Source organism: Schistocerca nitens, chromosome 1 (assembly GCF_023898315.1).
Source record: "Schistocerca nitens isolate TAMUIC-IGC-003100 chromosome 1, iqSchNite1.1, whole genome shotgun sequence".
Lineage (NCBI taxonomy): Eukaryota > Metazoa > Arthropoda > Insecta > Orthoptera > Acrididae > Schistocerca > Schistocerca nitens.
This window is the reverse complement of record NC_064614.1, coordinates 507651969-507940326: the sequence shown is the minus strand read 5'-3', so window position 1 is coordinate 507940326 and position 288358 is coordinate 507651969. Positions and strand designations below refer to the sequence as shown.

At 43.3% G+C, this 288358-nt stretch overlaps 1 protein-coding gene across 1 annotated transcript; it reads right to left on the bottom strand.

The window, feature by feature from the left end:
* Positions 1-73556: 73556 nt before the first annotated feature.
* On the bottom strand, positions 73557-282240 carry LOC126253078 (prion-like-(Q/N-rich) domain-bearing protein 25). Its single transcript, XM_049954176.1, has 9 exons — positions 282159-282240; positions 172834-173026; positions 155543-155665; positions 119912-120055; positions 114817-114957; positions 94915-95034; positions 85511-85654; positions 74901-75044; positions 73557-74818 (listed from the first exon to the last, which is right to left on the bottom strand). The coding sequence occupies exons 2-9, from the start codon at positions 172964-172966 to the stop codon at positions 74754-74756; spliced, it is 1014 nt and encodes a 337-aa protein (XP_049810133.1). The 5' UTR covers positions 172967-173026; positions 282159-282240; the 3' UTR covers positions 73557-74753.
* Positions 282241-288358: the final 6118 nt, after the last annotated feature.

Sequence of the window (288358 nt, the reverse complement as noted above, 5' to 3'; positions counted from 1 at the left end):
TTCTAGGGTCCAACAGAATGTGGTCACGAGCCCACGTGAGGCGGTGTTGTGCCATTAGCAAAGGTATTATCGTCTGTCGTCCACTCCCATAGCCCATTACCGCCAAACTTCCCAACGTCGTACGTGCCATATTTTATTTCAGGGACAGGGAGGTCAAAAAACAAAAAACAAAAAAAAACTGCTGCGCCTAGGCTGATACGAGAACAAATACAACCTCTGTGAGGATTGACAACTCGGAGTTAACCATCTCATTTACGGTTCCTTGTGCTTGGTAGCGTTCCAGGTGGAGTATATGCATATGGTCGGTAGCAAAGACTGGGTCAGAGAAAGAATTCCAAAGAAAGCCAAAAAGTGCATTGAATTTTACTGTCACGTTACGGAAGAATATGAAACAGTAATTCACAAGAAGGCCATCTGCTACAAGATTACAGAATTGATGAAATATGTAGTTTTATTCGTATCTCGTGTCATGATTTTGTTAATATAATTCAGTAATACTTTTCGACAAAGCATATAAGAAACTAACAGTGACATCTCAATTCATTGTGTTTAATGAACTCCATCGAACCCCTTATATAGTAATACAAATGATGAAGCTATCCACAATCGATAAAGATTGGAGTATTTTCGCTCACAAAATTTTCAATGCTGTTACGATAAGGAAAATAGACGGGGTGGAAGGGCGGGGGGAGGGGAGTGGTGCTGGGGTTTTGATGACATATGTCTTACCCAGAACGGTCAGAAAAGCTCAACACTGTTTACAGGGTAGAGGAAACAGCTGCCTATCCTCTACCCATCGCATCCGTCCTCTTGCAGTGCACGCCCTTGTCGATGATCTACCACAGTGGACACCAAGGTAATACAGAACAAACTTGAAGCAATACACAGAACAAATATGCAAATAATTAGTTGCGCTACCCAAACAAGTTGAAACTGTTCGTTAGCAGCTGTGAGAATTCGCACACAAGCTAAACAGCTAACTGATCGTTCGTCATATGCAAACACAGGTCACACGTACTCTACTACATGAGAAAAGGCTGTTAGAAAACATCTGTAGATACAAACTTCCCCACCATTAGACGGACAAAATGTCTTTACTTAGAAATTTGAAGAAGGCTATGCTGTTTTCAAAGTTAAAGGAATTCTTCAACAAACTGTTGCCCTATAAATCGGTTAGCGGAAGTTGCAGTGTGTTCGACACACACTCCATGTTAGCGGTAAAATATTTCTACAATATATCTTTCAATTTTCTACATCACCGAGTCGTCGCGAAAATTCATCTTGTAGATTGCTCTGCTTTTTTGGTACATTACGGCTACGTAAATCTAATCCGTAAATGTAAGCTGTCAGCGAATATCAACTGACAAAAGTTGTTTTGAAGAAAGAACAAGTTTCCTACCAGTCATTTCCTCGGCGAAATGTAATTCATTGTTAAAAACAATTTTTGCTATACACTAACTCAACTTGTTCTAACGGTCCATAACGTCAACCTAAAAGGCGTTCCCAGAGATGAGAGAAATCGAATAAGGTTGTTGTTCCCTCGTTTCACGAAACCAGGGCTATTTCTGCGCGAAGTTCTCTTACTGGCTTGACAACTTCTCCCAAGCTTAGTGACTGAGATTTGTACGACAGATGAGATGTTTACGATCGACTTCAGTGTTCTCTACAATCCAGCTAAACTGCCGATGGTTAAAAAATTCTCTATTTGTCACAGTATGGTTCATGTGTAAAACATGTTTCCATAGTGCTTCCTAACGTATAATACAATGAATAAAATTCAGCCAACCTGTTAGCCAAATGTGCTGCACTCCTGGTGTACAGAACCATTGCCGTATGGGAAAAGAATCCAAACAGTCCCACAGCTCTACTGTTCAGTAAGTACCTGCCGGCTTCACGGGTAGCTCCAATCGAACCATCAACGATCCCCTTCCAGTTAGCATTTGTATAACATTTGTTCATACGGAAGTGCTACATATAGCAAAAATATTTAGAACCACGCAGCAGACGGCAAAGAGGCTCTGTCAGGCTATCACAGACAGGCCTACGAGGAACAAGCACGAAATCCGGACCCCATAACATCATTATAGGAAGTGTGGCAGCACATCTCCGCTCGTTACCTTCCACCACATGACACAAAGTGTTTCATAAAGCCGTACCAATCAACGAACAGCTCCATAGGATCAACCCCGCATCGTTCAACCTGTATGACATCAGTGGAGGGACTCTCTCACTCTGGATCACCGCATCACATACAACACGTTCAGATAGATACGGGATGTTGCCATGTAAATGTTGCGGGTTGTCAAACGCACGTCGATAAACAGTTTTGACGCCACCACAATTTGGATTGTTGTTAACGCAACCCATGCAATTTTTGTTCTGGAAATAACAGTTGCGGTCCAGTTTCTAATGTACGTGTGGGAGCAACACCGGATCCTAGACGAAGTAGAGGAAATTTTTCTTCGAAAATTCATTCTAAATTTGACGAAGATGCAATTTCATACACGAAGAAACTATTTTGATTTTGTTGATTTTAATTGTTACAAAAGAACGATATAGTTCTCCCCCCCCCCCCCCCCCCAAAGGGTTCATTTGTAGAGTGGAGTTCTCTTTTAGAAAGATGTTTTGTGTGGTTTAAGAGATAAAACGTTTCTATTTTTACATTTTCTCCACACTATTCTGGTAGATATTTATTTCCGTTCTCAAACATGTACAAGATTTCTTTTTTTCCATTCAAGAAAAAGGAAATGTGTTTTTCAATGAAATTTGGTTACTAACACAGCTTTTAAGTTGATGGCCACGAATGAAGGGGCACTTTTCTTCACTTTTACCAATTACATTAAGTCTTTCGGTTTCTTTAGAAGAAGTGTTTCAGTTCAAAGATTCCTAATGAGTCGGTATCGGCGACAGTTCACTTTAAAATATGTACTTGCAGTCTCGTTTTACCATAGTTTTCTTATCACGAAGAAGTACTGTGAACTATTAGTTTGTTTTGGAGACTACTTACATTCAAAGAGATATTTTTATTTCCACTTGGATTCTTTATTTTACAATGAAGAAAGTAGCACCCTTTTAGGAAAGACAGAGTGCAACAATGACGGATAAAAGCCAAGCAAAAGAAGGCATTTATGACGAACGGCAAAGCAGGATTGAAGGGGAAGAAGGAGGCCCCAAAAAAAAGTAAAAAAATAAATACTGGGAAGACCAGGTGCCGCTGGCTCAGAGATATACAAGTTTCCGAAGTGACAGCCAACGGAAAGGCCATTGAATCATATAACGTTATTGTTACTGCGAGTCGTCTGTTCGTCTGTTCTCAAGATACAGCTGGTTCGTAGATGAAGCTTTTGAACCGTGTGGAAATACGCAACAGGGCACTGAAGGACAAAAGTGTTATCTCTAATACAGTCTGCTTATATCTTTTCAGGAAAAGTTGATACACATGTGTTGTCGCTAAGAAGATCTGGTTATATCGCTCCAGGAAAAGTTGACACAGGCTTTGTATTTTGTTAGTTTCTGCAGCATTCGACCAGCATGTTGGGTAAATCCTCCGTCTCCGTATAGTCGGGCAAGAGGCTATTCTTTCCGTGGGTGGGAGCTGTCACTTTGAAAGGCTTGTGACATATTTTTTTTTTTCCTTTGGTCCCATCATTAGTGGGGAGCAGGAGAAAATTATCTTATGACGGTAACAGTGTGTAAATTCCAATTTACGGAGCCTAATCTTTTTAAACAATTCACTTCGCGATGGTTATCAATCACAGCCAGGAGGGAGTTGTTATTGTTTGAAATAGGTCTTCATTTACTACCAGCACAAACTTCTATTAGTCCTGCTTCCTTTCTAAGATAATCCGTAGACTGTCCATTCACTAATCAGCGTATTTTGCCCATTTGGATGGCGCTAACAAGTGATTGTATGTGTCATACGAGTAGTTGTTTAATCTTTTGTTCACAGAAGACTTCTTACTCATTTTGAAAGTTTCTGGTCTTTGCTCGTATTCGTTTGTTACCGCTTTTCTAGAATTTCCGCATCATCTAAATGCAGTGTTTTGTCGCTGGGAGACGGACGTCGTTCTGGCTAACTACGAAGTGAATATGTAGTGGGACACTCTAAACTCTTCTTTTCCCGTTCGATTAGTTCTTCGAATGTATACACGTTATCTGTAGCTCTACAGCTAGCTCGTTCCACACTACCAGAATGTGAGCCCTGAAGTTCATTCTTCCTCAAAGACCAGATGTTCCGTTGCCAAAGAGTTAACGTTGTACTTGCGTTAAAAAGATGTGCGTTTTGTATGCCACCACTATTTTATAAAGATAAGTCTACACTGAGGTGACAAAACTCATGGAATACCTGCTAATATCGTGCCGGACCCGCTTTCCCCGGTGCAGTGCAGCAACTCCATGAGTCATGGACTCAACAAGTCGTTGTAAACCCCCTGCAGAAACAGTCAGCCATGCTGCGTCTATAACCGTCCATAATTGCGAAAGTGTTGCCGGTGCAAGGATTTTGTGCTCGAACTGACCCGTCAATTAGGTCCCATAAATGTTCGACGTGATTCATGTCAGGTTATCTGGGTGGCCAAATCATTCGCACGACTTGCACAGAATGTTCTTCAAACCAATCGCGAACAACTGTGTCCTGGTAACATGCGCACTGCCATCCAGAAAAATTATATCGTTGTTTGGAAACACCAAGCTCATGAATGGCTGTAAACGGTTTCCAAGTAGCCAAACACAGCCAGGACCCAGACCACTCCAAGTAAACAGAACCCATACCATTATGGAGCCACCACCAGATTTCACAGTGCCTTGTCGACAGCTTGGGTCCACGGCTTTGTGGGGTCTGCGCCACACTCGAAATCTACCATCAGCGCTTGCAACCGAAATCGGGACTCATCAGACCAGGCCACGGTTTCCAATCGTCTAGGGTCCAACTAATATGGTCACGAGACCAGGAGAGATTCTTCAGGCGATGTCGTTGAGCCGGCCGTTGTGGTCGAGCAGTTCTAGGCGCTTCAGCCCGGAACCACACTGCTGCTAAGGTCGCAAGTTCGAATCCTGCCTTGGGCATGGATGTGTGTGATGTCCTTAGGTTAGTTAGGTTTAAGTAGTTCTAAGTCTAGAGGACTGATGACCTCAGATGTTAAGTCCCATAGTGCTTAGAGCCATTTGAACCATTTTGATGTCGTTGTATTAGCAAAGGAATTCGCATCAGTCGTTTGCCGCCATAGCCCATTAACGCCAGATTTCGCCGCACTACCCTAACGCATACGTTCGTTGTACGTCCCACATTGATTTTTGCGATTGTTACACCTAGTGTTGCTTGTCTGCTAGCACTGACAGCTTTACGCGTATGCTGCTGCTCTCGGTAGTTACGTGAAGGCCGTCGGTCGCTGCGTTGTCCGTGGTGAGAGGTAATGCATGAAATTTGATATTTTCGGCATACGCTTGGCTCTGTGGAGCTCGGAAATTTATACTGCCTAACTATATCCGAAATGGAATGTCCCATGTGTCTAACTACTATTCCGCTTTCAGAGTCTGTTAATTCCCGTCGTGCGACCACAAGCACGTCGGAAACATTTTCACATGAATCACCTGAGTTCGAATGACAGCCCCGCCAATGCAGTGTTCTTTTATACCTTGTGCACGCGATACTACTGCCATCTGTACGTGTGCGTATGGCTAACCCATGACTTTTGCCACCTCTGTGTAATTTGTAATCAGAATTATTGTTGGCTCCTTAAAGTTGACCTTTCAGTAAGATTATGTTAGCAAAAACGTAAATAATGCGCGTACTCGAACGTCATGGTTGCAATGATGATTGCAATGATGATTGGTTGCAAACAAAGTGTTTGTGGTAGCAGCTTTGCGTGTCAGTATGATGTTTAATAAAAATTTTATGCTACTCAAAGTACTTGTTGCAATAAGTGCTGAAAGACTGGGTGGCTCTGTTTACTAGTGCATAAGTGTGAGATTATTAATTCAAATTTTCAGAGTTTCATTCTCATTCGGTCACAGGTTTTTTTCTGTGGTTTACCTTTGTTTCGCTCTAGCAATGAATTGTGTTGTGTGAAAAATGTCAAGCTGTACCGAAGCTCGAACGCCGTTTTAAAGTGTAAAATCCCCCTATAAGTGGCTGGGTAAATCACTTTAAATGCTGCAGGAAGGTAAGTCCATAGCAGCTCCTCTAAGATCATGTCTATTAGAGCCCTTTGATTTGTTAGTTAGTTACATGTTCCATAGGCCATTTGAACGATGCTTTTCTCGAAATGATGTGGAACAATCCTGTTTACAGGATTTGTATACATGGGTGCTGTTAATATTAACAAAAACATTATTGTTTAGTAGTAGTCATGCCACTACACTCAAGAATACGTTTTCTTTCAGATTACCACTTTTTAAATAGGAATTCGTCCTGGAACAGAAGATGTCCACCGGAAACGATTTTTATGACCTCAGTTTAGGGTTAAAACTTGATTTGCTACCTGTCAGACATTTCGTAGTATTGGGTAAGTGATCTAAAATTTTTGTTTCTGCATATTGAACTCCTTTCTGAGCCACCGACAGCATTAGTAATGGGTAATAAAGGTCGTATTTTCATTTAGTGTTGAAGGTATCAGTACCACTGTTCTTCTCAAATTGTGATGGATTCTTTAAGACGTATTTCATTAGTGAATACAGCTATTGTGAAGGTGTAGTTAAAATGCACAACTCCTTGAAGAGGTACCTATATGACGACCGCTGGTGAATACCACAAATTATTTCTACTGCTCGCTTTTGTGCATTGAATACTTTCTTTCTCAGTGATAAGTTACTCCAGCAAATTATTACCTAAGACAGTACAGAGTGAAAACATGCAAAATACTTCATTAGGTTGAGTCGTTTGTTTCCAAGACTAACAAAAGTAACTGAACTTATCTGTTCGTGAAGACCAGGAATAAGCTTCTTTTAGTTCAAATTCTCATCAACAGGTATATCCAAAAATTTGGAGCTTTCAATCCTGTTTATTGTCTCTAGTTCATGTGCTACATTAATTGATGTGACTCTATATGTTGGGCAGAATTGAATATAGTGTCTTTTTCAACTCTTAGGTTTTCTCAAAACAGATTTTCAGAGAACCACTTAGTAATTCTTTGTAAAACATCATTAACAAGCCTGTTGCTTTCTGTCTAATGGCATTTGTTATAACATCAGTATCGTCTGCAAAAAGTACCAGTTCTGCTTGTTGAATGTTAAAGAGTAGTTCATTCACTTGTACTAGGAATAGGAGTGGACCTAAAATTAAACACTGTGGGACTCTCTTTCTGATTTCTGCCAAGTCAATAAAATTTTCTACCTGTCAACCGTTGTCTGAATTTTTCGCTGGTGCTGAGCCACAGTCATGCAATTTTTTTTAAGAATAAACCGCCATTTGACTGTATGTTACTGTATTTATCTTCTCTACTATCTAGATGAATGTATGTTACTCTATTTATCTTCTCTACTATCTAGATTTAGGCTTTTATGATATTATCGAGTACAATGCTGTAAGTTCTTAGACCATTAAGATTTCGTATCTGGTAAAGTCAGTTTTGTCTTATGTAAATGGTAATTAATTGAAACCCTCAGCTGCCGACAGGTGCTGTTGATACACCTCGATGGGGACAGCTGAAAATGTGTGCCCCGACCGGGACTCGAACCCGGGATCTCCTGCTTACACGGCAGACGCTCTATCCATCCTTTTTTTTTCATGAACAACACTAGGTTATCAATCTACTACGCTACCGATTTTTTTTTTTTTTTTTTTTTTTTTTTTTTTTTTTTTTTTAGAGTAGGTCAGGGGGCAGAGTGGGCAGGGGTCGTACTTGGAGGCCTGGCCACGGTGTCCCCGTCTCCTGACAGGATAAGGGAGATGCAGCAGGAAGGAAACATTGATATTGTATTTTTTTTAGTAACAATAATATTTTATTTATTCATTTAATTTGAATGTCCCAAAAGAAAAATCATATATAAAAAAGAAGGGAAATAAAGATAGGGCCGAAGTGACATCCTCGTCACTTCACTGGGAGTAAATCCTATCCCTCGAAACAACGTAAACCTGGGACTCCCCACCGCTTCGGGGGGTTATGAAACATGCTGCCTAGAAAGTTCGCAAAATGCGTTTTATATTTAGAGTGGCGTCTGATGATTTCGTGTTGTTCTAATACATAATGCCAATAGTCCATGACCGATATCGAGGTCCGCGAGAGCACGTAGTGCGATGCGTGTCCTCCAATCCATCGGATTGCCGATGTTTTTTGTGAGGGGAAAAAGACAGGGTCAGGGAAAAATAAAGCGTCCGTCGTGATCGTTGATTCGTCGGTGTGTCGGAGGAGGGCCATGATGCGTTGCGTCAGCCGCCAAACATCCTTTGCCTCACCGCACTGCAGAGAGTGTTCGTCGGTGTCCTGCATGCCACATCTAAGGCAGAGCGGGGAATCCACCATGCGAATGTCGTACAATCGTTGGCGGTTGACCGTCTTTCGGTTGATTAATGTATACCATGACGATCGCGCTGCTGTGGTGAGGAGTGGTGTGTGGACAGCTCGCCAAATCTGTCGCCAGTTTCGTGTTGGGTATTTAAGTTCGACAACATTGCTGCCATGATGACGCCGCAAGTATCGATATATCTCACGGGTAGTGGGGATTCTGGTAGAAGGTATCTGTAACTGAACATAACTAAAATCAACAAAAAATCGCGCGACGTGAGAAAACGAGGGCGAGATGGTGCCTACTGCTACCGGCGGTTCAAAGGACGTTGGAAGAAGCACATCCAGGATGGCCGACGTGATGGCGTGTTGCCGCTGGTTCCAAGTTCGTAGCGTCGCTCGCAGGTATAGAGCTAGAGCCTTGTTCCGCACATCCGTGAGGTTAAGTCCTCCAGAATGGTGTGGGAGAGTTAAAGTCTCGTATTTGATCTTAAACAACATTCCTCGGCTGACATAGTATCCAAAGGCCGCCATTAATCTGTCAGCGATACCATGTGGCATTGGCAGTACCTGTGCCAAGTGCGGCAGTCGCGAGGCCAGGTGAACATTAGTGTAGTCCACCCTTTGGAGCAGGTCATGCGTTCGGAGTGAATTGTTGCGTATGTGCAGTCGGACGTTCTGGAGGAGACGTCGATGGCTCGCCGCCGCTGATTGCCGTAGCGATCGGGTGAACAAGACACCTAAACATCGCAAGATGTCCACCGTCGTAAACGGACTTCGCAGAGCGTCCAGCCCTCGACCGATGTGCATGATCTTGGTTTTATTCGTGTTGACCCTGCTTCCCGCAGCTACCCCGTACGTAGTAAGAAGGGTAACCACCTGTCTGACTTCGTTCTCCGACCGGACGAGTATCATCAAGTCGTCGGCATATGCACGGCACGTGAAGGAGCTCGCTCGGAGTCGGACGCCTGTTAGAGTCCGTCTAACAGTCTGCATCAATGGTTCGAGCGCTATTGTAAACAGTATCATCGACAAGTGACATCCTTGCCTAACTGAGCTGCGAACAGGAATCGTTCCTACCTCCCTGCCATTGACTCTCACCGTCGAAGAAGCGCCGCGAAGGAGGCGCATGAGGACGGTAATAAAATCCTGTGGTATCGCCATGCGTCTCATGGTCGAGGCAAGGAAATCATGGTTGATCCTGTCAAAGGCACGATCAAAATCCACCGATACGAACGCCGCTCGCATACGACAAGCTTCCGTCAGGGAAATTACGTCACGGTATTCGCCGAGGATAGAATGTATGTTGCTCCGAACCCCTAGACAAGCCTGGTCTGGTGCTATTGTCTTGGATATTACAATCTTGAGCCTTGCCGCCAACATTCGCGCAAAGATCTTATAGTCAGTATTGAGCATCGTGAGCGGTCTAAATTGATGGGCGCAGTCACTCGCTGTCGATTTCGGTATTGGTATAAGCAGTCCCGCCATGAACTGCGACGGAACGTCCGTGTCAGGGCTCAATAACTCGTTATACATCAATACCAACTGGGACATCATTAAATCCGCAAATGCGCGGTAAAATTCGAGTGTCAACCCATCTGGCCCAGGGGATTTATGCACCGCACCCTTCGCGAGTGCGCCCCGGATGTCATCTTCCGTTAGGGGTTCCAATAGCGCCTCTGCATCCGGACCATCCACCTCCGTTTGCATCTGTCGCAAAATTTCTTCTTCTGTCCGATTGTCCGTCGGCGTCCCAGTGAAAAGGAGGCGGTAATGCTCCAGAAACTCAGCAGCAATGGCCTGTTGTGACGTCAAGGGCCGTCCATCGTCATCATGGAGGACTGTGATTAGGGATCGGCGATTACGCGCATGTCTCTTGGACACATGATGCATGCCAATACGTTCTCCATCGACGTTGTCCAAGCACCGAGCACGGATCGAAAGTCCCTCCAGTCGACGTCTCGTGATCGATAAAATGCAGGCCTGAATGCGATGGACTTCCGCTTGACGTTCGGGCGATGGGGCCCTGGAGGACAGGTCGCGGAGCACCATGTAGTAATAGTCAAGTGTATCTCGGAGCCATTTCGCTTTTTCCTTGCCATACGTTATGAGGGCTCTTCGTAACGCCGGTTTTGCACACTGCAGCCACCACGAAAGAACCGTACGGTGCAGCGGCAGACGGCGAGTGCAAGTCTGCCATGTTTCTTCGATCCGCTGGCGACATTCGAGATCCACCAATAAGGAGGAATTAAGTTTCCAGGAACTACGACTCCGCCAGACCCGCTGCCGTGGGAGGGTTAACGTGCATAAATACGCAAGGTGATCCGTAAAAGCTGTGGGCCAACGTTCAGCAGCCAACACGTGATCTCTTAATCCGTCAGAAACATAAATCCGATCCAGCCTGCTCGCCGAGTGGCTAGTAAAATACGTGTAGCCCTCTCGCTGCCCATGGATCTTTTCCCACGTGTCCATAAGGGCCATGTCCCGGCAGATCGTGTTCAATGCGTGGCAGGAGCTGAAATAAGGAGTTTGATCCTTCGGTGTGAGTACACAGTTAAAATCCGCCCCTACCAAGATGTGGTCATACCTCCCATGGAATAGGGGGGCAATCTCCTCCGAGTAGAATCGTGCACGCGCCTGTCGATTGTCAGATCCGGAGGGTGCATAGATGTTGACGATACGAATGCCGTTCACGGTCATAGCCAAACCCCGAGCCGAAGGAAGGTAATCGAGGTCACACATCGGAATCCCTTCCCGGACTAGTATCGCTGTGCCACGTCCTCCATCTGGAGTCGGCGCTAGATAAGTGGTGTATCCATGCACGTCGCGAAAAGCAGCATTGAAGGTTTCCTGCATCAGCAGAATATCAACGTCTGTGGCGTAAATCATGTCCCGGAGAAGTTGCATCTTTGCAAGCGAACGTGCGGTGTTAATGTTCACTGTGCCCACCTTATATGCTTGGTTCGTTGTCGTTGTCATGCTTGTGTCATGTCATTGAGAACTCCAAGGGCTTTAGTCCACTATTCGTGCTCAGAGGGGTGCCCGCCAACGGGCTGCCCTCCTTCGTTGTCGTTCCGTGGTGTGCATCCTGTAGGTGAGTGGTCATCATTTGGGGGTGGCAATTCCTGTAGGTCTTCGACTGGTTCCGCCCAGTCGCAGTGGTCATCCATCCGAGAAACGTCCTCTGATGTATTTCGACGTGGCTGCCGGGACATTGGTGTCCCTGACTCCTTCGTCGGCAGCGCTGGGTCAGTCGGTGTCAATGAAGAGGGACCATCTGAAGGGCAGGACATCCGGTCACCATCGGACGGAATCCTGCCAGCGTCCTCTAAAGGCACGTGTTCTGTGTCAGACATTTCTTCCGCTAGGATACCTTCCGTGTCCCCTAGGCTAGAGGGAGACGTGTCACCCGAACTATGGCGACGCTTTTTGCGACGCTTCGGCGATCGCTGTTTGCGTGCCCTGCCCTCTGCTGCCTCACTGTGTTCGTCGGTCGTTCGTTGGTCCGTTGCTGGCGCCACCGTCTGGTCCTCCACTTCCACGTCGCGTGCTACATGTGAGTTTTCGGAAGGTTCCTCCCTCAACTGTCGTGACATGGGTGTAGGGACAATCTCCGAGTCACCTCCATGCTCCCGTAACTCGGTGTGCTCTTGCATAAACACGTCCTTGTCACGCTCCGAACTTGGCAACACTTCCCGGCGGGCCACCGACACGTACGTCATCGGCAGTTGCGTGGGAACTTCTCGCTGTGACGCGTCTCCATGTGGCAGTTGCACGACGCGGCGTTGTATGCACTCCGAGCGGATATGTCCTTCTCCACCACAGCCAGAACAGGTGCGTGGCTGGCCATCGTAGATCACAATAGCTCGACATCCGCCAATGTATAAATAAGACGGGATATGTTTAGTAAGGACGATCCGCACCTGTCGCACGCCGTTTAGCACAGGATAGGTATTAAAACTAGCCCAGCGTTCAGGCGTATGACTAAGTACCGTTCCATATGGTCGCAGCGATTCAGTAACCATCGATTCTGGCACCTCAAACGGCAATTCAAAGATCCGAACGACCCTCACACCCAATCCTGAAGGAGCTACTGTTACATCGCTGATATGGCCATCAGAGTGTCGAAATTTAAATCCTCTTTGAGCAGCGGAGAGAGTTCTTTCACACGCAGCTTCATCGGTCATCTTTACGTACATTGTACTGCTTACAATGGACAGGTGTATTCCAATTATGTCTGCAGCAGGTAAACGAACTTCGTCCCTCAAAAAACGCTCTATTTCGAAAGCTTTGGGTCTGCCATATTCGTTGTCGAACGTAAATTGGAGCGTAGTCTTTCGAAAATTGTGTGCCATGGCGATCGAGTCAGACAACAACACGCGCGAGTACCGGCGGTGTAAACACTTCCTCGTTCACGCGCGCCCGCGGCCGGGACAGCAGGTCCGTGCCGCGCCACTGCCTAAAGCAGACTTGCATCTGAGCCACCGAGAACACAGTTGAATAGCGCGACTGCAGGGACTTATCCCTTGCCCGCTTCCCGTGAGACCCACATTCCCAAATGTCCACAATCTACATACGTAATGTTCCCAACAAATATTTGCCCATCCACTCATTACTCGCGCACACTAAGGTGACGATTCCTGTAAGAGTTCGGGCAACCTGTGCGCATTCGCACAGACGAAGGTCGATGGCCGGGTAGCCATTTAACTATATATGAAGATAGTAACTGTTCTCGAAAGAACAGATACCACTGATAATCGTGCAGTTTCTGTAGAATAAATGATAATTAATTGAAACCCTCAGTTGCCAACAGGTGTTGTTGATATACCTCGATGGGGACAGCTGAAAATGTGTGCCCCGTCCAGGACTCGAACTCGGGATCTCCTGCTTACATGGGCAAATATTTATTATGAACATCATGTATGTAGATTGTGGACAGTTGGGAATGTGGGTCTCACGTGAAGCGTGCAAGGGATAAGTCCCTGCAGTCGCGCTATTCAACTGTGTCCTCGGTGGCTCAGATGGAGCCGGCACGGTAGCTCAGCGTGTTCGGTCAGAGAGCTGGTTGGCCTCTGTAATAAAAAAAATCTGAGTAGAAGGATTAACAAACGAATTTTAACGGATGTCATGTGACGTCCGCAACGACCAAACCCAATGAACAACAAGGAACAAAAAAAGGGAAAAAAATGGATAGAGCGTCTGCCATATAAGCAAGAGATCCTTGGTTCAAATCCCGCTCGGGGCACACATTTTCAGCTGTCCCTATCGAGGTATATCAACAACACCTGTCGGCAGCTGAGGGTTTCAATTAATTACCATTTATTCTAGAGAAGCTGCACGGTCATCAATGGTATCAGTTCTTTCGAGAACAGTTACTATCTTCATATTTGTCTTATTTACCTGCTTTGGACTAACTTTTAGCGTTGTATTCGATAATGGCATAAAAACCGAAATCTAGATAGTATATAAGATAAATACATTAAAGTACAGTCAAAAGGCGGCTTATTGTTTCAAAAAAGTTTTCTTATCTATTCAGTACGAATTTTTGTATTCTCTAACCTTCGGATGGAGGAGAGCTTTACTTTTACTTTATTTTTAGAACAAAATTAACGCCCGCAAGAAATCTTTGGTAATACAAAAATAGGCTTCTGCCGGCAGCCGTTGTTGCGTGGTTGTCTCACCCAAAGCGCCGTCGCGGTGAAGGATGAGCCGTTGAGGCGGTACCAGTGTCGGGGGAGGGACCCCCTGTTGCCGACGCCAGCGCCGCCACCGACACCTTGCGAAAGCTCCAAGACCTGAGGGCAGGGCCACCTGTCGTGTCCACCTGTGAGCAGCAACGTCATAAAAAGAAGCAGTTGACGGTGGTGGCCCGTACTATATTTATTACCTTATACGGTATAATGATGAACTGGGCATCCTACGGCACTGAACGTTATTTTGTCCATGCTGGGCTTTTATTCAGTTAAGGATTTTTAGGAAGATCGCAACCAGCCACAAAATAATACTTAAACTAAGCTTCCTTTTATTGTCATGAGTGGTATCGACCAGATGCTTACACTCATTTATTTATTTAACCTATTGAATCTGTCAAGATTAGGTCCATCATATCCTCTCTTACATCTAACCCCGCATCTACATATTTTGCATTACATTTATTATGATCTCCTAACCTCCGACCTTCTTCTCGAATGTGTCGACACCTTGCTGTTTCAAGCGTCAGCGGTCCGAAGTGGGGCGTCGCTGGGCGCCATGCTGTTGCACCACGGTGCGTTTACACCTGTGCGCCTTGCGGCTAGTCGCCGTGCGTCTGTGTTTGCTCCACATGCAGGCAGAGACACGCGAGTAGGAGCGTGCGTATTCAAAAATGTTCAAATGTGTGTGAAATCTTATGGGACTTAACTGCTAAGGTCATCAGGCCCTAAGCTTACACAGTACTTAACCCAAATTATGCTAAGGACAAACACATACACCCATGCCCGAGGGAGGACTCGAACCTCCGCCGGGACCAGCCGCACAGTCGATGACTGTAGCGCCTGAGACCGCTCGGCTAATCCCGCGCGGCCGTGCGTTTTCCTCAGAATGTTATGTGCCAGTGGATTCCATTCACACCTGTGTTCACGCTGGGTGCCTCTACTTCCGTGTGGGGCAATCTACAGTTGCACGGCGACTAGCCGCGAGAAGAACAGGTGTAAACGCATCTTACAGAAGTAGGCACCTTTCAACCACTTGTGAAACTTTTCATCGCAGTGGGAGACAGTAATTGGCTTCAAAAAAGTGACCTTTTGATTGTGTTGCGCACTGCGTAATATAGTCGGGGATCTTGCCTTTAAGAAAGCTAGTAGAGTAAAAGTGCTCCTTTAACTGTATACACATTGCTGCTATTGGTAAGGAATTTGCGCTGAGGCGTGATCACGAAAAGTGAATTGTGACAGTAACTAGACGTTTTTCTCAGTTTTACAATCCAAGCATTCCAACTCGTCCCCTGGGCTAATATATTTCTGAAAACTAAGAGCTGATTGGTTAGGGAAGATCACAAAAGAGGAAGATGGAAACTTCTTCACATCCACAAGGGAAGTATCCTGCAAAGTGACGAAGGCCACCTTCGGTACAAAACACTTTTTTGTTAATGCACAAAGCATTTCACAGCCCGGTGCGATAGCCGTGCGTGTTAAAGCGCCGCTTCCGAGAAGGGGAGGTGCGCCTGACCGGATCGAATCCGACCGGCGGATCAACGACGAGGGTCGGTGTGCCGGGCAGCCTGTACGTGATATTTAGCGTCGGGTAACGGGGTAGCGACAGGGAGGGCATCCGGCTACCCCTTAAACTAACCACGCCACATCCGTTCGTAACCATGCCGACCCTGCGCCGATACAGGACAAAGTCACAGGATAAAGAAGAAGAAAGCATTTCACACGTTGTGGCTCCATCTTGAGGTGCCGTTTACATCATTCGTACTTCTGTATTGCATGCTGGCCATATCTATATCAGTTCTGGAAATATTCGTATATTAGAACGTTTTTCACATCAATTTAAAATGCACTTTAAACATATTTTATTTTGCAGCAGGAAGTACACTCACTGTGAATGTTCCCAGCCCCATTTTTGTGCTTCTTGTTTGTACCCCACTTAAACTGTGAGGTACACAATACTGTATTTCATTTCACAATTTGTGACCTCACTGCAACCTACATGGAGAATTCTGGTTTTGGAGCATCGTACTTCCACGTGCCTACTGATTCCTCTAAAGTTGTAATTAGGCAAAAAGATTCGATTGGTCCACACTTGAGTAAGGACTGTAGAATTATTTCTAGTCACAAACCTAATGTCACTGACTGCAACAAAATCTGAAGCAGGGATCTTCGAGCACAATACTGCAATACATAATTAGAAGACTCAAACATTACCAGAATAACTCTTTTATTCACGTAAGAATTTTACAATCTCTATTGTGGTTTTGTTCCTGCAAATGGTAACTGAAAATCTGGAATGAAGGAGTGAGAGAGTCTCTATATATCACTGAGTGGACTGAGTTACTGATTAGTGTTGTTGTCAATCCCAAGCCCAGATAATGGACGAGGGTTGGCGTCAAAAAGTCGCTAAGTAGATGCATAAAGTCAAGACCTCACCTCCCCCCTCACCCAAGACTGACAATCCTGGCTGTATTAAGAACGAGTACTAATTCCAAAGCAAACTAAAACTCTACAAGCATGACGGCACAACGAAATAAAATTGGTACCGCCGAACTGCGACTAAGCACCCCTTGCCGAGTATGGTGGGGGGGGGGGGGGGGCGAAAGGGGAGGTAGAAGGTGGGGGGAGGATGGAGGGAAAAAGAATCAAACACCTTGTTAAAGGCAAGTCAGAGCGTTCTAGAATCCAGAGAGTCTCACAAAGTTAAATCCAAGTCTACAACTTTCTTGGCAGCTTTAAATATCAAACCTGTTTGTATTAAGAATACAAACAGGTTTGATGAAACAACTGACTGGAGTTCTCCGTGAAAATGACATTCTAGTAGTAACATCGCTAGAGGCACGCTTTACAGATGAAGAAATTTTTTAATCAAATATCGTCCCTTTAAGAGCAAATTCCGAAAGTGACTGACGAGTGACATTGTCTTTTGTGACGAGTCTCGCTTCGGACTGGGCTGCGATGATCAGCGAAGACACGTCTGGAGACGCCCTGGACAGCGGTAGGATAGCAACCTGACAGGCCCTCCATACGGCGCGATGACCAGGAGTGACGGTCTGGGGTGCCAGTTCATTTCATAGCAGGACCCCTTTGGTTGTCTTCAGTGGCCATCTTGACGGTATTCTACCCCTCACTTTCTTGCCCATCATCTAAAGCTATCCTGAGGGTACATTTCAGCAAGATAATGCCCGCCCTCACACGGCGTGACGGCGTGAGTTTCTACTGTTTGTCTTCGTCCTTTGCCAGAAACCTCGCCAGATCTCTCCCTAATTGAGAACGTCTGGAGCATTACGGGCAAAGCCCTCCAACTATCTCAGGATTTTGACGACCTATATCCCTCAGGCGGACATCCAGCAGCTCTGTAGTCAACGCCAAGCCGAGTAACTGATTGCATAAGGGCCAGAGGTGGACCGACACGGTACTGATCTGCTCAATTTTTGAAGCACTTTCTCTTGCATAAATCATCCAGTTTTTCTGAAACTGCAGTCATTTGTATGGATGTACATGTGCATCACATCTACCGATTATGTCCCATTCGGATAGCTCCCAAGTGATGAGTCGTTTTTTCTGTCTTATTGTTAGAGTGTATTTTATTAATGTCTTGAGATTAGTATTTGTTTTGCTTGGGCAGTTTGTTAGTGTCTGATCACTGCTGTACGAGGTGTGGCTAGAAAAAAACCGGACTAGTACTGGTGAAACAATAAAACGAATGCAATAAGGCTGAAAGTCGCGTGGCCTGTCACGTGACCCTCGCTCCGCCTACTGCTCGAGTTTCATCTGCCTCCTGCACTCAGTGTGCCCGTGGCGTCTGTTTTAAGTAGTTGACGTTTTGTCTGTGCGTCGGAAAATGTTGAGTGTACAGAAAGAACAGCGTGTTAACATCAAATTTTGTTTCAAACTACGAAAATCTGCAAGTGAAACGTTTGTAATGTTACAAGTGTACGGCGATGATTGTTTATCGCGAACACAAGTGTTTGAGTGGTTTAAACCATTTAAAGATGGCCGCGAAGACACCAGTGATGACACTCGCACTGGCAGACCATTGTCAGCAAAAACTGATGCAAACATTGAAAAAATCGGTAAACTTGTTCGACAAGATCGCCGTTTAACAATCAGAGCAGTGTCTGAGTTAACAGGAGTTGACAAGGAAAGTGTTAGGCAGATTCTTCATGAAAGTTTCAACATGAACAAAGTGTGTTCAAAAATGGTTCCAAAGTGTCTCACAATTGAACAGAAGGAACGCCGAAGAATGATTTGTTCTGACATCCTGGAAACTCCTGTTAACTCAGACACTGCTCTGATTGTTAAACGGCGATCTTGTCGAACAAGTTTACCGATTTTTTCAATGTTTGCATCAGTTTTTGCTGACAATGGTCTGCCAGTGCGAGTGTCATCACTGGTGTCTTCGCGGCCATCTTTAAATGGTTTAAACCACTCAAACACTTGTGTTCGCGATAAACAATCATCGCCGTACACTTGTTGTAACATTACAAACGTTTCACTTGCAGATTTTCCTAGTTTGAAACAAAATTTGATGTTAACACGCTGTTCTTTCTGTACACTCAACATTTTCCGACGCACAGACAAAACGTCAACTACTTAAAACAGACGCCACGGGCACACTGAGTGCAGGAGGCAGATGAAACTCGAGCAGTAGGCGGAGCGAGAGTCACGTGACAGGCCACGCGACTTTCAGCCTTATTGCATTCGTTTTATTGTTTCACCAGTACTAGTCCGGTTTTTTTCTAGCCACACCTCGTATTTACCTAGAGTGACGATGTTTTCACTGCTTCAGCAACGTCTGTTCTAGACCTATTACTCCATGCAGCTACACGTAACACAGCTGCCTTAACACTCCCTTATTAGATTGCAACTCTTGTGATTTTCCTCAGTGTGCAGCTATGCTGAGCCCTGTCTTCCCTCGTCATCGAACTTCTTTCTTCCCTGCAGGTGCTAAGTGAAGTGGCTGTAAAACAAAACACTGCTTCTCAACTTAAATAAAGTGTAGACTGGTTGCAATTAACCCTGTACACTGTCACAAACTTTCACAAAAGGTTACATCGGGACCAACTAACATTATTGTCTGAAAGACATCTCGTTAACATCTGTGAACAGTATATAACAACAATTGCTTATATACATAATATTCGTCTTCCATGGTGCCGGAGATCTTCCATGGTACCAGAGCTCCTTCATTCCTCCTTGCTCCACGGGGATTACAAATGCTCTCTAGCAGGTAGACTCCGCACCTGTTGAGTAAGACTTTCGCACAGTATATGGCCTTATGTTTAAAAACTAATTCCGATCACGCGCATCTTTATTCTGAGTCCTATATTTGAGGCTGTGGACCGACCTTTTCGTAATCATCTTTGATATCCTCTCAGTTGGCAATCAATTTGTTATTGTAGTCGTTTTAAGATGGATAGAAGCAGTGTTCTGTACGTTTCTGGGAGAAATGAGATGTTATGATAATTATTCACTTCTGTAGCGTTTCATTTTTATGCAAAAGATGGAACATAGTTAACTTTCGCTCATTTTGTAATTCTTTCAGCCAATGTTTTGTATGATTACATGCGAAATATATATTAGTCCTTTAGACGCAGACTTCCACAGATCCAGATAGACTGGAGCCTTCTCCAGCAGTCTTGTTTCTTTTCAGTCTGTCAGTGTAGTGTTTTGTCTCATCACAAACAGGAGTAGGAGTGGTTGACTTTCATCTGTTGGTTCAGCAGTTCTGATTGGATTGACAGTTTTTTTCAAACAGAAGTTTCATAAAGTATCAGGTAGGATTTGACAGTTTTCTTTGCCTGACGCTGCTAAGGTTCCCTCCTTCCTTTGAAACTAGACGGAGGGTGGTCTGTGTGGTGTCACAGCCAGACACCACACTTGCTAGGTGGTAGCTTAAATCGGCCGCGGTCCATTAGTACATGTCGGACCCGCGTGTCGCCACTGGCAGTGATCGCAGACCGAGCGCCACCACACGGCAGGTCTCGAGAGACGGACTAGCACTCGCCCCAGTTGTACGACGACGTTGCTAGCGACTACACTGACGAAGCCTTTCTCTCATTTGCCGAGAGACAGTTAGAATAGCCTTCAGCTAAGTTAATGGCTACGACCTAGCAAGGCGCCATTTGTACCATTGCATGTATCTCAAGAAAGTCTCACTTGTATCATCAAGAATGCTGTATACCAAAGGACGATATAAAAGTTAAGTGTTCTAGTAGCTACGTTCTTTTCTTTATCACATTCATTACGAATCCTGTTCTAGACTTCGCGCCAGTCGGCGTGAGTGTACGTGTGCCTATCGGCTACCCGTCACTGTGGACTGTCTGCCTTGTCAGTCCACTACAGTCTGTATGCTTAAATCCCCTTATTAGAATTTTTATAATAGTTGCGGGATCATTTCGCTGATAGTATTTTTCTATCTTGTTCAAGCACCCCTTTTCATACTTCCGTTTCTCATCGTGCATATGATTTGCTGCTTGTGTTCGTTGGGTTTGATATATGACCCAGTCTTCTTCTTTCTTGCATATGTGGTATTTACAAGCTGTTAAACGATCCTTTAATGCATGTTCACAGTTATCATTCTACCAAGCACGTTTCTTTCTCTTTCTGATCCCTGTTTCCTTTTCAGCCTGAAGCAACAGTCTTTTTGTATTTTAGTAGCCCTTTAAATTCATGGGGGCGAAGCTGTCATGGGGCGAAGCTGTCGTTTTGCTCTTCCTCGTAAGAGATATTGGTCCGACCTTTAGTATTGAGGCATAGTGATCAGAGTATATCTATCCCCATTTATTTTCATTTGCATCATGCTTTAAAGATATACACTCCTGGAAATGGAAAAAAGAACACATTGACACCGGTGTGTCAGACCCACCATACTTGCTCCGGACACTGCGAGAGGGCTGTACAAGCAATGATCACACGCACGGCACAGCGGACACACCAGGAACCGCGGTGTTGGCCGTCGAATGGCGCTAGCTGCGCAGCATTTGTGCACCGCCGCCGTCAGTGTCAGCCAGTTTGCCGTGGCATACGGAGCTCCATCGCAGTCTTTAACACTGGTAGCATGCCGCGACAGCGTGGACGTGAACCGTATGTGCAGTTGACGGACTTTGAGCGAGAGCGTATAGTGGGCATGCGGGAGGCCGGGTGGACGTACCGCCGAATTGCTCAACACGTGGGGCGTGAGGTCTCCACAGTACATCGATGTTGTCGCCAGTGGTCGGCGGAAGGTGCACGTGCCCGTCGACCTGGGACCGGACCGCAGTGACGCACGGATGCACGCCAAGACCGTAGGATCCTACGCAGTGCTGTAGGGGACCGCACCGCCACTTCCCAGCAAATTAGGGACGTTGCTCCTGGGGTATCGGCGAGGACCATTCGCAACCGTCTCCATGAAGCTGGGCTACGGTCCCGCACACCGTTAGGCCGTCTTCCGCTCACGCCCCAACATCGTGCAGCCCGCCTCCAGTGGTGTCGCGACAGGCGTGAATGGAGGGACGAATGGAGACGTGTCGTCTTCAGCGATGAGAGTCGCTTCTGCCTTGGTGCCAATGATGGTCGTATGCGTGTTTGGCGCCGTGCAGGTGAGCGCCACAATCAGGACTGCATACGACCGAGGCAAACAGGGCCAACACCCGGCATCATGGTGTGGGGAGCGATCTCCTACACTGGCCGTACACCACTGGTGATCGTCGAGGGGACACTGAATAGTGCACGGTACATCCAAACCGTCATCGAACCCATCGTTCTACCATTCCTAGACTGCCAAGGGAACTTGCTGTTCCAACAGGACAATGCACGTCCGCATGTATCCCGTGCCACCCAACGTGCTCTAGAAGGTGTAAGTCAACTACCCTGGCCAGCAAGATCTCCGGATCTGTCCCCCATTGAGCATGTTTGGGACTGAATGAAGCGTCGTCTCACGCGGTCTGCACGTCCAGCACGAACGCTGGTCCAACTGAGGCGCCAGGTGGAAATGGCATGGCAAGCCGTTCCACAGGACTACATCCAGCATCTCTACGATCGTCTCCATGGGAGAATAGCAGCCTGCATTGCTGCGAAAGGTGGATATACTCTGTACTAGTGCCGACATTGTGCATGCTCTGTTGCCTGTGTCTATGTGCCTGTGGTTCTGTCAGTGTTATCATGTGATGTATCTGACCCCAGGAATGTGTCAATAAAGTTTCCCCTTCCTGGGACAATGAATTCACGGTGTTCTTATTTCAATTTCCAGGAGTGTAGCAACACGGTTTATTTGGAATTCTCATATTGCTATGTAGGGTGACTGCCATGTTGTTTGCTTTCTAGGCAGGTGCCAAAAGTGGTTCACACATAATTCAAAGCGTCTTTTTTCCATTTTTGTTGGTCTTTTCATATGTCAGGTAGACGCCAGCTTCATTTCTGTACTTCGTCTCCTGTCTGAATTGTGCAATACAATCATCTAGTAAGAGTATCACATAGTGTTTCGACATCTTCTCCATTGTGCTATCCATCGCATTCCAGAATTTATCTGATTTTTGTAAGTCCTAATTTTATCCTTTGTTAGGGCAAGGACGTCAATTAAAGTATATTTTTTGTAGCAGACTGTCTGTCACTCATAAGTTCAAAGTGTGAAACATACTTAAAGATTCTGTACTTGATAGTAAAGGATGTGCTGCGATCCCACCGCTGTCCAGGGCATGTCCAGACGTGTCTTCGCTGATCGTCGCAGCCCGGTTCGAAGCGAGACTCGTCACTAAAGACCATATCACTCAAGTCAAAGAGGTTGCAGGGCGATTGTGCCCAACACCACTGCAAACGGGTTTGTTGGTGTACAGAGATCAGTTGTAGCCGCACCTTTCTTTGGGTCACCTACTAATAGTGCTTGTGCTCACTGAAGCAACAGTTCGACGTCATATCGATGTTAATGATGAATCCTCGGCTCTGAGTGCTTCTCTGACGACAGGTCGGTCCTTGCTATCTGTCGTCTCTCTAGGTCGACCGCTTCCCTCTTGGCATTGCGTTCGGCCATGGTTCACCCTCTCCTGCGAATACCGTCCAATAGTGGCATCGCTCCTACTCTAATGTCGAGCGATTCGCCGAGTATTCCAGTTGGCTTCACTGAGCCCTGCAACACACAATATCTCAAATGCTGATACCTGCGTATATTGTCCATGCGCCTGTTTGCGAGGCACAGTTACTGCCCACCTAAGTACACAGAATGAATTCGCAGTGCCCTGGTATCGGCATGCCCCTGTTTACTATCCTAGCCAGCTGCCCAGCGAAACTGCACTGCAGCGTCACACGTTCGCCGAAGTTCACAGTTTTGTATTTTCCTTCTATACCTGCATGTATGTGAATTCGTGACCAATTTGCGTAAATCCCTCGTGGTGCGTCTTTTTGTTTGTCTTGGAGTGTATTACGTGCCGAGACTGTACATATCTAAATTAGTATATTTTAACAAGACATACGTATGACTCAATCGACCATGATGTGAGATTTAACACACTATCAGAAATGGGAGATGATGAAAACTACCAGGGGTTGTAAGTGCAGTCCTGACGGACAAAAGGTCCAAAATAAAATTTCAAGGATGTTTCGCTAAACCCTTTGAAACCGCAACAAGAGTTCGATAAGGAGATGGAATCTCGCTATTATTGTTCAGTTGCACGTTGCAAAAAATTACACAAAAGAATGTATCAAGGAATTAAACATTAAACATTTAGGATTACAGACAATGGGCTAAACAAAGAAGCCTTGAAACCAAGAGCCAGGAAAATGGAAACAGCTTTCCAAAACACATAAAACGTTTACAGCAAAACGTGCTTTTCGTAAATGGCAAAATTCGTCTTTACCAAAATTAATCATTACGATTCCGTAATAGAGTCAGTGTCTTTATATGGTTTAGGGTACCCTCCCCTGACAGAGAGATGAAATGTTACGCGCTATATCTTCCACGGGGAGGGAGAGGGGGGAGGGAAACTGCACATATGATGTTCTGCTGGAATTATCAAGAAAAACTAAATTTTCGGTTATGTATCAAAAGTACATCAGACATTTTACTGCTTCCAAATAAGGAAGAAAGGACCATTACAAACCAATGACTGAATCAACAATATAGCTGTAAACAAGCAGTCTAATCTACAGAAACATTTCATCTGTATCAGTTCTTTTTTCGGGACGGACCCTTGCCGCATATCAACACTGGAAGATACGACAGTGTGTTTCGACAATTTAGAACATTCATTGGGGCCAAGCCCTACTCTGGTACGGAGTCACATAGGCTTCGATTTGGCACGTAATACTATACAGTCGATTTTCATGTTAGTTGTCACGTTACGAAAACAAGGGGAACACCTAGTCCCCCGAGTGGAAAAAAATCTCCGACCCCGCCGGTAATAGAACCGGGGCCCCTTTGGTTGACCATCTGCCAAGCTGACCCTGCAGCTGGCGAGGTAGACAAGAGTGCTTTTCAGTACCCAGTTCAGACAATTCGCCACAAATTGCGATGATATTCATGACAGCCGCGTAGTCGTCTGTTTCTCACGCGTTATGAGCAGATCCTTGAGCTTTGCTGCTGATATCAGACGGTTTTCGTATGTGCGTCGAGAACAGACTTATTTGCCGAAGGTTGTTCCTTGCTTTACGAGGTTACTACTGTAAAGGTCGTTTCAAACTCTGAGAAACTGATAGAGGCTAATATCTTTCATATTAGTAAACAATGCGCTTCAAATTTTAAGGGCGTCATCCAGGTGATATTGTCATGCAGAATAGTGCGTGATACCGCCTGCAACTTTAAATGATTTGTGCCTGTCCTTCATAGTGGTGCAGTAGCCCATACGTACTTTTCTTTCCTATCTTGACTGCATACATTAGTGGAAATCAGTATAAAGGCATGGATATTTATAGGAGAATTGACATTGTCGGTTGGAATAGTCGTGCACAGTGTATATGCAGTAGTATGAGATGCAGTATACCGGCAAATGCAGTCAAATGGAATCGCATTTGATGCCAGTATTAACAGTATCTGTCAAACAAGTATTAGTCTAATGTAATCTGTTCTGTGCGGTGTTAGCGTGAGCCTACGTACCTTTACAGCAGGTGGGAAATAGACATACATAAACCACGACTGTGACAGCACTACTTGGAAAACAGTTAACACGTGACTAAAAAACAAAAATCGGTCGTTGGGAGGAAATGGGACACACTAATTGTCGACTCCCGAAGAAACTGAACGTTCAAGTACAGGGATTTATAATTTCGTGAGATTAGGCACACGATATGAGCAGAACGGAAAATATGGGCAAAGCAGAAAATTATCTGAGGCATCGGAACGGTTAGTTTTGCGCAAAGCAAGGGCCACAAATAGTTATTCTTCTCCATTTTCTGCTGATTCACAGTTGCTAGTAACTGTCAACAGTGTACGACAAATTTTGATGTATGACAAACATCTTGCATTCAAAATACGACTGCAGAAACCTGCTCTAACACCCAAACATAAACAGGCTAGATTGAAGTTTGCTGAAAAACATGTTTCATAAACTTGAGGGTGGGATAAAGTGATCAGTGATGAGAAGAAGCTTAATTTAGATGGTCCGTATGAATTTCGGTATTATTGGGATGATCTGAGAACACAGCACCAGGTAAGAATGAGTAGACATTTTGGTAGTTGAAGTGTTATGATTTGGGCAGCCTTCTGCACGTAAATTTAAATAACACATTGTTGGCTGAACAATAGAATGGACTCTAATATGTACACTGAGATGCCAGAGTTAGACCAGACTAGAACGTGTTAGGACGTAGAGGACCAAAGTCTAATGTTTCAACTACAACCGTAAAGTAGCGTGAAGATAAGTGATATCGATGTCTCGCAAGGAATGTTCGTCGAATTGGAAAGCAATTTGAGGTCGCGAAAAGAGAGATGCGAGATGTGTGGGCCACAGTTTTACTGCAATAACCACAAACCCTAACAAAATCAATGCCGAAGGCAGTTTTTGAGGTAATACGTAAGGACGGAGGTTAGACAAAGTGCTAACAATACAGTAACACAACAGGACAATGAGTGCCTGGATGATGATTTACATCCAGGAAATGCAAACGGCTGAATTTTTTGGTCGTGTTATGAAAGAAACTATGTAATTCCGTCATGATAGTTTATGGCTGATATGTGTCTTCTACTTTTATAATAAATTCGGTACATGAATGTTTCAGACATGGTACTTTTACTTTCGTAGGAACCCTGTCTGTACACTGATTTCTGCTACTCTAGTCACACTCACCAGCTTTTGTGAAGCCTATTTCAAAGAGCAAGTACACAGTACATAGAGCGATACACACATACAAACGTAGTGTTCTTCCGCTGACCCCCTCATCCACCTGACTTCACTTGCGTACTTTCTGGTAGCGCCCTCATGTGCTCATAGATACATCTTTACCGTCTGCCTCATTGGACAAATAAATAATAAGTGCCATCGTGACTTTCCGGAATATTTTATTCAAAATAGCGGACGCCATACAGTTCATATTTGTCACATCTGAACGACGAAATAAGACACTTTTGCGGAATTTACTTGCGCACGCTGTAACTATCAGTGTGTTTTCCAATTCCCAATGCAAGGTGAAAAAAATATAGCTTACCACACTTTCCTTGTGACAATACTGCTTTTTTTATTTCACGCCCCTTCTGCGAATGTTATTTTGTTTTCTTTGTACATCTCCTGGACCGTCATATGCATCCTTCTTGCTCTTTCTCTCAAGCTCATAAGAGTTACTTCTCATAGTGAAAGAGTAGCAAATAATGGGCAAACTTACTCACGGCGACGCTGTTGAAACACATTTTTATCCAGCAAAAAAAATGGCTCTGAGCACTATGGGACTCAACTGCTGTGGTCATTAGTCCCCTAGAACTTAGAACTACTTAAACCTAACTAACCTAAGGACATCACACACATCCATGCCCGAGGCAGGATTCGAACCTGCGACCGTAGCAGTCGCACGGTTCCGGACTGCGCGCCTAGAACCGCGAGACCACCGCGGCCGGCTATCCAGCAATAATGCTGTGTATAATGAATTCAGCTCTTAAATTAACAGCTGGTTATCAGTCACAATGTTACACGCAAAGTGAAATAAGTAATGTCGAAATACGTGTTTCTAATGACACGTAAAAAATTTGTAATAATAATTAATCAATGTATATAGGGCCTTCATGTTTGCTCATCGCACTGAGGGCTCCTAAGAGAGTGCCAAAATCACGAATGTAGGACATTGGCTTTTGTGGTGTTCCAAAGTACGCTCGTTTTACACTTTCGTAATAACAGACCTTTCCCTTTACTTCCCTACACTATCAAGGCAACTTATTCAAGATTTTGATGTAACAAAGAAAGCGAGTAATGTATATAACGCAAAATAGTCATTTTTGCACATTCGAGATTTTGGCATAAGGTGGATGGTAACGGATCTAAGTTATAAAACTGAATCCACTCAGAAAATCGAAATAAGAAATATATCGTAGAAAAAAATACAGACCCAATGCGCAGCGTGTTGCTTGAGCATTGTCCTGCAAAATGATGATCAGGTCCTGCAGAAAGTGTCATCACTTCTGTCTCTATGTTGTTCATTTTTGGAACACACCCTACGACCAGCTTAGAGACAGAAGTGATGGCACTTTCTGCAGGACCTGACCATCATTTTGCAGGACAATGCTCAAGCACGTACAGTGCAAGCTGTTTTGATTGATTGATGGAGCTGCTAAGTGCTATACCACCTACCGCAGTCCCCTGACATAAGCCCTCGTAAGTTCAACTCGATTTCTAAACTGACGGAAACACTTCACGGCATTTGCTTCAGAACTGCTGCAAATTCGTCGGGCAATAGACCGCGCCGCTCGAACTGTCAACACAACTGGCACTGCTAAGAGTATCCTAAAGACTTTCATATCGCTGGCAACGGGTTATACACAATGCTGGTGAGTACTTTGAAGGTCAGTAAAAGTTTGAAAAACGTACCTATTTTGTACGAGCTGTAAATAAATAGTTGCCACTATTAAAGTTCCAACCCTCGTACTACCTTATATCAGCCAGGCGAAATTTAGTTTCGTGAAGTGAATCTATCGTCTGTAAAAGATAGGTTACAAACTAACTATATTTATTATTAGTTCCAATTATTCATCATTTAGTCGGTAAAAGTTTGAAACATCTATTTTGTACGACCTGTAAATAAGTAGTTGCCACTATTAAAGTTCCAACCCTCGTATTTCGTTATTCAACGTAATTTTTTTTCTCAGATGTCGGAAGTATAAGGAAAATTTTTTTCGGCTATATGACGATTTTTCGTACTGGCAGAATGGAGAGGTAGAGACTAGGTGGGTGCACCTGCTGTCTACCTGCAGGGCTTCCCAGACGACAAGTAAATTAGGCCCTCCTTTGTTGCCTCCACCCCGTTCTCCCACCCCAAGTTAACGACCTGGCAGCTGTGAGAAGCGCCTACGCTTCTGCTAACTGCGCAGCAAGTCTAATGGGATTTCGCTGTCGTAACGACGAACCCTTCATCCGTAACCCCACCACCTGCTACGAGAGCCCCTCCGACGCCAACACATCTCCGTCAGCGCCAAGTTTCATTATTCTGAGAGGCGCCGCCCGGGGTCGCATGTTTCGCAGCCGCGTGCCATAAAGCAGAGGGTGACAACAGCACTCACCTGCCGCGGGTGGCGGGCAGCCGTGCCGCTCCAGGCCGTGGCGCCGCCCCCCTGCTGCGGCAGCGGTGGCGGCGGCCACACCCCAAGCACACAGCGCCATCAGCGCCGCGCACCATCGGGGCACTCTGTCAGACAAAAACACCAACACACTGCAGGGGGTAACAGGACGCATGACCTTTATACGGCCTGTGAGTGGGGTGGCGTGGCCTAGGCACGATACGATGCATCGACCTATAAACATTTTCATGAGTACAACTACGCGAAGATTGTAACTACATTAGTGGCCATTAAAATTGATGGGCCAAGAAGAAATACATATGATAAACGTGTATTCATTGGACAAATATATTATACTATAGTTGAATTATTTTATCTTGGCGGCTCGCGCATGCCCGCCCAGACGCGGGAGATTGCTGCGTTGCCAGTTGCACACGACGCACGCGGCAAGAGAAGCAGCGCTGTAGTATAGTTCGCAAGCTTACGTTTAGGGGGGGGGGGGGGGGGGGGAGCGCGCAGTTTATGAAGTAAAGCCACCACGGCCGCATTAACCCTTTCGCTGTTACAGAGACGTGCTCCCCGCATTCCGCGCTGTGCGCGATTTTGTCACTGCACTGCTCGCCTGTGCTGACACATGGTGTTTCCGACTGCTTTGACACACTTATCATTCTATTCCACAAAAACTATTTGGCCCAAAAATTAGATTTTTACACATCTTCTTGACTGATACCTTCCCCCCACCTCCTTTGACTGATTGAAGTGCTTTAAAATAAAGCCAAACGCGCCCGGTGTAAATAAAACTTTTATTACAGTCGCGAAAGACGGAATATTTCTCAATATTACATACGACACCTATGTGGTACTTAAATTAAATGAGATATTGTTATACAGTAAATTTTATATGAAATTTAGGTACCTTGTCCACATTTCATTCTCAACATTGTGGCAACTAAAATCGACCATACGGAAAGTATACGCTATGGACTTTTACCTCTGCAAACTCTTCAAAATTTCGTGCAATGGTTTACTACATTTAATGCTGCACAATAACTGGATTGAACACCGAAACAAAATTAAGTCATTTATGGGGGGAAGGTATCAGTCAAGAAGATGTGTAAAAATCTAATTTTTGGGCCAAATAGGTTTTGTGAAATCGAATGATAAGTGTGTCAAAGCAGTGGGAACACCATGTGTCTGCAGAGGCGAGCAGTGCAGCGATGACAAAATCGCGCACAGCGCGGAATGCGGGGAGCACGTGACTGCAGCAGCGAAAGGGTTAATGAAGAGACAAAGCACTAGAAATTTCAAAAAATTGCATTCAAACGAATTTCGTGAAGTAAGACACTTCCATATTGTTTTTAAATAAAGAAAATATTTTGCATCGCACAGGGTTTGAACTCTTTATCTTCCGCTCACCAAGTCAACGCCTTAACCGTTCCGCTAGAGCAGCTCATCATACAGAGATTCTTCGTAAGGACTCTAGCAGGTCAAGCAAAATTCTGACAAACATTGTTGGTATGCCTATGAATAACTCGCCCTTCGTCAGAGTACAATAGGAAATAAACAATCACCGCTGTTCTTTATTGCGAAAAAGCGGTTCGTGAAATCGATACAAACACCTTTCCTTGCTATCGCCTGAATTAAGAGTCTTATTGCTTGTTTGGTTTAATTAATTAATAGAAAATGAAGCAATTGGTATAAAGAATGGTTTTCCAAACTTTCAAAAAACAAAGTCTGCTATCAAGACATTGCTTTTGTTCTATTACTTTATTTATGACTGAACGTTTCTAAAACTGAAGACAATCGTCCGTGCTCTGCTCTGCAGTCGAGATCTGGCAACGTCGTTCTCTGATCATTGGCTGACTGTATTTTTTGACGTCAGATGCGCAGAACGAACCTAAACTCGGCCGCCAACATAAATGACGCGCACTTTTAGAACTGACATGTGATTCCAATTTCACGCAATTTGGGTGCATAGATCCTGAGAAATCAGTAGCCAGAACAACCACTGTAATATTTCTGACTTATTCAGCCATTATATTAGGCTATTCCCAGGGCAGTGGAGATGCATGAAGCATACAGATGACGCAGTGTGGGATGAGGTACCGGTGACATATGTTCGATTCGGTACCATTCCCTTGAGAAAGACCGCCTGCATGATGCTGCTGCTCTGTGGCTGCTGTATTCGGCGGTATGGCGCCAAAACGTTAAACTTTAGTTGCTATTATTAATTAAACCTGTCATCCAAATTACTTCATTTTTTAAATAAACATCTCTCAACAGCCAGCTATCAATCAGTCATTTCCAAATTATTAAAATCAAAGTATTACTAAAACAAAAGACTGACGATATTACAGCCGATGCACTTCGGTAGCGTTCGGGTCACGCCCGGCTGGCTTGGCGCGCGAAGTGTCTCGGGCAGTCCGGCTCTGCAGTTCTGACCGTTCCAGTAGACAGACATGTTGTCTGTTATAGCAGTATTTGTTTCATGCAATTTTATTTACTACAGTTCCGACCGTCGCTAGGCACAGACATGCTGTCTGTAATAGTAGTATTTGATTCATGTAATTTTATTCTCTAGAGTCTGCAGCTCGTGGTCGTGCGGTAGTGTTCTCGCTTCCCGCGCCCGGGTTCCCGGGTTCGATTCCCGGCGGGCTCAGGGATTTTCTCTGCCTCGTGATGACTGGGTGCTGTGTGATGTCCTTAGGTTAGTTGGGTTTAAGTAGTTCTAAGTTCTAGGGGACTGATGACCATAGATGTTAAGTCCCATAGTGCTCTGAACCATTTGAATTTTATTCTCCAGTTCTGACGGTTCCAGTAGACAGACATGTTGTCTGTGGCAGGATGTATTTCATGATATTTTAGCCTGATATAATGACTGTGGAAAGATATGTTCAATACGTTGTGATCAAGAATAGTTTCTCGTGTCTAAATCAATAGAAACGCGAGTGGCAACCCAAATGAGTTATAGTTTATTCGTAGCAGCAGTTCCTTGTGAAGTTAATTTCAGCCTCAAGAAAAAGAATCCACGACCTGCGTGCTGTTTTCTGCGCTGGGGACATCATCATCATGAAGACAGCAGGATAGTGAAGTGTACAAGAACTTATGTATTCCACACAGGGCAGTGGAAACAACTAGGCACCTCACGTGTACTGCATGCACAGTACAAATGTGCTCAGTGACACATCATCTGCAGTAATGCAGAGGAGGTAAAGAAGGATGAAAGTATTAACACTATCTCACTTTTATTCCTTTTTTCTTGCCGTACCACCTCGGGCTATAATAACGGCCTTGATACGCCTGAGCATTGAGTCAAACAGAGCTTCGGTGGCGTGTACAGGTACAGCTGACCATGCAGCTTCAACTCGATACCACAGTTCATCAAGAGTAGTGACTGGCGTATTCTGACGAGCCCGTTGCTCGGCCACCATTGACCAGACGTTTTCAGTTGGGGAGAGATCTGGAGAATGTGCTGGCCAGGGCAGCAGTCGAACATTTACTGTAACCAGAAAGGCCCGTACAGGACCTGCAACATGCGGTCGTGCATTATCCTGCTGAAATGTAGGGTTTCGCAGGGATCGAATGAAGGGTAGAGCCACATGTCGTAACACATCTGAAATGTAACGTCCACTGTTCAAAGTGCCGTCAATTCAAACAAGAGGTGACAGAGAGGTGTAACCAATGGCAACCCATACCATCACGCCGGGTGATACGTCAGTATGGCGATAACGAATACACGCTTCCAATGTGCGTTCATCGCGATGTCGCCAAACACGGATGCGACCATCATGATGCTGTAAACAGAACCTGGATTCATCCGAAAAAATGACGTTTTGCCATTCGTGCACCCAGGTTCGTCGTTGAGTACACCATCGCAGGCGCTCCTGACTGTGATGAAGCGTCAAGGGTAACCGCAGCCACAGTCTCCGAGCTGATAGTCCATGCTGCTGCAAACGTCGTCGAACTGTTCGTGCAGATGGTTGTTGTCTTGCAAACGTCCCCATCTGTTGACTCAGGGATCGACACGTGGCTGCACGATCCGTTACAGTCATGCGGATAAGATGCCTGTCGTCTTGACTGCTAGTGATACGTGGCCTTTGGGATCCAGCACAGCGTTCCATATTACCCTCCTGAACCCACCGATTCCATATTCTGCTAATTGGATCTCGACCAACGCGAGCAGCAATGTCGCAATACGACAAACGGCAATCACGATAGGCTACAATCCGACCTTTATCAAAGTCGGAAACGTAATGATATGCATTTCTCCTCCTTACACGAGGCATCACAACAACGTTTCACCAGGCAACGCTGGTCAACTGCTTTCTGTGTATGAGAAATCGGTTGGAAATTTTCCTCATGTCAACACGTTGTAGGGGTTGCCACCGGCGCCAACTTTGTGTTAATGCTCTGAAAAGCTAATCGTTTGCATATGACAGCATCTTCTGCCTGTCGGTTAAATTTCGGGTCTGTAGCACGTCATCTTCGTGGTGTAGCAATTTTAATGGCCAGTAGTGTATGACTGACTTCAAAGGTTCGACGGACGTAAGTATTACCTTGATGCATAATTCGTAGCATTTTTCTACAAGTTTTATAAACACAACAGATACACATAACACAGACTTTAGTTATCAATAATATATTCTCCTTCACTATTTACAACAGTCAGGAAGAGCAGGGTAACTTTTCCATTGCGCGACTGTAGAAATCACGTGGTTTTGAGGCGGAGATCTAATCGAGCCACGTTCCGAGCGCATTTTCATCAGGAAAGGAAGTTCCTTGAAGGTTGTTCGATATAGGGCGGAAAAGATGAAAATCTGAGGACGCAAGATCAGGTGAATAAGGCGGATGTGGAATGACTTCCCAACCCAGCTCCTTTACAATGTTCTTTGTCAGTCTAACAGAAAGTGTTGGACGTTTTCGTGGAGTAGCAACGCAGCCTTCCTGGTCGTTGTTCTTGGACTGCGTCTGCAACACGTCTCAGTCGTTGACAATAAATGTCAGCACCGATGGTAACACCTCGGGAAAGCAATTTATAGCACACCACACCGTCGCTGTTCCACCAGGTGCAAAACGTTATCGTTTGTGGATGCGAGCAGGTCTCTATATAGGGATATGATGCTTTGTTTGGGCTCAGCCATTCCTTTCTTTTCCTTACGTCAGCATGCAGACATCATTTCTCGTCACCAATAACAATACAGTATATAAATAACCAGTGTTGTTGACGAGTCAGTTGATGACGAGAAAGCAGAGATTCTGATATGGCTGATTTATGTGATTTTGGCTTAGAGCATACGGTACCCATACACCCGATTTTTGAACTGTCATAATTGCATGCATACGTCGCCCGACGGTGTAACGATCACAATTCATCACATTTGCCAGTTCTCGAGTATCATTGTGGATTAATGCCTTTGAACTATCTTCGTCAAACCCGTTAATCTTCCTGAACATGGAAAGTCTCTAATGTCATAACGATCCTCCTTACAACCAGAAACCATTTTCTTCCCATGTTCTCTCCAATGGCATTATTCCCATACACCGCGTAAATGTTTCTGTCTGCCTCTGCTGCTGTCATACCTCTACTGAATTCAAAATTAAGAATATGTCGAAAACGGTCCGATTTCTCCACTTGGCACTACATTTTGCAACGTCGACAGTTCCTTTCACTAACTCCAAATGACAGTATCTAAACTCAAATAGCAACAGTGAACTACAAAAAAAACTGACAATCGATAAATAAACCCTTACCAACTGGAAAAGCAACATGCAAAGGAAAGACGCTACGAACTAATGCACCGACCTATAAATCATATCGTCTCTCGTCTTCACTGCACTGATATTTCCGAAACGTTGTCGTCTAAATTCTCAGTTTGTGTACATGGTTCGGAACTGCTGCATCAATAATTTAATAATTGTGGTACTAAGCATACAACTACTGGAATGTACAATACAGGTTTAGTTTCATTCATGGTGGGATTTTATCTTGTGTTTCTTGCTTTTACTGTGGATATGATGTCTCCATTCACGTGTCACTTTAGTTTTCTCCTGTAGCAGTAGAGATACATATTTTTTTTAAAAATGAAAATAAAGTTTGAGGCCGTAAGCAGCGAAAAGTGACGCACAAGTCTGACAACCTAATCTACTGCTAAGGAAACAGACGACTAATAACACAGTTCACTAGCAGACGAGGGCACTCCATTACTTTTGTTATGCATTTACTGATACTTCTTTTTCACTGTTATATTGTTACATTGATGACTTTTAGGTTAAGTTATCACTACCAAGGCACTACTAGCAACATTATGGTATTTGACTGTTTTCTGTAAAATGTCTTAAATGATTAATTATGTCGTTTAATGTTCCCAACGTGCTTTTCTTCCCCTTGAACTTCAGTATTCTTCTATAAACACGGAATTAAGATTCAAATAATTTGAAAGCCCGCTGAAGCGCTCCATTCGTGTCATCTGATGCCTATGACATCACTGGCTAGGTCGCTACTGCTACTGTCATAATGTTAATTCACAGTGATGTCTTGTTTTGAATTTACGTTTCGGAAAATTGGTTACAAACGGTGTGTAATACCACACTACAAATACATCTATAAAAAAATCCTGAAGAGCTGTTTTTGAGTGTTTCAGAGGATGAAAAGATGCATAAAATGTAGTTGCACCGTACCGGCCAATTGCCAGCACGTCGACGCGCAGTTCACTAGTTTAATTAAAAATGTGTTCAACTCTGAAGTTAACATTAACTTACCTCCGTGATATGCTCTCCCATTGTTACAACGAAGGATAGTGTCATTCAACGAAATTATACTCAGGCTGAAAATCGTCGTTTTACCCGACTGCACCTGAATTATTCGGCAGCTCAGTTGTTAGAACGGTAGACCGTCGAAATTTGTAAGATGATGTCCACAGATCGCACGTTAGAATCTAGCCGAACGAACATTTTAACTTATTTCTAAAAAGACTTAACAGTCCTCTCATATGAAACCCCATCACAATTACAGAATTTCACCACACCGATCAGAAACATAATATCATTGTGTTTTCCTTGCTCTTTTCTTGCGCTTACATTTTTCTTCGCACTCGTCACTATCAAAAAGATATTTTTCAGTTAACGTGACCACACACTTTTTACTTTATTAGAAACGATATTTTTATCTTCCTGTTGTCTAGCTAGGATCTTTATTGTTTAAAGTTTTAAATAGTCAAAAAATGGTTCAAATGGCTCTGAGCACTATGGGACTTAACTTCTGAGGTCATCAGTCCCCTAGAACTTAGAACTACTTAAACCTAACTAACCTAAGGACATCACACACATCCATACACGAGGCAGGATTCGAACCTGCGACCGTAGCGGTCACGCGGTTCCAAACTGAAGCGCCTAGAACCGCACGGCCACTCCGGCCGGCTTAAATAGTCATCTTACATAAAGATGAAGTAAGTCTGCTGCAGACGCTAACGCTAATTTACATTCACGAACATCACTGTTCTTACGTTTGTGTCACCTGCATGTTGAACGTACTGAATCTCTTCGTATAACCTCATCGTCCTACATCTCGTTGCACTGTGGGCGCAGGTGATATCTTCAGTAGTGGCAATGCTTTCCAAAAAAGTGAATTGCTTGTTCGCAAAGTAAATGCATATATTCACTGTTGTCTATTTATCAGACTAATACTAATGTGGATCTATATGTAATACATCCCACAATCGAAACAACTGCTACAATCAGTTCCTGCTAAAGCTATTTTCGTATTTCGTATAAAACGTTTAAAATATATGACCCTACCGGGATTCGAAAAAGTGACCTCTTAATATATAGTCGGATCCGCTATCCGTTGAGCCACCGATCGTCCGAAGGCTGCAACTGTATTTGCTAACAGTCTTCTAGAAAGGAAATCAGCACCAAGTTCTGCCAAGAACAATTTTATTGTGTTTTGGGTCGCAGCTCATGACATATTATCGATAACGTAGTTACAAGATATGGACCATTTGCATAAGTCCTACAGTTCCTTAGATTTGAGCGAGTTTAATGACGTTGCAGGGACCAGGGAAAAGAATGTGCGTCGTTGCACATATCGCCGTTCTAAATGGGTGGAGCATAGACGCATCAACCTTCGCAAGGCTTCCATTATCACCGTTCACAAAATTCCTTTCTATTGTCATTTAAAAGTTGTAAATACGTTTTCTATTATTAAATAGCTAAATTGTTTACAAAAACCTCGTAGCTTCGGCTCACGCTCCTGTAACACGTATACCTTCGCCCTACTCTTAGTCTGTGACGTCACAACAGCATGAGCCAATAACGGATCTTTAAATTTAATGATTTTTAAGCTTTGACTACATAAAAATTATAGATACTTTATGAGAATATTGACCGTAAATGCTATTTAAATGTTACAATTAATCAGAATAACAAAATCCGAACTACGTTTTTAACATAAGAAAATGGCCTACTACAATGGCAACAACAATATTACCAACATTAATGAGATTCATATGTCCCATCCTTGTCAGGTGTTACTAAAATCTACAGTAGAAATCCATCCTTCATATCTGATGAAAAACCAGTAACTGTTCATGTTACTTATGATCACTGTGCATTTTGTACTGTTGTACTTCAGTTAACGTTAACTAAGACAGTAGCAACAGTTGACATAAATAAGACTTAAGCAGCAGCATGCAGCAAAGAAATACAAAGAAAGACGGGACGTAAAGAAAGAAAAAACGTTAATGGGAGTCGGAATGTCGTAGCAGGGGGACAGGTGATATTCCCGGCGCGACCCAGATGACGCTTAGGAAAGTCCTCGCCGACCTGCCGGCGGCCTTGAGCGAAATAAAATAGCCATCGCGAACCAAACAAAACTTCAGGCGGAAAACTCTAAAGGCATCTCTCGATCTCAACAATTGAGTTCTGATTCTGTTATCTTATCCTGAAGATCACCCTCACTTCAGCTTGTGACACTGGCATGTGGAACGAACGCTACAAACGCAACTCTCCCAGGTTGGCGCATGTCCGGTAGTTCCCGATCATCGGATTCTGGAGGATCGATTCATCAAACAGAGAAGAATCGGAGCATCTTAAAATCTCTTCACCACAAGAGAAACAAAACCTTTTTGGATATTATTAATATCAACACCTTGCTGATGACTGGCAAACTTAACCAGCTGACGGACACTGTAGACCAATTCGTCATTAAAATTGTAGCAAGGAGTTGCCAGTGCTCTGCAACACATTACAAACATCAGCTATGAAATTAGGACAGCCACTCAGGAAACGTAAACACAGATTGTGGAATATGACCTGCGAGGAAACTGTCGATGAGCTTATCAAAATGTGGAGTGACTCGGAACGGACATTAAACGGTTAAAAGATGGAGTCCTTCCTGACGATACAAAAATCGACCTCAATAACAGTTCTCCGCAAAAACGGGTCTACGACTAAAGCAGGCTGATAAACAAGATTTCCCGAAAAACAATGTCCGAAATTTCTTCAAAACATTCCAAGAGTACTTATAAGGGTATAAACCATGTCAGTTGTATTTTCGTAAAATTAATGAAAAAGTAGTGATAAACAATAAAGGAAACTTAATTACCCTTGCAGATTATTTTAAAAATTTACTGAACTGTGATCCTCCGGTGAAAAGATGGCATTTTGAAAAATGTGTACCAAACCTAGACTCTCAACCTCTACAATTCAAGAAACAAAAGAGGTAATTCAATCGTTCAAAAATAAGAACGCTTCAGGGGATGGCATAACTGCAAAAATGTTAGAAATAGGAGGAGATGCGCTCATAAGAAGAATTCATACACTTTTAGCAGAAATATGGAAAACAGAATCGATTCCAAAGGAGTGGAGGAAAGCTGTTATGTATCCGTTGCACAAAAAAGGTGGCAGAGCAGATCCCTCGTTTCTTCTTTCCAATGAACCAGCCTCCCGCATTCGTCGATCGATAGGAATAAGCACACGTCGTGACGGATGACGCATGTTAGGAAATCGTTTCCTGTACAGGCTTTCAGCAGCGAGAGCATTGCAACGTACTTCCCGTTACACAAGGCGCATGCCAGTGAATTCTGCGAAACTGTACCAGTACCGTTCCATCGTATTGTACTGCACGTCTCTGAATAGCACTGAGTAATGAATGGGTCTGTCGTTCATTCATAACAGTTCTGTCACGGGACAACGTAAATACGATCAACAAAGCCACCTTATGGACAAATAAAGCAAACAAAACTTTCTTCATGACTTCCTACTAATCAGGCTCGTCCTCCTTGTTTGCTTGCAGGAAATAAAGAATTTACCTGTAAATAAAGAGCACAGTACATACACACTAAGCCGCGCGGAACTAGCCGAGCGGTCTGAGGCGCTGCAGTCATGGACTGTGCGGCTGGTCGCGGCGGAGGTTCGAGTCCTCCCTCGGGCATGGGTGTGTGTGTTTGTCCTTAGGATAATTTAGGTTAACTAGGGTGTAAGCTTAGGGACTGATGACCTTAGCAGTTAAGTCCCATAAGATTTCACACACATTTGAACATTTGAACGAACACACTAACAGTATGTTAGTTGTAAATAAGCTGAAAAACAGTAATATTAGACAAAGCGGTGGACAAGTTTACATCCATATCTCCTTAAGCTGGCATCTCTGACCCCAGGTTCCCTACCTCAAATTCTCCAGTGGAGCATTCTCTGTGTCCTGTTACATTTTTGCACGCTCTAACGGAAACGCCCTGTATGCACGATGAATTGCTCGCAACCACTTATCTCGAATGTTTGCTGCTTTTGGAAACGAAAATTTTGTAATATTTCTTTCTTTGTTCGTCCTGCAATTTACAGCCGGCCACTGTGGCCGATTGGTTCTAGGCGCTTCAGGCTCTAACTACGGGACCACTACGGTCGCAGGTTCGAATCCTGCCTCGGGCATGAATGTGTGTGATATCCTTAGGTTAGTTAGGTTTAAGTAGTTCTATGTCCTATGGGACTGATGACCTCAGTTGTTAAGTCCCATAGTGATCAGAGCCATCTGAACCATTTTTTGCAATTTACTGGACAACACATCAAGTGCTCCGACGCCTGGAACGAGTACCAGACTGATATATCCTTTTCAGCAGTAAAAAGACATGCCTTTTACGATTAACCAAAACGGTTTGTGATTACCTAGTATCCCCATCAGTTTGTGAACTGTTTCCTAATAGAAAGACACGCAAACCTTGAAAGTAATTCAACTCACATAAAGCTCAAAAATAGGTGGTGGTCCTCACCCTGTCGCCAAATGCTTACTGAATGCATGAATCCCACACTGGGAGACCGAGGGATTACTCCGCGGCTCAGAATTCATTTCGTAACGTCGCGCAGGCTACCTGTCATTTGTCGCAGGCCCTGTATCCCATAGGCTACAACCCAGCCCGTTACATTCAGGTGGAGAACAGCCGCAGTCCCACTCGGCAGTGCCACTCACAATACCGGTCAGCGTTTTCCGAAGGTATCGGCCCGTAAATTATTCGTTGTGATAGTTACTCGTAATGTATTTGATTTTAAGTTGATGGTAATGGACGGAGCAAGATCAGCTGTCTTCTGACAAGTTACAATTTATCCGTCATCCTGACATCCGTGTCTCTATTCTCGGCGGATATTGCTCGACTTACCAAGCTGCGGCAAGACGGCTAAAAACGAGTGTACAGCTATCCCAGTTGGTAGTCCTGACACTGCCTAAAGTATCAAGCTCTTCTCCTAGCGCAGGTGCCATTCGCTTTACCGCCACGTTTAGCCACAGTGACGGTGGCCAAGCACGATTAAATATGAGATCAAGAGAGGGCAGCATAACTCTGCTCATATAAGAATTCGCTACAGACTCAAATAAAAAAAAAAAAAACAGATATATTATCTCATAGAGAACCATAAATACATTTAAAAAATGACAAAGTACGGAAATGAGTGGCAAAAAAGCTGTTACTGTCGAAAATTAATGGTTAACGTAGCGTCAGACAGCCCTCGGTCTGTAAGAAAATATCAAACACAAGAAATCACGGGATATGCACTGTCCTCTCACATCAATGTGACCACCTGCCAAAAGCGTGAAGAACTACTATTTGCAGCGCTTACCGCTGGGAGACTTGCAGAAAGAGAGTAATGAGGTGCTGGAAGGTACCGATAGGGATGTAGACCATGCCGACTCCAATGCCGTAACCAGCCAGCTGCGCTAGGGTTTTAGGGTGACGATCCATGGCGCCAACAGCCAGATCGAGGTTTAAATCATGGGAATTTGGTGGTCCAAGGAGTACCGTAAACTCATCCTGGTGCTCTTCGAACCACACACGCACACAGGAAGCTGTGTGACATGCTGCGTTGTCAAATGGTTCAAATGGCTCTGAGGACTATGGGACTTAATATCTGAGGTCATCAGTCCCCTAGAACTTAGAACTACTTAAACCTAACTAACCTAAGGACATCACATACAGCCATGCCGGAGGCAGGATTCGAACCTGCGACCGTAGCGGTCGCGCGGTTCCAGACTGAAACGCCTAGAACCCCTCGACCACACCGGCCGGCGCTGCGTTGTCCTACTCGTAGATGCCATCTTACTTGTGAGCAGAAACGTGCTCAACAAGTATAGATGTGTATCTGCGTTGGTCCATTGTGCCTTCCAGAAAGACGAAATCACTCAGTAACTAAAGCAACTCTTTCCATAGACCATAACACTCCCTCTTCCGACGATTGCTCAATGTGTTTTTGGTCTCAGACATTTCACGCCACACGCCAATGGCCATTTGTCCGGTGGAGCATAAAACGTGATTCATCTGAAAGGCCACCTGTCGCTACAAAGTGGACGTCCAGTTGCGATATCGACGTGCAAACTCCAGGCTTCTTCGTCGACCAACAGCACTCAGTATGGACCCATGAACCAGGCGCCTGGTGCTGAGGGCCATACACAGTAACACATTCGCTGAACCGTCGTTGAGGGACACCGTTGGCACCTCCTTGATTCATCTGGGCGCTCAATCGCTCTGCAGTTGCCAGTCTCTTCGCCCGTACACATGCTCGCAGCCGTTTTCATCCCTGTCATCTATGGTCCACGGTGCGTCACAGTTGTCTCAGCGACGTTTTTGGATAGCGCCGTTTTGCCATGCACGATATACTTTAACCACGGTGGCACGCGAACAGGTTACAGACTTAGCCGTTCCGGAAATGCTTCCATCCTTCTCCAGAAACCCAATGATCGTGCTCTTTTGGGAATCAGATAAATCGCTCCGCTTGCGCAGTATGACAAAGACTGCACTGGTTTCCGCGTCCAGCTTAATATATTCCCCTCCACTTGTGCTGCCGCCTACCGCCTGTGAGGGGTAATTATTGCACGCTGACGTCGAACATATTAGGTGGTCACATTAATGTGACTCAATCCAGTATATAACAGCAGAAATTATTTATGATAATCTGAGTCGATGAGAGAGGCTCTGTCTTGTGAGGTTATGCGACTGTCGAACCCTGAAATTAACTTTAGCGGCGGAGTAGAAGCTCCTGTATTTCAGATGCGGTCTTAATTGCTAGTTGCCATCGTAATTCACTTGTATCTCACTGCCATGACTGGCGAGCAGTGAAACTGTAAACTGTTAAGGTCAGCAGAATCGGTAGACTTGTCAGAACTTCTGAGACTTTCGACACTCAGGTAAATTACTGCAACGCGGCGCCTACGCTTGAGGGTCATGTGGGCTGCAGGCTGGTAGTACCGACAGCGGAAGATAGCCAGAAAGCTGAGACCGACCGCTGGATTCGGGTGCTATTTGAAACTTCGGTACTCAAAGAAATTAGCCGACAGTCCAGAGAGGGGCTACTTTTTACAGCCAACCTAACTTTCATTTTCACAGCCTTTAGAAGATTTAGCGAAAATTAGTAACTCCTTGATGAAATGGAGTAACGATCCACAAGAATTGTATAAACATACCTCTATAAGTACGTGTGATCACTACCTGTTTAGTGTCTCTCGTCCGCTCTTGTATTCCGCCGTACCTAGTATGTCTTCACAAAACCAGGGAGTATCAGTATGCGATGTCGTCCGCATAAAACACTAGATCCTCTTACCATCTGGTTGGGCAAAGTTGCTCTGCCCTGTGAAGACTGTACAGTCTTTGCGAAAGAACAACTCCGCTTGCTAATATTGGTTCAGTGCTAGTCATATACTGTGGAGGGGAATCTGTGGCCAACAGCACACATGCAGCTGCTGAGTCAGAGAATCATTTTCGAGTCTCCAAATATATTCGCGCCCCCTCTGGCCAACACTGACACCAGACCTGTCTCAGGCTGAATTTTTGTGGAACTTGATGAGACAGCATCTCGTCTGGCATGCATTAACGGCAACATTTCTATCATATTTGCGACTACAGATTAATGAATAAGTACCACGAAATGCTGTCTCTGAAGAGGATAGCTAGCACTTGTATGATCGTCTCTACGCAGAATAGCATTTTAGCTGAGAGACGCTATACAAGATGCTAAAATTGTTGCCAAATACAATCTTATCGTAGTTACATGACCCACAGACGCAACGTATAACGTATGAATAAAACCTTATTCCTTTGGAGTCACTAATTCACACTGTTCATTTATGATTTTCCAGTAGGTTAACACAGAACCACTCCGATTAACACACCTCTCTGGACAACAAGTAAAAGTGTTTTTTGTTTGCAGTTGTGTCTTTTCACAGGATGGTGTTCTGCCTGTTTGCGAGAGATAAATGTTTAAATATGTGTGAAATCTTATGGGACTTAACTGCTAAGGTCATCAGTCCCTAAGATTACACACTACTTAACCTAAATTATCCTAAGGACAAACACACACACCCATGCCCGAGGGAGGACTCGAATCTCCGCCGGGATCAGCCGCACAGTCCATGACTGCAGCACCGAGACCGCTCGGCTAATCCCGGGCGGCGAGAGATAATCAACAAGCATTATAAGCAGTACAAGTTTATCAGGTAATGTACTCCGTGTTTGAGTTCATTCACATCATTCTACTGCATTCTATTGGGGGCCATATTCACAAAAATAAGCACAGTAACCCCCGTCAGAGAATCAACGTGTTTGCTGAAAGTTTCTTTGCTTGTTTTGTCTATAGAAACGAGTAGCACAGTAACTATGAAATCGGGAACACGCTTTCGCTATCACCTGATCGTTAATGATATGCCAAAGATGTTACAGTGCATGACCGTTTGATTATGATCAAAGACAATCACACAACAGTGGTATTTAGTGAGTGAATGGAACACTCCTGCAACACACACACTAATCAACCAGAACATTATGACCACCGGCCTATTATAGATCTAAACCCGTCCAGGAGATAGGAGCATCATCTAGCGAGGATGACTGCTAGTCAGACAGATACAGGATGCATGTAGTACCAGTGAGTCCGCAGCTCGTGGTCGTGCGGTAGCGTTCTCGCTTCCCACGCCCGGGTTCCCGGGTTCGATTCCCGGCGGGGTCAGGGATTTTCTCTGGCTCGTGATGACTGGGTGTTGTGTGCTGTCCTTAGGTTAGTTAGGTTTAAGTAGTTCTAAGTTCTAGGGGACTGATGACCATAGATGTTAAGTCCCATAGTGCTCAGAGCCATTTAGTACCAGTGAGCGTGCTGCCCATGTGTAGAATGGGGAAAGGCGCGATCTATCTGAGTTTGACCGAGGGCAGATTGTGATGGCCCAGAGGCTCGGCACAAGCATTTCGGAAATTGCACGACTTGTCGGGTATTCGAGGAGTGCTGTGGTGAGTGTCTTCAACAAGTGATGACACCAAGGTGAAACAACGTTCTGATGTCGTGGGGTTACAGATGTCGGACGTTGTCGGCTGGGCAGACTGGTAAAACCGGATCAGTCGGTGACCTGTGGCGTAACTAACACCAGACTTTAACGCTTGGCAGAATACAAGTGTATCAGAACACACAGTGCACCGAAAACTCCTAACGATTGGCCTCGCCAGCCGACGGCCCATACATGTGCCAATTTTAACACCACGACATTGGTAACTACGAATGAAATGGGCACGTGACGCTCGGCTCTGGACCTTGGCGCAGTGGCAGACCGTTGCATGGTCTAATGAATCCCGATACCTTCTTCGTCATGCCGATGGGAGTGCGCGAATCCGTCGTCTTCCTTGACACCTGTACTGCCGGATTGAGACGATCTGGCGGCTGCTCTATTATGCTCTGGGGAACATACACGTGGGCATCCATGGGTTCAGTCGAACTTGTGCAAGGCACCATGACGGCCAAGTTGTATCATACGCTGGTTGCAGACCACGTACACACCATCATGACGATGTTTCCGATGACATTTTTCAGCAAGATAATGCGCCATGTCACAAGGCCAAGTGTGCGATGGAGTGGTTCGAGGAACGCAGTGGCGAGTTCCATTGATGTGCTGGGCCCCCAACTCGCCAGATCTGAACCAGATGGAACACATCTGGGATGTGACTGAACGTGGCGTCAGAGCTCATCGCCTCCTCCCCGGAATTTACGGGAGCTAGGTGACGGGTGTGTGTGCAGATGTGGTGCCAACTCCCCCCAGCGACCTACCAAAGCAATGGCCTCAATGCCACGACTCGTTGCCGCTGTTATCCGTGCCAGAGGTGGACATACCGGCTATCAGGTAGGTGGCGATAACGTTCTGGCTGATAATTTTATCATGTTTACGGCTCACTGCATAAATTTGCTACACTCATCTGCCTCTACCTTGTGGCACTTTCAGTGACCAATTGAATTTTCCCCTAGCTGTAAACTACACAGATGTTTCTTCCAAACAGCAGATTAACAAGAGGCAGTCGGAAGACTGAGACTTTCAGCTGAGTAGCAGATGCTACACTTAAGACTGCGCAATATCTTGCAGGAATTACTGTTGTTATTAAAGTAATACTGATTACGATCAGTTGTGGAGAAAAGTTGAGGCGATAGTGGGAAAAACTCAGCTTTTGAACAGTTTTTGCTTTTAATGTTATCGTTCCACTTCCGTGTGTCTGTACTAGCTTCATACGGTGGTCATAGATTTTACGTTTAAGGTATGTTGGGCATTTACATCTGAATACAGAACTCTGTTTCTCAAATATAATTCCAAGCAACTCCCAACCTCCTGTGTATTTCTTTTAGTGTCCATCTATTTGTTGTTTTCAGTTGTTCTAAACATACAAATCTGTAAACTGTTCCTATAGCTTGATAATTAATCTTGCCTGTTTTCCCATCGGTATCATACTTATTGCATGAAAACTGTTTTGGTCTTACTGTAATTAATCTTCACGTTTACTGTCACAGTCACTCTTTTCAGTGTCTCCATCATTTGCTGAAATTCTTCCAGTCGTTACAGTAGGCGTCGAACGCGACCACATCTAGCACAAAAACACAGCCGCTATCCGTCAGCGTACAAGCTCTCGTTTGCCGCCAAAGGGATTGGCTAGCGGCTGGTTTTGACGCGTACACCGTTTAACTTCAACATACTGAAGCGTCGTTGGATAACGTTTCCGGAATTGAGTCCTTATCTCTAATTTGTTCTCCGAAACACCATATATTACCCCTCGAAGTTGGTCGGTACGGTGTTCTTGTTGTTAAACCTCATCACGTGAAACCAAGATTTAGTGTAGAGTGTCTATATTTTTATAAGTATTCGCGATTAATTCAAAACCTGTATTTCGTTATGTCACTGTGTACTACGCCAGATAGAGAGACAGTCATTAAATACCCTATTGTGAAATTAATGGAGACACTGTAGCTTTACATAATGTCTGGGCTGTCAGAGACCTTAAACTGCAAAGGTTTCACACACAATTACAGAGAGAGCGGCATTTTGTGTCACTGATTAAGAATGTCAATTACGTCAACATTATTGGTGCCAAGTAAAAATTAATCTGTTCAGCGTAGTTTGAAGACGTAATAAATGACAGAAGTGTCGGATCATAAGAATGTGATGAGTGTATAAAAGGAAAGGGCTTTGCATCGTACTAAGAAGAATTAAAACATTTCATGGGTGAAAGGTCACGAAGAAAGGCGATTAGTTACTGATATCATTAGTGAGAAATAGCAAGTAAGTAAAATTTTCAGTAAGTTTACATAAGGATAAAGGTAATGATCAAGTCAAAGCCATTAAACAAGATGAAACCGTTGGTACACAGTACACTGCTTTAAAATGACGATGTCACGAGAATGTTTGTAAGGCTACAGTTTTTTAATGTGACTAGGTAGTTGACCTGGTGCTGAGAGAATGAGTTCTTTTTTTTTCTGTGCATGTCGTAAATGGTGCTTTAGGTACTTGACTTGATAATGTGTTGAAGTTGTAGTAAGTAGAAGGATGCCATCAGGTCGACAGATTTATTTTGCATGTGTTGAGAGTAGAGTAAACGCAAGGACACTCCATGAAATTTAAAAGTATTCTCGAAAATCGTTATAAGCTGGCCAAATATTAACATTTAATGATGCTGGGGTTATCATAAGCCACCACGGTATTTCAACATCAACATTCATCGTCTGCAAACCACTGTGAAGAGAATGGCAGAAGGTACGCCCTACTCTACTCGTTATGAGGTCTTTGCTCCATACCGTTCACGTACGGATCGCAAAAAGAATCGTTATTTAAAAGTCTATGTGTGCGCTGTAATTGGTCTTGTCTAGTTATCGCGATTTCTATGGGAACGATATGTACGTGTTCGTAATATGTTCCTAGATTTATCGCATTATCTGCGAAAAATCTCAGGGTACTTTTAATATCGCCCGCGAGGTCAAAACACGGATCCCAACACACTTCCCTGTGGCACACCCAAAGTTATTTCTACATCTGAGGATGACTCTCCATCCAAAATAACTTGCTGGCAAATATGTGTCCGTAGGTTAACTTAAGGTACTATCCATTTTTAGTTAGAAAAAATGGCCAATATTTGAGCGTACATGCTGTGTATGAAGTGAGTGAATTCAGTAGTGAGCACTGACAGTCAACAGCGCTGAATATAATACATTGCTTTTGACATCTGCCACTAACCCGTTAAAGAAAAGAGCAGTTGAATTTTTTATGTAATAAAACTATGTACTTTGCATTGCTGACAAGTGAGAGACTAATGTGTAGTTAAAAGTGTCAGTAATGATAAACGAAATGCTTTTTACACAAATACAGGCGATGGGTGCTGGTTAAGTGCTGGCTCGACTATATTTTTATGGTTGAATAATTGCTCACCAAGATGTCAAATATTGCTAACAAAATGTCAACGTTGATTTGCAAGTACATTGTAGTCTGTCCGAGTTTCTAAATAATTCGAGCACGTACTATGGAGAAAAAGATTAGGGAGCACACGGTACTGAATGCGATTGACGGACACCGGGTACCTGCGGTAAGAAGGGAAGAATTTCCAGCCAGGTGCACAGGCGAGTGAGTCAGGTAAGCGAGTGGAAGGGGGAGCCATTAGCTCGCGTCCCAGAGGATAAATGTTCACAGAGACAGCACACAAAAAAATAAAAAAAATAAAGCATGCTGAAACCGCGACGCGAGAGTTAAATAAACGCACACCTAATACTTTGTTTGCAGAGCCATCTCGCAGCAGGTGTTACAGTCAATCTGCTCAAAGTTTCTTTTTTAATTATTTGCAGTAATTTTAAGACGGGAAAACCAATCATAAGCGACAAACACGCAGCTGCATGATTCGTAATACTGGACAATTTTGTGATGTATTGATATAAAGCAAAATAATGAGTAAGTTTTTTACCAGTTAGAAATGTGTGTCTAAAGTTTGTTTCATGCAAAATGCCTAACTGGGAGGAAGGTATAAAGAAAGGAATCACGTGGGACTTCTGCTAGTCTAAATCGAAGGAGAAGATGTGTCAAAACTACACATTAGAGTTAGGCCTACACCAAACGGAGTTATTCATAATTCCTGATAATACATTTCCCAACGAACAGCATCAAAGCAACAAGATCCCTCTAGTGTGTTAGAGAAGGAATTGTCGAGGACTCTCGAGTGTTCAAACAGAAAAAAAGTAGCAGTTACTGAAGGAGCAAATACAATACGATGACATAATAGATGATTACAACCACAAGCCCCGTGGAAGACCAACTGATGTCGCCCGTGGCACAACACTGCCCCACCGGCCTGAATGCCTAAAAAGTATGTCAACCGAAATAAGAAATTGAAATGCCATGTTTTTCATGCACCATGTTTAGAATCATAAAAAGATGATTATGTCTGTGAACCATGTAATTCATAATGTCGTGTTAAGATAAAATCTTGGTTCTTATTACAAACATATTTGCATTATGTTAACCTTGTATCCTCTACTTATTTAGACAGAAGGATCCTATTGAAACTGTCTATTATATTGCTTTTGTGCTTGAAAAAACAAATATATGCTCTGGTAGTATCATTTCGGTTTGAGTTAGTGCAAAATGTTACAATGTTTAAATTTTTTGGTACGTAGAAAATGTTTGTTCATAATATGAATTTCACCATTACATGCAGATGAAACATCTACATCTACATCTACATCCATACTCCGCGAGCTACCCAACGATGCGTGGCGGAGGGTACCTTGAGTACCTCTATCGGTTCTCCCTTGTATTCCAGGCTCGTATTGTTCGTGGAAAGAAAGATTGTCGGTATGCCTCCGTGTGGGCTCTAATCTCTCTGATTTTATCCTCATGGTCTCTTCGCGAGATATACGTAGGAGGGAGCAATGTACTGCTTGACTCTTCGGTAAAGGTATGTTCTCGAAACTTCAACAAAAGCCCGTACCGAGCTACTGGGCGTCTCTCCTGCAAAGTCTTCCACTGGAGTTTATCTATCATCTCCGTAACGCTTTCGCGATTACTAAATGATCCTGTAACGAAGAGCGCTGTTCTCAGTTGGATCTTCTCTATCTCTTCTATCAACCCTATCTGATATGGATCCCACACTGCTGAGCAGTATTCAAGCAGTGGGCGAACAAGTGTACTGTAACCTACTTCCTTTGTTTTCGGATTGCAATTCCTTAGGATTCTTCCAATGAATCTCAGTCTGGCATCTGCTTTACCGACGATCAACTTTATATGAAAATTCCATTTTAAATCACTGCTAATGCCTACTCCCAGATAATTTATGGAATTAACTGCATTTAAGATAGGGCTGTCATTTATGACTATCAAGTAGTACTCGAAATTCATTACAAGTATTTGGAGGTAGCGAAATTAAATCACGGTCTATTAACAAGTTTATTTCATATTCGAGCACTGAGCTGCGTTCACTAATCATGGAAAACCTAGCTACATTTAAGCGCGGAAACGTTCTGTGTGGCCGGGAGGAAGAGTCGTGTTGCTGTAGAGGACATTAGGAGCCCTCTTGGGAGCGGTCACTTGTCGCTGAAGGCCCTCAGGAGGCCCACCGGCAAGGAACCAATGGGGCTTTCAATGCACAGACGATTCAATCAGTCGAGTTTTAATAAACATTTATAAAAAAAGGAAATAAACTATGAGAACGGAGGGGAAGACTTAAGAAATTTATTGTTAAAAAACTTATAAAATTATCGATCGACTGATGTCCGATTGTTATTCGGAAGTAGCAAGTTGAGTTCCAGTTGAATTCAAGTCGAGCAAGCGTTCTGAGTGAAGCTACTGTAGAGTGGGCGTTCAGATAAAGACTGAGTTGGAAGACGGAAGTCGGGTTGGTATCGCCTCTCCATGTTGTGAGTACTGATGTATTATCAATACTTGCCGGTACTGAAGAACAGGCATTGCTTAGCGAAATCGCTAAGCGCCGATAATTGACTTAAAAAGATACATTGACGAGACCTGCTGAACAACGTTTCTGTCTAACTTTGGAATGCTAAACAGCAGTGATTCCGGAAAGGCATAAGTTCGACAAATCCTTTATGGGTTTCCGGAAGCATGTGGCACCAAATATCTAAACACAGATCACGCAGTACTCACACAATATAGGTTACTGATTTGGGGGAATAGCAGACGTGTTTCATCACGACTATATCAGACGAATTCGGTGGCCTGAACAACAATGTGACATCGCTGTCTTTCTCCTTAACCTATTCTAGTACTCTTTTCGCCCTCCTACACTAACAGGTATCCTGCTGGAAGATGCCATAGCTTTCGGGGAAGACGTCAAGCATGAAGGGATGCAGGTGTACCACAATAATGTGGACATAGTTCACGGCAGTCATGGTGCCTTCGATTTCCGCATCAAGCCACGTGAATGTCTCCCCCTCTCCCCCCCCCCCCTCTCCCCCATACTCCCCATAGCATAATACAGGCCCACTGGCCTGAATCCGTGGCAAGGACCATGCTGCGGGCAGCCATGCGCCTGAGAGACGAGGTCTCTGTGCATGACCATCGACCTGATCTAACAAGAAATATGGTTCATCCAACCAAGTGATATATCTTCAGCTTTTGTAGTCCTGCCATCCTCAGTTGAGTTTAATATTACGGTAAGTTGATAATTTTTACTTTTGGATTGTCTAATTACAGCTGTATGGAACACAATTTTTGTGTCGTACTTGTTTCGTCTTTATTCTTTGTACGGCATCTTCAGTGGCACGTTTCGTGGATGTTGTGCTTTTGTTTAATTTTTGGAGCTGTTCTTCGTCTTAATACTGTCATATGAAATACTGTATTTCAGACTGCACAGCACTAGGGACTGAAGACTTGTTTCAGTGTTACGTTTTGGTTGCCTGCCACTGAAGATGCATTGCAAAGAATAAAGGCGAAACGCGTATGGCACAGGAACTATATTTCATTCATTTGTAATTAGACGACCCAAAATTGAAAATTATCAACATACCGTAACCAGGTGATACATTTACATTGATCCACGCTCCACTACCGAGATGGTAGTTCAAACGCACCTGGCCGTAACCATCCGTCCTCTGTCAAAGTCGTTTATGGACTTCCAGCGTGCTGGAATAGTTGTGGGTCAGCAACTTCTGTCAATCAGAGCAAGGAACAACCAGCCCAGAATTGTAAATTTCACTCTTTTTATTCGCTCCATGACTAGTTTCGGACGAGACCCATTTTTCAGATCATCATAACATAGTCAAAAATGGTATTTCTGAAAATGTAAAACCGTATCAAAAATGTGCAAACTAACTATTCGTTTCGCATATGAAAGCCGATTTATCGTGTAACTAACCAATCTTATTCGAGCTGGGTTTAACTTTTGTACTCGGTCTGTCTTTTTTAAATTTCAATTAAAAAGTGTTAGACACAATATGTCTCCTTGTCCGACTTGAAAATGCTCTGAGATTCCTCTACTAATCTTTAGCCTGTAATAAGTTTCCTATGAACACGTTTGTACTAGACGTATTAATTTTTGTGGAAATTGAAGCTCTTTCAAGACGATGGCGATGGTGGCCCTATGTATGCTGTCATAAGTAGTGTCAGTGTCGTCGTAACTGCCGTCTGCGTCACGTCTGCTGTGCAGCGAGCTACCTTAATTTAAGTATTAACTGTGTTTTTCTTACTTGTCACTTCTTCTTCCGTGTGTTTTTGCTTTTGGGAAGCTTTAATTGTCCAGAGACAGGTAGTGCTATTTTCATTGTTTTCTACAAGAAGTGGCTAGCAACCACAGGTTAGTCAACAATCAGCCGCCTTTAGTGAATTAGCAGTCTAGTTAAAAGTTGATTAACTCTCTACAGTAAACTGATTTCTTAGGATGGATAGGATGTGTGACTGCTGTGTACGGAAGCAGAAGGAGCTGGCCACTGTTCGCGAACAGCTGAACGTGTTGTTGGCCGCGGTCAGCCGTCTTCAGGCTGCTGCCTCGGAGTGTAGCGGCAGTGGGGAGTCTGGTGCGTCGCATGGTACACCCCAGGTGTTACATGCTTCACCCACTGTCCCTGCTGTCGAGACATCTTAGCGGGTACCGGGCCACCCTCTCCCCAAGGGGAGTGGCGGGTTCAGCGGCGTTCGCGGCGCACGAGGCGCAGGGTAAATGTGGAGGCTGGCCGTGTGGCATCGCCCGCTCTGCCTGTGAGTGGACATGTGGCCGCTCCTTCAGCAAGGTCCGATCAGGCACACGGGGGGAGGGGTTTATTAGTTATTGGGAGCTCCAACGTTAGGCTGGTGATGGAGTCCCTTAGGGAAATAGCGGAAAGGTCGGGCAAGAAGGCCAGTGTTCACTCTGTCTGCTTGCCGGGGGGTCTCATCCGAAATGTGGAGGAGGCCCTGCCGGCGGCGATAGAGAGCACTGGGTGCACCCCACTGCAAATTGTTGCTCATGTCGGCACCAATGACTCATGCCGTCTGGGTTCAGAGGTCATCCTCAGTTCGTACAGGCGGTTGGCGGAATTGGTGAAGGCGGAAAGCCTCGCTCGCGGGGTGGAATCAGAGCTAAATATTTGTAGTATCGTTCCCAGAACCGATCGCGGTCCTCTGGCTAGGAGCCGAGTGGAAGGCTTAAACCAGAGGCTCAGACGATTCTGCGGAGATCTGGGGTGCAAATTTCTCGACCTCCGCTATCGGGTGGACAAATGTAATGTCCCCCTGAATAGGTCAGGCGTGCACTACACGCCGGAAGCGGCTGCAAGGGTAGCGGAGTACGTATGGAGTGCACATGGCGGTTTTTCAGGTTAAGAATTCCCTCCCTAGGCCCGACAAGACACCTCCTGAGACGCGGCAAGGTAGGAGTAGGCAAAATGCAACAGGGAATAACAATATTAATGTGCTAATAGTAAACTGCAGGAGCGTCTATAGAAAGGTCCCAGGACTGCTCTCATTAATAAACGGTCACAACGCCCACATAGTACGAGGGACAGAAAGTTGGCTGAAACCAGACGTAAACGGTAATGAAATCCTAAAAAATGGTTCAAATGGCTCTGAGCACTATGGGACTCAACTGCTGTGGTCATTAGTCCCCTAGAACTTACAACTACTTAAACCTAACTAACCTAAGGACATCACACACATCCATTCCCGAGGCAGGATTCGAACCTGCGACCGTAGCAGTCGCACGGTTCCTGACTGCGCGCCTAGAACCGCGAGACCACCGCGGCCGGCCAATGAAATCCTAAACTCAGATTGGAATGTATACCGCAGAGACAGGCTGGACGGTGAAGGGGGAGGCGTGTTTATAGCGATAAGAATTGCAATAGTATCGAAGGAAATTGACGGCGATCCGAAATGTGAAATGATTTGGGTGAAGGTCACGGTTAAAGCAGGCTCAGACATGATAATTGGATGTCTTTATAGGCCCCCTGGCTCAGCAGCTGTTGTGGCTAAGCACCTGAAGGATAATTTGGAAAATATATCGAGTAGATTTCCCCACCATGTTATAGTTCTGGGTGGAGATTTTAATTTGCCGGATATAGACTGGGAGACTCAAACGTTCATAACGGGTGGCAGGGACAAAGAATCCAGTGAAATTTTTTTAAGTGCTTTATCTGAAAACTACCTTGAGCAGTTAAACAGAGAACCGACTCGTGGCGATAACATATTAGACCTTCTGGTGACAAACAGACCCGAACTATTTGAAACAGTTAACGCAGAACAGGGAATCAGCGATCATAAAGCGGTTAGTGCATCGATGATTTCAGCCGTAAATAGAAATATTAAAAAAGGTAGGAAGATTTTTCTGTTTAGCAAAAGTGACAAAAAGCAGATTACAGAGTACCTGACGGCTCAACACAAACGTTTTGTCCCAAGTACAGATAGTGTTGAGGATCAGTGGACAAAGTTCAAAACCATCGTACAATATGCGTTAGATGAGTATGTGCCAAGCAAGATCGTAAGAGATGGAAAAGAGCCACCGTGGTACAACAACCGAGTTAGAAAACTGCTGCGGAAGCAAAGGGAACTTCATAGCAAACATAAACATAGCCAGAGCCTTGCAGACAAACAAAAATTACGCGAAGCGAAATGTAGTGTGAGGAGGGCTATACGAGAGGCGTTCAATGAATTCGAAAGTAAAGTTATATGTACTGACTTGGCAGAAAATCCTAAGAAATTTTGGTCTTATGTCAAAGCGGTAGGTGGACCAAAACAAAATGTCCAGACACTCTGTGACCAAAATGGCACTGAAACAGAGGATGACAGACTAAAGGCCGAAGTACTAAATGTCTTTTTCCAAAGCTGTTTCACAGAGGAAGACTGCACTGTAGTTCCTTCTCTAGATTGTCGCACAGATGACAAAATGGTAGATATCGAAATAGACGACAGAGGGATAGAGAAACAATTAAAATCGCTCAAAAGAGGAAAGGTCGCTGGACCTGATGGGATGCCAGTTCGATTTTACACAGAGTACGGGAAGGAACTTGCCCCCCTTCTTGCAGCGGTGTACCGTAGGTCTCTAGAAGAGCGTAGCGTTCCAAAGGATTGGAAAAGGGCACAGGTCATCCCCGTTTTCAAGAAGGGACGTCGAACAGATGTGCAGAACTATAGACCTATATCTCTAACGTCGATCAGTTGTAGAATTTTGGAACACGTATTATGTTCGAGTATAATTACTTTTCTGGAGACTAGAAATCTACTCTGTAGGAATCAGCATGGGTTTCGAAAAAGACGGTCGTGTGAAACCCAGCTCGCGCTATTCGTCCACGAGACTCAGAGGGCCATAGACACGGGTTCACAGGTAGATGCCGTGTTTCTTGACTTCCGCAAGGCGTTCGATACAGTTCCCCACAGTCGTTTAATGAACAAAGTAAGAGCATATGGACTATCAGACCAATTGTGTGATTGGATCGAAGAGTTCCTAGATAACAGAACGCAGCATGTCATTCTCAATGGAGAGAAGTCTTCTGAAGTAAGAGTAATTTCAGGTGTGCCGCAGGGGAGTGTCATAGGACCGTTGTTATTCACAATATACATAAATGACCTTGTGGATGACATCGGAAGTTCACTGAGGCTTTTTGCAGATGAGGCTGTGGTGTATCGAGAGGTTGTAACAATGGAAAATTGTACTGAAATGCAGGAGGATCTGCAGCGAATTGACGCATGGTGCAGGGAATGGCAATTCGATCTCAATGTAGACAAGTGTAATGTGCTGCGAATACATAGAAAGATAGATACCTTATCATTTAGCTACAAAATAGCAGGTCAGCAACTGGAAGCAGTTAATTCCATAAATTATCTGGGAGTATGCGTTAGGAGTGATTTAAAATGGAATGATCATATAAAGTTGATCGTCGGTACAGCAGATGCCATACTGAGATTCATTGGAAGAATCCTAAGGAAATGCAATCCGAAAACAAAGGAAGTAGGTTACAGTACACTTGTTCGCCCACTGCTTGAATACTGCTCAGCGGTGTGGGATCTGTACCAGATAGGGTTGATAGAAGAGACAGAGAAGATCCAACGGAGAGCAGCGCGCTTCGTTACAGGATCATTTAGTAATCGCGAAAGCGTTACGGAGATGATAGATAAACTCCAGTGGAAGACTCTGCAGGAGAGACGCTCAGTAGCTCGGTACGGGCTGTTGTTAAAGTTTCGAGAACATACCTTCACCGAAGAGTAAAGCAGTATATTGCTCCCTCCTACGTATATCTCGCGAAGAGACCATGAGGAAAAAATCAGAGAGATAAGAGCCCACACAGAAGCATACCGACAATCCTTCTTTCCACGAACAATACGAGACTGGAGTAGAAGGGAGAACCGATAGAGGTACTCAGGGTACCCTCCGCCACACACCGTCAGGTGGCTTGCGGAGTATGGATGTAGATGTAGATGTAGATAAGTTCTTTTGAAGCTAACAAAAGCCAAGCGAGTACCATCGTTATGTTCCCAACCGATCTTGGTTACCTGTCTCAGAGTAAGAAGTTGATCTATAGTTCACCTGTGCTTTCTTAATCCACGTTGATCGTCCCCTATAATTCCTTCTCCAATTGTGACCATTCTCTTCAGTAGACTGAGAATTTTGTAGCATACATTAAGGAGTGCAATCCCTCTATAATTATTACATTATCAGATACCATAAGGTCGTTTTGTTTTAGTATAGGACAAATTACTGCCTTTTCCCAGTTATCAGGCAAACTCTCATATTTCCAAACATTCTTCAGTTTTCTTAGCACGAGCGGAAATAAGAAGAAATGCAACATTCACATCCTTCAGCAATTTCGTAACTGGTCCTCCTTTTCTTATTAGCTTTCCTGCAGTTCTATCTTCACCGGAAGCCTTATTGTCATTAGGTTTATGATTATTTGTCGTATTTCTTCTTCATTGAGGGTTTCTTCGTTGTTCTACTTCACTACCTACGGCGTCTGGTACATCACACGCAAGAGACTCAATGCGTCGTCACAGTTTAGTAATTCTATGAAGTATTTTAGCCATCGCCGTTTTACTTTGGCGTCATCCCTTAGGGTTTTCCTTTAATTATTGTTTCTTTTCTCTCATACTTCTGTGTTACTTATTTTACTTTTCGGTACAGTCGTCTTGTTCCGTGATGGTTGCAGTCCTCTTCGTTGCCTTCAATCAGCTCCTTGCAATATTTCCATTTCTTTTGTCTTAGTATAGTCACCGTTTCCTTCCTTATTCTGATATACCTGTCCTTTAACTGCTGGCCTGTTGTATTTTCTATATTTTCTAGCCACCTTTACCTAGATAAACTTCTCTCTTCAGTTTTTTGCTGCACATTTGTTTGAACCACATGTAATCTGACGCCTTTCGCTTGCCTAGAATTTAATAGGTTACCCTGTTTGCCGTTTCCTTATGATGAGATCAGCTGCGGTTAATATCACAGTCTCCGAAGTTACCCTCGCATCTACTTAGGTATTCTGCCTTACATACACTGAAGCAGCAAAGAAACTGGTACACGTGCCTCATATAGTGTAGAACCCCGGCGAACACGCAAACGTGCCGCAGCACGACTTTGCATGGACTCGACTAATGCCCAAAGTAGTGCTGGACGGAAATGACACCATGAATCTTGCAGGACTGTCCGTGAATCCGTAAGAGTACGAGGGGTTGGAGACCTCTTCTGAACAGCACGTTGCAAGGCATCCTAGATATGCTGAATAATGTTCATGTCTGGGGAGTTTGGTGGGCAGCGGAAGTGTTTAAACTCAGAAGAGTGTTCCTGGAGCGACTCTGTAGCAATTCTAGATGTATGAAGTGTCGCATTGCCCTGCAGGAATTACCCAAGTCCGTCGGAATGCAAAATGGACGTGAATGGATGTAAGTGATCAAAGAAGATGCTTACCCGGACGTGTCACCTGTCAGTCATATTTAGAAGTCTCGGACGTCTTGTATCACTCCAACTCCACACGCCCCACGCCATTACAGAGCCACCACTAGCTTGAACAGTCTCCTGCTGTCATTCAGGGTCTATGGATTCATGAGGTTGTCTCCATACCCATACACACCCGTCCGCTCGATACAATTTGAAACTAGACTCTTCCGACCAGGCAACATGTTTCCAGTCATCAACAGTTCAACGTCGATGTTGACGGGCCCAGGCGAGGTGTACAGCTTCGTGTTGTGCAGTCATCATGGTTACAAGTGTGGGTCTTCGGCTCCGAAAGCCCATATAGATGATATTTCGTTGAATGCTTCGCACGCTGGGCCTTGTTGATGGCCCTTGTTAAAATCTGCAGCAGTTTGCGAAAGGGTTGCACTTTATCACGTTGAACATTCTCTTCAGTCGTCGTTGGTCCCGTTCTTTCAGGATCTGTTTCCGGCCGCAGAGACGTCGGAGATTTTATGTTTTACCGGATTCCTGACATCCCGGTACACTCGTGAAATGGTCGTACGGGAAAATCCCCACTTCATCGCTACCTCGGAGATGCTGAGTTCCATCGCTCGTGCACCGACTTTAGCACCATGCTCAAATTCATTTAAATCTTGGTAACCTGCCATTGTAGCAGCAGTAACCGATCTAACATCTACGCCAGACACTTTGTCTTACATAGGGGTTGCCGATTGCAGCGCCGTATTGTGCCTGTTTGCATATCTCTGTGTTTGAATACGCATGCCTATACCAGTTTCTTTGGCGCTTCAGTGTATAACGGAGGTAATATAAATTTACATAAATATAAATTTATACAATATAATTTTATATAATATAAATTTATATAAATTCCTTCAAACACTCACTAAAAGCTGTAATGAAGGACTCATACACCGGAGAAGAACTGCAGGACGTATAACACTACAATCCTGAACGTGTTTCTTCGAATACACTTACAGCACTATCTCAGAGTTTGCCCAAAAAAACATAGGTTTTCCATTTCGCTCTCTCATACTGATTCCAAGCGTTAGTTTTACATTGTATTGCTTTTCCCTGCAATCCTCGATGTATTCCACTTATACGACGGAAAGTGCAAGTTTACCACTGATGCGTAACACAATACTGTCCTGTTCTTTCCCTTGTAGAACCTTTCATTTCAAATTAATCCGAAAATCATTTTGGCATAAGGTGTTTTTGTGATGTTTGCTGCAGATTTTATTACTAAGATAGTAAAGAGTTCAATTAACTATCCTTGCGCCTTGGTGATTGGCACATTAACAGAGTTAATGAACGGAAGGAAAAAAAATAGATTTTTGCTTTTTTGAACGGTCTTCCCGGCATTCGCCTGAAGTGACTTGAAGACCTCACTGATAATGTTGGACGAGGACAGAACACGCCCCCCCCCCCCTCCCCGCCCCTCCCGTTCATCTTCCAAGCAGAGCTCGAAGTAAACACAATGATACATCTCTCGGTTGCACACGTTATGCTAACCTTAATAGAATTTATACAGCTTTCGTTACATACTTCCAACGTTACGCATTTTATAGGGTCGCTTCAGATCTCTTCATAGTATCTGATATATTTACTTACTTGCGACTCTGTGGCTCCATACCGCGTGCTACAGTGTGCAACTAAGCTTCTACAAAACGATTTCCCAGATTTTGTTAAAGAAGACCTCAAGTATGTCGCTGTTACGTGTATGGCGGCGCCAGTTACGGTGGAACTGGCAAAGGCAAAATCAATGGAAATGACATTTCTGTTTGTTTCGCGTGAGGAGTAACACCTACCTTTCCTTGAAATTATATGTGTGAGAGCGGCTGATGTAAGCTTGCTTCAGTAAAGCCGAAAGTTTCGGGAGGTAAAGTATATGTGTTGTGGGAAAGAAATGTCTTGTAACGCACTGAGCACATCTGTGCAAATGGCATTCATAACTCTCTTGTTTATATCGATCTCTTCTTACGAGTTAACTCACAGATGGTGTCTTTTGTGTAGCAATTTGTTGCCGGTGCCTATCATTTAAGAGCATTCATGTAGCACAAGGGACTGCAAAATAACTGTGGTAGAAAGTTTCTCCTCCCTCTGCTCCCTCCCCCCCCCCCCTCCCTCGACCTACCCTCTTCATCCATTGTGAGAAATATCTTTGTACTTTTCACACATTTTGCACGGGGTTTTTAGCATCTCCGTAATGAAATAATACTTACGTAGCCTTTGTTATCTACGAGGGGCGTTCAGAAAGTAAGCTCCGATCGGTCGCGAAATGGAAACGACTATGAAAATCCGATAAAGCTTTGCACAGATGTGTTGGGTAGTGTCTCTAGTATAAACCCAGTTAGCATCACGTCGCTCTTCTCATTTCTGAGCTCGCAGTGGGTGCGTAAAGATGTCTAGAAAATAGTGTCTGCCGCCAAGTACGAGGGCCTGGTGAGAAATTTCGCCTGAAGCTATGCAGCTAACATTACATAACTGTCGTGCTGTTTCTTCTTCAAGACAATTCTCAGCCGCATTCTGCAGGGGCAATGAAGATGCTCCTGCATCGTTTTCAAATGGAACTGTTGGATTACCCACAATACAGTCCGCAATTGTCTCCCCCTGAGTTTCATCTCTGGTCACATGAACCGCTGTCTTTGAAGACAACATTTTGACACAGACAACGATGTGTAGGCCAGCGTGGAGAATTGGCGGAAAGCACTGGCGGCTGCCTTCTATGATGAGGCTATTGAAAAGTTGGTACAACGCTATGACAAAAGTCTAAGTCGGAACGGCGACTACGTAGAGAAGTAGCTGAAAGGTGTAGCTAATTGTTACAAGTAAAACATTTCTGATGTTCACTGTGGTTTCAATTTGGCAATCAATCGGAGCTTACTTTCTGAACAGGCCTCGTATATCACATTATTCACCTTCAGAGTAGTTATTGTCCGGTGTACATAAGCTGATATCTGCCTAGTTCATACTGCACATTAATTGTAGTCGTAACGGGGAGAAAGTCTAATCCAGTTTGCAAAAACAGTTCATCAAATAACTCCTTTTAAATCATCACACACACTGAAGCACCAAAGAAAATATAGGCATGCGTATTCACAGATATGTGAACAGGCAGAATAGTGCGCTGTGGCCGGCAATGCCTATATAAGATAACAACTGTCTGGCGCAGTTGTTAAATCCGTTATCCTTGCAACAATAGCAGGTTATCAAGATTTAAGTGAGTTTGAACATGGTGTTATAGTCGGCGCACGAGCGATGGGACACAAATCTCCGAGGTAGCGATGAAATGGGGATTTCCTCCTACGGCAACAGGCGCTACTCCAGAACACGGAGAACCCTGGCTTTGCCGCGGCCGTCACCACGGTCTCCGTCCAGCAACGGCAGCTGGGCTCTTCAGCAGCGAAAGTGCGAGGAGCATCGCCAGTACCAAAATCAACAAAGTCAGTTGCAGCAGCTACAACACCAGCCCATCAGTTCTATTGAGTCCATTGCACAACTAGAAAAAAACGCCATAAATCGCCACAATTAGCAGATATAAATACTTGTTTATTACGATCTGTTCCAGTCCTCAGACGATCATCAGATATAATTCAAACTAGCCTACTTTCATTCTTTCTTGGGGCCTTTGTCCCACGTCATCCGGGGTCGGCCGTGCTACTACTGACTGAGCAGTGTTAGTCGCAGAGCGTGGCCAGATGCCGTTCTGTCGCCACCCCGAAACCCCCGGGATCGAATTCGTGTACCCCAGCTGTCTGCGTCTAGTGTAAGCCTTGGAATAGTGCGAACGTTTTCAAATATCTGTGAGTCGTGTAACTGAGGCAGAACGTTGGGACCAGCCCGGTATTCACCTAGCGGGATGTGTAAAAACGCCTAAACATCACATCCAGGCTGGCTGGCATACCGGCCATCGCCTTCAATACGCCGGGCGGATTCAATCCGGGGTCGGTGCGCCTACCCGCGTCCAGGAAGCAGCGCGTTACCGCTCTTGGCTACTCTAGCGCGTTGATTCAAACTATCCTACATGGGTGTATAAAACCTACGGCGTAAATTGGCTTAAAATCCATCATTTTTATCAAGTAGTAAAATACAGGGAGCTTTCGTGATGATGTTACAAACTTTCAAGTATGGTGTAGTAAGGTAAATGTATCTAATTGAGGTAAGGGACCCTGGTCCAGAAATGATTGAATTGAAACTTATAAGCGAAAATCATTGCGATACCTCTGCCAGTGGATCTCTTCTACTGCAGGCTCTTCGCTTTCCATATTTTGGGAGGAGGTCGGGTGGGTCAAAACTAGAAAAAAAATTTCCGGTAAGCATGGGCTCTAAAGCGCATACCTTAAGAGTTATGAACATTTCTTCAGTAGAAGAGACGTGTTTCACAGTAGAACACATGAACAAGTGTTCGTTGTTCTTGACATATGCACTTTGGAGACCATGTTCACTAGACATTTTATTCTTGTTTTGGTCCATACTTCCTCTACCCAAAATATGGAAAGCGAAGAGCCTGCAGTAGAGGAGATCAACTGTCAGAGATATCAGAACGATTTTCGCTTATAACTGTCGACGCGGTCGCATCCGGACCAGTGTCCTCTGCTTCAGATTGAGACTATATTGTCAGTAACAAAATGTAGCAAACATGTTGTTGTTGTTGTGGTCTTCAGTCCTGAGACTGGTTTGATGCAGCTCTCCATGCTACTCTATCCTGTGCAAGCTTCTTCACCTCCCAGTACCTACTGCAACCTACATCCTTCTGACTCTGTTTAGTGTATTCATCTCTTGGTCTCCCTCTACGATTTTTACCCTCCACGCTGCCCTCCAGTACTAAATTAGTGATCCCTTGATGTCTCAGAACATGTCCTACCAACCGATCCCTTCTTCTAGTCAAGTTGTGCCACAAACTCCTCTTCTCTCCAATTCTGTTCAATACCTCATTAGTTATATGATCTACCCCTTCTAATCTTCAGCATTCTTCTGTAGCACCACATTTCGAAAGCTTCTATTCTCTTCTTGTCTAAACAATTTATCGTCCATGTTTCACTTCCATACAAATACTTTCAGAAACGACTTCCTGACATTTAAATCTATATTCGATGTTAACAAAATTCTCTTCTTCGGAAACGCTTTCCTTGCCATTGCCAGTCTACAATTTATATCCTCTCTACTTTGATCATCATCAGTTATTTTGCTCCCCAAATAGCAAAACTCCTTTACTAATTTAAGTGTCTCATTTCGTAATCTAATTCCCTCAGCATCACCCGACTTAAATCGACTACATTCCATTATCCTCGTTTTGCTTTTGTTGATGTTCATCTTATATCCTCCTTTCAAGACACTATCTATTCCGTTCAACTGCTCTTCCAAGTCCTTCGCCGTCTCTGACAGAATCTCAATGTCATTGGCGAACCTCAAAGTTTTTATTTCTTCTCCATGGATTTTAATACCTACTCCGAACTTTTCTTTTGTTTCCTTCTACTGCTTGCTCAATATACAGATTGAACAGCATCGGGGTGAGGCTACAAGCCTGTCTCACTCCCTTCCCAACCACTGCTTCCCTTTCATGTCCCTCGACTCTTATAACTGCTATCTGCTTTCTGTACAAATTGTAAACAGCCTTTCGCTCCCTGTATTTTACCCCTGCCACCTTCAAATTTGAAAGAGAGTATTCCAGTCAACATTGTCAAAAGCTTTCTCAAAGTCTACAAATGCTAGAAACGTAGGTTTGCCTTTCCTTAATCTTTCTTCCAAGAAAAGTCGTAGAGTCAGTATTGCCTCACGTGTTCCAACATTTCTATGGAATCCAAACTGATCTTCCCCGAGGTCCGCTTCTACCAGTTTTTCCATTCGTCTGTAAAGGATTCGCGTTAGTATTTTGCAGCTGTGACTTATTAAACTGATAGTTCGGTAATTTTCACATCTGTCAACACCTGCTTTCTTTGGGATTGGAACTATTATATTCTTCTTGAAGTCTGAGGGAATTTCGTCTGTCTCATACATCTTGTTCACCAGATGGTAGAGTTTTGTCAGGACTGGCTCTCACAAGGCTGTCAGTAGTTCTAATGGAATGTTGTCTACTCCCGGGGCCTTGTTTCGACTTAGGTCTTTCAGTGCTCTGTCAAACTCTTCACGCAGTATCATATCTCCCATTTCACCTTCATCTACCTCCTCTTCCATTTCCATAATATTGTCCTCAAGAACATCGCCCCTGTATAGACACTCTATATACTCCTTCCACCTTTCTGCTTTCCCTTCTTTGCTTAGAACTGGGTATCCATCTGAGCTCTTGATATTCATGCAAGTGGTTCTCTTTTTTTCCAAAGGTCTTTTTAATTTTCCTGTAGGCAGTATCTATCTTACCCATAGTGAGATAAGCCTCTACATCCTTACATTTGTCCTCTAGCCATCCCTGCTTAGCCATTTTGCGCTTCCTGTCGATCTCGTTTTTGAGAGGTTTGTAATCCTTTTTGCCTGCTTCACTTACTGCATTTTTGTACTTTCTCCTTTCATCAATTAAATTCAGTATCTCTTCTCTTACACAAGGATTTCTACTAGCTATCGTCTTTTTACCTACTTGATCCTCTGCTGCCTTCACTACTTCATCCCTCAGAGCTACCCATTCTTTTTCTACTGTATTTCTTTCCCCCATTCCTGTCAATTGTTCCCTTATGCTCTCCCTGAAACTCTGCACAACCTCTGGTTCTTTCAGTTTATCCAGGTCCCATCTCCTTAAATTCCCACCTTTTTGCAATTTTTTCAGTTTTAATCTACAGTTCATAACCAATAGATTGTGGTCAGAGTCCACATCTGACCCTGGAAATGTCTTACAATTTAAAATCTGGTTCCTAAATCTCTGTCTTACCATTATATAATCTATCTGAAACTTTCTAGTATCTCCAGGGTTCTTCCACGTGTACAATCTTCTTTCATGATTCTTGAACCAAGTTTTAGCTATGATTAAGTTATGCTCTGTGCAAAATTCTACCAGGCAGCTTCCTCTTGCATTTCTTTGCCCCAAGCCATATTCACCTATTACGTTTCCTTCTCTTCCCTTTTCCTACTGTTGAGTTCCAGTCACCCATGACTATTAAATTTTCGTCTCCCTTCTCTACCTGAATAATTTCTTCTATCTGATCATACATTTCATCAATTTCTTTATCATCTGCAGAGCTAGTTGGCATATAAACTTGTACTACTGTAGTAGGCGTGGGCTTCGTGTCTATCTTGGCCACAATAATGCGTTCACTATGCTGTTTGTAGCATTTTACCCGTACTCCTATTTTTTTATCCATTATTAAACCTACTCCTGCGTTACCCCAATTTGATTTTGTATTTATAACCCTGTATTCACCTGACCAAAAGTCTTGTTCCTCCTGCCACCGAACTTCACTAATTCCCACTATATCTAACTTTAACCTATCCATTTCCTGTTTTAATTTTTCTAACGTACCTGCCTGATTAAGGGATCTGACATTCCATGCTCTGATCTGTAGAACGCCAGTTTTCTTTCTCCTGATAACGACGTCCTCTAAAGTAGTCCCCGCCCGGAGATCCGAATGGGGGACTATTTTACCTCCGGAATATTTTACCCAAGAGGACGCCATCATCATTTAACCATACAGTAAAGCTGCATGTCCTCGGGAAAAATTACGGCTGTAGTTTCCCCTTGCTTTCAGCCGTTCGCAGTACCAGCACAGCAAAGCCGGTTTGGTTAGTGTTACAAGGCCAGGTCAGTCAATCATCCAGACTGTTGCCCCTGCAACTACTGAAAAGGCTGCTGCCCCTCTTCAGGAACCACACGTTTGTCTCGCCTCTCAACAGATACCCCTCCGTTGTGGTTGCACCTACGGTACAGCTATCTGTATCATTGAGGCACGCAAGCCTCCCCACCAATGGCAAAGTCCATGATTCATGGGGGTGAACTTTATAGTGTGTGGATAAAAATGCTTAGTCAAGGTTGCAAAAATTCCTTTCATTATAACTAGCTTCAGCTCATTGACGAGTAATCTTTCAACCAATAAAAATTATTGCTTAATTCAGTGTGTGTCAGCCACCATGCATTACACATTGTCAGATCTGCTGAGCCGAATCACTCTTGTTGTCATTTGCACACTACAGAAGAAGGTCTTTGTGGTTATATAATTTAAAACGTTAGGCATGTGTTCACACTGCCACACCTGTGTTTTAATACAAAGCAATTGAGTTCTCTGACAATCATACTACAGGCATCTCCTTGTTCCTGTAGCTACTGTTGCGAGTGATATGCCTTCTTTACATGCACACATGGAGTAAGTAACTGTTACTACTGTCAATTTCTCTGTATTTAAACAAAAGTGTGGCAATATGAGCAATGGGTATGAATATGATACATGGCTAACTTTTTAAATTTTATGACCATGACAACCTTCCACTTTAGTGTGTACATGTTAACAGGAGCGATTCAGCTCAACAGATCATGACAATGTTTAATGCCTGGTGGCTCATACACACTGAATTAAGTAATAATTTCACAGATTGGAAGACAGTTTCTCACTGAGCCGAAACAAGTTATCAATATAGGAATTTTTGCAGTGTTGACCTAGGATTTAAATTCACACATTTTAATATAACGGATTGCCTGCCTCCCTATCTGTCAGTGTCAAATATCAACGTAAGTTTTTGCCCACCCTTGATACTGACTCTTACCCAAAATCCAGCTTCAGTTTCTGTCTCAGTGAATTTGAGTTTCTTGTCTGTTATACCTACGGCTATGTGAGCTCTGCTGCTTTTTAGAGTTCATCTAAGATGATTAGGCCCTTCAAGGTAAATTTCTAGGTTTTTGTGGTGGCATATAACCTATTGTATTTAGCCTGGGCCACAGTGTTTGAGCAAATGTTAGACAGATTTGTTAAAATTTCAACTCATTCACAAAATGAGCACATTGCTAGCTAATGAGGTCTGTTCCCCAGGTTATCCCAGGCATAGCTGTCGCTAGTTCCTCACCCCATTCTCATCATGTACACCAGTAAAGCCCCATGTTTCATAAAATTATGTGCCATAACTCCTTGTGGAAGAAAATGCAGGTACCTTATTTAAAGTCTTACCTAAAGGGCTCTTGGATATATTTTCCTGTCATGCTTGTACATTGGTCATCTCACCAATCTTGCAATATGGGATTATGCATGGTATGACATTCATTTAAATTTGGTCCTTGCCCTAGCATCTGTCTCCCTTTTTTTGAGTCTCCACTACATGACTAGCTTTCCACTCCCTTCTTCCTCATAAAGAATAGGAATAACTGGAGAGAACTTCTGTCTTATGAAAAAAACAGGGTGTTTAATTTTATCTATGGATGCTTCAGTGTTTTGGAAGCTGTCATCAAGGAGTTATTATTATTCTGTCTCACATAAAGCTTAGTGCTAGTAGCTTTATGCTTTACACTCCCAGACACGCTTTTTTATGCTGTTGTCTTGTTTACAGTCATATTAGACATATAAAAACACCCATATTTTCCCTATCACTGTTGTAACAGTTACTCACAATATTACTACCACCAGTTCAAGTGTCATCGTAACTGTATGTGGATATAAGAAATGTATTCTTAATATTTTTAACTCCCACTAAAGTGATCCTATAAGCATCAGAGTATCTCAGTATTATATCCCTCTGCACAGTGCTTGTTTAAATTTGTCTAGTCTTGCCCTGTAACCATACAGACTGACAGCTTAACGTATTAAGAATGCAAACTTGGGGCCAAATCCAGTATTACTGCGCTTCTTAGCAAATAAAATGTGTTCGGGTCACCTACATATGTACTCTCCAAGCCATTGTGAGGTGCGTGGCAAGGGTATATCCCATTGTACCATTTATTTGGGCTGTTTCCCACTCCGTTCATGAATTGAGCATGAGAAAATTAGCTGTTTAAAAACCTCTATACATGCTGTAGTTAATCTAATCTTGTGCCCATTCTATGGCAGCCATTTATAGGGGATGTTATTATATTCTTACTTTGTAATTACTCATTCTTGGGATAATTTACATCTATCTTCTACTGTCTGCCAATTGAAAAGTAATTTCGTTCATCATGTTGCTTGTTCAACAGTAATTTCGTTCATCATATTGGGACTTTTTGAAACACTGATGAAAATTCTGATTTTTATCAAAATGCAGCGCCAGATCCCTCCTTTTCACATATCGCTAAAGAGAATGGTTATTTTTTATGTAGTTTATTTTGCTTTACAGTTTTCCCTTGCGCACTATATGAAGGGCTTATTTCAATAGTGGTACATGTCCATTACCTCCACTTTTCTGTCTATAAAGCTTCTGAAATTAATGAGCCAAACAAACAGGAAAAAGGTTCATCTCTAGCAAGAGGCCATATGCTTGAATATTTCTGGTATCTCAACTGCAGATTTTTCAGCACTCATTTAACTTTAGGACTCTATATCTCAATATGAACAAAAATGGACTTGTGCTACTATTAAAATAAGCCCTTCATATAAGCTATTTTGTCGATGTTTATTTTAATTTTGTTTAAGATATTAAGAATAAAAAATGAAAAGTTGTAAGAAATAGAATATTCTATATTGGTCTGCCTACAGAATTATGTTCCATATTACTGAACATCATGCATCACTTTGATTGAGGCAGTTCACATATATTCACTAAGTTTCCAGGCTTGTATCTTGAGGTCTGAGTGGATGTAGATATACCTAAATATATGTGTAGCAATAATTACTGTGTGTTCTTAAATGTGATGGCGATACCCATGGGAATGCCAGAGCATTCCTGTAGTAACTGTTAATTTAAATTTTGTTTAAAAGTTAAAGGATAGTGTCAATATTAGGATTTTTGTTTACTTACATCACCATCGGTGTTCTCATTAGAAAGAAACAGTGTCAAACATAAGTTTCCATGGAAGCTGAAAACTTGAAGTACACAGCTGTTTATTCTATCACTCCTTTCTAGGTTCAACAATATGAAGTTAAATGTCTAGGACATCACATGGGGCATGCCACAGGGCTCTCTGTTTGGATCTTTACTCTCCACAATATATGTAAATGACTTGCCAAGTATGTGTTTAAATCCACAATAATTACAGGTGACACTGCTTTTATCTCAGTTCAGAAATACTTAGGAGCATTAAATCAGGAAAGTAAATGTCCTCTCAGAGCAGCCAGTTAGTGGTTCCATATCATGAATTATATATTAATGACGAAAAAATGTAAATGTTCTCTTTAGTTTACTAATACCTATGCTGGCAATGACTGTGTTAAATGGAAGAGTCACACCAATTATATCCATACTAAGATAGTGTGTGCTACTTATTTGTTAGGTACACTATGGTCTTGTGTTAGTAATAAGCTACTGCTCAGTGCACACTATATCTTCTGCAACACCCATATGACATATGCCATTTTGTTGTGGGGGAATTCCCCTGGAGGAAACCAAGTTTTAATTTATCCAAAGAAGACAACTAAGCCAACTGGATGCAAGAGTGGAGTCAGAAATAATGAGTCTCGTAGGCTACATTTAAAAAAAAACTAAAAATACCAACATTTATGTCTCTCTTTGTAATAGATTGCATAATATAAAAAAAAGAAAATCAACACAGTCACAAACTATAACAATATGTCTATCAATATGGCATATGCCTAAAATCATAGATCAACAACACAGTAGCTAGATTTAAGAAAACTCAAGAGAGTTATAAATACACATGAGTAACACTATTCAAATGTTGCCATTGCAGCCAAACAATGTATCATGGAATATGTTTTAAACAGCCACATAGAAATGGCTTAGAGACAAAGCATTTTATACAAAAGAAGGATTCAAAATTTGCCCTAAAGATGATGTTATTTACTAATATAGTTTCATTCTCATTAAATTTATATGTGTGAATATATTGAATACATCATATGCAGTATGATGGACAATTATGTATCTTGGTAGACAATAATAATCTGAAACATCTTTTATATGGTGAATGTTGTTTATGTAATTGAATATGCAAGTATGTGAGTATACAAAAGATGACATCAGTTGAAATTTTTAATGCCTAAAGATGGGTTGTAAATAAAGAAATAAATAAAAAGCAAGAGCTTTACCTGCTCTGTTACTCTGTATTGGTGAGATGTCTGCTATTATCAGTTAATGCTTTGTAGTGCTGGAGCCTCCACCACAACATAAATCTGAGCTTAGATTATATAAAATGGTTTAAAGTAGTTTGCAATACTATAACATATCCAGATGCGGCAATGTGACAAAAAGTTGTAGCTATGGAATAGATGTAGATAGCATTACATTAATTCTTGCAGCCATGTGTATATGTTCTAGTCCAAATTTAGAGCTGTGTGGTCATCCTTAGTTGACTGTTTTTGGACCGTTCTCCTAAGAAAAACTTTTTGTGCTTTTCTTTTTCGTGATGGTCTCAGACAGTGAAAAAAGGTTTTACAGCTGTTTACTCATCTCAGAGCAGCAGAAAAAAGCACACTGGCAGAGGTTATCAGTGTTGATTGATCAGCATCTTTTTTTCCTAAATCCAAACAGAAATGCATTTAGACTGAATGTATTTCATCCAAACACTCAGGCTGGCTTTTAGTTTATTCTTCCTAATGTCTTAATAAACACGTAAACCAGAAAAGTTTCACAAATTTCACTGATTTCTTTGATTACTGCCTCGCCAACTACTATTTTTTTAAATTATCGACCTTTACTGTACCAATAGTGAGGTTTGCCACATAGTTATCTGGAGTTAAAAATTACGGTTCATTGCTGAAAAATTCTAATTTCAGTAATACCCATAAGGAGTAACATAGGGGTATGGTCTAAAACACTGCAGAATTTATCCAAAAGATATTCTCATTTAAATAAAGAACAGTGAATTATATTAGGAAGAAAATTGACATTACATGAAAGATGGCAAGAATTAATTCTTTGGTAGTTACACCTTAAGAAAAATGTACAAGATATTATCTGAATAAGAAATACATGGCATTAAAGTTATTAGAATATTAATACATGTATGTCAGTGGACCAATGATGATAATTTTTTTTCAGTGTGGCAGTTTTATCAAGTCTTAAGCATAATTAAGCAAATTTAGTCAAGCTGTTAATCCATCAAGATATAGAATAAAGTTCTTTTACCTTTTTAAAAAATAAACCTCAAATTAATGTATTTATTGCTGAATAATGTAGGTAAAAGCTTGATGCTAACTGGGTTCACAACCTTTGTGAAGTTTTTAAACAAATATATAATAGATAAATTCCAAAACCAAATGCAACTGCTCTTACAGCATGTCACAGCTTTCTATTATTGACTGGGTTCAAACATACCACAATGCTTGAAAATGACCATGTCAGAATTGCAAGTGCAATAAATGCAGATGGAAATGAAGAATTTATAACAAGAAGATTCACAAGCTTCCATAGATACGTTATTGTATTCTAAGTTAGTAAAAATGTTTGAGTTCTGTTCTCTAATCTGAAGAGTAAAAAGAGAAAAAGAAACATGTGTAAGGTGCAGAGAAGGTGGGCTGAGAATTTATAGGGCAGCTAACTTTTACACAGGAGGGTGCAAGATGTTCAGTGACAGGTAGTGTGAAAAAATGCTTGAATGGAGAAATATGACAAGTTAATTTTGTAAAACACTGGAAGCAGTCACAAATCTAGCAGAAAAGATTTTCGATACTGAGGTAGCCTGTTAGTGTTCCAACTGTGACTAAGTGAATGAACCAAAAATTAATTGTGTTGTCTTCTGTGGATATCAGACAAAGGAAAACTGCAAGATTAGCCTTCAGCTATTTGCATGGCCAATGTTTGCACATTAAAAAATTCTACTGAACCATTGGCACTATGACAGTCATGATCTAGAATCCCATTTCAGTGACCTGACACACTTGCTTCAACATGCTTGATTTACTTTGTTACATAAAGATTTTAGTCCACATTATTATTACTTCTTTGATTATTTTTCTTTTTGGAGATAGTGTTGCAACAAAAATAATTACTGATTGTTGATTATCATCTGTGTCCTACTCCAAGTGCTTGGTCACTGCTTTTACAATATTTAAAAGCCTATGTCTGCCAGTTCCAATGTTTCATTGTCTTTTTCAAATTCTGTAGCAATTCATCTGATTATGTTGAAAAGTCACACCATAAAATAGGTTAACTTACAATGTACATCACAGTCCATAAAAATTAAAACCAAAATGTTATCAAGTACCTCTCAAAAAAGTAAATGTTTTCCGTATTTTTCATTTAAACTCTAGCTAATTTCTGTGATACCTTGTATAAATCACATTTATATTAAGACAAAGTTCCTTAATCTACCTTAAATTAATGGCAATAGTGAATAATAAAAGATCTCACTGTTCTGTCAACAAAATCATTAATATTCAATCATATGTCATATGGCTTTCTTGGCTGAGAAATACCATAGACTGTAGTCAGCTGGATCATCAAAGACCCCTTTCCCTGCAGATATGTGAGAGTTATATTGTATGTGTATTTGTGGAGTGCAGGTGAGTGTAATGGATGCATATATAGCGAAGTGTTATGTTTATAATAAAGGGAAACATTCCACGTGGGAAAAATATATCTAAAAACAAAGATGATTTGGCTTACCAAACGAAAGCGCTGGCAGGTTGATAGACACACAAACAAACACAAACATACACACAAAATTCGAGCTTTCACAACCAATGGTTGCTTCATCAGGAAAGAGGGAAGGAGAGGGAAAGACGAAAGGATGTGGGTTTTAAGGGAGAGGGTAAGGAGTCATTCCAATCCTGGGAGCGGTAAGACTTACCTTAGGGGAAAAAAGGACAGGTATACACTCGCACACACACACATATCCATTCGCACATACACAGACACAAGCAGACATTTGTAAAGGCCTGTCCATTTTCCCCCTAAGGTAAGTCTTTCCACTCCCGGGATTGGAATGACTCCTTACCCTCTCCCTTAAAACCCACAACCTTTCGTCTTTTCCTCTCCTTCCCGCTTTCCTGATGAAGCAACCGTTGGTTGCGAAAGCTTGAATTTTTTGTGTATGTTTGTGTTTGTTTGTGTGTCTATCAACCTGCCAGCGCTTTTGTTTGGTAAGTCACATTATCTTTGTTTTTAGAAGTGTTATGTTTGTTTTGTATGATGATGAGAGAAAGGAGGATGTGAAATCCAGTGTCACTGCATAGCCTAATCCTCTCAAATAGCACCAAGCGACCACTGAGGTTAGTATCCCCGTCTGATGGATGTGCCACAAGCCTTCATTTCACGAGACACCAGGGAGATATTTGAAATTTAATCCAGGACATTAATGCAAAGACTAGTGGTCAGGAACTTGAAGACACAATCTCTCCTCCTCTTACTGACCAAATATTGCCAGCGAAAATTTTCCATCATCAGGACTTGTAGCAGCTTCTCTCCGAGTTCAGTGCCACTCCATAGGCATGTGTTGGTGACTTTGACTATAGGAGTGGGTATTAAAGGATTCTGTAAGTTGTACTAAAGGTATTTTTATGGTCTTATGTTCACTTTTTTTGCAGCTCAGTACAAAAAAATGGTTAGCTTTCAGCAACTTAATTCATGTTGTTTGAAAATATGAACATAAGATTTGTACAAACTTTTTATTTACTTACAAAAATTTTCTCAAAGTTGGTTTTTCTGATTGTAATCATTCTCACTTACTGTATATGAACATTCTTTTATCAGATCAGAAAAAAACTTATATTGCAGAGATCTGTTGCTTATTCTTTTCACCATTATCCATTCTTTTCTCATTAAACTAGGACACATTTTCATAAAGGGAAAGCTGTAACTCACTTGCAACTCTAAAATCCTAGTGATAACTATAAGTAGCTGAATTCCATTCCAAAAGAAATTGGCATAAAAGCGAAGTTTTCATCTGTTACTAAAACGTAAGTTGTATAATTAAATATGCATAAAATATTAAGTAAGAGAAAGATTGGTACTATATATCACAGTAAGTTCATTTTCACACTTGTCCTACATGTTTATATAACATAGATGCTATATGTTCTGAGCAAAATACAAATAAAAAGTATAAAGAAAATGTAATGAGAATCAGATTACTATATAACCTTTGTAAATTAAGAACTTGTGGAAAAACCATACTAAGGACAATCAATTTCCTTGCAATTGTCTTATTGACCTACTTATTTAGCAATATCATTTTCCCTTCTTTAGAAAATATGAGATGGCAGTTTTAACAGCACTTCCCATATAATAAATATGCACATAGTGTAAGGTACTTATGTCGCCATTGCTGTGTATCATCAGCACCTGTCTATCGATGGCTTGGTTACAAAAAAGCCACAGAATACTCATTCTAAGCAAACACATTTCTCTCTTAGAATTGAAGATTAACAGGTTAAGTTGATAAAAAATATTCATTGCTCACTAATAACATTGACTCATTATAACTGATGTATATGTGACCTGCTCGTATAGATGAACAGTTAAGTTTCTTTTATAACACAGTAACAGAACAGGAACTCAAGACGGCATACAATTACAAGCATACATCAACATCTTAATCATTTTTCAGTCATCTTTCATACATATAAATATTAACAGTTTGAGTTATTATCTTAATCTGAGTTAAGCACCTAGACTTATTGTTCAATCATAATGAATTAAGGTAACATCAAAAGTCATTGTGGTTACCTTAACAACATAAAGTTTTCTTGCAGTTCCTATAATTCACCTCATGCACCAAATTAATACTTTTGATGTTCCGCTTAAAACACTACACTGTTGACTACATCCTGTACATATCCACAGAGGGCACTAGAAAAAATCTCTTCATTATGATCAACATCAATTGCTGTTATCTCAAAGACAGAAGCAGAATCACAGCAGGAACAACGAAAAGTGTGGGATGATCAACTGCAGCTGTTGTAAAAGAGAAAACAAGATAAAATCAGTAAACAAAATCATTGCAACTGTTTTTTCTTCTTCTGTAAACTTTGCTTACCTCCTGAACGACAGTCAGAGTTGTCAGATGTTGGTTCATATCCTTTCATGCACTGGCATACACCAGAAACGGAGCAGATAGCTGCCATGTCATTTCCATGTTTGAGTACACACTCAGCACTATCGGAACAACGTTCATTAAGTCCTGAAAAACTAGCAATCTTGTTAAAACTGCAGACACATTGTTTAATTCACATTAATTTATATTTACTTGTAGACAAATGTGTTAAATGTTCCACATATTTTCCATTCCTGAGGTCCTACAGAAAACAGGACATATGTCTTCAGCAAATGTAAATTAAAAGATTACTACTGTAAGAGAATGCCAAAATTTGTCCTGAAATTTTTTCAAGATCTATGGAAAGGTATGGATTATCTGAATATACACATAAAAAAGGAGATTGGTATTAACAGAAATTACTAAAATAAAAAAAGGCTAACCTACAAATTTGTTTTTTGTACAAAGTGTCATAGTATAGTGTTCCTGATATTCTTAAACCTTGTATCACAGTGAATATTTTCTTTATCAGAGTAAATGTCTATATTTACAACACAAAATTAATTATTTTGTTTCTACATGTGTTCATATACACCCTTATGAATAATGTATCGCCTGCACCAATAGCATGATCATTATAATAGACAAACAACAACTTTTCAGAATCAACTGAGACGCCAAAAGTCATGGGATGCGTCCTAACACCTTCTTTTGCCTGGCTTAGTTCAGCAACCTGACAAGGCAAGGACTTAACAAGTCGTTGAAAGTACCCTGCAGAAATATTGGGCCATACTGCCCCTACAGTCATTCATAATTGCGAATGTTTTGCTTGTGCAGCAGTTTGTGCAACAACTAGTTTCTATATTACATCCCATAAATGTTTAATAGGATTCATGTTAGGTGATTTTTTTTTTTTTTGTCGTCAGTCTACTGAATGGTTTGATGCGGCCCGCCACGAATTCCTTTCCTGTGCTAACCTCTTCATCTCAGAGTAGCACTTGCAACCTATATCCTCAATTATTTGCTTGACGTATTCCAATCTCTGTCTTCCTCTACAGTTTTTGCCCTCTACAGCTCCTTCTAGTACCATGGAAGTCATTCCCTCATGACTTAGCAGATGTCCTATCATCCCGTCCATTCGCCGTATCAGTGTTTTCCACATATTCCTTTCCTCTCCGATTCTGCATAGAACCTCCTCATTCCTTACCTTATCAGTCCACCTAATTTTCAACATTCGTCTATAGCACCACATCTGAAATGCTTCGATTCTCTTCTGTTCCAGTTTTCCCACAGTTCATGTTTCACTACCATACAATGCTGTACTCCAGACGTACATCCTCAGAAATTTCTTCCTCAAATTAAGGCCGGTATTTGATATTAGTAGACTTCTCTTGGCTAGAAATGCCTTTTTGCCATATCGAGTCTGCTTTTGATGTCCTCCTTGCTCCATCCATCATTGGTTATTTTACTGCCTAGGTAGCAGAATTCCTTAACTTCATTGACTTCGTGACCATCAATCCTGATGTTAAGTTTCTCGCTGTTCTCATTCCTACTACTTCTCAATACCTTCGTCTTTCTCCGATTTACTCTCAAACCATACTGTGTACTCATTAGACTGTTCATTCCGTTCAGCATATCATTTAATTCTTCTTCACTTTCACTTAGGATAGCAATGTCATCAGCGAATTGTATCATTGATATCCTTTCACCTTGTATTTTAATTCCGCTCCTGAACCTTTCTTTTATTTCCATCATTGCTTCCTCGATGTACAGATTGAAGAGTAGGGGCGAAAGGCTACAGCCTTGTCTTATACCCTTCTTAATACGAGCACTTCGTTCTTGATCGTCCACTCTTATTATTCCCTCTTGGTTGTTGTACATATTGTATATGACCTGTCTCTCCCTAAAGCTTACCCCTACTTTTTTCAGAATCTCGAACAGCTTGCACCATTCTATATTGTCGAACGCTTTTTCCAAGTCGACGAATCCTATGAAAGTGTCTTGATTTTTCTTTAGCCTTGCTTCCATTATTAGCCGTAATGTCAGAATTGCCTCTCTCGTCCCTTTACTTTTCCTAAAGCCAAACTGATCATCACCTAGCGCATTCTCAATTTTCTTTTCCATTCTTCTGTATACTATTCTTGTAAGCACCTTCGATGCATGAGCTGTTAAGCTGATTGTGCGATAATTCACGCACTTGTCAGCTCTTGCCGTCTTCGGAATTGTGTGGATGATGTTGTTGTTGTTGTGGTCTTCAGTCCTGAGTCTGGTTTGATGCAGCTCTCCATGCTACTCTATCCCGTGCAAGCTTCTTCATCTCCCAGTACCTACTGCAACCTAAATTTGCTAAATTTGTGATCCCTTGATGCCTCAAAACATGTCCTACCAACCGATCCCTTCTTCTAGTCAAGTTGTGCCACAAACTTCTCTTCTCCCCAATCCTATTCAATACCTCCTCATTAGTTACGTGATCTAGCAACCTTATCTTCAGCATTCTTCTGTAGCACCACATTTCAAAAGCTTCTATTCTCTTCTTGTCCAAACTGGTTATCGTCCATGTTTCACTTCCATACATGGCTACACTCCATACAAATACTTTCAGAAACGCCTTCCTGACACTTAAATCTGTACTCGATGTTAACAAATTTCTCTTCTTCAGAAACGATTTCCTTGCCATTGCCAGTCTACATTTTATATCCTCTCTACTTCGACCATCATCAGTTATTTTACTCCATAAATAGCAAAACTCCTTTACTACTTTAAGTGTCTCATTTCCTAATCTAATCCCCTCAGCATCACCCGATTTAATTTGACTACATTCCATTATCCTCGTTTTGCTTTTGTTGATGTTCATCTTATATCCTCCTTTCAAGACACTGTCCATTCCGTTCAACTGCTCTTCCAAGTCCTTTGCTGTCTCTGACAGAATTACAATGTCATCGGCGAACCTCAAAGTTTAGCCGGCCGCGGTGGCCGTGCGGTTCTGGCGCTGCAGTCTGGAACCGCGGGACTGCTACGGTCGCAGGTTCGAATCCTGCCTCGGGCATGGGTGTGTGTGATGTCTTTAGGTTAGTTAGGTTTAAGTAGTTCTAAGTTCTAGGGGACTTATGACCTAAGATGTTGAGTCCCATAGTGCTCAGAGCCATTTGAACCATTTTTGAACTTCAAAGTTTTTACTTCTTCTCCATGAATTTTAATACCTACTCCGAATTTTTCTTTTGTTTCCTTTACTGCTTGCTCAATATACAGATTGAATAACATCGGAGAGAGACTACAACCCTGTCTCACTCCTTTCCCAACCACTGCTTTTCCGAAAGTCAGATGGTATGTCGCCAGACTCATATATTCTACACACCAACGTGAATAGTCATTTTGTTGCCACTTCCCTCAATGATTTTAGAAATTCTGCTGGAATGTTATCTATCCCTTCTGCCTTATTTGACCATAAGTCCTCCAAAGCTCTTTTAAATTCCGATTCTAATACTGGATCCCCTATCTCTTCTAAATCGACTCCTGTTTCTTCTTCTATCACATCAGACAAATCTTCACCCTCATAGAGGCTTTCAATGTATTCATTCCACCTATCTGCTCTCTCCTCTGCATTTAACAGTGGAATTCCCGTTGCACTCTTAATGTTACCACCTTTGCTTTTAATGTCACCAAAGGTTGTTTTGACTTTCCTGTATGCTGAGTCTGTCCTTCCGACAATCATATCTTTTTCGATGTCTTCACATTTTTCCTGCAGCCATTTCGTCTTAGCTTCCCTGCACTTCCTATTTATTTCATTCCACAGCGGCTTGTATTTCTGTATTCCTGATTTTCCCGGAACATGTTTGTACTTCCTCCTTTCATCAATCAACTGAAGTATTTCTTCTGTTACCCATGGTTTCTTCGCAGCTACCTTCGTTGTACCTATGTTTTCCTTCCCAACTTCTGTGATGGCCCTTTTTAGAGATGTCCATTCCTCTTCAACTGTACTGCCTACTGCGCTATTCCTTATTGCTGTATCTATAGCGTTAGAGAACTTCAAACGTATCTCGTCATTCCTTAGTACTTCCGTATCCCACTTCTTTGCGTATTGATTCTTCCTGACTAATGTCTTGAACTTCAGCCTACTCTTCATCACTACTATATTGTGATCTGAGTCTATATCTGCTCCTGGGTACGCCTTACAGTTCAGTATCTGATTTCGGAATCTCTGTCTGACCATGATGTAATCTAATTGAAATCTTCCCGTATCTCCCGGCCTTTTCCAAGTATACCTCCACCTCTTGTGATTCTTGAACAGGGTATTCGCTATTACTAGCTGAAACTTGTTACAGAACTCAATTAGTCTTTCTCCTCTTTCATTCCTTGTCCCAAGCCCATATTCTCCTGCAACTTTTCTTCTACTCCTTCCCCTACAACTGCATTCCAGTCGCCCATGACTATTAGATTTTCGTCCCCCTTTACATACTACATTACCCTTTCAATATCCTCATACACTTTCTCTATCTGTTCATCTTCAGCTTGCGACGTCGGCATGTATACCTGAACTACCATTGGCGGTGTTGGCCTGCTGTCGATTCTGATTAGAACAACCCGGTCACTGAACTGTTCACAGTAACACACCCTCTGCCATACCTTCCTATTCATAACGAATCCTACACCTGTTATACTATTTTCTGCTGCTGTTGATATTACCCGATACTCATCTGACCAGAAATCCTTGTCTTCCTTCCACTTCACTTCACTGACCCTACTATATCTAGATTGAGCCTTTGCATTTCCCTTTTCAGATTTTCTAGTGTCCCTACCACGTTCAAGCTTCTGACATTCCACGCCCCGACTCGTAGAACGTTATCCTTTCGTTGATTATTCAATCTTTTTCTCATGGTAACCTCCCCCTTAGCAGTCCCCTCCCGGAGATCCGAATGGGGGACTATTCCGGAATCTTTTGCCAATGGAGAGATCATCATGACACTTCTTCAATTACAGGCCACATGTCCTGTGGATAAACTTTACATGTCTTTAATGCAGTGGTTTCCATTGCCTTCAGGTGATATGGGTGGCCAAACCAATAGCTCAAATTGTCCAGAATGTTCTTCAAACAAGTCGTGAAGAACTGTGGCCCAAGTGACATGGTGCATTGTCATTTATAAAAATCCATCACTGTTTGAAAGCTTGAAGTCTGTGAATGGCTGCAAATGATATCCAAGCAGCTGAACATAACCATTTCTAGTCAAAACACATCTCACACAAATTGGAGCCACCACCAATTTGTATAGTCTGTTGTTGATAGCTTGGGGTATGCATCTAGAAAACTGAGTACTGAAATTAGATTGAAACACCCAAATAATGATTCCAGTTTGTTTTACCTGTCTGTATCCTTTAAGAAATCTGGACTGAAATCTCCGCAAATTATTGTTCCTTCTTGACTGGCAGGTAGCTCAATAAAGCATCTAGATTTCTCATAAATAGCTGACTGTTTTGTAGAGGCAATCTGTAGTCTGTTACAATTATCAGAGAAGTATTCTGCAGTAACATCTCACAAGCACACGCTTCTAGGTACTGATTAACACAAAAGCTATTTGTTTCAGTATTTTTGACTTTTTGTTCACTCCTCCTTTTTCCATATTAACTCTTCACAAAAATGATGCAAGTCTATAATCCTTGATATTTTATACATAAAAAAGACGCTCATTTACTGCTATTTAATGTATAAATCTTCTTGTAAGACTTCAACTGCTCCTGACTGCATTCATGTAGGCAGAACTGTAAATAATATCAGCTATCAGTTTATGGTAGCAATACAATATAAATACTCATTTCTACTAACATAGTGTCTCAATTAATTTTACTCATTCAGTAAACTGTAAATCATAATTTATGAGTGCATATGATACAGTTTAAATGCTGTAACATTGATTGTACCTCCCATTTTTCCAGAATTGTATTTCGTTATCTACAGAGTGCTTTGCATTGTGGAACATTATCTCACTGAACAAAAATTTATCTTATTGAACAAAAATTTATTTTGCTCATAGCTGTAACTTGATCTATAATGACATGGGAAAATGACAAACCTGTATCTTCAAGGAATCATTGTCTGACATAGGAATAAATGAAGCTCATTGCCTCCATCAGTACAGATCACCGACTAAACAAATGCATCCTCAAGTCCGAAAGGGTGCTTTCAGATATGTCATGTGGATGATAATGTGATGTGTCTCGAATTTTAATTGTGTAGTTACTTGTAGAGGAACATTACATAAAGAAAATTACTCTCCCCAACAGACTTTACTGAACAGCCATATATGGTATGTCGTGGACTAGAGATCAGTGAATTAAAAAATGCAGTGCATTATTAGATAACTAATTTCCATGTCTTTTAGGTACAAACTATTAATTAACAAAAATGAATGGAAAATGATAACTCAGTCAGTGAATCTTCATGATTGTACACTTACAGGAAATTCAAACAGGAAAAGATGTGCATTAACAGAATTGTCAGAAATATAGTCTGTAGACTGTAGTAATAGTTAACTATCATTAAATTATAATATTTTATTTGTGCTCATACATAATGAAGTTAGTAGGAAAGGAAATTCCTGTGGAAAGTCGATACTTACTTAGTGGTGCTAACAAGAGAACCTCCCCATCGCACCCGCCCCCCCCCCCCGATTTAGTTATAAGTGGGCACAGTGGATAGGCCTTGAAAAACTGAACACAGATCAATCGAGAAAACAGGAAGAAGTTGTGTGGAACTATGAAAAAAATAAGCAAGATATACAAACTGAGTAGTCCATGCGCAAGATAGGCAAATCAAGGACAGTGTAAGCTCAGGAGCGCCGTGGTCCCGTGTTTAGCGTGAGTAGCTGCAGAACGAGAGGTCCTTGGTTCTAGTCTTCTCTCGAGTGAAAAGTTTAATTTTTTATTTTCAGACAACTATCAAAGTTCAGGCACTCACACATAATCAACTTCGCTCTCCAGAATTCCAGAACATGTTCATATCTGCTTGGACATATGCAGGATTTGACGGTCTACACACGGGAAATTTGAAAACGTTAAAAACATGTTTTGACAGAGCAAAGGGAAAACTGTGCGACTGTGAAACTGTTGCATTCATTTCTTGCAGTTTGTGTAACAAACTCTTATGTTTTCATCACTTTTTGGGAGTGATTATCACATCCACAAGAAAACCTAAATCGGGCAAGGTAGAAGAATCTTGTTACCTATTTGCCAAGTGTACAAGTTAGGTGGGTCAACAACATATCCCTGTCATGTGACGCATATGCCGTCACCAGTGTCGTATAGAATATATCAGACGTGTTTTCCTGTGGAGGAATCGGTTGACCTATGACCTTGCGATCAAATGTTTTCGGTTCCCATTGGAGAGGTACGTCCTTTCGTATACTAATCGCATGGTTTTGCAGTGTGGTCGCAAAACACGGACCCTAAACTAATTACAGTGAACAGGGACGTCAATGAACGAATGGATAGATCATAACTTTGCGAAAATAAAGAAAGTAAAATTTTCGCTCAAGGGAAGATTCGAACCGAGGACCTCCCATTCCACAGCTGCTCATGCTAACCATGGGACCACGTCGCTCCTCAGATTATGCTCTCCTTGATGTTGCATATCTTGCACGTAGACTACTCAGTTTGTATATTTTGCTTATTTTTTTCATAGTTCCACACAACTTCTTCCTGTTTTCTCGATTGATCTGTGTTCAGTTTTTCAAGGCCTATCCACTGTGCCAACTTCTAACTAAATCTGAGAGGGGTGTGATGGGGAGGTTCCCTTGTAAGTAACTATTATTTATCTGCTATTGATTCTTAAATAATTATGAAGTCACTGTGGTAATGTATAACACTATCACATATTTATATTCTGTAAAATAGAGCCTTGTTTACAATTAACAATATACCAAGGACTTCTTTTCTTCTAAGAATTTACAAATTCTTAAAAAAGCTAAGTAATTTTTTAGAAATGTAGTTGACTCTTTACTACACGCTTTTTATCAGAAAAATAAAATTAGAAATGTAACCCTAGATAATTTTATGGAGCAACAGGAATTGAAATTATACAAGATAAGATACTGTCTCTAAATTCAACCCAACACCATCACATACACTGCAAATGTGAAACATAACAAACTGACATTCTTGGAAACCCATTCTAGGTTTTCTATCTGTTTGCATAGTGAATTGATTAATGTCTGTTATTGGACTCCTACATCATTTTAATTTCTATGAAGTTGCATAATACGAACCTTCAAGTAACTAAAGTGTGGGACCTTTATCAATAACTTTGTGTCATGAGTAAACATTAACATTTTCATAATTCTGTTTTAGATTCTGCAGAGAGTATTTAAAAAAAATACTATAATCAAATATAAAATGATAAATTTCAAATCACCATAGATACAGGACCAAATGAAAAATATACACACAAACTAATTGTATTAACTACATTCAGGGATTGAATATTCCTATTAGCTTCATAAAAAGTTGCAATGTACATGGTAAACCGGCCTCCTTTCTTACAGAATGTAAAATGAATGCTTTTGCAGATACCATGTACGAGTATAATCATGTAAACACTAAAGTAGCTGTGAAATATAACCTGTAAGAAATAATTCAGCCTAGTAAACGTCACTTTTTCCAACATAACTTATCCTTTGCTTTCTGACCTATTGTTTAACAATTAATTTGATTTCATCATAATTTTTTTCTTTTGCATCCTTTATTTATACTCCCTTCAGCCTTCTACATTTACCTTTCACCCCTTTTCACAACTAAATGTTGATATATATAAAAACGATCTATGCTAGAATTTCATCAAGGCTACTAACAAATCATTCATTTATAAAGTTGTAACATTACATGATTTTTATAAAGTGCACTTTTTCTATTGCAGTCCAGGTGTAAAATTCTTCAAAAGACAACATACACCTGTAGAAAATAAATAGAGTTTGAAAATTTTTGAGAATATGGGCTACAATATCTCTGTTTACTTTTTGTACTTTCACTAAAGGATTCTGCTTAAAGAAAGCCAGTAGTGTGATCAGAAATAGTGTCTTTGTGGAACTAAATAAGAAATATTATTGTCTGGTATTTTATGCAATACCAGAGAACTTAATATTTTGGGGACCTTGAAATTTCTTCACTTTTGAAACTAAAATGTTCTGGCGCTCTTTTATTCTGCATCCTGTTTTGCATCCCATTTTCCTGCAACTTGGTCCCACTTTTTACAAGTCACAGTTTACATTTTTCTCCTAATTCACATTTCTTTTCTCTTTACATTCAGCTGTTTCCTTTGCTATAGCGCTGTTCAAATTTCCTCTTGTGTCAAATTGTGTTGTTTCAGTACATTATCAATTTCTGTTCAGCACCCTCATTAATATTTCTATTGGATCATGAGTTAACATGCTTTATACTGTTTTAGAATACTTACATTACGTTCACTTCAGTCTTTATCTCTACTTCATTTACTCATTTGTTCATTCATCAAATTCTGTAGACAAACCGTAAATACGACTTCCATGAATGTAGAATGAAGAAAAATCAGATTAAGGTTTAACATCCTACTGAGGACAAGATCATTAAAGACATAGCAAAGGTTCACACTGGAGCAAGGATGGTAAAAGCTTTTTGAAAGGAACTGTCCCAGCATTTGTGCTAACCAACATACATAAATTCCAGAAAACTTCCATTTGGGTGGTTGAAGAGGATTGTGCACTGACCACAGCACCTCTGCATTTGATGTTTGAAATGACTCAAGGTACAGTATACATTAACAGGGACAATTAGCTAAATTTAGTATACAGTAATAACTTGCAACCACCATTAAACAGTTTTATTGAAGTTGTTCTTACTTAGACGTTATGTTTATGATCACACTTCCAAAGAAAGCAAAACCCAGGCCATTATCTGAATAGTTCACATTTTATTTTATTTTACATTTGGTCATTATTCCTATTTATGTTATGCATCAGGTATCTTATGCATCTCCACTCAGTTGTCATTATATCCTTGATAGTTTTCTCACAAAATTGTTGAAGCTTTCGTGGCCACTTGTTGACAAACTGCCTATTGGCTTCTGTCTCGGGTTCTTCGGCCGACGTTCATCTAATGATTTTTCTGACGTTTCGCCAGCACGAGTGGCTGGCATTGTCAAAGCTTCACCCTCCATTGCCGGTGGTGAACTGGAGCCGAGCTCGCGGGCGCAGGCTATATGTACCTGGCGCGCCAACGTCCGAGGGCTTCTCCGCGGTCATTTCCGGTGCGGTTCTCCTCTTGCTACCTGCGACGGTCGTTCGCTGCAGTACGGGAAGCCAGGATCCGTTGACCTTAAGGCTTTCCTCTTTCTTGTTCAAACTGTTCGCGTGTTTTTGTATTTCTACAGCTTCTCTGAACAAGTGCGTGTGATAGTGCTTCTCTACAGCCAGAACTTCCGTCAGAAAAATCATTAGATGAACGTCGGCCGAAGAACCCGAGACAGAAGCCAATAGGCAGTTTGTCAGTTTTCTCACAGTTAGCAATGTTTTAACTTCTCTCAAGGAATCTTAACTAGTGACAGGATATAAAATTGTGTAGGTTCAATATTAAAAAATTGTTATGTTACATACCAATATTTCTCCAGCATTTACTCTTGGCAGAAGTGTAGTGATAATCATCCTCACAGACACATAGGCCAGACTGGCACTTGGAAAATTCAATGTATTTTGCACATTGTGCATCTTCCTGACATGGACTCTCTAATACTTCAGCAGCTGAAAAATTTACCCAATTGCAGACAGTAATCAACATCAGTATTTCCTTATTAATCATGCTATTAGACCACACACACACACACACACACACACACACACACACACACACAAAAAAAAACACAGTACACCAATTGAACAGAAAGCTCCCAGAATAAAATTAAAACTACATTGCAATTGTAAAAATGATATCAGTGCAGAATGTTGACAGTGTCTCTTATGAGAAAATGAAATTGTCTCTGATCCACCAGAGTAGTGCAAAATATTTAATGTTGTTTGCTGTCACTGATCAGGAAATTAAATCAAAATTTTATTGTTACAAGTAAATATGCAGAACTCCTGAAAACTGGTTTTCTAACATAACTACATCACATTCAGCTGCCGAATAAAAGCAAAGATGAGACTGAATCAATTACTAAATCATTAAAGGGTAAAGATCCCCAAGGGTGATGAAATTTCGAGTAGAACTAAGAAGATTAGTATACCATATACTACTTCTGTACTCAGCAGTGGAGTGTTTCTTTCAGTTGTGTGCAGTTTCCTGACACATTGAAATACTTGTTGTGAATCATCTTTATAAAAAGGTGACAGAGATAACATACAAAATTACTGGCCAGTTTCTTAGTTATCCATGTTTTCAAAATTTTTTGTGAACTCAACCTGTAGGAGAAGTGGCTCATCTCAGTACAAGACGTTTGCTGTCATTTTATTGGTTTGTGTGTGAGTCATTAGTAGAGTTAAATGATCGGTTGAGAACAATAGGTATTTTGTGTTACAAAACAAAAGTATTTGCTTCGGGTCTCAAATAATGTTTTTGCATAAGGTGGAACATTATGGGATTAGGGGAAAAGCTCAACAGTTCTTCACCTCACATATGGAAAGTATGAAGGAGAAGATTGTCCTTCAGTATCAACAAACAGAAAAGAGGACTGAATCTGACTCAGGTCATGTAAAGTGGGCTTTGCCACAGGGTTTGTTCTAGATGTGTTGCTTTTTGATACATACAAGAAGCATTTGCTACTAAAAGACAGATAATTCAAAAAAATTTCTCTCTGTGGATGAGACAATGTTATTGTGAAAGACAAGGAATGTACTACAAACGATGTAGCTAATAGGATAGTTAATAACACCACCACCACCACCCAACTTCCAGGTTGACATTTAACTGCAACAAAACGCAATGCATACAGTTTCTGACACTGGACTCATAAAAGTGAAATTTTACTGTGCAAAGGTGATCAATTCTTACCACTGATGGTACATGGGAGGCTTTCTTGGAAGTATCACCTTCAAGATATTTTGCAGAAATGGAATGCCACAATCTTCAGTGTAAGAATGATCTCCACTGCCTCTGACACTGAATGTGAAAGGCTTGTTTACTTTGCTTACTTTCATGCTATTATCTTGTAAGTGAGGCAACTCTAGCATTCACCAAGAACATCCTTAGCTGAGAAGAGGGCACTTAGACTGATATGTGGTGTCAGTTCATGAACTTTTATAGACTTTTGTTCAGGTGCCACAGAATCCTAACCTTACCATCCCTGTATACATCTTCCACTGTGGGATATGTTGTTCACAATATTAAATCATCCAGAAGAAACTGTAACATTCAAACATTTATTCAGTGAACACTAGATGTAAAAAAGATTTGTACTTGGGTATCGTACAGAAAGATGTGCACTATTCAATACATTTCATTTTCAAAAGGCTTCCAGCATATCTAAAAAAATTGAATTATAAACGTGAAACATCCAAATCTATGTTTAAAAGCTTCCTTGTAGCGCAATACTTCCATCCCATAAAAGAATCCTTGATGTAGTTGAGAACTACTCTCTGTAATGTTATTTATTCACATACTCTCTTCATTTTTTGTAGTTGATTGATTGTTTAAGGTTTAGATTATAAATTTTTAAACAAGATTCCGTAAACTACGTTCTGATACATTCCTCGACCCATTAGCTTCAGCTTGCATTGTCCCATGAAACCTGATAAATATACTCCTGGAAATTGAAATAAGAACACCGTGAATTCATTGCCCCAGGAAGGGGAAACTTTATTGACACATTCCTGGGGTCAGATACATCACATGATCACACTGACAGAACCACAGGCACATAGACACAGGCAACAGAGCATGCACAATGTCGGCACTAGTACAGTGTATATCCACCTTTCGCAGCAATGCAGGCTGCTATTCTCCCATGGAGACGATCGTAGAGATGCTGGATGTAGTCCTGTGGAACGGCTTGCCATGCCATTTCCACCTGGCGCCTCAGTTGGACCAGCGTTCGTGCTGGACGTGCAGACCGCGTGAGACGACGCTTCATCCAGTCCCAAACATGCTCAATGGGGGACAGATCCGGAGATCTTGCTGGCCAGGGTAGTTGACTTACACCTTCTAGAGCACGTTGGGTGGCACGGGATACATGCGGACGTGCATTGTCCTGTTGGAACAGCAAGTTCCCTTGCCGGTCTAGGAATGGTAGAACGATGGGTTCGATGACGGTTTGGATGTACCGTGCACTATTCAGTGTCCCCTCGACGATCACCAGTGGTGTACGGCCAGTGTAGGAGATCGCTCCCCACACCATGATGCCGGGTGTTGGCCCTGTGTGCCTCGGTCGTATGCAGTCCTGATTGTGGCGCTCACCTGCACGGCGCCAAACACGCATACGACCATCATTGGCACCAAGGCAGAAGCGACTCTCATCGCTGAAGACGACACGTCTCCATTCGTCCCTCCATTCACGCCTGTCGCGACACCACTGGAGGCGGGCTGCACGATGTTGGGGCGTGAGCGGAAGACGGCCTAACGGTGTGTGGGACCGTAGCCCAGCTTCATGGAGACGGTTGCGAATGGTCCTCGCCGCTACCCCAGGAGCAACAGTGTCCCTAATTTGCTGGGAAGTGGCGGTGCGGTCCCCTACGGCACTGCGTAGGATCCTACGGTCTTGGCGTGCATCTGTGCGTCGCTGCGGTCCGGTCCCAGGTCGACGGGCACGTGCACCTTCCGCCGACCACTGGCGACAACATCGATGTACTGTGGAGACCTCACGCCCCACGTGTTGAGCAATTCGGCGGTACGTCCACCCGGCCTCCCGCATGCCCACTATACGCCCTCGCTCAAAGTCCGTCAACTGCACATACGGTTCACGTCCACGCTGTCGCGGCATGCTACCAGTGTTAAAGACTGCGATGGAGCTCCGTATGCCACGGCAAACTGGCTGACACTGACGGCGGCGGTGCATAAATGCTGCGCAGCTAGCGCCATTCGACGGCCAACACCGCGGTTCCTGGTGTGTCCGCTGTGCCGTGCGTGTGATCATTGCTTGTACAGCCCTCTCGCAGTGTCCGGAGCAAGTATGGTGGGTCTGACACACCAGTGTCAATGTGTTCTTTTTTCCATTTCCAGGAGTGTAATTGTTTTAATGAATTATGTTTTACTCCTGTAAACAAAAGATACAGATTTGCACATAATAAGGGACAAGTTATTACGTACATAATTATATGGAGGAGTGGCAGAATAGAAAATTTGGCTGTGGAGGGTATATGGTCCACATGTGAATGTTTTGGAGGAAAATAAAGGTTTGGGTAAGGTAAGCAGGTTCAAATTGATGTAGAGTGCAGTAATTATGCTGAAAAGACTTGCACAAGGCAGTCTAGCATAAGTCTTTTGACTGATGACTATAACGACAACGACATTAACAGTCACGATATGTTTTGTTATATTTAAAGAATGGTGTCATGGAAGCAATAAAAGCTATTGTATATTTATTCACAGACAACCATTTATGGCCAAATGGACACCTTAGAGTGATACATTAACACTAAATCAAGTTAAAGGAAGGTTGCTTGGTGTCAAATACACTGCTGTACAAATTTAAGAACGAGGTAGATAAAGTAACATGACAACTGTTCAGTGGAAATGAACGACTGTGCAGGAGTATGTTGCCAGATGTCTCTTAATCGTGCACAGAAAACTGAATATCACTTGCCCTGAGGTTGGCGTGACTATAGCGCCAAATGGGAATGGCCCTACATCACGAGTAAGTTGAAGGAATGGTGACACACAGTGTGCTTCAATCAGCGAACAGTTACGTGTTTGGCAGTGGTGGTACTTACAATGAAATAGTCCATAGAGAATATCTGGATGACTTCATGTGGACATAAATCATCGGAAACTTGAAGAAGGAGCACGTGTGACGAATATAGCCGAGGAGTCTTGTATCTCTCTAAGCATTGTTTTGCTTGCGTGGAGGCTATTCTGAACTACAGACAATGCAGCCCGAAGAAGAGGAGGTGGTCGACCACGGTGAGCGCTGCATTGTGCAACAGGCAAGAAGCGAACTACGTCAAGCAGCGGGTGCAACTGCAGCCACATTTAACAGGACTGCAAGGTACAAAATATCTCTCTCCACAGTGGCTCGGCGACTGCGTAAGAATGGTCTCCTTCCCCCACGATCAGTACGTTGTGTTACATTGACACTCATACATCGGCGGCCCTGTTTGCTGTGGTGCATAGCGACTGGACCAGCAAGGCGTGGGATAACATGTTCTTCCCTAATGTGATCAGATTTAGTTGAGCAGTGATTCTGGACATACCCTCACATGGCCAGAGGTGGGAATGCGTAATGCACCCGGGAACAATGTCGAACATGGTCTTTTGCATGTGCAGGTGTTATGGTCTGGGAAGGTATAATGTTGCATGGGCATACTGACCTCCAAATCTTTGAACGCGTTATACATTTTTGTGCCACTGTACCCGGCAAGTGAAGACCAAAGGTCGAATTCGTGTAGTTGCAAAGTTTTGCACAGTGGCACGACGGAGAGCCATGAACAACATACGAAAAATCCTAACCTATGAAATATGAACGTGGGGTTGGATAGGGGCTTTAAGGGTCACTTTTTATGTTCTTGAATAACTCGAAAGCAGCGGTTTCTTACGAAATTGTTTCCCAGAAGAAAATTAAACTTCATTCAGTTTCTTACAAAAAAAAATCTGACTCATTACTTCTCTAGGACTTGTAGTTTCTGCATTGCAGGGGATGGAAGAATTGCAGATTGTTAAAATATTGTTTAGATGGCAAAAAATTAATGTTTATTGTTAAATGAAGTGGGTTAAGAATAAATATTTAATGCGTGTACCACATGTAAGCGCATCAGAATAGTTCACATTTTATTTTATTTTACATTTGGTCATTACTCCTACTTATCTTATGCATCAGGTATCTTATGCATCTCCACTCAGTTGTCATTATATCCTTCATAGTTTTCTCACAGTTATGATCGACAGATGAGGCAGGGGGGGGGGGCATTCATTTTTCACAACAAATGTGCATTAGCAATACATGGAATACAGATAATAGTTACTTGTGGAGTGCAACTGGTCTTTTTTTTTTTTTTAGTTTAGGCTATAGTTTGGTGATCCTCTGATTAACACTCAGCAGTCGCTACGCAGAGAGCGAAATCTGATCTTATACAAAAGAAAGACACTTCCAATATCAAGATTTTGACTGTAAACGCAGAATCATTTGTATATTTACTGACCTCCAGAAAAGCTGTCGCACTCAGATTCTACTTGGAACTGGGTGCTGGATGAAACTCGACGTAGAAAGCTCCGACATATTTAAACAGACATAGAACGTATACCGCAAAGACAGTTCAGATGCCACAGAAAGGGGTTTGTTCTTAGCAGTCGTCAAAAATATTGTGTCTATCGATGTTGCAACTGAGCCTGACTGTGAAGTTATCTGTAAGCCATTCCAGGAAACTCTACTCTCACAAGGGAACCTCCCCATCGCACCCCCCTCAGATTTAGTTATAAGTTTGCACAGGGATAGGCCTTGAAAAACTGAACACAGATCAATCGAGAAAACAGGAAGAAGTTGTGTGGAACTATGAAAAAAATAAGCAAAATATACAAACTAAGTAGTCCATGCGCAATGTACGCAAATCAAGGAGACTGTGAGCTTACGAGCGCCGTGGTCCCGTGGTTAGCGTGAGTAGCTGCGGAACGAGAGGTCCTTGGTTCTAGTCTTCTCTCGAGTGATAAGTTTAATTTTTTATTTTCAGACAACTATCAAAGTTCAGGCACTCACACATAATCAACTTCGCTCTCCAAAATTCCAGGACATGTTTAGATTTGCTTGGACATATGCAGGATTTGACGGTCTACACACGGAAACATTTGAAAACGTAAAAAATATATATTTTGACAGGGCACAGGGAAAACTGTGCGACTGTGAAACTGTTGCATTCATTTCTTGCAGTTTATGTGACAAACTCTTATGTTTTCATCACTTTTTTGGGAGTGATTATCACATCCACAAGAAAATCTAAATCGGGCAAGGTAGAAGAATCTTTTTACCCATTCGCCAGGTGTGCAAGTTAGGTGGGTCGACAACATATTCCTGTCATGTGACGCATATGCCGTCACCAGTGTCGTATAGAATATATCAGACGTGTTTTCCAGTGGAGGAATCGGTTGACCTATGACCTTGCGATCAAATGTTTTCGGTTCCTATTGGAGAGGCACGTCCTTTCGTCTACTAATCGCACGGTTTTGCGGTGCGGTCGCAAAACACAGACACTAAACTTATTACAGTGAACAGAAACGTCAATGAATGAACGGACAGATCGTAACTTTGCGAAAATAAAGAATGTAAAATTTTCATTCGCGGGAAGACTTGATCCAAGGACCTCTCGTTCCGCAGCTGCTCACGCTAACCACGGGACCACGGCGCTCGTAAGCTTACATTCTCCTTACTGTTGCCTGTCTTACACATGGACTACTCAGTTTGTATGTTTTGCTTATTTTTTCATAATTCCACACAACTTCTTCCTGTTTTCTCGATTGATCTGTGTTCAGTTTTTCAAGGCCTATCCACTGTGTCAATTTATAACTAAACCTGAGGGGGGTGCGATGGGGAGGTTCGTCAGTAGTGCGCAAGTGCCCCGCTCATCCAATATTAAATGGAGGAGACCTTAGTCTACCGAGTATAGATGTTTATGAATTCATTGATGGTGGTACGGTCTTGGGAAATAATTGTAAATACATTTGTCCGAAAATTGCCTTGAGCAGGTGGCTCTACTACCCACAATGGAAATATTTTAGATCTTGTAGCTGCAAACGCACTTGACCATGTCGAGAGTATTCGTATAGAGACAAGGATTAGTGATCATGATGTCATCGTAAACACGTTGGGTACTGGAGTTGATAAATCCATCAAAAATGGTAGAAGAGCTCTTATGCTGGAAAGAGTAGACAAGCAGTTGTTAGCATGGTACTTAGACAATGAATGAACATCATTTAGTTCCGCGATGAGTAATGTAGAGGTATTATCGGCAAAGTTTAAAATGGTTGTAAATCGCGTTATGGAGAAATATATGCCGAGTAAGTGGATTAAGGATGGATAAGACACACAGTGGTTTTGTAAAAAAAATTCGGAAAATAGTGTGACACCAGAGATTGTTGCACGTACAGTTCCAAAAAAACGCAGAAATGTCGACATCCACAAGTTAGTAGAAATTCGTGCATTTGTGAAAAATCGATGCGCGAAGCGTACGAATTCCACCATTATACGTTAGCGAAGCATCTAGTTGAAAACCAGAAAAAATTCTGGTTCTACGAAAAATCGATAGCGGGTCCAAGGCTCATATGCAGTCATTCGTCGAACAGCGGAAATAACGGACATCAAAGGAAGGCTGAAGTTGTAAATTTCGCTTTTAAAAAATCGTTCACCTAGGATAACCGTACAGACATACCATCGTTTAACCGTAGCACAGATTGGCTTTAAGGTGACATAGAAATGGACAACCCTGGCGTTGAGAAGCAACTGAAAGACTTAAAAACAAAAAAGTACAAGTTCTGGATTGAAATCCAACGCGGTTCTACAGAGAGTACTCTTTGGAATTGGCACCCATTACTTAGCTTGTAAAGTATGCAGTCCCAAGCGACTATAAAAAGGGCAGGTGACTCATTCTGGAAACATCCCCCAGGCTGTGGCTAAGCCATGTCTCCGCAATATCCTTTCTTTCAGGAGTGCTAGTTCTGCAAGGTTCGCAGGAGAGCTTCTGTAAAGTTTGGAAGGTAGGAGACGAGGTACTGGCAGAAGTAAAGCTGTGAGTATCGGGCGTGAGTCGTGCTTCGGTAGCTCAGTTGGTAGAGCACTTGCCCGCGAAAGGCAAAGGTCCCGAGTTCGAGTCTCGGTCGGGCACACAGTTTTAATCTGCCAGGAAGTTTCATATCAGCGCATACTCCGCTGCAGAGTGAAATTCTCTTTCTGGAAACATCCCCCAGGCTGTGGCTAAGCCATGTCTCCGCAATATCCTTTCTTTCAGGAGTGCTAGTTCTGCAAGGTTCGCAGGAGGGCTTCTGTAAAGTTTGGAAGGTAGGAGACGAGTTACTGGCAGAAGTAAAGCTGTGAGTACCGGGCGTGAGTCGTGCTTCGGTGGCTCAGTTGGTAGAGCACTTGCCCGCGAAAGGCAAAGGTCCCGAGTTCGAGTCTCGGTCGGGCACACAGTTTTAATCTGCCAGGAAGTTTCAGGTGACTCGTGTTTATAAAAAGGTAAAACAACAAACCCGCAAGATTAAAGACCAATATCCTAAACATCGGTTTGCTGTAATATTCTGGAGCATATTCTGCTTCTGAATACAATGAATTCCTTGAGGCAGAAATGCTTCTGTCCGCAATAAGCATGGACTGGGTGAAATTCAGCTTGCTCTTTTCTAGCACGATCTTCCTTCATAGCTACGGTTAGAATAGAAAGTATTCTATCAACCAATACTTCAAATCGACAAACCCATCCTGCAAAAAATTTGAGCGTCATCATTCCTCTCACTGGATCTAGACCACATACAGTATTTTATTACATTCTTGCTTCTCTGTCATCCTCGAAAGTTTGGCGCATCATTAGGAAACTACCAAACGTCAGCTTGCTTGTATATCTGTTCCCTTTCCCTCATAGTTAAGTTGCTCAGCTTCATTTTATAGGGTTAGTGAGCTGCTTCACAAACAAACAGTTCAATTGTATCTTGTCGAATATTCTGATTTCCAAAATCCGAATTTATCAACAACAAAAAAGGCTAATCAACTTAACTCTCATCATAAATGTTTGTTACTTACTAAAAAGTAATAAGTAGGGCACTGCCTGCCAGTCATTCGATGTTAGTCCATAATTGCAGTAAGGAGCTGTCGCTTGCGTATGGAGATATGAGGTATAACACGTAACTGGAACAAGAAATTACTGATGCTTTTACCTACCTAAGAGACAGTGGCGACCGTCTTGGCTAATTTCATGATGTACTGTGCAGTGGCATACGTCTTTGCAGACGGCTCCTTCCGTTATACATTCTTCGTCAGTGTCACAATTCTGCCCAAGTTCTGAAATAGTTTAGAGTGTAATTTCATTAACAAATTAAAATAACCAAACATACTGTAATGTATGGTTACATACACCATACACAAATTTCAATCTAATGTTATAGACATAGGACAGCAAAGCTTCACGGTCTGGTCCAGGTGGGCTATTCGGGACTATCCTACAGCCGTGTCATCCTCTGCCAAAGGTGTCACATCAGGATGCGGAATGGAGGGGTTTTGGTTTTTCTGTACAGAGTTGTGCTATACCGAAACTACGCTCGGTTAGTTTTGGAACACTGCATGAATGACGTAGTAAATGGTACCATTGGTAGTGAAAAAAACATAAATGATTTTGTAAGAGGAAAACAGGGAACCAACAACTTCTGTTCCTTTTTAGTTTGTTTTCTTGTTTGTTTCGCACATATTTAGGACCGCACATCATTCAGTGTTAGCCCAGTGCATATTTTACATTTTCACAGATTGCTTATAAATTGCATTTTGTAGGCAATAAAAAAAATTATCGTTTGTAACGTCTGAGCTTTTATGTAACCAATGCGATTACCTTTGATGCAAGTACGGTTCACATTCACATATGAATACACACATACAGGGTGTTTCCGTAGGAGCGTGCAAAAATGTAACAGGACGTAAAGAATGCTCCACTGAACAGTTTGAGGTAGGGAACGTGGGGTCGGAGAAGCCAGCTTAAGGAAATATGAAAGTAAACCTGTCTACCGCTTTGTCTAACATTACTGTTTTCCAGTACATTCTTTATTTCCTGCAAGGCAACAAGCAGGACGAGCCTGATTACTAGGAAGTCATGCTGCAGGTTTTGTTTACATTACTTATCCATAAGGTGGCTTTGTTGTGTCGTATATACATTGCCTCATGACAGAACGTGCTATGAATCAACGACAGACCTATTCATTACTCAGTGCTATTCAGAGACATACAGTACAATATAATGGATCACCACCGGTACTGTTTCGTAGGACTTACATGCACCTTGCGTATGGTAAAGTACGTTGCAATGCTCTCGCTGCTGAAAGGCTGTACAGGAAACGTTTCCTGACAGACATCATCCGTCACGACGAGTGTGTATTTCTCTTGAAAGGCGAATGCGGGAGAATGGTTCATTGAAAAGAAGAAACGAAGGACCTGGCAACATGAGGACCATTCGCACACCCGATTTTGAAGAGGAGGTGTTGGGACGTGTTGCAGCGGACCCCACTTCAAGTACCCGTCGTATTTCACGTGAAATAGGCGCTGCTCATACTAGTGTGTGGCGAGTACTCCACGAATAACAATTACACCCACATCAGCCATAACGAGTCCATGCAATGCTTGCTATTGACTTTGGACCAAGAGTCGCATTGTGTTAGTGGTTGCTGCAACAATGGATTGATCGGCCAGATTTCCTCCAAATCGTGCTGTTTACTGACGAGACCTCATTTGACATTTGTATGTCGAACAGCAGGAACTGCCATGTGTGGGATGATGCAAACCATTACGCTGTATTAAAGTCTTACCATCAAGTATGTTTTGCTTGAATATCTGGGCCGGCAATGTAGGCGACAGTCTCACTAGGCCTTACCTTCTATTTGGCCGTCTGAATGGCCACATGTACTTGAGGTTCGTGCAAAGAGTTCTTCCAGAGTTCTTGGAGACCGTACCCTTGGCTGTTCGTGAGATATGTGGGTACAACAGGACGGTGCACCACCTTAACTTCAGTGTGGATGTCCGCAGCCATCTCAGTGTTGTATTTCCTGGTCGCTGAATTGGAAGGCGAGGTCACCTGACCTGAATCCCGTTGATTATTTCCTATATGGGTATCTAAAGTCACTCGTGTATGAACCCCAGTGTATACGGGCATGGAATTAGCTGCCAGAGCTTTTGCTGCCTGTGACTTGATTCGAAACGCACCAGGGATATTTGTCAGGGTGCATCAGAATCTTGTTCGCCGCATTGAGATTGATGGTCGTCAGTTTGAGCACATTTTGTAAGATACAGCGCAAATGGTACGTTCATTGCGTCAGTGATGGCATTTGCATTTAACTGTAACAAATGTAAATAAAAAGGTACGCAGTAATGTGATTTTATTCCTATTTTCTCCTTTAGATGGCTTCTCCAACCCCAGGTTCCCTGCCTCAAATTGTTATTTTGTCCTCAACAGAACATTCTTCATCGTGCTCAGAGGCAAGAATTTCTTGTTAGTATTGACAAATGCGAAAGTTATTTATGAATAAAATAAATATGTTTTATATAACTTCGACGATGTATAGGGGCAATGTTTGATATATTGTTGTTTTTCAGGTGTTTTTATTTCACCTTTTTGTTGAGTAAGTTGCATTTTCTATATGATTAATCTTTATTGTTTCCTTTATTTTTAGCACAACATCCCTCTGTTGCACATTACAAATCAACCATTTTGGAATAAAACCTTATATAAACATAGAGAGCTTCAATTTTCCTACGAATAAGTGAGATACAGGAGGATAACTATGTAGAACAAAAATTTTCCGTTGCTTACCTGGCCCTTTAGATATTCTCACTCATCTTCTAGATGGTTCACACTTCCTGTTTTAGGGGAATTTAGTAAAATAATGATCACACACGTATAAAGAAAGAGAGCGTTATGCTGTAAGCCTGACAGATATGCAACACACCTAACATGCAAGTAATGCCAGTACAACATTAACTGGGAAAACTACCATAGTCTCTGCTTACTTTTGATATCATGTGGTAGCCTATGGTAGTTATACAACTCTATTCTTGACAATGCAATCACTGTTTCTCACTCAAGTAGCTCTTGACCTAGCACTGCGAGACTGACCGCGTCCCATTCCAGTCCCCACGAAGGAAAAATCCCTGCCAGTACCAGGAGTCAAAACCCGGTCCACAGGCAGAAACACCGATCGAAGTGTTACAGAGGGGGATGTTATAGACATCAGGATACTTTTTTCGCAGAGGTAGATGCCATACAACTAGGAATTATAGTAGTCCCTCAGTTTAAGTGCAACTACTGTCTTCTCTTTCTTTTACAGCTAATCTATTTGTGTCTAGGGTTATATAATTCCAAACTCCACTTACTGCATGTGATTTCAAGATTTGTGAATATGCTCACTGACAATAAGCTTTAGTCTGTGCTAGTCCCTTACAGTGAGATCTTCAGGTTAACTTGATCTGATGGGTAATATCCTGAAAGCCATTGATCATGGCAGTTAGGCAGTTGCAGTATTTCTTAACTTCCGAAAAGAATTTGTCTCGGTATCAAAGGTTTCTAAAAGAAGTACAATCAGATGGGGTATGGAATTAACTTTGTGACTGGACTGATGATTTCTCAGTAGTTGTAGTTATATTACTTTGGATGCAGAGCAACAACAGGTGTAGACGTAACTTCAGGCATTCCTCAGGGAAGTATGTTGGGACCTTTGCTGTTCATGCTGTATATTGATGACCTAGCGTACCATATTAACAGAGACCTCAGACCCTTGACGAATGATGCATTTATCTGTAATGAAGTACCACCCGAAAAAACGCTTCGCAGATAAACAATTAGATCCTAATAAGATTTCAAAATTATGGAAATATTGACAGATGGCTTTAAATGTTCAGAAATGCAAAAATTTGCACTTCGGTAGTAGCATAAACTATAACTACAAAATCAGCGAGTCATAATGTAGTGGACTGACAAGGCAGCCAGTCCACAGTGACGGGTAACCGAAAGGCACGCGTACACACACGCCGACTGGCGTTAAGTCTGAAACAGGATACGTGATGAAAGCTATAAAGAAAAGAACGGAGCTTCTCGTATACTTAACTTTAATTCATTGTGGTACATTTCTCTTGATAATACAACTGAGACTCTCTCCAGATATGGTTAATGCGCCTTGCTAGGTCGTAGCCATGGACTTAGCTGAAGGCTATTCTAACTGTCTCTCGGCAAATGAGAGAAAGGCTTCGTCAGCGTAGTCGCTAGCAACGTCGTCGTACAACTGGGGCGAGTGATAGTCAGTCTCTCGAGACCTGCCGTGTGGTGGCGCTCGGTCTGCGATCCTGACAGTGGCGACACGCGGGTCCGACATGTACTAATGGACCGCGGCCGATTTAAGCTACCACCTAGCAAGTGTGGTGTCTGGCGGTGACACCACACATAATGTCATCAGTCAAGACATACGAATGCTTAATCTAACAATTTGTGGGCATATGAGATGGAATGACCGCAAAGGTTCAGTCGTAGATAATGCAGGTGGTACACTTCGGTTCCTTTTCGGGATACCGGGAAAATGATAAATTTCTTATGTTTAAATTATTTGGTCACTAGCATAACCACACAGAATTTCAACAATAATTCTGTATTAGCTCGTCATCTTCCACACCTGCACGAAAAACAGCGTAATCATTCACGACGAACGCTGAAGAACAAATATTGTCAATGAAATTGTTTATGGACCGTCGCGTGTATGTAGGGTAAGATTCTGATGAACTGTTTATCACCCTACAGGAGTTCATTTAAACTTGTCATAGTACCATAAGTCCAAGACGCACTTCCATTAATATGTTACCCGTTTAGGTGCACTTAACCATCATTAGACCTGTTCTTAGAAATCCAGTAGCTTAACCCTGACACTGAGCGGGGTATTAACGCACAACTCACATAAACCGTGTGGTATGTTCCAAAATGGTGTGATGATGATAGATACGTCCAAAAAAATGACCTATTAATAAAAATAAGTGCGTATTGGACTTAACTGTTGTATTTAAATTACATGAAATTAATAACGTCTTTTGAAAATAGCTGGCAGCGTTTTACGAGATTTCGATGTACTGTACATAGCAGTTTCCACTGAGAGCAGGAAGCTTAGAAAACAGATCAGAGCTGAAATTGAAGGTACGAATAGAATAGCTGTTGTCTCTTCTCGTTCCATCAAATCATTATGCCAGGCATACTTCTCTCCAGGTATAGAGGACGAGTGTTTAGTGTTGTCTGGCGTATGGCGTAAATTTCAGCTGACTAACTTCAGACTTGGTACTAACACATCTCACTAAACTCCATGAAATAGCTGATATGCCCATTATATCAACTTCAGGATTGAAAACCTGATGAAGACGTAGATTTATGGCGTCAAAATATCTTGTTTTGAGGACGTGCACCATCGGCAGAACATGCTATCTCAACGAAATGACAGTCTGTAATACGTTTATGAAACGCGCAATAGAAATTTTTTTTTTCTTGCGAAAGTACTTTAATATACTAGTCTCAAAAAACTATTGCATATTCTCTAGTTCATTAGACACAACTCGCTAGTTTGGCATCTGACAGCATTTTCGACGGTTTTGTTTTTGCACCTTGTGCCTCGCTTTCTGTCATGATATATTGTCACTAGTATGTGTCGCTGCTCAGACCACACTGCTGGCTCAATCCCCTGCCATCTGTTAAATAATTTCCATTTATCTGCATGTACCTTTAGATGTTCCTGCAAACGGACTTTCCGAACTAGAATACCTGTGACAGGTAAATTAGTATTTCGAACTACTATTGACTAAATCATTCATTACATAAATGTGACATTTTATGTTGATCGTTAGTCTTGTCATATCATAAACGGACCAAGTAAATATGTATAACGTAACCATGTACCTGACAGACCAAAGCCAGGAAAACGTTGCATGTATGTGCAAGAGGATTACTTCGAAGGTTTGAAGGCGATGCAGTAAGTTTTTCGATTTTAACAGGTAAATGATGTAAATTTTGAGTGACATCTCAAAGGCATGTTTCTGCTGGCGAAGCAACCAACAAGCGACAAATGAAGCTCTGGAGGGTGTCACGATTGGCAACTGGCGAGTCCAGCGTAGTGGCCCCTCTACCAGCAGAATACTGCACGAGCTGAGATCACAGTAGCAGTCGTCACCAGTGCAGAATACCCGACACAATAGGAAGAATAAAAGCGGACGCCAGTGGAACGTCACACTAGGCAGACCTTCCCCGTCTCATCACTTCGCATTGTCCACTACTCAACAGTGAATGTGGACCCTCCTTACCATACGCACATCAGACGCAACAACGATATGTCTTTTTTAAGCACCAAAACAATATAATAAGCTTTCTTGACACGTGTAGTGCGGCAAATTCAACACACTGCTGGGAATAAAAAGCAGGTAACTGTAGTGCAAACATTTCAAGACATCAAAACACCCAAATTTAGTTTACAAAAGTACTTGGGGAACACGTTATGTACCACATTTCACTTTTGTCTGATCCTTTGCCTCTTGGTGTGTTTCTAATTCCGAAATACTATCAATAAAGTACGGCCTACTCTCCTCCCATCTTTTCGTTACTATGATTGTTTTACTATTGAGACAATATTCACAAAAATACTTTTCAGGATGTCTGTTTATGGTATTGTTGACGTGCAGAAGAGACTGTTTCGTTGTCAGTGTAAAGGCTAAGCAGTATTTCTCTTCCATATATTGCATTTTATTCGCAGACAATCGCTCGTTAAAAAAACACGCTTTATCTGTTACCAGAATAGCAAGCAATAATAATCAAAAGAACATAATCTTCCAACTTGGATAAGCTCGACGAGTGCAAGTAACGAACAAACGTCCTCTCCGAGAGTCATTGGCGTGGGATGACGTTTCTTTACTTTGATGGTTAATATCACTGCTTGCACTTAAATCTCATGGGAAAATTCTTTCCGTAAGGTGACGTCGACCTCAAATCGTGTCCGTTGCTCACCTGTCACTTCGTATCAGGACGGCGCGCGAGCAGCACATTTACCGGCAAAGCGTCGCATCAACAATGCAGTCGCATTGAAGAGACTAAGCCTAGGCGACGCCTAGTCCGCCAGAGAGAGCAGCAGCAGCAGCACGGCCCGACAAGTATGTGGGCTAAGAAGCCACTGGGGACATTTATAGGAAAGCGTCCAGACGTTCGTGTCAAACGAGGCCGGGACGCACTGAAAATCCAAATGTGGATGGTTGAACAGGGAATTAAAATAACATCCATCGGAATAAGAGTACAGTGTCTCAGTTGCTTCACTAATTCGGCCGCCAACTGCAGCAGAAATCGGTAAATAGCTCTAAATCAAGAATACATAGAACATGTAGATTTAGAAATCTTTACAAAATTTGAAAATTAGTCAGTTAACACTGGGAGTAAAGATAGTTGTGACTACGGGCTGGTGTAATCGCATAACGGCCCCCGTAGAAAACATTCAGCTAACAACGCACTTATGCAATCGATTAGCAACGACTGCATTGTGGCAGCAACATGAAGCTTGACTGGTGGGGTATGGAACGAGACAGAGAATTGTAGAAGGATTAGCTTGGGTCAGCTCACGGGAGATAGCCATAGATACATAAATAACATAAAAAAGAAAAAAATCTGGTTGCGATATTTCATTAGGGAAGTCTACTAGTCTAGTGACTTGTATGTTCCACTCTCATCACGACAAAGAGCCCTGACGACCGTGCTTGTACACAGTTTTCCCTTGCCATTTCCAGGAAAGAATTAGCCATTTATAATTTTTAGTGCTACTGAAAGTACGCCGAGTTTTCAAAATTCTGCCAGATTATATTACATATCATCTTGTATTCGAAAACAAGGATGAGCTTCAAAATAATATGGAAATATAATTATTATATAAAATGGTTTTACATATACATATATATTCTAAGAATAAAGAATGGCGCACAACGAAGGAATTATCTGAATGGGATGGAAATCAGTAGATGTCATGCACATGTACAGACAAATATTTGCATACCATTTTAGCAAAAATTGGATGATTTATTCAAGAGAAAGAGCTTCACAAATTGAGCTGGTCAGTAACGCTTTGGTCCACATCTGGCCCTTATACAAGCAATTATTCGACTGGCATTGATTGGTAGGCCAACGGCGTTGCCGCAGTGGTAACACCGGTTACCGTCAGATCACCAAGGGGGCTAGCACTTGGATGGGTGACCATCCGGTCTGCCGGGCGCTGTTGGCAAGTGGGGTCCATTCAGGCCTTGTGAGGCAAACTGAGAAGCTATTTGATTGAGGAGTAGGGCTCCAGTTTCGTAAACTGACACACGGCCGGGAGAGCGGTGTGCTGACCACATGCAGGCCATATCTGCATCCAGTGACGCCTGTGGGCTGAGGATGACACGGCGGCCGGTCGGTACCGTTGGGCCTTTCAAGGCCTGCTCAATCCCGAGCTGGCTGGAGGACCGTGTCCATAATACAACGAACGTTCTCAATAGGGGCAGGGGGGGGGGGGGATCTGGTGATCTTGCTGACCAAGGTAGGGTTTGGTAAGCACGAAGACAAGCAGTAGAAATTCTCGCCATGTGCTGAATTGTAAAATCAGGGTGACTTGCCACGAACGGCAATAAAACAGGGCGCAGAATATCGTCGACGTACCGCTGTTCCGCAAGGATGCCGCAGATGACAACCAATGAAATCCTGGTATGGACTGAAACGGCACTCCCGATTGTCGGGCCGTATGGCGGCCGACAGTCAGGATGGTATCCCAACGCGGGTCTGCTATTCATCGGGCCTCAGTTTCAAGTAGGACTGATCAATGAAGACAATTCACTCGGGATACCAGCCTGACTGTCGCTCGCCATACACCCTTGAGAGGGTCTGGAGTGCCATTTCATTTCAGGCAGGAGCCATTTAGACGTCATACGCGACACCCTTACAACACAGCTGCACGTTGACGATACCCTACACCTAGTTCAGTTGCCCTTCAAGGCAAACCATCCTGGCCTTATATTTTAGCAACCATAAAGCCCGCTTGCACACGACGAGAGATCCTACTGCTTGTCACGGCTTGTGGAATCCTACGTTTGTCAGCAAAGAGGCCGAATCTCACTCCAATTGAGAAATTTGGAGCATTATAGGGAGGGTCCTCCAACCAGCTCAAGATTTTGACAATGAGATGCGCCAATTGCACAGAAGTGGCACAATATGCCTAGGGAGTACATTCAACAACGCTGTCAACCAATGCGAAGCCGAATAACTGCTTGTTACGGGCCAGGGCCGCACCAACGCGTTGTAGACTTGTTCAATTTCTGAAGCTCTTTCTCTTGACTAAGTCATCCAATTTTTCTGAAGTAATACTCATCTTCTGTGTGTACATGTACATAATATCTATTGACTTCCATCCGATTCGGATGATTTTTTCGTGGTGCGTTGTTTCTTTTCTTTCTTTTTTTTCGTGTTTGGATTGTGATGCCAACTGAGAAGCTACCTGAATGAGAAGTAGCGACCCTTGTGTGTGTGTGTTTTTATCTTGTATTTTAAAATCTGACTGAATATGGGCATGTAATACTAAATGAAATGTGATGTACGTACATTAAAAAAATACCCAAGCACCTGCAACTGCACCTTTCTATTATCTTTCTACTCAATGTAAACAAGCATGACTCTAACATGGATAACATATTTATGTGAAATGACAGAGTAAACATACTGTTCAGCAAAGAACACCTGCAACAAATAGCATTATGCAGCATATTTGTGAGTCTACTTCCCTGGCAAATTGATGTTACTCTTACAAAGTCACGTTTTTTTTTTCAATAAAATAGTGCCTTTTCTGGAAACTGAATTTTATCACCAGCAAAAGACGATATGTAACCTGCCTTGCACATGATCTGTTGCTTTGAAAAGACGCCTGTGCTTCACACTAACGCCAGTGACATAGCAACGGCATTCTTCATTTGAAGATGATGGTGTAAACCACCCAAACGCGTCGACTGAGTAAACTTCATACGAAGGCCATTCAATAAGTAATCCAACACTTTTTTTTCTAGGCCAGTTTTGGTTGACAAAATACCGAATTTGTTGTGGGACATAGTGGGCTATTAACGTTTTAGCCGCTATGGCTTCATGAAGTTCCGAAAAGTTGCGGCGCTATATATAGGACTCAAAATGGCGTCTGTAACAGAGGCGCGTTGCAGACAGAGAGCTGTCATTGAGTTTCTTTTGGTGTAAAACCAGAGCATCGCAGATATTCATAGACGCTTGTAGAATATCTACGGAGACGTGGCAGTGAACAAGAGCACGGTGAGTTGTTGGGCGAAGCGTCTGTCATCATCCCTACAAGGACGCACTAACCTGAGCCATCTGTCTCGTGCCGTTTGGCCACACACAGCTGTGACACCTGCAATATCGGATGCTGACTCACTCTTTCGAGACGATCGACGGATCACAATCAGACGCCTCGCTACACTACTGCACGTCTCGGTTGGTAGTGCTGACACACTCGTCCACCAGTTGGGATACTCAAAGGTGCGAACCCGCTGGGTTCCTTGCCGTCTAACAGGAGACCATAAAGAGCAAAGAAGGAGCATCCCTGCGGAACTGCTTACGCATTACGGGGCTGATCGTGACAAGTTTCTGTCGAACGTCGCAACAGGCGATGACACATGGGTACCTCACTTCGAACCAGAAACAAAACGGCAATTCATGCAGTGGCACCACACCATCTCTGATACGAAGAAAAGTTCAAAGCCGCACCATCGGCGTGTAAAGTCATGTCGACAGTCTTCTGGGATTGTTATCGATCTATTTCGTTTGATATTCTCCCTCACGGTGCAGCGATGAGGACGGAAGTGCAATGTGCTACCCTCGGAAAATGAAGAAACGACTTCAGCATGTTCGTTACCACAAGAATGCGAAAGAACTTCATGACAACGCAAGGACCACACTAGTCTGCGCACCCGACAGGAGCCCGCGCAACTTCATAGGACTGTTCTTCTTCAGCCACCCTATAGCCCGGATTTCGCACCTTCCGACGAAGGATGCACTCCACGGGAGCTAGATTTACGTCAATGATGGTGAGGTTACTGATGCGGCAAGACATTGGCGCCGATGTAGACCAGTAGTATGAGATTACGTTGAAAAATAGGTTTTTGTAGCCAAAAGAATGGTGAATAGTATAATGCGCAGGAATCCTGAACAAAACAAGCCTTTTTTCGAAGAAAAAAAAACATGTGTTACGTTACATATTAATGGCCCCTCGTATTTGTCAACAGTCACAGCTCTCACGCTTCATCTACATCTACATCTACATACATACTCCGCAATCCACCATACGGCGCGTGGCGGAGGGTACCTCGTACCACAGCTAGCATCTTCTCTCCCTGTTCCACTCCCAAACAGAACGAGAGAAAAGTGACTGCCTATATGCCTCTGTACGAGCCCTAATCTCTCTTATCTTATCTTTGTGGTCTTTCCGCGAAATGTAAGTTGGCGGCAGTAAAACTGTACTGCAGTCAGCCTCAAACGCTGGTTCTCTAAATTTCCTCAGTAGCGATTCACGAAAAGAACGCCTCCTTTCCTCTAGAGACTCCCACCCGAGTTCCTGAAGCATTTCCGTAACACTCGCCTGATGATCAAACCTACCACTAACAAATCTAGCAGCCCGCCTCTGAATTGCTTCTATGTCCTCCCTCAATCTCGCCTGATATGGATCTCAAACGCTCGAGCAGTACTCAAGAATAGGTCGTATTAGGGTTTTATAAGCGGTCTGCTTTACAGATGAACCACATCTTCCCAAAATTCTACCAATGAACCGAAGACGACTATCCGCCTTCCCCACAACTGTCATTACATGCTTGTCCCACTTCATATCGCTCTGCAATGTTACGCCCAAATATTTAATCGACGTGACTGTATTAAACGCTACACTACTAATGGATTTTTCAGACATTACAGGATTCTTTTTCCTATTCATCTACATTAATTTACATTTATCTATATTTAGAGTTAGCTGCCATTCTTTACACCAATCACAAATCCTTTCCAAGTCATCTTGTATCCTCCTACAGTCACTCGACGACGACACCTTCCCGTACGCCACAGCATCATCAGCAAACAGCCGCACATTGCTATCCACCCTATCCAAAAGATCATTTATGTAGACAGAAAACAATAGCGGACCTACCACACTTCCCTGGGGCACTCCAGATGATACCCTCACGTCCGATGAACACTCACCATCGAGGAAAACGCCCTTTATGGACAAAATATTCATTGACAACATGTCTGAAGGAGTTTGAATGTTAAAAAGTCTCGACATAATGCACGAGCTGGAGCACACGTGTTTGCACGAGGTTAGTAATGAGAGCAGTAGTCGTAGCCTTGGGGCGCAGAATGGCGCAGCGCTTTCCCTAGGGACATCCTTGTTGAATTTTCTCTTGAGGGCGGCCACGGCTGTTTCTGCTGTGTTGCCCCCTCCCCCTGCCCTCACCCCACCCCCAACTTCTCCACCGCTGTACGCCCCTGGGTGGCCCAGAGCGAACAGTTCTTTTTCCAGTGTGTCCTCGCGTCAGCAGCGGCTAAAACGTGGTCTACACGCCGCCGCTATCTTACCCCCAATTGTTAAAACACGATTCTCGCACATCAGCAAGGCAGCAGAACCTGTCCCTTCCTTGGGGTCTCCCAAACGACACTGCCATTCGAACTTTTTTCTTTCTTGTTGTTGGCGAACTGCGCAGCAGCCTCACTGCCCCCGGACTGTGGCCGTGGCGCATGTAACGCAGTTTCATTTAGAGGTGTACTATGGTTTTCTAGAACTCTTGCAACAAGTCTGTCTTTCATCAGTCTTTCCTAACATCGATTTTTATTTGATTGTCTTGTTTCATACTGCTCCTTAGTATTACACCTATATTCTTACGAAATGGCGCGACGTGCTCAATACGTCGACCACATATTTTATAATTGTGAACTGTCGGTTTCGCTGTGTTATATGCATGATCCTACGCTTATTCACATTTAATGAGAGCGGCCACAACCAAAGTGAAATTTTGTGTATGTCTTTCTGTAATTCCTTACGATCGCCAAACAACAATACTTTACTGTGTACAACAGTGTCGTCGACACAGCCACATATTGCAGCGGATCCTAAGTGAGAAATCGTTTACGTATACTGAGAACATCAGAAGTTCTACTGAACTTCCTCGATGCATAACCGATGCTCCCGCTATTTTATGTTTAATATTCGCCGTTCAATATGGTGTACTGCGTACTATTAGACAAACATTCATCGGGCTAATTACATATTTGCAGTGATACTCCGTACGATCATACGTTTGTTGGTAGCTGAAAATGTGGTGCAGTGGCTAAGACCTTGTGGAAATCTAGGAAGACATAATCTACCAGTCCATCTACACATGTTGTTAGCACCATGTCGTGAATGAATGAAGCTACCTGGGCTTCTGACGAGTGACTTTTTTCTCAAATTGTGTTCATTCTTGTAGAGGTTGTTGGATTCCTCTAGAACGGTCATAATACACTGTCCTGTCACATTAATGTGACCGCCTGTCAAAAACCTAAATATATAAGAAGATGGTATCTGTTCTTTCGTATGTCCGAAAGAACAGACACCATCTATATATAGTTAAGGCTCATCTATCATTTGACCATCTTCTTCTGTGCGGATGCACAAACAGTGCGCGAACTCTTACGGGAATCGGTGGTAAAGCCGCGAGTAATGAGTATAATGGGCAGGGGCACTATGAATACAGTGCGCGACAATAAGTTGGGAATGTAGATTTCACGGGAGGCGTGCCAGAGATAAGTCCCTGCAGTCACACTATCTTCTGTGTCCTCGGTGGCTCAGATGGAGCCGGCACGGTAGCTCAGCGTCTTCGCTTAGAGGGCCGATTGTCCACTGTAATAAAAAAAACTGACTAAAGGAATGAAGGATCAACATGAACTGATGTCATGTGACGTCCGCCCAGACCAAACGCAACGAACAATACCGAAAAAAAAAAGAAAAATGGATAGAGCGTCTCCCATATAAGCAGGAGATCCCGGGTTCGAGTCCCAGTCGGGGCACATATTTTCAACTGTCCCCGTTGACTTATGTCAACGCCTGTATGCGGCTATGGGTATTCATTTCATGGTAAATTCAAAAACCTGAATGTTCACCTTTTGCAGCGTGAATCTCTGCGAAACGTGCAGGAAGTAATCAATGAATTCCTGGAAGGTACCAACTGGGATGTGGAGCAACGCGTACTCCTGTGCCGTGCTCAGCTGTGCTGGATTTCTCGGTTGAACATCCATTGCGCCAACTGCCCGATCGAGGTGGACCCGTAGATCCTCGATTGGGCGTAAATCCGGGAAGTTTGGTGGCCAAGGGAGTACGTTAAATTCATCCCATACGTACTCATCCCTGTTAAACTCATATTATATGTACACTGGGAGTTGTGTGACACGTTGCATTGTCGCTCTGGTAGATGCCATCGTACTAAGGAGAAACAAATTGCATGTAGGAGAGCATATCGCCCCGAAGGATAATAATTCTTTTGTTGATCCACTGTGCTTTCCAGAATGATGAGACCACCCAGGAAATGGCACGAAAACATTCACCCGACCGTAACACTTCCCCCTCGGCCCTGTACCCATTGCTTTCAGACGTTCCACGCCCACACGCCGACGACTATTTGTCGGATTTAGTATGAAACGTGATTCACTTGAGAAGGCCACCTGTCGCCACTCTATGGACGTCCGTTTACGGTATCGGCGGCCTTCGTCATCGATGAACAGCAGTCAGAGAGTCTGCATGAATTCGCTGAACGGTCGTTGAGGAGACACTGCTGATAGCCCCTTGGCTCATCTGGGTGTCAGTTACTCAACGGTTGTATGTCTATTCGACCACACACATCTCCGCAGTCGTCGTTCACGCCTGGCAAATATGGCCCGTAGTGCACTATAATTGTCTCGGCGTCAGCTTTGGATAGAAGAATTTTGCCATTTTGTACTTTAACCACGGCGGCCCTCGAACAGTTTACGAAGCTACTCGTTTCGGAAATGCTTCCACCCTTGTCCCAAAAGCCAATGCCCTTTTGGACATCAGATAAATTGTTCCGTTTCCGCATTACGACAACGACTGCACTGCTTACCATGTCCCCCCCCCCTCCCCTTTCCAACACGCTTTATATACCCTCCACTGCCAGTGCTGCCACCTGTAAATGATTACTGCACGTTGATATCGAACATGGGGTATGGTTACATTAGGCATACCGTATTTGAGCTCTAGGATCCTGCAAAAGATGTACGTAAGCGAAATTTGGCTCTAATTTTGAGAATCCGATCCATTACCCGTTTTGAAAACAGGAGTGACAGCGCTTTTCTCCAGTTACGCATGATCGTTCACTGTTCAACAGATTCTCGATGAATATGAGGTAGAACAATGCCTAATTCCACAGCGGATCCAGTTTAATGCGTAACAGAAATTCCTGCAGGGCATGTTAGCTTGTCCACTTCAAGTAGATTTGGCCGGCCGTGGTGGCCGAGTGGTTCTCGACGCTACAGTCTGGAACCGCGCGACCGTTACGGTCGCGGGTTCGAATCCTGCCTCGGTCATGGATGTGTGTGATGTCCTTAGGTTAGTTAGATTTAAGTAGTTCTAAGTTCTAGGGGACTGATGACCTCAGAAGTTAAGTCCCATAGTACTCAGAGCCATTTGAACCATTTTTTCAAGTAGATTTTTTTTTCAATACTGCGAGTCCTTATGTTGATATCTCTCATTTTTGAGTTTCTGAAGCAGTCAACCACTCGTGCGGTGCACTGGCCACACACTGCTCGAGAAGAACAGGGGCAGATAACCATTAATCATCTTTCGAATTAGTGTAGAATGCCACTGTTAGAAAGAGAACTCTCCAGTAGGCGAGGCTTGTCGCGTATCTGACAAATGTCAGACCGTTTACTCGTCATCTGAGAGGAAGACAAAAAAACGCCGAGGTGCGAGTAGGACACGCGCACTGATTGTTTCGTACAAACTTAATTATGTATATAGGCAGTTCATCCATTCTGGGAATCAAGAACCTCCACTATTTTTGCTAGTCATCGACATTGATCCTGGCAAGATATCAGTCCCAGCGATTCCAAGATTTTCGAGAATATTTTAAGTACAATAACATTAATGTGACATGAAGTCATGGAGAAGAGAGGCGGCCATTGGTACTTTTCCATTCAGGCTGACTGGGTCTGTCTGCTAATGTTTGTTTCACATGCAACTTGAAACGCAGTAATCGCTCCTGGATATCTGATGATGAATAAATTCCGGAGAGTGTCATATGAGCTACAGAGTCATTCCTTGCCTGATGTTTGACTATCACCATTGCGACCCAGTCTGCCTGAATGCAGAACTACTGATTATTTTAATTTAATGTTGCCGTCGGATTACAAATGAGAGGAGAAACATTTTATTCGCGTGACATAATTACAAATTAACTAATTTCGGATTTGTTTCATTACTTTTACTGTGAAACCTTACTTCTTTCCAAACTTCATCATTGTAGATTAACGGGACCTATAGGTTTTGGTGAATGAGTTTGCGAGAAATAAATGGCCGTACATTTTGATTGCATTGACTTAGAAGCTAACATTTACTATATCGCCAAGGGACCATAGAGCTCAGATTGTAGCATTAAGTTCACCTTCACAGGCCGGCGGCTGTAGCCGAGCGGTTCTAGGCGCTTCGTCCGGAACCACCCAGGGTCTACGGTCGCAGGTTCGAATCCTGCCTCGGGCATGGATGTGTGTGATGTCCTTATGTTGTTGTTGTTATTGTTGTTGTTGTGGTCTTCAGTCTTGAGACTAGTTTGATGCAGCTCTCCATGCTACTCTATCCTGTGCACGCTTCTTCATCTCCCAGTACATACTGCAACCTACATCCTTCTGAATCTGCTTAGTATATTTATCTCTTGGTCTCCCTCTACGATTTTTACCCTCCACGCTGCCCTCCAGTACTAAATTAGTGATCCCTTGATGCCTCAGAACATGTTCTTCCGACCGATCCCTTCTTCAAGTCAAGTTGTGACACAAACTCCTCTTCTCCCCAGTTCTGTTCAATATCTCATCATTAGTTATGTGATCTACCCATCTAATCTTCAGCATTCTTCTGTAGCACACCATTTCGAAAGCTTCTATTCTCTTCTTGTCCAAATTCTCTATCGTCCATGTTTCACTTCCATACAGGGCTACACTCCATACAAATATTTTCAGAAACGACTTCCTGACAAATCAATACTCGATGTTAACAAATTTCTCTTCTTCAGAAACGCTTTCCTTGCCATTGCCAGTCTACATTTTATATCCTCTCTACTTCGACCATCATCAGTTATTTTGCTCCCCAAATAGCAAAACTCCTTTACTACTTTATGTGTCTCACTTCCTAATCTATTCCCTCAGCATCACCTGACTTAATTCGACTACATTCCATTATCCTCGTTTTGCTTTTGTTGATGTTGATCTTATATCCTCCTTTCAAGACACTGTCCATTCCGTTCAACTGTTCTTCCAAGTCCTTTGCTGTCTCTGACAGAATTACAATGTCATCGGCGAACCTCAAACTTTTTATTTCTTCTCCATGGATTTTGATACCTACTCCGAATTTTTCTTTTGTTTCCTTCACTGCTTGCTCAATATACATATTGAATAATGTCGGGGAGAGGCTACAACCCTGTCTCACTCCCTCCCCAACCACTGCTTCCCTTTCATGTCCCTCGACTCTTACAACTGCCATCTGGTTTCTGTACAAATTGTAAATAGCATTTCGCTCCCTGTATTTACCCCTGCCACCTTCAAAATTTGAAAGAGAGTATTCCAGTCAACATTGTCAAAAGCTTTCTCTAAGTCTACAAATTCTAGAAACGTAGGTTTGCCTTTTCTTAATCTATCTTCTAAGATAAGTCGTAGGGTCAGTATTGCCTCACGTGTTCCAACATTTCTACGTAATCCAAACTGATCTTCCCCGAGGTTGGCTTCTACCAGTTTTTCCATTCGTCTGTAAAGAATTCGCGTTAGTATTTTGCAGCCGTGACTTATTAAACTGATAGTTCGGTAATTTTCACATCTCTCAACACCTACTTTGTTTCGGATTGGAATTATTATATTCTTCTTGAAGTCTGAGGGTAATTCGCCTGTCTCAAAAAAAATGGTTCAAATGGCTCTGAGCGCTATGGGACTTAACATCTATGGTCATCAGTCCCCTAGAACTTAGAACTACTTAAACCTAACTAACCTAAGGACATCACACAGTCATCTTGCTCACCAGATGGTAGAGTTTTGTCAGGACTACCTCTCCCAAGGCTGTCAGTAGTTCTAATGGAATGTTGTCTACTCCTGGGGCCTTGTTTCGACTTAGGTCTTTCAGTGCTCTGTCAAACTCTTCACGCAGTATCATATCTCCCATTTCATCTTCATCTACATCCTCTTCCATTTCCATAATATTGTACTCAAGTACATCGCCCTTGTATAGATCCTCTATATACTCCTTCCACCTTTCTGCTTTCCCTTCTTTGCTTAGAACTGGGTTAGTAAGGTTTAAGTAGTTATAAGTCTAGGGGACTGATGCCCTCAGGTGTTAAGTCCCATAGTGCTTAGAGCCTTTTGAACAATTTTTTTCAGCTTCATACGTCTAAACATTCCTGAAAAAAACGGGTCTTAACAATGCGCTGGTAAAAGGGGTCTTAACAGATGGACGAACAGTCATACAAGAGATGAAAAAAATTTTTTTTTCGTGTGATATAATTACAAATTTACTGTTTTCGGATTTTTTCCTTTGGTGTCACTACGCAATCTTCCTTTTAGGCAAATTTCATGATTCCACGCCAAAGGGAAGTACACTACGGGTTTTGATGAATGAGTTTGCGAGTATTAAAATGTGTGGAAAAAATGGTCGTATCTTTTGGTTGCATTGACTTAGAAGATTTAATATTTTACGTTGCCGAGCGATCGTAAAATTGAGTATGTGACATAAATTTTAACTTGATATGTTCACCCGTTCCTGATAAAAAGAGTTTTTAACAGTAGGGCAGACAAAGAAACTGGCAGACAACAAAGTGATCCTACAAGCGTTCTGTTTTTACGGATTGAGGCACGGAAGTGTAAAAAGGACGGGTAGACTATACAGGATGTATCGTAATCAATTATGTAAACGCATAGAGATGAAATACTAAAGGCAAAAAGTCTCATCAAACATAGTCCCTAAAGTGCTTGCCTTCAGAGCTGCAAGCACTTCGTCATCTTCGCTATTGTGAAGTACATCTCTTCTGCTGAACAAGTGCTCATACCTCTTAAGGTATGCACTTTAGAGCGCATGTTTGCTGGACGCCTTTTTCTTGTTTCGGTCCATACTACCTGTTCCAAAAATATGAAAAGCAAAGAGTTTGCAATAGAAGAGATTTGTTTCATAGTATCGAAGATGCAGAAGTGCTGATAGCTTTTGAAGTATGCACTTTAGAGCCAATTCTTCTTTTCCTCCATACTACCTGTTCCAAAAATAGGAACAGCAAAGAGGTTGCAGTAGAAGAGCTTTAATTCACAGTATCGAAGATGAATTGTTCATAGTTCGTAAGATATGCGTTTTAGAGTCCATGTTTACTAAGACTTTTTGCTTCTAGTATATGTACTTTCAACTGTGTGCGTTTACGCTATTAATTAAATATGTGTGTGAGTTCCTAAGGGACCAAACTGCTTAGGTCATCGGTCCCTAGACTTACACGCTACTTAAACTAACTTATGTTAAGAACGACACACACACCCATGCCCGAGGGAGGACTCGAACCTCCGGCGGGAGGGACCGCGCGGTCAGTGACATGGCGCCTCTAACCGCGCGGCCACTCCGCGCGGCCGCTATTAATTATGAAACACCCTGTATATATTTAAGCATTGTAAATTTTGTTGACATTTGCTTCTGAAATTTAAGGTCTTGAAAACAAACCCAGCCTACACAGAGAATAAGGAACCACTTTCTTTGTGCGCTTTACGTAATTAAGTAACGTAATTATCAATAAACTAACCCAATGTGCGTACACAGTCAGAGCCATTGTTAACAGGTCTGTACTGCTGGGGACACACACAGACCTGATAGAGGCAGCTCAGCATCACGTTTGGATTGTCAATGTGACAGTCGTTACTCACACGGCAGGACTCGCCAGCCCCTGAAAAAGACACAACGGCCGAACATTAGGCGTTAAGGCGAATGTCAAGTACTTTAAACATTCAAAGCAGAAAATACAATAATAGTTGCAAGCAGAACCAACCGAATGTCCAATTAAGTATAATTTGCGTACGGTACTATAAAAAAATATTTAACAAAAATTTCTCAAGTTATCACTAAATTATAGCACCACTGATAGAAAAGACTTAGGAAGATCTAAGCAGAGATTAGCAGATAAACTGTGAAGACGGAACGGCTTAACTCAGCAATACCAAGGCATTTTCCATAACAAGTACTGTCAAGGGGGAGGGGAGGAACTTTATGCATATCATAAAAAAATTAAAAAATCGTTAATTGTTGTTAACTTTGATTAACAATACATATATAAATAGGTACTGATGTGTAAGTAGAGTCCAGAACTCGAAAATATCTTCTAGAACAATCTTAGCAATGCTTACGCATTTTCCATAACCAACGGGTGATAGGCTACTTTATGACTACCACAAGCTTTTTTAAAAAATAAAAATTTCCATCATTGTTGTTCTCTTTTATTCACACCATACTTCTTACAGATATATAGACGTGTAAGGAGAATCCTGAACCTGGAAATATGAATATAACTGCTGTGAGAAGTCACATCCACTATTATGACTTAAATTTTGGGTGAAGTTTTACGGAAAAATTTCTAACAATTACCAAATCTGGCTAAAGTTGTCTTTAAAGACACTAAATTTTTTTTCAAAATTTTGAACATGACTAGATAACATTTTGGAAAGGTGGGCATAAAGTACCGTCCTGCACCCGCTTGGTATTTCAAGCGTTAAAGCCCAATCCAGGAAGTGCAAAAGAAGAAGAAGAAGTTTTGTCCTGAGCCTTGTAAGTGCAGTAGCTACCAAAATAATTTTATGCTGTGTTGTCAGATTAAAAAATTTCTCAGAAATCGAAAGTAAATAAATGATCAGTTGCAGAAAATTAAGAATGCAATAAAATTGTAAATTTATTTATGCATTTCTTTCTCCAGGCAAGGTAACGACCATCTTTTGCATCTAACCAGACATCCTTACTGAATCAACATTACACTATAAATAGTAGTACATAATATTAAAATCGATAATAATATTTACAGTTACGGAAATGAATACATGGAATTTAAGAAATGACAGTCTTATTGACATTGTCTTCAGCAGTCTTCGTTAAGTTCTCGTCGAATGGGAATAATGATAGCTAACAGAAACATGTGGTAGCAACAGGGAAGGAATCAAATGTTGACAAGCTGACTCACCATAGGAACAGCGAGAAATAATAGGTGAGATGGAAGGAAGCAACAATGTGGTAGAGACACTGGTTTTCTGTTGCACAGCAAGGAAACAGCTGGAATCTGCCGAGAGGGAAGCTGCGCCGACGATAATAGACAAAGCTTTAATTTCGTCTTGAATGCAGAGTGGCTTTCGATAAGATCCGTATTATAATGTACACTCATGCTCGTAAATTAAGGATGATGCTGATACAGGGTGAAACAATGCCCTGATGGGCGGTTTGCGGGTTTAAATCATCTCGGGGAATGACCATGCGGTGCATTTGACCTGCAGTCGTCGCACGGTGGCGCTGGCAGCAGTCCACATACGCAGAAGTATGTTGGTGCATGCCGGAGTACTGTGCAGCGACTAAGTGTGCAGACGTTTTCAGACGTGCTAATGGTGACTGTGAGTTGAAAATGGCTCAAAGAACACCTATTGATGACGTTATGAGGGGTAGAATACTAGGGCGACTGGTGGCTGGACAAACACAGCAGGTCGTAGCACGAGCCCTCCGTGTGCCACAAAGTGTGTTCTCAAGATTATGGCAACGATTCCAGCGGACAGGAAACGTGTCCAGGCGCTACAGTGCGGAACGTCCACAGTGTACAACACCACAAGAAGACCGATATCTCTCCATCAGTGCCCGCAGACGGCCACGGAGTACTGCAGGTAGCCTTGCACGGGACCTTACTGCAGCTATTGGAACAGTTGTCTCCAGACACACAGTCTACAGACGACTGAACAGTCATGGTTTATTCGCCCGGAGACCTAGGAGGTGCATTCCACTGACCCTGGTCACAGGAGATCCTGTAAAGCTTGGTGTCAAGAACACAGTACATGGTCAATGGATCAGTGGTCAAAGGTTATGTTCACGGACGAGTCCAGGTATAGTCTGAACAGTGACTCTCGGCTGATTTTCATCTGGCGTAAACCAGGAACCAGATACCATCCCCTTAATGTCCTTGAAAGGGACCTGTATTGAGGTCGTGGTTTGATGGTGTGGGGTTGGATTATGATTGGTGCACGTACATCCCTGCATGTCTTTGACGCAACTGTAACAAGTCAGGTGTATCGGGACGTCATTTTGCACTAGTATGTCCGCCTTTTCAGGGGTGCAGTGGGTCCCAACTTCCTCCTGATGGATGATAACGCACGGCCCCACCGAGCTGCCATCGTGGAGGAGTACCTTGAAACAGAAGATATCAGGCGAATGGAGTGGCCTGGCTGTTCTCCAGACCTAAACCCCATCGAGCACGTCTGGGATGCTCTCTGTCGACGTATCGCTGCACGTCTTCAAACCCCTAGAACACTTCAGGAACTCCGACAGGAACTAGTGCTAGAATGGGAGGCTATACCCCAGCAGCTGCTTGACCATCTGATCCAGAGTATGCCAACCCATTGTGCGGCCTGTGTACGTATGCATGGTGATCATATCCCATATTGATGTCGGGGTACATCTGCAGGAAACAGTGGTGTTTTGTAGGACATGTGTTTCGGGACGTTTTCCTCAGCTTATCACCAATACCGTGGATATCACCTGTCGTGTGTTTTCCGTATGTGCCTATGCTATTAACGTCAGTTTTGTGTAGTTCCACGTTGTGTGGCACCAAATTCTGCAATTATCCTTAATTTATGACCATGAGTGTAGTTTCTTCCAGAGTCGTGTTGCTGAAATTGAGGAGATCTAGAGTTATGCAAAGGCAAAACCTAGACACTGGACACATTTGATTTCGTGTAATGGAATGATGATGTAGGAGGAGAGGTACTGAGATCGCAGTGACTAAGAAGGGAACTCCCCATCGCACGCCGCTCAGGTTTAGATGTAAGACGGCCCAGTGGATAGCACATCAAAAACTGGACACAGGTTAAGCATGAAAACAGGAAGAAGGTCCACTGAACTGTGAAAAAAGAGGCAAAAGAGAAACAGTGAACGGTTCAAGCTGAAGATTTGTCACATCGTGCTTATAGTAATTATCACCGGGTCGTGGTTGTGTGGTTACGGCGCTGAACTGCGGAGTGGCAGATACGAGTTCAAATATCGCTCGTACCCCCCAGACATTTTTTTCATAAAATTATTAACTTTCCGTCCGGTCATTGACCTGTCTGTTATGCTATGGTCTTGGCAATTGTTATACTATACACTGGTTAAAGAATAAGAGTCCTGTGAAAAGAACACATAACCGTCGCAAGTAAACGTGGTGAATAGTGAGAGCAGGCGAGATGGTGCATAGACCTCTCACTGAAATGAAAACAACCAATAAACGGTTGTGAACTGCGTTACAACAAGAGAATTTAAAAGTCAAAACTTCCAAAACGGAACGTAACAGTCATAACATGTGGTACCTGAGTAGAACAAATAGGAGGTACGTACGTCTGGAGTTCACTTCCTTACATCTCGCTGTCGCAAACGGAAGTTACACCACGACACAGATACACATTTGAATATAGAGTACAGATACGTCAATGACCGAACGGATGGTTCATAATTTTGTGAAAAAAAATTGTGACATGAGCGAGATATGAAGCTGATCTCGCCGGCCGAAGTGGCCGAGCGGTTCTAGGCGCTAAAGTCTGGAACCGCGCGACCGCTACGGTCGCAGGTTCAAATCCTGCCTCGGGCATGGATGTGTGTGATAGGTTAGTTAGGTTTAAGTAGTTCCAAGTTCTAGGGGATGATGACCTCAGAAGTTAAGTCCCATAGTGCTCAGAGCCATTTGAACCATTTTTTTTAAGCTGATCTCCCCATTCACAGTCAAACACCATAACAACAAAACCACAACGCCATGGCTACGCACATATACTCAACGCTGCACATCTTGAGCTTGGACTGTTCACTGTTTCTATTTTGCTTCCTTTTTCACATTTAAGCACACCTTCTTCCTATTTTCATGCTTGATCTGTCTTCATTTTTTGACGAGCTGTCCACTGTCCATTGGGTCGTCTTAGAACTAAATCTGAGGGGGGGGGGGGGGGGATGTGATGGATGAGGAGTTTCCCTTGTAAGAAACATATGAAGAAAGCAGAGCGTGTTGTGGCAATGACGTCGCCTATTCCGTCGCATGCACCCTAACTGAGCATACGAAGGACTGTCGTGATCAAATAACCGAATGTTACACATAGCTAACTAAAGCATACACGGCTAGCTCGAGTTATAAGGGTTTTTTTGCCGTTCCAGCCGCGTTGAACTACGTCACAGTAATATAGCTACAATATAATTATCTGCAGCAACATCTGTATATCATTGGAATTCATACAACTTCAGCCAAGAAATGACTTGCTACATAATTAAATTAAAACATAAAGTATGTGGCTGTAAGAACCTTATAACTATTACAGAGTGTACAGGTGGGCTGGGATACCTCAAGTTTATTAACAAATATTTCAAAACAAAATATATAGAATGCATCCCTTAATACTAGAAAAAGCTTAATCTAAGATATAATGAAGTAACTTATTGGTACTGGTTCCCATACAGCAATAATGAGAGGTCTGAATGTCCAGTCATAAAACACGAACTCTCTCACGTCATTCAAATTTAAAAAATTGGGGATGAGATCAGTTGAAATGAATACTCTGGTAGTGTGGTAGTAAGAAAATGATCACCTTCTGGGTGTTCAGCTGACTCAGTAAAGCTGCAGTTGAGCTGCGAACACTTACTTGAGGTGCGATGACACCGCCCCTCCACAAAGTGCGCATCCTCGCGGCACTGGCAGCGCCCGGCGCTGTCGCAGGCGGAGTTCTCGCTCAGGTTCATAACGCACTGCTCGTTCAGGGAGCAGGGATCGCCCACAGTTGTGGCAGCTGCAACATGTGAACACGTCCAGCACTGTACACGTGACAGCACGGAGCATGGTCGAAGCTTAAATCTGAAATACCCCCCGATTTTTAGAGGCTGTACAGTACTGCTCATAAAAGTAAGGAACACTTCTGATTGTTGGGACAGTTGAAGAGTTAATACCTTTCATATATTGAGTATAAGACCGCATCCTATAAAAACACACCCGAAAACCGCGGTGCATCAACCCTTAACTGGGATCATACGATTTTATTACATACATGGTATCATGGTGTCTGTCAGACTCCAGAATTTTACTGTTGTTTCAAATAATGCTCTCTTAAGTTATTAATTTTTTATTGACCTCAACTAGTTATACGTGTGTTTTAAAACATATGAAACCGAAATATCATAATTGATTTTGTTAATCAAGAAGACAGGTCAGAAAATACGCAAGTGATGTTCCGAAAAAGTGGACTTCCCTACCTTTCTCAAAAATCTAGAAATGAAGCGTTTAGTCATTAAACACACGCTGTGCCAGTCTTTCTTAAACGACAAGGAAACAGAAACAAAATTGCTGGACAGTTTCAAGAATATATTCACATTTTGATGTTAACTTTCAAACTTTTTAGAGACCACAGTGTGGGCACTGTGTTAAGCACTGGGTCCTGATACACACAATCCTTAACCCATATTGCGCCAGTTTTCTTGGCAGGTACATCCTGAGCCTACATCGACCATGGAAAGGCACAAGGATTTCATGAATAAACATAGCATAGCCTGGGGAGTAACACTACTGACAGTTCACAATAAAGATGTTAACAATGTTTGACACTGTGGCAGTAGCATCTGTTTTGTTTTCTGTCCCCTCGTCTGGTTTACCAAATAAAAGAGGTGTGGCTGTGAACAAAACCTTTTTCTGTAAAAAATAATACGTTCGGTTCCACCCAATAAGAAAATATCGGCTATGGATTCACTACCAGATTTCGAGACTGCTGTGAATACAAGTAACGTAACTGATATCTTGATGTCTGGCGGACTTCAGAAGTCCAAGAACATGAATATCATGTAAGAAAGGTATGTTCGTTTGGGAGTACTTTTATTTTACAGATGTTATTCATCAATCACTGAAGTTTCTCATCTAAAATGTTAAGAGTAAAAGTAAACCCCAGAGTTGTTCTGAATCTGGATTCCTACCCGAGGCATTGCCCCTAAGTCGCAGACCAGGTATCTACAACACTATGTTACGTTGTCTTGTTCTGACATTAGTTACAGGTGGTGCTGTTCTCCATTTGAAATAGCTTCCTCTACCATAAAAGTAGAAATCACGGCGATGTGACTGTTTTTGACTCAGATAACGTTCATATGTCCACCGTTCCATCATCAACACCACTCTCATCCACCTCCAGTTTTGAATTCGTATTCTCAGCACACTCTATCTCGAAATCTCGATCAGTGTCACTGCCGTCCAATACTTCACTAATCATTCCTTCCCAAATGCTTTTCTAAATCTGGTTCGTTTACTCTCAGAACTCTTTGAGAGTATCCCGTCTTTTCAGGCTGTTTTCAATTGTGATATCGAGCTAGAAGAGGCTCCATATTGTGCAAATAAATTACGAGATACTGTTAGTAATAACAATAATAATATTATACCATTGTATACCAACAAGAAACTGTATACTTGGAAGTCGCCCAACACAATGTTGGGTGAATTCCAGATAGATCATGTGGCCATCTCCAAGAGTAACACAGCAGAAATTCTGAATGTGAAAACGAGAAGAGGATTTTTTGACTCAGACCACCATCTCCTACAGATAAAGACCAGATTACAACCCAATAGAAAAAAGCCAAAACTAAACAAAGTGCTGAGACCAGACCCCGAATACATAAAACTCAACAAGGAAAACATCTTACAGGAAATTAGTCAGACAAACACCACAAACTGGACAGAACTTGTGGACGTCCTCAAATCCACGATGAAATTGGGTCAACCCCCGAGAAGGAGAAAACACAGGTGGTGGAATATAATATGTGACCAAGCAATAGAAGAAAGGACCAATGCCTGGAAAAACTTCAATAGTCACAAAACATCAGAAAAATGGCAACAATTTCTAGTAATCCGAAAACAAACATCGAAAACTATTCGGAGGGAAAAAAGAAATTATGACAAACGGCGACTAGATGAGATAGAACAAGATTTTAAGAAGAACAACACCAGGAATTTTTATAAGACGTTTAAAGAACATATTGCAGGATACCAGCCACCCAATCTTTGTTTCAAGAAACCGGATGGTTCACTAGAAACTAACACAAAGAATAACTGCCAAATCCTCGCAGACTATTTCAACAAACTTCTCAACTGCGAAAGACCTACAGAGGATATTCACTACGAGACGTCTACACCAAATCCTGACGCTAAACCGCCAACCATCAACGAAATAGTAGAAATTATCAAGACTCTGAAAAACAATAGAGCCCCAGGAGAAGATGGAATTATTGCAGAACTATGGAAACTAAATGACGAAAGATTAACAGGAAAAATTCACAAAATCATATTAAACATTTGGGAAACAGAACAGATCCCTTCTGAATGGAAATGCGCACTCATCCATCCACTCCACAAAAAAGGGGACAAAACTGAACCAAATAATTACAGGGGTATCTCACTCGTACCGGTCACATATAAAATCCTATCAAAAGTTCTCATGAATAGATTAGAAGAACAAGCTGACCAACAAATAGGAGAATACCAGGCTGGTTTTCGCAAGGGACGATCATGCATAGAGCAGATCTGGAATCTGAAAATGATTCTCCAGATGAGAAACACCCGAAACACAGTGGTTACTTTTGTAGATTTTAAAAAGGCCTACGACTCAATAGACAGAGTAGCGCTCTGCAAGACGCTGGAAGAATTCAGCATTGACAGAAAGACAAGAGCAATCATTCGGGAAACATTAACTGACACAATCTCCAAGGTTAAATTTATGGGGGATATCTCGGAACCATTTGAAATCCAAACTGGAGTGCGACAGGGTGACGGACTTTCACCATTACTCTTTAATATCATTCTTGAAAAAATTATCAGGACATGGGAAAAAGAAGTCAAAGGAATCCAAATTGGCATTAGAAAAGATAATAGATTCAATGTGAAGTGTTTAGCTTTTGCAGATGACCTTGCAATCCTCACAAATAATAGAAAAGAAGCTACTAACGCCATAGAGAAATTACACGAAATTGCACAAAGAACCGGCCTGCAAATCTCATATGAGAAAACCCAGTACATAGAAAGAGTGCCACAAGACAAATTGCCTATTGTGACAACCCATGGGAAAATTGTACAAGTACCACATTTTAAGTACCTGGGAGAAATCATCCAGCCATCAGGGATCAACCTAAAGGCCAATGAGGAAAGAATAAAAAAACTACAGAAAGCATATAAACTCACGTGGAACTATTATAACAAAAAGTCCATATCCATTAACGCAAAATTGAGGCACTACAACACCGTCGTACTTCCGGAGGCACTGTATGCATCTGAAACAACACAAATAGGTGGGCAAACTAAAATCAAAGAAATAGAGAAACAAGAAAGGAAAATTCTCAGGAAAATTTTTGGCCCGATACAAGAGCAAGGAATCTGGAAGAAGAGACCAACATCAGAATTATATAAATACACAGACAAGATTACAGATACAATAAGGAAAAGAAGAATGCAGTTCTACGGACATATCCACAGGATGAATGAAAACAGAATTTCAAAGCGAATTCTTAAAGTCATCAACTCAGGCAGGGGAAAAACAAAATGGATAAAAGAAGTTGAAGAGGACCTCAGACAAGCACACATAACAGTAAATTATGCAGAAAATAGAACTGAATTCAGGAACATCATCAAAAAACATAAATTTGACACCACAACACAGAAGAGAACAGGATGCAAATGGACAGCGGAGCGAAAGAAACAACACAGTGAACACATGAAGAAAATTTGGGCTCAGAAAAAACATAAACAATCATCATAAAGGAATTCAAGTTCAAACGCTCTCTTAAATGGGAATAATCGAAAATAATAATAATTATACCATTGTTATCGCAAGAAACATGCAATGTTGTTAAACACGTCCGACGGATAATGATGATCACACAACTGGTATCATACGTCTGCGAGACGTCACGGCGACTTAATTGCGGATTTAATGAAGGTCAAATAGTGAGATCGGCACCCTACCTTCAAAGCAAGAAACCAGCACTATAACTGAAAGGTACGGGGTGGGAAAGGGCGAAACGACCAAGAACGGGAGCGGATGTGCACCAGAAAGCTCGACAGCCGTCTCATAGACGTATGATACCATTTAAGGGAGGATTGTAGAATTTGAAAACATAGTTAAATGTTGTCACGTGGATTGAATGCCGGAACAGCGGTAAAAAATACTTCAATGTCGCACAACCCGTCGGGTCACCGATGTTGCTTATCTTTTGCATTGTTGTAGTACGTACTTCGCTGCAACAAATACTGATCTGGTACGACCTGCTTCTCAAGCGCTTTTGATAAATCGAGTTTCAAATTTTTACGAGCCTCTTTAATACCAGCCGTCGAATAATGGTGATATCGCATCAGCCAGACGTTTGTTCAGTACTGCATTCGAGTAACGTAATTTTCCTTTTTTTTTTTTTTTTTTTTTTTTTGTAACAAACACATACATCGTTTCAATGAATAGTATTTCTTCAGAAAGCAACAACAATAATAATGATAATAAACACTGTCGTACATTAGTGGCGAGGTATAAGCGAGGAAATTATTATTTATTTCCTAGGGCATGGATGTGTGTGATGTCCTTAGGTTAATTAGGTGTAAGTAGTTTTAAGTTCTAGGGGAATGATGACCTCAGATGTTAAGTCCCATAGTGCTCAGAGCCATTTGAACCATATTATTTATTTGTCGATACACACAGACCCAAGTCACAACTACAGAGAACTTTATTCAAAGCAGGTACACACACGATTGTATCCATAAATATTATAAAATGGATAGATGTAGGCATGTATGTATGTATGTTCCTCATCTCCTCCTAAAACACCTTCCCAATTCAAGAGGATAAGAAGCGCCTGTCTACCAAAGGGGATGGAAGTGGGGATGCAAAAGAAGTGTAGCCCACGGCTCGTGAATACCCACACTTTCTTCATCAAGTATTTGAGAATAGGGCACTTAGTTACTTGCAACAAACCTTACACATAATTTTAAACCCATACGAAACCTTGTCTCACTGGAGACCCCCATTAAATTAAGAAAGGAAAAAGTTTCTTACTTGCTACATATTCACTGTTCATGCTGCAAAACTGCTGCATTAGGCGTGACGGTTTCTTTTTTACTACTTAATGTAATCGCGATACATTTTGCAGACACAGTTCACATATACGACCGAATGTACCAGCAAAGTTATATCATTCACGACACATAGCTAAGTAACGTCATAAGCACTGAGATGCGTGAAAACTGATCATGGATGACGTTTAAATTTATTGCTTCTTTGCTACTAACTCTATTCGCAACTCATTTAGAATACAGTATCCAAATACAGTATCCACATATGCCACTGAATGTACCTACAAAATCATATCGTTGTACGACATATAGTTCGGGAGATGTGAGGTCAGAAACACTTAGCAGCCTGAATATGAAACTCCAGGGCGAAATTCTTTAGATACACAGATAAAATATGTGTACAAATGTGAGTGACATACGTTAAATATATGTGACATGGGGGTATGTGGGCAATACCGCAGGTAAAAAGTCCTAAATCCCTGGATCGATTTCCACCAAACTTGGCACACATATTACTTACTACTGTAACTGGAGATAAATACTGTGGGGGTGAGAACCAGCAAACTTTTACTGGGGTGGGAGTGATAACGTGGAGAAAAGAGGGGGAGACGGACTGAGAGAGGGGGGACGACACGAAGCACAAGGAGAAGGGGAGAAGGAGATGGACACAGAAAGGAGGAGGAGGAGGAGGAGATTAGTGTTTAACGTCCCGTCGACAACGAGGTCATTAGAGACGGAGCGCAAGCTCGGGTGAGGGAAGGATAGGGAAGGAAATCGGCCGTGCCCTTTCAAAGGAACCATCCCGGCATTTGCCTGAAGCGATTTAGGGAAATCACGGAAAACCTAAATCAGGATGGCCGGAGACGACACAGAAAGGACATAGGAGGAGATGGACAGAGAGAGGGATGAGGAGGGGATGAACAAAGAGAGGGATAAGAAGGAGATTTACTATTAGAATTGCGATAAATACGCACCCGGGCAACACAGGGTTCTCAGTTAGTCGATAAACAAATGACCATTATATCACAATGCCTTATAATATCTTGATTATACCGCGTCGACGAAAGGAACTCTTAGATTATTATTGGTGTTGTCCATTTGCGAAGAAACATCATTTGCTGTACTGATTACAAAAGAAAAAAAAAGTGATGTTGCTTAATCGCAATAGGCCTACGCCATCACCGGTAGCGCTGAAGCCGGTTCTTGATGGCTGGCGCTCTCGGTTCGTAAAACTACGAACCTCGATTCCTCAGAAACGTTTCAGAAGCACACAGCATCAGAGAAACACGTGTCACTTCAAAGTAGGCACTACAATAGTGGGAAAGATGAGCAAATTTGGTGACCCGTTGGAGGACGTTTGTCCTGTTAGCATTGCTATTGCTGTGCAGCTTGCCTAATCGCATAGAGAAGTTTGCAGCGCTCCACTAGCAAGGAGGTGTTTTCTCACAATCAGTTCGTGTACCTGAACGCGGTAGCCAGCTGGTGAACAATCAACATCAGCTGTCAGCACAAAGCAGCAGAAGTCATGCAGAAATAATGTATCTTGAGATTTATATTTCCATTTGGACACATCTGTCGTATTAAATGGTCAACTCGGTTCATGGCAACGATCCCAGTTGCAGCTCCCTAGCTAACGACTCCCAGGGACAACAAAATTTGATTTTCAATGTTTCATATAGTTATTGATCAAATTATAAAATTTAAAATGCTGTCAAAATCTACTCATTAAGAGATATGCGTTGAAGTTACAAAAGTCATGGGAGACCTCCAAATATCGTGTCGGACCTCCTTTTGCCCGGCGTACAGCAGAAGCTCGATGTGGCAGGGACACAACAAGTCGATGGAAGTCCCCTGCAGAAATATTGAGTCATGCTGCCTTCACAGCCGTCCACAACTGCGAAAGTGTTGCTGTTACAGAATTTCGCGCACGAACTGACCTGTCGGTTGTGTCCCACAAATGTTCGTTGGGATTCATAGCGGGCAATCTTGGTGGCCAAATAATTCGCTCGAATAGTACAGATTGTTCTTCTAACCAACAACTTTGGCCCGTTGACGTGACGCATCGTCATCCACAAAAATTCCATAGTTGTTTGGAAGATGGAGTCCATGGATGGCTGCAAATGGTGTCCAAGTAATCGAACATAACCATTTCAAGTCAATGATCAGTTCATTTGGATCAAAGGGCCCAGTCCACTCCGTGCAAACACAGGCCACATCATTGTGGAGTCACCACCAGCTTGCACAGTGCCTTGTTGACCACTTAGGTCTACGGCTTCGTGGGGTCTGCGCCACACTCGAACCCTACCATCAGCTATTATCAACTGAAATCAAGACTCGTCTGACCAGACCACGGTTTTCCAGTCGTCTAGGGTCCAAACGATATGGTCGCAAGCCCAGGAGAGACGCTGCAGGCAATGTCGTGTTGTTAGCAAGCCACCTGCGTCGTCGTCCTCTGCTATATCGTTAACGCCAATGAGCCATGCTGCGGCTCGCGTTGATACTGTTTGTAGGTTTCTGTCCTCTGTTGGAGGCCAGACCGTATCGTTTAGTCGACATGGTTGCGGTTGTTTGTCTTCTTCTCGTGTTGACTGGCGGCACTCGGTTTCGCAAGCGTTGCCTGTCCGCTAGTGGCAGCAGTGGCGGTTATCGATATGTAGTAACTGTGGCCCTATCTTTGGGGCGATGTCGTGGTTCTTCCGGGTCGTGTCAGGGTGCAGTTCGTTTGGGGAGTCAAGAGGAGCCAGGTCCACGCAGTGCGAGAACATGCCGGAACCACTGGCGGCGTGTATGGACTGCCAGATTGAAAGACTGTGCTCACGAGGGTGCACGACCTCGTCATAAAACCGGATCCTGTAAGTTTTAAGTTGAGTGCATTTGGATTCAAGTAGAGAAACCTCCATAATTGTGAGATCTTGCGATTCTCCAGTGACTTGGGTTTGTGTTGCTGCTCGTAGCACTGTGGCCGATGGCCGAACAGTTCTAGGCACTACAGTCCGGAACCGCACTGCTGCTACAGTCGCAGGTTCGAATCCTGCCTCGGGCATGGATGTGTGTGATGTTCTTAGGTTAGTTAGGTTTAAGTAAGTCTAGGGGACTGATGACCTCAGATGTTAAGTCCCATAGTGCTTAGAGCCATTTGAACCATTTGACCTGCTTGTAGTGTTGCCGAAGCAAAGAGCAGCGAGTGGAGTGCTTGGGGAAGGCGGATCTGATTAGGTTTCCTGGACTTCTAATTACTATTTACTGCGTTCAGTTTGTTATTATTTGTTAAGTTCAACCATTGGTATTTTTCCTGCCTCGTGGCTGCTAACGCCCCAGTTACCTGTCCTGGTGGTTAGTTTATGTAACAGCAGTGTACGTTTCCTCGCCTTGCCGCCTCTGTCCCGTGAGGCGTATAGTTTTGACAGCTTTCTTGATTATAGGTTGGTTGGCGATTCATATACTCTAGTGGTAGTGATTCCTTTCTCGTTCCGGGTGCTCTGAGCACGGTATTCTGTGGGCGGAATCCAGACCGCCGGTTCCGGCTTTGGCGTATTTTTACGAGGGCCGTTCAGAAAGTAACCTCCGGTTGATTTAAAAAAATACACCAAGTTAAATAAAAATATTTTAATATATACATCTTACAACTACATCTTTGCACTATTTTTCTACATAGTCTCCATAGCGATTGAGGCCCTTATCGTATCTCTTCACAAGCTTTGAAATTCCTTCTGCATAAAAATCACCCGCTTGTGCCTGGAGCCAGCCTGTGACCGCATCTTTGAGCTCTTCGTCGTCATCAAACCGCTGTGACCCGAGCCATTTCTTCAAATGCATGAAGAGGTGATAATCACTTGGCGCCAGGTCTGGGCTGTAAGGTGGATGGTTGATAACGTCCCACTTGAAGGACTCAAGAAGGGCCGTTGTTCTGCGAGCAGAGTGAGGACGGGCGTTATCGTGCAAAAAAACGATACCGGAAGTCAGCATACCACGGCGTTTGTTCTGTATAGCCCGTCGTAACTTTTTTATTGTTTCACAGTACACGTCTTGATTAATGGTCGTACCACGTTCCATGAATTCAACCAACAACACCCCTTTGGCATCCCAAAACACCGTTGCCATCAGTTTTCTGGCAGAAAAATCTTGCGAGGCTTTTCTTGGTTTGGTAGGCGAATTTGAATGTGCCCACATCTTTGATTGTTCTTTTGTCTCAGGGTTCACGTACTTAATCCAGGTTTCGTCACCGGTCACGATTCTGTTTAACAATGGTTCTCCTTCGTCCTCATAACGTGACAGAAAGTCTAATGCAGAGGCCATTCTTTGAGTTTTGTGGTGGTCGGTAAGAATTTTGGGCACCCATCGTGCACAGAACTTACGGTAACCCAATCTTGCTGTCACTATCTCGTACAAGAGAGTCTTAGAAATCTGTGGAAAACCAGTAGACAACTCCGACATTGAGAAACGTCAATTTTCACGAACTTTTGCATCAACTGTCTGAACGAGTTCGTCAGTCACCAATGATGGTCTACCACTCCTCTCTTCATCATGAACGTTTTCTCGTCCACTTTTAAATAAACGTACCCATTCACGAACAACTCCTTCACTCATAACTCTTGGTCCGTACACGGCACAAAGCTCACGATGAATAGCTGCTGCAGAATATCCTTTGGCTGTAAAAAACCTTATGACAGCACGCACTTCACATTTGGCGGGGTTTTCTATTGCAGCACACATTTCAAACTGCCACAAAAACTAAACTAGCGCAGGTACGACGTTCACTCGACCACGGCTTGATGCCGACTGACCTGTTGAGTGCGTGAACGCACAGATGGCGTCGCTACTCCCCCCACAACCCGCACTGTGACCAATCGGAGGTTACTTTCTGAACCGCCCTCGTACATCTTTCCATTTGGTTTATTGGACGTCAGGTAGCCTCAGCAAGATTTTCCTTAGTCATTCGTTAGTCTGCCACTAGTCTCAGATACTATCTTCTGAAGTGAATGCAACTCTTGGCTGCCTATCTCATCGCTCGCGAAATTGTTTTTTGCCGGATCTACTCAGAGGACGGTTCCTGGTGCACCGTCTGTGACTGGCCCTTGTGTTTTATTATTGTATTTGCTGTTTTACTGTATGTTTCTAAATTTTTTTATATAATTGACATTCTTGGCGTTACAGGAGGTTTAAATGATTTTGTCTCACCTGTTTGGTGATCAGTTATTTGTCCTTTTAAATTAACCTTGCTATTGCATTGTTGTTTTACAGTATGTTTGTTAATTTTTTTTATAATTGCCGTTCTTGGTGTTAAAGGCCTTCAGCCGTGACTGTGGTTACTTGCCTTAAAATTCTAATTGGAATCACAATAGCTTGTTTTTAAAACATTATTTGCTGTGCCTGTATTTTATGCTCATTTGGTAAATTGTAACGTACTGAAAGCACTATTAATTACACAGTTGTTTATTTCTCATTAATAACGTGTGATATCTTTATTTATTGCTGAGTCTGGAATTACCGTTTTAAAATAAATGTACGAGGGCAGTTCAATAAGTAATGCAACACATTTTTTTTCTCGGCCAATTTTGGTTGAAAAAACCGGAAATTTCTTGTGGAATATTTTCAAACATTCCCGCTTCGTCTCGTATAGTTTCATTGACTTCCGACAGGTGGCAGCGCTGTACGGAGCTGTTAAAATGGCGTCTGTAACGGATGTGCGTTGCAAACAACGGGCAGTGATCGAGTTTCTTTTGGCGGAAAACCAGGGCATCTCAGATATTCATAGGCGCTTGCAGAATGTCCACGGTGATCTGGCAGTGGACAAAAGCACTGTGAGTCGTTGGGCAAAGCGTGTGTCATCATCGCCGCAAGGTCAAGCAAGACTGATCTCCCGCGTGCGGGCCGGCCGTGCACAGCTGTGACTCCTGCAATGGCGGAGCGTGCGAACACACTCGTTCGAGATGATCGACGGATCACCATCAAACAACTCAGTGCTCAACTTGACATCTCTGTTGGTAGTGCTGTCACAATTGTTCACCAGTTGGGATATTCAAAGGTTTGTTCCCGCTGGGTCCCTCGTTGTCTAACCGAACACCATAAAGAGCAAAGGAGAACCATCTGTGCGGAATTGCTTGCTCGTCATGTGGCTGATGGTGACAATTTCTTGTCAAAGATTGTTACAGGCGATGAAACATGGGTTCATCACTTCGAACCTGAAACAAAACGGCAATCATTGGAGTGGCGCCACACCCACTCCCCTACCAAGAAAAAGTTTAAAGCCATACCCTCAGCCGGTAAAGTCATGGTTACAGTCTTCTGGGACGCTGAAGGGGTTATTCTGTTCGATGTCCTTCCCCATGGTCAAACGATCAACTCTGAAGTGTATTGTGCTACTCTTCAGAAATTGAAGAAACGACTTCAGCGTGTTCGTAGGCACAAAAATCTGAACGAACTTCTCCTTCTTCATGACAACGCAAGACCTCACACAGGTCTTCGCACCCGAGAGGAGCTCACAAAACTTCAGTGGACTGTTCTTCCTCATGCACCCTACAGCCCCGATCTCGCACCGTCGGATTTCCATATGTTTGGCCCAATGAAGGACGCAATCCGTGGGAGGCACTACGCGGATGATGAAGAAGTTATTGATGCAGTACGACGTTGGCTCTGACATCGACCAGTGGAATGGTACCGTGCAGGCATACAGGCCCTCATTTCAAGGTGGCGTAAGGCCGTAGCATTGAATGGAGATTACGTTGAAAAATAGTGTTGTGTAGCTAAAAGATTGGGGAATAACCTGGTGTATTTCAATGCTGAATAAAGCAACCCCTGTTTCAGAAAAAAAATGTGTTGCATTACTTATTGAACTGCCCTCGTATGTAATTGCAAAATGGAATCAAGAGTAACTGATTACGGCCTCGTCTACAATCGTAACCGAATCCTGCCTTCCTTGACTCCCAGGCTTCAGGCAAATTTCGCCGAACTGTTTTAATGGATACGTTCGTCGTACGCCCCACATTGATTTCACGCAGTGTTGCTTGCCTTTTCGCACTGACAACTACACTACACAAACGCAGCTGCCATAGGTCGTCGGCCACTGCGATGTCCGTGGTGAGCGTAAATGCCTGATATGTGGTATTTTCGGCTCACTCTTGACTCTGTGGATATCGGAATACTTAATTCCCTAACAACTTTCGAAATGGAATGCCCCATGCGTGTAGCTCTAGCTAATATTCCGCGTTCAAAGTCTGTTAACTCCCGTCGTGCGATCACAGTCACGTCATAACCTTTTCGCATGAATCACGTGAATAGAAATGACAGCTCCGCCAATGCATTGATCTTTTATACCTCGTGTAGGCAGTACTATCGCAATCTGTTTAAAGCTGTTCTATGACTTTTGTCATCTCAGTGTAATTTCATGTTAAAGGTTTAACACAGTAAGACAAATATGGCTCAAATGGCTCTGAGCACTATGAGACTTAACATCTGAGGTCATCAGTCCCCTAGAACTTAGAACTACTTAAACCTAACTAACCTAAGGACATCACACACATCCATGCCCGAGGCAGCATTCGAAAACCTGCGACCGTAGCAGTCCCGCGGAGACAAGTATGAAGGTTAGATACAGTGTATATGTCTCGCATAACTTTAAATCATAGTTCTCAGTGCTCAAATTACGCATACTATATTTATGCACCATTTGAGAATGAGAGCACTTAACCTTTACGAAACTTTTTCTCGACTGACAATTTTCGTCGCACCGAGACCTCGAAATTGCTTCACTGCCTTTCGGATTTAAGTTAAGCTCAATTTAATCAGGATAGAACAGTATTGAACTGTGTGAATGCGATAAGCCTGCTTTGTGAATGAAAATTCCCTTAACATACGTATGTTTTTACTATCCTGATCAGTGAAGCTAAAGCAGGCCGGTGTGAGAGAGGTTTTTAAATTTTAGATCCCACACAAAACTATTAAAAGCGGGTTACCGGTACAGCCTAATATAGCTGAGCTAGAGCACTTGTTGTCCGACACAGTTTAACTACATTGTAGCGAAGCACCGGTTAGCAGTTGGAGATTTTAGCGATGCCGTTTGTGTAATGTTGACGTCAGATAACGTATGACAGCTACGGTAGGACACCCCGAACACATCCAGAACGAGGTCCGGACAATGTGTCAGTTTTCTGATGTAAGCATGTAAATTTCACGTTTATAAATGCCGACACTAAGGTGACAAAAGTCATGGGTACCTCGTAAAATCGTGTCGGACCTCCATTTCGGAAATCGTTAGGGAATTTAATATTCTGAGACCCACAGTGTCAAGAATGTGCCGAGAATACCAAATTTCAGGCATTACCTCTAATCACAGGCAATGCAGTGGCCGACGGCCGTCGCTTAATGAGCGAGAACAGCGGCGTTTGCGTAGAGACGTCAGCGCTAACAGGAGGGCAACACTGCGTGAAACAGCGGCAGAAAGAACGTATCCGTCAGGTCAGTGCGGCGAAATGTGGCATTAAAGGGCAATCTCGGCCTACGACCGACGCGAGTGCCTTTGCTAACAGCACGATATCGTCTGCTGGTGATCATGTCGGTTGGGCGCTAGATGAGTGGGAAATCGTGACACAAACGAATCCCAGCTTCAGTTTGTAGAAGCTGATGGTAGGGTTCGAGTGTGGCGGAGGTCCCACGAAGCCATGCACCCAAGTTCTCAACAAGGCACTGTGCAAGCTGGTGGTGGCTCCGTAGTAAGTTGGGCTAACGGACTGGGCCCTCTGGTCCAGCTGAACCGATAGTTGGCTGCTCGGCTATGTGGAGACCGTCTGCAGCCATTCAGGGATTCCATGTTTCCAAGCAAAGATGGAATTTTTATGGATGACAATGCATCATGTCACCAGGCCACAACTGTTTGCGACTGGTCTGAAGAACATTTTGGACAATTCGAGCGAATGAATCGCATAGAACATTTATGGAACATAAACGAGAGGTTAGTTTTGTGCCGAAATCCTGCACCGGGACCGCTTTCGCAATTATGAACGGCTATAGAAACAGCATATCTCAATATTTCTGTGGCGGACTTCCAACGACTTTTTGGTTCCATGTCACGTCAAGTCAAACTGCTGCACCAAGCCGGGCGAAAGGATCTCCGATATGATATTAGGCGGTATCCCATGACTTTTTTCAGAGTATTTTGAACCGTAGTGTTGCGTAGAGGACAGTTCAGTCTGCGATCTGTTCCAATTCGCTGTTATATTTTAAATATTAATTTTTTTACGGCAGAGGAGGCACAACTTTTTGATCTACCCTCGTATTATGATAGGCATTTAATAAGATTTTGCCCAGTATTTACTATTTTGCAAAATACCATGTGTAGAAGGATGCAAGTATTTGGCACCTGTTAACATCAGTATCAGAAAATTTGGACAAAACGACAGCAAACTTTGTGTCATCATGAATAAAATATATTGGAAAATTCAAATGAATTTCATGTTCATCAATATTGGCTTACGACGAATACTTATTTTACCATAAGAAAAACGACTGCTGGCAAAAAAAGACAGATCATGCGAAATTGTGCAAAAGTAATATTGCAGCGTTACCTCAAAAATGTCAGGTATGGCGATGAGAGTATACATATACAGCACCCCAATTGCGAAGTAATCTGTCAGTTTGTGTATTTACAAGAAAATAAACCGAATATTGCGTAGCTGATGCAGATCCAATCAGAGGTGAAATTCTACATTTTACACGTGTTTTGCCCCTACATGTACCCAAGAGAAATAACATCATTCCGTATATTCATTACTTTTATCAATTTCCCCTACTGTTTTATTGTTAAACTAGTTGAGTAGATAGAAGCGCTTGAAATATGGTGCTGCAGAAGAATGTTGAATATTAGATGGGTAGATCACGTAACTAATGAGGAGGTACTGAGTAGAACTGGGGAGAAGAGAAATTTGTGGCACAAACTGTCTACAAGAAGGGATCGGTTGATTGGACACATTCTGAGGCATCAAGGAATCGCCAATTCAGTACTGGAGGGAAGCGTGCGGGGTAAAAATCGTCGAGGGAGACCAAGAGATGAATACAGTAAGCAGATTCAGGATGTAGGTTACAGTAGTTATTCGGACATGAAGATGCTTGCTCAGGGTAGACTAGAATAGAGAGCTGCATCAAACCAGTCTCAGGACTGAAGACCACAACAACAACAACAGCTGAGTACCTTGAGTTTCCTGGGTATGTACCTTTTCCAATCTTCTATCAGTCAAATTCTCCCTTCACCCTCAGTTTGTACATCTCCACCCGTTCTCTGTCCATCTCCTCCACTCCCTCACTCTGTGCATTACCTCCTCAACCCCACCCTCTACCTATTTCCTCCTTTCCAGCCTATCTTTTCCTCCTCTTGTGTGTTATCTCCTGCTCTTTTCTTTCCCTGTTCATCTCCTCTCTCCCTCTCTCTGTCCACCTCATCCTCCAACCCATTTGAGCCCATCCCCACTCGTTGTCTGTCCGTCCCTCCTCCCCCTTTTCTCTCCACGTTATCACGCATACCCCAGTAGGAGGCTGGTGATTCCCATCCTCTCAATTCTTCTTTCCAGGCCGTAACTGATGTGTGTACCAAAATTTGGTTGACATCGTTCCAGTATTTCTTACCAGATTGTAACTAATATGTGTACCAAATTTGGTCGCAATCGCTCCAGGGATTTAGGATAAACTTTTAACCTGTGGCTTTGCCATCGTACGCACAAGTCAGATATATTTAACATATTACGAAAGTATTTGTACACACATTTCACATGTATCTGTAGCGAGTTTCGCCCTGCAGTTGCGTTTCCACGCAGCTCAGATTTATAATGTCATATCTCGTGAACTATGAGCTGCAAAATAGTATAAATTTACTGGCACATTCAGTGAATATTTTGACACTGTATGAGAAATGTGTTGCGAATAATTAGTAGTGAGACGTATTAAATTAAAACGACATGCATGATCCCACAGTTTTTCACGCATCTGAGTATTTGACGTCATATCTCCCGAAGTATATGTTATAAAATGATATATTTTTGTAGGAAAATTCAGCGCAGATGTGAGTACTGTCTATGAAAAGTGTTGCGAATAGAGCTAGTAGCTTGCACGATGCGGCAGTTTTTCACACGTCCCAGTGTTCATGACGTCATATCTACTAAAATATGTCGCACAATGACATAATATTTCTGATACATTTAGTGGTGCATGTGAATATTGTCTACAAAATCTTCTGCGAATACAATTAGCAGTAAACAAGTAACAAATTAAAACTGCGTTCTTCATGCGGCAGTTTTACTGCATGAACACCGAAAGTATAGTAAGTGACAAACTTTTTACCATTCATCATTTTGTGGGGGCCAGAAACAGTTTCGTTAAGTTTAGAAATTAAGTGTGAGATCTGTTGCAAGTCTCTAAGTGCTCTCATTCTTAAATAGTGGAAGCCTAAAGCATGGGAATTCACATGTTGAGCGCTACACTGCCTTTTCCCCCCTCCACTTTGATAGGTAGGTATTTGTTCGGTTGTTACACCCACAGCGACGATTTCCAGAAAGTAAGTGATATGCGTAGCATGTTTGGCTGAAATCGGTCCAGTGGTTTAGAAGGAGATGGGGAACACACATACAGGTACATATGTATATACATACATATGTTTTCATAGGATATATGGATTATGAACAAAACCGAAGTTTGAGTAACTAACGTTCTTTGAGATATAGAGATACATGATTTTTTTTCTTATTCAGTGCATTTGATACCCCCGAGGAGATACCTAGGTCTATTATTGTAAGGTGCGTAATCAAGGTCAGAGGATGTACTCTGGACCAGGTTAAGTCAACAGAACTGTCAAAAAATAAATTAATTATTATCGACCGCATATACCGGTCATGTGGGTAGTTACACCGCCGCCCACCAGCGTGCTGGCATCTCCCTCCCGCGCCTCGTCCTTGACTGCCCGGGAGTGCAGCGTAAAGGGCCACTCAAGATCGGCTAGGCTGTCACTGTGCAAACGTCTTCTTGCCGTTTCCAGCGAGTTCAGACTCGGCAACGTCACAGATAATGTTTGGCAATTCTAACAGCATACAGTTGTTTGCAGGCGAGGCACCAAATTATGCTGTTAAATTTCTTGGCAAACCTTCATCACCTTTATTAAACATTTTGAATAGTCTAGTCCTGTCAAAACTCTACCATCTGGTGAGCAAGATGTATGAGTCACGCGAAATACTCTCAGATTTCAAGAAGAATATAATAATTCCAATCCCAAAGGAAGCAGTTGTTGACAGATGTGAAAATTACCGAACTTTCATTTTAATAAGTCACAGCTGCGAAATACTAACGCGAATTCTTTACAGACGAATGGAAAAACTGGTAGCAGCGGACCTCGGGGAAGATCAGTTTGGGTTCATTAGAAATGTGGGAACACGTCAAGCGATACTGACCCTACGACTTATCTTAGAAGAAAGATTAAGGAAAGGCAAACCTACGTTTTTAGCATTTGTAGACTTTAGAGAAAGCTTTTGACAATGCTGACTGAATACTCACTTTCAAATTCTAAAGGTGGCAGGGGTAAAATACAGGGAGCGAAAGGCTATTTACAATATGCACAGAAACCAGACAGCAGTTATAAGAGTCGAGGGACATGAAAGGGAAGCAGTGGTTGGGAATGGAGTGAGACAGGGTTGCGGCCTCTCCCCGATGTTATTCAATATGTATATTGAGCAAGCAGTAAAGGAAACAAAAGAAAAATTCGGAGTAGGTATCAAAATCCATGGACAAGAAATAAAAACTTTGAGCTTCGACGATGACATAGTCGTTCTGTCTGATACAGCAAAGGGCTTGGAAGAGCAGTTGAACGAAATGGACAGTGTCTTGAAAGAAGGATATAAGATGAACATCAACAAAAGCAAAACGAGGGTAATGAAATGTAGTCGAGTTAAGTCGGGTGATGCTGAGGGAATTAGATTAGGAATTGAGACACTTAAAGTAGTAAAGGAGGTTTGCTATTAGGGGAGCAAAATAACTGATGATGGTCGAAGTAGAGAGGATATAAAATGTAGACTGGCAATGGCAAGGAAATAGTTTCTGAAGAAGAGAAATTTGTTAACATCGAGTATAGATTTAAGTGTCAGGAAGTCGTTTCTGAAAGTATTTGTATGGAGTGTAGCCATGTATGGAAGTGAAACATGGACGATAAATAGTTTGGACAAGAAGAGAATAGAATCTTTCGAAATGTGGTGCTACAGAAGAATGCTGAAGATTAGATGGGTAGATCACATCACTAATGAGCAGGTACTGAATAGATTCTGGGAGAAGAGGAGTTTGTGGCACAATTTGACTAGAAGTAGGGATCGGTTTTGGAGGACATGTCTGAGGCATCAAGGGATCACCAATTTAGTATTGGAGGGCAGCGTGGAGGGTAAAAATCGTAGAGGGAGACCAAGAGATGAATACACTAAGCAAATTCAGAAGGATGTAGGTTGCAGTAGGTACTGGGAGATGAAAAAGCTTGCACAGGATAGAGTAGCATGGAGAGCTGCATCAAACCAGTCTCAGTACTGAAGACCACAACAACAACAAACATAAAGGGCGATCAAAAAGTTTCCGTTTGAGGGCGTTGCTGCGCCGTGTATGCAACGCCACGCGATCCCGATGCGGGTATACCGGCACAGACACGTAGGCGAGGGAATGGTGTGGCATTCGAGTCCTTCCGACGTGTGCGCGATTAATGCACAAACGTGAACTACGGCCACGTTGTTATCAAACGCGTCCAAACAGGACCAACATCCTGTTATTCTTTTCTTGGCTGCCGAAGGACAAACACCAGTGAACATCCATCGGACAATAAAGAATGTGTATGGGGCAGCATGTTTGTCGAAAACTACCGTTGTGGAATGGTGTGCCAAGTTCCGTGCTGGTCGCGATAAGACGACAGCCGATGTGGGAGGCGAGCACCATCCATTACTGATAAGAGGGAGGCACTGGAGCAACCGCCTCATGGTCCAGATCTCCCCCTATGCGAATGTCACGCCTTCGGTCCCTCAAGAGAAGCCTTGAAGGGTCGATGATTCCCGTCGGACAAGGATGTGTAGCAGACAGTGAAACTTCATCTTTGTATGTAAAGAATGACAGTGCTGGAAAAACTCTTACGTTATTTGATTTTCAAACAGCTGAGCAAAACTGAACGTACTCAGACACTTCTCTCTTTACTTATTCTGATCATCACTAAACTGCCACACAATATTTTTAGCGCAACGCAGTCTGACTTTCAATGATCCCTACAAAAGAATGGCCCTGACTGACAATAACCTATACCGTTCATGAATCACTTACCTCACAAAAATCTTCGTTACTTGACCTACTACAATACAGCGAGCGCCAATACTGCCAGCTAAATAAAAGATTCTAACTACTGAAGGCACTAACTACAGATAGGCATAGTTAGCAAATGAAAGATTTTGATAGAGAACAAACAATGTATTTACCTTAATAGTGTTCAAAAGTCATAATATATCTATCAGTTCATGACATCCAGTCTTAGAAATTTCCTTTTTCTGACGGACACAAATCCAGATCGTCCGCTCATAGTAACCTCTCAAAACTCTGGCATCTCTCTCCTCACATCCACCACTGCTGGCGGCTCACCTATAACTGCCCAACGTTACGCGCTGTTCACATTCAACTGCTCTACACTACCCTAGCGAATATTGCAACAATGCGTCCAACCAGACACAGACTGCACACAGCGCAGTCAGCGATTTTCATACAGAGCACTACGTGGTGTTACCAACATAAAAACCTAAACAGCCTACTTACAACAGTTACGGACTTCATGTAGGAGGACACGGTGTTTTATCAAAGCGGTGTCTTCAACCTGCTGCGATTTGCCGGACCGATTGTGAACTGTAAGGCCTTCCAACAGAACGTGTTTGATCGCGCCTTATACTGAACAACTAATCCGAGCACGGTCCCAGTTCGGGATTGCCCATCTAACGGTTTCCTGGTGCAGAAAAAATTAAATTTTTATAATTTCATGCAGGTATTGACCGAATTTAAAAACTTTAAATGGTGTCATAGGCTGTCCATTAAGAGCTATAGTCGTAGGTTAAAATTTTAATACAATTAGTCACGTATTATAGTTGGGCTGCGTAACTCACTGCTCGCAAATTTCCGAGACTATTCACTCACTATTTGAGATTGAGAGCACGTCACATCTTCTTGTAGACTTTATAAACATTTTTCTAAACATTTTATCTCTAATTCCCCGGAAATGATAAAAAAGTTTATCACTTCTTTCATTTTCACAGTAAATGCATTAAAATTGCATGATTTAATTTATTAATTTATTAATTATCTATTACCAGTTCATTTGCAGCACATTCTTCAGAAGGTACCAACGTATACCACAGAATTATCTGCAAGCTTATAGTAATATTCGAGAGACATGATGTGTTAAACAGAGAAGGTCGATTCGTTAAAGGCGGTTTATTGTTTCTCACCTACGGTGTGATATCGAGGACATAAATTTTTTGTTCAGGAATATGATCGTAGACACATGGAACAAAAGCTCTAAGTTTTTCAGTTTCTACGTTTTGTTGACACAGGACAACAACTTCTTTAATATTTCACAAAGCGTTTATTATCATATCTGTCATAGTTGCAGCACATGTGGGTAGAGTTTGATTCTGACTTGCTAAATAGACACATGCTGATTGTGACAGTCATCTGTGAGCATTTTGTAAAGCATGTATTGCCATTTTGATGGTTGTCATTAAGCTCAGGCTCTATCAGTGCAGCCTCAGTAGGCCAGGCTTAAGAATGAAACAACTGGTTCGAAACTAGTGGCCAAACGTATGTACTGCAACTGTGACGGATTTACTAATAAACGCTTCAATAAAGACGATTAGCGTTAACGTTGCCAACGCTGTGCTTTGCACACCATTATAGCAACGGAAGAGTTCTCCAGACACCACATTCCCGCGTGTCACACGATCCCATGCTGAAGCACTTGCACCATTATTCTGTGAAACCTAGCATTGGTCTATGTTTTATCTGTACCTTAGATTTTTCTTTCACTTCCCTCACTGCAGTTTCATCATAACAGAAGCGATAATAGGCAACGCTTACATCTTTGTCAACAAGAATTTGTCTTTCTGTGTATCTCTCTTTCTTCTGAACATTGCAAATATGTACTGCAGGTAAATCGTCTATCCTGGTGTTTCACCTCCATTCGTCTCAAAATTTCAGCTACTTTATTTCATCTCATATTACCGAAGGCTTTCGAAAACATTCTTGGGGTCATTAAAGCGGAGAATGCTGCGAAGGGTTCATCATTGCGCTGCAGTTAGAAAAGTATCTTGACGGCATTTGGAACTGGGAGTCCCAAGCTGAACTCAACTGTGGGAAACTGGAAATGGAACGGCGAGTTCTCCAGGCAGGGGGCTGCCAGAAGGCACAGCGCCAAACGAGGCTGAGTTGGCTCTCCACGAGCAGCCCCGGCCACAAGTCAGGTTCAGGGAGCCAAGTGTGGCGAACAGACCTTCGACGTCCCACATTCACACGATACGTTGTCAGAGCGTGTGCAATACGGCATCAGTGACAACTGAGAATGATTTAGTCGCTGTGCATGTGCGTAGCTTGACAGATACGGGCGCTAGATACAGGCGGAAACATTCTACGCTAATCCGTGGACTCGGTATGTCACACGTTGGCACAGCGACCGTGCTTTCGAACGTCAACGTTGAGTGTGCCGAGTACAACGTGCTGCTGATCGCTCACAAGAGAAACCCCATCGCAACGCCCGCAGATTTACTGCTAAAGACGGTCGAATGGATAGCCCGTCAAATACTGAACACAGGTCAAGCTTAAAAACAAGAAGGAGGTGTACTGGATTGAAAGAAAAGCAAAATAGAAACAGTGGACGTTCCAAGAAAAAGAAATGCAATAAAGAGCAGTCTGAAACAGCAACGGCGCGGCGTCGTGGATAATTGGTCATAGAGTTGGGCTGCCAAGTGGGCGAGCCGTACATATTTATTTTTCACAACAATATGAACTGTCCTACCGGTCATTGAATTGTTTGTTATCTTTCTGTATTCTTAGAGTTGTCATGATATACATTGATTATATAAAATTAGTAATATGCTAAGAATACGTTACCGCTGCAGATAAATGTGATGAATAGCGAGAGCAGGCGAGATACAACATACACGTCTACAGATATCGAAACAACAAATAAACCGGTGTGAACTATGTTACAACATACGAATTCAGGAGTCAAGACGTCCAAAACGGAACACAATTTCAAAAACGTTAAAACATATGTTCTGAAAGATCTCAGAGAAACTGTGTGATTGTGAAACTGTTGCGTTCATTTGTTGCAGCTAATGTAACGAACTACTACGTTTTCATCATTTCCTTGGGAGTGATGACATTGAAATTCATACGAACACCTATATCGGGCAAGCAAGCAATCGTACGAATTAGGTGCGTCGATAAGATATTCCTGTCATATGACACACGTACTGTCACTAATGCCGTGTATGACATACCAGATGTGTTTCCCGGTGGAGAATTAGGTTGACTTGTCGCCTTGTCATCAAACGTTTGCGGTTCCCATTCGAAAGCCACTTCCTTTCCGCTGCTAATGCAGTAGTTGTGTAGAATCAATTGTCGTTATAGGTCCCTACATTACGCTTCGCTGTTATAAACGGACGTTACACCACGAAACAGACACAAATTTCAATAAAGCGAACGGCGAAAAATTAAATAAAAACTGGCACAATGGAGGTTTGAAGACTGCTCGCCCGCTTGTCAGTCCAGCACCTTGACCTTTTTTTTTTTTTTAAATCTCATTTTGTTCGCTTCATCTGCTCGGGGCGGACGTCGTAAGACATTCGTTTAAGTTCGTTGTTGATCGATTAACTCAGTTTTTTTTATTACGGAGGGCAGCTAACCCTCTGACCGAACACGCTGAGCTACCGTGCCGCCGGCGACTTAACCATGATGTCATTTGTCTTGCCAGCAGCTCTGTATTGCACTTCTTGTTCTTGGCGGTTTCTGTTTTGCTCTTTTTTCACAGTCCAGTACACCTTCTTTCTGTTTTCGTGCTTGATTTGTGTCCAGTTTTTGGAGGGGCCGCCAACTGCCAACCGGGCCATGTTACCACTAAATCTGAGGGGGGGGGTTGCTTGTCAGAAACGATGCAACTTGTGCATACGGTACGTGCTCTCAACGTGGTATACGCGACCGCAGCGCGCTCCAGCGGCAGTTTTCGGCTGTATCTGGCTGGCAAATCACACTGTTCACGAAGAGGACGGGTATATACACTCCTGGAAATGGAAAAAAGAACACATTGACACCGGTGTGTCAGACCCACCATACTTGCTCCGGACACTGCGAGAGGGCTGTACAAGCAATGATCACACGCACGGCACAGCGGACACCAGGAACCGCGGTGTTGGCCGTCGAATGGCGCTAGCTGCGCAGCATTTGTGCACCGCCGCCGTCAGTGTCAGCCAGTTTGCCGTGGCATACGGAGCTCCATCGCAGTCTTTAACACTGGTAGCATGCCGCGACAGCGTGGACGTGAACCGTATGTGCAGTTGACGGACTTTGAGCGAGGGCGTATAGTGGGCATGCGGGAGGCCGGGTGGACGTACCGCCGAATTGCTCAACACGTGGGGCGTGAGGTCTCCACAGTACATCGATGTTGTCGCCAGTGGTCGGCGGAAGGTGCACGTGCCCGTCGACCTGGGACCGGATGCACGGATGCACGCCAAGACCGTAGGATCCTACTCAGTGCCGTAGGGGACCGCACCGCCACTTCCCAGCAAATTAGGGACACTGTTGCTCCTGGGGTATCGGCGAGGACCATTCGCAACCGTCTCCATGAAGCTGGGCTACGGTCCCGCACACCGTTAGGCCGTCTTCCGCTCACGCCCCAACATCGTGCAGCCCGCCTCCAGTGGTGTCGCGACAGGCGTGAATGGAGGGACGAATGGAGACGTGTCGTCTTCAGCGATGAGAGTCGCTTCTGCCTTGGTGCCAATGATGGTCGTATGCGTGTTTGGCGCCGTGCAGGTGAGCGCCACAATCAGGACTGCATACGACCGAGGCACACAGGGCCAACACCCGGCATCATGGTGTGGGGAGCGATCTCCTACACTGGCCGTACACCACTGGTGATCGTCGAGGGGACACTGAATAGTGCACGGTACATCCAAACCGTCATCGAACCCATCTTTCTACCATTCCTAGACCGGCAAGGGAACTTGCTGTTCCAACAGGACAATGCACGTCCGCATGTATCCCGTGCCACCCAACGTGCTCTAGAAGGTGTAAGTCAACTACCCTGGCCAGCAAGATCTCCGGATCTGTCCCCGATTGAGCATGTTTGGGACTGGATGAAGCGTCGTCTCACGCGGTCTGCACGTCCAGCACGAACGCTGGTCCAACTGAGGCGCCAGGTGGAAATGGCATGGCAAGCCGTTCCACAGGACTACATCCAGCATCTCTACGATCGTCTCCATGGGAGAATAGCAGCCTGCATTGCTGCGAAAGGTGGATATACACTGTACTAGTGCCGACATTGTGCATGCTCTGTTGCCTGTGTCTATGTGCCTGTGGTTCTGTCAGTGCGATCATGTGATGTATCTGACCCCAGGAATGTGTCAATAAAGTTTCCCCTTCCTGGGACAATGAATTCACGGTGTTCTTATTTCAATTTCCAGGAGTGTAATTCCTATGTTAGCTCTATTAAGAGGCACATTTGCTCTCTTGTCCACATGCTAGTCACTTTGTTCCCCCAGTAGAATACATAAATAAAAATTTCAATATCCATGGACATTTTATAAGGCGAAAGGACCATGCGTAGTCATTAGGTACATCAGCTTTTAAAAGTTCCATTAGAAAAAGGGCGATACAAATTTACAGTTAGTTCTCCACATAACATAAAAATTTTTTCAACATGCTTACTTTTTGATAAAACCCTAAGGTCATTCTCACTTGATAACTGTTCCTGTTCGGTGGCAGAATCTTTACAACAAGTGAATCATAAAAATTAATACAAAAGAGTGCAAAATACCTTACTGCAAGTAGTGCAAGCTATCTTGTAAATTGAGACAATCAAACAAACTCAGTCGTCAGAAAGAGAGCACTTTTATTTATATAACGTCGAATATTATAGAATATTCTTTCTTTAAATTAATAAAAAAAGTATCACAACCTGTTAGAAAACACGAAGGTTAGTAAAAAACTGTGTGGGTTCAACGAGATTCGATAAGGAAGAAGTCGTTTAGTATTGCACACGTCTGTGACCCTGCTCACTGCGCTGTACCGACCGTAACCGTCAGGAGAATCTACTTTGTTCTTATCGTCTTCTGAAGGCTTTAGTTGTCGATATGTAATCAATTGACAGTTAATTATAACAAATTTTACCAAGAACATTGCCTTCCTTATGAATGCTCAGTATGCCGATTCCTTGAAACGGGATACTTTCATAATACGCAAATTACAATAACTCTTTAACGAACAATTTGACGTTTCCCGTTATTCTGCTGCAGCAAATCGTACAATTAACGACGGGTTTTCGAGCGATCCGCAGTTTGCTGACGAAAAGATATACATAAGGGCTTCCGACTATGTACCGAAGAGGGAAAGCCTTCTTACACCTCATTGCTTGACGTTCAGCATATCTGTCATGCTAGATATTGCTCCGCACGTTCTGAAAGACTACTCAACATGCTTTTTGCATCCTATGGTCGTCAAAGTATTATTGTAACTTGCGTATTATGAAAGTATCCCATTTCAAGGAATCGGCATACTGAGAGTCCATAAGAAACGCAATGTTCTCGGTAAAGCATCATCGACCTAGTGCAGCAAAAATTTGATTCACCTGCAGAGCCGACACGTGTCCATTGATCGACAGTTGAATCCTTATGGTCCCGTGCCCACTGCAGTCGTAACTGACTTGTCGTTGGGTCAACACGTGTTCATGTAGGGGTGCTCAGCTGCGGAGCTCTGTGTTCAACAACGGTCTGCTCCGAGACACTTGTGCGAGCACCAGCACTGTGCTCCTTCAGCAGAGATGCCATCATCTAGCCTACTTTACAGAACAGACAAGCCTCCAACCGTACCTACTGGTAGCTCCACTGTCCTACTTCTTTCCGTAGATACACATGACAGTAGCACATGAACATTCCACCAGTTTCTCCCTTTCACAGGCTGTGCGGCATTCGTCAAAGTCGCTTATATCAATGGATTTCCCCGTTTGCAGCCCGTATCTTCGCTAGTGTGATCCTCCGTCCGTATCTGCTCCTCTTACACACTTTTGTTATCGTGTCACATGCTCGCGACGCTAGCAAGTGGCATCCAACATCGCGGTAGTCAGAGGTCATAGCGTTTTGGCTGATCAGTGTATGTACTTAAGTCCGATTTCACCTTCTAGTTTCCTTCAGTTCTGTGCATAATCTTAACGACACAAACTCAGTATTACAAAGCAATAGCACTCATCGTAGTTATTCGTATCACACACACATTCGAACCTGCGACCGTAGCGCTCGCGCGGATCCAGAGAGAAGCGCCTAGAACCGCTCGGCCACACCGGCCAGCGAGCTGACCTTGTGCCGGTGTCTACATAATATACCTTTATCTGCTTGTAGCTCTTGAAAACGTACAAGCAGATGTTTTCAACTTCAGTTTTCAACCTTTACCACTCAATATTCGTAATGCCCAAATACTGACATGATCTCTGGTTCCAAAAATTAGAATCAGTGCGAGAATACTGTTGGTTTATTTCAAATGTTGAACGAATTATCTCTTTTCCAGAATAGCGGCGAAGGGTGGTCGGAGGAAATGTTCTATTATTTATATATTTAATTTTACATTTTGATTCTATATATCTTGAAACTGAGAGAGACAAAATTTTTCAATCTTTGTTCGGTATCTACGTTTATTACAGGAAGTACACACATCAAAAAAAGTTTTGCATCATCCCTGTTTCCAGAATTCCTGAAGATAGACATTGACTATGGATATTGTATCACAGACACAGTTCCTTTGATTGTTCAGAGATGTTACTAAACCCGCCAAAGATGTAAACACTCGTGCATGAGCAGCGCCTATTAAACGGACGGGGTCCGGCAGCCGATCAGTTCCAGTCATTCCACCAGGAAGGAGGTACACTGCTCGTGTTGTCTGTAGTTCAACCGTGCCTAGGCGGTCATTACCGCACTTCCATCGCCAGGAAGGCCTCTCAACAAGTGAAATGTCCAGGCGTCTCGGAGTGAACCAAAGCGATGTTGTTCGGACATGGAGGAGATCAGAGAGACAGGAAGTGTCGATGACATGCCTCGCTCAGGCCGCCCAAGGGCTACTACTGCAGTGGATGACCGCTACATACGGATTATGGCTAGGAGGAACCCTGACAGCAACGCCACCATGTCGAATAATGCTTTTCGTGCAGCCACAGGACGTCGTGTCACGACTCAAACTGTGTGCAATAGGCTGCATGACGGGCAACTTCACTCCCGACGTCCATGGTGAGATCCACTTTGCAGCCACGACACCATGCAGCACGGTACAGGTGGCCGAATGTTGCAGCTCAGGATTGGCATCACGTTCTCTTCATCGATAAGTGTTGCATATGCCTTCAACCAGACAATAGTCGGGGACGTGTTTGGAGGCAACCCAGTCTGTCTGAACGCCTTAGACACACTGTCCAGCGAGTGCAGCAAGGTGGAGGTTGCGTGCTGTTCTGAGGTGGCATTATGTGGGGCCGACGCATGTCACTTGTGGTCATGGAAGGCGCCGTAACGGCTGTAAGATACGTGAATGCCATCCTCCGACCGATAGTGCAACCATATCGGCAACACATTGGCGAGGCATTCGTCTTCATGGACGACAATTCGCGCCCCTGTCGTGTACATCTTGTGAATGACTTCCTTCAGGATAACGACATCGCTCGACTAGAGTGGCCAGCATGTTCTCCATACATGAACCCTATCGAACATGCCTGGAGTAGATTGAAAAGAGCTCTTTATGGACGACGTGATCCACCAACCACGCCGAATCGCCGTTCAGGAGTGGGACAATCTGGAACAATAGTGCCTTGATGAACTTGTGGACAGTATGCCACGACGAATACAGGCATGCATCAGTGCAAGAGGACGTGCTACTGGGTAGTAGAGGTACCGGTGTGTACAGCAATCTGGACCACCACCTCTGAAGGTCTCGCTGTATGGTGGTACAACATGCAATGCGAGCAATAAAAAGGGCGGAAATAATGTTTATGTTGATCTCTATTTCAATTTTCTGTACAGGTTCCGGAATTCTAGGAACTGAGGTGATGCCATACTTTTTTCAATGTGTGTACATCTATCCTGAGGAGACGAAAGTCATGGGATACCGATATGTACATATACAGACGACGGTAGTAACGCGTACACAGTGTGAAAAAGGGAATGCATTGTCGGAGGTGTCATTTGTGCTCAGGTGATTCGTGTGAAAAGGTTTACGACGTGATTATGCCGCACCTTGAAAGCAGAATGGTAGTTAGATCTAGACGCATGGGACATTCCATTTTGGAAGTCGTTGGGGAATTAAATATACCGAAATCCACAATGTGAAGAGAGCCCCGAGTATACCACATATCAGGCATTACCTCTCACCGACCACTGGCAGAGGCGTTTGCGTAGAGTAGTTGTCAGTGCTAAAAGAAAAGCAACACTACTTGAAATAACCGCAGAGGACGACCAACACAACTGCCTTTGCTAACAACACGACATTGCCTCCAGCGCCTCTCCTGAGCTTGTGACCATATTGGTTGGACCCTAGACGGGTGGAAAATCGTGATCTGGTCGGACGAGTCTCGATTTCAGTTGGGAAGAGCTGATGGTAGGGTTCGAGTGTGGCGCAGACCCCACGAAGCCATGGACCGAAGTTGTCAACAAGGAATGTGCGAGCTGGTGATGGCTCCACAATGGCGTGGGCTGTGTTTACATGAATTGGGCTGGGTCCTGTGGTCCAACTGAACCTATCATTGACTGGAGATGTTCGGCTACTTGGAGACCGCTGATAGCCATTCATGGACTTCATGTTCCCAAGCAACTATGGAATTTTTATGGATGACAGTGCGCCATGTCATAACATTCTGGACAATTAGAGCGAATGGTCTGGCCACCCAGACCGCCTGACATGAATTCCATAGAATATTTTATGGGACATAACCAAGAGGTCAGTTTGTGCACAAAATCCTGCATCGGCAACACTTTCTCAATTATGGGCGGCTAAAGAGGCAGCATGGCTCAGTATTTCTGCAAGGGACTTCCAACGGCCTGTTTAGTCAAATGCAAGCAGAGTTCCTGCACTATGCCAGGCAAAGTGAAGTCCGACACGGTATCAGGAGCTGTGCCGTGGCTTTTGCTACCTCATTGTACATCTATATCCCACATGCCATCTTACGTTGTCTGGTCGAGGTACCAATTGCCCCCCTTTCCTCTTCCAGTCGCAAATGGTGCACGGGAAGAACGATTGTTGGCAGGCCTCCACGTGAGCTCACATCTCTCTAACTGTACTTTTGTGGTCTTTTCGTGAACGAACCAGTTTATTAGTTGACTTGTCTAGGACTGGATGCTGTCGAAATGTTGGCAGTAAACCACTCCGTGATGCACAACACCTTTCTTGTAGCGTCTGCCACTAGAGTTTGGTAAGTATTTCTTTTCTGTCGTCTATGTCAGTCTTATCAGATAAGGGTCCAATACTGATGAGCAACATTCCAGTGTCGGTCGAACGACAACTTTGTGTACGTTACCTCCTTCATGGATCGACTACACCTGCTGCGAGTTTTTCTGATGAATCTCTGTCGGGAGTTTTTCTGATGAATCTGTCAGCCATCTCCCTCTCCTACGGTTCGTTTTATGTGGTCGCTTCTCTTCAAATTAATCTGCGTACTCCCATATATTTAATGGGTGTGCCTGCTCCTAGGATTTTTTGGCAGTCGTGTAACTGTACAGTCTTTCCGCCTCTTTATACCCAATACGTTGTGGATGTTCATTTAAGAGTCACAGAAAATAGTAGGAAAGCAGAGGACAGCAGCTCGTAAGATACTTATTCAGAGAAAGCAACAAATAAAGCTACCAACATTTTCGTATATTATTCTGGCAATCACCCATAACAAACACAGTTGCTACTGAGCACAATCCGGATTCAGTCCATGACCATCTAGTTTTCAGAATACTGAAAGTTATTATGTTAGTTCTGTCACTTTATGATACCTCCAGAAACACGCAACCCATACTGGCAAAAAGTAAAATCTCCTTAGTGTAGCGTATGTTAGTCACCCCAGACATAGAAGGTGGTAGTAGCAGCTATAAAGCAAATCTTTGGTGCATGGTGCCTCTCAGAAGCCCATGTCAAGTGGCTGTAAGCAAAGGGTCGGTGCATGAGTTGAAACGTAGAACCCAAATACGACAGTATCTCTCGCCTACAACGATGTAATGAAATTAAGGAATAACGGGTGATCAAAAAATCAGTATAAATTTGAAAACTTAATAAACCACGGAATAATGTAGAGAGGTAAAAATTGACACACATGCTTGGAATGACACGGGGTTTTATTAGAACAAAAAAAAAAACACCCCATACTGCTAGACGCGTGAAAAATCTCTTGCACGCGTCGTTTGGTGATGACCGTGTGCTCAGCCGCCACTTTAGTCATGCTTGTCCTCCCAGGTCTCCAGACCTCAGTCCGTGTGATTATTGGCTTTGGGGTTACCTGAAGTCGCGCGTGCATCGTGATCGACCGACATCTCTAAGGATGCTGAAAGACAACATCCGACGCCAATGCGTCACCATAACTCGGGACATACTTTACAGTGCTGTTCACAACATTATTCCTCGACTACAGCTGTTGTTGAGGAATGATGGTGGACATATTGAGCATTTCCTGTAAAGAACATCATCTTTGCTTTGTCTTACTTTGTTATGCTAATTATTGCTATTCTGATCAGATAAAGCGCCATCTGTCGGACATTTTTTGAACTTTTGTATTTTTTGGTTCTAATAAAACTCCATGTCATTCCAAGCATGTGTGTCAATTTGTACCTCTCTATCTACATTATTCCGTCATTTATTCAGTTTTCAAATTTATACTGACTTTTTGATCACCCGGTGTTGTGGACTGGTAAGACAGCCAATCCACAATGGACGGGAGACCGAAAGGCACCCGTTTAAGCTCACGCAGGCTGGCGTGAGGTCTGGAACAAGGCCAAGGTATTTAGACTAGCAAATAAAGTACGTGGCTTCTGGAATACTTAACTTTAATCCATAATTGGTGAACATCGGTCTGACGGTACATGCATCACAAGATAAATAGCAATTGACAATGGCGCCTTGCTAGGTCGTAGCAAATGACGTAGCTGAAGGCTATGCTAACTATCGTCTCGGCAATTGAGAGCGTAATTTGTCAGTGAACCATTGCTAGCAAAGTCGGCTGTACAACTGGGGCGAATGCTAGGAAGTCTCTCTAGACCTGCCGTGTGGCGGCGCTCGGTCTGCAATCACTGACAGTGGCGACACGCGGGTCCGACGTATACTACCGGACCGCGGCCGATTTAAAGGCTACCACCTAGCAAGTGTGGTGTCTGGCGGTGACACCACACCCGGTATATGCCCTTCAGCTACGACAATGATGAGCATAGCCATCAGTTAGGTGATACAACACGGGCTGCACAGTTAAAAGATGTTATCTTCAGAGTTCTGCCTCTTTCGTGGGGCTTTTATCAATACTGGTCTTATGGACGTTAGTGAAGGCAGCAACGATGATGCTGAACACATACCGAAATTCTTCTTTGAATGTGAAACAAATGAAAGAAAATACATCACGGAACCGAACGTTGCATGTTTTTTTTTTTTTTCTGATGCCTGCTAAAAGTGTGAAAGTATCCAGTGGCTGTAACTGGGACTCCTTCAAAGAAAATTAATTTATAGACAAGCTGCACGTATGTAGCAAAATCAATTTTCAGATTGAAATGGAGATCCAGTGAGTAAACTAGAAGTTTTTTCTTCGCCAGAGTAAAGAGCAAAATTTCGAATAATTTGTTGAATCCTCTGTTCACATTAGTCGACGCAAGACTGGGATTCCACTTTTTTCTATCGACACCGGTCATTACTCCCCAGAAGATAAATATCCATACCATATCAGATGAACTAGTGTTTTTGCTCTGCCGCAAGTTGAAGCAATTCGGTGGTTCTGTCTTTTTCTTTACACAGCAGACGTCAGGACAAATGAAATGTATTACAAGCAGGGGGTGTAGAGATATTTGGAAACACCGAAAGCATAACACATGAACATGCCTCATGCTGTGCAAGAATAACGTTGGCTTTCAAAACAGCTTCTCGGAATGGATACATAAAGGTCCTGTATGTTTTTCGAGCAAATGTTACACTTCCGGCAAAATAGTGGTAAGTTCAGGTAACGATGATGGAGGTGGACAGCGACCACTCGCGATTCTTTCCAAAATGGACCACAAAGGCTCAGTAACGTTGAGATCTGGTGACTATGGTGGGCAGGGGAAATGCGACAGTTCACCCTCTTGCTCACAAAACCAGCTATGGACGATGTGAGCTGTGTTACAGGGACCTGTCGTCTTGCAAAACAGCATCACCCTGGAGAACAAAGATTGTACCACGGGGTGGACCTGATCAGTCAAAATGGTCATATAATCTTTGGCAGCGATGCGAACTTGCAGAGTAACAATGGCGCCCACGGCATATGACGATATGGTTGCCCAAATCATCACCGAACCACCACCATCTTTCACTCTTAAAAAGTAAACTCGACCCCGTTGGAAACTTTGAAACAAGACGCGTCCGACCAAACCACTTTCTTTCCATTGCTCCATAGGCCAGGTTTTATGGCTTCGGCCGACATTTTCCTGTTACGGGTATTTGCATCACTGATGAATGCTTTTGGAAGTCCAGCTTATCCTACAATTCCCAAATCCCTACTTATGGGACTCCCTTCACTTTTTTTATTTTTATTTTTTTAATTTTTTTTCGACAAGATTCGCGAATGCAACATTCTGTTCTGCAGTGACCGTCTGTCACGCTCACTCAACACACACTTTCGTCCGCGTTGTGACATAGAGGATGATGTGACTCAGCTTTCCCTGTATGCGGTACTAATCTTCGAAGCGGTGCCGTTTGAAACACCAAACACTTCGGCTACATCTACATCTACGTCCATACGCCGCAAGCCACTTGACGGTGTGTGGCGGAGGGTAGTTTGAGTACCTCTATCGGTTCTCCCTTCTATTCGTCTCGTATTGTTCGTGGAAAGAAAGATTGTTGGTATGCCTCTGTGTGGGCTCGAATCTCTCTGATTTTATCCTCATGGTCTCTTCGCGAGATATACGTAGGAGGGAGCAATATACTGCTTGACTCCTCTGTGAAGTTATGTTCTCGAAACTTCAACAAAAGGCCGTACTGAGCTACTGAGCGTCTCTCCTGCAGAGTCATCTCGGTAATGCTTTCGCGATTACTAAATGATCCTGTAACGAAGCGCGCTGCTCTCTGTTCGATCTTCTCTATCTTTTCCATCAACCCTATCTGGTACAGATCCCACAATGGTGAGTAATATTCAAGCAGTGGGCGAACAAGTGTATTGTAACCTACTTCCTTTGTTTTCGGATTGCATTTCCTTAGGATTCTTCCAATGAATCTGTCCGCCATCTGCTTTACTGACGATCAATTGTATATAATCATTCCATTTTAAATCACTCCTAATGCCTACTCCCAGATAATTTATGGAATTAACTGCTTCCAGTTGCTGACCTGCTATATTGTAGCTAAATGATAAAGGATCTTTCTTTCTGCGTATTCGCAGCACATTAAAATTGTCCACATTGAGATTCAATTGCCATTCCCTGCACCATGCGTCAATTCGTTGCAGATCCTCCTGCATTTCAATACAATTTTCCATTGTTACAACCTCTCGATATGCTACAGCATCATCCGCAAAAAGCCTCAGTGAACTTCCGATGTTATCCACAAGGTCATTTATGTATATTGTGAATAGCAACGGTCCTACGACACTCCCCTGCGGCACACCTGAAATCACTCTTACTTCGGAAGACTTCTCTCCATTGAGAATGACATGCTGCGTTCTGTTATCTAGGAACTCTTCAATCCAATAACACACCTTTGGTACGGAAGCACCCAACATACGAGTACCAACAGTTTTCCCACGTTCGAATTTTCTTAGCTCCGACATAATGCACTCACAACTACGCAGAACACTGTTCTTACTACTTCTGACATTTGCAACATACCGAGGACAATTCACAGGTGCCGTTCGTGATGGGATACAACAGCGCAAGGTGCGTGCTTGGCTAGCGTCCGCATGTGTGTACAAAGACGTATTCCTCGTGGCGTTCCCATAATTTTGTCCAACCCCCGTATACTGTCGTATCGAGAAAGTGGAGCCAGAACGAGTCAAGGGTTAAGATGTTAAGAGGTAACCGGCTTGACGCAAGCGAATAGTCGTGTGCCAGGAGCAAAGTACTTTGTAGTTTCAATGTCGACGTCTGAAAATACCGGTCGGCACAAGTGCTGGTGTGTAAATGCCGCTTGTATACGTCGCACTCTCCTGGCAATACAAATAGTAGTCAGCGCTCTGGAAAGGACTGCCATTTGAAAACTTTATTCCACTCTAGTAGTGTGTATTGAGAAACAACAATTTCAGACAAGGATTTCAGATAAGACGCAATACTCTGTCGTGAATTTTACAACATTGTATCGTCACATGACCAACTGACACAGTACACGAAAACAGAGTCGTTTAAAGCAAAAAAATAATCCTGCTTACAGATAATTCAATGTAAAAATGTTATAAAATTAAATTTATAAGTCACTTTTCGCTCAAATAACGTCACAGAATTTTTTTGTACTAGTCTAGGTATGTTACACTTAACCTTATATGCACATGAGTAAAAAAGCACTGAGAATTTCGCAACAAGGTTCTATTTTTGGCTCTCGTCATTATTTAAGTTCTCGAAGCAACCACTTAAACTGATGACATATAAACACGTAACATTACATTTTAGACCTTTTATACTATGTGATATTACTTCCTACAAAAATATGTCGATTTATTTTATTGCCTCGAAGCAAAATACTGAGAGGAACGCGTGTACTGAGTGTTTTGGTGACATACCTTTGAGACACGCAGTGCTGCCATTGCTGAGCGTGTAGGCGAAGGCGCCGACCTTGCAAAGGCAGTACTTCTGCTCCTTGCAGTAGGCGTTCGGAATGCAGTCCTCATCGTAACGGCAGTCGACTGGAAAGTAGAACAGAAATGCAGATTCCAAGAGAAGACCAATGTCCTGCACAATTTCCTCACTGTCTGAAGTAATTCCATATCTACATGAATGTTTTGAGTCTCAGTGCGACAGCGAGAATTAATTAATATTTTTCTATAGACAGGGGGGACCAGTAACCTGTGTAGTGGCGAATTTAGTTGATGCAATCTTCTAGTTGCTTCCCTTAGAAGTAAATGAATAGATTTGGTGAACACTTTACAAGAGACCTGTGTTAAATATGAAAGATGATCATGAATTGTGGAAAATAAAGCTGATGGTCATTATTTATTAAATTACCAGGTGTAAAATATTCTTTATTAAATTACCAGGTATTTAATATTTAATACTGCAAGTTTTAATGAGATCTTGGTTTGTTTCCGAAGAATTGTGATATCTTTTTGCCGCACACACTAATTTTACTGGCGTAAAATCATTTTGTAGAGCAAATTTCGTGAAGATGGTAGTTTTGTTCATAGGTTTCGCAGGTGTAGGATGACGTTACTAAAATTATTCAGTACTTTCGTGTGATCCAATATTCCATATATACCTCTTGCACGTTCAGCTGTATTTACTTATAATATAGTTTTGTAAATGAGGTTATGATCACCATTTAATTGAAATTTTGGTTATAAAACCAGCAGTTTTAATTTCGACCGTGTGGTGATTATCAAGTGGAATAATCCAAACTATGCTTCAGCAAGTGTCAAAACGTAAAAATTATCTGGCATTTGTACATGTCGTCGTCACTTCCTTATGTTGGGTATTTAATGGTAAGGATGTATCCTTACAGTTAAATACCCAATATACAGTTGTGATGACGGCATGTACGAATGTCATTCCTTTTTTGTTTTGACATGTCGACCCTCTGGAATGACAAGGCGTCAACTAAGAATTCATTCTTATCGTGTAAATTGATTTCAAAATTTCCTTAACTCATTATTCAGTCGTCACTTCACCTGCAATAACGATTTTTTGATGTGGTACTAGTCAGTGCTTCTCACAAAGAACTGTGACGAACATTTACAAAAGCAGTGAAATCTTTAATGTAACTGTGTTAACCTTTCCCCTACCTCATACTTTGCAAAACTGCTGCTGCAAACAGCCTCTGAAAACTACAAAAATTTTGTATCTGGTCATGATTTCAAGGGCCTATGCGTTTTCAAGTGCCACTTACCTCTACCTTGTTTTTTCAGTCAATTTATAAGAGCAAATTTCCTTTGTCTTGTTTTTTTTTACTTCCAAAAATGAACAATTTGCATGGCAGATATTTTCCTCCTTTAAGCGCTGATGTTTGTTAGGAAGATAAGATTTGACAAATGAAAACTATTAATTATACTAATATTCATATATTTTTATCATTAGTTACAAGAAAAATGATTTAGTAATAAAAAAGTATGTTCCATCTGTCAAATAGACGTTGTTATCCTAACGAATCAAACAAAGTGATATCAGGTGGTACTTCGGCGTTCTCGTAACTCGGCTGTTTCTCCACAGATTGCAACACGACTACATTCAACAAGTATCAGAAGTCAGATAGAATCTCGTCACACTAAAAACTCATTTCTTTTTAATTTTATCAGTCGGAACCTTGTCACTCCAAAGGGTCGATGCTTTAAATCACAACTCTGCAATATTCCACTCGATAATGGCCACATGGCCGAAATTACAGTAACAGATTTTATAAATAAATTTCGTGAGTATGGATCACAGTTACACGTTAATAATTCAGTGTATATCTGAAATACATCACCCGATTCCAAATGTTCTTGCAAGTAGTTCCGTTGGCATAGTTCCCTAGATGCTAGATTTAGCAGACAATCTGAGCAGACCTCTCGGATTGTTTGCAGATTATGTTGTCTCTTACCGTCTTAGAAAGTAATCAGATTATCAGAATAAATCACAAAATGATTTGGACAAAATACCTGTATGGCGCAAAAAGTGTCAACTGACTCTAAATAATGAAAAGTGTAAAGTAATCCACATGATTACTAGAAGGAATCCGCTAAATTTCGGTTTCAGGATAAAACACACAAATATAAAGGCTATAAATTGAACTAAATACTTAAGAATTACAATTAGAAATAACCTGAAATTGGGACGATCACGTAGATAATGTTGTGGGGAAAGCAAACCAAAGAGTGCAGTTTACTGGCAGAACTCTTAGCAAATGCAATAGGTCTACTAAAGAGACACCTTACACTACGCCTGTCCTGTCCTAGAGTACTGCTGTGCGGTGTGGGATTCGCATCACACAGAATTGACGGGGGGTATCGAAAAAGTTCAAAGATGGGCAGTTCGTTTCGTGTTATCGTAAAATAGGAGGGAGAATGCCACGGATATGATACGCGAATTGCGTTGGCAGTCGTTAAAACAAAGGCGTTTTTCGTTGCGGAAGTATCTTCATCATCAACTTTTTCCTTAGAATGTGAAAAATTTTATGTTGACGCACGTCTACATAGGGAGAAATGATAAAATAAGAGAAGTTAAGGCTCGCACAGAAATATTTGAGTGTCCGTTTTCCCCTGCACTCTGTTCGAGAGTGGAACGGTAGAGAAATAGTTTGAAAGTTGTTCAATAAACCTTCTGACAGGCACTTATTTGTGAATTTTAGAGTAATCATGCAGATGTAGATGTAAATGTTCGCTCGAAATTGGCTGAGACAGACCTGCATTCGCTAACAGCAGCAGTCCCTGTTGGGTTGAAACCGATCGTCATTGACAAGGCGTGACATTCGTCTCCAGCCCCTGTCGGTTACCATTTGTCTTCGACCACTGTTCTTACGCCGTGTTATCTTGTTACGAGGAGTACAGCATTCCCTGTAGACACGTTGGACAGACCACGTTCATTCACTAACAAATGAGGCAACTCCATTCGCGGTGTGGTCATGGGGACGACAATGCACGATAGCTCACGTTCATTCACTAACAAATGAGGCAACTCCATTCGCGGTGTGGTCATGGGGACGACCATGCACGATAGCTCACGTTCATTCACTAACAAATGAGGCAACTCCATTCACGGTGTGGTCATGAGGACGAGCATGCACGATAGCTCCTTTCTGCCTTTGTGTCGCGTTATATGTGATTGAAGGTGGAGCGGGGAAGAAAGGAATGGAAATAGAGGGGATCATTGCTGTCAGCTGCATTGGGACATGACGTGGAATCAGCGGCGACGAGTGAACGTGTGTACCGAACCAGGATTCGAACCTGGGATATCCTGCTCACCAGGCAGGTGCCTTAACCACTGCGCCATTCGGGAGACAGCGTCACCGCAACTGGGCGAACATCTCGGCACGCCTCACGGCGGATCCACACTAGAGAGCCTACATAGAGGGAGAGATAGCATTGCCCATTGGCTGAGAGCCGAGGACACCATATTTTTACCAAACTGACGCTGACTTGGTACGAGTGTAAATAGACACTGTGTGTGATTCTGTACTATTGGTTCTCTTCAACGCTTCGAATACCAATTCCATTGTACAATTATGTACAGGTTGTAATGCGGTAGGTATTGAAGGGCTTTTGTATGTTCTCTGTCGGTTCTATTTACGTAAATTACTTTACAGTCACTCTTTTGGTCGGATCTATCAACTCACTGGTTGTCGCTGCTGGAAAACTCGTTTGGTTTCTTTGTGTATCGAACAATCAATTTCTTTCTATATGATTATAATGCCTACAAAACAAAATTTAAAAAAAATTAAAGAATAACCTTTTTACTGATACATCCCCTCCACGAAAGAAAAAGTAAATTAACACCACACTATTACTACTGTGACCCTGTGGGGGTAGAGTTTTAACTTTAATCGAAAGGTTGTGAGTTCGAATCCTACTCGAACCAGGTTTTTTTTAAACGTCATTTTTCGACTTTTAATGGTTCTTGAGTGACAATTCATGCTACACGATGTCTTTTAACATGTATACGGACTGGCGACTCGCACTTGGCTCTGTAGTCCTTACTATTCACATTCTTGTAAATTATAATTATCGTGTGGATATTCAGTTACTTATTTTGAATTACTTTCTGCTGTTTCAGTAGAGTACCTAAGTATTGATATTTCCCTGATTTTCTGTGGTACAGAGTTCCTAAAAGTGTGTACGAATGACGTGTTGTAAGGTCGACACACACTTAAAATGTGTTATGTGGGGACGGAAAGAGACAAGAGTTTACCAATTTCAACGATGAATATCCGCAAGGAAAAATCTGAAGTAGCATCACGTACTCTGAGATACATTAAATGAAACTTCTTTTTCTTATTAATCAGTTGTCAATGTTCATATAGCATCATAAAATACAGCTGTTGAAATTCGGCATACATACACACTGCTTCACGATACTTCCATTTGCTCACAAATTTATTAGGGTTTGTATAAACATAGACGAATGGCATTTGTTTTAATTATATACCGAGTATTAAGGTAGAAGATCTGCTCTGGTCTCATGCGTCAAACACATGCCTTATTTTACTCGTGAAGTGGCTAGCTTTTTTGCTTGCGTCGCTACCTAATTGTGTGTGTGTGTGTGTGAAATCTTATAGGACTTCACTGCTAAGGTCATTAATCCCTAAACCTACACACTACTTAACCTAAATTATCCTAAGGACAAACACACACACCCATGCCCTAGGGAGGACTCGAACCTCCGCCGGGACCAGCCGCACAGTCCATGACTGCAGCGCCCTAGACCGCTCGACTAATCCCGCGCGGCGCTACCTAATTGCATGACCCGCGCGCAATCTGGTAAAAACATGGCGGCCACTGGCCGATTGGCCACTCTCTCCCTATACAGGCTCTCTAATCCACACTCCCATCGAGCGCCACCTACCCGCAATCCCTGTCCATTTCCTCCTCTTAGCTCTCTGAGAATCCCACGGGAAGTCCGACGTATTTGTGCATTCCCACTGAAGAAGTTGGATCCAGTGCCCAGCTAGGCTTATCGAAGTATATAAATGGGTGGTGTCTATTCTTTCCGAAATGTCCGAAAGGACAGCCACCGCGCATTCATATGTTCTGTCACGTCTCCACGACGATGTATCTTAACTGCGCTGCTTCCGTGCAACCCTCTCATACACACACACACTCCACTTCGCTCCCATGGCCTACTTCAGCGGTGGAGGGTCACACGACCGCCTGCACCAGTTCTGCACCACCTACACAGTTCCAAAGCGACCAGTGTGCTCTTGTAAGCAAGTGACTGATACTTCGTCTCATGAGCTTATAACAAATTACTTCTCTCCTTACTCTGAAGAAAGCTGCTCGATTCTTTGAAACAAAGAAGATGCGACTGCTAAACAGGGTATCGAAATCTTTGATACTGCTGTAATCAAGAACGTCCTGTTGTGGAAGCAACGTAGTAAAGTGACGCTACAAGTAGAATGTTGCTTTGTCTATCTACGTCGCCGTGATCTTAAGAAACTATAGTCCGATTGAAATTACTTGACAGTTGACAGACGTCTGTCACTTGCCGCTACTAAGTGTTGCCATAACGGCTGCCGGCCACTGCTCAGTCGTAGGCGACACAAAGACACGGCAGGTCACTTCACAAACGCTGTTAATGTGTATGTTGGAAGCGGCCGCCAAAGCGTACGACGGGCGGAAATGGAAGGAGCTCCGTCGACAGCTGATTTTAAATGCCAATGACTGAACTGCGGCAGACCACGCGTTTTGTAGCACTGAACTTAAGTTCATGTCCTAAGCAAGCCACAACCTCGTGATGTACCGTGTATCTGAGAAAATAGCGACCAACAATTGACGTCAGAAGAAAAATTACAATCGCTAACCTATACGAGCAAACTCAAGACACGAGTGTACCGTGAATATCAGGGCTGCAGTAAAACAACATATCTCGGACAGCGCTGGGCCGGAAAAAGATCCTGCAAGAACGGGACCAACGACGACTGAAGAGAATCGTTCAACGAGACAGAAGTGCAACCCTTCGTAAACTGCTGCAGATTTCAGTGTTGCGCCATCAACAACAGCGTGCGAACCGTTCAATGAAACATCGTCGATATGTCTTTTCGGAGCCGAAGGCTCACCCGTGTACCCTTGATGACTTGCACGACACAAAGCTTTACGCCTCGCCTGGCCCCGTCAACACCGACACTGGACTGTTGATGACTGAAAACATGTTGCCTGCTCGGATGAGTCTCGTTTCAAATTACATCGAGCGGAATGACGTGTACGTGTATGGAAACCACCTCATGAATCCACAAACCGTGCATGTCAACAGGGGACTGTTCAAACTGGTGGAGGCTCTGTAATGGTTTGGGGCGTGTGCAGCTGGAGTGATGTGGGACCCCTGATACGTCTAGACACGATTCTGACAGGTGACACGTATGGAAGCATCCTGTCTGATCACCTGCATCGATTCTTGTCCATTGTGCATTCTGACGGACGTGGGCAATTCCAGCAGGACAATGCGACACCCCATACGTCAGGAATTGCTACATAGCGGCTCCAGGAACACTCTTCTGAGTTTAAACACTTCCGTTGGCCCTCAAACTCCGCAGACATGAACGGCTCTGCAGGATTCATTGTCTTAGTTCCCTCCAGCACTGCTTCAGACATTAGTCGAGTCCATGCCACGTCGTGTTGCTGCGTGGTCACGGGGGCTCTACACAATATTAGGCGGGCATATCAGTTTCTTTGTTGGATTAATACGCTACCCAGTCAGCCACGCCACTAAACTGCGGAAAACTGCTACATTTATGACTCTGGTGATCCAGTCACCTATAAAAATTCTACTTTACGCAATGTCGTGCGAAGCTTATCTTGTGTAGGCTGATGTCTGTGATAATAACAACGTATATGTGAGGCTGAATCGTGTCTTGTCCAGAAGGATCCAGTATGTAAGAAACCCGTGAATTTCGTTAGCGTCGTTGTGTATGTGTGTGTGTGTGTGTGTGTGTGTGTGTGTGTTGTTTTTGGTGTGGTTATCAAGTGGGATGAAATACGAAAAACAGGAGCCAGATGCAGTATTCGGAATCCAAACACATAAAGAAAGAAAGCCGGACAAGGAATCGGAAGCGAACTAATTGTGACAGTTTGTCAATGGCGAACGGTTCGGTCTTGTCGTTGAATGCTCTGATTTGAGGAAACCAGCTCCAGCGGGTAAAGTGTCGCTGTCAGACTACAGAACGCTTCAACCAACAGAAACTTAGACATGTGAACATCAAATGGGATGACTTCATATCAAACACTACTGTTCTTGAGAAGGCAAAGATGTAAGGTACAGAAGCCACCATTATCGGCCTCACCCGACGAGAAACAAAAGACTTCCTGGACATATTTTGTGTAGTGAAGTGAGCATATTGGTAGAAGGCCCCATGGTGCTCCTCTGAACCGCTATAAGGACCAGTTCAAGAACAATCTAAGGAGTTTAAACATCAACTCAAGTAACAGGTGCGCCGCAGCAGAAGATCGTGATCGCTAGCGCACAGATACTTCAGGTGTTGCCCTACGTATTGAATGGGAACGTCTGAGATACAAACTTCGGCTGGCCTAGCCACGTCCTCCACCATTTATTATGTTTAACCCATGTGCCCGCATGTTTCATGCCAGGATTGGTCCGCTAAGGCATCTCCATACCTGAACTGCGATATAATAATAGAAGTACAGGAGAAAAATGAAAACTCGGATACAAGTAACAGGCGACTACGATAGGTGGAGGAGAATCCGAAACAAAGGTTTGCACTACGATGCAAATAATCGTTTCTGCGAGAAGTATTATTCAATTTTTGTAGTCAGGATGTAGAGCATAAAGTAAATAAGCGTCATTTGATTCGATAAACAAACCTACATTATTTCTAACGCGATACGTTTCAGATTGTTATAGGCTGCTACCATAATACGTGCAGCATGCTGTAACACAATAACTTTAAGCATAAAGTAGGCTTCAAAAAAAGTCTCTAATATCGAGACCTATTTTGTAACAAGAGTTCATCCAACGATAACATACCTCAGCCAATGAGGAAACAAGCGGTGAGTTATCCCCTGATAACATGTAGCTGCTGCTATCGCCGCGTGCCACAGTTTTATCGCTTACGCGACAGGCGTGTGACTCACTAACTAAACTGAATCCTCCGCTAACCGTACACAACAATGCGCGTATGTGAATATACGGTACTTCCATCATTAAAATGTTTGCCTGATGTTGTATATCTCTGTTTCTCTAGAGCGACCGAGCACATGAGTTTCAGACGCAGCGTTTTCAGAATTGTATTCCTCGCGATATTTTTCGTGGGGCAGTTTCATCACAATATGCAATCATTGGAGGCGTGCCCGCCTTTTTGGCCGTTGAAGTACCTATTTCTCACTAGAAAAACGCTCACCCTCGACTTCGTTGCACTATTCAGTTACAATCAATAACATTCTTTCTCTGTGATCTTCTCGGCGAAAGTGATGAACTCAGAAATGTTTCTTTCCGCGTCTGCAGTCTTTCGATAGGTTGGATGCTACTCGCCAGCGTACACTCTTCATGTCAGAGTGGCACTTACACGCAAAGTCCTCAGCTAAATCTCATATACATTCTTATCTCTGCCTTCCCTCCACTTTTTTTCCAGCTAGCATCATGGAAGCTGTTCCATGATGTCATATCATCCTTTACTTTGCGGAGAACTTCATTTCTTTTTAGTCCTTTTGTTTTGAGTATTTTTCTGTAACATCCCATCTCAAACGCTTAGACCGATTTTCCTACAGACCACAATTCACTCCAGGAGCGTACATTCTCAGAAACGTCTTCCACAAATTAAGGTTGTGTTTGGTACCAGTAGAATTCCACTAGCGAAGAATATTCTCTTTCCCTGCACTAGGCTGTTTTCTTGATTCGCTCTCTTAATTCTGCTTCCGGCAGAACTTCTTCAATTTGTCTACTACATGGTCCTCAGTTTTGATGTTGTTCTACGCTAATCGCATTTCTGTTACTCTTCGTTATTGACACCCGATCGATATTCTGTTCTCAGTGCGCTCTTCAACGCACACTGCAATTGCAGTAACTCTTTATTACTTTCACAGAGAAGAGAGAATTATTTCTGTTATAGATCTCTTACTATGGAATGTTAAGGCAGTTCTTAGACGTCTGATAAGATTTGTTCTAGTTAGTAATGTTAAAATCTGAACACGGAACTATAGCGAAGTCACATCGACCATTTTAGTGATTAATTAACCAAATTTTCTTGAATGACATGTATTGAACGACATATTGGAATTAAGTGTTTCTGTCTCAAAAAGTTGTGACTGTACAAACCTGTTTGTAATTTTTTTATAGAAAAATGTACTTTTTACTCAGAAATCATCAAGGTTTTCCTATTTTTCTAATACTTAAGAGATATTGTTTTGTTATTTTTAAGTGATTTTTACATCCATATTTTCAAAAAATAGTTTTTTTGTAATTGTTGATGGCTGATTAGTGTAACTGTTCAGGCTAGGCAGAGTAAATAGGATATCCAGGCTAAACAGCGTAGCCAAATAAAAAATCATTGATATCCTTCCACAATTCGTTTTAAATCCACTTCTTAACCTTTCTTTTATTTCCTTGGTTGCTTCTACGATACACACATTCAACGGTAGAGGATCAAGGTTGCATCCCTGCCTTACTTTTTTTAAAAATCAAATTCGCTCTTGGTCTTCCTCTCTTATTGTTCGTCTTGGTATCTGTACATATTGTATATCATCCAGCTTTTACTATACAATAGTAGAGATCAGTATAAAGGCATAGGTATTTGTAGGAAAATTATAATTGTCGGTTGGAATAGCCGTACTGAGTTTATAAGAAATAGTATGAGATCCAGTATACCGACAAATGCACTCAGATGGTGTCGCATTCGATGTCAGTAGTACAGTATATAACAAGATACCAACGATTAAGGTGGTAGAGGGTGGAACTCGGTATTTAGGCAGCTGGCTCTATGTGGTGTCATGTGTGCGTACGTGCCTTTGCTGTGGAGAGGAAGTATACACCATTAGTGACCACGCGGTCACCATTATCATGGATGAAAAAGCAAAAGTCGGTGCGTACAAGGAAATGGAACTCTCTAATCGTCGAAACGCCGAGAAGTTAAACCGTTCAAGTGCAGTGATTGATAACTTCGTTAGATTGGGTGTATGATACGGACAGTATCGAAAATACGGGCAGAGTACAAAATTGTCTGAGGCCTCGAAACTTTTACTTTTGCGCAAAGCAATGGCCACAAACCGTCTTTCTTCTCAACTTGTTGCTGATTTACAATTGCCAGTAACTGCCAGACGAGTACGACAAATTTTATCAAACGACAAACATCTTGTGTTCCAGAAACAACTGTAGAAACCTGCTCGAACACCAAAACACAAACATGCTTGATTGGAGTTTCCTGAAAAACAAATGTCTTGGACTTGAGAACGTAATAAAGTGACCTTCAGTAGTGAGATGGTGTTTAATTTAGGTAGGCCTGATGGATTTCACTATCAATGGCATGATCTGAGAACAGAGCAGCCAGTAAGAATGAGCAGAAATTTTGGAGGTTGAAGCGTTATGATTTGGGCAGCCTTCTGCGCTAAAGGTAAAACACGCACTGCTTGGCAGAACACTACAATGAAATCTAACATATACACTGAGATGCTAGAGACAGGATTGATTAGAATGCATGAGGACCTAGAGGACGAAACTCTAATGTTTCAACAAGACAACGCACCTGTGCGTTTCTGCTATAAGATAAAGATGTCTTGCCCTGGGCTGCACGTAACCGGATTTGAACCCCGTGAAAAACCTTTTGGGAGTACTTGCAACTTGCAAGGCGTGTTCATCTCCATGGAAGGCAGTTTGAGGCCCATGTGATCTGAAAAGAGCGACACAAGAAGAGAGGGCGACAGTTTCACTGCAGTAGCTACAAACCCAAACAAAATTAATACCGAAGAGAATTTTTTGAAGTAATTAGGAAGAACGGAGGTTGGGCAACAATGCAATAGGTCAACAAAACAGTGAGTGTCTTTATTTCAATTTCCATCCGGAAAATGCAAACGCCTCATTTTGTTACTCGTGTTATGGAAGAAAGTATTTAATTCCGTCATGATTGTTTGTCTCGTACGTATCTATTACTTTCATAATAAAATTCCAGACATGTATGCTTCAGACACCGTACTATAACTTTCGTAGAAACCCTGCCTTTATACTGATTCCCACTATTGCAGTGTATTTCTATTTTTCCGAAGATTTAGATCAAGTTGGACCACTTTACAATGTAAACGCGTTTTCTTGATCGGCAGATCCTATGACAATTCCTTTTTATTTCTCAAATTTTGCCTCCATTATCAAAGAGTCTCATTACACAAGTATACTTCCATAAATATCTCGGTTGATATAACAGTACTAACGATGTTGCAGAATTACTCACCCCTCTACCTGGTGTCATTTGCTGGAAAACGCGTTTCGATACTTTCGACATTTCAAGAATTAAAACAGGTCTTACGCTTTACGCGATTCATACAGTGACAAAACTACCCGGAGTGAGTGAAAATCTAATAATGTTTGACATTATTATTTTCTAGACCAGACCTGCAGTTGCGAAAATCTTCGCCTCCTACTCGATATTAACTAATTACAGTGAGAGAAACTCATGATCCAGTATTTAATTTACAGCTGAACACGGACATCTTTTTGCATTTCGGTCACCGGAAAATACTTAGACTGTGTACAGCGAGCAGAGACGTGATATCTAAGGATGTGCTCTGTTATCTTGGATATAAGCTTTCAGTTTACATTGCTAGTGATAATTTTTTTGCCGTCGTCGAATGAAAAACCAGAGCAATGCCGCAGTGAGTTTGAAATGAGTGAAACCGGCGCACTCGATTGATATTGCTTTTACACTTCAAGTAAATGCTAGAATGGGTCCTCAAATAATAGGACGACTATCTCTTGTCGTGAATTTAGCTGATCACGTTAACTGCAGTTTGAAGGATAGGAGTCACCAGTTCGAAGGTTGTTTTAAGCCCCATTGTGTTTTACCAGGCATTGTCCTGTTGGAGATAGTATTCTCCTGTCTTCCTTCGATCTGAGCACCGTTTCGTACTGTCAGCAGGGGGGGGGGGGGGGAGGGGCGAGGGGGGCGGTGAGAGCTACAGTGGAATCAGTTCTCTTTGCAATTAAAGCTGTGTGCCGAATACGGAACCTTCATTTCCACTAGCCAGGATCTTACCGAAATGTCTCGCAATCTGTCTCGCAGTTTCAGTCTGACAGCACCTTTCTCTTCCTGCAGTGTAATCATTTAGCCTCTATCAGGTACATTTAGTAACGACGGAGGTGAATGCTACTTAAAGCGTCAAGAAGTAAAGCTGAGGCCACTCGTCGATCCAATGTGAAGTTCTTCAGCTGACTAGGACTTGAGTAAACACCCATCCAAAAATCCTCTTAATGCCACCTAATTTTCATTTAAATATTTAAAATCAAAAAATAGAGGGTGATTCCGACATTTACATAAAATCGAAACGCACTGTCTGTGAGTACGTTCGCTAAAATGACCGTTCCGCTTTTGAATCTGTGTGATATTATGTCAGTATCATTAGTGACTACAAGACAGCCATCAGATGCTGGTGACGTTAGTAAAAGGGCTCAGTTGTCAAATGGTTTTCGCGGGGCTGTCAATGGAATCACTGCAGCTCACAACCAGACATATGTTTCACTGCTAGAAGTGTCCTACCAACGTGCGAAGTGATGCCGTAGGGTCTTTTCACACTCGTCTTTCAAGCTGCTGAACCTCTTCCCTAGTTATTGCTTTCACCTTCTACTTTAAACTGCTGATACGGTTTACAATTCAAGATAACGACGCTTTACGTGAACAGAAACTGTCTATTGTAGCTCAGTTATGCAATACTTTACCAATTCAGTATTATTGGTTTACAAATAAAAGGCTTTCACTACAGTACAGTGAAAACACAAAAATACGAATGAGGCAAGTAACTTACGAGGGACTGTTCCACGTCACTGATTCAAAAAGCACTTTTATATCTCAATACAACCTTCTTATTCACAGAGACATTTAGCATATTGTTCAGCGTATCACTGAAAACGACCAGCATAGAATTACTTTTTCTGTCTGCAAATGAATTTACTTTCTGTGGGAAAGATGGTACCTAAGAGCAGAAGAGGAATGAAAGCCCCTCGATCTGTGTCGAAACTATGCGCAAAATACTCCCACTTGAAATATTGCAGCGCGTCATTTGTTTCGTTGGCAGTGTTGTCAGGCACGTAGTTGTGCGCACGGATAGAACGCATTTGGTGAGGACCTGTTTCCAGAGGACATTCCAGTACGATTTGTAAATACTTATTTGTTCTTGATGCAAGAATGGATTTTGCAGTATAGCTGTGTGATTCCAGAACAGAGTTAGAATCGGAAAATCATGTGTATGGTGCCATATTTCTTTTCCCAGACGACGTAGTATGTTTCCTTCACATTCACGCATGCGCTGTCTCGAGAAGGTAACGAAGATCCGAAACACTGGTAAAAAAACCAATATAGTATACTGTGTCCTTTTCCTTGATTGACATTCTGTAATGCCATTTCCAGTCTTTGCACATTATGCTATGGGAGTAGGTAAGCAGCAGGTCTCCATCTTTGTCAGGCAAAAGCCGGTTACTTATACTACGAGATGGGTAATGTCTTGTGAGGAACTAAAATCAGCTCTTGCAGTGTCCATAGTTCCCTCTGTCTTATACCCATCATTTCCCTTCCTGGCAGTCTTCAGTGATTGGACGACGCGGTTTTTCGAGAACTGCGTACCGTATTCGAAACTCTGCTTCACACAGTTCTAACCAGTGTGTTCTGCTGGGACTTCTCAGCGTGGATAGCGACTATTTCTTTATGAATAATCTGTTCACAAAAATCGCGCAGTATTAGGCTGTTCGAATGTTCCACACTCACATGGACCGGCCGACAGCTTGTGTGTGTTGTTTCGTTTTAATCATCGCTTGTCTCGATTACATTGTCAGCTATTGACACTGAACTAATGTTGCAATGAAGTGATGAAATCCTGAAGAGTACTAATCAAACGTAATATTAGCGTCAGTTTGTAATTTTCTTAACATTTCATTCTAATAAATACTAATTTGGCAACACAATGAGAGATTCACATCTACACCTATATCTACATGACTGCTATGCATTTCACAATTAAGTGCCTGGCAGAGGGTTCATCGGACCACCTTCAAGCTGTTTCTCTACCGATTCACTCTCCAACAGGGAGCGCGATAAACGAACCCTGAAATCTTCCCGTGGGAGCTCTGATTTTATTACGATCATCGTTCCTCCCTATGTAGGTTGGAACCAAAAAAATATTTTCACACTAAGAGGAGAAAATTCGTGATTGAAATCTAATGGAAAGATCCTGCCCAAAGGAAATCGCCTTTGTTTTAGTGATAGCCAAACCAAATCGCGTATCACGTCCGTGGCACTCCCTCCCCTGTTTAGCGATAACACAAAACGAGCTGCCCATTTTTGAACTTTTTCGATTTCTCCCGTCAATCCTATCTGACGCGGATCCCACACAGCACAATAGTACTCCAGAAGAGGGCGGGCAAGCGTAGTGTAAGCAGTCTCTTTAGCAGATCTGTTGCATTTTCTAAGTGTTCCGCGAATAAACCGCAGTCTTTGGTCAAATACAAAACCACGTTTTAGTAAGTCCTGAGAAGAGGTAGTGTCCGCAGCTCGTGGTCGTGCGGTAGCGTCCTCGCTTCCCACGCCCGGGTTCCCGGGTTCGATTCCCGGCGGGGTCAGGGATTTTCTCTGCCTCGTGATGACTGGGTGTTGTGTGATGTCCTTAGGTTAGTTAGGTTTAAGTAGTTCTAAGTTCTAGGGGACTGATGACCATAGATGTTAATTCCCATAGTGCTCAGAGCCATTTGAACCATTTAGAAGAGGTAGTGCAGTGACGTAACGATGGAAAATTAATCAGAATAACTGTGCTTCGGATCCTAGTAACCTTATTTAGTGAACCGCTTGCAATCTGGCTTGCGTTTAAAGCGATAATTTTAGACTAAGCCAGTGAGTTGTGAATGCTAACTGAAATCATAATATTGAAAGTAAGTGAGTTGGATGTAATATTTTCTTGATTATAATCATAAAATTAATATAACTAACAAATAAAAATAATTATTACAACTCCAACATCAATTGTACTAAATTATCTTAATTGTCAAAAATTTTGTTACATTTGTTAGTGGAATAATGAAAGATGTGTAAGCTGTGAAAACCAACTTATCATCACAGTAGATTGTGTCAGCAATATAGTTCTTCGTACAGTATCTTTGACAGCAATTTATTTCAGCTTACGAGGAAAATATACACTATCTAATCAAAAGTATCCGGACATCTATTGGTGGGCATTAATGTGGGGTGTGTCCACCCTTCATATTTGTGACGGCTTTAGTTCTGCTGCGGACACTTTCAATTAAGTACCTGAATATCTGTGAAGGAGCCGATGCCAGAGAATGTAGTGACGCTGGATTCTGGGGTGCGGAGCGAAGTCGATATTCTAACTCAAACCACAGGTGTCCCATTGGGTTCAGGTCGGGGCTCTGGATAGGTCAGTCCATGTCAGGAGTGTTATTGCCCTAGAGATACGGCTTTATGACAGGGTGGGTTGTCATGCTGGCATTAGCAGCCATCGTTTCCGAACTGTAGCTTTGTTTTACGCAGTGCACAGTGGTGTAAAATGTATTCATAGCCTTCCGCATTTAGCGTTTTCTTAAGCGCAATAAGGGGAGCTCACCTTAGCCACGAAAAAATTTACCACCTCCTCCGTATTTCATTGTTGACGCTACACATGATGACACGTAACGTTCTCGAGGTATTCACCAAATCCATACTCGTCCTCTGGATCGTCACAGTTTACAGAGTGATTCTTCACTCCAAATCATTCGTTTACAGTCATTCAACGTCCAGTGGCGTCGGTGTTTACACCATCTCAAAAGTTGTTTTGCCTACCGAAATCGGTTAAAAAGGCTCTGATCACTATGGGACATAACATCTGAGGTCATCAGTCCCCTAGACTTAGAACTACTTAAACCTAACTAACCCAAGGACATCACACACATCCATGCCCGAGGCAAGATTCGAACCTGCCACCGTAGCAGTCGCACGGTTCCGGACTGAGGCGCCTAGAACTGCTCGTCGACAGCAGCCGGCTGAATACAGAAACATGTGACTCACGAGGAGCTGCCTGACGATTGTTCCTCAACCCAGTACGCACAGTCATTGTGCTAACTGGACTATTGACAGCACTTTCGAAATCGCGAGTGATTTGTTCCAGTGATTTCATGCGGTTTTCTACAACCACTGCCTGCATTGCTCGACAGTCCCTGTGCGTTAGTACATGAGATCTGCCGGGTGTTGTACTAGGCGTGGTTGTTCTTCACTTTTCCACGTCACAATCATATCATCAACAGTCGACTTGAGCATGTTAAGAAATGTTGAAATTTATCTGACGTATTTATTGCACAGGCGTCAAACAATACCCATGTCATGTCGCAGAGCTCTTCTCACGGGGCCGGCCGACGTGGCCGTGCGGTTAAAGGCGCTGTAGTCTGGAACCGCAAGACCGCTACGGTCGCAGGTTCGAATCCTGCCTCGGGCATGGATGTTTGTGATGTCCTTAGGTTAGTTAGGTTTAACTAGTTCTAAGTTCTAGGGGACTAAGGACCTCAGCAGTTGAGTCCCATAGTGCTCAGAGCCATTTGAACCATTTTTTTCTTCTCACGGGCCCATTCTGTTGTTACTCTTTCTCTACTGACAGCACAATATTCACTGCCTCTATATATATTGGCATCCGCATTATGCAGGAGTGTCCGGATACTTTTGATCAGACAGTGTAATACTCCCAAAGAAGGAAAAAGGAAAGAAAATTGGGTTTAACGTCCAGTCGACATCGAGGTCATTAGAGACGGAGCACAAGATCGGATTTTTTGAAGGAAGAGGAAGGAAATAAGGCGTCCCCTTTCAAGCGAACCATCCCGGCATTTGCCTGATTTAGGGAAATCACGGAAAACCTAAATCTAGGCTGCCGGACGCGGATAGTATTCCGAAAGGTGTCGTGGGATTGTAAAGTAACTGCAAGTGGTTGCAGGTACTGGAGGAACGCCGGTGCAGTTACGGTCGCAGCGGGCAGCCGGTGCTGCAGGTACTCACTCTGTCCCCTGCGGAGCTGCGCTGGGTGGTGCACGGCGCAGGCGGCGCCCGTCAGCAACAGAGGCAGCGCCAGCAGCAGAGTCAGCGCCAGGTCCGTCAGCAGCGGCGCCGCCGGCTCGCGGGGCGGCAGCATGGCTTCAGCAGCCGCGGCGGCCGCGCGCCCGCATCTCTGCCTCTATCTTATCGCCTCCACCTGCACGCAGATAACACCTACCTCTTGTCTCTGTTCGCCACTCAATCACTTGCATGTTTGACGTGACGACAAACTAAATAGTAGTCACCCTCCAAAAAAAATTTTTAAAAAATTGCACACTGGTCGCTTTGGACCACAGCGGCTATGTGACCGTCCACCGCTAACCTGCCATGGCAGTACACTACTGGCCATTAAAATTGCTACACCAAGAAGAAATGCAGAAGATAAATGGGTATTCATTGGAAAAAATATATTATACTAGAACTGACGTGTGATTGCATTTTCACGCAATCTGGGTGCATAGATCCTGAGAAATCAGTACCCAGAACAACCACCTCTGGCCGTAATAACGGCCTTGATATGCCTGGGCATTGAGTCAAACAGCACTTGGATGGCGTGTACAGGTACAGATACCCATGCAGCTTCAATACGATACCAATCAATAGTAGTGACTGACGTATTGTGACCAGCCAGTTGCTCGGCCACCATTGACCAGACGTTTTCAGTTGGTGAGAGAGCTGGAGAATGTGCTGGCCAGGGCAGCAGTCGAACATTTTCTGTATCCAGAAAGGCCCGTACAGGACCTGCAACATGTGGTCGTGCATTATCCTTCTGAAATGTAGGTTTTCGCAGGGATTGAATGAAGGGTAGAGCCACGGGTCGTAACACATCTGAAATGTAACGCCCACTGTTCAAAGTTCCGTCAGTGCGAACAAGAGGTGACCGCGACGTGTAACCAATGGCATCTCATACCATCACGCCGGGTGATACGCCAGTATGGCGATGACGAATACACGCTTCCATTGTGCGTTCACCGCGATGTCGCCAAACACGGATGCGACCCTCATGATGCTGTAAACAGAACCTGGATTCATCCGAAAAAATGACGTTTTGCCATTCGTGCACCCAGGTTCGTCGTTGAGTACACCATCGCAGGCGCTCCTGTCTGTGATGCACCGTCAAGGGTAACCGCAGCCATGGTCTCCGAGCTGATAGTGCATGCTGCAGCAAACGTCGTCAAACTGTTCGTGCAGATGATTGTTGTCTTGCAAACGTCCCCATCTGTTGACTCAGGGATCGAGACGTGGCTGCACGATCCGTTACAGCCATGTGGTTAAGATGCCTGTCATCTCGACTGCCAGTGATACGAGACCGTTGGGATCCATCACGGCGTTCCGTATTACCCTCCTGAACCCACCGATTGCATATTGTGCCAACAGTCATTGGATCTCGACCAACGCGGGCAGCAATGTCGCGATACGATAAACCGCAATCGCGATAGGCTACAATCCGACCTTTATCAAAGTCGTAAACGTGATGGTACGCATTTCTCCTCCTTACACGAGGCATCACAACAACGTTTCACCAGGCAACGCCGGTCAACTGCTGTTTGTATATGAGAAACCGGTTGGAAACTTCCCTCTTGTCAGCACGTTGTAGGTGTCGCCACCGGCGCCAACCTTGTGTCAATGCTCTGAAAAGCTAATCATTTTCATATCACAGCATCGTCTTCCTGTCGGTTAAATTTCGCGTCTTTAGCACGCCATCGTCGTGGTGTAGTAATTTTAATGGCCAGTAGTGTAATATGAGTCGACATGGGGACGCGACAGAATGGTAGAGAGGAGAAGACGAGTGCTTACACGTAAGGGACGGCGGTTGTCACTGAAAAAAATCTCCTTTCGGTTATATAGGTTTTTTCCACGTCAGTTGAAACTGACTGTTAAAACCGCTCAAAATAACTGCTTTCTGAAACAACAGATTTTTGATTTTCTTTTTTTCCATGTTACACCCATTAAAAAAGTTTTGCATCACCTCGGTTCCGAGAGTTCCGAAACTTGTACAGAAAATTGGAATAGAGATCAACATAGACATCATTTCTGCCCTTTTTATTGCTCATGAAAACCACACATTGCATGTTGTACCACCATACAGCGAGACCTTCAGAGGTGGTGGTCGCTTTGTACACCCCGGTACCTCTAATACCCAGTAGCACATCCTCTTGCATTGACGCTTGCCTGTATTTGTCGTGGCATACTATCCACGAGTTCGTTAACGCAGTGTTGGTCCAGCCCCACTCCTCAACGGCGATTCGGCGTAGATCCCTCAGAGTGGTTGGTGGGTCACGTCGTCCATAAACAGCCCTTTTCAATCTATCCCATGCATGTTTGATAGGGTTCATGCCTGCAGAAGATGCTGGCCACTCTCGTCGAGCGGTGTCGTTATCCTAAAGAAGCCATTCACAAGATGTGCACGATGGGGGCGCGAATTCTCGTCGATGAAGACGAATGCCTCGACAATATGCTGCCGATGTGGTTGCACTATCGGTCGGAGGATGGCATTCACGTATCGTACAGCCGTTACGGCGCCTTCCATGACCACCAGCGGCGTACGTCACCCCACATAATGCCACCCCAAAACAGCAGGAAACCTCCACCTTGCTCAGCCCGACCGGATTGCCTCCAAACACGTCTCCGACGTTTGTCTGGTCGAAGGCATATGCGACACTCATCGGTGAAGAGAACGTGATGACAATCCTGAGTGGTCCATTCGATATGTTGTTGGGCCCATCTGTGTCGCGCTGCATGGTGTCGTGGTTGCAAAGATGGACCTCGCTATGGACGTCCAGAGTGAAGTTGCGCATCATGCAGCCCATTGCGCACAGTTTGAGTCGTAACACGACATCCTGTGTCTGCACGAAAAGCATTATTCGACATGGTGGCGTTGCTGTCAGGGTTCCTCCTAGCCATAATCCGTATGTAGCGGTCATCCACTGCAGTAGTAGCCCCTGGGCGGCCTGAGCGAGGCATGCCATTGACTGTTCCTGTCTCTCTGTATCTCCTCCATGTCCGAACAATATCGCTTTGGTTCAGTCCGAGACACCTGGACACTTCACTTGTTGAGAGCCATTCCTAGCACAAAGTAACAATGCGGACGCGATCGAAGCGCGGTATTGACTGTCCAGTCACGGTTAAACTACAGACAACACGAGCAATGTTCCTCCTTCCTGGTGGAATGACTGGAACTGATCAGCTGTCGGACCCCCTCCGTCTAATAGGCGCTGCTCATGCATGGTTGTTTACATCTTTGGGCAAGTTCAGTGACATCTCTGAAGAGTCAAAGGGACTGTGTCTGTGACGCAATATCCACAGTCAACGTATATCTTCAGGAGTTCCGGGAACCAGGGTGACGCAATACTTTTTTTGATGTGTGTACTTTCTGTAATAAACGTAGATATCGAACAAAGATGAAAAATTTTGACTCTCTCAGTTTCAAGATATATAGAATCAAAATGTAAAATTGAATGGATAAATGAAGGAACACTTCGTCCGACCACCCTTCGCTGCTATTCTGGAAAATTCTAATTTTTGGAACTCTGCTAATAAAACGTGTTGTAATCAGAGATCACGTCAGTATTTGGGCATTACGAATAATCTGAGCTAAATGTAAAAAACTGAGGTTGAAGAAGTCTGCTTGTCCGTTTTCAAGAGCTACCAGCAAATAAAGGTATGCTATGTAGACAGCGGCAGAAGGTCAGCTACTTTCTATTTTTGTTGTGCATTATGAATGAATAGTTGCTAAGCTTTTAATTTATTAATGTTACCGTAATCTCCTTCCTCTTGTATTATTTCATAGATATCAGAGACAAACCTATAATCTTTTAAAGCAAACGAAGCATTGTACCTCGTTGTTACATCACTTCGTGAAAATATTTCCAGGCCAGAGTTGGTGTCATTCCTCAACAGTACAGTTGTCCGGCGATGACAGAGAGAAACTAGCCTATGGACCGTGTGGGGGCAAGTCTGCCACACTGCACGTACACGCGTACTTTAAGCCATGACACAGGGCAGCAGCGACGATGTTGTCTCAGCAGTGCTGTACCAACTCTTATGCTATGTGTATGTTGCTCGTTCCTGACGGCATTGTTATCAAAACAGCACTGATCGCTTTTCCCCATTCCTGTAATAGCACAATATTTCGAAGTATTGCCAATTTTAAGTATAAAAAGGTACTTCTCTTTTAAGAAAGATTTCTTTATAAACGGAAAATTTTGGCACTATTGCTATGGCTAATTGATATTTCGTTTTTTTTACTCGGTTGTTAGTAAACAGTAAAAAACATGTTGCAACCGAGACCAAACAAATGCAGAAAAATACCGGTTATTCGGAACTAAAATACCGGTTTTTCCCGTTCCTGTTACTCGTGCCGTTACCACAGAGCAGATGAAGTTTCCCGATCCGTCGGTTTATCAGCGCGGCGGACTAATGCAAGGTGTACCACTCAGAGCCAGCGAACGCGCTATAAGAACGGTCTTCGTAATCATCCTGAACGACCGGAGACGAAGACGAGCTTCCGACCATGCGTTGCACATTGGAGCTGGGTACCTCGTAAAAGGCCGCTGCTCGCAGCTACACGTAATGCTGCACGTTTTTAACGGGCCAAACAATACCGAAGCTGGACGTTATCTGACTGGAAGCGGATAGTCCTGATTTTGCTTTTAACTCAAATCATGCCAAGGCCCTTGGACCGTTTAAAACACAATGTGCAGGAGAGTATATTTCAAGTCGAAGGAGCTTCTGTAATGTTTAGTGGTGTTTTTCGTACCATGTGTTTGGCCCACTGACTTATGCTAGCGTGAACTTCAATCAAAAGTTTATTACAACATTCTCGGTGAGCGAGTGCTGCCCCTTCTTCTACATCTTCGTGATGGATGTGCTTTGAACATTCCCACTTTCCAAGATAATGGCCATGTTCAACGGGCATACGTATACGTTCCTAATCTGACGAACATTCAGAGTTGCAGTTGCACCTCGACTCACCCATTAAATCATCCGATCTTAACCCCACAGGAAATATCTGTGACTGTTTGGAACGGCGGCCCGATCGTAGCAGTCAACAATTCCGCAGATAGATCGCTGTACGGGTTCTGATCAGCAACGGCTTCAGCTGAATATAACAAACCTGAAGAAACTTATGGGTTCTCTTCCCCTCCAAAATGACGCCTTTATCAATACCAGAGCCGATGTCACGCGGGGGGCGATTAATTTTTTGCATGTGCGTATTACTGACAAGTCCTTGACACAACACCGTTGTGTTTACCAACAAGAAAAAGAGGCGTGCACAGAAATGACATCCTTTCCGATATTCTTAGGCCGACCGTTGTGACCGAGCGGTTCTAGGCGCTTCAGTCTGGAACCGCGCGACCGCTACGGTCGCAGTTTTGAATCCTGCTTCGGGCATGGATGTGTGTGATGTCCTTAAGTTAGTTAGGTTTAAGTAGTCCTAAGTCTAGGGGACTGATGACCTCAGATAGTCCCATAGTGCTCAGAGCCATTTGAACAATTTGATATTCTTACACGCTCATTTTGTACAATATTTCTCGCATCCTGTCACTATAGCAGCATCTATTCGCTATTCGCAGTGTATTTTCTGTGAACCCACTACATTGAGACCCTTAATTTATTTTTATCAAACCAAGTATGTCCTCTTTCTGTTTTGTCATTCGCGCTTGAATTCTAATCTGACAAATGGTTCAAATGGCTATGAGCACTATGCGACTTAACTTCTGAGGTCATCAGTCGCCTAGAACTTAGAACTAATTAAACCTAACTAACGTAAGGACATCACACACATCCATGCCCGAGGCAGGATTCGAGCCTGCGACCGTAGCGGTCGCTCGGTTCCAGACTGTAGCGCCTAGAACCGCACGGCCACTCGGGCCGGCCTCATCACGAACAGTTTCCAGCCTCAGTCTGGGACTGTTTGAAAGACGACCCCCGCCGTTTACTCCTGTTTCCTCACCATTTTTCTGTGTTCACTCTGATCCAGTCTTTGCCTCTTTCTTCAACACTCTCCTCCACACCTTTCTGCCACGTAACCCTTGGTCTTCCTGTTGGTCGTTTCCTTCGCATCTCCATTTCTTGTATCTTCCTAGGAGTCCTCTCATTTGCATTCTCTTTAAGCACGAAATATATATGCAAAACCAATACAACCAGTAAATATACGGGGAGAAAAAAAATTCATACTCGCCGAAGGACGACATTCAAACCCGCATCCAGCCATCCAGATTTGAGTGCCCCGTGATTTTCCTAAATCGCTTAAGGAAAATTCCAGAATAGTTCCCTTGAAAGCCACGGCCTATTTCCTCCTCTGTCCTGCCCTAGTCCGGTCTTGTGCTCCGTCTCTAACGACCTCCTTGTCGACGGGACGCTAAACGCTAATCTCCTCCACACAACATTCACCGGCTCGAACTTCGCAGCGCGCCTCCTTGCATACTAACAGGATAAATGTGTTTCTAAGAAAATTTCGTCAAATGGTTCAAATGGCTCTGAGCACTATGGGACTCAACTGCTGAGGTCATTAGTCCCCTAGAACTTAGAACTAGTTAAACCTAACTAACCTAAGGACATCACAAACATCCATGCCCGAGGCAGGATTCGAACCTGCGACCGTAGCGGTCTTGCGGTTCCAGACTGCAGCGCCTTTAACCGCACGGCCCCTTCGGCCGGCAAAATTTCGTCCCAGACACATTTACAGTACAAAATGGACGTCAAAGGAAGGCAATTTGTCAACACTGTAATGACATATAGGACGAGAATATTCATTCGGAAGTCTGTAGGTGTGCAATTTGCTTAGTACAGTGGGTATAGTTTTGCGTCAGAATACTCCGAGAGTTCTAGTCCAGAACTCGGTCTAATTTTTTTTTTTTTTTTTTTTTTTTTTTTTTTTTTTTTTTGTGGGCGAGCCAATACTGTAATAATATTCTGTTCATCAAAAGAGATATACTCTTGAACCGCTGTTTTTTTATGTTGAACTGAGATATGAAACTTCCTTACAGATTCAAACTGTATGCGGGACTGAGACTCGAGTCCGGGATCTTTGCCGTGCGGAGGCAAGTGCTCTACCAACGGAGCTAACCGAACACTACTCAGGACCCCTCCTCGCAGCTTTACTTCCGCCGGGAAAGCATGAATCAACACAGTAATCGTTTCAAGGCAAAATACGTCATTAAAAACAGAATAATACAAACAGTTGTATTCTCATTTCTATGTTAGTATTAATTAAGTGCTAGTGTTTTGTGTGAGAGACGCTGTAATTATTGTATAGCTATTAAGAAGTTAAATACAGTATGATGGAGTCTAATATCAGAAAAAAATTAATTATACCCAGACCTGGAACCGGAGTACTCTAGCACAGTACTCTAACCCCCGCACCAACTGGACACATTATCGAATGTAGATACTTATTGTACATGTGATAACAGTGTTGCCAAATTGCCTTCCCTTCACGTGAATTTTCTGCTGAAAACCTGTAAGAGGCGAAATATTGCCAGAGACATTTTTGTACTCTTATTTTGGCGGGAATCTCGCTTTGGCGTCTACGTGCGCTAATTTCGATTCACCATATGTATGCGGCGGCTTCGCATCGGATCCGGAAATTAAGACGGTGTAGCCGTACCACAAAAACAAATCGAAAATCTATACACTAATCATATCGCTACCTACGTAAATCCTGAAAGCTATGAGTTGAAATAAATTACACAGTTTATACGTAAAATGCTTTTTTACGACCTACTGGCTCCTCATCGTAAAAGGACGGCTGTTAGATACAAAACGCATGCACAATTAACCCACGGTGCCGACAGAAACAGGGTCGTAACTTCTTAAACACTGAACGTTTTGCTAGCACCACGGGAAGCACTGTTTGGTTCATGGCGAGCGAGCGTGCCGTCCCTACCATTCAACGGGAGCACCTCGCGCGCCATGACGTAATAAGATACCGTCATCAGAGCTAAAACATTTGCTCCCCAGGAACCGCGCCGCAAGCTTATTACGCGGGCATCCTCGAACGATGACTGTTCAAACATGCACCTCACGAATGGTCTAGACTTTAGGAGACGAAAGTGCTTAAGAAACCCGTAGTCTTTACGGCGACGAATTGGTAAAAAAGAAGCTCAGAAGTGACACGCTTGATACGTCGATAATGGTTTAACGTTGATAGCATTCTTCACATACCATAGCAAAAAAGGAGGGAGTGAATGAGCAAAATTGACACAAGTAAATGGTATGTTACTTATCACGAAATCCCCCAACGCGTTCTGAATATTCTGAGGACACAAAAGTCATGGGACAGCGTTGTGCACACATACAAATAGAGGTAGTATCGCCTACTCAAGGTATAAAAGGGCAGTGCATTGGCAGAGCTATCGTTTCTACTCAGGTGATCCATGTGAAATGATTTCCGAAGTGATTATGCCCACACGACGAGAGCTGACAGACTTTTAATGCGGAATGGTTGTTGGAGCTACACGTTTGGGACATTTGATTCCGGAAATCGTTAGGGAATTAAGTATTCCGAGATCCACAGTGTCAAGAGTGTGCTCTGAATACCACATTTCAGGCATTACTTCTCACCATGGACATCGCTGTGGCCCACGGCCTTCACTTAACGACCGTAAGCAGCGGCGTTTGCGTAGAATAGTCAGTGCTAACAGAAAGCAACACTGAGTGAAATAACCGCATAAATCTACTTGGGACGTACGACGAACTTATCCGTTAGGACGGTGCGGCGAAATTTGGTCTTAATGGACTATGGCTGCGTTCAACCAACGCGAATGCATTTGCTAACAGTACGACATCGCCTCCAGCGCCTCTCCTGGGCTCGTAACCATATCGGTTAGATCCTAGATGACTGGAAAACCGTGGCCTGGTCAGATGAGTCCCGATTTCAGTTGGAAAGAGCTGATGATAGGGTTCGTGTCTGACGCAGACCTCATGAAGTCATGGATCCAAGTTGTCAATAAGGCAATGTGCAAGTTGGTCGTTGCTCCATAACGCTGTGGGCTATGCTTGCGTGGATCATTGATTGGAAGTGGTTATGTTCTGCTATATTTGCAGCCATTCGTTGACGACATGTTCCCAAATGACGATGCAAGCTTTTTATATGATAATGCACCATGTCACCGGGCCACAATTGTTCGTGATTGGTTTAAAGAACATGCTGGACAGTTCGAGTGAATGCACCATGTCACCGGGCCCGAATTGTTCGTGATTGATTTGAAGAACATGCTGGACAGTTCGAGCGAATGATGCAACCAACCACATTAACCGACTTGAATCTCATAAAACATTTATGGGACATTATCAAGAAGTCAGTTCGTGCGCAAAATCCAGCACGGGCAACACTTTCGCAGTTGTGGACGGCTGTAGAGGCAAATGGCTCAGTATTTCCGCAGGGGACTTTCAAGTGGTTCAAATGGCTCTGAGTACTATAGGACTTAACATCTGAGGTCATCAGTCCCCTAGAACTTAGAACTACTTAAACTTAACTAACCTAAGGACATCACACACATCCATGCCCGAGGCAGGATTCGAACCTGCGACCGTAGCAGGCGCGCGGTTCTGGACTGAAGCGCTCGGCCACAACACCGGCCAGGGGACTTTCGGCGACTTGTTGAGTCCATGACACGTCGAGTTTCTGCGCTACGCCAGGCAAGATGACGTCCGACACGGTATTATGAGATGTTTCACGACTTTTGTCACCTCAGTGTATGTCTGTACGGTAAGGAAGAGCTCTTGATCAACCTAAATACCGTGTAAATTACACATGACGCCATAAAAGATTTGTGTCGGTGAACTCCGTAGCTGGCTGTGAAATGCGCGCGTTGGAAGATGTTCTGTTCACTGGAGAACAGCATTTCTCAAGCTGTGCGTTTTTCCAATAAGCAGATCATTTACACTTTGTCGCTAAACAGTGCTCTTGCCATCGAATAACGAAACTGTCAAATATTAGGTGCTGTGTAACTTACTTTGTCTTCACGTCGTCCGACCTCGATCTACAGTCTACAATATCTCATGATGTTACAGCAAAAGCTGCTGTCTTCATTTTAGCGAATTGGAGGGATGTTTTCAGCAGTAGCTGAATTTGGCCACATGGGGTGCCACAGTGTTTAAGAGTCTGGAGATGTGTAGCACAATTCTCCACGCCAATGTTTTGGGCGTTTTCCGTTAGTCACATCACGTACATGCCGGGATGTTTCCTCTGAATAGGTCTTTGCCGATCTCCACGCAGATCTTTATCCAACTCACCTAGTGCTCCGTCTAAAGACCTAGAGATCACCAGGCGCTACAGTCTGGAACTGCGCAGGTTCGAATCCTGCCCCGGGAATGGGTGTGTGTGATGTCCTTAGGTTAGTTAGGTGTAAGTACTTCTAAGTTCTAGGGAACTGACGACCTCAGAAGTTAAGTCCCATAGTGCTCAGAGCCAATCGGAAATGTCACGCGGACGTGCAAGGTCTGTTGTCCCGAGGAGTACGATTACACTCTACGGAGCCATCTGAATAGCAGAGAATACATGACATACCTAGCAGACGGTGCGTACACCGGCTTGTGTGTGTAGATATTTCTGCACCTGAACGCGTGGCGCCTGCTGAAAGACTGCGTGGAAAAAGTTCGGAGAGTTTATAAAGCTTATTTTTTATAATTACGTGATTTTTCGGTCTCGGTCATTTGTCATATGACGTCACTGAAACGACACAACAGAGCATCCGTACAGCACATAATGGAACACAGCACAACATTTCGCTGTTTAGTATATTAGACAGTAGGTTTAGTGATTTAAAAAATGAAAAACTTCCCCAATTACTTACTTTTTAATGCTTAGCACAAAGTCTTTCGAGAAATAATTCCCAGTTTCACGTGCATTTGTTTATATACATATTTTCTGTGATGTTTGCATGTGTGTTTTTATGCCTGTCTTGCACTGTAGTAGTCTTTTTGAGATCGCAAGAGCGGCAGAAAAACACTCACACAAACATCACAAAAATATTTATGTAAATAAATGCACTTGATAATGAGAATAAATTCTCCAAACGCATTGTGCTAAAAATAAGTAAATGGCGTAGTTTTTCCTGATTTAAATCATGAATGACACAGCTGCAAGCTTTCCAAAAACATCGAGTGTGGCAGACGAAATTAAGTAAGTAGATTTCGTCTCCTTTTGTTAAATTTTCCTAGCTATTTTTTAGAGAACACTATAAAGTAAATATTAATATGCATCTTTGAATCAGTCTCCTTGACAGATGGTGAATGTGGAACCAAAGCTAAATCCTTCCATTCAAAAAATAGGTTCTTCAACTTTTGTGCAGATGCAGTAGTCCCATTTTAAAAAATCTTGATACGTGCGACGAAAGCATATAACAGTTTATCTACTGTCACTAATTTTTTTGTTCAATTCTGATATTAAATTTCTTATTCAACGACAATATCTTACAAAATTTTAATACAACATATGTGGAAAACGGACTAGGACAGTAACTGTAACCGTAAACATGCTAGCGAAAATTTCTGTAGTTCAAATTAACAGAACTATTGTCATGTTAAAGGTTGTATGGTTTCTAGTTTGGTTTCACTAGCGACTATATAAATCAAGTATGGCCACCGCATAATATTTAGCTTCAATGCCACAGGCTATTTGGAATAGGTAACTCCACGTTGTTACATGATGCAGTCCCTATTACTCCATGAGCACTGTGTGCAACTATTCATATGCATAACCAGAGCTCCTATCAGCACTTAAGAAACATAAAATTATATCTAGCATTAAACTGAAGAAACTACAAACTATTTTGTAGCGTGCTGGTTCAAAGCTCTGCATGAGGACTGAAATCCTTGCTCTCTTTCATTATGAGTTCCGACGATGTTTGGTTTCGCCTGTAATAGAACGCTATTCTCAGGGCATCTGATAGCCTTTAACCAAGCGGTTTAAGGTAATTTAGTTTCACTTGACCTACTGTTTCAGCAATGTTCAGAGACAGAATGACATCACGTATAAAAATCGCGCAGCTGTCACTAGCTCGCAGACGTTGTGTTAATCTGAAACTGATGAGGTGTATAATTATCTCAGCGTCAAGTTTGAGACAATAAACAACACACACTTTACTCCGTATATGTCTTCATCTCGTTTCGTTCCACGTTTTCACCATGAGTGATCAATATTTTTACTAAGAGGAGGACTGATAGTGTAATCTAGGACTTTCATTTCCAGTCGTGTAACATTTATAACGAGTATGACACCTAACTGACAAGTTCCTAGCTTCAGGAGGTGAGGTAAAAATGGAAATGAGCGTTTGGCGTCAATGGCCGGGAGGCCCCTCGCGGGGCAGGTCCGGCCGCCATATCGCAGGTCTTATTACAGTCGGCGCCACATTGGGCGACCTGCACGCCGGATGGGGATGAAATGATGATGAACACGACACAACACCCAGTCCCTGAGCGGAGAAAATCCCCGACCCAGCCGGGAATCGAACGCGGGCCCAGAGGACGGCAATCCGTCACGCTGACCACTCAGCTACTGGGGCGGACAGGAGGTGAGGTGTTGGATTAAGTTCAGACGTTTATTATAACTAAGAAGGAGTAGCCACCATAGGCCGTTCTATGATACAGTCGAAATTTGGCAGGGTGAAAGAAGGGCGAAAATAAAGGGACGCCTATTTTAATGCAGCTGCCAACAATACAGGATGAGTCAAGAAGGACTTCAAAACTTTGGAATGATACAGAAATTTAGTGAGATAACTTACAGAATCGGTAGATGTGTCATTTTGTAGCAAAAAAAAAAAAACATAACAGTGTCGAAGGTCATTCTGGTTCGATGTGACGACCGTTTGTGATACGGCAAACATTCCACCGGTAGTCAATTTCTTCCCACACTCGTTGCAAGAAATCTGGTGTAACGTGTGCAGCAGCGTAGATTCGATTTTTCATGCCGGCTAAACTGTTTGGAAGGGGGGGGGGGGGGAATACACAACGTCGTTCACGAAATTCCAGAGAAATACATTTCAGTGACGTCAAGTCTGGGGAGCGAGGTGGCCAAGCGATTAACCTTTCACAGCCAGTCCAAGCGATAATCGAGGAAACCTCGAACTTCTGTGAGGAAATGAGGTATTGCATCATCTTGCTGGTACTAAACCATCCCATCTCGGTAATCTTCATCGATCTGTGGAATTAAAAAGTTTTCAAGCATTTTCAGAAACACAATCAACAAAGCGCGGGCGACCTGGTGATTTATCATGCCGCAATGGACAACCCGTCTCAACAAACTTCTTGTGTCAAGAATAAATTATAGGCCAGCTTGGAGGTTCTTTAGTGCATTCGGTGCGGAAGTTACATTGAGCAATTCTTGCAGAGTTCGTTTCATGAAACCAAAACACAGCGAGCACGCTCCGCACCAGTGAAAGCAGCCATTTCAAGTATGCATTACGCTGGCGCTCCTGGTCACGGAATGCGCTATGTGAATCAAACTTGAGGTTGTTTCCTACAAAATGACATATCTACCGAATCTGTAAGTTATCTCAATATATTTCTATATCATTCCAAAATTATAAAGTCCTACTTGACCCCATTAATAGTATCCGAGAAAATGACGGTCGAAGTTTCGACGAAGCTTCATCAGCCCGCTCGCGCAGCATATAACCACGTGAATTGGTACCGCAGTATCTGAGAACACAGCTTTCAAATTTCACGCGCCGTGTTCAAGTGCAATCTTTTTTTTTTCTCTCTCTCTCTTTTGTTAGAGCGGGTGTATATGGAAAATATTTTTGCGATATCGTGAAATACAATGGAATTATTTATAATACAAGTAAGCATTCCAAACGTATTAAAAATAGTTTTTAACGTCGCAAATGACACAGGTTAACACTTTCCAGAACACAGTTACCAAAAGCTATTGTCTGTCTCTAATAGGCCGGCCGCTGTGACCGAGCGGTTCTAGGAGCTTCAGTCTGGAACCGCGCGACCGCTACGGTCGCAGATTCGAGTCCTGCCTCGGGCATGGCTGTGTGTGATGTCCTTGGGTTAGTTAGGTTTAAGTAGTTCTAAGTTCTAGGGGACTGATGACCTCGGATGTTAAGTCTCATACTGCTCAGAGCCATTTTTTTTTGCGAGCGTGGACATGAGGGCAGCACCGTGCCTGTTTGAGCTTCGGAGCGAAATAGAAGGAACTTTCACTGCGCTTGAGACAAATGGCAAATGTACGAATGAGTACAGTCCGAGCTATTCTCTTTCATGGAGAATTACAAGGTGGCTGCTTTAATTGTTGCAATTCTGATACGAACTCAAAACAGGATCTTTACTCTGCAAGTCACGTGATGGTGTGTGGCAGAGGGTGCGTCTGATACCACTATAAGGAGGATGACTGATGTCAGTGAACCGAAGCTGTCTAATCGTTGCAGATCCCGCAGCACTCATGGGAGCTCTTGCGCCGGTCGCTGTGGCCGAGCGGTTCTAGGCGCTTCAGTCCGGAACCGCGCTGCTGCTACGGTCGCAGGTTCGAATCCTGCGTCGGGCATGGATGTGTGTGATGTAGTTAGGTTTAAGTAGTTCTAAGTTCTAGGCACTGATGACCTCAGATGTTAAGTCCCATAGTGCTCAGAGCCAATTGAACCATTTTTTTCTGTCTCTAGTAAGTCAGTTTCAAATCTGGGCCTCTGTTCCAACAAGACGTAGATCAATAATTGGAACGGCAACACAATGTCTACGCGACAGCAACGAAATCGGGACAGCTAACAAAAGAAACCTATCATCAATTTTTGGACAAAGTTTTGCGACCTTAACGTAAAAGCGGAGCCGTTTCTTATAGTATTGACGCCTGGGGTGGGCAAAGCGATCATTCTTACGATGGGCTGGTTGTTGGTGAAATAGAAGCACCGACGTTTTCGGTAAAAGTAATTCCGCCATAGAGTATGCGCTTATGTGAACCCTGCGACGTGTAGTTTTATTAACAGGTGAAGAATGACATTCGCCGATTACAGTGCCATATTTTCATCGCTATCACAAGTGGTGCAATTAAAATACGCGACTTAGTCTAGCTTTCGAGAAAATGTTACGATATGCGTACTTTGCCGCGAAATTACCTCCAGATCGCAAAGTACTTAGCTATGTTAATGAACATGTTTTCCTAATTATATTTACACTAAAAAATCTTCTGTGGCGTATGTGACTTAGTACATTATTCGTTGTGATCGAATTTTCATACTATGAATGTTATTGTGATAGATATCGTAGTGGGGAATGTCTTGGTTCTCTTGAAGGCGTAAGAATCAAAGTAAAAAGTGACATTCGTGATGATAACATTTGTTTTTAGCACTATATGCAATGATCATTTCTTTTGTAAATAATTCCGTTGCACTTCAAGATGTCACAAAAAATATTGATGTCACATACTTCCGCGACGACAAAGGAGAGAAAAAGAACATAAAAGTGAATTCGAACACGGGGCGCAAAAATCAAAGCTGTGCTCCTAACCACTGCGCTACCAACTCACTTACATCCAGGTTGCGCAAGCCGACTGATGAACTGACGTCGAACTTTGATCGACATTTTCTCGTAAGTTATTTAGCGTTGGCACCTAAGCCAAAATAGGTGTCCCTTTATTTTCACCCTTCTGCCAACCTGCCAAGTTTCGAATGTATATGAGAGCGAGCTATGGCGGGGTTCGCATTGTAAGTGATATTGGCCACGAGCTGCCTTTCGTTGCCGAGTGCTGCAAGGGCCTCTTGACAGGAGTTCTACAATCCATGCGAAACGGGTTCCCATCCAACAGTTGTAGTTGCTTGCTTTTAAAAATATGCCTTTCTGTCTACTATATAGCACAAGTATCTTGCATGTGCATCTGAAAGGATACAACGTACCTCGTACAAATACACATGTAGTTGGCATGTTACACCGTACACACCCAGTGGATTTTTAAGAGCTATGTCGTCTATTTCTAGTGTTCTGTTTTCATTTTACGTTTTAACAGATTCTGATGATGGCAAAATGGGAAGCAAATAAAACTGCGATCTTGACGGGACATTCAAATAAAAAAGCGAGAAAATGACAGTGACTCTTACTCAGACTTAATATCTTTACGTAATAAATTCCATGACCTTTTTTAAGTTTTAATCCGCCGTCGCCTGTCACCTGCATTGTAGAAATGCCAATGTAATATTGCAGACTTCAAGTTTCTGCGAATGTTCCGTCAAAGATAAAATACAAAACGGCTGTAATAAGATGTCACGGACTATGAAAGTGGTGAGTCTTATCAATTACGTATTTCTTTCTTTCTTTAATATGACTAGGATTTATCACATACAAAATATGTTGGAATACAGTACAGCAAAAAAAAAATATATATTTGAATGAGCTAAGGCAGAAAATTAATAGTATTTGGAAATAACAAAATCTATTAAGAAGATGTAATGATAATGAAATAATCAAAAATTAATACATTCACAATAGCTATAGAAAACATTAAACACGAGGAAGGTCACAAAACTCGTATGCTAATGGTGGGTTAATCAGTTATAAAATGTGAATTGGAGAGGCTTTTGTAGCTAAAAGCTTTGGGACGTTGATCATGACTGCTGGCAAAGAGGATAATTCGTCGTGAGTGATAAGCAATAGGCTTAAATTGAAACGTGAATTTTATTGTCCGTTTAGAAAACAGATCATAGCTATTCCTGATATTAAGAGTGAAATTATACCGGAGTGTGGATCCCCAGATTCGATACATTTATAAAATATTTCAATCGGGTCTTTGAAAGAAAAGTTCAGTTTTTTGTAGTTTCAACGAATCTCATCCTGAGAACACTGTGGCGAATTCTGTTTATTAGAAAATTCTTTTTTTTCAATTAAAGTAGTTTGTCGGTTCTCGAAATAATTATTTTGAATCGTAAATTACTTTTGAACTTAGACTTTCACTTCACACGGCTGATTAAACTATTTATAGGCATTATTTTCGGCTTAAAATTATTGACATTTATACAAGATGAACCAGAAGTTACGCAACCCTAAATTTTATTCATATACTTATAATGTATATGGAAAAAAATCGCAACAGCAAAAAATAATTAATGTAGAGTAATGAAACTACGGGAATACATTTGTCTAGTAACATGTTTAAATGACTAATGTTGACAGATCACAGGTTAATGTAAGCGCGAAATGGTTCAAATGGCTCTGAGCACTATGGGACTTAACATCTGTGGTCATCAGTCCCCTTGAACTTAGAACTACTTAAACCTACCTAACCTAAGGACATCACACACATCCATGCCCGAGGCAGGTTTCGAACCTGCGACCGTAGCGGTCACACGGTTCCAGACTGAAGCGCCTAGAACCGCACGGCCACACCGGCCGGCTAAGCGCGAAATAAGACATTGCAAACGTGAACTGCTGGTACATTAATAACCGGTGTCACCGCCAGAGTGTTGAACGCAAACATGCAAACGTGCATGCTTTGTGTTGTACATGTTCCGGGGGGATAAAACTCCATACCTGTGGTACTTGATGGTTACAATGCTGTTCGTGGATGACACTGGTGTTGTCGTCAGATGATATCCCATTTGTGCTCGATTGGAGACAGATCTGGTGATCGAGATAGCCAAGGCAACACGTAGAGTAGAGTAAGTTGGGTTACAACAGCGATATGTGGGCGAGGGTTACGCTGTAGGAAAACAACAGGTAGAATCACGAGGCTGACGTACAGACTTGCAGTCAGAGTGCGTGGAGTAAATACGAGAGTGCTCCTGTTATCATACGAAATCGCACCCCAGGCCATAAATCCAGGTTAGATCGAGCACACAGAGAGATTGGTCGAGGGCGCTCAACTGGTCTCCTTCTAACCAACACGCGGCCATCACTGGCACCGAGGCAGAACCACCCTTCATCAGAAAAACAACAGACGTCCACCTTGCCCTCCGATGGCAGTAGTTTGGTATCAGAGGAATGCACGCTACAGGGCGTCTGGTTCGGAGCTGTCCTTGAATTAACCGATTTGTAACAGTTCGTTTTGTCACGGTGGTGCCGACTGCTGCTCGAATTGCTGCTGCAGATGCAGTATGATGCGCCACAGCCATATGCCACAGCCATACGCCAAACACGATGGTCTTCCCTCTCGTGCCGTCCGGAGTCTGGTCTTATAGCAACAGTACATTCCCGTGACCACGGCTACCAGCAATCATGTACTGTGGGTACATTCCTGTCATGTCTTTCTGCAATATCGCAGAAGGAAGGTCCAGCTTCTCGTAGCCCCATTACACGACCTTGTTCAAAGCAGTGGCGTTCTTGACTAACATCAACTCAGCACGTCCAATTACAAAACGTAACTAACGCTCACGACCGTTACAGCGTGTATTTACAGCAAACCTGATCTGCGTCGTCATAGTGAAGCTGCTAGCGCCGCTCTTATGTGACCGGCGCGAAATTTGAACAGACGTTATCCTTCAGATGTAGAAACACGCCTACCAACTTTCGTTTCTCTTGCAAAACTCCTTCTCGGTGTTGAGAATTTTTTTGCGTCAGTGTATTTTCCTGTAATAGATGCAGAAAGTATTGTTCATGTGTTTGAACACATATCTCAACACGTTTCGTCGTGTTAGCTGCTACTTTGTGGATGGCCGCTACACTTGCGCGGAATATTTCGTCTACTATGTTGTTTTTCAGTTGGTCGATTGTATGAGGGTTGTTCTTGTTATCCTTCAGAGATCCCCAAAGAAAAAAGTCGGGGACACTGGGGAAGGGGGAGGTGTAAGATAAATGTAGGGATGTAGGCGGCCAAAAATCACAGGAAATGGTGTGCCCCCAAAGACCTCAAGCAACATTATCGTGGTCCTATTCGCCATGTACGCTGTTGCACCATCACGCTGCAGTCCACAGTGCTGTTCATCAGCCTCTAACTATTCTACGAATTGCATGATGATGTCATGTAACGTTCAGCTGTTATTGTTTCTGAGAAATAAATGGTTCTATAATTCTTTCGAGCGAAACATCACCCCAAACTCTTCTGTGAATGTAGCGAGATCTCATGGAAAAGAGAGGGTTTCTGAACTCCAGTATCTGTCTTTCTGGCTGTTTACATAGCCACTTAGATGAAACCTTGCTCCGTCGGAGTAGAAAACATAATCCAACACCCGAATACTGTAGTGAATAGAATGCAAAAACCATTGAGATTAATTTAGTTTTTTCCTCTGTCAGGTTTCTCGAAGCTCATCCAAAAAATCAGTGCGACAAGGACGGAGTTTCATCTTCTCTGTGGCTCTGCAAACACTGCCGTAAGACATTTCACTCTACTGACACAGTTTTCGTACCGACCTTCTTGGCGAACGCAGCAAAGATGTGCGAATATTTTTTAATGAGGCATCACTTACTGAAGGTCGGCCGGAACGTACACATTCATTCACACTACTGTACCAGTTTTTCTGAAATGAGACGACTATGCGTGAAACAGTTCATTTATTAGGTACCGTTGTTTCAAAGTTTTCCTGATATTGTGAGAAAGATTGCGATTTGAAGAAACTTTCAAGAAAGAACAAACCTTCAGCCTGAGAAAAATACATGTTTGTTCGCGCACAGCTAACTCAATACTGACATCAAAAGGCCGGGAAACTGCTTGGAAATTTTGTTCTGTGTTTTCCAAGGATCATCCGCTGCCAACAGAAACATTTTCTCCAGTAAGGAAATCAATTTCCCATACACTATTTTTTTGAATTTTGGGTTGCTTAACTTATGGCTCACGTTGCATTTCATACAGTTAATTTCACTGATATTAATACAAATGACGCGGTGGAATGATTAACAGCAGCATAGGCTGTGGAGCAGACGTGGCTGGGAGTTGTTGGAGCGATATCCAGCAAACAATTTAATTATGCAACGGGATAGAATAATATACAGAGCTGACTGATAAGTAAGAAAGGTACCTGTTACTAAGAAACAATAATAAAATAAAATACGTTTAAAGACTTACACACAAAATATGTTGTAAGTAAAGAATTATAACATAATGAGAATAAAGTATGTACACAGGCACAATTGAAGGCAAAGAAACCTTTAAAAAAGAAAAGCGAATGGAAGCAACGTCTCCAAAACATCAACAGGAAATTGACATCGCACTACAAATGCATTGCAATATTTGAATTAAGGTACGTAATATTCCTTCTGCAAGGTTTTTGTCCGTTCATTTTACATAATGTAACATCGATTAAAGAATCGTGTTGTAAGTCGAATCTCCGGTGATGGTTGTCGCATTAAATTTCGCACTAATTTTTAAAGACTAAATTTTGATTTATGGAGAATTTCATTAATGTAACAAATAGAATGTATGTAAAAATTATTTAAGGGCAATAAAAACAATTCGACATTGTTCCGCTATTAACTGTAAAGAAAATGGTTTTATGACGCTAGCATTTTCGATAAATGAAGAAGCAAACAATGGACAGCTGCAGTTAATCTGGAAGACGGGATGCATAAAGGAGGTTTATAGAAACCGACAAATTATGCATTTCTGTATGAAGTACGTATTTTGTGGTTTGATGCGCCATAAGTAATGTCTGATCAGTAACATTTCGTTGTATGTACTACACTCCTGGAAATTGAAATAAGAACACCGTGAATTCATTGTCCCAGGAAGGGGAAACTTTATTGACACATTCCTGGGGTCAGATACATCACATGATCACACTGACAGAACCACAGGCACATAGACACAGGCAACAGAGCATGCACAATGTCGGCACTAGTACAGTGTATATCCACCTTTCGCAGCAATGCAGGCTGCTATTCTCCCATGGAGACGATCGTAGAGATGCTGGATGTAGTCCTGTGGAACGGCTTGCCATGCCATTTCCACCTGGCGCCTCAGTTGGACCAGCGTTCGTGCTGGACGTGCAGACCGCGTGAGACGACGCTTCATCCAGTCCCAAACATGCTCAATGGGGGACAGATCCAGAGATCTTGCTGGCCAGGGTAGTTGACTTACACCTTCTAGAGCACGTTGGGTGGCACGGGATACATGCGGACGTGCATTGTCCTGTTGGAACAGCAAGTTCCTTTGCCGGTCTAGGAATGGTAGAACGATGGGTTCGATGACGGTTTGGATGTACCGTGCACTATTCAGTGTCCCCTCGACGATCACCAGTGGTGTACGGCCAGTGTAGGAGATCGCTCCCCACACCATGATGCCGGGTGTTGGCCCTGTGTGCCTCGGTCGTATGCAGTCCTGATTGTGGCGCTCACCTGCACGGCGCCAAACACGCATACGACCATCACTGGCACCAAGGCAGAAGCGACTCTTATCGCTGAAGACGACACGTCTCCATTCGTCCCTCCATTCACGCCTGTCGCGACACCACTGGAGGCGGGCTGCACGATGTTGGGGCGTGAGCGGAAGACGGCCTAACGGTGTGCGGGACCGTAGCCCAGCTTCATGGAGACGGTTGCGAATGGTCCTCGCCGATACCCCAGGAGCAACAGTGTCCCTAATTTGCTGGGAAGTGGCGGTGCGGTCCCCTACGGCACTGCGTAGGATCCTACGGTCTTGGCGTGCATCCGTGCGTCGCTGCGGTCCGGTCCCAGGTCTACGGGCACGTGCACCTTCCGCCGACCACTGGCGACAACATCGATGTACTGTGGAGACCTCACGCCCCACGTGTTGAGCAATTCGGCGGTACGTCCACCCGGCCTCCCGCATGCCCACTATACGCCCTCGCTCAAAGTCCGTCAACTGCACATACGGTTCACGTCCACGCTGTCGCGGCATGCTACCAGTGTTAAAGACTGCGATGGAGCTCCGTATGCCACGGCAAACTGGCTGACACTGACGGCGGCGGTGCACAAATGCTGCGCAGCTAGCGCCATTCGACGGCCAACACCGCGGTTCCTGGTGTGTCCGCTGTGCCGTGCGTGTGATCATTGCTTGTACAGCCCTCTCGCAGTGTCCGGAGCAAGTATGGTGGGTCTGACACACCGGTGTCAATGTGTTCTTTTTTCCATTTCCAGGAGTGTATTTTTCCAAGACTGTTGAGTCTTTCAGTCTACAACTTGTATGTTGCTAGCACAAGAACGAACGAAAAACGCATTTTTTTTACTACCAATCGGTTGTCACACTATTGTAGCTGTAGCCTTACAAGTATTGAAATTATTCATCTAGTCTATAGTAAGTATCGGTTCGCATATGGCAGATTCAAACCTTGATCAGTTCAATTTTTTCCCATTTACTGCTTCCTTCATCTCTGTCAGTGAGTTATTAATGTGAAAAACTTGATCCGCGTCTTGTAAGATATGTCTGTAGCAAGACATTTATAAGCCCCCACATTTTTTATTTGTAGGCTACTTCTTCCTGACTGCTTTTCATTAATATTTACACGGCGTATTACTGCTAACTGAAAGTGAAGGGTATGGAAAATCAATTATCCACATTACTGCTACGATGTTAGTGCAGAAAGGATAGATGTTTCTCTCTCGAAAAGAAGCTACTGTGAAATGATTTCTTGTGGTTTAGCTTTTCTAATTAATGTCGGTGAAGAAATATATTTTCCAGAATTCGATGTTATAACAGAAAGTTTCTAGATCCACAATGATTCACTGAAAGAATATTATGCGGGGACGAAAAAGTATAGAGGGGGTCTCAAAAAACAGGAGACAAGCTTTCGCGACGGGTTCCTTAGACCAGAACAAGGAAAAAAGTCTAGAAAACATGGACTCTAATATGAATACCTTAAAAGCTATGAGCACTTGTTCATCTTTGCCAGTATGAAACACATCTCTTCTACTGCACAATTGCTCATAGCTCTTAAGGTATGCATGTTAGGGCCCATGTTTACCAGGCATTCTTTTCCGTTCTGCCTCCTTCCAAATTACGGGAACCAAAGAGCTTGAAATTGAAGAGACGTATTTCGTAGCATCGAAGACGAACAAGTGCTCACGGCTCTTAAGGTATCCATTTTAAAGCTCGTGAGTACTAAACATTACTTCACTGTTTTGGCGTAAGTAACCTGTCCCGAAAGCCTGTCGGTGTTTTTTTGGGACACCTGTATTCTAGAGAGAGACTTTACTAACTTCAACGATGAATTTTTAGGTCTACACTATGTGACCAAAAGTATCCGGGCACCCCAAAAACATACGTTTTTCATATTAGGTGCATTGTGCTGCCACCTACTGCCAATACTCCATATCAGCCACCTCAGTAGTCATTAGACATCGTGTGAGTAGAATGGGGCGCTCTGCGGAACTCACGGACTTCGAACGTGGTCAGGTGATTGAGTATCACTTGCGTTATACGTCTGTACTTGAGATTTCCACACTCCTAAGCATCACTAGGTCCACCGTTTCAGAAGTGATAGTGAAGTGGAAACGTGAAGAAACATGTACAGCACAAAAGCGTACAGGCCGACCTCGTCTGTTGACTGGCAGACACCGCCGACAGTTGAAGAGGGTCGTAATGTGTAATAGGCAGACATCTATCCAGATCATCACACAGGAATTCCAAGCTGCATCGGGATCCACTGAAAGTTCTACGACAGTTAGGCGGGAGGTGAGAAAACTTGCATTTCATGGTCGAGCGGCTGCTCATAAGCCACACATCACGTCGGTAAATGCCAAACGACTCCTCGCTTGGTGTAAGGAGCGTAAACTTTGGGCGATTGAACAGTGCAAAAAGGTTGTGTGGAGTGACGAATCACGGTACACAATGTGGCGATCAGATGGCAGTGTGTGGGTATGGCGAATGCCTGGTGAACGTCATCTGCCAGTGTGTGTAGTGACAACAGTAAAATTCGGAGATGGTGGTGTTATGGTGTGGTCGTGTTTTTCATGGACGGGGCTTGCACCCCTTATTGTTTTGCGTGGCACTATCACAGCACGGGTCTACCTACATTGATGTTTTAAGCACCTTCTTGCTTCCCACTGTTGAAGAGCGATTCGGGGATGGCGATTGCATCTTTCAATACAATGGAGCACATGTCCATAATGGACGGCCTGTGGAGGAGTGGTTACACGACAGTAACATCCGTGTAAAGGACTGGCCTGCATAGAGTTCTGAACTGAATCCTACTGAACACCTTTGGGATATTTTGGAACGCCGACTTCGTGCCAGGCCTCACCGACCGACATCGATATCTCTCCTCAGTGCAGCACCCCGTGAAGAATGAGCTATGATTTCCCAAGAAACCTTCCAGCACTTGATTGGACGTATGTCTGCGAGAGTGGAAGCTTTCATCAAGGCTAAGGGTGGGCCAACACCATACTGAATTCCAGCATAACCGATGGAGGGGGCCAAGAACTTTTAAGTGATTTTCAGCCAGGTGTCCGGATCCTTTTGATCACATAGTGTACATTTACATGGATACTCTGCAAATCACACTTAAGTTACTGGAAGAAGGTTCATCGAACCACCTTCACAATAATTCTCTATTATTCTAATCTCGAACAGCGCGCGGAAAAAACGAACACTTGTATCTTTCCTTGCGAGCTCTGATTTGTCTTATTTTATTATGATGATCGTTTCTCCCTATGTAGGTCGGTGTCAATAACATATTTTCGCATCCGGAGGAGAAAGTTGGTGATTGAAATTTCGTGAGAAGTTTTCTCCGGAACGAAAAACGCCTTTCTTTTAATCATGTCCATCCCAAATCCTGTATCATTTCAGTGGCACTATCTCCCCTATTTCGCGATAATACAAAACGTGTGTCTCTTCTTTGAACTTTCTCGAGGTACTCCGTTAATCCTACCTGGTAAGGATCCCAGAATGCGTAGCAGTACTACAAAAGAGGACAGACAAGATTAGTGTAGACCGTCTCTTTAGTAGGTATGTCACTTTTTCTAAATGTTCTGCCAATAAAACGCAGTCTTTGGTTTACCTTCCCCACAACATTTTCTTTGTTTTCTTTCCAATTTAATTTCTTCGTTAGTTCCTAGGTATTTAGTTGAATGTACAACCTTTAGGTATGATTGATTTATAGTGTAACCGAAGTTTAAAGGAGTCCTTTTAGCACTCATGTGGAAGATCTCACGCTTTTTATTATTTAGTGTCAATTGCCAATTTTAGCATCATACATATATTTTTTCTAAATCGTTTTGCAATTTGTTTTGATCTTCTGATGGTTTTACTAGACTATACCATCATCAGCAAAAAAATGGTTCAAATGGCTCTGAGCACTATGGGACTTAACTTCTGAGGTCATCAGTCCCCTAAAACTTAGAACTACTTAAACCTAACTAACCTAAGGACATCACACACATCCATGCTCGAGGCAGGATTCGAACCTGCGACCGTAGCGGTCTCGCGGTTCCAGACTGTAGCGCCTAGAACCGCTCGGCCACCCCGGGCCGTTTCATCATCTGCAAGGAAACTAAGACGGCTGCTCAGATTGTCTGCTAAATCGTTTATACAGATAAGAAGCAGCATAGGGACCATGACACTACCTTGGGAAACGCAAGAAATCATTTCTGTTTTACTCGAAGACTTTCCGACAGTCACTACGAACTGTGACCTCTCAGAAAAACAGCGTAACTTTATATGAGAAACTTGCTTATATACATTTGTTTATAGGCCTAATTCTCGTAACGTTTTTGGAGAATCAAAGTTAAAGTATCTCGTTTAATTGTCCTTTTTTCATTCCATCGAGTGAAATATATAACAAATAGCGTATACCTTCATTATTTTAATACAGATCTCAGAAAAACAGCGGAATTTTAAATCAGAAACTTGCTTATATACATTTGTGAATAGGCTTAATTCTTGTAACGTCTTTTTTGATTTTCGGTAATTTAATTGATTTATTCTAGCTAAAGTATTATTTTTGCCATGAGTGAGAAGTGCCTGACTTGCCGTAGAATTGTTAGTTCCGGGGTTTGGTGTGATGGATGCAGCAGTTTTTTTCACTGGGGGGGACTGCAGTGGCGTGGGTGTCGGGAAAGTGGATCAGGCTCATCAGTGGTTATGTAGGATTTGCAGCAGAGATAGGAAGATAGTGGAACAGGAGGGGAAAATTGCTGCCCTTCAGGCTGAGCTAGATCAGGCTAGGGAAGATCTGGACAGGTTAAGGAGGGAGAAGGGCAAAGAGAGGTGGGAAGTGGCAACAGGTAGCAGAAGGAACAGGCCTAGAACTAAGTCTGACAGTTTTGTGGTGAATGTCAAAAATAAGTTTGACCTGTTGCTTCAGTTAGAAACTGATGAGCCTCAAGCAGAGGTAGGTGTAGACAGGACACAACAAACTTTCAATAGGAAATTGAAAAAGACTGTAGGAAAGTCATCGAAAAGGAAGAAAGTTTTGTTGTTAGGCAGTTCTCATGCCAAAGGTGTAGGCCAACTTCTGCAGGAGGAATTAGGACCAGAATACCAGGTCACGAATTTTTTCAAACCAAGTGCTAGTCTGGATCAGGTGACAGAGGATTTAGGTTCACTCTGTAAAGGATTTACCAGGGAAGACACCGTGGTTATTGTGGGAGGGCCAGGGAACAGCATCGACAGAGATCCTGGGTACAGTATAGAGTGTGACCTGGTAAAGATTGCGTCGGCATCGAGACACACCAATGTTGAATTTGTATCTGTCCTGAGACGCCATGACCGGCCTCATTTGAACTCTTCTGTTGGGAGAGTTAATTTGGAGTTGGAACGGCTGCTTGGGTCGGGTGCGGGGGCTCATATTGGTGTGGTTCCTGTTGATTATCTCAGTAGGTGGGACTATACCAGGCACGGCCTACATCTCAACAGGAAAGGGAAGGGGAAACTGGCTGGGGTAATAGCAGGAAATTTAAGGAGGGGAGGCACTGCCATGAATGGTAAAATACCAGTGGTTACAGGTGTTGGAGCAGCAAGCAGCACCTTTTTTAGGATAGGTGAGACAGAAAGATGTCAAGTTCTACGAGAGGTCAGGATTGAAACAAATCTTCAGTTTAGGAAAGAAATTAAACAGCACAATTCCAGCACATTGGATCACCAATCACAGCTGTCAATTATAAATGTTCACCAATCACCAGAAATTTTATCTCCACCAAGTTGTATCTCAGTCCTAGGTAATTGCATTGATGAATTAAAGTCACCCAACCCAGTTGACATAATCTGCCTCTCTGAACACCATGTGACCACTGGTATAGGAACTAGGCCTAAGCACAATGAGAAACTCAGACAGGAGAGTACTGCAAATGTTAGAATAAGGAAAGGTTCTCATAAAAGTATAATTAAAAATAATGTAAGTATATTTCATCAAAATATTGGGAGTTTAAAGAATAAAGTCGATGAGCTTCTGGTTTGTTTAGAAGATTTAGAAGCTGAGAATGAAATAGATATACTATGCCTGTCTGAGCATCACATTGTTACTGATATGGATAAGGTAAATGTAAGTGGATATAAGCTCTCTGCACATGTAATGAGAGAAAATATGGAGAAAGGAGGAGTTGCCATGTATGTCAAAAGTTATCATTGTGCAAAAAGTATAGAAACAAAAAAGTTTTGTGTAGAGAAACATATAGAAGCATGTGCCTGTGAGCTTAAATTAAATAAAGGCACATTTATAATTGTAACTGTATATAGGTCCCCATCAGGAAATTTTCATCTATTTCTGAAAAATTTGGACTCCTTGTTGTACTATCTGTCAGACAGGGGGAAGCAAATTATTATTTGTGGGGACTTCAATGTAGATTCTCTGAAAGAGGGTAATAGGAAAAATGACCTTGAAGTATTACTCGGTTCTTTCAATTTGACACCTGTTATTGATTTTCCTACTCGGGTGGTAAAGGATAGCAGCTCACTGATAGATAACTTCTTTATAGACCAAGATAAGTTTAACCAGATAAATGCTCAGCCTGTTGAAAATGGTCTTTCTGATCATGGTGCACAGCTAGTTACAATATATGACATAGCTCCATTCAGCAATAATAAACAGTCCTCCAAAGTAGTACGTTCAGTCAACGATTTAACAATTGCAAATTTCAGGGAAAGCCTACAGCAGCTAGACTGGGATGAGGTGTACCGTGAACCTGATGCCAATTTAAAATATAATTTATTTCATGACATTTTTTTAAATGCATTTGAAAACTGCTTCCCCAAGAAAATAGTTAAATATACTCGTAAGAAACCTTGTAACAAACCATGGCTTACTAAGGGTATAAAAATATCTTGTAACCGGAAAAGGGAAATGTATCTGACAGCAAGAAAGAGTAGTGACCCAGAAACTATCAAAAATTATAAAAACTACTGTGTTATATTAAGAAAAGTTATTAAAAAATCCAGGAGTATGTGTATCATGTCTGAAATCAGCAACTCTGATAATAAAATTAAAACAATTTGGAATATTATTAAAAGAGAAACAAGTCAACCAAGAGCAGAGGAAGACAGTATTACCATCAAACTGAATGAAAACTTTACGAACAAAAAGTCAGAAGTTGAAAATATTTTTAATAATCATTTTCTAAATGTTGTGGATATAGTAGGATCCATGTGTTCATTAGAAGATGCTAGGCTGTTAATGGAAGAGGCCATACCTATGCAATTTGATACAATTGAAATCTCACCCACTTCTCCCTCTGAAATTAGGAAAATAATAAACTTGCTTAAAAGCAAAAACTCACATGGAATTGATGGCATTTCCAGCAAAACACTAAAAGCTTGTTCTCAACAGATAAGTAAGATTCTCAGCCACCTGTGTAATAGCTCTCTGGAACAGGGCATTTTCCCTGATAGATTGAAATATGCTATTGTTATACCTTTGCATAAAAAGGGGGATAGATCTGATGTCAACAATTACCGTTCAATCTCCCTTCTAACAGCTTTATCCAAAATTTTTGAGAAAGTAATGTATTCAAGAGTAGCTTCACATATCTGTAAAAATGAAGTACTAACAAAATGTCAGTTTGGTTTCCAGAAAGGTTTTTCAACAGAAAATGCCATATATGCTTTCACCAGTCAAATTTTGAATGATCTGAATACCCGAACACCACCCATTGGGATTTTTTGTGATCTCTCAAAGGCTTTTGATTGTGTAAATCATGAAATTCTGCTAGACAAGCTCAAGTATTGTGGCATGAGTGGGACAGTGCACAAATGGTTTAATTCGTACCTAACTGGAAGAGTGCAGAAAGTAGAAATAAGTAGTTCTCGTAACATGCAAAGATCAGCACATTCCTCAAACTGGGGAACTATCAAGAATGGGGTTCCACAAGGGTCAGTCTTGGGTCTTTTGTTGTTCTTATTATATATTAATGACTTGCCATTCTATATTCATGAAGAGGCAAAGTTAGTTCTCTTTGCTGATGATACAAGTATAGTAATAACACCGGACAAACAAGAATTAACTGATGAAATTGTCAATACTGTCTTTCAGAAAATTACTAAGTGGTTCCTTGTAAACGGACTCTTACTGAATTTTGATAAGACACAGTACATACAGTTCCGTACAGTGAATGGTATGACGCCATTAATAAATATAGACCTTAATCAGAAGCATATAGCTAAGGTAGAATATTCCAAATTTTTAGGTGTGTCCATTGATGAGAGATTAAATTGGAAGAAACAAATTGATGATCTGCTGAAACGTTTGAGTTCAGATACTTATGCAATAAGGGTCATTGCAAATTTTGGTGATAAACATCTTAGTAAATTAGCTTACTACGCCTATTTTCACTCATTGCTTTCATATGGCATCATATTTTGGGATAATTCATCACTGAGGAATAAAGTATTTATTGCACAAAAGCGTGTAATCAGAATAATAGCTGGAGTCCACCCAAAATCATCCTGCAGACATTTATTTAAGGATCTAGGGATATTCACAGTAGTTTCTCAGTATATATACTCTCTTATGAAATTTGTTATTAACAACCAAACCCAGTTCAAAAGTAATAGCAGTGTGCATAACTACAATACTAGGAGAAAGGATGATCTTCACTATTCAAGATTAAATCTTTGGCACAGAAAGGGGTGAATTATACTGGCACTAAAGTCTTTGGTCATTTACCAAATAGTATCAAAAGTCTGACAGATAACCAACAAGTATTTATGAAGAAATTAAAAGAATTTCTGAATGACAACTCCTTCTACTCCATAGAGGAATTTTTAGATATAAATTAAGAAAAATAGAAAAAAACAAAACAAAAATATTAAAAATAAAAAAAATAAAAATAAAGAAAAACAAAAAACACAAAAAAATAAAGTTGTTATATTAACTTAAGTATGTTGTTAAATTAACCTCATTTTGTCATGTATTGGAAAATTCGACTCGTTCCACATCATTACGAAATATCGTATTCATGATCCATGGAACCAGTATTAATCTAATCTAATCTAATCTAAGACAGGAAATCACGATCCAGTCACATAACTGAGACGAATTTTGGAACATACATTGGGTGCGAACATTATGAACTACGTCGAAGAGAACGGTGTATTGACACAGAGTCAACACGGATTTAGAAAACATCGTTCTTGTATTGAGTGCTATTGACAAGGAATTTCAAACTGAAAGATCGCAATTTCACTACAGGCCGCTTGTGTGGTACAGTGTCCCCTTTTGGAAGTCTAGAAACACGGTATCAGTTTGAAATTCCTTGTCAATAGCACTCAATACAAGAACGATGTTTTCTAAATCCGTGTTGACTCTGTGTCAATAGACCGTTCTCTTCGAGGTAGTTCATAATGTTCGAACCCAATGTATGTTCCAAAATTCTGCTGCATATGGACGTTAATGATATGGGCCTGTAATTTAGCGGATTACTCCTACTACCTTTCTTGAATATTGGTGTGACCTGTGCAACTTTCCGGTCTTTGAGTACGGACCTTTCGTCTAGCGAGCGGTTGGTGGTGGTGGTGGTGGTGGTGGTGGTGGTGGTGGTTAGTGTTTAACGTCCCGTCGACAACGAGGTCATTAGAGACGGAGCGCAAGCTCGGGTTAGGGAAGGATTGGGAAGGAAATCGGCCGTGCCCTTTCAAAGGAACCATCCCGGCATTTGCCTGAAACGATTTAGGGAAATCACGGAAAACCTAAATCAGGATGGCCGGAGACGGGATTGAACCGTCGTCCTCCCGAATGCGAGTCCAGTGTGCTAACCACTGCGCCACCTCGCTCGGTAGCGAGCGGTTGTATATGATTGTTATGTACGGAGTTATTCCATCAGCATATTCTGAAAGAAACCTAATCGGTATACAATCAGGGTCGGAGGACTTGCTACAAAAATTGAAATGGCATTAGAACATGAAATAAGACAGAAGAAACTTCATCTGATCTATTCCCATTATTTCCAGGACGTCAATAAACTATAAGAAATACTTAATATTTCACTATTCTTGGCGTTCGTCGGACGTATACACTGCTACACACCAGGCTGTTCAGTATAGTCCACAATAAATGTTTTGCCACACAGGGATGATATTCGCTTTAGCTTCGTGCCAAATACGAAGCTGGAAGTGCTGTTTTTGTGTCACAAATCAGATAAATGTCTTATTATAGCCGATAAGCAAATGCGTTTCACGTTGCGACGCTACCTGTAATACTATACATTTCGCGCACAGTCTAGAAAAAAACATGGCAATTGGCTGAGGATTAATGACTCTCTCTCTAATCCTTTGATGATCAGACCACACAAAGAATAATATTTTATGTATACATTTTGAAGAAAATGTTATTACAATGAACTGTGCTAAATATGACTTCCTGCTATAGTCATATTTTCTTTTTCATATCGAGTATAAGTTGGTGAATTGTTCATCCATTGTTGACGAATTCTAGCCTTAAACGAAACTCTCTCTTCGCTAGCACTTATCACGTCGCACGGGTCCACTGTTTTTTATGCTTCGACCACTTTACGAGTATTTTAACTTCGTGGCTGGATGTCCTTTCCTATGACCATAGTCATCAGTAAATTTAAGGGAGAGAAGTCGATGACATCACCTGTCTCTGGATCATGTGAAGTTTGTTGCGTGGGTTTTCGTATTTTAAGAGGCGGACTTTGACGACTAGCCCAACATTTGCCAACGATTATTGAAAATTGCCTAGCCGGTGTGCCCGTGCGCGGGGTACACCGCCACGGGGATTCGGTCTGGCTCCTGCTCACCTCGCTGACCCGCAAGATAGCGCGCTGCAGTGTTAAGCAGTATGAACAAGTCTTAAAATGAAATGCAGCTAGTGCACAGTATTTCATCATTCAATCACAAGGTAATCTTTAAGATTTAAATATGGGACGACAACCACACGGCGACGTACCTAATACCAAAGGCGACTCTCTTACATAAATTTGCATTTGTGAGGTATCCATAACTATGCTGCAACATATTAGTGGCAAACAAATCCGCCAATGTTGTAAAATACTTTTATTGGCCGAAGTCTTGCACGACAGAAGTCGTTACAAACTACCACGGTTCAAATGATTCAAATGACTCTAAGCACTATGGGACGTAACATCTGAGGTCGTCAGTCTCCTAGACTTAGAACTACTTTAACCTAACTAACCTAAGGACATCACACACATCCATGACCGAGGCAGGATTCGAGACTACCACGGTTTCGAGGTCTTAGCCCCGTCATTTGGTGCATCTAAAATCTAGCAGTAATAGGACATCATGTCCATGTCCGAACAACTATTAGATGTTTGCCTACTAGTTTGTTTCGGCATAGACATGACATCATACTTACAGCTAGATTTCAGATATACTTGATGATGAGCCTAGTGTATAGCGACTCGTGTCGTGCAACATTTCGGCCAATAAAAGTATTTTACAACTATGGCGGATTTGTTTACCGTGGAGTCGCATACAGTTGCAAGCGAACAGTGCGTATGCCGTAGCAAATAACGGAGTATATAGCGCAGTCGGCGAGATTTCACAGTGTCCATCAGTTCTCTCATGGGCACCAGTTGTATTGCCGTTTGGAATCAGCGACGCACGTGCGGTCGATGAACACGTAAACAGGAAGCTGAATGAACATTCATAAACTCATCGAGTGACGTAGTTCAACAGACGAATCATTTATGTCTCAAGCTACAGACACGATGTGCGCCAACTGTGGCAAGCAGATAAGAGATACAACTGAGCACTGCCCGGCGCATATAGTTCGGCACTCCTCAAGCTGATTGCTCTGACAGAGCCTGAGTGATGTTGGCTAAAATGCACCAGAACTGCCTCTCATCAGTGGGAGCTCAGCCAGCCGCCTCTGTAGCTGACGTTACTAACGCATACTTGAGTGACGTCATCAGGTACTGACGTCCCTAGATTGAATCCTGGAAGAAATTTTCAGCGCCATTGTGTGTACATCGTTTCTTCTTGTTTTGCAGCGTCCGAGAGTTTTTTTTAGGTAGCATCCCAAAAGACATACAACAGTTGCAACGTACTGGATTTCGTCGGGTACGCATTTCTCAATGATAAAATATTATGGTCTCCTGCGGTACTACCATGCCTGCTGATTCACTGCAATCGAAAAGCCTCCTCTAGCAGGAGGAATTTCTTTCAGTTATCGTCAGTTTCTCTCTTTCCACAATCAGATGCATCACCTTGAAGGGCGAAGTGCAATCATTAATTTCGTTGATGCAGTTCACTACTAATTTGTTCATCTTATGTGTTTGACCCTCTGGAGTAAAGAACATTTATAATTTCATGCAACTGATGCAACTGACGATGCACGAAAATCAGCGTGAGTAATGTCACTACTTCCTGATGTTTTGTGTGTTCCCAGTTCCCGTAACCAGTTCTCTTTACTCACCAGTCAGCCATTAGGCAGATGACATCACAAAATAATTGGAACTCCTTCTTCTAGAAATGCATCATCGGAATTATGAAGTGCTGTCATGAGCCACTGATCGAGACAATACAATCGTCTCGTACATTTCCGAAACTTTTTCCATGTGTTTTTCATGATCGATAACGTTAGATTTTGAACATTGTCTATATCGGTCCTCATCAGTAGCAGCCGCTCTTCGATTTCTCTATAACTAGTTTATCTAGTCTTCACAATACCTGTCAGTACCTTTTGAAATCACTTTTATCCCGTGATAAATCTCTTACATTATTTCCTAACTGATGTGGGTTTCTGAAAATACTCCGTTCGGATTCGCACAGTTCTCTCCTTTGGCTCGTTGCAAACAGATCACAAGCCTATTATGATGAATTGTGCCCTCACCTACAAACGCTCTGATGTGTATATTCACGTCACAAGTTCATTTCGATATCTGCAGATTTTTGGCTACATACTGTAATTCAGGAAGCGTTATAGACGCTCGTACGTGTCGTAAAATCAGAGACAATTCTTTAGCAAAGCCAAAACTCTTACTATTAATAATATAGGAGGGTTGGAACTTTAATAGCGGCAACTATTTATTTACAGCTCGTGCAAAATAGATACGTGTTTCAAAGCTTTACTGACCTTCAAAGTAGTCACCAGTATTGTGTATAACCCGTTGCCAGCGATGTGGAAGTCGTAGGATACTCTTAGCAGTGCCAGTGGTATTGATCATTCGAGTGGCGCGGTCTATTGCCCGTCGAATTTGTAGCAGTTCTGAAGCAAATGCCGTGAAGTGTTTCTTTCAGTTTAGAAATCGAGTTGAACTCACTAGGGCTTAAGTCAGGGGAGTGCAGTAGGTGCTATAGCACTTAGCAGCCCCTTCAGTGAAACAAATCAGTAACGTCTTGCACTGTACGTGCTTGAGCATTGTCCTGCAAAATGATGGTCAGGTTCTGCAGAATGTGTCATCACTTCCTTCTCTAAGCTAGTCGCAGGTTGTGTTCCAAAAACGAACAGCATAGAGACAGAACTGATGGCACTTTCTGCAGGACCTGACCATCATTTTGCAGGACAATGCTCAGGCACGTACAGTGCAAGCTGTTACTGATTTGCTTGACTGATGGGGCTGCTAAGTGTTATACCACCTACCGCAGTCCCCTGACATAAGCCCTCGTAAGTTCAAGTCGATTTCTAAACTGACGGAAACACTCCATGGTATTCACTTCAGAACTGCTACAAATTCGTCGGGTAATAGACCGCGCCGCTCGAACTGTCAACACAACTGTCACTGCTAAGAGTATCCTAAGACTTCCACATCGCTGGCAACGGGTTATACACAATGCTGGTGACTACTTTGAAGGTCAGTAAAAGTTTGAAACACGTACTATTTTGCAGGAGCTGTAAATAAATAGTTGCCACTATTAAGTTCCAACCCTCGTACTACCTTATATCAGCCAGTTTCGTAAAGTGAATCTATCGTCTGTAAAAGATAGGTTACAAACTAACTATATTTATTATTAATTCCAATTAGTTATCATTTAGTCGGTGTTTCACGATGTTTGACTGAATCTACATGTATCCTGATGCAAAATTCACTGAGTAACACGAAAAGAAAGGCCAACTGCTACGGGTGCAAGTGCTACTTCGGCATGAAGAGGAATCCGTGGCGAGCCACATCAAGTCATTCAGAACAGAGATTGGAAAAACGTCTTCAGGCTGAATCGAGGACGTCATACACTCCGGATGATATTCGTCCAAGGTGATTTAGAGAAACAGCAGGAAACACAAGCCAGGACGACCGGAAAGGAATGTGAACATCTTTCCGTCCGACCCCAAGAACTGTTGTAGAGACCGCGGCAGAAGAGAAAGGAGGCACGTGCGCAGAGGCAAGTAATGTTCAGGTAGGCACCGTTGCGTCACAGCGAAGGCGTCCCAGTCACGGTCCCGCCGCTACGGTAACGGTGGGTGACATCACGCTCCGCTTCACGCCTTCCACGTAGCGGGATTCACAGACGTACACTCCAAGACAGAAACAAAAGGAGCGCGACGAAGAAATCATTCGAATGGAATGGATACCGGTAGATGTGATGTACATGTACAGACTAACCAACTACTACAATTTCAGAAAAATTGGATGGCTCACTAAAGAGAACACTCTAACTTCGTCCGAAGAGGCCTCCGGAGGCTCAACGGTACCGACCGACTGCCGTGTCATCCTCAGGCGTTTAGCGTCACTGGATGCGAGTTTGGAGGGACTTGTAGTCAGCACACCGCTCTGTTCTAGGCGTTCAATCTGGAACCGCGCGACCGCTACGGTCGCAGGTTCAAATCCTGCCTCGGGCATGGATGTGTGTGATGTCCTTAGGTTAGTTAGGTTTAAGTAGTTCTAAGCTCTAGGGGACTGATGACCTCAGCTGTTAAGTCCCATAGTGCTCAGAGCCATTTTAACCATTTTTGAGCACACCGCTCTTCCGGCCGTTGCCAGCTTTCGTGACCGGAGTCGCTACTCCTCAGTCGAGTAGCTCCTCAGCTGGCCTCGCAAATGCTCAGTGTACCCCGCTTGCCAGCGCTCGGCAGACCCGTACGATCACCCATCCAAGTGCTAGCCAAGCCCGACAGCGCTTAACTTCGGTGATCTGATAGGGTGTTACCACTGCGTCAAGGACGCTGGCATTCAAGAGAAGTTCAAAGTCAGTAAGCAAATAACGCATTGGTCCGCCTCTGGCCATTATTACAGCAGTTATTCGGCTTGGCGTTGATTGATAGAGTTGTTGGATGTCTTCCTGAGGGTTACTGTGCCCAATTCTGTCCAATTGGTGCCCCAGATTGTCAAAGTCCCGGGTCAGAAAGCCCTGCCCTTAATGCTCCACACGTTCTCAATTAGAGAGAGATACAGCGCCCTTCCTGGCCAAGGCAGGGTATAGCTAGCACGAAGGCAAGCGGTAGAAACTCTAGCCGTGTGCGGGTGGGCATTATCTTGCTGAAATGTAAGCATAGGACGGCTTGACATGAAGGGCAACAAAACGGTGGGTAGAATATCTTCGACGAACCGCTGTGCTATAAGAAAGCCGCGGATGACAAACAAAGCGGTCCTGCAATGAACTGAAATGGCACTTCAGACCATCACTCCTGGTTGTCGGGTCATATGGAGGGCGACAGTCACGCTGGTATCCGATTGCTGTCTGGGGCGCCTCCAGACACGTCTTCGCCGGTTATCGGGGCTCAGTTTGAAGTAGGACTCAAGACTGAAGACAATTCTGCTCCAGTCACAGATATTACAGGCTGAAGTCGATCGGTAAACGGCCCAGAGTTTATCTGCGGAACAGTACAGCTGCAACAGGAGACATACACTACTGGCCATTACACTTGCTACACCAAGAAGAAATGCAGATAGTAAACTGGTAATCACTGGACAAATATATTATACTACAACTGATTACATTACATTTTCACGCAGTTTGGGTGCATAGATCCTGAGAAATCAGTACCCAGAAGAACCACCTCTGGCCGTAATAACGGCCTTGATACGCCTGGGCATTGAGTCAAACAGAGCTTGGATGGCGTGTACAAGTACAGCTGCCCATGCAGCTTCAACACGATACCACAGTTCATCAAAAGTAGTGACTGGCGTATTGTGACGAGCCAGTTGCTCGGTCACCATCGACCAGACGATCTCAGTTGGTGAGAGATCTGGAGAATGTGCTGGCCAGGGCAGCAGTCGAACAATTTTTGTATCCAGAAAGGCCCGTATAGGACCTGCAACATGCTGTCGTGCATTATCCTGCTGAAATGTACGGTTTCGCAGGGATCGAATGAAGGGTAGAGCCACGGGTCGTAACACATCTGAAATGTAACGTCCACTGTTCAAAGTGCCGTCAATGCGAACAAGAGGTGATCGAGCCGTGTAAGCAATGGCACCCCATACCATCACGCCGGCTGATACGCCAGTATGGCGATGACTAATACACACTTCCAATGTGCGTTCACCGCGATGTCGCCAAACACGGATGCGACCATCATGATGCTGTGAACAAAACCTGGATTCATCCGAAAAAATGACATTTTGCCATTGGTGCACCCAGGTTTGTCGTTGAGTACACCATCGCAGGCGCTCCTGTCTGTGATGCAGCGTCAAGGGTATCCGCAGCCACGGTCTCCGAGCCGATAGTCCATGCTGCTGCAAACGTCGTCGAACTGTTCGTGCAGATGGTTGTTGTCTTGCAAACGTCCCCATCTGTTGACTCAGGGATCGAGACGTGGCTGCAAGATCCGTTACAGCCATGCGGATAAGATGCCTGTCACCTCGACTGCTAGTGATACGAGGCCGTTTGGATCCAGCATGGCGTTCCGTATTACCTTCCTGAACCCACCGATTCCATATTCTGCTAACAGTCATTGGATCTTGACCAACGCGAGCAGCAATGTCGCGATACGATAAACCTTAATCGCGATAGGCTACAGTCCGACCTTTATCAAAGTCGTAAACGTGATGGTACGCATTTTTCATCCTTACTCGAGGCATCACAACAACGTTTCATCAGGCAACGCCGGTCAACTGCTGTTTGTGTATGAGAAATCGGTTGGAAAATTTCCTCATGTCAGCACGTTGTAGGTGTCGCCACCAGCGCCAACCATGTGTGAATGCTCTGAAAAGCTAATCATTTGCATTTCACAGCATCTTCTTCCTCTCGGTTAAATTTCGCGTCTGTAGCACGTCATCTTCGTGGTGTAGCAATTTTAATGGCCATTAGTGTATTAAGTCAGTTACAGAAAGGAAGGCAAGGAAATTCTGTCTCGAAATCTGGCAGAAAACCCAAAGAGATTCTCGTCATACATAAAGCAAGCACAACAGTGGCAAGACGCAACCAATACCTTCATTGCGCGATTACAACGGTGAAGTCACAGATGACAGTGCCACTAAAGCAGAGGTATTAAACATGGTTTTCCGAAACTCCTTCACCAAAGAAGACGAAGTAAATATTCCTGAATTCCAATCAAAAACAACTGCCAAGATGAGAAACATAGAATTAGATATCCTCGGTGTAAAAAAGCAGCTTAAATCACTTAATAAAGGCAAGGCCTCCGGTCCAGACTGTATACCAGTCAGGTTCCTCTCACAGTATGCTGATAAAATAGCTCCATATTTAGCAATTATATACAACCACTAGCTCACAGAAAGATCCGTACCTAAAGACTGGAAAATTGCTCAAGTCACACCAATACCCAGAAAGGCATATAGGAGTAACCCGCTGAATTACAGGCCTATATCACTAATGTCGATTTGCAGTAGGGTTTTGGAAAATATACTGTATTCGAACATTATGAAGCACCTCGAAGAAAACCATTTATTGACACACAGTCAGCATGGATTCAGAAAATATCGTTCTTGTGAAACACAACTAGCTCTTTATACTCATGAAGTAATAAGTGCTATCGACTGGGGATGTCAAATTGATTCCATATTTTTAGATTTCCTGAAGGCTTTCGCGAACAGGCTTACATGGTGGGGTCATGTTACACGCATGGGAGAAGCAAGGTTACCCAAGAGACTCATGGGTTGAGCAGTAGAGGGTAGGAGGAGTCGGGGCAGACCAAGGAGATTCGGTTAAGAATGATTTTGAAGTAATAGGCTTAACATCAGAAGAGGCACCAATGTTAGCACTGAATAGGGGATCATGGAGGAATTTTATAAGGGGGACTATGCTCCAGACTGAACGCTGAAAGGCATAATCAGTCTTAAATGATGATGATGATGATGATGATGATGAAGGCTTTCGACATCGTTTCTCACAAGAGTCTTCTAACAAAACTGTGTGGCTACGGAGTATCGCCTCAGTTATGCGACTGGATTCGTGATTTCCTGTCAGAAAGGTCACAGTTCGTAGTAAAAGACGGAAAGTCATCGATTAAAACAGAAGTAATATCCGGCGTTCCCCAAGGAAGTGTTATAGGCCCTCTATTGTTCCTGATCTATATTAACGACATAGGAGACAATCTGAATAGCCGTTTTGGATTGTTTACATATGATGCTGTCATTTACCGTCTCGTAAAGTCATCAGATGACCAAAACGACTTGCAAAATGATTTAGATAAGATATCTGTATGGTGCAAAAAGTGGCAATTGACCCTGAATAAAGAAAAGTATGAAGTTATTCACATGAGTACTAAAATAAATCATCTAAATTTCGATTACGCGATAAGTCACACAAATCTGAAGGCTGTAAGTTCAGCAAAATACTTAGGGATTACAATTACAAATAACCTAAATTGGAACGATTACATAGATAATATTGTGGGTAGAGCCAACCAAAGACTGCGATTCATTGGCAGAACACTTAGAAGGTGCAACAGGTCTACTAAAGAGATTGCTTACACAACGCTTGTCCGCCCTATTCTGGACTATTGCTGTGCGGTGTGGGATCAGCATCAGGTGGGACTGACGGATGAAATCGATAAAGTAGAAAGAAAGCAGCTCGTTTTGTATTATCGCGAAATAGGGGCGATGGTGCCACAGACATGATACGTGAATTGGAGTGGCAATCATTAAAACAAAGGCGTTTTTCTTTGCGACGGGACCTTCTTATGAAATTTCAATCACCAGTTTTCTCCTCCGATTGCGGAAACATTCTGTTGGCACCCACCAACATAGGGAGAAATGATAACCACGATAAAATAAGAGAAATCGGGACACGCATAGAAAAATTTAAGTGCTCGTTTTTCCCGCGTGCAGTTCGAGAGTGGAACGGTAGAGAGACAGGTTGAAGGTGGGTCATTGAACCCTCTGCCAGGCACTTGATTGTGAAGAGCAGAGTAATCACGTAGACGTAGATGAAGGATTTCAGTCACCACAACCGTCAATGGATGTAATGTCGTATCACAGAACGCCACTGTTGTTGTTGTTGTGGTCTTCAGTCCTGAGACTGGTTTGATGCAGCTCTCCATGCTACTCCATCCTGTGCAAGCTTCTTCATCTCCCAGTACCTACTGCAACCTACATCCTTCTGAATCTGCTTAGTGTATTCATCTCTTGGTCTCCCCCTACGATTTTTACCCTTCACGCTGCCCTCCAATACTAAATTGGTGATCCCTTGATGCCTCAGAACATGTCCTACCAACCGATCCCTTCTTCTGGTCAAGTTGTGCCACAAACTCCTCTTCTCCCCAATCCTATTCAGTACCTCCTCATTAGTTATGTGATCTACCCATCTAATCTTCAGCATTCTTCTGTAGCACCACATTTCGAAAGCTTCTATTCTCTTCTTGTCCAAATTATTTACCGTCCATGTTTCACTTCCATACATGGCTACACTCCATACAAATACTTTCAGAAATGACTTCCTGACACTTAAATCTATACTCGATGTTAACAAATTTCTCTTCTTCAGAAACGCTTTCCTTGCCATTGCCAGTCTACATTTCATATCCTCTCTACTTCGACCATCATCAGTTATTTTGCTCCCCAAATAGCAAAACTCCTTACTACTTTAAGTGTCTCATTACCTAATCTAATACACTCAATATCACCCGACTTAATTAGACTACATTCCATTATCCTCATTTTGCTTTTGTTGATGTTCATCTTATATCCTCCCTTCAAGACACCATCCATTCCGTTCAACTGCTCTTCCAAGTCCTTTGCTGTCTCTGACAGAATTACAATGTCATTGGCGAACCTCAAAGTTTTTACTTCTTCTCCATGGATTTTAATACCTACTCCGAATTTTTCTTTTCTTTCCTTTACTGCTTGCTCAATATACAGATTGAATAACATCGGGGAGAGGCTACAACCCTGTCTCACTCCCTTGCCAACCACTGCTTCCCTTTCTACCTTCTACTACCAACGGCGGTTAATGACGTTTCGAAAAGGCGGGCTTTAGTTTTCAGCTGTATAATAAGGAACTACTTGATCTGAGGTAGTTAAGGCTCAGGCGAACATTCCCTAGATAAGGATAAAGCAATTTCGTGAGGATCTCACTTTGAATCAACATTCATCTCTAGGCGCTATTAAATTAATGCTTCGGAAGCAAAATGTCGCCGTGCACATTATGTTAGTTAATCTCATTTAGTTAAATACTTCTTAGGGAGTCTTCGATGAGTGATATCTTGACATTCTTGTTCCCTACAATGTCATTATTATACACCGAAGAAGCACAGCAACAAAAAACGACTTATAAATCCCTTCCCTGGAAATAGTACTCTCGTTAGTATCAGGCAACACATCAGCAGTGTCCTCATAAGGCCCTAATGGGATGTGAAAAACATTTGGCGCCCGCTGACGTGTCTGTCGTTATTACAGTCTCACTAAGAACTTCCGCCGCCAGTAGAGTGTAAACACGTTTCCTGACACACGTCTGCTCTGTCAGAGCCGTAAAGCGCATTTCATCACTCCAACTGAGAGTATTACTGTTACCTGTTAATGTTTGCGAAGTTACGTGTCTTATGTATTACGTCTTTTACATTACGTTCTGTTGATGTTCATGTTATATCCTCCTTTCAAGACACTATCCATTCCGTTCAACTGCTGTTCTAAGTCCTTCGCTGTCTCTGACAGAATTACAATGTCATCGGCGAACCTCAAAGTTTTTATTTCTTGTCTATGGATTTTAATACCTACTCGGAATTTTTCTTTTGTTTCCTTCACTGCTTGCTCAGTATACTGACTGAATAACATCGGGGAGAGGCTACAACCATTTCTCACTCCCTTCCCAACCACTGCTTCCCTTTCTACCTTCTACTACTAAAACCGGTAGAAGCGGACCTCGGGGAAGATCAGTTTGGATTCCGTAGAAATGTTGGAACACGTGAGGCAATACTAACCTTACGACTTATCTTAGAAGAAAGATTAAGAAAAGGCAAACCTACGTTTCTAGCATTTGTAGACTTAGAGAAAGCTTTTGACAACGTTAACTGGAATACCTTCTTTCAAATTCTGAAGGTGGCAGGGGTAAAATACAAGGAGCGAAAGGCTATTTACAATTTGTACAGAAACCAGATGGCAGTTATAAGAGTCGAGGGGCATGAAAGGGAAGCAGTGGTTGGGAAAGGAGTGAGACAGGGTTGTAGCCTCTCCCCGATGTTATTCAATCTGTATATTGAGCAAGCAGTAAAGGAAACAAAAGAAAAATTCGGAGTAGGTATTAAAATTCATGGAGAAGAAGTAAAAACTTTGAGGTTCACCGATGACATTGTAATTCTGTCAGAGACAGCAAAGGACTTGGAAGAACAGTTGAACGGAATGGACAGTGTCTTGAAAGGTGGATATAAGATGAACATCAACAAAAGCAAAACGAGGATAATGGAATGTAGTCAAATTAAATCGGGTGATGCTGAGGGGATTAGATTAGGAAATGAGACACTTAAAGTAGTAAAGGAGTTTTGCTATTTAGGGAGTAAAATAACTGATGATGGTCGAAGTAGAGAGGATATAAAATGTAGACTGGCAATGGCAAGGAAATCGTTTCTGAAGAAGAGAAATTTGTTAACATATAGTATAGATTTAAGTGTCAGGAAGTCATTTCTGAAAGTATTTGTATGGAGTGTAGCCATGTATGGAAGTGAAACATTGACGATAACCAGTTTGGACAAGGAGAGAATAGAAGCTTTCGAAATGTGGTGCTACAGAAGAATGCTGAAGATAAGGTGGGTAGATCACGTAACTAATGAGGAGGTATTGAATAGGATTGGGGAGAAGAGAAGTTTGTGGCACAACTTGACTAGAAGAAGGGATCGGTTGGTAGGACATGTTTTGAGGCATCAAGGGATCACAAATTTAGCATTGGAGGGCAGCGTGGAGGGTAAAAATCGTAGAGGGAGACCAAGAGATCAATACACTAAGCAGATTCAGAAGGATTTAGGTTGCAGTAGGTACTGGGAGATGAAGAAGCTTGCACAGGATAGAGTAGCATGGAGAGCTGCATCAAACCAGTCTCAGGACTGAAGAACACAACAACAACAACATTACGTTAATGTACATTCTGCTCTGTAACGAGAAAGCATGTTTAACAGAACGAACAGCTGTAACATTCGGGTGTTAGCATTGTAGATAGTGAAATTTAGGTTTAATCAACGAGGTGACGCCAACTGCACACTGTCAAGTCATGAGGAAAGTCTATCCACAAAACAGGGCAGAGCAGCCTGAACCTGCTCATGATTTAAAACTGCCTGTAGCACAAGACACGGATATGGAGTACAGCATTCCAAATGTGTACTTTCTGAAGGTGTGAGTCGCGTAGATGCAAATTCTTGCAATAAATCGAAGGCACCTCTTGAGAAACGTTGTACCTACAATCCAAACGAGAATGCCGATTTACATGGTACTGGCTTTTCAGAAATTGTGCTCCAATAAGAACAATATTTCTGTCCATTGTTATAACTATAGAACTGTGTACTTTGGGAATTACTGTAGTTGGCACAAATAGCCAGCAATGTGCCGAACAAATGCATTCAAAGGTAAAAGAAGAGCATGTCGAGTAATAATGTAACACTGGCGAAGCTATATTCGTACAAACAATTGAACAGTAGATCATATAGTGCAGAGATTTACGGCCTGTGTTTGTGTCCTTGGTGAATTTTGTTTCACGGTCATTGGGCCGTGGTCCAAGGCACATTTTTGTGTCTAACGTTTCGTATTCTAGGCTGGAGACGTCATCAGAGGCTACAGAGACTCAGGCAGCAGTTAAAAATCTAAACAAGCTCAGCTAGCCTAACTGTTTATGCGTATCCCTACAAAGTTCACTATGTCATGACATTAGACATCACAGAGTAGCGCCAACATGTGTTACGGAAGTATTCATTCTATTTAACACTGAAGCCCACAATTTGTCTAATTTCAAACTTTCCTGTTAAGGTTATTTTTCTGCTTTTTAATTTCTGATGCCTCTCTCTACACACTGGCATAGTAATGATTTTATCTTGACGAAACCACGGTCCTTTGATGTGGAAAGAAGACTACAGTAGTAAAATTGGGGCCATATTAGAGACAGGAATATACAGAGCACTTAAGCGAAATCTCCACGGTTTCTGTTCATAGAGTAATGAACAAGCCGATAAAGACCTCTTCAGTTTCTCTCACTGTCAAGCAGCGTATCGTAAAATCAGAAGCGTTGCCGCCAGATGACAAACCTCGTATTCCAGTAACACCTATTATTAACGCTAGTTATTGTCTGCCCTGAAAGACTGTTAAATATTTGACCATTCTTCTATAGTCATTTGCGGGAAAAAATTGTCATTTATATTAAATTTAAATGTTCTGTTCGAAAAATTAAAATCCTTTGGTTGAGTCCAAGAGGTTCAAAATGGTTCAAATGGCTCTGAGCACTATGGGACTTAACATCTATGGTCATCAGTCCCCTAGAACTTAGAACCACTTAAACCTAACTAACCTAAGGACAGCACACAACACCCAGCCATCACGAGGCAGAGAAAATCCCTGACCCCGCCGGGAATCGAACCCGGGAACCCGGGCGTGGGAAGCGAGAACGCTACCGCACAACCACGAGATGCGGGCAGTCCAAGAGGTATTATGGCCCGTTTTAATGTATCACTGTTTACTATCTCCCTCATAATGAGGTGATGTCACAGTTAGCAGATATTATTGCAAATGATGTGGGAGTTGTCTTTAACCATTGTCTAACATCAATTTAATTTCAATGGAAACAAGTAGCGAATTTCAATATGGAAAAATTCGAAGAAACAGCCCTTCAAACGCCCAAGAATTAAACTCTCTTATTGTGAGACTTGAACCGGCGTATGCAATGTTCAGAGAGGAACTCCGGAAAGATAACACACACACACACACACACACACACACACACACACAGACTGTAAACAATAGTGCCATCACAAACCAAAGATGACCGATGTCAGAAGTTATCGATAGTGAAACTAATAATCAACAAGTGATGTAGCATTAACTCTGTCCCTCTGTTTTTTGTTAAGGGAGAGAGCAGGATTCCATGTAGATAACAAACACACACTCTATGTATAGGGTTACTTGCTAATTTAATTTCAAGAGCTTCTTTGATAACATTATCCCAGTAGCTGGAAGTGCATGCCAGAATCTCCGTGTTGTATTTCATGGGATGACCGGTGCCAAGACAATGTTCTGCACTCGCGAATATGCTAAGTTGTTGTAAGTGAGTGAGCCCTTTTCACTCTGTACACACTGGTCCTCCACAGCCCTGATATTCTGACCAATATATGACATGCCACAACCGCAAGCAGTACCGTAGACAATTGGCTTACACCCACCTTTACGGAACCTAAAAGGATCCTGATCTTAGATGGTAGTCGAAAAACACGCTACACATCATATCTCCGCAAAATACGACAAATCCTGTACTTAATGTTCCCTGGGTAGGGCAAAAAGGGGGCCACCGCGGTATTATCATCACTCACTTGGTGCACAGTTGGCCGACAGCGCAACGCACGTCTGATCTTTCACCAACACCATTCTGACGAAAGGTGACTTCGAGATGGGCTAGCTCAGCTGACAAACTCCGAGATGACATGAGCCCTGTGAATCAAGGTACCATTGCCACACACCATCACCATCATCATCACCATACCAAAGATACCTAATGTACAGGGTGTCGACTCCGAAATACGCTATTTTTTGAGGCGGTTTAAGAATAGTAAATATATCTTTGTTTTAAGTGTGACTTGTCCGTTGGGTGTAGAAGGACTAATAGTTGCAGCCTATCTTTTTTTGTCAACGTTTGGTGCGTTTTCATAGTTCCAGTGTTGCCCGTCCAAGCGAAAATAGCGTCAGTTCAGCAAAAGGCGCAAACTGTGGTTTGGACGATAAATAGTTTGGACAAGAAGAGAATAGAAGCTTTCGAAATGTGGTGCTACAGAAGAATGCTGAAGATTAGATGGGTAGATAACATCACTAATGAGGAGGTACTGAATAGAATTGGGGAAAAGAGGAGTTTGTGGCACAATTTGACTAGAAGTAGGGATCGGTTTTGGAGGACATGTTCTGAGGCATCAAGGGATCACCAATTTAGTATTGGAGGGCAGCGTGGAGGGTAAAAATTGTAGAGGGAGACCAAGAGATGAATACACTAAGCAGATTCAGAAGGATGTAGGTTGCAGTAGGTACTGGGAGATAAAGAAGCTTGCACAGGATAGAGTAACATGGAGAGCTGCATCAAACCAGTCTCAGGACTGAAGACCACAACAACAACAACAGTAGTAGAGGATTCTTCGTCAGCTTAATGTCCTTCGTTTTTGCAGTAAAACAATTTTATCATGACTTTGATCTTCTGTGCTCCCTTATTACGCGGTTCTCTTGGTAAATATCGGGTTCATAAATTATTCACTATGTCAACTCAAATAAGTTAATCGGATGACATAGTTGAAGCATAATATGGTCGACTGTTTGTTAGTGATGCAAAATTTGTTAATGATTTCCCAGGGTGTTCCTCTCTGCTGATGATTAACATCGCCGGACTTGAGGGAGGACTCTGATAATATGTTACTCTACCCAAGTAAGTGAGCACTGATTATAATGGCATGAGATATCTCGTTACTGTGGGCATAATCGTTGATCCTGAACAAAATTATCTCCGCGTAACAACCTTCACGATTCAGAAAATGCTCTATATTCAAATCCTATCATTTCACGACGTCCCGTGAATCTCGATGAAAATACGTCACGACGTTCGCTTTCGCAGTAATGACTAACAAGCGTAACAGCTGATGAATGAGTCATACCAGGTGCGAAATAATTTGTCAGTTCATTCAGCAGTGTCTTCATGCCCATCACCGGCTCCACTAATCTCGTCATTTTCACGTTGTCTACTGAGACAACGTGAACGTCAATCCTTTAATGGCGTTGGTGTCTCTTGAACCATTTCGCTTATGCACCTCAGGATCAATTAGAAATGTAGGCACGAGAAATTCCTCACATGTATCGCTGCTGTTCGCAGTTTCCTTCTTTCTTTGCAACGACCGGTGCGATATCGTTTCGCCTTTTAGATACATGTTCGCTGGACAGTTACCTGTGTTGTCGTGCTAGTTTTCCGAGCCAACGCGACAAACTACAGTTACGACGTATGCTAGCGTTAATATAGGCACCAACGTGTCGGTAGATTGGTGCTGTGTCCAATGACCGCAGCGCATAATAGGAATAGCTTGTGATAACGGCTCATTCGTCCACCATACGCACGAGATCTATTATCTTCCTTTGTGCATGTCCGTAGAATTTTCGAATTTTTTGTTATGAATTTCTAGTCGATCGGTAGTAGGGAAAAGGAAACTAGACATTTCATCGACACTGTGATTTTTTAAAAATTCGCTTGTGATGGATGATACGATGTACATTCATTGAACTGTTAAATGACTGCCGGCCAGATTGGCCGAGCGGTTCTAGGCGCTACAGTCTGGAACCGCGCGAGCCCTACGGTCGCAGGTTCGAATCCTGCCTCGGGCATGGATGTGTGTGATGTCCTTAGGTTGGTTAGGTTTAAGTAGTTCTAAGTTCTAGGGGACTGACGACCTCAGAAGTTAAGTCCCATAGTGTTCAGAGCCATTTGTTCAAAAATGGCTCTGAGGACTATGGGACTTAACATCTATGGTCATCAGTCCCCTAGAACTTAGAACTACTTAAACCTAACTAACCTAAGTACATCACACAACACCCAGTCATCACGAGGTAGAGAAAATCCATGACCCCGCCGGGAATCGAAACCGGGAACCCGGGCGCGGGAAGCGAGAACGCTACCGCACGACCACGAGCTGCGGACAGTCATTTGTTAAATGACTTCATGGTGTTCAACGTGCCCAGGTACATTTATTTATGAATATGTACAAAGCTTTTTAGTGGATTAAGCACAGCTGAAGATAGCAACTACCTGCCGAAACTGGTGATGTGAATAGTTTTAATATATTTAAATAATCGTGATGTAACAAATTGCTATGCAGACATTGTGATGCCGACCGCTGTGACCAAGCGGTTCTAGGCGCTTCAGTCTGGCACCGTCGACCGCTGCGGTCGCAGGTTCGAATCCTGTCTCGGGCATGGATATGTGTGATGTCCTTAGGTTAGTTAGGTTTAAGTAGTTCTAAGTTCTAGGGGACTGATGACCTCAGACGTTAAGTTCCATAGTGCTCAGAGCCATTTCCACATTGTGATTATTGGAAACATCGTTTTTGGCTAAACTGCGTGGAAGGTTTATTCCTGCGGATATCCTTGATACAGAATCTTATTTGTGTTCCTGATAATATATTATAACCACAGACGAGCAAGCTAAGATTCTGTAAGTTGCCCATCTCACCGCGTCGTGGCTAATAAGCAGGAACAATTATGAAAATGGGTAAGTGTGAAAGTGTTGTGTTGGCAGAAGAGCCAACACCGTGTTACTAGAGGAGGCCGAAATGCACGCGTTTAGCTCACGCAGACTGGCGTGAAGAGGGAAGAACCATACTGACGTGAGGTCTGGAACATGTCAAGGAATGAGAATTCAGAAAGCGGACGTAATTAGTTTCATACTTAACTTTAATCCATTAATGATGAACGTCGCTCTTGACTGTACATGATTCACAATATTATCTGTTCAGAATAGTAACTGAATATGGCTCCTTGCTAGGTCGTAGCAAATGACGTAGCTGAAGGCTATGCTAAACTGTCGTCTCGGCAAATGAGAGCGTATGCAGTCAGTGAACCATCGCTAGGTAAGTCGGTTGTACAACTGGGGCGAGTGCTAGGGAGTCTCTCTAGACTAGACCTGCCGTGTGGCGGCGCTCGGTCTGCAATCACTGATAGTGGCGACACGCGGGTCCGACGTATACTAACGGACCGCGGCCGATTTAAAGACTACCACCTAGCAAGTGTGGTGTCTGGCGGTGACACCACAGAAAGCAAAGACTGTAATAGTGCTAAGAAACACTAACATTAATTTCCGGATAACTAATGAAAAAGTGACTGAAGATGACACAGCAACGGTGAAACAAATTTGGGTGATTATACAACAAAATTATGTTTTGCATGTGGAGGAGCCAATCTCAAGAGATACGTACGGTATACGATAATACAGCAAATTATAACTACACCAGAGGTTTTGTTTGGAGTGTCAGTCGTTTCGAAATGGCGGACGTAAGCCTCAACTTCAGTGTTACCGAAAAGTTAAGTGTTTAAGCGCAGATATTTGGTTATGTGCCGCTCTTTCTTAATCCCTAGAAGCGGTTATAGCATTTGATTGATTTCTGAATCATTTCCGATTTTCTCTTGAGGTAATCGTGTACACTGAGCACAAAAAGCGAGTATTTTTGAGGATAATCGTTAAGTTCACAAGTTTCGAGATTCCTAGTGCCATAAACTGACATCGGCTGCTGAAATACCGATTCCTCATAACGTTAAAGTGTATTTACTGAACCAAAACTAGGATAGTAGTAGTTAGACACTCTTTACATCCGAACAATGAAAAATACAAACATTTGGAGCACTTTTAATGCCGAATAGCGCTTTGCTTTGCAATTTCATGCTTTTTGATCAGTTTATCGCTAGTGAAATTGAGAGACACAAACTGCAAGCGTTTTGTTCAGTGCCAAATCGTTTCGTGTTTATATAACAGAAGCAGCAACCTTTACATTTACTCCTTTTCCTTTCGGAAGGAAATGAAAGGTGTCACAGCATGAATCAGCAATTCGATATTTAACAAACTTTGATGAGATGTTCATCACGTAATGAATATTACGAGACTGAACTTTCATTCTGTTCGAAACTGATATCCATCATCAACATCATTATGAGATATGGATTGCACAGGGACGAATATACTCTCTTTTTCGTTGTGGCATGGAAGCAAACAGCCTCCGAATGTCAGCTTGAGGAATTTATTGCTATGGCTGGAACTGATGCCGTGTCAGTTCAGAAACACTGCTTATTGGAGATTGATATATACAATCGGTAGCTTACTCATGAAAGGTATGAGAACAGGATTTACCATAATGTCATTTACTGGCTACAATTCAGACTCGCTCCAGCAATTTTCAGTTCAGTTATGCCGTTATGTTCAGTAGCTGCTCACACCGTGGTTCCAGGGATTGGAGAGGATGGGTCTCGAGAATCGCAGCTTCCTGTGAACTTTAGCAGGCCATCTATTGACAATTTGGTACTCATCTGACAGCTACAAAACAGAAGCGAGACACAAAGCCGAACACCACAGAATGACAGTCAATGTCCCACTTCACGCTGGCTCCACAACATGAAGTCTCCGGGGTCAGCACTAAACGATACACGGCAATCCAGCTTTGCAGTCTCTTCCCGACGGTTCGTGGTGACACTCCGATTAACGCCTCTGCCAGGAATTCAGTCGTTGTCATTGGTTCCTCTGTCAGAGCCAGTCGAAAAACCCTACTATTTTCTCGTGGTGCAGTCCTTCTGGAAGGACCCGTGCTTGCTCTTCCTGCCACACTGTTGTCCATCTCGTCATCACTCATTCCACTACTGCCAGCTATCAGTATGCTCTGACGGTATGATGCGCCCCCAGTGGCTAGACCTTTCCCTACGTTCGTAAGATGGCGATAACTGCACATTCTGTGCCTATTCAAGAACACTGCTGTCTAGAGGTTGATATGAAGGTATATCGCCCCATCGCATCCCAGGCATGCTCTAAGGATGACAGATCGAAGGACCAGGCAGGTCAGTCAAGGACGCACACATCCGTCAAGGCGTGCTGAGTTACAATCTCCACCCGAAAACGTCCAGTAACGTTAGACACTCCCGCTGGCCATAATGATCTGTAGGAACGGCTTTCTTCTGTACTGAAAATGCTGAAGACAAGCTCCCACGAAATTTTAATTTAAATATCGCATACATGGAAATACTGGAGTATCGTTAATTGAATGAAACTGCCGCCATTTCAATGTAAGTTTTTATTATTCATTAGCGAACCCGGCAATTCTTCACGCAGTTGCTATTACGTACGTCATAATCTCCATCTCCCCGCTATCTCTATCCACCTCCTCCTCGCCCTCTCGTTGTTCACCACCTCATCCTTCCTCTCTCTCTGTCCATCACGTCCTCCCCTCTCTCTCTGCCCATCTCCTCTTTTCCCTTTTCTATGTTCATTTCCTCCCCCTCTCTCTCTGACCTCAAGTGTTGTTTATTCCTATTGCAGATTCAGTCTCCGTAGTAGTACTCTAACCGCAACTTGACAATCCATATGTACAGCTTTACCCTTGAAACGTCCCCTTAGAAAAATTATTGAATTACTATGCTGAAAAACCCCTTACTGCTGAGCAAAACTGAACGTACTCAGACATTACTCTCTTTACTTATTATGATCAACACTAAACTGACACACAATACTTTCAGCGCAACGCAATCTGACTTTCAATAATCCCTACAAAAGAATGGCCCTGACTAACAATAACCTATACCTTTCATGAATCACTTACCTCACAAAAATCTTCGTTACTCGAACTGCTGCAATACAGCGAGCGCCACTACTGCCAGCTAAATAAAAGATTCTAACTACTGAAGGGACTAACTACTGATAGGCATAGTTAGCAAATGAAAGATTTTGATAAAGAACAAACAATGTATTTACCTTAATAGTGTTCAAAAGGCTGGTCTGCATTGTTGGAATTTGCTATTGTAGTGTTGGGCAGTTGGCTGTTAACAGCGCGTAGCGTTGGGCAGTTGGAGGTGATCATCCGCTCTCAAAACTCCGCCATCTCTCTCCCCACATCCACCACTGCTGGCGGCTCACCTCCAACTGCCCAACGCTACGCGCTGTTAACAGCCAACTGCCCAACACTACAATAGCAAATTCCAACAATGCAGACCAGCCACAGACTGCACACAGCACAGTCAGTGATTTTCATATAGAGCGCTACGTGGCGTTACCAACATAAAAACCTAAACAGCCTACTTACACTCTTTACTGTGAAAACCAACTGCGAGGTAGAAACCAATACATTACATCGTTGCATATACAGTTTGTGTCAAAAATTTTAGAATGCCTTAAATACCCTACTATCGTAAAACTGATTGCGAGAATGAAAACAAAACCGTACGTCTTCATAGCCGAGCATTCAGAGCATTTTCTTTCTTACAGTCGATTTTAACAGAAAACCTGCACAATCATGCTTAAAAAAATATATAGCTTATGCCCTATGAACTCCTGTAAAGTGTCTCCTGTAAAAATCTGAAGTACGAGTAAATTGATCAAGAACTCTTCGACATTTTTGCTAACAACATTTGCGTTTTATATATTATATATGCATTTATATGTAATATATATTTTAAAATATCACCTATGTCGGTCTGAATATTTATTATAGTTACATGTAAAAATTTGAAATAAATCGGACAAGAACTTTTCCAGATTTATGGCGAAGTTTCGCCTTTATGTATTATATATATTTTATATACCCCTATTATACATATTAAAAGAATATAGCCTATGACAGTCTGACTGTTCATTGGGATCATGTAAAAATATTAATAAATCGGTGAAGCACTTCACGAGATTTTTTGTATCGATGTTTCCTCATGTTATATTAACCTCTTCTGATCCACGCAAAATGTTTCTATTACTTCAGTTATCTTTTAATAAGGGCGTGGCATATCGATATGATAAATGAGCAGTGTAATTGTAGTTTTGTTACTGCTCATCCAGACAGGGATTTTTCTATATCCAGCCGGCTGGACACTGGGACCCAAAGCGATTATTCTTGTGTGTGTGGCCATGGAAGTAATAAGACACATTTATGTTTTTCTTATTTGTTTAATATTTACACTCATTAGTTACAAGAGTATTACAAAAGTATGACACAGGAAAAGAAGTTTGTCATCAATATTTCTGAAATTCTGGTAGTACATCGTAATCACTTTTCAGTTGTAGAAATCAAAGTTAGTGATAACAGGCATTCTTGGATTTCGGAGCATCTTAGTATTGAAGCCCTTGTTTCGGACTTGTTTGGGACTTGACTTATCTTTAAGCGTTTTCTAATAGCTATTTCTGGAGATTCAGATTCCTAGCCAGTGGAGTAAATGTCCTGTCGTGCTGCAGTTGCAGCTGAGCTCAGGGATTCACTAATTTAAATCTTAAAATCCAATAGATCCATGATTGATTTCTTGCTGTCACCTAGTGCCTGCTGATCCTTTCTGTACAAAAACCACGAGTTCACAACCGCCAAGTCAATGAAATGGAAGAAGAGTCTTACAGAGCACTTCTTTGTGCCGCCATGACGCAGTGAGCGGAACATCTCAGTGTAGCCAACAGCAGAAATCAAATATCATTAAGAAAAAGGTTCTGGAGACAGCTAAAATGTGCACCGTACTGAACACGTCGTTTCAGTGTCGTAGAAACCAATTGCACTGAAAGAAAAATAGATAAATAACGTCCAGCTGGCTGGACGTGGGGACTGAAGAGGTTAATTGTAAATGTTTATAATATGGCGCTCCAGCAGGTATACAAAAAGACGCGCATGTTCGAATGTAATTGTGAGTCAAAATTTCAAAACAATCGGAGATCTAATATTTTGAACAAACAAACATTTGTATTGTATTGTATAGTGTGTTAACCGGGGACCTAGAAACGACGGAAAGGCTCCGTCCCCGCCGCAGCTGCAGTGGTCCACAACCCCACGACGACTACCGCTGTCCACTTCACCCCTCCTCCACCCCACACCGAACCCAGGGTTATTGTGCGGTTCGGCCCCCGGTGGACCCCCGAGGGAACGTCTCACACCGGACGAGTGTAACCCCTACGTTTCCGAGGTAGAGTAATGGTAGTGTACGCGTACGTGGAGAACTTGTTTGCGCAGCAATCGCCGACATAGTGTAACTGAGGCGGAATGAGGGGAACCAGCCCGCATTCGCCGAGGCAGATGGAAAACCGCCTAAAAACCATCCACAGACTGGCCAGTTCACCGGACCTCGACACAAATCTGCCGGGTGGATTCGCGCCGGGGACCAGGCGCTCCTTCCCGCCCGGAAAGCAGTGCCGTGCGGGCTAACAAACATTTACATTTTTATTTATATAGATTTATTTCACACTATCGCGATTGCGGCTTTGTTGTCATTATCAAGTGCAAAGCTGAAAAAAAGTAATGAAATACGCGACTTGTCTCAATGACACATCGTCGTCGTCCTCATGCAGACATATCGGATATTCAGTGACTTCTATAGTGCGGAATAAGTGAATAATAGAAAACTTAAAGTCAAACGACGGCAATACCATTCAGGTACACGTTTGACTGTGGTCCCCGACGAAGGAAACATCATTAACTGCAGTGTCAGTTTTTTAGCGTTAGGTCAAGGTTTTCATGGCGTAACGCTTTTCTTTCCCGTCATTGTATTTCGGAAATTTGGTTGCACTCCCTATTTCATTTGACAAATTCACTCTTCACAGGCAAAGCGATGTCGTTTTATTTCTTGACCTGGGAAGCAGCAGTCCGGCATTCCTGTGCGACCCGACACCTGCTGGCGTCGTACACAACTGAGATTGTGATGTACAGGGAGGAGGAGGGGGGGGGGGGCACTGCTCTGCTGACGGGGGGCTGGCGTGGCAGCCGACTGTTCTGCTGGCTCATCGCGGCTCACATCGCACGGCGTGAGCGCGCGCCGTCGCCAGCACACGCGCCACGCTGGTGCACCAGGCGCTCTCACCGTCTTATACAAGCAGGCTCAGTTTACACTACAGGGACCGCTCACGCCGACCGCTCTGATGATTACGTACAGTGCCAGCTGCCAGTCCCTGCAACAACTGTTGATACACAGCAGGTCCTCCTACATTTATAATGCGCACAAAATGCCGTAGCCGCTAGATGCGCAGTCGGCTGGGGAAAGCTTGGGGAGAGCGGCAGTGGTGGGGGTTATGGGTAGACGTTGTAGGGTGTAATGGTACTTGAATTACGTAACCATTACGGCACCTCACCTCAACCTCTCGATACCAGCAATATTCTACTGTGTTTCTGTAAAGTAGTTAACATATTTCTGAGACAACATTCAGATTTGATTTCATTAATGTAGAGGTACTTTGATACATCGATATGCTTATATTGCAATGATATTATTCTTATGTGAATTCTTTCTTTTGTCACTATGATCTTTGACGTACTTGTAACTCTGATTTTTGGGCGCGTAAGCGTTTATTAGAGAGAGTCAAGTCTTGGTCGTCATGTTGAAAAGACGCTAATTGTAGTCAGTTTATAAAACGTGAACTTTAACAGTGAGGAAGATATTTTCAAGTATGTTTTATACTGTGAAGTGATGTTTTGTGAGTTACGTGATATTGCAACAAAAGTAATAAAAAAGAAGTGTAACTTAACTTCGGAGTGCTGATTACTCTTTTACATCACCATTTTGCTAACTTGCAAAAGTTTGATCTTCAAGAATGGTTTATGAAACACATCTATAAAACTTTTGAATATCGCAGAATTACACCTAAGCCTCTTTGCATCCGAGCTTGGAATCATCACCACCTAGATTTTCGACGATTGAGCCATGAATTCACAACGAGACCAGCATGGGAAACACGAAAAGACGAGTGCCTAGTTTATCCATTATTTCATGAAATGACTTTATTAACTATGCTCTAATGACACCTGCCACATAATATAACGTTGTTGTTGCCCGAAAAAGCAATATTTAGTAGCGTGAGCAACACTACAATCATAATTAATTTTTGACCTTTGTTGTGGTAGGGTTGTTAGAAGGGGAAATGCCAAGCGCTGTAGGGGAAGTGCAGTTCTAAACCGAAGCCAACGCTCACATTTTTTGTAAATATTAAGTGGGCCCCTCCACGCCCACACTTGCGTGGCGACCACTCAAAAAGATCTGCTGTCACCTCTGATTTCGTTAGTATCTAAAAACAATTCCGCTAAAAACGCAGCGATTTATTTTCGCCTGGCTTGTTAACCAGTTGTAACTTTCAGAGAAGCATCATGAATGGCGAATTTTGAGTAAAACCTACACATGTCTCTGGGTGTTACCATGTTAAAATTTGCATCTTTTGCCAAAGCGGAGTGTACACAGCCTCACCTCATTAACATGTTGTGCAGACCCAATTGAGAGAGAATTCTAAAACAGTGGTTTATTACATTTATTAAGAGAGGAACTGAAGAAAAGTAAAGTCAGAGGCTTATGAAAAGGCACACCCTCGATACAAAAAAACGTGTATCGTCTTCACATATGTGGTTCCAAAACCCATAGCATTTCTCGTTTCACCAGCTATAAATCGCCCTTAGAAATTACATTCTTTCACCAAAAAAGTCTGTAGTTATTGTAATAACACGGCAGACAACGAAGTTTTACATAATAACGATATGGTAAAGTACTCTCCTCTTTGCATGCTATCATTTGCCAAAATCTCATTTCTATATCTGAAACCGTTTATGACATACGAGGAACGTTGGGGATATTTCTCTCTGGCTTTATCGCTGGCTCGGCGCGATCGGAAGTGTGTGCTACATCAGATCAGTTTTCTCGAGGCTGGTGACAGATAAATAACTCTACCCAAGTCGAAAGAACGATTCAATATATTAGCTAAATTTCATACGCAACAAAATATTATGTGATATGCACCAAATGCAAAAGCATAGGGACCCCCATTTTTCATTGCAAACTTTTTCGAATTTCCCGCAGTATCTTACTTCCACGTAAATATCACAATAACTATGACCATTTGCAAAATGATGGGCACATCATCATAAACCTGACATATAAAGCTAAAAGTAAAGCAAAAATGATTTTTTTTTACCGAATAGTTTCTGTAAAGTTCTTTGAGAAAAGTTGCAGGGTAAGTGCGTCGATTCTGTCATCTCTGACCGGCCGAAAGGTGGAAACACCTATCGGCGTCCCGTTCCGATCAAACGAATGAACTCGCACAGCGCTTTGGACGAAAACTGCTCACTGCGCATCGGTTACCGTATCCTGTACGAGCTGTACCCACAGTCTTCAGCGGCCGCTAGAGGTCAGTAATATTGCACGATAATTTTCCGCAACATTATTGCTTGCGTATGGAGTGTCGCTTCAGTTGTGCGACTGGATTCGTGATATCATCTCAGATAGGCCACAGTACGTAGTAATCGACGGATAATCATCGAGTAAAACAGAAGTGATATCTAGCGTTCCCCAAGGACATGTTACAGGCCCTCTGCTTTTTTTTAATCTACATAAACGCTCTAGGAGATAATCTGAGCAGCCTTCTTAAATTGTTTGCAGATGATGCTGTCATCTACTGTCTTGTAAAGCCCAATTACAAAACGACTTAGACGCGGTATCTGAATGGTGCGAGAAGAGGCAATTGTCTCTCAATAAGGAACAGATGAGGTCACAAAATATGTACAAAAATAAATCCGTTAAATTTAGGTTGCACTATAAATGTCACGCATTTAAAGTCTGTCAGTTTGACCACTTGCTTGTGAATTACAGTTACGAACAACGTAAGTTGGTACGATCACATAGATAATGTTGTGGAGAAGCCAGATCAAAGACTAAATTTTACTGGTGGAACAGTAGATGCAACAGGTCTCTTAAAGAGACTGCCTACACTACGCTTCTTTGTCCTCTGCTAGAGTATTGTTGTGCTGTATGGGATCCTTAGAAGATAAGACTAAAAGAGAGCATCAAAAAATGTCAAATATGTGTAGCTCCTTTTCTATTATAGCGAAATAGGGGAGAGATTATCATGGATATGATAAGCGAGTTGAGGTGGCAATCATTAAGACAAAGGCAGTTTTCGTTGCGGCGACACCTCTTCAGGACATTCACCAGCTTTCTGCTCCAAATGCGGAATATTTTACTATTGCCAAGCTACGTGGGGAGAAATGATCATCATAAAAAAAAAAACAAATCAGAGCTGGTACAGAAAGATTTAAGTGTTCATTTTTCGCACGTGCTGTCAGAGAGTGGAATGGTAGAGAAGTAGTCTGCAGGTTGTTCGAAGAACCCTCTGCAAGCACTTAAGTGTGAATTGCAGACAACTAATTTCTATGTAGATATTGACGTTTCTACCAGACTGCTCATTAATATTGTCAATAATATTGTGCAACAATGCGGTGATTCTGAATGTTGAACGGTATACTCGCTGCTGTGCTGATTGCTCTGCTTTGTGGCAAACAGAAAATAAGGTGAACGAAAAACTGGTTGAAGGAGCGTCAAAGATCACTCTCGAAAACTTATTGTGACAATTGAACGAAAAAAGATATCATAAGTTTTTGTGCTTTGATGGTCCAACATTTGACAAATTACTGGAAATGATTCACACCATACGCTGGCGTCCCAATACAAATGCACTTGCCTCCGTCTCCCCCGCTCTCGCGGATGAATTTCTGCGAATTCCCATATTCCCATAATCAGAAAACAAAATAATACAATGAGAGACGCATTTCCACCAAGTCACCGCTAATCTATTATGCTACGACACCTTGCTACTGAGAATTCTTTCGAAGATTAAATATACAAGTACATTTCCACTGTACAGTTTCGCATTTGATATTTTGATGTAGAAACGTGTCATGCGATAATACTTCCAGTAAATGATTACATTCGGATAAATAATGATTATACAATGATAACTATCTATACTTAACTTTATTAACAACTTTGTATTAATTAACTTAAAAAATCTTGCTTAGTGGCTGTTCACTCCTCAGCAATAAATGAAACGATTCATTAGTCTTAATACTTCTGTTTTTGTAATCACCTGTCCAAACGTATGCCTTTAGACGGCCGGAGTGGCCGAGCGTTTCTAGGCGCTACAGTCTGGAACCGCGCGACCGCTACGGTCGCAGGTTCGAATCCTGCCTCGGCCATGGGTGTGTGTGATGTCCTTAGGTTAGTTAGGTTTAAGTAGTTCTAAGTTCTAGGGGACTGACGACCTGAGAAGTTAAGTCGCATAGTGCTCAGAGCCATTTGAGCCAAACGTATGCTAACGAAGCAGTGGAGTGTAAAAATCTTCAGATCGAGGAGAACGCTTGGTCGGTAAGTGTGTGTGAGCATAACTGAAGTCGACGATAATATCAGAAATGTGCGTCAGAAAGTGCTTGATGTGTCCGACTGGTTGGCGTTGTGGTCGCGGGCATAATAATTTCCAGCAAACTGCGCGTAAGGGAGGTGCCCCCGTGCCACTGCTTGTGCATGGTCGACATGTACAAGGACGCTGCGCGGAGTCGCACATTGACAAGGCCGAGGCCTCCCGCTCGCGGGGGATGGGTGAGCGTTTCGTAGCGGACCTTAAAGAGCGTACCGGCCGTAAGAAAGTATCCGAAAGCAGCCTGGAGGCTGCGTCCAATAGCTGATGGTAGCGGGAGGACCTGTGCGATGTGGACCATTCTGGACGCCACATGTCGATCGAGGTATTGGACACGTTGTAAAGAATCGAGTCCGGAGGAGGTTTTGTTGCACCGCCGTGCGGATAATTGGAGTGCACGCCGAGAAGTGATGGCAGTGGGGCGACGCACGGTGGAGATGAAAATGATACCAAGGTATCGCAGTTTCTTTACACACGGGAGAGGTGCCAAGTCGTCGTTCAGATTCAAATGGTTCAAATGGCTCTAAGCACTATGAGACTTAACCTCTGAGGTCATCAGTCCCCTAGAAGTCAGAACTACTTAAACCTAACTAACCTATGTACGTCACACACATTCATTCCCGAGGCAGGATTCGAACCTGCGACTGTAGCAGCAGCGCGGTTTCGGACTGAAGGGCCTAGAATCGCTCGGCCACAGTGGCCGGCTAAGTCGTGTGAAAGGCCGCGTCCAATGGACATCCCCGTGGATTTAGCCACATTCATATTACTGTCCGCTGCAGTTCCGTACGTTGATATCAAATCAAGCACCGTTTGTGTTTCATTCCGTGAGCGGACCAACAGGACGAGGTCGTTCGCATACGCACATCAAAAACTGTGCTGTTGCAAAGTGAGACCAGAATGGTGGCTCGTCAGACTTCCGATGAGTGGCTCCAGGTTTGTGGCATAGAGTAGGGTCGAGAGTGGGCAACCTTGCCTAACTAAACGCCGGATCGTCACTGGTCCCATCATACGGCCATTGACCAGAATCAGTGATTCGGCGGTGACGTGCAGGCGCCGGATGACATAGAGAAAGGCTGGTGGAAAACTCATTCAACTCATCACTGAGAACAGAAAACGATGTCGCACCTTGTCGAATGCGCTGTCAAAATCAATGGCAACCACTGCGGCGCGGAGTCTGCAAGCCGCTGCCAGTGGAATTAAATCACGACATTCTCCTGTGGCCGTTTGTATATTAACTGAGCCACCCGGAGCTGTCTGTTCGGGGGATAGAATGCTAGGCAGGACCTTGCGGCATCGCGTCGCCAGTAGGCGTGTAAAAATTTTATAATCTGCGTTAAGCAGAGTCAGGGGACGGTAATGTGCTGTCGTCACACCCGGTGTCGGTTTGTGGATGGGTATAATAATACCCCTGCCAAAGACGGCGGTATGGCGTTCCCCATCGTCATCAGTTCATGAAACATCGTCGTCCACCGTGACGCCATTAGTGCGAGGAAAGCGCCATAAAATTCTATCGCCAGTCCATTGACACCAGGTGACATATTCACAGCACCTTTTTTGATTGCATCGTTGACTTCGTCACCCGCAACTGGCTCCATCAGCTCGTCCGCTTCGTCGCTGGCGAGGGTGCGAGTTAGGTGTGGTAACACAGACTCCTCAGCGTGGTTGTTGGTAGTCTCCCCCCGGTACATTGTGCGGTAATGGTCTACAAAGGCATTGACGATTTCGGCCTGACAGGTGACTCGCTGGGTGCGACAGGTGTAGTAGATCTCGGTGATAAGTCGTCGTCGGTGTTTCCTATCGGAGGGGATATGATGCATGGTGGGATGTTCTTATTCCGCCGAATCTTGACGTCGGGTCTGCACATCGCCCCCTTCAGTGTACAGGTCAACGTTACAATTTGTGCCTTAATCCTGCTGCATTCTCTCTGGGTGTCAGGGGTGGGCGGCTGGGCGTCCAGGTCACGGAGAACGGCGTAGAAACTGTCGGTAGCGTACCGGCGCCACGCAGCTACTTCCTTTGCCATACTGAATCAAGGTACGTCGAATGGCAGGTTTGGCATATTCCAGCCAACAAGTCAAGGTCGTGCAGTACTTAGGTAAGACGTTCACAGGTGGCCCATGTCTCGGTAACACGTTGAAGACATTCGGGATTATGAAGATGGGAGGTGTTTAGCTTCCACGGTGCACAACTACGCCAGACCACTTGCTGGGGGAGTAGAATGTTGCAGATGTAGGCACAGTGGTCCGAAAAGGCCAAGGGCCAAAGTTCTGCACCTTGGACTGCAGGTGTGAGTTCCCGAGAGACGTAAATCCTATCAAGGCGGCTCGTGGAGTGACTGGTCTGGTAAGTATGTCCAGGCGCGTCGCCGCGCCGAACTTCCCAAGTGTCGCGGAGCGACAGATCACGGACGACAAGACGCAGTTCTTGACAGGTGTTGTAGTGGGGCATTTGATCCTTAGGGTGCAGGACACAATTAAAATCACCCCCAAGCAAGTAATGGTCGCAGCGTCCAAGAAACAAAGGGGTATTTCTTCTGAATAGAAGTGTTCCCTGTCGCGTCTGCGGGTGGAGCCTTACGGAGCGTAAATTGACAATACGCGTCCCCATGACGGTGACGGCCATGCCTCTGGCGGATGGAAGGTATGTGATATCGGCCACTGGAATGCCTTCTCGGGCGTAGATGGCTACTCCGCGTCCCAGGCGGTCACCAAGAGAAGGATAAGTGTTATCCCGCGAGGTCTGGAAGTGTGGCCAAGTGTACTTCCTGTAGTAGTGCGATGTCGACACCCGATGCCCATATAATCTCTCGCAGCAGCTGAAGTTTTACGGGGGAGCTAATGGTGTTAGTGTTGATCGTCGCTACTCGGTAGGTTTGGAGCCGTACACTGCTGTGGAGGGGAACTCCATCAGTGAAAGAGGGTGAGACAACGGCGAGTCGTGCCGTACGCCACCTGACGGCGTTATAAGCGGCATAACTAGGCTTCCGTCTGGGGTAACTATGCTCTCAGCGTGTGGTCCGGGATTTCGTCGACTTCGACACTCCACGCCATTGAAGGCGCTGTCGTTGTGATGTTCGTGCGTTCCACTTTGGTCGTAGAGGCGGAGGAGGTCTCGGCGGCAGTGGCATAGGTGGAGTCCATTGGTTCAGGAGCACCTGGGTGAGCCAGCAGAGTAGGCACCGGCACAGCCACAGTCGGCGTCATGTTGTCGTCATTCGTGTCGTCGTGTAGGTTCTCCGAGGCCTCGTCGGGTCGGACGGCCTCTGGAGCATCAGGGGGAGGTGATCCGCCTCGTTCCGAGCCTCCTCTTGCGCCTTTTAGGTGAACGTTGTCTCCGTATTCGTCCCTCTGTGTCGGAAGGAAGTCAGAGCGCTCTGGGAGGAAGCCGTCGCGGCAACGATAAGTAAAAGGGTGTCCATATGATCGGCCGGGTGGGGATCGGAAGCCTTCGCTGTGTGTAGAGGCGTCGGAGTAGGGTCAGGTTGTGAGTGCGATGCGTCGACCCCGGCAGTATCCGTAGCAGCAGGAAGGGTCACCGGTACATGGTCCGATGGACGGCGGCCAGTGGGAGGAGAAGAGAGCACCGATGCGTAGGTGATCGGTAAGACCGTCGTCGGAGTCGGAGGCGCCACGGTAGCGGCTGGCAATTTGGTGACTCGTCGCTGAAGACAATTCAGACCAGAGGTGGCCTTCTTTGTCGCACCCGGAACAGGTCTTGGGTTGGCCGTCGTATATGACGACCGCGCAGCATCCGCTAATTTGCAAGTAAGATGGCACGTGGCGATGGAAATCGATGGTGACCTGTCGTGCACCGTTTGGAATTGAGCCCAGCGTTCGGCAGAGTGGCCATGCACAGTGCCATAGTGGCGGAAAGCCGCGATAACGTTTTCCGCTGTGAGTTCGAAAACTCGTATGGTGCGCATTCCCAAGCCTGCGTGGTTGACAGTGACCGCACCGACATTTCCGTCGGCGTGACCAAAGCGTAGTCTGTGTCTGATGTCACGAAGTGTTCTTTCGCACACCACGTCATTGATGACTTTGACGTACACCGTACTGCTTAATATGGACAAATGGATGCCCAAGAGTCGAAAGCTGGGATCTTAGCAACGTCAAGTAGGAAGCGTTGCACTTCCAAGGCCTATGGTTGTGTGTAGTCGTTGCAGAAGCTGAATCATAGTGTTGGTTTTATAAAACGATTGGCCACGGTTCTAGTACACGTAAGCGACACGTAACTGACGGCAGCTGAAATGTAAACAACAGCGAGCGCGCGCGCTCCGCGGGCGGAAACAACAGCACGTCCGCACTGCACGGCGTACAAAGCCGGACACCGTCTGAGCTAGCCAGCACCGCTCCCCACCCGTCCTCACAGCTTTAATTCCGCCAGTACCTCGTCTCCTACTTTCCAAACTTCACAGAAGCTCTCCTGCATACCTTGCAGAACTAGCACTCCCGGAAGAAAGGAAATTGCGGAGACATGGCTTAGCCACAGCCTGGGGGATGTTTTAAGAATGAAATTATCACTCTGCAGCGGAGTGTGCGCTTATATGAAACTTCCTGACAAATTAAAATTGTGTGCCGGACTGAAACTCGAACTCGGGACCTTTGCCTTTCGCGGGCAAATGCTCTAAGAGATGTAAAGCTGTGAGTACGGGGCGTGAGTCGTTCTTGGGTAGCTCAGATGGTATAGCACTTGCCCACGAAAGGCAAAGGTCCTGAGTTCGAGTCTCGGTCCGACACACAGTTTTAATCTGCCAGGAAATTTCATACCGGCGCACACTCCGCTGCAGAGTGAAAATTTCATTCTGGGAACACCCGCAAGGCTGAGGCTAAGCCATGCCTCCGTAATTTCCTTTCTTCCAGGAATACTTCTGCAAGGTATGCAGGAGAGCTTCCGTGAAGGTTGGAAGGTAGGAGACAACGTACAGCTACATCTACATCTACGTGATTACTCTGCTATTTACAATAAAGTGCCTGGCAGAGGGTTCAATGAACCACCGTCATGCTGTCTCTCTACCGTTCCACTCTCGAACGGCACGCGGGAAAAACGAGCACTTAAATTTTTCCGTGCGAGCCGTGATTTCTCTTATTTTATCGTGATGATCATTTCTCCCCATGTAGGTGGGTGCCAACAGAATGTTTTCGCAATCGGAGGAGAAAACTGGGCTGGCCGGTGTGGCCGTGCGGTTCTAGGCTCTTCAGTCTGCAACTGCGTGACCGCTACGGTCGCAGGTTCGAATCCTGCCTCGGGCATGGATGTGTGTGATGTCCTTAGGTTAGTTAGGTTTAAGTAGTTCTAAGTTCTACGCGACTGATGACCTCAGATGTTAAGTCGCATAGTGCTCAGAGCCATTTTGAACCATTTTCAGCCATCTCGGTCCGGCACACGGTTTTAATCTGCCAGGAAGTTTCTTACTCATAAATGAAAGTTACTGAATGTTAAGACTGCATTTTAATTTTTAATCTCCTCAAGGCTGAGATTCGTGTATAATCTTAAATTGACAAAACATTCACGCGTTGGAAAGAAAACGATACCGAATTTGACAAAAAACTCCGAATTTGGCAAAAAATAACGCTGAATTTGGCCAAAACAATAACACTAAAATTGAAAAAATAACCAGTAAATTTGGCAAAAATAACAAGGAATTTGGAATGAAAACTAAGACCGAATTTGGCAAAAAATAACACCAAATTTGGCAACAAACAACAACGAATATGGAAAAAAACACCGAATTTGAAGAAAGTAACTCAGAATTAGGCAAAATATAAAGACAAATTTGGGAAAAGTAATACGAAATTTGGGGAAAAGCATTAAATTTGGCAAAAAATAAACATCAAGTTCGGCAAATACACCGAGTTTGGCAAAAATAAGGCAAAAAAGTAACACTGAATTTGGCGAAAAATAACACCTAATTTGGCAAAAAATAACACCTAATTTGGGAAAAAATAACATCGCTTTAGGCAAAAAATAGCGTCGGACTTCAAACAAAATATAACAGCAAATGTGGCAAAAATAACACCAGATTTCGCAGAAAATAATACTAAACGTGGAAAATAATACACCCAGTTGCAAAAAATACACCAAATTTCGCAAAATGTGCACCGAATTTTGCAAATAAGTAACACTAAATTTTGCGTAAGTGTTAACTAATTTGGAAAGATAACAACAAATCTGGCAAAAAAACACTAAATGTGGCAGAAAATAACACCGAATTTGGCATAAAATAAACGATTTTTTCCTGTCCCTAGTTGTATAAGTCGTCCGTTAGAATCGAAACTTTAAGAGGCAGAAGCATGTTACAACTTCACCGTGCTTTAACTGAAGTTTGCTACGAGGCAGTAGTGGGTCGTGGTACAGCTTATCTTTGCTGAAATTTTTTTCGTACTAATCGTGTAAGAATAATCGATCATCCGAGGGCAGAGAGACCGATAACAAGTATGGAACTTGTGACTCATGATTTTGCAGAAGATCGTCGACCGAGAAGGGAGGAAGTTTCAGGGACCGCAGAGGCGCCAGTAGAGTAGTAGAGCGGCAGTGTTGGCTGGAAGATCCGAAGGGATCGGTGCAGCCTCATAATCGGGTAACGTTTTATTCTTCCGCACACATTGCTCACATTCCGCTAGCTGTGTGAGACTTGTGTATTTACCTGCTGTGTGTAGGTGACTGTACTGGGCGTGTGGATAGTGTGGTGCGAACTCCGTTACCAGCAAATAGCTTTTCGTCTCGAATAGCACCAGATGAGCCACCGAGTTTACCGTCTCCGTCAGTCGTGCCACATGCCCTCGCTCCACGGGACACTGCGGACATGTTTGGAATTAATTTCAGCTCATTGGTGTAAAGTCACGTGATAAGGAATTCGCCTCCTCTTACCAGGCAATCACTAACGGATTGCTGCTTCCACCGCCAAGATTCGACCCAGCTATCCTCGAGTCGAGCGCCACTACAAAGGAGTGCATTAGCGACCTCGACTATGGGGCGGATAGAGGTTACACTAATGGCAGTATTCAAATTTTTGTGCATTAATTAAGAAAGAGAAAAAAAATGCCGCACACTCTCACTGTTTGATGGCTGAAAAGAAGCAGGAGCTGCTCTACATTGCAACTTTGATGAAACAAATATTCGTTGACATTACGAATTGACAACCAGTTTTTACTGCATAAGAACAGAAAAGGAAATCCCACGTAGCCTTATACTGTTCAGAAAATTGCCTCAATGAATTTGGAGAAACCACGTAAATCTTATTTCTTGACGATCGAACGTATAGTATGTGGCTATAATTAAAGTGCAGCTACACGTGGAGTTCCAGGGTGGGCTGCAATTATCGTATGTGCTAATGCGTTAATACAGAACCAATTTACGTAGCAAAAAATTAGTTCCAATTTTGGTCACAAGTTGCAAATCTGGCGCTGTACACTATTTCTATGACCGCATGACAGCCACACTGTCATTTGACAAGCCATAACAGTTAATAATAAAATCAATATTATGACTTTTTCACTTGTTTGGCCTTTTGGCTACGTTCCTTTCCTAATCCATTCCATATGGAAATATTTCTCTATACTTCTTTCTTGCATTCACAGCGTCATATTTGCACCTGGTGACGAAAACTGGAACTATTTTTTTCAGGGTAAATCGGTTCCGCATTAACGCAACAACATATCTACCAAATTTCACTGCCATATGATAACTTCAGCCCACACTGGACTCCTGTGAGTAACTGCAGCTGATTTATAACCACACGGTATTTCGACAGTCGAAAGAAATTTGGAGAAACCTTAGGAAACCAATATCTTGGAGGTCGAATATAGGTTTGGAGAATACCTAATACCTTTACCTGAATGGCCGAATAGAAATATGGAGAAACCATCTAAAATCACTGTATGGACGGCCATACAGAGATTTGAAGAAATCACGAAACACACAAATCTCGATGGTCAATAGAGGTATGGAGAAACCATTGAATAAATATATATTGACGATCAATTTGACTGATTTTCCTCCAAAATATGTGTCCAGTATGGTAGACATTGCACCATCTGTCACATAACGTGGCGAGATTGGACATCAAGCATTTATATAGAGTGCTTCGTAGGTACAGAGTAAGAGTTAAGGGGTCGCATTCATATAGAACGTGGAAGAAAGATACCGGTACCAGGTATGAACAACCGAATATTCATCAGGCTTGTGATTCGAAGCGCCAAACTAATGGTTTACAATACTTCACATAGAGTATTCGAAGTCCATTTCTTCCGCCTGACAGTAGGAGGTCAGGGGAAACGTGCTGCCAACAACAAGGTTGAGCTGTTTGCGGCTTTCCCGACGTAATAACTGCTTCAAATGTTTGCGGGCGTTGCGTCGGATGGTATTATCTAAACTGTACAGTATTTCTACGAGGCGGCTGTTCTCGTCTTCAGCTGTGACTGTGGCTAGCTGTTGTGGATTGCCCAATTTATACGCTGGTGCGATAGACGCCAAGAGGAGGGGCTAGAAAGCCATCGTGAGAACATTGACATCCAAAGCAGCCTGCCGGATACCGCATTCGTACCTGAAGATGAGGAGCAGCTGCTTCGCTAGGGCCGTATCGAGGCAATGGCAAAACAGACCCTCCCAAGGGCGCAGGCACAGGGTAGGCGTAAAAAGTGACAAAAAAAGAAGAAAGACCGTGTGAGAACTAAACGGGAGAGTTACGTGAGGTCTCCTACTCATCGTGGCCGGCCGGAGTGGCTGAGCGGTTCTAGACGCTACAGTCTGGAGCCGAGCGACCGCTGCGGTCGCAGGTTCGAATCCTGCCTCGGGCATGGATGTGTGTGATGTCCTTAGGTTAGTTAGGTTTAAGTAGTTCTAAATTCTAGGCGACTGATGACCTCAGAAGTTCAGTCGCATAGTGCTCAGAGCCATTTGAACCATTTTACTCATCGTGTTCCTGCCTTCTGCTTGCCAGAAGCCTTTCCCTCTGCCCGAGTCTGTAGACACACGCTGTTGTCAGTGTCATTTCGTCCAAATAGCACCATAAGAAATTACTACTACCGAACAAGCGTCACATGGATTATGTTTCAGCAGTGCGCTTGGTTCATACAGCTGCCGCTTATGCACTTAGATCATGTTCAACAGTGGAGTTTTTGCCGGTACTTTGTTACCATACTGTACGAGGGGCGTTCAGTAAGTAATGCAACACTTTTTTTCTTGCCTGTTTCGGCTGAAAAAATGCCGAATTTGTTGTGGGTCATCGTTGAACATTCCCGCTTCAGCCCCTACAGTTTCATGAAGTTCCGATAGTTGGCAGCCATATACGTAGGCTTAATCGTTAAACAATCCCGCTTCAGCCCCTATAGTTTCATGAAGATCCGATAGTTGGCAGCCCTATACGTAGGCTTCAAATGCTCATCTGGCATTCAAACACCTCGCTGCTCAACTGGGCGTCTCTGTCGGTGGTGCTGACAAGCTCGTCCACCAGTTGGGGTACTCACAGGTGTGTGCCTCACAGAATACCATATAGAGCAACAAAGGACCATCTGTGCGGAGTTGCTTGCACGTTAGGGGGCTGATCGCGACAATTTTTTGTCGAACAGCGTCACGGGCGATGACATATGGGTTAATCACTTTGAACCGGAAACAAAATGGCAATCCATGGAGTGGCGCCCCACAACCTATCATCCAAAGAAAAAGTTCAAAGACGCACCCTCAGCCGGTAAAGTTGTGGGGACGGTCGTCTGGGACTCTCAAGGTGTCATTCTGCTTGATGTGCTCTCTCATGGTGCAACGATCAACTTTGAAGTATATCGTACCACCCTCAGGAAACTGAAGAAACGACTTCAGTGTGTTCATTGCCACAAAAATGAAAGCGAACTTCTCTTTCTCCATTGCAACACAAGCCTGCGCTCCCGAGAGGAGCTCACTGGGCTGCCCCATCCTCATCCACCCTGCATGCCGGATCCCGCACCTTCCAACTTCCAGCTGTTCGGCCCAATGAAGGATGGACTCCGCGGGAAGGACATACGTGGATGACGCGGAGGCTACTGATGCAGCGAGACGTTGGCTCTGACGTCGACTAGTAGATTGCCACCGTGCGAACATACAGACCCTCCCAGTAAGGTGGCATAAGCCCGTCGCATTGGACGGAGGTTATCTTTAGAAATAGGCTTTTGTACCAAAAGATTTGACAATAATACGGTGTTTTGGAACGCTGAATAAAACCAACCTGCTTTCAGAAGAAAGTGTTGCATTACTTATTGAACACCCATTGTAGAATCTCAAAGATTGAGGAGCGTGTGCTGAAGCAAATATGCTATTTGAGTTTTCAAATTTTTGACGATTTCGACTAACTGAGCGCCAGAGTGAAAATGTTTAAGCTAGAGTGCTTCGAACTATTTCATTCAATACTGAGTGTCCGCCCCTGGTAGCTGAGAGGTCAGCGCGACGGAATGTCATACCTAACAGCCCCGGTCCGATTCCCGGCTGGGTCGGAGATTTTCTCCGCTTAGGAACTGGGTGTTGTGTTATGCTTATCATCATTATTTCATCCCCATCGACACGCAAGTCACCGGAGTGGCGTCAACTCGAAAGACTTGCATCACGCGAACGGTCTAGCCGACGGGAGGCCCAGTCATGGACTGTGCGGCTGGTCCCGGCGGAGGTTCGAGTCCTCCCTCCGGCATGAGTGTGTGTGTTTGTCCTTAGCATAATTTAGCTTAAGTAGTGTGTCGCATTTCCATTCCCAATACTAAGTGATCTGGGAAACAGAATTCACATATAACAAATCAATTCGTTTCATTTTAACTTACTGTTGAGAGTGTCTCACTTGAGAGCTCTGCATCTTATTTTGAAAAATATACAGCAGATTTTTGTCGCCAAATTTAGCAGAAATATCGATAAAGATGAGCTAGATAACAAAGCTGTGGCTTTCAAATTCCAGCAGAAAGAACTAATGAAGTGTTACAGGAACGAGATAGCATGGAGGTCTATGACAAGACGTCAGCCAATTTGCACGCTGACCGACCCCTCTCAAGGACGACAACACGACAGCAACAGCCTCTATGAGAAGAGAACATATGCGCCGCGACCGAATGGCAACGGCCGAGTTCTACGAGAAGCTTCGTGACCAGCGACCTGAAGAGAATCGTCAAAGCTCATTACTTGCTTGTACATTATGTGTAGCTCAATATTAGAATTGTTATACCGAAGAAGCTTGTTTATTTCGGATGTCACCCTTTGCTTGCGACACATCTATGTAACTCTCAGAGGTAAGTATTGTCATTGTTCATTTTGTAATAAAACTCATTAATACGATTTGCTTGAATTATTGTCCAGCGATCCGAAAAAGCAGATTTCCTAGACACTCCATCTTTGACGACTAGGCAGGATTCAACATGAAGACCACAGACACAGCTTCCCATTTGAATACTTTGAACATTTTAATTGTGGGTTGCGAGATGATTATCCAAATATCAAAATAGGTTTGAGGATAATTATCAAATATCCAGCAATTGTACCACCTTGTCAAAGTAGTGTCAACAAATTAAAGATGATGAAAAACTACTTTAGGTCGACTACAAGTGTCAAATTCAACTATCTTGTCAATAGAATACGACATAGCCGCTAAATTTGACTTCAGTGATATAATCGATAAATTTGCTTTGCCCAAAGGTAAAGGAAAGTAAAATTATACTAAAAACTCAATTTTTGGAACTTAATGTGTCTCAAAACTTGCTTATAGCCCTTCTTTTATTTTTAATTGATAATTTACGATGAGTAAATAAAATCTGTTCGTTATTATACATCACGCTAAAATGTAGCACCTGCCAGAAACAACAAGACACAGATTTTGTTTTATTTTCAGTCCCTTTTAGATAGTTAACACAATTTCTAATGTATTTACAACAATAATACAGCTCATTTGTTATGCGCAGTATTATTTATTTATATAGCTCATCTGAGAAATATTTTTCAGTAATGCTTCTTCTTATTAAACCCACCGTATAAACTGCAAAATTATCTAAATATGTGTAGAAAAAAATTCATCAAGCTTGTTTTCTTGGAGGGGAGGGCGGGGGAGGAGGCGCAGCTTTAGCAGTTCTGCCAACGGTGCTGAATAACCTCGGTACGGCTCTGTGCGACGCAGCTCACGGTAACCGTCCGAGCAATTGCGAGGTCATTAGAGAACGAGAATGAGCTCCGATGGGACAAGGCTAGCGAAGGAAATAGGCGTCTCCATTTCAAAGTATCTATCCTAGAATTTTACTTAAGCTATTCACTCAGTTATTTTACAACTTTTGCTCCATTACATAAGAGTCACAGGCATAAATAAGGCTGTAAAGAGTTAGCGAGAGCGAATATTAACACGCACTCACGTTAAAATCAGAAAATGCCTGTATGTCGCTTTCGTCGCCAAAAGCCGCAGAATGCCTACGAAATGACGCAAAGCGACAGCTGCAGATAAAAAGAAGCTTCTCAGAATCTGAAGCAATAGAATGCATAACCGTACAGAGTTAAAACCCGTGTGAGGAAAGCAGCTCAGTGTCTTTTTCTGGGGAAGTAAACAAGAACATAATGGTTTCAGAGAGGTGTAGAAGACTTAAAGAGAATATTGAGAAACGAAACTATTTTTTTACGTGTTGAAAGCTTTGTGCAGGGTCAAAATAACAGAAGCTCAGTAAGCGTTGACTAACATGCATGCTATTTCACAGTAAATGTAAAGACCGCTAACAGCTTAGTATTAAAAAACTGCAGTCGGGAGAGATTAAGCGCTTCATTAACTGAACGGTGTAATGAACGTCGTAGTAAGCGTAAGATAAAGCGCTTACGTGTGTTGCTGATTATTAGGCCTGTTCTGATTACGCCGAGCCAGTTAGTAAGCGGAGTTCCTAATAACAGAGATCGGAATCACAATGTATCCAACAGCGGGAGATACGTAGGTGGAAATTTGAGCCTTCATTCAAGCCCTGAAGCGCGCTCCAGGACTTCTGCAGGAAAGGCACTCGCTGTGAAAGGCGGACTCTGGTTTCCAATGCCCGTCCAGGGCTCAGTCTTAACATTTGGAGCACTGAATATCAGTGTACGTACACTCAATGACAAAGCACGCGAAGCAAGTTGAGGGAACCGTGATAGTGAAATACAACTTCAAGTCTTACGAAGCTACATTACTGAGGTACACGTACGTACGTAAATCGCATCAGACTCACAAGAGAATTGGTAATATAGTCACTGTTTGGTGGCAGTAGAACGTAGCTGCTCCTCGGATCTACGAGTAAATGGGTACATGTGGTTTGGGGAAGTTCGTGCATTCGTTTCCGTTCTACCTTTTGCAGAGGCGAATTGATCCACAGCTGTTGACGACATCTCTTAACAGCTTAGAAACATTCACAGGTCGGAATATACACTACTGGCCATTAAAACTGCTACACCAAGAAGAAATGCAGATGATAAACGAGTATTCATTGGACAAATATATTACACTAGAACTGACATTTGATTACATTTTCACGCAATTTGGGTGCATAGATCCTGAGAAATCAGTAACCAGAACAACCACCTCTGGCCGTAATAACGGCCGTGATACGCCTGGGCATTGAGTCCAACAGAGCTTGGATGACGTGTACAGGTACAGCTGCCCATGCAGCTTCAACACGATACCACAGTTCATCAAGAGTAGTGACTGGCGTATTGTGACGAGCCAGATGCTCGGCCACCATTGAGCAGACGTTTGCAATTGGTGAGAGATCTGGAGAATGCGCTGGCCATGGCAGCAACCGAAGATTTTCTGTATGCAGAAAGGCCCGTACAGGACGTGCAACATGCGGTCGTGCATTATCCTGCTGAAATGTAGGGTTTCGCAGGGATCGAATGAAGAGTAGAGCCACGGGTCGTAACACATTTGAAATGTAACGCCCTGTTCAAAGTGCCGTCAATGCGAACAACAGGTGACCGAGACGTGTAACCAATGACACCCCATACCATCACGCCGGTTGATACACCAGTATGGCGATGACGAATACACGCTTCCAATGTGCGTTCACCGCGATGTCGCCAAACACGGATGCGACCATCATGATGCTGTAAACACAACCTGGATTCACCCGAAAAAACGTCCTTATGCCATTCGTGCACCCAGGTTCGTCGTTGAGTACACCATCGCAGGCGCTCCTGCCTATGCTGCAGCGTCAAGGGTAACCGCAGCCATGGTCTCCGAGCTGAAAGTCCATGCTGCTGCAAACGTCGTCGAACTGTTCGTGCAGATGGTTGTTGTCTTACAAACGTCCCCATCTGTTGACTCAGGGATCGAGACGTGGCTGCACTATCCTTTGCAGCCATGCGGATAAGATGCCTCTCATCTCGACTGCTAGTGATACGAGGCCGTTGGAATCCAGCACGGCGTTCCGTATTACCTTCCTGAACCCACAGATTCCATATTCTGCCAACAGTCATTGGATCTCGACCAACGCGAGCAGCAATGTCGCGATACGATAAACCGCAATCGCGATATGCTACAATCCGACCTTTATCAAAGTCGGAAACGTAATGATACGCTTTTCTACTCCTTACACGAGGCATCACAACAACGTTTCACCAGGCAACGCCTGTTAACTGCTGTTTGTGTATGAGAAATCGCTTGGAAACTTTCGTCATGTCAGCACATTGTAGGTGTCGCCACCGGCGCCAACCTTGTGTGAATGTTCTGAAAAGCTAATCATCTGCATATCACAGTATGTTCTTCCTGTCGGTTAAATTTCACGTCAGTAGCACGTCATCTTCGTGGTGTAGCAATTTTAATGGCCAGTAGTATTTGTACGCCATAGCTGAACCCATATAACATAAACACTCAATGAGGACAACACTTGACCATGAGGCAGGCAGTCCACAAACACACGTGTCGCGTGTAGTCAGTTATTAGTGTAGGACACTGCTGGCCAGACGTAAACATGGGATGTCCCTGACATAGCAACAGACTGTCAGAGCTCTTAAAGTCGCAGCCAACGAGTTCGACGACACTGAAGGGAGCACGAAATACGATTGGATAATAATAGAGGAAGGATGAGCTGCGGCGAAAGGAAGATTACAGTTCAAAGTTCCGTTTAGAGTGTGATTGCTTCAGATCGAACACAAGCTCAGATCTGACGAGAAAGAACAAGGAAGTGGGCTGTGTCTTTTCCGTATGTACCATTCCAGCATTCGCTCATGTGATTTCGGTAAAATGAAAGTAATCTTACCAAACCGTTCTCCACTGCTTCGTGATTGTGTCCCTTGCTTCTCTTTTTTCTTTTGTTTTACAATATACATTCATGAATGAGAGGGATCAGTGTGTAGCACACTGTTTTTTTTCTGGTGTCTTTTCTCGAAAGACAGCGAAAGAGAAGCTACCTGATCATGATGGAGAATCAATGGCTCGAGTTTCGGATTCCGAAATTAAGGCTGGGGACCGATATGTTGATCTCTTACATCTTTAGCACTATAGCTTGTAGTGAAATTTACACAATAAAGCAGCAGGAAGACAGCTGACGAAATTTTTGTACGATTATACAATGAAGCGCCAAAGAAACTGGTATAGGCGTGCGTATTCAAATACAGAGGTATGTGAACAGGCGGAATACGGCGCTGCGGTCGGCAGCGCCTATATAAGACAAAAGTATGGCGCAGTTCAAAAATGGTTGAAATGGCTATGGGACTTAACATCTGTGGTCATCAGTCCCCTAGAACGTAGAACTACTTAAAACTAACTAACCTAAGGACATCACACACATCCATGCCCGAGGCAGGATTCGAACCTGCGACCGTAGTATGGCGCAGTTTTGAGATCGGTTACTGCTGCTACAATGGCAGGTTATCAAGATTTAAGTGGGTTTGAACGTGGTGTTATAGTCGGCGCACGAACGATGGAACACAGAATTTCCGAGGTAGCGATCAAGTGGAGATTTTCCCGTACGACCATTTCATGAGTGTACCTTGAATATCAGGAATCACAGTAAAACATCAAATTCCCGACAGCGCTGCGGCGGAAAAAGGACCCGCAAGAACGGGACCAACGACGACTGAAGAGAATCGTTCAACATCACAAAAGTGCAGTCCTTCCGCAAATTGCTGCATATTTCAATGCTGGGCCATCAACAAGTGTCAGCTTGCGAACCATTCAACGAAACATCGTCGATATGGGCTTTCAGAGCCGAAGGCCCACCCGTGTACCCTTGATAACAGCACGACACAAAGCTTTACGCCTCGCTTGGGCCCGACAACACCGACATTGGACTGTTGATGACTGGAAACATGTTGTCTGGTGGGACAAGTCTCGTTTCAGATTGCATCGAGCGGATGGACCTGTGGGGGTATGGATACAATCTCATGGACCCTGCATGTCAGCAGGAGACTTTTCAAGCTGGTGGAAGCTCTGTAATGTGCGGGGTGTGTGCAGTTGGAGTGATATGGGCCCCTGATATGTCTAGATACGATTCTGCATCCATTCGTGTCCATTGTGCATTCCGATGGACTTGGGCAACTCCAGCAGGACAATGCGACACGCCACACGTCCAGAATTGCTACATAGTGGCTACAGGAACACTCTTCTGAGTTTAATCACTTCCGCTAGCCACCAATCTCCCCAGCCATGAACATTATTGAGCATTTCTAGGATGCCTTGCAGCGTTCTGTCCATATCTCCACCCCCTCGTACTCTTACGGATTTATGGCAGCCGTCCAGGATTCATGGTGTCATTTCCCTCCAGCATTACTTCAGACATTAGTCGAGTCCACGCTACGTCGTGTTGCGGCACTTCTGTGTGCTCGCGGGGACGCTACACGCTATTATGCAGGTGTACCACTTTCTTTGGCTCTTCAGTGAAATAATAGTTCGGTCTTTTCCAAGCGACCTCTACCTTCTCTTTAGCTCTCCCTTACACAACACACACACACACACACACAAACTAAACTTAATTTATCATTCGTGTCCAAAATTAGATTCAGATGTATCCACAAGCCACCATATGCTTTCTGTAGAAAGGTACTTTGTTTTGTTACCAATGGGTCGCTACTGTGATATTTCGCTATGCAGTATTGAGTCCCTTTTGCCACTATATCATGTTCAATTTCATTTGGCGTGCACGGAACACATTTAGTTGTAGGAAAGCTTTGCATTTTATTCACCCCTAGGAAGGTGTTTTCACAGTGTGGTCTCCGGGCCCTCTTTGTCGATAGTAATCGGCCAGTGAATCTAATTAGGAAAGACGCGGCTACCCTGTGGCTGGGTAGCTGTCGAGGAAGTGAGACTCTAACCTGCTTCGTGCTTTTGTCAGCAGAGCCGGCGCCTCTCCTAGCCCTGAGCGGAAGGTCCCATGCTACCACTGCCACCAGAGAATAAATGAGCATGATATTTTTGTCAAACCACCACGAAGCCGACCAATCGATGGGACACTACTCCAGCCCAGTACCAACCATTTATTTGTTAAGGTGCGAGTTACATGCCAAGAGTGGGAAGTTACTTCAGCGATCCTCCAGTTTTTCATAAAATAAGATATATTCTCGTCAGTCAGTTGGCAACAACTTTGAATCATCGCCTCCAAATAGAGTTTTTTTGAAAGAAGGGAGCTGTGGAGGGAAATCTATGTTTCGTGGCCATTTGATCGTCACCTGCCGTTAGGGTCTCTCATCTCCCGTCTGCAGTTTGGTGCTGACAGGCACACGACTTGCTAATTTCGGGGAAATGTAGTTTCGCAATTGCGGTCGCGCGATCCATATTCTGGTCAGCTTATTAGTTGCTTATTGTGCCACTCAACTTCTGTTGCTCAATTTGGTTACAATTTGTGGCGTCTTGTACTGTGATTTAACAAGCTGCCCAGATGAGCAAGTGTTGTTAGTTCTTCGACGTGCACGTTTAACGACAGTGGTGACAAGGTGCGACCCTGCCTTACAACTCTCGTTCGACTCCTCGCAGGATACGGTGGCCGATGCGTAGTGACTAATTTTCACCCTCTTTCGGCCGGTCAGCGATGACAGAATCGAGGAGTATGCCCTGCACTCTTTCTAAAACTATTTCACGGAAACTGGTCGAAAAAAAAATATTTTTGCGTTACGTATAGCTTTATAGGTCAGCTTCATTACGACGTGCCTGTCCTTCCACTAACGCTCATAATCATTGTGAATTCAGGAAAAGTTTGAAATGAAAAATATGATTTACTATGATTTTGCGTTCGGTGCAATTACGTCACCTCTTACTGCATATGAAATTTAGTTAGCATCTCGAAGTTTTCTTAGGACTTGCGTAGAGGCGTCTGTCTGTCAACAATCTCGAGAAAATTGATCCGATGTAGCACATTCATTTGCGATCGCGCACGACAGCGATAAAGACAGAATGAAATATTCACAAGATTTTTCATATTTCATAAACGGTTCGAGATATCGAAAATGGTAGCACACAAAGAGGAGAGTATTTTGCCATCTGGTTTTTATACAAAACGTCGTTATGTGCCATGTTATTCCATTAACTACAGACTCTTTCGGTGAAAGAATGTAATTTTTAAGGGCTACCGATAGCTGGTGAAACGAGAAATGTTGTGGCTTTTGGAACAACATAAGTGAACAGTTACACGTTTATTTTTGTACGAAGGATGTGCTGTTCCATAAATCATTGACCTTACTTTTCCTCAATTCCTCACTTAATTAACTCAATAAATTCTCTCGCAATTGCGTCTACACATTAGTGACGTGACACTGTGTAAGCCATGCTGTGTTTTGGCAAAAGAAGTAAATTTTAACATGGCAACAAGAGAAACCTAGGTTTTACTCAATATTCGCCACTCATGATGCTTGTCTCAAAGTAAGTAATGGTTAACAATCCTGGCGAAAATAAACTGCTGCTTTAGTTGCATTTTCAGCGGAATTCTCTTTAGATACTAACCAAAGCAGAGGCGAAAATAGATCTTTTTGAATGCCCACTGTGCACGTGTGGGCGTGGAGGGTCTAAACAGATCCTGCCATCAGCACCACCATACCGTTCTCCCCAGACGTGCCCTACCGATTGTACATCCACCGGCCACATTATTCTGTGCGGACTCTGCACCAGTTTGTCTTTCTTGAGATTCCATTCTAATTGCTCATACTTATTCACTTCGCTACACGAAGGAATTATCCATACGGGACAGAAACTGGTAGATGAGATATACAGGGTGAGTCACTAACTATTGCCACCAAGAATAACTCCGAAAGTATGATAGGAGCTGAACAGTTTGTGGGACAAAAGTTGCATAGAGCAACGTGGGCCATAATATGACATTGGCTTATTCTTGCTAGGTGGCGTAGTGTCAGAGATATGAGGATCAACTTTGTTTTATTAAATGGGATGCTATAGTTTGGTACTTATTTTCTGATAGGGGTTATCGAGACGAATCCAATGATGTGTAACAGTAAGGTTTTTGAAGGTCAACGAAGATCACAAACGTGGCACGAACGTCCATTTACAGAAGTTGTTGGAAGTGATGACCACTGGTACCACTGCAGTGCTGCAATCTTCTTATCATGGATTGAGTGGTATTTCTTATCACATCGGCACTTATCGAAGCACATACTCTGACAATTCTCTGTGGCATATCTTCAGTTGTAGTTGGAATGTCTTTATAAACAATGTCTTTCACGAATCCCCACAAGAAAAAATCCAGAGGCGTCAAATCTGGTGAATGAGTCGGCCACGACACATATCCTCCGCGTCCAATCCAACGATTTGGGAATTGTCTCTGCAACTCATTTCTAGCCATCAGCGAAAAATGTACCGGATACCCATCGTGTTGCTACCACATTCTGTTCCTTGCTCCTAAAGATATTTCTTCCAATAAAAGAGGTAATGTTTTATGCAGGAATGTTGTGTACTTCCTACCTTTAAGATTCCCTTCGATGAAATAGGAGCCTCTAATTCTGTGCTCCAGAATTCCACACCATACATTCACCGACCACTGTTTTTGGTGTACAACTTGCCGCAGCCAACATGGATTTTCAGTTGCCCAGTAATGCATGTTATGCAAATTAACATTTCCGTGGTTCGTGAATGTAGCCTCGTCAGTAAATAAAATCAAATTAATAAATGTGTCATCCCTCCGAATCTGAACACATTGGCAGAATTCAATGCGACGCATACAATCAATCCGCACCAGTTAACTCTTGGTGGAGACTGATATGGTAAGGATGATATTTATGGCGATGCAGAACACGAACAACACTACTCTGGCTCATGCCAGGTTCCCTTGCGCTTTGACGTGGACTAACACAAGGATGTCGAACCACAGTGGCAAGAGTACCAATTTCCGTTTCCTCGTTAGTAACTCTCCTTTCCGGATATGTTTCCGATGAGTTAAAGATCTAGTTGTTCTCAATTTATCATACACATATTTAAATGTACGACGTGTGGGGTGAGTACGTTGAGGATGTCTTTCAGCGTGTAAGAGTCTAGCTCTCACTCAATTCCGTTGGCGTTCTCCGTAAATGAGAAGCATATCGACTTGTTCTTCGAAGGAATACATCATTCACATTCGCTTGATTCGACAATGCTAGTCTCGTTCCTAATAGTGATGTATAACGAAACCGTCGAATGATGTTTACATGTCAATGGCACGTTAGATGGATACGCCGTATTCGGTGAATATTTACTATTTGCACAATATACGACAGAATTGTCGGAGCATGTGCTTCGATAAGTTCAAAAATGGCTCTGAGCACTATGAGACTTAACATCCGAGGTCATCAGTCCCCTAGACTTAGAACTACATAAACCTAACTAATCTAAGGACATCACAAACATCCATGCCCGAGGCAGGATTCGAACCTGCGACCGTAGCAGCAGCGCGGTTCCGGACTGAAGCGCCTAGAAGAGCTCGGCCACAACGGCCGGCTGCTTCGATAATTGCCGAAGTGATAAGGAATACCACTCAATCCATGACAAGAAGATTGCAGTTTGATACCGATGGTCATCACTTCGAACACCTTCACGAAATGGACGTTCATGCCATCTGTGTGACCTTCGTTGACCTTCAAAGACCTTACTGTTACACATCATTGGATTCTTCTCGATAGCCGCTATCAGAAAATAAGTACCAAACTACAGCATCCCATTTAAAAAAACGAAGTTGACCTTCATATCTCTGACGCGACCCCACCTAGCAACAAAAAACCAACGTCATATTGTGGCCCCCGTTGTGTCATACAACATTTGTCCCGTCCCACAGACGTTTCAGCTACTATCATACTTTCGGAGTTATTCCAAGTGGCAATAGTTAGTGACTCACCTAGTATATGTACAGACAAACAACTGATTACAACGTCAGAAAAATTGGATGATTTATTCAGGAGAAAGCTCTATAGAAACTGAGCAGGTCAGTAACGCGTTTATACAACTCTGGACCGTATTGAAGCAGTTATTTAGCTTGGCATTGAATGGTAGAATTGTTGGACATCCTCCTGAGGGATACCGTGCCAAATTTTATCCAATTGGCTCGTTAGATCGTCAAAATTCCGGGACAGTTGCAGGGCCTTGTCCATAATGCTCTGAACGTTCTCAGTTGGGGAGAGATCCGGCGACCTCGCAGACCAGGGTAGGGCTTGAGGAACACGAAGAGAAGCACTAGAAACTCTCCTCGTGTGCAGGCAGCCATTGTCTTTTCTGCCATGAAGGGCAACAAAACTGGCCGTAGAACATCGTCCACGTACCGCTATGATGCAAGCGAGCCGCGGATGACAGCCAAAGGGGTCGTGCTATGAAAAGATGTAACACACCGGACTATCACTGCTGGTTGTCAGGCCGTATGGCAGGTGACAGATTGGTGTCCCAACCCAGGCCAGGGCGTGACTCCAGACACGTCTTCGGCCTGGAATCACTTTGACTGCAGCAGAATTGTCTTGAGTTCCGCTTCGAATTGAGCCCCGCTGACCAGAGAAGTCTTGAGACGCTTCGAACATGGCCCACCGGCCATTTCTTCTCATAATAGGACCCTCTTTGGTTGTGATCCGCAGCACCCTTACTGCACAGCGGTACGTCGATGATATTCTACGGCCCGTCTTGTTGCCCTTTCAGCAAGATAATTCCTGCCCGCACACGGCGATAGTTTCTACTACTTGTCTTCGTACTCGCCACACCCTATCTTGGCCAGCAAGGTCGCCGGACCTCTACCCAACTGAGAACGTTTGGAGTATTATAAGCAGGGCCCTCCATCCAGTTTGGGATTTTGACGATTTAACGCGCCTTTTGGACAGAGATTGGTACGATATACCCCAGCAGAACATCCAACAACTCTGTCAATCAGTCAAGCCGAATAACTACTTGCGTAAGGGGCAGAGGTGGACCAAACGCTACTGGCTTGCTCAATTTGTGAAGCTTCTTCTCATGAACAAGTCACTCAATTTTTCTGAAACTGTAATTATTTGGCCGGCCGGAGTGGCCGAGCGGTTCTACGCGCTACAGTCTGGAACCGCGCGGCCGCTACTGTCGCAGGTTCGAATCCTACCTCGGGCATGGATGTGTGTGATGTCCTTAGGTTAATTAGGTTTAACTAGTTCTAAGTTCTAGGGGACTGATGACCTCAGAAGTTAAGTCCCATTGTGCTCAGAGCCATTTTTTTGTAATCATTTGTTTGTCTGTACAAGTACATCACATCTACCGATTTCCGTCCCATTCAGCTAATTCCTTTGTGGTGCGTCTTTTTTTATGCTACCGTACTATTATCAGTAATCTTGTTAGCACTGAAAAGCCCGCCCTGTTAGCCGTGCGGTCTAACGCACTACTCTCCGGGCGGGAAGGCGTGCAAGTCCCCGGCACGACTCCGGCCGGCGGAATAGTGGCGAGGTCCGATGTGCTGGCCAGTCCGTGGATGGTTTTCAAGGTGGTTTTTCCATCTACGTCGGCGAATGCGGGCTGGTTCCCCTTATTCCGTCTCAGTTATACTGTCGGCGATTGCTGCGCAAACAGTGTCTCCACGTACTCTTACACCACCATTCCTCTACCACGCAAACATTAAGGGTTACACTCGTCTGGTGTGAGACGTTCCCGGGGGGATCCACTGGGGATATGGCCGGGACGAAGCCTCTCCGTCGTTTCTAGGTCCCCAGTTCCATACAATACAATACAATACAAGCATTGAAACATTTTTCCAACTTCGTCAAGGTCCACAAACGCTAGGAATGTGTCCTGATATTTCTTCAATCTGCCTCACATTACCAGAGGTGCAATTCTGACATGGCGGTTGCGCCTTATTACTAATATAGAGAATGACAATTATTGAACAATATGAAAAGAAAACGAAATTGCTGGCCGAAGTGGCGGAGCGGTTCTAGGCGCTACAGTCTGGATCCGCGCGACCGCTACGGTCGCAGGTTCGAATCCTGCCTCGGGCATGGACGTGTGTGATGTCCTTAGGTTAGTTAGTTTTAACTAGTTCTAAGTTCTAGGCGATTGATGACCTCAGAAGTTAAGTCGCATAGTGCTCAGAGCCATTTGAACCATTTTTGAAAACGAAGTTAGTTACAAACTACTACGTGAACACACTTTATTCGACATCGAAAATTCACTACAGATATTCGGATTTAAGTGATGACATGTTCGATATGCCTGGCATCATTAGTGATGATGTGGCGCAGACGAATAGTGAAATTCTGTATGACCGGCTAAAATGTCGGAGCATCTGTAACGCCGGAAATGGATATCCTCCTATTTCCATCTATTGTACTATAAATTTTTTTCCTTATTTTGTTACCTGAAGATATGAAATTTCTGTCTCTTTATGTATTGTAATTGTTTTACTATTTGTATATATACACTCCTGGAAATGGAAAAAAGAACACATTGACACCGGTGTGTCAGACCCACCATACTTGCTCCGGACACTGCGAGAGGGCTGTACAAGCAATGATCACACGCACGGCACAGCGGACACACCAGGAACCGCGGTGTTGGCCGTCGAATGGCGCTAGCTGCGCAGCATTTGTGCACCGCCGCCGTCAAATGTCAGCCAGTTTGCCGTGGCATACGGAGCTCCATCGCAGTGTTTAACACTGGTAGCATGCCGCGACAGCGCGGACGTGAACCGTATGTGCAGTTGACGGACTTTGAGCGAGGGCGTATAGTGGGCATGCGGGAGGCCGGGTGGACGTACCGCCGAATTGCTCAACACGTGGGGCGTGAGGTCTCCACAGTACATCGATGTTGTCGCCAGTGGTCGGCGGAAGGTGCACGTGCCCGTCGACCTGGGACCGGACCGCAGCGACGCACGGATGCACGCCAAGACCGTAGGATCCTACGCAGTGCCGTAGGGGACCGCACCGCCACTTCCAAGCAAATTAGGGACACTGTTGCTCCTGGGGTATCGGCGAGGACCATTCGCAACCGTCTCCATGAAGCTGGGCTACGGTCCCGCACACCGTTAGGCCGTCTTCCGCTCACGCCCCAACATCGTGCAGCCCGCCTCCAGTGGTGTCGCGACAGGCGTGAATGGAGGGACGAATGGAGACGTGTCGTCTTCAGCGATGAGAGTCGCTTCTGCCTTGGTGCCAATGATGGTCGTATGCGTGTTTGGCGCCGTGCAGGTGAGCGCCACAATCAGGACTGCATACGACCGAGGCACACAGGGCCAACACCCGGCATCATGGTGTGGGGAGCGATCTCCTACACTGGCCGTACACCACTGGTGATCGTCGAGGGGACATTGAATAGTGCACGGTACATCCAAACCGTCATCGAACCCATCGTTCTACCATTCCTAGACCGGCAAGGGAACTTGCTGTTCCAACAGGACAATGCACGTCCGCATGTATCCCGTGCCACCCAACGTGCTCTAGAAGGTGTAAGTCAACTACCCTGGCCAGCAAGATCTCCGGATCTGTCCCCCATTGAGCATGTTTGAGACTGGATGAAGCGTCGTCTCACGCGGTCTGCACGTCCAGCACGAACGCTGGTCCAACTGAGGCGCCAGGTGGAAATGACATGGCAAGCCGTTCCACAGGACTATATCCAGCATCTCTACGATCGTCTCCATGGGAGAATAGCAGCCTGCATTGCTGCGAAAGGTGGATATACACTGTACTAGTGCCGACATTGTGCATGCTCTGTTGCCTGTGTCTATGTGCCTGTGGTTCTGTCAGTGTGATCATGTGATGTATCTGACCCCAGGAATGTGTCAATAAAGTTTCCCCTTCCTGGGACAATGAATTCACGGTGTTCTTATTTCAATTTCCAGGAGTGTATATTTATGCATTTATGTCGATGTATAATTGGTTTGTTTTGTAAATATTATTTGTAATTTTACGCTGAGTCTGGCCTAGGGAAAACTATGCTATCGAACGAATACATCGATAGGTCGTGTGGAGAACCAAAGTGTTTAGGATCTTTGGTAGTGTTAACTTGCCGCGTGGAGCGCGGGCAGAGCAGAAAGGGTTGTGGCTGGAGTAGTGCAGTGGAGCAGGTGTGTTGTGTGACGCTCCCGCGAGTTGCCGCGCTTTCGGGGTTGGGCAGCATGTAATTGCGCCCGACTTGCTATGATAGTTTCTGACACGGTGTCGCGGACGGGAAGCATTAGTTGGCGTACATCAAGAGCCCGTTTCGCCTGGTGACCGTGTCGAGAAGAAGGCGCGCCAACATCCAGCTTCTGCAACAGCGACGGCCGACAATGAGTGACTGTCGCCACCTCCTCGATCGACGGCTTCAAACCTTCAATCAACCAACAAGGAAGACTGGAAGCACGTAAAGTTTTAGAACTGTATGGCAGACCTCAGCTTTTCAAACTGTTCCATTTTCATAACTAAATTACAGCAACGTAGCATGAACCTTTGTTGCTCATTGTCCCAATTGCATTACCAAGCAGGGTCCCTTCCTTTTCCGGAATGAACCCGAGTGTCGTTGAAATTCAAACGTCAGCATCATTCGATTTCACTGCTTTAATTTCAAAGTTCAGTTAAGGTATTCATAGCTGGCTACAATATTTAGATTACACAAGCACAAATTAAGAGTGCGAGTTTTGTTACCGTATTTTAGCTTACCTGTGACTGCAGCTCAGCTTGGTACGTACTAAATTTTACTATTGTTAATTGTTCAGAATCATTTAATTCAAGTTCAAAGTTAAATCTCTTATTTCTAAATTGCGTAGATTCAAGTAGCTTTTGAAATGATTGTTGAGGTAGCCCAAGACTAACCGTATTTTACTGAATTTCGATGTGCTTCAGAAACAAAGCTCACTATTAATTTCAGTCACTAAATTAACTTTCAATTTTCCGGTTTTATTAATTCTTTTGCTAAATTAAGTCAGAGTGTAGCGAAATTTATTACTTCTGACAAACTTTCAGTTTTCACACTACACGTGTCAACCTTCAGTTGCCACGCTTCTAGTGCTAATTATATGTGTAATAACCTTTCTTTTTCAGTTACTATAGTAATTGTCCTTAGGACTGGCGACCGTAATTTCCCCCAAACCTCAAATATCTAATTACCGCTAGTTACTTGTTAACGTAACGGCCGCACATTTACTTTCTTTATTAACTTTACCGCTTTTCAAAATTAATTTCCACCAGTTTAATTTGCATTTTTCCTTTCATTTAGATGTAACTCTTTCCCTCTTTACCGTCAGATTAACTTCGGTGACGATTGCTTTTTCCCAAATTTCCATTAGGTACACGCGGTTTAATTTTTCACTGTCATTAAGGACGATAATCGAGGGGGAGATTACACATCGATACTGTCGATAACCTCCTGAATGGTTGTTTTCAGCTCAGCAATGATTTTGGGTTTATTGCTGTACACCTCGTCTTTTCTATGGCCCAACAAAAAAGAGTTGCATGTGTTCAGATCCGGAGAATATGGCAGCAAATCGAGGCCCATGCCAGTGGTCTCTGGGTACCCCAGAGCCAGAATGTGGTCCCCCAGGACATCAAACACTTTACTGCTTCGATGGAGTCGAGCTTCATCTTGCATGAACCACATCTTGTCGAAATCAGGGTCACTTTAGCTAATGCTGATGAAATCATCTTCCAAACCCTTCACGTACCGTTCGGCAGTCACCGTGCCATCAAGGAATATCACACCGATTATTTCGTGACTGGATATTGCACACCACACAGTCACCCGTTGAGGGTGAAGAGACTTCTCTATCGCGAAATGCGCATTCTCAGTCCCCCAAACGCGCCAATTTCGTTTATTGACGAACACATCCAAATGAAAGTGGGCTTCCCTGCTAAACAAAAACCAATAGGCGCATACTAATTCCCATCACGCCCAAGGTGCAGTTCGAAAGTCCTAACGCAAACCGTTCAGACGTTTTGACGATTTTATTTCATATTGTTCAATAATTGTCACCCAGTATCTGCCAAGCGTGATATGTTGAGTTTTATTTTCAAGGAAGTCCTAAATCCAGTCACAAATCTGGCCGACACTTAGTTGATTCATGATTCATAGGTAAAGGAGAGTGCAAAATTTTACAAAATGTCTGTCCGACGATCCTTCTCGGAAGCGGGAATGACCTGTGCTTTTTTTTTTTTTTTTTTTTTTGCCCAATTGCCAGGAGAAACCTATGATAAACTACTGCTAGAAGGTGAGTAATTTTTCTCGCATAATCTGCGTAACACCGCACAAATCTCTCACGGGATTCAAATACCTTTCTACCGTTCAGTGATTTTAATTGATTTTCTATTCCGAAATCACTTATCTCAAAATCTGCCGTTACGTCATTCGTCCGACGATTACAGAGAGAAGGCGTAATATGATGATCTTCCATCGTGAGACATTACCGGTGGACGGAAAACAGTATTTCGACCTTCTGCTTGACATCTTTCGGTGCGAGCACAGTCACTGAGCGGGTGAATAGTTGATTTTGATCCCCTTACTGTTTTTAGTAAGACCTAGACTTCTTATGAGATTTGCTCATATCGGTTAGCACGGTTTTATTTTTAGAATTCATTGCTCAATGAATTGTAAATAAAATTCAGATTGCTTTCTTTATGTCCAGGTGATTTCGTTCAGCTTTTATTTGTTAACAAGGGTTCACTTCGCGTAAGTCTATGATTAAGCTATCTTTACTTTCGCAGCAACTTTCCAACACGGCTACTGCACCACAAGCGCACAGCTGACTGAATTGCGGTAACATGGCCAAAATTCAAAACCACGATCAATGTGATTCGCAGTTGGAATAATGGCGTTTTTGTCCTTTCTGATAACGAACTGGATACGTAATCTCTAAGATTCAAAATGGCGGACAAAATCCGAAATAAACATGACTATTTTGACGAATATTGGTATCTTGGAATTTTTTATCAGGTGAATTACGTTATTTATATAAAAAAACCCAAAAATTAATATCGGATATTAATAAAAATTTCTTCTTTCGATTCCTCCCACAGCTAAAACTTACCTCCACTTCCGCTCAAAGAACTTTCCTTCAGATTGTATCCCGGAATGAAATCTTTCAAATCACTAACTCGACGCCCCATAAAATTCCTTAAGAAAGTTATTCAGAACGCTTAATGTGTAGTCGAAACCATTTCCTCGGACATATCCCGTATGGATTATTTTATTCTTCAAAAATAGTTTCACGAGAGATTAGATATGATGCCATATAGCGTACTTTATAGGCGATTTTTTTCGGAAACGACGGATCGTACGAGATTTTGAGAAACCTTATGCAGGTCGCTGTTCAGAACGTAGTGGAGAATACTTACTACCGATGTTAGCCTCTTACCTCTACTGTTCCATTCGTGTACTGAACAATGAGAAACTGACTGTATGTAATCTTTTCCTGATATGTATTAAGTTATTATTAAAATGATCAGTAAGTGAGAAAAAGGAAAAGAAGTCAAGTTTCTTGCATTCTGTATATGAAGCAAGGAATCGTGGAAACAATGTCATCTTTGTACTCCTCAGTCTCAAATTCCTTGATTATCTACGGTACTTTTTGTGTGGTTCGTATATATTTGCACGATTCTAGCACCGTGCCTTCATATTCCTTCGACATCCTCCATCAGGTCGACTTGATCAAGATGCTGCGACTGGAGTTCATAGCTGACACACTGTAATCTTCTCAACAAATCTGTTTCATTAGCTGTTTCTGCTACCGATTCGATGAAGTAGTGTTTTCCGTGTCACTTCGTAGTATTATGTCCAGCTTTTTAAAAACTGAATCAAGTTCCTGGAGTGCATCACTACAACTATATTCAGCAGCACCGGTTTAAGGCTCATGGGACATAAGCGGCCGCTTGGGATGCCGAAATGAGAGGTGTGCCAGAGACAGCTTAATGCGAAATTCGTACACAGCGTGTGTCATAATAAATAGCGAAAACAAAGAAATTCACGCTCATCAGATTTAGATTTCTTTTTAAAGATTTTACCAAGAGACCATGGAATGACATCTAATATAGAAGGAAGGGAAGGGGGGAGATGGCGTTAAATGATATGGCGCTTGTGTGAGAAAAAGTTCTCGAACCGATCCTGATGTTTAGATACAATTGGGTTTCCTCTTTTTTTAATGCAAATATCAAAATTACCTCATCTTTATTTTTACCCAAGAAGGGCCAAATCAAAGTCTCTAAATGGGCCTGTGTTTCATTAGTCTTCGGGGGACAATACTACGTAGACAAGAATGTGATCAGCCAGCAATTTGATATTCCCTGTCTCGCAAATCCCTTATGTGAATTTCGGACCGTTAGCGGTTCCGCCGCGCTTCCTTTGGGGACATCCGTGACACTTTCGCTTCTGTTGAAATTTCACCGTCCTATAGGAGACACTGGAATCTGTGAGTCAAAAAGTCTTCAAGTCAAACCCAACTTAGAGACGATATTTCCTGTGTTCTGATTTTTGTAACAGTAGACGCTGGCGCATAATTTTGAACATGTATCGGATGCATAGGAAGACAGAATGTAATTGTTCATTCGCTTACATTTACTATTTGTCCGTTGGTGCGTGTGAAAACAGCATGCTATACGTGTATTTTAGTGAGTGGCGTTTCGTGAACCAGTATTCATTATCAGAAGGAGCACCTTCCCTTCGAACAATGTTGTTACGTTAGAGTTCACAATAAGCTACAACATACCACAACAAATCTTCCTTCGACATGTTGTTGTTAGTCTGAATACTAGTTTGATGCGGCTCTTCACGTTGGTATATCCTGTACAAGCCTCTGCATAACTATTGCAAGGCATATCTATTTCAACCTGCTTACGTAATTAGAACCTTGGACTTCGTTCTACAATTTTAAATCCGACACTTCCCTCCACTATCAAATTATTTATTCCGTCATGCCTCAGGATTTATCCTATCATCCTAGTCATCCTATTCCCTTCACTTAGTTAAGTTGTGCCACACAGATGTTCTCTTCCCGACTAGATTCAGTACTTTTTCACTGCTTAGCCGATCAATCCATCTAATCTTCAACATTCTTCTGTAACGTCCGGTTTAAAAACAGTGTATTAGATTCAACTGTACAGGATGGCAGCCAGTCAAGAAATATTTTAGGGAATTGGTTTAAGAAAATTATTTCAAAGGCCCAATGGAATCTTTACAATTTTTCTCCCAGAGTATTTCACGCCGTGTCTACGTGACACAAGTCGCTTGTCTTTCAAAACCGAGGCAGTTCTGTCTAGTTAAAACTGCTACCAGGAGACGCCACGAACCCTCTGCTGAATCTGGTAGCGAATTCATGCCATTGGTTTTAGCCAATAGCGTGCGAGGGATACCGATCACATGTGTGGACGCCAGAGTGTCCTGCGGTGCAGAACACACTTGTTTCTCTCTGTTGTAATCCAGACTTCGAGCAGGACAGACGTTTTCTTGGAAGTCAGAGCCTCTGGCTCTGCTTTCCACGACCGGCCACCAACGGAAGAACGTAACTTAACATGAACCGCTTCCTCTTCAGTTGCCCATTTCAATTAATTGTTCGACCTCCTAGACTGGCCTGCTACTGACCTGGCCTAGACCGACCTGCTACTTCCCACCCTAGGCGCGCCCTTTGTACTCCGTATATTGAAATATATCCTCTTTATTGTACTTAATTTCCTGTTTTGTCATTTAATGACAGCCCTGGAAGCCCACTATCAAATCCTGACCGCTCGACATCCTGCACACTGCCGCCACGAGGCATATTTAACATCCTTCTTCATCCTTCCCTGCCATTTCATACATTAACATTGGTGTCAGAAGTTCCTCTCCCCATCCCCAAATGGCTCTGAGCACTATGGGACTTAACAATCTGTGGTCATCAGTCCCCTAGAACTTAGAACTACTTAAACCTAACTAACCTAAGAACATCACACACATCCATGCCCGAGGCAGGATTCGAACCTGCGACCGTAGCAGTCGCGCGGTTCCGGATTGCGCGCCTAGAACCGCTAGACCACCGCGGCCGGCTCCCCATCCCCAAACCACGTACTCTTTTACACAACATTGTCAAAGATTTACTTTTCTTCAATATACTTCCAGAATCAGTCGTCGAATCTGTGTTGTTCTGCGTGTTTCTACACTACTGCACATTAAAATTGCTACACCAAGAAGAAATGCAGATGATAAACGGGTATTCATTGGACAAATATATTATACTAGAACTGACATGTGATTACATTTTCACGCAATTTGGATGCATAGATCCTGAGAAATCAGTACCCAGAACAATCACCTCTGGCCGTAATAACGGCCTTGATACTCCTGGGCATTGAGTCAAACAGAGCTTGGATGGCGTGTTCAGGTACAGCTGCCCATGCAGCTTCAACACAATACCACAGTTCATCAAGAGTAGTGACTGGCGTATTGTGACGAGCCAGTTGCTCGGCCACCATTGACCAGACGTTTTCAGTCGGTGAGAGATCTGGAGAATGTGCTGGCCAGGGCAGCAGTCTAACATTCTCTGTATCAAGAAAGGCCCGTACAGGACCTGCAACATGCGATCGTGCATTATCCTGCTGAAATGTAGGGTTTCGCAAGGATTGAATGAAGGGTAGAGCCACGGGTCGTAACACATCTGAAATGTAACGTCCACTGTTCAAAGTGCCGTCAATGCGAACAAGAGGTGACTGAGACGTGTAACTAATGGCACCCCATACCATCACGCCGAGTGATGCGCCAGTATGGCGATGACGAATACACGCTTCCAATGTTCGTTCACCGCGATGTCGCCAAACACGGATGCGACCATCATGATGCTGTAAACAGAACCTGGATTAATCCGAAGAAGTGACGTTTTGCCATTGGTGCACCCAGGTTCGTCGTTGAGTACACCATCGCAGGCGCTCCTGTCTGTGATGCAGCGTCAAGGGTAACCGCAGTCATGGTCTCCGAGCTGATAGTCCATGCTGCTGCAAACGTCGTCGATCTGTTCGTGCAGATGGTTGTTGTCTTGCAAACGTCCCTATCTGTTGACTCAGGGATCGAGACGTGCCTGCACGACCCGTTACAGCCATGCGGATAAGATGCCTGTCATCTCGACTGCTAGTGATACGAGGCCGTTGGGGTCCAGCACGGCGTTCCGTATTACCCTCTTGAACTCACAGATTCCATATTCTGCTAACAGTCATTGGATCTCGACCAACGCGGGCAGCAATGTCGCGATACGATAAACCGCAATCGCGATAGGCTACAATCCGACCTTTATCAAAGTTGGAAACGTGATTGTACGCATTTCTCCTCCTTACACGAGGCATCACAACGAGGCAACGCCGGTCAACTGCTGTTTGTGTATGCGAAATCGGCTGGAAACTTTTCTCATGTCAGCACGTTGTAGGTGTCGCCACCGGCGCCAACCTTGTGTGAATGCTCTGAAAAGCTAATCATTTGCCTATCACAGCATCTTCTTCCTGTCGGTTAAATTTCGCTTCTGTAGCTCGTCATCTTTGTGTAGCAATTTTAATGGCCAGTAGTGTACATTTCTCTGGAGCACGAACTGATTCTCTTCTGGCTTCTATCAGTTTTCCATTCTTTTATATTTAATTCATATCAGTATTTTGCAATCATTACTTGTTAAACTGATGGTTTGATAATACTCACCCCTTTGACACCTGCTTTCTTTTGTACTGTCTTTATTACATTCGTCTTGAGGTCTGTGGTTATCTCCTCTGCCTCATCCTATAGTTCAGGATAAGGGTCTGTAACTTCGCGCATCTTTTCTTTTAATCTTCTTACAAACGTAATTGTCCTGCACTCTTTCCTATCCCAGGTAATGCCTCTCTGGCATAGCACCAGGCGTTTCCGCACGAAGTGTCGCTAAAGCTCAGATTCGTACTGCCGCACATCTGGGACACCGCGTAGTGGCTTGCAACGAACTTGTCACAGCTGGGAGACCACGTTCCTGCTCCACCTGAGGGCGTTGAGCTGCCTAGCACATTGCGGACACTATGTTTGGACACTAGGGACGTCTCTTGAGTGTTTCTTGCTTCATGTGGAAGATATCCGCTGCATCAATACAAGGACAATACAAGAACATGGCGTCAAAATGCAATCAAAGGTTCAAATGGCTCTGAGCACTATGGGACTTAACATCTATGGTCATCAGTCCCAAAATGCTGGGATTGCAGGTGGCAAAAAGGCGTTGCAAACGAATATTTAGCGCCTTTTGAATCCGACGTGTGGATCCTAGCACGTTTCGGCACCTAGATGAGTAGCTAAAGATCGATAATCTTTTATAGAAGTGATTTTGTTATAATGGTCCTCAGTCTGCAGACTTATTTGATGTAACTCTCCAATCTGGTCTACCCTGTGCAAGCCTGTTCAGCCCTGAGTAGGAAATTGAGGTGCTGGCGATGGGGGAAAGGGGGGGGGGGGGCGTCCGTCAACAGCAACTAAGGACTCTACCAACTATCTGTTCACTATGATGGAAGTGAGTGCCATTAGTCTCAACTGTCTAGTGCAAGACTTTCAATTGTATGCCACGTCGATAATTTTTGTTCCTAATACATCCCAGTAATCGTACTGGGTAAAAAGGGAAATCCATTTTTACGTGCAATCCAAACTACGTGTCATTTCTGTCGAATTTTCATTCACAGACTGGTGAAGGTTAGGTTACAAGAAGAATGAAAAACTTCTGTGGATCGACAAAGATTCGACCATGCATCCTCTAAATTTATGGGCACACATTCCAAGAGCATTTCAGGCATCTCGTGGAGATAATGTCAAGTCAATGTCATGCCCTTTACACGTTTGAACACAGCTGTTTGTCAAATTAATTGTGAATGTGCCTAATCGTGTTCAGCAACCCTTCTGACATCCTGTCCAGAATATGCTCTATTTTCCTTAATGTTCTTACCTTTTAGACACATCTCGAAGGTAATCGGCTACGCTCTTCCAAACGACCCTTTTGCCTTGAGGACTTTAATGACGGTAAATCTAAATCTGCATATCTGGACGGGGATTTGAACCACGTCCTCTTAACCGCTGCGCCACATTCCTTGTTAGCGACAGTTCGTTTTGAGGCAAAGGTACCACCGTAGCCTCCACTAACACTAATGTATTAAAGGCAATTACAAGAATTTTGAGCAACATTTCGTCGCAGTCACTCACGTTCACGTTTCAATGTCATTTTTCCACTCTCACTCATCGAGTTTTAGTAAATCTCGTACAAGTTTTCTTCCTGCGTGGTGCTGTGCTCGCTGTAAGCTATAGCAGACAAATGCGTCCTGGTGTGAGGCGATCACTTTGCTGAAATATGCAAGTCACCACGCCGAAGATTCTGGCGCCGCTTGCAGTTCAATGTCGGAGGCGCATTGTACACTAACATTCCAATCTCAATTGCTTAACACCTGTGGCAGTTGATTGGTCTGCATGATATACGAGGGCAAAGCGAAATTTCTCGACCGGGCGTCGACGCTAATTAATATTAGTTTTTGGTATGTTGGTACGTGTTGGACAATAACATAAATCAAACGCCAACCTGGTTTGCGGAATCATCTTGTTTGTACAGCTTTCTTAAGTAGTAGAGTTGCATGTGTTTCTTTCAAGTAGATAAACTAGAATACTTCCTTGTCGTAAGGTCCTGTGTTTCGGACTACTTATTGACGATGGAAGCTGTAGAATGTTTGTACGGAATTATTCCCTACTCTTTCTACAGAAATCGACGACTGAATTCAAACTTGGCTGTACTTCTCTTGAAAATGGTGCTCATGAAGTCAACCTCACAAATGTAACAGCAGATGAAAACATCGAGAAAGAGCGCAATATACTTTTGGGCGATCGGTTATTAAATGGTAAAGAATAGCTGATGTCATTGGCGTAGTAGGAAGGAGTATAGTTTGAGACAGTTTCCGCTTTATGCAGAAAGCAGTTTGCTTCTTTCCGTTTCAGCCGAACATCTTTCAATACTTTCATAAGTTGTCTTACTGCTTTTTTATTTTGTTTATAAACATACGAAGTTTTTCGTTTAGAAACATAAAAAGTAGTGATAATTAAATGTTAACATTACGTTAATATGCAAAAGTTATGATACATATTATGCAGCTCATCTTGAAATGTTATGTGTACTATACTGAGTTGAAAATTAGGTCTACAATACTAATTTGGAAAATAAGACTGTACTACAGTTAGATTCACGTCACAAAACATTATTAGTTATTTTGTGCCGCCAGTTTTACATGTATCATGACAGCTTGTCATCTGTAAACAACATAACGTTTCTGTTTTACTATTTCTCTTTCATTTCAGGTAGCAAATTGCTGTATCATATCGCATTTTTAGCTTTTTACTCACAGTTTTGATGCTTTTGTCTTCTTCATGTTGTATTAGACGTACTAAAACACTTCCTTTTACTCACTATCACTGTTTTAACACTTACATACGCATTTCATTTTATCACGAAATCTCTGAGTTTCTACTATCATGTAAAGTGTTATTCTAGCTGCATGTTGTACAGAAATAGCGAAAGTGTGGAGAGAAAAGTAAGAATAATACTGTATTTTCAGTTTGCTCATAGGTTTTGTTAGTTTATTTTCAGGCTAACAATGCATATTACAATAAACAATAATTAGTTTGATTTTAGCACTGCCGTACATATTGATGTATAATTACACAAGTTTAATTTATAAGAATATGCGTACATATTTAAAAAATATTCAGTAACTTTAGGAAGTTCGAAGCGCACTGAGTTCAGTTAATGTGATTACTTTACAAGGGTGCACGGCTGTTGAAGTATTCTTAAATAAATGTCGCGCAGAAAGTCCACCAGCATGAGCATAACCGCCATTCTCTGATATTGGCATAAGTAGGTAGTAGCTCATTTCTGTTTAGTTCAAAATAAAGCTCATTATTTTTCTCTGAGAACGCGTCTGTAAGATAATTGTGTAAATAGCAAGCAACGTTACCAAATTATCTGCCTTTACTGACTTTAGACTGAAAGGCGAATAAAATATGCGAAATATTTAACTTCACAGAGCGAGACAAGAGAACGGTTTCATCATATTTTGATGTAATCGAAATGCCTCGTCGCCTACAAAAACAAGTGCAACTACTGTGTCCGAATTCGGCAGTTTAGTGGATGGAGGAAATCTCTTACCACTTGCAAATAATTTCTCGATATTACTTTTTTAAAATGTTCCGTACAAAGAAGGCCGCAGAAAAAAAACTGTTTGTAGATGGAGGACGGTACAGCAAAAATGTTTGCAATAAATTTTAATACACTGAGCCCGACTGCGGAGAAGAAAAAAATCGCACATGTTTTTCGTCGCTGGCACCAACACAGTGAGGAAAGTGCCATTTTCTTCATATTTCTTACAGTTTGACTGTAGCAGGTCAGATGAGGTCAGTGGCAAAATGATCAGCAGTAATTTCTTACGTAGAACTAGCAGTACAACTTAGGTGATTTTGCAAATATAAAAAGGTGATACTCTGAATACAAACGCCAGAGATGTGAATGTTTCTCCTGTTGCCATAAACCTAAAAACGAAATAAAAATAAGACAGGTATAATATTAAAAACTATTATTTTTAAAAAGGCAGAGAAAAGGAAGAAGTACTGCAAGTTTTGCTTCCAGTAAAGGGAATAAATGGGCACTGTCTGAAATGCTAACATTTTTAAACAAAGAGGACCACAGGCGAGAGTAGGTTACTATTCAATTTGTCTGTTTACCCAGTTTTTTACGTTATTAACTTTTTATTATTTACGTTTAATTATTATTGTAATTTATTGCGGGGAAGTATGTCCATCATAGAGGGTCATGAAGCGCAGTGTCCACATCATGATGGTGAAGCAAGTAACACACAGGTGTGCCAGACTTCACCAACTTCTTCTAATGAAGATATTTTTTCAGGAAACGTGGACGATATCACGTCGTTCAGACCAGCTAGCAACAAGAGGACACGTCTAACTGACAAAATCTTGAAAGTGGTGAATTCCCGGTGTGCCGAGAGAGAAACCGTACTGAATACACTGGCTGAAGGAAAACGCGATGATGACGTCCATTTATTTCTGAAAAGAATCGCCATCAGCGTTAAAAAATTAAGTGGTAATTTTATCAACGAGAACACTGCAGTTGTTTATATACACCAACAGGAAAAAAAATCGTAACACCAAGAAGGAGTTGTGCGATATAAGCGACAGTTGGTATGCATGTTTCTACATGTGAAAGAGGATGCCTATTCAAATTTTGCACCAGTTGCATAAGAGTGGCGCTGGTACTGCCAGTATGAGGGTGCAAATCAGGTTTGCTTTAAATACACGCTGTAACGGTCGTCAGCGTTAGTCACCTTTGAGATTGGACGTGGTGAGTTGATGTTAATCAGGAATGCCTTTAAGACGACAAGCATGCCATTATTAACACCTCACTTAATTTGAACGAGGTCGGTTAATAAGGCTACTAGAAGCTGGATGTTGCTTCTGTGATACTGCAGAAAGATTTGACAGGAGCATGGCCACTGTACATGACTGCTGGTAGCGGTGCTCATGAGAATGTACGGCCGCAGGAAAACCATACCTCTGGCTGCCACGTGGCTCTATCGAGAGGGAAGACCATCGTGTTCGGCGCGTGGCTCTCGCGCATCGTACTGCATCTGCAGGAGCAATTTGAGCAGCAGTTGATACCACAGTGACACAACGAAGTGTTACAAACAGGTTAATTCAATAACATCTCCGTGCCAAACGCCCTGTAGCGCGCATTCCATTCACCCTAAACCACCGCCATTTGCGATTTCAGTAGCACTGGCAGCAGTTACTTCTGTAAAATTTCTGGGAGTATGCGTACGGAACGATTTGAAGTGGAGTGATCATATAAAATCAATCGCTGGTAAGGCGGGTGCCAGGTTGAGATTCATTGGGAGAGTCCTTAGAAAATGTAGTCCATCGACAAAGGAGGTGGCTTACAAAACACTCGTTCGACCTATACTTGAGTATTGCTCATCAGTGTGGGATCCGTACCAGGTCGGGTTGAGAGAGGAGATAGAGAAGATCCAAAGAAGAGCGGCCCGTTTTGTCACAGGGTTATGTAGTAAGCGTGATAGCATTACGAAGATGTTTAGCAAACTCAAGCGGCAGACTCGGCAAGAGAGGCGCTCTGCATCGCGGTGTAGCTTGCTGTCCAGGTTTCGAGAGAGTGCGTTTCTGGATGAGGTATCGAATATATTGCTTCCCCCTACTTATACATCCCGAGGAGATCACGAATGTAAAATTAGGGAGATTCAAGCGCGCACGGAGCCTTTCCGGCAGTCGTTCATCCCGCGAACCATACGCGACTGGAACAGGAAAGGGAGGCAATGACAGTGGCACGTAAAGTGCCCTCCGCCACACACCGTTGGGTGGCTTGCGGAGTATAAATGTAGATGTAGATGTAGAGTCAAGAGAGAGCTCATTGGAGGGCAGGGTGTAAGTCTGTTGTGTTTTCTGATGAAAGCTGGTTCTACCTCGGAGCCAGTGATGACCGTGTGTTGGTTAGAAGGAGCCCAGTTGATGACCTGCAACCAACATATCTGCGTGCCAGGCACACTGCACCTATATCTGGAGTTATGGTCTAGGGTACGATTTCCGCGGAGCACTTTCGTGGTTATCCCACCCACCCTAACTGAAAATTTGGATTCCCACGCCCGGGTTCCCATGTTAGATTCCCAGCGGGGTCAGGGATTTTCTCTGCCTCGTGATGACTGGGTGTTGTGTGATGTCCTTAGGTTAGTTAGGTTTAAGTAGTTCTGAGTTCTAGGGGACTGATGACCATAGATGTGAAGTCCCATAGTGCTCAGAGCCGTTTGAACCATTTTTGAAAATTTGGATGTCAGTCTCGTGATTCGAGGTGTTGTGCTGTAATTCATGAAAAGTATTCCAGCGGGTATTTTCCAATAGGATACCGCTCGCTTACATACCGCTGTTGTAAATCAACATGCGCTACAGACTGTCGACATGTTGCCTTGGCCTGCTCGATCATCACACCTGTCTCCAATCGAACACATATGGGGCATAATCGAACTCTAGCGTCATCCACAACCGGCGTTAATAATGACCAGCAACCATGGATCTCCATCCCACAAACTGACATTTGGCACCTGTAAAGCACAAAACATGCACGTTTGCTTGTTTGCATTCAACGTTCTGGCGGTTACACCGATCGTTCATGCACCAGCGTTTCACATTTATATTAGCTTATTTAGTGATTACATTGACCTGTGATCTGCCTATGTCACGTAGACAAATTTATTCCCAGAATTTCAACACTCTACTTTCCTTTCTCTGTTGCGATATTTTCCATCAGTGTATTTGGGAAATCCAACTACATTCGATACTGATTTTCCCGTGCGTCGATTATCATCGAGTACTTACACTCAACAACTCCAACGCTTCAGTTGTGGATAACACTGAAATCACACCTCCCACTTTTACTATGAGCCGGGCTGGGATTCAAACCTGAGAATTCAGGACTTCTCTGGGAGCTAGGAGAAAGTGTAACGGCGGATGCAAAACTATGAGGGTGGGTCGTGAGTCGTGCTTCAGTTGCTCAGTTGGTTCAAAAATGGTTCAAATGGCTCTGAACACTACGGGACTTTACATCTGAAGTCATCAGTCCCCTAGACAAGTTAAACCTAACTAACCTAAAGACATCACGCACTTCCATGCCCGAGGAAGGATTCGAACCTCCGACCGTAGCAGCAACGCGGTTCCGGACTGAAGCTCGTAGAACCGCTCTTCCACAGAGGCCGGCGCTCAGTTGGTAGTGCACTTGTCCGTGAAAATTCGAATCCCAGTCCGACAAACAGTTTTAATTTACTTACAATGAAATATCAGACATAAACGCACTGAAGATAGTACACTGCTGGCCATTAAAATTGCTACACCACGAAGATGACGTGCTACAGACGCGAAATTTAACCGACAGCAAGACGATGCTGTGATATGAAAATGATTAGCTTTTCAGAGCATTCACATAAGGTTGGCGCCGGTGGCGACACCTACAACGTGCTGACATGAGGAAAGTTTCCAACCGATTTCTCATACACAAACAGCAATTGACCGGCGTTGCCTGGTGAAACGTTGTTGTGATGCTTCGTGTAAGGAGGAGAAATGCGTACCATCACATTTCCGACTTTGATAAATGTCGGATTGTAGCCTATCGCGATTGCGGTTTATAGTGTCGCGACATTGCTGCTCCCGTTGGTCGAGATCCAATGACTGTTAGCAGAATATGGAATCGGTGGGTTCAGGAGGGTACTACGGAACGCCGTGCTGGCTCCCAATGGCCTCGTATCACTAGCAATCGCGATGACAGGCATCTTATCCGCATGGCTGTAACGGATCGTGCAGCCACGTCTCGATCCCTGAGTCAACAGATGGGGACGTTTGCGAGACAACAACCATCTGCACGAACAGTTCGACGACGTTTGCAGGCAGCATGGACTATCAGCTCGGAGACCATGGCTGCGATTACCCTTGACGCTGCATCACAGACAGGAACGCCGGCGATGGTGTACTCAACGACGAACCTGGGTGCACCAATGGCAAAACGTCACTTCTTCGGATTAATCCAGGTTCTGTTTACGGCATCATCATGGTCGCATCCGTGTTTGGCGACATCGCGGTGAACGCACATTGGAAGCGTGTATTCGTCATCGCCATACTGGCGTATCACCCGGCGTGATGGTATGGGGTGTGCCATTGGTTACACGTCTCGGTCACCTCTTGTTCTCATTGACGGCACTTTGAACAGTGGACGTTACATTTCAGATGTGTTACGACCCGTGGCTCTACCCCTCATTCGATCCCTGCGAAACCCTACATTTCAGCAGGATAATGCACGATCGCATGTTGCAGGTCCTGTACGGGCCTTTCTGGATACAGAAAATGTTCGACTGTTGCCCTGGCCAGCACATTCTCCAGATCTCTCACCAACTGAAAACGTCTGGTCGATGGTGGCGGAGCAACTGGCTGGTCACAATACGCCAGTCACTACTCTTGATGAACTGTGGTATCTTGTTGAAGCTGCATGGGCAACTGTACCTGAACACGCCATCCAAGCTCTGTTTGACTCAATGCCCAGGCGTATCAAGGCTGTTATTACGGCCAGACGTGGTTGTTCTGGGTACTGATTTCTCAGGATCTGTGCACCCAAACTGCGTGAAAATGTAATCACATGTCAGTTCTAGTATAATATATTTGTCCAATGAATACCCGTTTATCATCTGCATTTCTTCTCGGTGTAGCAATTTTAATGGCCAGTAGTGTACATGAAATGGCGGAGATACGTGTAAGGATAAGAAGCAGCTCTACAGCTTCCAAAAGAGGATGGTGCAGCTCACTTGAATTATTAACCTTAAGACAACTACGTGCAAGACTGACATGACATTTGTTCAAAGGTGAAAGAAAACGAAAGAACGAAGGGTTGAATTGCATTTTTAAAATATCCAGGACAATTACGCCGATAATTTACAGAGGAAGGAGATCATTCATTATTGCAGCTTTAAGGCTAATGCAGCAGTTGACTCTGCAGCTCCGTGGTAACCCAATGGCAGTGACCCCGTGGTAGGCTGTTGGTGCGCCCTTTGTGAAAAGCATTTTCGTCAGCTTGATGAGTCCACCTAGGACAAACGCGGATGCGTACGGTACACGGCGCGGTTGGCACCCTTTAGTGGGTATGAAACAGTAACTGTTGATGTCTCTGTGGTGCTTTTAGAAAAAGAGTGTCCGGGTGGCTACCCCCGTCGGAGGTTCGAGTCCTCCCTCGGGCATGGGTGTGTGTATTGTCCTTAGCGTAGGTTAGTTTAAGTTACGTTAAGTAGTGTGTAGGCTCAGCAGTTTGGTCCCTTAAGAATTCACACACATCTGAACATTTAGAAAAAGAGTAGAGCTTTGAGTCTTGTCGACGTCGATGCTATTAGACACAGAACAATGGCTCAGTTGCAGGAGGAAGGGGCGAGGAAATGGCTATCACCTTTTCGAAAACCCATGCCAACTTCCGCCTTAAATAGGGGAACACGAAAAACACTACGAAGTGCTCGAACGAGAATCCGAAACGCGTCCATTCCGAGTGTGAGCCCAGTCTCTTAACCACTGAGACCCAACACTCTCGAGAAGCTCTTGAGCAAAAGAACAAGCTACGCATACCTCGCTCACCTCCCTATTATTACTGCCTTTGACAACTGCAGAGGTGTTCCGGTATATTTCAAAATGTGGTAAACCCAGTATCATCAGTTAGCCTACTACAGTGGTTCCCAAGAAATTTTCGGAAGGGCAAAAGCAAAAGGAAGTTTTGGTCACGAAACTAGATTATTTTTAAAATGTCATTACTATCATCGATATTTCGTAAGACAGTAATACTGATTCCATAAGTTACAAATGTCCAAAAGAACAGGTACCACACATTCATATTATTGACTCGCCTCGATGGGCAAACAGTTCACAACCTTCACTGCAGATGCGCATTTACGTTCGACCTCCTACGGGAATCTAAAATTACCGAGCGTGGAGGACGTGGACGATGACTGCCGATAGGACGCAAGGGGGGGGGGGGGGCTGAGGCGGCCAGGGAGTGTGCCGAGACAGCCCGCGAATGTGCGATAAACACTACGTCCGGTTGGTATAGTGGTTAAGACAAGTGTCTAACAAGCAGCAGATTCCGTGTTCGAATCCTAGTCCAGCAAACATTTTCACTAGTCGCCACTGATTCCGCATAAAGTTCCGATGCACGTGATAACGTTAGCTCCTTTTCTTTCTCCTTCCTCTACTTTCAGTTTCCATAACATTCACATTTTTTTTCCAAGTACTAGCACTGACTTATGACACAATGTAGTGGAAGTTACAGCTTGCGAAACGAATGTGTGAAAAGTTGTATGATCTTCCTCATATAGTCCACCCACTACACGCCTACTCTGTTCCGTGCATTTATGATAGTAAAGTACATCACAGATGCTTTAATATCCCATGAGAATGCCTTCTCCTAGTTGTAGGTAGGTCCCACAGTACACCAACAATATGCTTTATTATTCACTTCGCAAAAATATATGCAAGACTGTGCGGCTGGTCCCGGCGGAAGTTAGAGTCCGCCCTCGGGCATGGGTGTGTGTGTGTTTGTACTTAGGATAACTTAGGTTAAGTAGTGTGTAAGCTTAGGGGCTGATGACCTTAGCAGTTATGTCCCATAAGATTTCACACACATTTGAACATTTTTTGATCAATAAATGCACTAATTGACAGCAAAACACAAAATGTAATGACTACTACACTGCTGTAGGGCCTTTGTAGTGTTTATTATTCCTATTATTATTATTATTATTATTAGTTGCAGCGATCATGCAGAAAATGTTGTCAGCCTGAAGTCTTCCAATTTCTACCATTTATGAAGTAAGGAATCCAGCAATCAGGTGATTTGCAAACAAGTAGTACACACATTTAATTTGGTTGATTTTAAATGGGATGAACGGCGAGGGTTAAGCAAGTGTCACTAGGGATAGAAGTGGTGCAGAGGAAATATATTCTTTTAAAAATTCGTTTTCTCAGTGTGGATACTTCGCTTTCTTTTTTTTTTTTTTTTTTTTTGAGAAGCAGTTGTAGGTAGCACTCGTGAAGCACTGAGAATTGCTTCATCATTGTATAAAAAAGGCTGTTAGAAGTAAGCAGCACCAATTTATGATTGATTCATTAGTTCAAGGTTTAATAAAGCACTTACAAAAAATGTAATTCGTTTACCTTCCGCCATTTTAAAAATAAAGATGTTCAAAGAAAGTTCTTTTTCATTCCAAAATTTAGTTAGGCGTTAATGTTAATAATGGTGAGGTGAATGGAGGGATTTGGGGAACGGGGAAAGGGGGGGGGGGTTACTAGCTAATACCTGACTGCACTCAGGGATAGTGGTTTCAAAGAGATTGAGAATCACTGGTGCAGAAACACTTCAAAACAATACAATCCGTCACGAATTAGTCTCGTAAATCCGTTTTCTGTAAAACATTAAATGTTTTGGTCTTTCTTTTGGTTACTCCGGTATGTTCGTTGTTTATGTGCCAGCTTCTGTGAGCGTCTGTGAAAATACCGTCAGTCTAAATGGCTGCTAATTTTAACTTTAAGCTGTTACGCGTGCGTCAATATTTGCTGTAGTTAATTTATACCTTCAACGTAAATTTATGTGGTGGCCTGCTTCGGTATACTTTATGTATTGACAGTGTTTCATCTGAAAAATTTGTTTCCTTTTGATCAAAAAACAAATATTTTTCCAAGCGTTTTACAATAGCAGCGGTAGTGATGTTACTGTACTTAACTTTATTGGCAATTTTTTTCCTTGTGAAAACTTTTTTCACTCCTTTAACCACTCCCTTTTTACCTTCATTTTTCTATATAGTTAAACAAACATGAAGAAAGCACACCTGGAGGTCAGAAATTACAACTACAGTCTTGTACATTCATATTTAACAGTTCAGGCCTACTCAATAACGTGAAGGATTAAACTGATTCATATTTTTTCTAGAAGGAAAGGGAGACAGGTGGCTTATTGGTGGCGAAATACCTACTGTAAACCAAATGAGATCCAAGCATTTCGCAAGAATTAATTTTACTTCCTACACAGGGATAAGAAATAGCTTCAACAATTAAATTAATAATTAACTGTCAACCATCATCTTCCAACACTGGTTTTTGTTCTTACCCAAAGATGTTTCGTTACTGTTTATTCGTATGGTGTATTGTGCGATTCAGATTAATATTGTAATCTTGGCACTTGTAGGAAGAGTTTTTTTCTTGAGCGTGAAGTTCTACTAGTTTTCGGTACAAAGTTGCAGGCATGCGGGTAAAAACATGTTTGCATCTCCTTATATGCGTGAAGTCTTCTAGAGCTCTCTGTCCTCTTATTGCGCTGGTAAATCATTACCGTATTACGCATATTCGGACTTAATAGCATAAGTCGCCAACAGCGTTTTGTACCGCACGCCTAAGTGGATTAGCTCACAAGGGAACCTCCCCATCGCACCTCCCTCAGATTTAGTTATAAGTTGGCACAGTGGATAGGCCTTGAGAAACTGAACACAGATCAATCGAGAAAATAGGAAGAAGTTGTGTGGAACTATGAAAAAATAAGCAAAATGTACAAACTGAGTAGTCCATGTGCAAGATATACAACATCAAGGATAACCTGAACTCAGGAGCGCCGTGGTTAGCGTGAGCAGTTGTGGAACGAAAGGTCGTTGGTTCAAGTCTCCCCTCAAGTGAATTTTTTTTTTATTTTCGCAAAGTTATGATCTGCCCATTCGTTCATTGACGTCTCTGTTCACTGTAATAAGTTTAGTGTCTGTGTTCTGCGACCGCACCGCAAAACCGTGCGATTAGTAGACGAAAGGGCGTGCCTCTCCAATGGGAACCAAAATCATTTGATCGCAAGGTCATAGGTCAACCGATTCCTCCACAGGAAAACACGTCTGATATATTCTATACGACACTGGTGACGGCATGTGCGTCACATGACAGGAATATGTTGTCGACCCACCTAACTTGTACACTTGGTGAACGGGTAAAAAGATTCTTCTACCTTGCCCGATTTAGGTTTTCTTGTGGATGTGAGAATTACTCCCAAAAAAGTGATGAAAACATAAGAGTTTGTCACATCAACTGCAACAAATGAATCCCACAGTTTCGCAGTCGCACACTTTTCCCTGTGCTCTGTCAAAACATATGTTTTTAACGTTTTCAAATTTTTCCGTGTGTAGACCGTCAAATCCTGCATATGTCCAAGCAAATCTGAACATGTCCTGGAATTTTGGAAAGCTAAGTTGATAATGTGTGAGTGCCTGAACTTTGATAATTGTCTGAAAATAAAATTTTAGGCTCGAAGGAAGACTTGAACTAAGGATCTCTCGTTCCGCAGCTGCTCACGCTAACCACGGAACCACAGCGCTCCTCAGTGCAAATCATCCCTGATGTTGCCTATCTTTGCATTGACTACTCAGTTTGCAAATTTTGCTTATTTTTTTCATAGTTCCACACAACTTCTTCCTGTTTTCTCGAGTGATCTGTGTTCAGTTTTTCAAGGCCTATCCACTGTGCCAACTTATAACTAAATCTGAGGGGGGTGCGATGGGGAGGTTCCCTTGTCAGAAGCTGAGATTTCTCGGACACCAATACTTTTCTACATTGGGAGAATCGCAACACTACTTCCCCCTTGTCACACGGTCCTCAAATGAAAGTCTGTTTTTTCTTACCAGCTCCTGTGACTGTAATATTTCGGTCTTCTCCTCCTTTATTATTCCTTTGTTTCCGATGTTACTAAACACAGCTTCAAATGTGCGCAACTAACAGTGTGCTCACAAGATCTCCAGGCCTTTGTTGACTCCATCCACCCAGCTCAGACAAGGGACCCCCTTCTACCACTGCATCGTGCTTTCTTATCTTCTCAGTATATTTTCCAGCTTCTCACTTCTTCTTCTGTTCATTACAGGTGTCACATCCGGTTCGTTAAGCAGCGTATGGAGGAATCTCTGGGTTTTTTCTTCTTCTAAAAATTCCACCCTTTATTATTATTATTATTACTATTGTTATTATTAATGTCTATTATTTGTCTTATTATTCCCTGTTATTATTTGTGTTGTTGATTGACATTGTTAAAAAATTTGTCATATTACATTATTCAAACAGAAGTATGAAAATAAATTGAGATTCTGAAATAAGAGAATGCCTTAAGGCCATATTGCGGCCAGGCTAAATAAACAATTAATAAAAAAATGTATGACTTCTGACGGCTTATCATAGTGCCTAAGGCCACTTTTTTCTCCTAAACTGGGTAACGTAAGGTAGGAATCACAGCAAATAGTACCAAAGATGGAAATACAATGTATAAGGACAGCTTCAACCTAGTTACATAAATCAACCACGAAAAAACTTCTGTATAATTAAATGGGGCTATTCTTATCGTTTTCAGTTTACTGAATCCGAATATGACAACAAGAAATGCGTATCACTCATCATTTCTTACAATTAAAACTCGAAGTTTAAAATTGCATTTTCAACGATTTTATCATATACATTTCGTAACACATTTCTATTAATAATAAGATGAAGTTGAACTTTCGGTGGCGGTAGTTGCACTGGTCAGTATATTCCGTAACACTGTGATAAGCTCTTTGGCTTTCTTCCTGTTTCCATAAGAACCTTGTGATACCACCACTAGATATTACATTGGATCTAACGAAACAGTTTGTGCAAGCCTTACCCAAGTTGTTTTAGATACCTCTTAGCTATCAGAAACGAAGTTGAAAGGAAGCGTATTTGTTGGAACTGAATTTCGAAAAATTATTTTCGATTCCAACTTTGAGGGGAAAAAATGTTAGAGGGAGACTATGGTATGATGAGTGAGGTTGTTATTATGTGCTTATGCAACAGAATGATCCGATATTTCTCCTAAGCCAAGGTGCTGGAAAATTTCAAGACCGTACAGAAAGATATAACCGTCATTTGGTTGTTTGATATGCTTCATTATACGATCTAGATTTTAGGCTTTAGGCAGCTTTCAAATATTACAAATACGAAAAATCATCTGACTTTTGTGGAACACAAGACCTAGGCGGTTTGATGAGCCTCGAGATTTAAGAACATTGAGCCACATTTTTAACATAAACATTTTATTATGTCTGTGAGGAACAAGATGAGAATTTTCACCAAGCCATCAGAGCTGTGGAAAGGCGATAATCGGGGCCGCAGCTATACGAATATGATGAGGACTGCCGCCAATTACTTGAACTAGACAAACAACAGACAATTCAGCGGGAGAAAAGAGTGTTTTAGATGAAGAGAGAGGCGATATAACGCAATGGACTTACAGTTCCTCCGTAATATTGAGGTGTTTTTACGTCTATACTTCAGCAAAATGGTTCTTCACATTGAAAAATTAAATATTTTCCACTAGAGTTACATGTATTTTGCTAATTTTCTTATTACCGGACTGTGACACAACTATATTTATAGAAGAATACTGAGGTAAGATATGGATTCATTTCCGAGAAGAAAAACGTGTGATTAATCTATCAGCTAACAAAAAGTAATCACAAAATCTTCGAAGTTTGGATGCTGAACAGATTTATCACTTGTAATGAAGACCTTTTATGACACATAAATATTGATAGAAACTTCTTGTATTAACTTTCTTTTATTTATTTAAATTTGTTTGCCGGAACAGTTTCGGAAATTACTGTGGCTATTGCATTTATAGTCAATAAGTATTAAGATGAATCATCTAGGTAGTCACTGATGTACAGTATATCGTATATTAGTATAGGAGACAAACTGCTACATAGTGATCGTAAGGTGCAACTTAGGGCTTGCATGTAGCAAATATCGTGTTATGAACCGTGAGCGATGTCACCGCTGCTAATATGAGGAGCGCCGGAACAAAACCCGATATATCCACTTTTGCTGTATACGCGTGTTTGAGCTGTAGGGGACGAGATACGGGAGTAATAACACACGCTGCCACAAAATAATTTTCAGCACAACGCGACACCAAATGGTTTTTGGTGTTTCTTCTTTTTATAGCTTGTGGAGCCATTTAGAGATCACTATTTGTTACGTTCTGTATTAACAACAAATGCGGATTTATCGGTTTTTGTTCCGGCGCGCCTCATGTGTAAGCACAATCGACCAACCGACACCACGCAAAAAGTTGTAACGGACATAATGCCTAGAGACGACCAAGCTAAACTATTCAGATACAGGTGTAATAACACCTATGGAATATGTTTAAACCAGTACCCGATCACGCCACTGATCGCTATGACGTGCCCACTCAATCATTTCAGCAACGGATAAACGGTACGATACCGTTTTGGAGAAGATTTTCTTGTCAGTTACGAATATACGAATGTAAGGACAACACAACACCCAGTCCTCCGAGCGGAGAAAATCTTCGACCCGGGCGGGAACCGAACCGGGCACCTTCGGTCAGCAATATGCCGCACTCGCCGCGCAACTACCGGGACGGACGCCAGAAAACCTTGATAACTGATAAGCTTGAAGATTGGCTTGAAGTTCCATCAGGACCATTAATTCGACATGAAAGGTGCTGCATGAGCTGAGGCAAGTACCGGGTGACCCGCTAACCGCAGTACCCGAAAGGTGGCATTAAGGGCGTATTAACCGCAGAAGACCCGCAGCTGTGTGTTACGGCATCGCGTAAGTGGCGCGCGAGGTCGGTGCGGCTAGGACGCGGCGGGTAACGGTAAACGGGTAACCCGGCAGAGACCGGCCGGCAGCTGTACCTGTAGAACGATTCCAGAAGGAGCGTCTACTCACCGGCGGCGTGGCTTCGGCTGCAGCTAGCGACCGCGGCGGCAGTGGCTCAGGCGGCACCTCGCGTCGCGCGCGCAGCTGTCCGCAGACTGGACGCGCAGGCGCAGCGCGGCGCAGCATCTCGGCTGCAGCGAGAGCAACAAGTCGGCACGGCGCAGCAGCCGGCAGCCAGCTCTGGACCCCGCACGCCGCGCCCCGCGCACGGCGACGCAGCGCGAGGTACAGTCGCGGCCGGCCGACTCGCTGCAGGTCGCGTCGCTGTACCCGCGCAGGGGCGCGCACCGTTTTCTCCTCCGCACACGCACGTCCGCGGGGTGGGCGGTCAGGTTTAGCAGCCGCTGCTCGACTCTCCGAATCCCAGCAACGAGAGTGATTTTGCGGCGCCCTTGAGATGGCCTTCACCTTCGGCGGGCATTGCATCACAAGCACAGGCAGCCAAGCTGCCCGCCCATGCAACCAAATGCTGTAAGAACTTCCCAGCTGGCCGTTACGAGAAACGACAATCAGTGTTCATTGGAAACATTACCGGTTAAAACAGGTGTATCCGGCTTATTATTCCACTTGACAGCGTATCGCAGGGGCTTCCATCTTTTTAGCTTACGCGGGTGACATTCGAAGAAGACAAGTATTTTTGGGCCTCACATAATATACTTGACTCTAACAATAACGGCTGTGTAAAATAAAAAAGACGATCGGAGGTATATTGTTAAACATATAAGCGATTTAAAATACTTCGGAAATTCTAAATACACTACTGGCCAATAAAATTGCTACACCAAGAAGAAATGCAGATGATAGACGGGTATTCATTGGACAAATACACTATACTAGAACTGACATGTGATTACATTTTCACGCAATTTGGGTGCATAGATCCTGAGAAATCAGTACCCAGAGCAACCACGTCTGGCCGTAATAACGGCCTTGATACGGCTGGGCATTGAGTCAAACAGAGCTTGGCTGTCGTGTACAAGTACAGCTGCCCATGCAGCTTCAACACGATACCACAGTTCATCAAGAGTAGTGACTGGCGTATTGTGACCAGCCAGTTGCTCGGTCACCATTGACCAGACGTTTTCAGTTGGTGAGAGAGCTGGAGAATGTGCTGGCCAGGGCAACAGTCGAACATTTTCTGTACCCAGAAAGGCCCGTACAGAACTTGCAACATGCGGTCATGCATTATCCTGCTGAAATGCAGGGTTTCGCAGGGATCGAATGAAGGGTACAGTCACGGGTCGTAACAGATCTGAAATGTAACGTCCACTGTTCAAAGTGCCGTCAATGCGAACAAGAGGTGACCGAGACGTGTAACCAATGGCACCCCATACCACCACGCCGGGTGATAGGCCAGTATGGCGATGACGAATACACGCTTCCAATGTGCGTTCACCGCGATGTCGTCAAACACGGATGCAACCATCATGATGCTGTAAACAGAACCTGGATTTATCCGAAAAAATGACGTTTTGCCATTCGTGCACCCAGGTTCGTCGTTGAGTACACCATCGCAGTCGCTCCTGTCTGTGATGCAGCGTCAAGGGTAACCGCAGTCATGGTCTCGGAGCTGATAGTCCATGCTGCTGCAAACGTCATCGAACTGTTCGTGCAGATGGTTGTTGTCTTGCAAACGTCCCCATCTGTTGACTCAGGGATCGAGACGTGGCTGCACGATCCGTTACAGCCGCGCGGATACGATGCCTGTCATCTCGACTGCTAGTGATACGAGGCCGTTGGGATCCAGCACGGCGTTCCGTATTACCCTCCTGAACCCACCGATTCCATATTCTGCTAACAGTCATTGGATATCGACCAACGCGAGCAGCAATGTCGCGATACGATAAACCGCAATCGCGATAGGCTACAATCCGACCTTTACCAAAGTCGGAATCGTGATGGTGCACATTTCTCCTCCTTACTCGGGGCATCTTCTTCCGGTCGGTTAAATTTCGCGTCTATAGCACGTCATCTTCGTGGTGTAGCAATTTTAATGGCCAGTAGTGTATGTATGGGGCTTGGATGTACACTATGTGATCACAAGTATCCGGAAACCCCCAAAAACATACGTTTTTCATATTACGTACATTGTGCTGCCACCTACTGAGAGGTAGTACATATCAGAGACCTCAGTAGTAATTATACATCGTGAGAGGGCAGAATGGGAAGCTCTGCGGAACTCATTGACTTCGAACGTGGTCAGGTGTTTGGATGGCACTTCTGTCATAGTCTTACTCGAGATTTCCATACTCCTAAACATCCCTAGTTCCACTGCATTCGATGTGATAGTGAAGTGGATACGTGAAGGGACACGTACAGCCCATTAGCGTTCAGACCGACCTTGTCTGTTGACTGACAGGGACCGCCGACAGTCGAAGAGGGTCGTAACGTGTAATAGGCAGACATCTATCCAGACCGTCACACAGGAATTCCAAACTGCGTCAGGATCCACTGCAAGTACTATGACAGGCGGGATGTGAGAAAACTTGAATTTCATGGTTGAGCGGCTGCTCATAAGCCACACTTCACGCCGGTGAATGCCAAACGACGCCTCGCTTGGTGTAAGGAGAGTAAACATTGGACGATTGAACGGTGGAAAAACGTCGTGTGGAGTGACGTTTCACGGTGCACAATGTGGCGATCTGATTGCAGGGTGTGGGCATGGCGAATGCCCGGTGAATGTCATCTGCCAGCGTGGGTAGTGCCAACAGTAAATTTCGGAGGCGGTGGTGTTATGGTGTGGTCGTGTTTTCCATGGATGGTGCTTGCACCCCTTGTTGTTTTGCGTGGCACTATCACAGCACCTTCTTGCTTCCCACTGTTGAAGAATAATTCGGGGATGGCGATTGCATCTTTCAACACGATCGAGCACCTGTTTATAATGCACGGCCTGTGGCGGAGTGGTTACACGACAATAACATCACTGTAATGGACTGGACTGCACAGAGTCCTGTCCTGAATCCTATAGAACTCTTTTGGGATGTTATGGAACGCCGATTTCGTGCCAGGCCTCACCGACCGACACCGATATCTCTCCTCAGTGCAGTAATCTGTGAAGAATGGACTGCCAATCCCCAAGAAACCTTCCAGAACCTGATTGAACGTATGCCTGCGAGAGTGGAGGTTGTCATATACTGAATTCCAGCATTACCGATGTAGGGCGCCACGAACTTGCAAGTCATTTTCAGCCATGTGTCCCGATGCTTTTGATCACATAGTGTACCCCATAATCTCCATCTCCCTTCCCCCTCTCTATCCTTCTCCTCCTCACTCCTCCCATTGTCCATCTCCTCCTCCTCCTTCCTACCTTTGTCCATCACCCTCCCCTTGCTCCTTGTACACTCTCTCTATACGTCTCCTCTTCCCTCACCTCTCTGTCCGTATCCTCCTTTTCCTTCTTTATATACACTTACCCTCCCCTTCTCTATCCATATCCTCCCCCCTCTACTTGACATTGTTTATTGTTATTGCAAATGGAACCTTGATTGGGACTACAAGTAAAAATGGACAGGTAAATCGGTTGGAATCATTAGTGTATGGGTATGAGAGAGGCTTTCCAACTAGTGGATCTGTGAGGGCAGGTAGTATTGAAAACACAACTTCCCTGTATTGTGTTAAAAATGACTGCAAAAAGAGAAACAAAACGGCGCATTTTCACAGCACACCCTAATTCCCTTCTCCCCTATATCTCTCTCTCTCTCTCTCTCTCTCTCTCTCTCTCTCTCTCTATCCCTCTACTCCTCCCCTCTCTCTCTGTCCATCTCCTCCATCTGTCCTCCCCCTCCTACCTCTTTCTTGCAGAACGTTTAACAAGAAGTATTAATCATATAACATGTCTATATCTCCAGTGGCTTAAGCTGTGCACTGTTCGTCAGTCAGACAGTCGGTCGAGACGGGATTCAGCAGCAAATCGAATCCTTCCTTGAATTTGAGTGAGCTGAAACAAAACAAATTCAGTAAGATCATTAATTTATTGAAATAAAATAAATCGGAATTTATTTTTTTCACAATAATTACTTGCTGTTTTTAATGCGTTCGTCGCATCTCTTGGTGGTGAACGATATTTTTGGTCTTTCCGTCGGGTGTGAAAACGAATAGCGCCAGTGGTTTACCGACTATCGAGCACGCCACGTCCAAATGCCCATGGGGAAAACAAGGCAATTCTAGGTTTATTCCATACACTTCCAACGACTGGCCTTGTGATTTATTAATCGTCATTTCGTATTAAAGGCAACCCGGAAACTGGACACGCTTAAACTGAAACGGCAAGTCGGTTGGTTAGCGGTGTGTGAAGCAGTCGAAAGAATTGACCTTAAAAGTTGGGTTAAAATCTCGTTCGGAAATAATATTCGCCCCAAATGATTTTATTTGAGAGGAACTGTTGTACTTTTGTATATTCTGCAAGAAATGCTTCCATCGGAGTTCTTGGCCAGAAAGCATTGATGGCAGTGTCCTGGTGGGGGTTTAAATTGTTGTAATTTGACATTTTTGCTCGCACAACATAATCCTGGTCGTTCGTGTCGAAACCATAAACCATTACAACATTGACAAACATTCTTCATTGTTCCGAAATCGACCAATACATCCGTGGCGTAAGCGACTGTTCGATCGTATCTGTATCCGTTGTTCCTAAGTCACAATCTTATTCGATTTGCCTCCAAACGCTGTGTACGCTCTTCGTCAATCCCACTGACTCGACAGTCACGTTGTTGGACTACGTTTCGCGTACGTCGACCGATATCTCGACACCTCACTGGTGGCATTTTTCCCAAAGAAATAAACCATGAACTGAAATCAATTGAATGTTTGCAGCACATCAGATAATCACGAAGTGACAGGAATTCAATCTTTGCAACACATCAAAGACATAATCACCACCGATAACACATTGAAATATCGCTTTCAATTGCATTTTTTCGCAAAATATCAATATGAATTTGTTGTTGTTATGAAAACCTGCGACAGCAGAACTGTCGAACTGACCGTCACATTTCTTTCATCGAGACTTTCATACGAAAATACCATCCAAATTTCAGACTTCTCCGGTGGAATTACCAAAAACTTTCTTTCAAACAAACCTTCTCATAAGAGTTACGAACACTCAAGAAAATCAGCCAAATCGGTCTTGCCGTTCTCAAGTGATGATCTTTCACACATGCGGGAACTGATTTTTTATATATATTGATAGAAATGATTCTTTATTCTAAAAGAGCAAGACGGAAATAATTTACATGTCTTATATGAGATTTCACTAATAATTTTATATATAATTAATGTGACATTTGACTTTGAATTAGGAAACTATAGTATCAATATCAAATTCGATCTAAGTGGTTGCAATTCTCAGGGTGCCCTCAAGGTGTTCATCTGAGATGTCAGTTCTATTTTTACTCATGTGTGCTTCACTCTTGAAAATAGCTGTTCACAAACGTACGTTGTTCCAGACAAAATTGATATGTATAACGCTTGACTGTGCAGCAAGGGATATTTGTCTCTGGGCAGCTATGATGCGTAAAGTGAAATAGAGATATGTGATCAAATTTTTCTTTTAGTTTGATATCAGCATGGAACTCTATGCATTCCATCGGAAAATATTCTGGCAACGTTGTCTCTTATCAAACACGCTGGTAATTATGCACCGCTATCTACTGTTGTTAGCATCGGTTGACCGTAGTTCCTGGGCGAAATTATATTAAAGGTAGGACAGGCTGCTGACATTGTTGTTCTTAGAGACAGTGCAGAAGAATTATAGGACATGTTGAATGGAATGAACAGTCTAGTGAGAACAGAATATTGATTGAGAGTAAACCGAAGACAGACAAAAGTAATAAGGGGTAACAAAATGAGGTTGACAATAACCCTAACATCCAAACCAGTGAACACCAAGTAGACTATATTATGGAATTCTGCTACCTAGAAAGTAAAATAACACGTGACTGCCCGCATCTCGTGGTCGTGCGGTAGCGTTCTCGCTTCCCACGCCCGGGTTCCCGGGTTCGATTCCCGGCGGGGTCAGGGATTTTCTCTGCCTCGTGATGGCTGGGTGTTGTGTGCTGTCCTTAGGTTGGTTAGGTTTAAGTAGTTCTAAGTTCTAGGGGACTTATGACCACAGCAGTTGAGTCCCATAGTGCTCAGAGCCATTTTTTTTGAACACGTGACTCACAAAGCAAGGACGACATAGTAGGCTAGCACAGGCAGAAAATTAGAAG

Bases quoted from the DNA above. Each gene is read 5' to 3' on its own strand.
- LOC126253078 (XM_049954176.1), bottom strand. From the start codon at position 172,966: ATGCTGCCGCCCCGCGAGCCGGCGGCGCCGCTGCTGACGGACCTGGCG. The intron at 155,666-172,833 runs GTGAGTACCTGC...TCTACTTTCCAG, and splicing joins GCAGCTCCGCAGGGGACAGA to TCGACTGCCGTTACGATGAG. The intron at 74,819-74,900 runs GTAAGCAAAGTT...CTTTTACAACAG, and splicing joins CTCTGACTGTCGTTCAGGAG to CTGCAGTTGATCATCCCACA.